The sequence below is a fragment of the Xyrauchen texanus genome, chromosome 8 (assembly GCF_025860055.1).
Source record: "Xyrauchen texanus isolate HMW12.3.18 chromosome 8, RBS_HiC_50CHRs, whole genome shotgun sequence".
NCBI classification, from domain to species: domain Eukaryota; kingdom Metazoa; phylum Chordata; class Actinopteri; order Cypriniformes; family Catostomidae; genus Xyrauchen; species Xyrauchen texanus.
Window position 1 is genome coordinate 30,450,273 of NC_068283.1, and position 288,358 is coordinate 30,738,630.

Below are 288,358 nucleotides of genomic sequence, written 5' to 3' on the forward strand. Positions count from 1 at the left end.
TTCGGTTGGTTGCACATCCTCCATCCTCTTGGAGTGCACACCGATCAGCGTCGAGTTAATCAGAGTGTGCCCTTCAATCCTCCATCAGGGTATTTCAGTGTGGGGTATGGCCAAGTTTTGGAGAGTAAAAATCTAATCCCTGCTTGTACATGTAACTGGGCCTTGGAGACTAATCTGCCTAAGACAGCAAGCAGGACTGAAAACAGGAGAGCAGATTTAAGTCTTTGCCCTTGAGAGCCCTGGAAGCAAGACTCATCACATAAGGGCTTATCTCAGTCTCTCCACCATAACTCATAGAGCTTCCCTTCCAAAGACTCAGAGTTGAAGAACATCATCTTTTCTATTGACAATTCACCAAAGCACAATATGTTCTGCACAAAAAATGGTAGGTAATCAGGTTAACTGTCTTAACTTTGTGACAACTTTTGGAACTCTTGGATGCAGTGTGGAAGTGAATGGTGCAAGCCAATAAATGTTAAAATACACACTATTTGAAAAGTATAGCCTTAAGACTTAAACATTATACATTTTACAGTAATATGATTTTAGTGTGCTAAAATTGCTCACTAACAGTGCAAAGTTATATCCAATACAATAATTATGTTGTACTGATGACCAGGCCTGGATTAAGAACACACAGGGCCCTGGAGCTATAGCAACCCCAAGGGCCTCCCTCATGGCCTATCTTGGTAGCCTCTCACACTAAAATGTTTGCTACAGAGTTGTTGTTTTTTCTCCCACAAAACTCCATTTCACACAAGCAGTGCTTATGAAGCACACAATGGAGCAGCATTTGTAGGGGTGGGTGTGACAGACTTTGACTGTGCGGAGTGCTTGTACGCTGCTTGTACATGCTCATTGCCAACCTGAATATGGTTTTCTTACTCTTAATGATTTTTGTATTATTTATTTAATAAAACAACAACAACAACAACAGCAAAAAACAGCACCCCTTCTTACCACTGCGCTGCCCTCATCTACACCCATTCCAGCACCGTCCACCACCACCCACCCATCCTTGTGTTAGTCACTCACTCACTCACTGTTTAGGAATGCTAGTCTCACCCTCAGTGGACCTGCTCTGCATGGTGGGGATGCTCGTCTTTCCCTCAGTTTCTGCTAGAGGGTAACATCATAGGAAGAGTCTGATTATTTTCTTGCTGACTTCAGGCCTAAAAAATGAGCTAATTGCAAGCTTTAGTAATTCCAGCAGGTTGCAATAGAATTGCCTCATAAGTAGGGATGGTTATCGTTAGAATTATATCAGTACTGTTACTCTGATCGATACTCCTTATAAGTTTGTTTTTTTATTAATTATTAAATAAAATTATTAACTTTGCATGGGCCCAGGGTCATCTGTACCATTTGAGCCCCCCCCCCCCCGGCGGGCCTGGTAATGAAGGAATGCTGGCCTCCACAGCCAATCACAGGTCCCCGGCCCTTTGCGGTTGGGCCCTTGGGATTCTGTCCAATCCAGCTCCAGCTGACGATGTAACACCACTAAACCCTGTTATCCGCTAAACGCCATAACACTTGTGAATTATATCCCTGATTTTACCAAACTAAAATTATGTAAACACATGTAATGTTTCCATCTTGTGGCTATAGCTGCTTTTAAAACAGTGTATTTACGTATGTTTATGGATTGGCCACATTCACTTCCATTGTAAGCACCTTACTGTAACAGTAATTTTGACTTTTTTTTAAATAAACAACGGGATGATTCAAATTTATGCCACTAATACTACCGATTGAGCATCATTTTTATTGAACCTGCACATTCCTTTAGCTGATGCACTTGTTCAGTATCAATAGAAGTAAAAGTATTCTCCAATGCTTTTTTTTTTTGCCTCCTTGTGCACCTTATGTATACACAACGAGGTCATCAGAGTTTAGATGATTAATTCTTTTGATTCACATTAAACAAAAAAACGAAACAAAAAAAGAGAGAGAGAGAGAGAGAGAGAAAGCACTTGATCCGTCAAACTGAATGTGATATCTTTAATATCTTGAGGGTCTAAAACCCACAGCACAAGCTCACTTTCCCTGTCTTGCCTCACTTAATAAAATAGCTATTCTTAAACCCACCTTATAAAATGAACAGTTCCAACTCTAAATTCTGATTGGATGTGCTGTATTTCAAATCTCTTTACTATGTCAATAAACCAACACCTCTGACTGCACAGTTTATATTAATGCATTAAGATGCTATGTTGCTTGACAAACCGAAAAGACATCATACAGTAAGGATAATGAACTAAATTGGTGGAAGCTAAATCTTGGTCTTTGGATAAGAATAAAACACAAACAATTTCCCTCTCCACAGACGACTGAAGGAGCAGCAACTGGGCCTATCTTAAGCCAGCCAGGTGGAATAGTTTCCTTGGCAACAAAATGACAATATTCTGTGCATTTGCCCTGGGCTATTTGGGGTTATAGAGATACCTTTAAAGGAATAGTTCACCCAAAAATGAAAATTCTCATCTAGTCATACACATGCCATCCCTGCTGTTTATAACTTTTTTCTTCAGCAGTACACAAATGAAGATTTAAAGAAGGAAATTTCAGTTCTGTAGGTCCATACAATGCAAGTGAATGGGTGCCAAAATCTTGACGCTCCAAAAACATATTGCCATCCTAAAAGTAATCCATATGACTCCAGTGGATTCATTTGTGGCTTCTGAAGCTAAATGCTAGGTGCGGAAGAAAACAATATATATTTAAAACTTTTTTAACTATAAAATTTCACTTCTGGCTAGCTCGGTCACAAGTGTCAAGGTCACGCAGCCTCTCTCATGGTGTAAGCACATTGGAAAATTAATGCAAGCACTTTGTGTTAAATACATAAAATACGGAAGCACAGTGTTGTGTACAAGAAGCTGAATTGGTTTTGGTATAGATTTGTATTTTCTGTTTCTTTTTTTAGATTTGTATTATCTGTTTCTTGCATGTGCTTATCCTGGATGCCTCAACCTACTGAAAATGTTTTGATTACATCCACAGAGGCATCATCCCTATCAGTGATCTTGAGCGACTGAAGCCATGGATGCTCGCTGTTCACTGGGATACACCCATTGAGGCACTCAAAATATTGAGGGTGTGCAGTGAACATTTTTCGCCTCCCGATTTCAGACCAGCTAAGGGATCTGACGGTATCGATGCGCCAACACGCTTCAATAGTATTGAATTCTCATGACCGTTCTCACTACAGCATGACGGAAACTAACATTTTTAGTAAAAGAAAAACATACAAAAAAAAATATATTGATCTATTTCTTACATACACCTAGATTTTCGCTTCAGAAGACATTAAAGGAATTTTCCAGGTTCAATACAATTTAAGCTCAATCAACAGCATTTGTGGCATAATACTGATTACCATCAAATTTATTTTGGGCCGTCCCTCCTTTTCTTTAAAAAAAAAAGGCAAAAAAAAATCTGGGGTACAGTGAGGCACTTACAATGGAAGTGAATGGGGGCGAATTACTTACTCACTGTTTCAAAATCATGGGCACAAGACATAAAGGATATGTGTGTAAACATGACTTCAGTGTGATAAAATCACTTACTAACCTTTTCTGTATAAAGTTATACCCAGTTATACAGCTTTGTTGCCATGACGATATAATGTCAAAAAAACACTAAAACCTTAAAATGACAATTTAAAGGGGTCATGACATGGGTTTTTTTATTGTATTATTATGTTCCCTTAGGTGCAATTATAGTATTAATATATATTTTTTTTAAGAAAAACTTTTAAAATCTAGTGATTTATGACCTTTTCCCACCCTGTTTCTCATCCTCTGATTCAAACAGTCTGTTTTGGGGCGTTTTCCATTTAAGACTTCAATGTTAACGCCCACTGTTATGATTGGCTAACGTCAGTGCCTATGTATCAATTATTGACGCCCCAGCCAGAACAATATGCAAGTAAACTAAGTAAAAACACTGTGATTATTCATAATGAATGAAATTGCGCTTTAAAAAGTAGTTTAAAGTTTAAAATAGATTACTTACAGTTTGCGTCGTCGTTGTTCCCAGAATAGTCGGCACGGACTTATCTTTGAGCAACAGTTTTCTGGCAAAGCCAGCATCATATTGAGATTTGTTCTCAAAACAGTCATCCTTAAAATGTACAGAACAAACGCTTAAGTTAACACTGCCGTGACTGGGACGTCCGCAAAAAATAAACTGCATCCATTTTTCCCTGACGCCTGGATCTTTCGGCAGCTTATTCAGAGGTTTTGTTTGACCACAGCCAGGAACAGCACATCTGTGTGGCATCGTAATTTTCCTGTGCACAAGTAGTCTCTGTCAGAGCTCGCTGTCCATCGACTGAACACTTGTGAGGCGACGGCGATACTGAAATGAGCGTGAGTTGTCTTGCGCTTAAAGCGTAGTTATCTTGTGCTGGAGGCGGTCATATGCAAACGCTGGTACGTCACTTCTAACCGTCACGTCACTTCTAACCATGAATCCAGAACGAGCTGTATTTTGAGCTTGATTAAATAAATGATTCGTTTAGAATGGGGAGGACGTCTTAAAATATTAAACTTGCAGGACGTTTTAATGATACAAAGACCTCTTATATACCAAAAGATCAAGGCAAATTTGGTTTCTCATGTCATGACCCCTTTAAACAACATACAGCTCAAATAATACATGAGTTTTAACAGAAGAATTAATGTAAATGCTGTTATAAAATTATAAGCTTCACATTTCTGCTTTTAAACCCTCCTAAAATTGGCCCCATTAACTTCCATTGTTAGTGCCTCACTGTGACCTTGATTTTTGATTATTTTGAAAAATAAATTTTTGTGGTAATCAACATTATGCCACAAATTCTGTTAATTGAGCTTAACTTGTATTGAACCCGAAACATTCCTTTAATTAATCCACTGGATTCATATGGATTACTTTTATGATGGCAATATGTTTTGGAGCTTCAAGATACACTTGCATTTTATGGACCAACAAAGATTAAATATTCTTCTAACAATCTTCATATGTATTCTGTAAATTATGAGAGGATTTCAATATTTGGGTGAACTATCCCTTTAAGGGAAGTCAGTGAGCACCTTGCTTTCAGTTTCTGCTTCAAGGCATTTTCCTGCCTTAACATGCTTTTGAAATAATCGTAAATGAGTTTCCCCACTCAAAAGTTGCAAATGAATGACCACTTAAAGGGTTAGTTAATCCCAAAATGAAAATTATCCCATAATTTACTCACCCTCAAGCCATCCTAGCTGTATATGACTTTCTTCTTACAGCCAAACACAATCAGAGTTATATTAAAAATATCCTGGCTCTTCCAAGCTCTATAATGGGAGTGAATGGTACCTTGGATTTTGAAGCCCAAAAAAGCGCATCCATCCATAATAGAAGTAATCCATACGGCTCCAGGGGGTTAATAAAGTCTTTCTGAAGCGAAGCGATGCATTTTTGTAAAAAACAAATATCCATATTTATAACTTTATAAACTATAATCACTGGTTTCCGGTAATGGCTGTCCACGCGTTCACGTGTTCCGGCATATGAAGTAGTGAAAGCTCCGGTGAGATGTGACAAACGCAGAAGCGCACGTTGTTTACAGCAAAGGAAAACTGCGAAAAGAAGCGAGTTGTTTTAGTTATACTGTAGATTTTTTTATTAGTCTTAAAATGGTGCATTCGTCTATTCAGTCATTCCAATCGTCCATTCATGGCAGCAAACACAAAGCCTCTGTTGGCATTACCTGGCATTTCCTGCATGAGCACCACCACTTCTCCCGTACTCTCTGTCTACCAGATTCTTTTGTTTGTGCCGCTGCTGCAGCCTCCTCCATCTCCCAGAATTCCTGGTCAGTGTTCTCCAGTTCAAACAAATAGGGGTGGGCAAAAATCTCAATCTCCTCTTCTCTTATACTGAAATCCTCCAAAATTTTTCTTCAAAAATCTTCATTGTTGACTTTTATTTCATGAGCTGCATTTTGTTTTGCTCTATACTCTGCGCTTCCGCGTTTGTCACTTCTCACATCATACACAAGAACTCGACTCTCTCGTGAACGCGAGGACGGCCATTACCGAAAGCCAGTGATTATAGTATATCAAGTTATAAATATGGATATTTTCGTACAAAAACACATTGCTTCACTTCAGAAGGCCTTTATTAACCCCCTGGAGCCATATGGATTACTTTTTTGATGGATGGATGCACATTTTTGGGCTATCATTCACTCCCATATTAAAGCTAGGAAGAGCCAGGATATTATTTTATGTAACTCCGATTGTGTTTGGCTGATAGAAGAAAGTCATATACACCTAGGATGGCTTGAGGGTGAGTAAACTATTGGATAATTGTAATTTTTGGGTGAACTAACCCTTTAAGTTGTGACTGGGAAAGTTAGCGCTTGCCGTTTTGGTCATATTCATTTATGTATGTCAGCAACCATTCTATGCCTGTTGTACATTTTTACACTGTGAAAATAGCTTGTATTTGACAAAAATTCCATTCCGTTATCGTCAGCAAGCAGAGTGATATGATTTAAGGTGTCAAAATAAAAGTTCCTCAAGAAATATGTATGAATGAATTTGGCGTCCTCCGTGTTTCCTTTTCTTTCTGACAACAAAGCACTTCAACATGACGTAATCGTAATTAACAATTCAGAAGTGGGAAGTAGGATCATTCCGATAGCACTATGAAGGCAGCATTAGTCAGTGCTTTTTTATGGCTTTGTATGATTTGTTTGTGCCAAAAGGTCATGTGACTAGGTGGATAACCAATCACAATAATGTGTTTATTCAAACTGTTGCAGCTTTGTGTTACTTTCAGGTAATACATTTCTCTAGATAATTACAAATACAATGTTAGATTATCTAAAAATTAAAGACTAATTTAATTAAACATTAATAAATAACATACTGATTTATGCACCCTTGCCAATTCCCTTTTTTCTGAAGTGATTCTTTTGCCACTCCCTTCAGGGCAGAATGAAGTATTGCATATGTTTATGTGTGCCCTAATGCACAAAAATTACTTTTAATACTTTAAATAAGTTTTAAGTCAGTGCTAAAAATAAATGTAAAAAATGTATCTCATTTATATTTAGTAATGCCTTTCAGAGAGAATATAATTTCTGCACAAACAAAGTTCTAGCTTTTCTGTCATTCTCAGCAACAGAGAAAGTTTCACAGCACACCTAAGGGATTCATAAAATAGCTGTTTTTTATATGAATGGGGGATGAGGGGGAAAGAGAGCGCTCCATCTTTTAATGCCTTTCCATGGGCATATCTCCCCTGGCCCGCCTGCACTCTTTCAGCATTTGTGAAGGGTTGAAAAAACTAAGGATATATCAAATTACATTCCCTAACCAGGGAAATCTTGGGGGTACAAAAACACAATATTCAGATATAAGAAAAAGCTGAGGTTTTATAAGAAAAAACTGCCAAGATGCAAACTCAGATCCATGTGGAAATCAAACTCAAAACTAAAAACTTTTCAAAGAAAACAAAATCTATTGACTTCTATTTGTTTTCTCATGGTCGGTGAGCCCGGCCACAGAATGAGGGGGCTGGAATAAGAGAATATTCAGAGTGAAGCGAGGGTGCTACCAAACTCTGCTGCCAGTCATGATTTAATCTGGTCAGACAACAGGACGGTGGTGTCCTACATCAATCGCTAGTGAGGGGTGCGCTCTTGTGCCACGCTAAGGCTGGCATATCGTATTCTTCTGTGGGCACAGGACAATGTATCTCTACAACTTGGGGTGGATCTCCTGTTCAGACATGGTCTGACACTCTGACAATGGATATTACATCTTCAGATTATGGAACAAATCTGGAGGAGGTTCGGCAGAGCGGAAGTGGGCCTGTTCACTTCAAGCCCACTTGTTTTTCTTTTTCGTCCCTGGCACCACTGGGCATTGATGTGCTGGTGCATCAGTGGCCTAGAGTGCATTTTTATGTGTTTCCACCAATCAGTCTGCTGAACGCAGTTCTGCTGAGGGTTTGGGAGGCTCGGATTCTGTTAGTGGTTCTGTATTATCCATCTCAAGTATGGTTTTAGTCTCTGGTCTCTGTCCTGGAAAAGATGCCTTGGGAGATCCCAGTGAGAGTGAGCATGTTGTCTCAGGCATGGGGCAGCATTTGCCACCCCCGGACAGACTTGTGGAAGTTATAGGTGTGGCCCCTCAATGGGGAGCTCTTTTGAATGATGGGTTATCCCTCGCTGTGGTTGATACCATGCTAAATGCTAGAGCTCCATCTCTGAGGAGGTTATATGAGTTTATATGGCATATTTTTGCTTCTTGGTGTACAGCGCAAAGTGAAAATCCAGTTCCCTGCCCTGTCGGTACAGTATTGGAATATTTGCAGGAGCATTTCAGGGCCAGGTTGCCCTGACAATGCTTAAAGTCTATGTTGCCACTATAGCGGCTGAACATGCGCATATCAATGGAGTCTCTTTCGGTAGATATTCTCTTGTCTCTCTCTTTATGTGCGGGGTATGCAGGCTTAGGGCCGTTACATAGTCAACGCAAGCAACGCGAGCAAGCAACGCGAGCAAGCAACGCGAGCAAGCAACGCGAGTGACGCGGCGACGCACTCCCTTTCATAGTCTAAACAGTGGACGCAAGCAGACGCACGCGTCACGGGCGAAGCGTGAAATGCAATACACCGCTCCCGCAACAGGGGGTAGTGGAGTCTGGTGATATTAGTAGAGTCGGGTCACGTCATATTCAGATCAAAATGGCAACTGAAGAGGAGTGCATATTGCTGATTTTACATAGGCGGCATCAAAGGCAGCGCAGAGATAGACGGTGATATGTTCGCCCTTTAAACCAAAAAAAGAGATCAGGATGGTGAGTTTGTTTCTCTGGTGCTTCCCATGCGAAGCATGGACGAGGAGAGACATTTAAATATAAATGCGGATGTATGCGATGTATGTAATTTTTCCTCTTCGCCCGCCATTGTATTCAAATCTTCTTCTGTAAACATAATATACTTGAATTAATGTACAATACTTGCAATGTCGCCCCCACCGACAACGCATAATATTGCGTGCATCGCTGCGTCGCGTATCAAAAACTAGGACGACACATTTGGCTAAGCATCGACGCATAATGGCGGCCGAAGCGTAGCGACGCGTAGCCTTTCAGACGCGTACGCGTACCGATGCGTTGACTATGTAAGGGCCCTTAGACCTTTTTGTCCCATCCATGTTCCTTTATGGGATTTATCTGTTGTTTTAGAGGCACTCTTGGGTGCTCCATTCAAGCCCTTGACAACAGTTGCTTATGAGTTTTTAACTCTCAAGATGGCACTGCTTGTGTTATTAGCATAATTTAAGAGAGTCTATGATTTGCCAGACCTCGTTTGGGCTATTTGCCCAAGGTTATTTCTATGTCGTTTTGCTCGCAGACCACTAATTTTCTCCCACCGAAAGTGCATGAAAGGTAACATATGCTTTGAACACTTCGGGTGCTGCGAGTTTATGTTAACCGCACTACCCAGTGGTGTAAGTCAGAACAGTTGTTTGAGTGCTTTGGTGGCCACAACAGAGGTGTCTCATTGGCTTATTGATGCAATTTTGAGAGCTTACGAAGCACACGGTTTACCTTCACCTTCTGGTATTCGAGCCCATTCTAGAAAGAGCATGGCAGTCCTTGGAAGACATTTGTATGGCGGCAGGGTGGTCCACTCTACATACATTTGTTAGATTTTATAATCTGGATGAGGAAATGACTTCTGCTTCCCAGGTTCTTTCTGTTGAAACAGGTGTAAATTAATAATTCCTTTTTTTATTCAGATGCTTTAGCTCGCTTGTACTCCACTATATGCTTAACACACAGGCTTAGACAGTTGGTAGCTACTGTTTGCATGGTGTGAATTTATTCATTCCCATAGGGATCATAGCAGAACTTATCTGTTATGTACATAGCGTAGATGGCCATACTCTCTAGCAGCTGCATAGGCTTGTGCCTTTTGCAGAAAATCTTAATCGATGGCACGAAAGCAAGCACATTTATGGAGCCCGAGACATAGCTCCTTAGGAGAGGTTACTTAAGTATCATCAGCCAATAAATTGCCATGATTGTATAAGGGCTTCAGACCATGTGACACTCGAACAGTGTCCCATACCAATCATACGCAGCATCTCATTCCCCTCAGGGAACCAATGTTACATACATAACTGAGACAATATTCTCTCTCATTTATCGAGAAGGGTCTGACTGCAGAGCCGCAGAGCCACAGTTTCACCCCAGCAGTTTCACACCAGCAGTTTTACCCCGCGCATGCGCAGTTTCACTACATCAGTTTTACCCGCTCAAAATGCATATTACGGCACTGGAAGGAAATAATTTACCTAATTATTCTAAATGTTCGTCTTGCTGTGACCAATATCACTGTCCGTTCTGCTCAATACATTATTATAAACCGTCAGGAGAAAGTCACCTCAAGCGTCATCTTCAATTACATTTTAACCGAGCAGTTCAACATGAGGGTGAGCTAAAAGCTAACTTTACGTTAGCCAACTTTAGAAAGATAATGTTAAGTTACCAGACTTTTATCAGTCTGTATCCATTCTGTTATATCAAAAATAACATATTGCAAAATTAATGTTTCAGTACGCCCTACACATTGTATTAAATGAACCCGTTGATTTCACTGCTGTAAGTCTTATTTCTACATTATATTAATATTATTATTGTTAATCTTATTCATAGTATTCATTGAAGTATTGCTTTTTTCTCAGCATGACATTCCAGTCATCAGGCGGTGGTGGTGCCTTCTCCTCATGGAGAATTTTGCTCTTGGAGGGTAGGGTTTCTGATTATGCTTTTTTTTTTTAACCAAATTATTATTATTTGTCATTTAGCAGACACTATTATCCAGAGTGACTTTTAGTAAACTAACTTTAGGGACAGTCCTTGCTCAGGACTGTCCAAGTGCCTTGCTAAGTGCCTTGCTCAGGGACAGAATGGTGACAGCCCCAGGGATTGAATTCACAACCATACTGTGTTCCATTTGGAAGCACAGACTATTGATGACTAGACAACCACCTGATGTATTCTGCACAACTTTGTTCTCATTGTTGTCTTTTTGTATTTTGTCAGACATGGAAGGTGGCTTGCACACTGGGCTGAGGAGGCCATGGCGGTTGGATCTTGCCTCACTGACAGTGAAGTAAGCTTTTGTTGTCAAAGTATTTTTATTTATTTTTTATCCGATTTTCAGTCGACAATATTCTATACTTAGACTTTCAGGGGACACAGAGATCAGCTGGGTTCTAAAAACACACACCAAGTAAGTCCCATTGATCCAGGGTTGATCCTTGAAAGACCCTAAAAGACCCCTGTGAACACATGTGCCCCAAGCCAAATGGTCTAGAGCTAGTCTGATCATTACAGGCATGTACTACTTTAAATGTATGTTCTTGCTAAATGTAATGTTGTAGTTTTATGATGCAGTATTAAAAGGGCTTAAAAGTCTTAACTGGTGGACACCCTGTATTAGGGCAGGGACATTGACCTTTGTTATTTTTGTTTGTTTTTGTAAAGTGGATTGATACAAATACCTGAATTCTCTCATGTGTAAATTAGAAGTATATCAACTCTTTGTTTGGTTCTGCATTGAGTATGCATGAAATTATAAATTTTATTAAATGATAATTTTGTAGTCTTATGGACAATTGAAATACATTACATCACATTGTGCTCTTCTACAGCCGATGAATGGACCAGGAGAAATTGAGTATGGCGTAGGAGCGCTGGAGGGGGTCACGCCACCACACAATCTTGAGGTATTTTGTAGAGTTCTGCAATGTATATATTTAGACTTCAAGTTTTATTTATTTGAAACTATAAAATTGTTGATTGCTGTTAATTTTCAAATATTTTTCATAAAGAATGCCAATATGATGAGCAGCATCAGGAAAGGTGTTGAATGGTTGAAGGAAAATCACCAGCTGATGAAGAGCAAGTACTTGCCACCACGCATTGACTGCATGGAGGAGGAAGATGCACTGAAAGCCCTTGCTCGACTGCATACACATTGTGACACAACTTTGGATGAGGATGATGAAATAAGAGCCCCATTCTATTTTACATTTAAAAACAGGGAGGACATGCTCCTTTTCATGTCAGAGGTTAGGGACAACAAAAATGTTAGAGTGTCATCATTTTACAACCCTGATATTTAAATTTTTTTTCCCTATTGGTGACAGACTTGGTGTCTGTCTGTCTCTGTATCTGTCTGTCTGTCTGTTTCAGTATGTCTGTATCTGTCTGTCTGTCTGTCTGTTTCAGTATGTCTGTCTGTATCAGTATGTCTGTCTGTATCTGTCTTCTGTATCTGTCTGTCTGTCTGTTTCAGTATGTCTGTCTGTATCAGTATGTCTGTCTGTATCTGTCTTCTGTATCTGTCTGTCTGTCTGTTTCAGTATGTCTGTCTGTCTGTATCAGTGTGTCTGTATGTATATCAGTATGTCTATCTGTGTATCAATATGTATCAATATGTCTGTCTGTCTGTATCAGTGTGTCTGTCTGTCTGAATCAGTATGTCTGTCTGTCTCTGTCTGAATCAGTGTGTCTGTCTGTATCAGTATGTCTGTCTGGTAATTAAATTGAATTATTAAATTGTATTCTTGGTAATGTCTCCAAAATTAATAAAATATTTGAAATTATTGTAAATAATTTGTGTTCAAGTCATTTGTTTCATCAGGCAGATTTAATTAACTTAAGAATAATTAGACATACATTGACTTAGACTAATAGTTCGCCTTTGAATGTCTAATCAGAAGTTTGTGTGTTATACCAGGCATTGAACAATTAAGTGTGTACATATAGGCCAGGCTGTTCGTTTTTGGAGGAAAAACGTAAAAGATTAAAGTGTTCCTGACACAAGCATTGTTTTATTTCAGTAAAGGACCCTGAAGGCCTGGGAGTAACCAAAAAATAACTAATAAGCAAAAATAATTGGTAACAATAACCATTAGATCGTTTTAATACTGAACAATATGACAGCGCATGCGGAGGTACAACTGTTGTGGTGAAACTGCGCATGCGCGGGGTAAAACTGTTGTGGTGAAACTGCGCATGCGCGGGGTAAAACTGCTGGTGTGAAACTGCTGGGGTAAAACTGTGGCTCTGCGGCTCTGCAGACAGATATTATTGGATTTATCTGGCCTCACAAAGAGTCACACTCTAAAGCTTTGTGAGAGCAAATCCAGAATTGTGGATGACAGATGGCCAGCAGTCAGCCAATCACCTTGCCTTTCATGTTGTTCTCTGACATTTAAAAAGAAACATCCGTAACTAGGCAATTCAACCACAAAGCAGCCCTGTCTACAGTGACAAGGCCCTTAGGAGGGTCTAGGAACTCCCAAAAGCCATTTCTGCTTCCTCAAAAACACTGTACAAACACTAAGTTAATCCTTTGGTGACTGAGAGACTCACATTTCAATCCCCGCCTAACCAGAAAATGAGTGAGATGAAGGTCAGAGAAATTGATTGCTAGGGTAATAAATATGGCATTTGTAGTCACAGAGCGACATTCCTTTTGATTTACACAAGCATTATTACTGCTGACCTCTCATCCAGTTTGCTCAAATAGGATGAATTTCCCTTTGCTGATGTTGCTCATGAATTGTTGTGACATTTTCTATACATTTCAAAAGCCACATGCTTGTCGTTCAAAGTCTTTTTGTAAGACACAAAGAAGCAGTCGACAAATAACTGCTAAAAACACTAAAAGCACCACAACTCTACCACAACTTGAAAAGTTAAATGAAAGACAAAAGTCTTAAAGTCTTGTTCAAGATTTCAACCCTCCATGTGTAATTAGAGGTAAATACATTTAAGCTGTTCAATTTGAGAGCAAACAGGAATGCTTCATTAAAAGGGAATTAAAAGGTAGACATACTCATGTAAACTGTTTTAATTTATCCCTCACTCTCACTTGTAGTCAGGTGTCACATGTGAACATACATTTCAAAACAAACAAACAAAAAAAATAAAATAAAAAAGGTTTTCACTGTAGCATCTTTGTGGTATCTGATCGTCCTGAGCTATACAGTAGATATATAAATATATAAATAATTTTAAAATTGTTAAATGTATTTTTGCTTGTATTTTAGTAAAAGGAACAAAGGGTACTGAAGGGAAGACTGTTGGTTGGTTGGCACACTTTTCATTCTTTGTTGAATATCTCTGGTGGAACAAACGTAAAGATACGGCAACTAGACGCAAATGAAAGCTTAAGCTCGTAAAAAAATTTATAAAGATTTGTGGGGGTTGGTTGGAACAATGTTAAATCACTAGATGAAAGAGAAAAGCAACACACAGAAAAACAAACAATAGCTTAAACTATGAATATCTAAATTTAAACAAGTATCAGAATTCTGTATTATACTATTACAACTATTATAATTAATATGTTATAAGTTCGTAATTAGGTAAAAAAAAACGAATTCTTGATAATCATTTTTGTTTTGTTTTCCTGTAAATATATCTAAAAATCCTTAAAACAAGATCAGTTTAATCTTGTTTTAGAAACAACACTGCATAAGATATTTTGGTTTTTCAGAGAATGTATTTTTAATGTATATTTTGTCTTACTGTACTGGCAGAGTTTTATAGTCAAAACAAGTGAAAAAATCTTCCAGTGCTGAAGTAATCCAAAGTATTTAGAATACGTTACTGACCTTGAGTAATCTAACAGAATATGTTACAAATTACATTTTACAGCATGTATTCTGTAAACTGAAGTGAAATACATTTCAAAAGTAACCCTCCCAACCCTGTGCATGTCTATATGTAAACTCACATTAAAAGTGTATGTGCAATATCAAACCTGTCATATCACAGTAGCACTGCAAGCATCACTACCTTAATATTGAATTACATTATTTAAAAAATATATAGATTTAGCATGGGGCTTTTATTTCTGTTTTGACATAGATACAATGAAAAGTTGTCTTAAACTTTACAGATTTTAACATTCAGATACCCTGAAAGAATCAATCAGTGTAGGTGTATAAAGTGAACATTTTTACATGTTACAAATTTGTGAAATTAATTACAGAATTAGTGATAATTAAATATCTCAACTAACCCCTGTAGCCAACCATCCCAGTCTCCTCAACATATAGGCTAACCAAAAACAAAAAAAGCCAAAAATGTTGTTGTTGACACAGTTTGGAGTGTCAGATACTGTTATGTGGTATAAAATAGGTATTTTTAAATTGCTTTAAACAAATGTTACAAATATACAATTATATATACAATAAGTATGTGATGGTTAAGGTATGTTACTGCATAATTAGCAGCAGTTCTACTAATACTGATATTTCAAGCAGTCCCTGGAATACATGTGTGAAAGGGCGGAGGGTGGGGTCGTGATTCTACACATCAGGCTGATTGGGGACCAGGCGTGCGTTGTTCCAGCCCGGCCCCGCCCTCCTCCGCTCTACACCTCTCCTCCCGCCGTTGCCTCCCCTTCCTTGCGCCCTGTCTGCCGGCGGGTCATCCCCGCCTTGCTTGACCTCGGAGGAGACAGGAAGGCAAAAACAACAACAAAACAAAATAGGCCAGGGAAAGGCCAACACGGAGCAACAGAGAGAGAGAGTACTGAATTGGAGGTATAACTGAGGATTTATTTTAAAACTTAGTGCCTCTTTGCTTGACATCATGGGAAAATCAAAAGAAATCATCAAAGACCTCAGAAAAAATATGCGAACATCCATAGGCCTGGTTCATCCTTTGGAGCAATTTCCAAAAGGCTGAAGGTACCAGGTTAATCTGTACAACGATAGTATGCAAGTATAAACACCATAGGACCATGCAGCCACCATACTGCACAGGAAGGGGAAGCATTCTGTCTTTTGAGATGAATGTAGTTTGGTGCAAAAAATGCAAATCAATCCCAGTATAACAGCAAAGGACCTTGTGAAGATGCTGGAGGAAACAAGTATCTATATCCACTGTAATATGTGTCTTATATCGACATAACATGAAAGGCTGCTTCGCAAGGAAGAAGCCACTGCAACAAAACCACCATAAAAAAGCCACACTATAGTTTGCAAGTGCACATGGGGACAAAGATCTTACTTACTTTGCTGCAAGAGGGACTGGTGCACTTCACAAAATAGATGGCATCACAAGGAATTAAATGTATGTGGATATATTGAAGCAACATCTCAAGACATCAGCCAGTAAGTTAAAGCTCGGTTGCAAATGGGTCTTCCAAATAAACAATTACCCCAAGCATTCCTCCAAAGTTGTGGCAAAATGGCTTAAGGACAACAAAGTTAATGTATTGGCTGAGTGGCCATCACAAAACCCTGACCTCAATCTGAAACTGAAAAATGTGTGGAGCAAGGAGGCATACAAACCTGACTCAGTACACCAGCTCTGTCTGAAGGAATGGGACAAAATTCCAGCAACATACTGTGTGAAGCTTGTTGAAAGCTACCCAAAACGTTTGACCCAAGATAAGATTTTTAAGATTTTTTTTTTACCCAATTTTACATTCTTAAAATAAAGTAGTGAAACAAACTGACCTAAGACAGGGAATGTTTTCTATGATTAAATGTCAGGAGTTTAAATGTATTTGGCTAAGTTGTATGTAAACATCTGACTTCAACTGCATACTTTTCCATTTTACCCCGCCCATCCATATTTTTGTCAAAATAGATTTAGCTATAAGTTATTTCACAAAATAAAGCATGCAAAAAAGCACATTAACATCAAATCTCATGTACGACAGAGACCAAACGAATGCAACCATAGCGGAACGGAACCTTTGACACACAGGACAGTAGACTCATTATCCGGGGAATATAATGATCGTTGCAACTCTGTCAGGAAATGCGCCCGTGTTTGAAAGATGACGGACGTACCTAGTGACGCACTAGAGCGTGAGTCTTATAAATGTTTTAAGGGCTTGATATTAGGCGCTTTAAAAAGACACCTTTTAGACGACAGACATGTATTGTTTACAGTTCGCTATTGCTAGCCATCCTTAAACCCGCTGTGTCTCGCTACGCCTCATTAGATGTTTATTTATGCCATGGAATCTAAAATAACTTTACATCTTAAAGTTAAGTTTAGGCTTTTCACCTTATATATATATATATATATATATATATATATATATATAAGGTGTAGTCTACTGGTAATTTACTTCTGCGTGCAACTGTGCATCTATATTGTCGTTAAATAATAGTTTCACTTAAAGTCAGATACGGCAGAGCTAAGCGTACCGTGGCTGTTTAGATCAACTTTACATATGTCTGCTTATGTATATTCATTAATTATATGTGTTTTAATTCTCTCTAGACTGTCCGGGCACGAGCAGTGACCTGGCTGGTAAATCATCTGCCTGTCAGGGATGCCCAAATCAGAATATGTGTGCATCTGGTGCTGCCAAAGCCCCTGATCCCGGTATACATTAATTTGTACTGTATGATCATGTAACCTGTGGTTCCTACTCTGTTGTGAACTTAAGGGATGCTGAACTCATACATGCACTAAGATGGCCCTGGAACTAGTTGGTTAAATGTAGTTAAGAAAAGGGGGGAAATAATAGTTTAGTTTGTAAGGTTTAGCATCATGTGTTTAGTGTGCTTAAAGGGATAGTTTTCTCAAAATGTAAATTCATTCATTATTTACTCGCCCTCATGCCTTCCCAGGTGTGTATGGCTTTCCTTCTTCTGCAGAACAGAAACAGATATTTTAGAACAATATTTTAGCTCTGTATGTCCTCGCAATGCAAGTAAATGGTGACTACAATTTTTAAGCTCCAAAAAGCACATAAAGGCACCATAAAAATGTAACCCTTAAGACTCCAGTGGTTAAATCCATGTCTGAGTCATTATGATAGGTGTGGGTGAGAGACACAAACATTTAAGTTCTTTTTTTACTATCAATCTTCACTTTTACTTTCACATTTGTCGTCTTTTGTTGTTAGGTGATATGCATTCTTCGTGCATATCAACACCTACTGGTTGGGGCTGGTCAAAGGTGTATATTTATAGTTAAAAAGGACTTAAATGTTGATCTGTTTCTCACCCACACCCATCACGTCTGAAGGCATGGATTTAACCACTGGAGTCTTAAGGATTACATTTATATGCTGCTTTGTGTGCTTTCTGGAGCTTCAAAGTTTTGGACCCTGTTGACATGCATTAAATGGAGATATTTTTCTAAAAATATTTGTTCCTGTTCTGGAAAAAAAAAGAAGAGTCATACACATCTGGGATTGCATGAGGGTGTGTAAATTAATATAGGGTGAACAGTTCCTTAAAAAGAATGCTCCGGGTTAAATACAAGTTAAGCTCAATCAACAGCATTTGTGGCATAATGTTGATAATCACAAAAATGTATTTAAACTCGTTCCTCCTTTTCTTGGGAAAAAAAAGAGAGTAAAAATCAATATTACATTGAGGCACTTACAATGAAAGTGAATGGGGCCAATTTTTGGAGGGTTTAAAAGCAGAAATGTGAAGCTTGTAATTTTATAAAAGCAGTTACATTAAATCTTCTGTTAACTTGTGTTTTGTTTCAGCTGTAAAGTTATTTAAATTGCCATTTTTACAGTGGTTGTAGGGTTTTTTGACATCATCATGGTAATGAAGTTATTAAATTGGCCATAACTTTACACAGAAAAGGTTAGTAAGTGATTATATCGCACCAAAATCATGTTTACATGCATATTCTTTGTTTTGTGGCTATAATTTTGAAAAAGTAAGCTTTGACCACATTCACATTCACTGCGCCTCACTGTAACCCAGATTTTTTTTAAAGAAAAGGAAGAACGAGTCTAAATAAATGTGTGTGGTAATCAACATTATGCCTCAAATTCTGTTGATTGAGCTTAACTTGTATTGAACCCTTTGACCTTGAACTCCTTTAAGTGTCCAAATACTTTTGGGGCTACTGTATATCTGCTTTATGATGTGCTTTTAATTGCATAAAAAGTTTGGAACCTATCATGTTGATATGTTTATTAATGATCTGATATAATAATCTTTAAGTATTTTTCTTCTCATTAGCTATAACATTTAAGAGGATTTGTAATGCTGTAATGCAGCAAAAAATGCTGCTTTGAAACACATTAAAAGACAAGAGCAAAGAGGCTCAACTTTTGACAACAAACTTGATACTGACACATCTTGAATGTTCCTTGTTATATTATTAAAAGACAAAATGTTATTGCTTGTTATGATCAGGACAGGCATTGTATAAAAGTAGTGTCAGTGATGTGTGTACATGAGATATGCCCATTTAAATTTGTAGGCCTATAAAAACCAGTGTAGGTCCAGTAAACTACTCATGAATAAGTCAAGGGTAACCGGTCCAATATGTTGTAAAGAGATCCTTACTGGTGATAATGCACAAAACCAACATGCTTTTGATTTTATGTAGCTTGTTGTTTCAGGGTAAGTCTTAAGCCTGTAACCTCCTTTTTCCCACTACAGCCATTGAGGAAATCAGGCAGAAGATGACATCTGTGAAGCACAAGATTCTAGTTCTGTCTGGCAAAGGGGGTGTTGGGAAGAGCACATTCAGTGCACATTTATCACATGCATTAGCTAGTGATGACTCCAAAGAGGTAAGCCTGAAGAATGTCAGGAAGAATGCTGTACTTCTGTACTTTTATGAGGATCTTAAGAATCTGACGTCAAAGATTAGAATAAAGCAACTATAATTTGTCAAAACATTAGCCTAGGTCACAATTTAAGTGATAATTATAATTATTATTTTAATTGTTTTATTTGATAAGTAGTTTATTAGTACTATATTATTTGAGGTTTTATATTATTAACTGTAATGCAATTGTTTACAGCAGGGGTCGGCATTCTTTGGCGTGCGTGCCAGCATTGGCACGCGGAGGGGTAATCACTGGCATGCAAGCAACGGAAAGAGAGCTAGACTATTTTATATCTATAAATTCTGCACATGCATTCCAATCTACATCATGATGTAATCCTTCCTCATGATCACACAACGGCTAAACAAAAAGTCATTCACACATCACAAACTGTGATTAACTCGGTTAATCACACGAGTAAACGTTCCCACTTTGCTTCGGTCAGGCTGTGCGGATGACTGCCCACATTCCGTGTTTAATTTGTTTCTTTTTGTTTTCCGAACAACATGTCATATAGTAATTAGAGCACCACTATTAATCCTTGAGATTTCCAACCCAGCATACAGGTACACTGTCCTTAAACCATCGTCACACTCAAATTACATTAAGCGATTAAAAGAGAAAACATAAACCCGCATTGTGGGGTTCCAAAATCTATTCAATATATAAATGGAAATAAAGTTTTAGGATTTTGCAGGTACGATTCATCGAAAAGAGCTAAATAGTTGATCAGCTTGTGATGCACGAATGGTTTGCATGCACAGCGCGAGTCTCGTCACGCACAGCGATTGACCGTGAAAATAAAAAATGGCACTGCATGTCAAAACGTTTGCTGACCCCTGGTTTACAGTATTTCACATGTTCTCAAGAAAATCTTAATATCCAAAATTCATCATCAAATTAAGTATTTCTGCATTATGCTGGATGATAATATAGTGTTGATGAAATTTAACAATGTTTACTTTTAATTGTTTATATTGTAATATGTTGTAGATTATTATAGGAGTTTTGTATTTTATTTCTCTTATCTGTTTGAATGAGCAGTGTAAAGTGGTTTGCAGTGAAGCGCAAACATTTCAAAATAAGAGTCCCCGGTATATTTCAGCCATTAAACTTAAAAGTTATGCTATTTTTAGATTAATTTATTTTCTTTCAACACATTATCTTATCGGCAAAATCCAATATTTTGTCGACCTCTAATTTTATTTATTTATATAATGGTACATAAACCAATTTTAATGTGATGTAAATTTGGAAATTATGTCTTGAGTATTTTAAACTTTCAGCCTACCCTGTTTTACTGATAAGCAATGTTAAGACCATGTTGAATGTGTGTGTCTGTGATACATAATTAAATTTGAGATTGTGTTGGTTTGTTTTGGGATGGGGAAACAGTATAAATTGTATTTGTTCAGGTCTTGAAAAAGGTCTTAAAAAGTCTTAAATTTGATTTTAAAAACTCTGCAGCAGCCCTGCTATCAAGCATCTCTTACGTGCTGGTCCATCTGTTTACTCTGCTAGTATAAGTATCACCTGCTTGAAATTTGTTTTACGAGATGCCAGGTGTGCACACTCATGCCGACAAGCGAGAGATCGGCAGTAAACAACAGCCAATGAAATAGAGAGTGCAAGAGGAGTGAAAGACATTGGGAAGTAGCAGACAAAAAATAATTTTAAAATAAAAACATCACCCGCTTCTCCTTTACTGCTGTCTCATTATTATTTTCAGCTTTTCCCCAGTTGTGCATTAAAGAGCACGAGCTCATCTTTCATGCTGTTTGTTGACATTTTACGAATAAACTCTCCCGTTACTGTTGTGCTTATCTGCGGAGCCGAATGGTTTGTGGTTGATGCACACAGTCTATAATCGCAATATTATTAAATTAAATTGTATTCAGGGAAAAAGAAACAACTATGAACTTTGGTCATATGGATGCAAATAGTTTTGAATAATGATGTAGAGAGACCAGCTTGAAATCTTATGTAGATTCGTGGAGTGAACTCAGCAGCGTCTTACATTTTCTGGCATATTGCTTTTTTACCAATGTGTCAATTCGCAGGCTATTAATATCACCAAGGCATATTATTACTGGCCATTTTATAGTAGATTAAACAAGTTCTATTTTTGTATTACCAGTGCGGGAACGTGCACCTGTCTAAAAAGTCAATTTTAATTACTGATGCTCTGGTAAATATTAAATTCCTCCACATACACGCATAAAATCAATCCTGTCTGAATAGGGTTTAAATCCCTAAGCTTTGTTTTCATGTTTTTAATAGTGTTTTTTTAAAGATATTTCTCTCTGGTGGACAAACAGTAAAACAGCCAGTTTATCTCCCTTTCTAATAGCTTAAAATGCAGTTGTATAAATGGCTATTTCTTCTGTTTTAGCTCTGCCAAATTGATGTAATTTTGCATGTGGCCTCAGAATGTTCCTTTTTTCCATGTCTTTTAAAGTTTTGCCAAGTTTGAAAATTGTTCTCACAAGATACAAGGCCAATTAGTTATTATGGGCCACAGCCCAAAATGTATTTGATTATATCTTCAGAACGATTTGAAATGCCAAATTTTTGTCTGGAGGCTCTGTAGATGATGTATAGCTATTTTTGTGTGAATTGAAAAAACGGCCTAGGACGAGTTTGAAAAAGTAGGTTTTTCCAAAACATATTTGTGATAAAAAAAAATGTTTCTTGTATTGTAGCCTATATGGTTCCGGATTTATGAGCAAAAACGCGAATTAGCTAATTAAACCGCCGCCGTGTGGTCGATTGTCACAAAATTTGATATGCGGCTTAGAGCTGACACCCTGCTTGAGTATTATTTTCATAACCCTCTGCCATTTCCAATGCGAGTTATAAGGTGCTGAAATTTGATTGGCCATTGGCAGCCATTTTTGTTAATTTGTTGAATCAGTTAAATCGAAGAATATGTTAGCATTTGAACCAAAGAAGATGCAAATTTAATTTGAACTTTGTCACTCAAACGGCTGTAAATTATGACGGTTTTTTAGTTGTAGTAAACCCCTAGGGGTGGAATTGTACGAAATTTAGCTGACATCTTGCAAATGTCCTGTTGACTATGTGTGCCGAGTTTGGATACATTTGGAGTGCGTAGATATTGATCAATTACTCAAATCGATTTAAACCAAAGGAATTATAATGTTGATATCTTTGGAACGATTTGACGTATCGAAATTCTTTTGAGAACTTTTTGTCAGGTTTGTAGATGATTTATACAAAATTGCATGCTGATCGGATAAGCGGTCTAGGAGAAGTTCAATAAAGTAGGTTTAAAAAAAAAATATTAAATGGCGGAACAAATATAGATATATTATTATATACGCAAGGAATCAGAGGAAAAAAACATTGTAGCTCTTACGGTAGCAAAAATATGAGTCAAAACGTAAAAGTGTTTATTATAACACCACCTAGGGTCAGATGGGTTTGCGTTTGTGTGCCTGAGTAGTGGGGGGATTTGGGATCATCCTGCCAAATTTGTTGTGTCCACAACCTATGGTCTCTGATGCCCAGACACTTTTAGGGAAGAAAAACATTTATGAGATTCAGTACAATTACAATAGGGTTCCAGCACCTTCGGTGTTTGGACCCTGTAAAGGGGTTACAGGGAAAGGAGGAGGCGAGAACTGGCTTGACAATATAAATAATATTTTAATAATAAACTGAACCAAGAAGACAAACACCCAAAAGTGTCGGACAGCTGTCCATAAATCTCTCTCGCTCTGTCGCACTGCAGCTTCCAGTCAGCCTTTATCCCTCTCTGAGGCTTGATTAGCCTGATTAGGGACCGGGTGTGCGAAATCACGACCCTACGGGATTGAACCCCTGATAATGCTCTCTTAACTTGTGAATCACGAGACAAGGTGGAATGTGAAACTCGCCTCTTGTCTTTAGGGAACTTAATGGCCCAATAAAAAGAATATAAAAATCATTATAATATTTACAATGTCGCTTTAAAGGTGTGCTCCGTTATTTTTTTGGATTTAGACTTAAAGTGATGCTTAGTGGTGTGGATGATGCATCATTTAAAATCAATAGTTTTCAGTTACAGGTACCATTTGTTGAAATTCACTATTCACAATCAGCCATGATTCAGTTAATACAAGAGTGAAAGTGTCCAATAACTGCGATTTAAGTGAGTAGTATTCAGTTGGTCTTGTGATTTTTATATGGCAGCACCCATGAGGGTGCCCCTGCCCCATGTACAATAAAACAGCTTTTATAATGTTACTGATATGGCTAGAGTCCTCATCTCAAGCAAGTGCTCATGATTTTTACATATGTTTCAAAATTACAATTCGTTTCTTTAGGAGTAAAATTTTTTTTAATGGGGAAAAATTACTGAGTGCACCTTTTAAATTTCACCAACAAAATATTTATATTAATATTTCATATATATTGCCCAGCCCTACCCATGAACACCCAGTTCAACCAGACATTGTTAGTCTTGGGCATGGTTTAGACTCTTTTTCATATTTCTTTATTTAGTTTAATCGGAAAATTCATCATAATAGTGCTTTGACTGGCAGTTTTGTACTTTGGGTCACAAAGTTGTGTTAAAAACCATTAATTATTACCACTAACAGTGTTAGGCCAAAGTATGATTCAGTAAGGCCTGATCTGTGAAATATGGTTTTCTTTGTTTGTACCGTCTTCTAACAGATACGTTTGTTGACCTGTTCTGTTATGGGTAGTTGGTTTGTTCATCCATAGTTTCGGGAAGTTTGCGTGAGAGGAAAGCATTCCCACACAATGTCTGACACCGCCCAAGAATATTAACTGGAATCTAATCAAATTAAAGTGGAGGTTTAAAATGCTTCAGCTGTTTAATATTAATAATTGACTTAAGGATCCGCTTGACTTTTCTTTGTTTTGATGTAAGATCAACCGATATTCACTTTCTAAGACACGTTCGGTGGTATCATAATTTGGCTGATCACATAAACCGATCACCAACGCAGCTTCTTTAAGACTTCAACTTTACTGTCATCATGGGTGTGTGGGTAACTTTGGCCTCAGGTTGTAAGCCAGCAAACTTTATTCTGCAGTGTTATGCTACGAGGTATGGCGAATATGAAAAGCTTGTGTATGTGTTGTTTCTTATGCAGCAAAGGGAAAGCATCATGTAAGACGGTCTTTATTTTTGTCCACGCTGTCTGCCTCTCAGTCTCCGCCGGACATAAGTATCATTATTATAATAATGCTTAAAGTTAATTAACTCCCAAACAAACTGCATTTACGGTAGCACCTGTTTAGACGTTATCGCTTCCTTCACAGGAGAGCGTCATGGTATCCGAATATCCATTCATCCCTACTAGGATACCAAAAACATAAAAAGTATGCCAATGAAGTAGTATTTCCAAATCATCAGTATTCATAATACAGTAAGTGAGAAATACCCGGATAACCTACTATTTCCAGGGAGATTCTGAAATGTCGATTGGACATTTCTAATCCCTCGGTAGTTTAGGAGACGTTATGTTCAAAATACTGGTTTCCAAAGAACATATTTAATATACCATGAAAGTTGTTTCTTGTGCTTAAATCGGGCTTGTTTGACAAAACCAGAGTAAAATATTTTCACGGTTGTTGATAGTACATCTTATATTCAGGTTACGGATCAAGTCCCATGTCCCCGGATTAAGTATTTCCAGAATCTATTCATGCTACTTGCATGCATACCTAAAGAGCGTATTGTTTTAGAAGTGTTTTTTAGAAGAGAAGTGTGTCCTAGAGTGTGTGTTTTTGTCCTCATTAAAGCTCCAGGCAGGAACAAGTGAAAACGGTACTAACATCAGAGACTATTTAGACTGATGCAGAGACTATTTAGACTGAATGGGAGAATTTGGAACACTCAATATGGTGAATGTAGAAAAGGAAATCCCGCCTTACAGGAAAAAGTGCCAGTTAACTTTAGAACATGCACATTAGCTGAACCTGCCTAAAAATAGTTTTTTTTTGTAGCGTGAAGAAGCACATTTTATGATGCCATTGTTGTCAGATTTTACTGCTGATTTGAAATATGTTCTTTGTTTGTAATTTTGGCCAACTCTTTTGGAGATTTGGACTTTCCTCATTCAAGTAGATGGGAGGTGTACTTGCATGCCGCTTGTATCCATTGAAAATAGTTGTCCGGGAGCATTCTATAGATTGCCACCGAGTGGACCGACTTTCCTTGATAGGGACTTTGCTAATATTACAAACATCCAACAACATAATAAGGCAGGGATCATAGTTTAAATAAAATATTTAGATACTATAATATGATGCATTGTTGAAGAAAATATTATAACATTATAGAATATTATAATCATTAATGAAAAAGCAACAAAGGACTGTCACTTTAAGTTTATTTACACCTACAATATGGGTTATCACAAAAATGTAATAAGGATTATTAAAAACAATTATATAATTAGTTATGACAGAGCTCCTGTTAAAAAGGTTAAATGATCAGGACCGTTATCAGTCGGGGAAATTTTCTTTTTTTAATTTTGAGCTGTAAACTTTTTGAAACCAAAAACATTGAAACAGTAGCCGGATCATTGGCTGTGTATAAAACTAAAGGCAACTTGTTGCCTCACTAACCAGTCAACAAGAGCCTCAAAGGAATAGTTTACCCAAAAATGAAATTTCTCTCATCATTTACGCCCTCATGCCATCCCAGATTTATTCTTCTGCAGAACACAAATTATGATTTTTAGAAGAATATTTCAGCTCTGTTAGTCCTCACAATACAAGTGAATGGTTATCAAAACTTCCCCCACACCAGCTGTTTCTTACCCACACCCATCATACCACTTCTGAAGACATGGATTAAACCACCGGAGTCGCATAGGTTACTTATATGCTGCATTTATATGCTTTATGGACCTTATGAGTTCTAGTCAGTATTAATTTTTCTTCTAAAAACCTTAATTTGTGTTCTGCAGAAGAAAGACATACATATCTGGGATGACATTAGGATGAGTAAATGATAAGACAGTTTTTTTTTTTTTTTTTTTTTGGGTGAACTATTCCCATACAGTAAATGTTTTTGTATGAATACACCTCACTACCAGTAAAGAAGCTGGTTTGAGACCAAATTTCAAGGCATCGTAACGTTTAATGATTTAGAATGAAGTCAAGTGAGCTCTAAAAGAAAATATTTAGTGAATACAATGCTTTATTTGTGGTAGAAATACATTTAAAAGTTAATAATCCCTAAATGTCCCTATAATAACATGGTCATTTACATTTTTTTTTTTTTGTTTTTTTTTTTTTACTGGTTCACCATATTTATTCAAGTACGAATGACAAGAAAGCAATGGAGTTGTCATGGAAATACATTGGAACCCTGTTTGCAAGGCATTTTTGCACATTGTCAGAAACGTCAATTATTTTAGATGGGCTACAGGTTTGACTGCTAACATTTACTGCAAATAAATATATTTAATACAAAGAGTTTCATTTTAATATAATATTTGCATTGTAGCCTCTTGTTCCACCTGATTAGTTCAGATCATTTTTGCCTTACAGCACTGTGAAATCACTTTTCCAATCTTTCACTATATTTCCAAAATCACATTAGACATTTTAAATGTGACACCTTTGGCTATGAAACCATTGTTTTAATCAAAATAGGAAACTCAACCAGCCACAACCTTGAAATTGGCTAAATCACTGACATAGCAGCTAACGGGGGCAAATCATTTGTTTATATCTCAGCATCGGAGCCAACAATTTCACAATAATATTTCTCCATCTGAAATAGCTGGCTATTTTTAGTGTATTGGAAAGTGTAGGGCAATGTAGCAGAAGGGGACAGATTTACTGGGTTTATTGAGGAGAGCATGGCTCTTGCTGCGACTCTTTCTGATCCAGTGCACTGGGGAGAGATGTATTGATCTCGTCTCAACACACTATGGCCACAGAAGTGCTGTCAGTGTGCAGACCACAGTCTCTGTGTAGCCTCTGGCGGCTTACTGACTGAAGTAATCTTCAAACCCTCAAACAAATTAAATATTTTAGCTTGGGGACTTCCACAATGTGAAACGTTCTATTGTCGACTGATATCTATAAAGCCACAAGGAATAGAGTATAAGGCCTTCAGCTTTCAGTGTGTGGCAATCTCTAATAGGTCTTTAAAGGTATAGGTCATGCTTTTTTTTCTCTCGTATCTCTCTTTCTCTTTCCCTCATTTGATGGCTGTTGTGTGCATTTGTATTGGTATTTTTCTCTTCATTTGTTTTTTTTTTTCTCAGAGACTTATTATTTCTCAGTGGTTAGTAACCATATGGTGTACATAGGAATGTGCAGTGTTGGGAAAGCTACAGGACTTTAAACCTGTAGTTTGTCTAGCTACAAGCTAATTTAAAGTAAGTTCAACAACATCCAAGCTACCATGTTGAAAAAGTAGTTAACAAAACACAGCTAGCAACATTGAAACTGTATAAGAGGGCAAAATTCTTTAGATATTTAATTTTCACATATATGATTCAGTTAAAAGGATAAATATTTAGGGTGAAAGCATCAAACCTAAGTTTACTCTATTAGTACAACTAAACAACATCCAGATGAGATATAAACAGCATATTGATTCATTAAAAAATATTGTTAAATATGCTGCAAAAAGATCTCATATGTCATGCAGTGAGTTCCAGGAACAAAACTGTGATACTTGAAATTAATCTGTTAATTGTTTTTTAACCAATTCATTTAAATGAACTGTCAAACTGACTTACAAAAATAAATCAGACTTCCCAGCGCTATTTGAAAGAAAAAGACATAATAAAGTGTTTGATTATTACTTAAGCTTGCTTGGCTGTAAAGTTTTGTGTGCAATACAACATGACGAATTTAGTAATGTAGCATTTTCTCACTCTTGATAAACTTGTCAACTTGTTGGAAAAAATAGCTTTTTACTGGAAAAGCTACAGTTTAAAAACAGCTGAGCAACTGTCACTGTAGTTAGGGTAGTACAGTAGCAGCTGTACTTTTAGATTTAGTTACTCCCCAACACTGGTAATCGGATGCTTGTGCCTGCAAAATAAAATCAAGGATTTTTCTCTGGTTTAAATAAGACTCTTGTGGTCATCCCAATTGAGAGTTGCACCCTGTGTGTGCACACTGGCTCACACTGTTGACAGTTGAAGCATCAATGGTTTGTGTTAGTGTGATAGATTCCATCCAAACATCACACTCCTCTCAAGCCTGTGTGCTGATAACTCCCGTTTGTCTGCTGTGTCGAAAGTTTGGACACCTCTTATTCCGGAGGGCTGTTAACAAGCATCAGGAGCTCCAGGGGGTACATCCTGTTGTATGCCTTGGGTTTTGGTCACGTTTTCCGTTTATGAAAGAGAGGCCCATTCATTGCAACCTTCAGCTGCTAAGACATTCGTTCTTAACTGCCTAATCCACTAATCCACATGGTTTTTATCCTCTGTGTAAGGGGTTCATCGAAAGGGAAATACTTTCTTCATTCTTTCTTTTTTCCATTACATGTAAAGAGGCTCATCTTGCAATTTGTGGAAAAAAATAACACTTACTCATGCTGGACATCCCAAGAGTCCTGCAATGAAAATATTAACAAACTTAAGATACATCTGACTAGCATTGTATGCAGTAGTGATCACCTCTGGAAGCATTCAGGCGTGAAATGTCTCGAACATGACCGCAAATAATTTTTTAAAATAATTTTTTATTATAAATTATTACATTTATTGCTCCATCAAAATGTAAATTTAAGCCAGCAGACCTATAACCAAAGTAGTTTGTGGAAGGGAACAGCTGAAATTACAGCTCTTCATCTCTGCATTAGCTGCTTTGACGCTAGGTTTGTATACAAGCGTCTTGAATGGGGAGGATTAAAACTGACTAAAACTGACTAAGCTGCAGTGCGGCCTTGCATACGTCAGCAGAGGAGAATCAGTTATATCTCCGGAAGAGAAAGTTATGTCTAAGGATGTGCACAGTGACCGTTTTTAACATAACGGATAATCGTGTTTCATCCGGACACAGGAATAAATAACAGTTATTGCAATTAAATTCTCAAACACTACTAAAAATAGCAGCAAATAAATTGCACAGTGAGCGATGAGCCTAAATAGCACAATACACAGATGTACAAATGATACAATCTCACATTAAAGTCAAACAATAATAATCACTGTAATGTGTATGTGCTCAGCTTCACATTTCCACGAGGCAGCTAAACCTCTTCGGGGTACTTTGATTTTTAAATAGATAAAAATAAAATGGCATTGAACTTGACTAATAATTATATGTAAATATGCACACCGGACAAAAGTTGTCAAGTGCTGAAACTGTGTTGTTTTTACTTTGGGGGGAGGAAACAACCTGGAATCATGTTTAATGGTGCAAGAGTCACATGAAGTCCATATTCAGAACGCAGCACAATGCAGCATGATGAATGAAACATAACTCTGGTGTTTTGAGATGCGTTTATAAAAATTTGTTTTCTTTTTAACTTTATTTGGGGTCTAAAAATTTGGTGAATTAATGCCTTCTAAGATATCTCGTTTTGTCAATTTTAAAGTAGCATTGTATGTATCCTTCCCTGGGTAGGCGATCCCAGAATGCACAACGATGAGCTTGGTGGAAAAATAAATCCAAGATGGTGGACGAAGCAAGAGAATTTTGGATTATAAATATACTTAACCCTTTTGATACTGAAAAGCATTGATCAAAAATAGTGAACTATCATAAAAAACATACTATTTTATCCAAAATGTGTTTGCTATGCATATTTATTTTCATTAGAGGATCACGTCCCTCACCCCCTCAGGCCTTCGTAATTTCACAGAAACCCTCAACAGTGCAAATGAATGTGCATCTAATATCAAATTGTCAGATTCATCAGCCAATCAGATTGATTTATTTGTTTTCTTGGTGTGATCTTTAGGATATGTCCTGGTCCAGGCCTTTTAGCTGGTCTTGAATGATGCAATCATGCTTTAAGTAATGTATGTAATTCAAGAGCGAAAAGAGTAAAATCAAGCTGTCATCGCTGCCAATATCGCCGTTGATAAAGAGATCCTTATGGATTTACAAACACGAGATGTTCTGCATGAATGTGTGATTGCTTAATTTATTAAACAGGAAAGGAGGACTGATTTTCACTTCAAGTAAATTGGAAAGTGCTTTTTGTATTATAGCAACATCAGGAGTTTTCTAAGTGTAAATTAGGCTGCTGGAGCATTCAGTGTCAGATCAAGTTTTGAAAAGTAGTGCTTCGTTCCAGTCAACTCGGAAAGTCTGAATTTACAACTTCCTACTTGTAAAAGTGCAATTGAGTGCATCTTGAAGTCACAATTACAACTTGTAGGCTCGTGCAGAAATTCTCAACTCCGAATTCGCCGAGATGCAGGTGCATGATGTCACACAAACATGTCGACACTCAGGGAGATATACAAAGTAAATGACAAACATTCACATATCAACAAATGAGTTCATTTCCACATTACATGATATTAAAGCTTGTTTAACAAATTCCTGCCGAAACAGGTGTATAAAACATTATCTCTTTTGATAATCACCTGAAGCACAAATGCTAGTGCTGCAGCATTGTTTATCAGTTGGGTTGCTAGGAGACATCTCTAATGAGAGTCAAACCCTGCTAAGCCAACGGGAGTGTTGCAGTTCCGTATATCGGGTAATGGAATGTATTTATGGTCGGAGATATCAAGTAGGAATATCCCACTTCCAGCTTGAATTGAACGCAGCATAACCGTGTACCCTGACGAAATGAAATTTATTTAAATCATAGATATTATTAGATAGATTTGTCCAGGTATTATAGACCTCCTTGGTAGATTCATATGAAAAATTCTGATTTTTGAATGTCTGTTCTGGAGACTTTAATTTCACAAAACAGTCATGCAGTTCAAATTAGGCTTGCTTAAGCATTAAGTGTCGTTTCAACTTTTGACTTTCATGCGTGGATGTGTTTTTGGAAATGTCAACTTGTATTACTAGTTAGCTGCGACATAATGTATGATGCCCAAAGGCATAGGGAGTCGTCTTCATTGTGAAACTGAGTTTTCTTAATGCCATGAATCACACTAAAGGCCTAGACTTTAAATGCACTGCCTGCCACTGGTTTTCAAACATTTAGGGATGCCAAATAAGGCATGTATGTTTGTGTTTTTAAACCAAGAAAAAGGGAAGTACTGGAAAGAAGAGTGGTTGCCAGAGGAAAAGTATTCAGACTCTGAGAGGAAGTGGTGTGACTTCCCTTGTAGCTCTGGGGAAGAATCCCTGACTTCTGCTGCCACAGTCTTACCCTCCCCTGCAACCTTGCTCGCCAAGAGGCCATTTCCTGAGAGAGTGAGGGGGAGAATGAAAGAGAGGATCAGGGAATCTGCTTTGTTCCTTTGGAATATTTTGTGAAGTTTTGACCTCCTTTGCTTCTTTTACTCCCTTAGTTTGCCTTCAGTAAATTTCCTTCAGGAAGCAGAGGAACAGAGCAAGAAATAAACAGCTTCTGAGTGTGACCACACTGGAGGCTGTGTTTAAAGAGCACAATGCTTAGTTCAATCATCGACAGATAATGCTAAATGTAAGTTGGGATAAGTAGATCATTTGTTTATTAGTCTAAAATTTGGCATTAAGACCAAACATTTTAAAAAGCAAGTTATCACACCATTGTTGATATTTCTGTACTGCTTCATGTTCATTTAGCCAAGTCATGTCTCTGTTGCATGAAAAATATAGGCTTAGATGGATACAAACAAGCAAATCATCAGTACGTCTGGTAGTTCTGTTATATTTCTATTTAGTTCATATTGTATGCTACTGATTGGTCTACACACAACTCATCTTTGGATAATTTAAACATCTGTTGCAATATAATATAGTGGGCATGCAGCAGCCAATGGGGGCCTATTGATGATCTCCTTTACAAAGGCAAGGAATATCAGCCCTCTGATAGTTGTTCCAGAGAGAGAGAGAGAGAGAGAGAGAGAGAGAGAGAGAGAGAGACAGACAGACAGACAGACAGACAGACAGACAGACAGGATCGATCACTGTACATTATCCCTCCTATTACATGGCTTCTAACCAAATAAAAACATGGACATACAATATTGATTTGCATTGAAATTATTTAATTTGAGAAGAAATCGCTGAACAGCTCAAATTAACATCCAGTTTGTATTAGTGCTGTTGGTGTTTACTTTCTAAAAATGATCATCTGACTCCTCAATATTCAGCCTATTACAAGACTACTTGCCAAATAAATAAATAAATGCACATGAAACATTGATTTGAGTTGAAATAATTTTATTAGCTAACTTGTAGAGATCACACAGTGAGCCGAGAAGCAGGAGAGACGGCTCGCAAAATCCAGATACTGTACGTCTTGTACATCTTAATCCCGGGTTGTGCGGTTGCTACAGAGAAATATCTGACCACTGGATGGTGCCATTGACCAATCAGAATCGAGTATTCCAGAGAACCATGAATGTGTTATGAGTCGTGCTGACGCACTCAGACACAAAGATTGTGCACCTGTTCTTATCTCCAAGCTCTGCTTGACATCTGGCCAGAGTTCACATATAACCATGATTCAGGGCTGGTATAATATATTCACTGTTCTTTACACCAAGATTTAAGAGACCAAAGCACTGGAGCTGTCATTCAAATCATGCGTGCAATGGAATATGTCATGTTTCCTTTCACAGCAGGATAGAATTGAAATTCACAAACAAGCTTAAAATAGCCAAAACTTGTATTGGAGGTGTTTTTTTTGTCTGTGCATGTAGATGTAGGAATTGAATGATGGTGCAGCTATCTTGCATAATAACTGAGTCAGAGCATGTCAAACAACTGCTGTCTCACCTAGGTGTGATCTGTGCCACACTGAAATCTTGTGGTGACTTCAGTGTACTGCAGAGGACCACAGTAAGTCAGTGACATTATATTGATAAGGGAAAAGACACACTACGTAAAAGTGTCTTTACTGAACAATATTGTGGCAATTTATGTACTCATAGATTTTTTTGTTTTTTTTTGTTTTAGGTAGCACTGCTAGATGTAGACATTTGTGGGCCATCAATACCAAAAATAATGGGGCTGGAGGGAGAGCAGGTATGTCACCGTACTGTAGGCTTCAAACACATGTAAAGCAAATGCAACCTGTTTGTTTCAGAATCTCTGCTAAATGTTGGAAAGTTGATCTTTTTCCTATCCTTGTTATCTCTGCAGGTTCATCAGAGTGGCTCTGGTTGGTCCCCAGTGGTAAGTTCCTTTAAAATGTCTTTTAACTTAGACACATTATCAGACCAGTTTGCATTATATAATCTGATGGGCCTTGTAGTGATGTGGTTGTATACTGATGACTCATCAATGCCTTTATATGGGTGTGTTTTAATAAAAAAAATGGGTAGTTGAAGTGTCTTATGGTGTGACATGATATTTTTCAACAGCATTTTGCTAAATATTTGATCATTATTATTATCATGCATGCATCTTTTATGAACTCATAAAAATTAAGAGGTTACATTGAAATGTCACACCACAGGAACATTGAAGATTAACTAGTGAAGGCAAAATGGTAATTAAAAATGTTTAAAAGTTTTGATTTATGTCAAAATGAAGTGGTGACCATTCACACCACCTGAAATACACTTTCCCTTTTACATTCATTTACATTTGAACCTAAACTCTCTATGGTGATGAAAACATCAGGGACATGTTATGTGTCAAATATACAAATATTGATATGTATTCTCTCTGTCTAGTATGTAGAGGACAACTTGGCCGTCATGTCAATTGGCTTCCTGCTCAATAGTCCAGATGATGCTGTTATTTGGAGAGGCCCAAAAAAGAATGGTTTGTACTTCACTTCAAGCCTGTATTCTATTTTACACACTAGATAAAAGCAAGGAATGTAATATGGAACTTCCTTCCCTATAGTTTTTAATTTCAGAAATGTTGAAGTCATCTTCATGCAAAATTATCTCTTTCAGTGATCCAACCTCATGGTCATGCAACTTATTAGTTATGAGCTGTATGATTTGACAAACCTGCCAATGGTGTGACAGAATATCATACCTGACCTATACAGTGTGGAGCAGTTATGCAAATACATTTACTTGCTCAACCTACTCTTAGTGTGCCGTAGACCAGTTTTAATGGCGTAGCAAAGACCTATTGGGACAGCAAATTGAATTAAATTTGTAATGCCTTTGATTGCAAATTTTGCAGGACTAAGCCTAAAATGATTAATAAGATGGGTAAAAGATTGGTCGGGTGTTTTGTCAAAGATTTTGTTAAAGATTGTCAAACGTTATATGGCACATTTACATGCACTTAAAAATACATTATTCCAGGGTTTTTGCTAATGTGGTGTTCTGAAACATCATGTAAACGAGAATGCTGTTTAAGAGACTAAGAGAAAGCAGTTTAAAACACCCTGGTTTCTCCCAGCAAACATGGCTGATTTGGCCATGTAAACGCATAAGCGGCATTCTTACAGGTTTTGAAGAATGTGCATGTTCATGAACAGAGCGGATAACTAAAATCATGGGATGGAGCCATACATCATATCAACATGTTAACACAGTGGAACTAATTCAACATTTCTGGTACTACAGTGGGCAAAGCACATACACTATAAAATATACCTATTTATACACACCAATTTAAAATATCGACTGTCCCTAACATCCGCGTATATGCACTCAAGTACATTGGGGGTTTGACATAAGAGGTAAACCCAAGTATTCAACGTAATGCTGCAGGTCAAGATAAAAATTTAAGGAAACAAACACCGCAAAAGAAATAATGTGAAGCAACAGGAATAAAATAGCGGAGTCTTTCTCAGATCCCATGTTTGTTATTTACACAAGAGTCACAGGGAAATTAAGTTGCTGTGGAAAAAGCTGCTTATAAGTGCAAGTAAACCGGAACGCTGCATTTCAGCCTAAAGCAGCTTTCTGGTGTCCATGTAAACAAGCTCAGTCATTTTCATGTCAAAGAGGTAAGCAACTCTATAAAAACCCAAGGTCTCTACACAGGTCTTGAAAGTTTGGTTTTAGGAAACCATTTTCGATCTGTAAATCTAGAAAATACAGTATTTACTGTATCTAGAGTGTGGAAAAAAAAAACCTCTTAAGTGTTAGAAGTTTTCAGACTAGGTCTCAAACACATTTTATATTTTTCTTTTATAAGACAACAGTACATGTTTTGGATTTTTAGAAGTGGGTGCCAGTCATATGATTGTCGGTTTTATAGTTAAGTATCAAAGTGATATGTGTGGTTGGTTTCACATAGAGATTTCAATTCACTAAATGGGTTCTTCCTGTCATTCTTCATCCTCTGTGCATTTTGCCAACAAATGTGCACTAATTGGTGTTTCTTAACAATGACTTGTTGAATTACTTTTTCTAAAGTATAATTTTAGTATTGACTTTTGATCCTGTGACAGCTGATGTAGCCTATGCCAACAATCTGCTTCCTGAGCAAATTAACAGTAGTTAAACTCTTGAAGCTCAGCTCTGGAGAATATTGCTTTGCATGGCGTTATGAATGACTTCATTACGTAATGTAAAACGTATTGAGACTTGAAATTTTTTCTTAATTAAATTTGTTTTCATTAAATGTGTATAATATTTTATTCCACAGAGGAACAGAAACACAGTGGGTGTCTTTTTTTTAATTATATGTTTCTCACCAAATCGGTCAATTCTCTGCGGAGTTGAGAACGCACGGCTTTGTTTATGTGAACCACTAAGTTTAGACTGGGTCTTTGGTTTCACTTCCTTAAGATCTGTATTTTAACCACTGTCTGATATTTAGATTTCTCATCTGTGGTATTTAAGGACTTTGGTCTCAAAGCACATCTCCTTTTAAAGTGCGTCTTACAGGTGTACAATTTGTGGCTTCCCCATTCTCTCCCTCTCGCTGTTCCTTCGGAATTAAGATGCAGCAAACTATGGCCTAATTGATGAAGTAATGGAAATTTTTTTTGTTGCTCATGAAGTCACATTGTTTGAGTGGAATGAATCTAATTTGTTGCTGAACCGCAAGTATACAGAAATATGTCCCAGAATGCTTTCAAACATGTTTAGTAGGGAACAAAACTTGCCAAGGAAGGGAGGGGTTCTCTTTTGTTCGAATGAGTTCTATCTTTGCTTGCATTAAGGAAGTCACTTCCTGTAATTTAGGGGAAGTAAATATGTTGTCTGTTGTGTTAGCAATTTAATTTATTGCCTCAAATCATGCAGTTTAATTGGGTCACACAGCACTCACTAAATTAATTTGAAGAGTAAGGCTATTTGTCATTTTAGAATTGAATGCAACATTTTTGCACACAATGGATTCTAACTAAATCCAAAAAGATGACAGACCATCAGCATTTTGAGATGTTTGTTACACTTTACCATATGCTTGTATGCATTAAGATAAGAAACCCAGAAGTTTACGCAAACTAACAATGAAAAATTATTTTATAGCATTTATTAATCTTGGCTAATGTTAATTTCTTCATGTTGTATAATAATACGTTAGAAGTTGTATAAATTAACATTAGTTAATGAATTATGAACTACCATGAACAATGACGAATAGTATTTTATTTTATTTTTTACAATAACCAAGACTAATAAATGCTGTTAAAATGCACAAACCAATGTTAATGTTTAGAACCTTATTGTGTTTTCAATATTTTTATCCATCTTAATAAAAGATTATGACAGTCACCTTTGTTTGTTAAACACTAAAATTACGCTTGGTTTAAAGCTTTTTATTATTTAAAAGGGTTGTAGCAACGTGTACTGTAATAATTTAACCTTGTGTGTCAATTTAAAAAAGTTATTCAGAGGTCCTTCGAGGACAAAAATGTCTGTCAAAAAACTGCCATAAAATATTATATATTCATATTATTTTTCACTTCTATGATACAGCAAACAGAAAATAGATTTTATGCTTTAATGGCACTGGGATCAAACATTGGGGTTTTAATGGGTTTCAATGGGGACATTTTTGTCATTAAGGTCCTGAGTGCAACTATTTTGTGTACACAGTGTGTTATAGATGTATTATAGGAACTGAGGTTGAAAAATTAAAAATTCTACAGAAATGGCTAATTGTTATCTTACCGAGCACATTAAGAGTAAGCTGGACAAGGGTAATGTTGTGGGAGCTGTGTTTATAGACCTAAAAAAGGCCTTTGACACCATGAACCACAACATACTCTTGAATAAACTTACCACCTTCAACTTCTCTGAACATGCCATCGGTTGGTTTGCTTCATATCTGGAGCATAGAGAGCAACGTGTTAAAATAAACACCGAACTCTCAACATCATTACAATCCACAATGGGTATTCCACAGGGCTCCATTTTGGGGCCTCTGCTCTTTAGTCTATATATAAACGACTTACCTACATGCTGTCAGTCAGCCAACTGCCAAATGTATGCTGACGATACAGTAATTTATGCATCAGCTAGGATACCAACTATAGTAGCAGAGACCCTGACCAAGGAAATGGAGGGTATATCCCAATGGCTTAAAAGAAAATCATCTGACGCTTAACATCAAAAAGACGGTATCTATGTGCTTCTCAATTAGAGGAAAAGCTAAATGTACTATTAAAATAGATCAAGAAGCAATAGAGGAAGTTGAGGAATTTAGATTTTTAGGTATTATTCTGGATTCCCAACTCAAATTCAATATACACGTTAATAAACTCTGTAAGACTGTCCGGACAAACCTAAACTGTTTTAGAATGATTAGGCACCATATACCTGTCAAGGCAGCTTTGCTGTTTTTCATGCTATGTTACTCTCTCATTTATCTTATTGTGTTACTATATGGGGCCAAGCCTCCCAGACAACAGTCAAACCCATCATATCATTATACAAACAAGCACTGAAAATTATGGATCAGAAACCAATTATGTGGCATCACTGTTTAATTGTACAGAAATACAAGCTTTTAGATTTTTATAGTTTTATTAAGTTTTCTTTTCTTAAGCTGATTTTTAAATGCACAAATAATCTAGCTCCAGCCGTACTATGTCCTTTTGTGACAAAAATAAACACTAGGAGAGCAGCGGGTGGCAACTGCATAGCAGAGGGGCGCAAAACCACTTTTGGCCAGTCAAGTTTTTCAGTGATAGGGACCCATTTTTGGAATGATTTACCAACAGAAATAAAAACAGAAACTGACCTGAAAACATTTAATAGAAAGGTGAAACACTGGCTGAAAGAAAATCAAATATGTGGACATTGAGTCATTTTTGTCTGTGCTGGATGTGATGTGTTGTTTTGTGTAATGTGGTCGGGATTGTGTAAAATGTCAATGTTAGTGTTTATAATGTATTTGACGCATGATTGTGTAATCTACGCCATGTTTAGGTATATGTTTTTTAGAAAGGCCTGACCAGGGACTGGGGTTGCAAATTAGCCTATTGGATAGAAACCTTTTATGCAACACATTTACACATTTTGTTATGGCTTTGCCTATGATAATTATGTATGTAATAATGTGCGCTGCATTGTCCCTGACAAATAAACTAATTAAAAAAAAAATCAGAATTCCCCAAAATATACACACCTTTGGCAAAATTTATGTAGTTTGCATTAACACATGCAAAATGATTGAAAAAGACAAAAATGTCCCGAAGGTCGCACAAGGGTTAAACACAGAATATGGGGATTTTGGCAGGACAGTATCTTTTATGCAACAATAGTGGGAGTCTGTTACATGATGAGATTGACATATTCACTGGCAGTATAAGAGAGCACTCCGATTGTACTATCGTTGCCCCAGCACATACAGTACTTTGTGCAGGTTAAAACAATGTAAAACAGACTTAGTGACAATGTAATTGGAAACAATGTAACGTAGAAAAAAACTGTAATGTAGAACCATTTAAAATTAGAGTAAGAATACACTGCGTCCCCAATTATTAGGCAAGTGAGTATTCTGATCTTATTATTTCCATGCACATTTTCCAACTCCAAACCATATAAACTTGAATGCTTATTGGATTCAATGATTTTCTGATGATATATATTTGTGTAATGTGGGAGGGTGTGGCGAAAGTGACTTAACACCTTGTATCAAGGTGTGTATAATTATTAGGCAGCTTCATTACTTCAGGTAAAATGGGACAAAAAAGAGATTTAACTGACACTGAAAAGTCAAATATTGTAAAATGCCTTTCAGACAGATGCAACACTCTTGAAACAGCTAAACTATTGAGGCGTGACCAATGGACAATCAAACGTTTTGTTGTGAATAGACAACTGGGGCACCAAAAAACACATGGAGATTAAAAGATGCAAATTAAATGCAAAAGGCTTGAGAAGAATTAAACGTGAAGCTACCAGGAACCCGTTATCCTCTAATGCTACCATATTCCAGAACTGAAACCTACCTGGAGTTTCCAGAAGTACAAGGTTTCAAGTGCTCAGAGACATGGCCAAGGTCAAGAACACTGAACATTGAAGGCTAAAACACAACCACCACTGAATATATTCACTAGTCGAAGCATCAAGGTTAGGCAAAGAAATACATGAAGACAGATTTTTCGAAGGTTTTATGGACGGATGAAATGAGTGACTCTTGATGGACCAGATGGATGGGCCTTTGGCTGGATCACTAATGGACACCGGGCACCACTTAGAGTCAGGTGCCAGCAAGGTGGAGGAGGGGTACTGGTATGGGCTGCTTTCATTAAGGATGAGATAGTTGGACCTTTTCGAGTTGAAGATGGACTGAAACTCAACTCTCAAACCTACTGCCAGTTTCTGGAAAGTACTTTCTTCAAGCAGTGGTACAGGAAGATGTCCTCAGTATTCATGAAGGCCATGATCTTTATGCAGGACAATGCTCCATCACATGCATCCAAGTACTCCACTGCTTGGCTAGCCAGCAAGGGCCTTAAAGATGCCCAAATAATGACTTGGCCCCCTTCCTCACCTGACTTAAATTCTATTGAGAACATGTGGGCCCTTCTCAAGCGTGATATTTACAGTGAGGGAAGTCAATACACCTCTTCGAACAGCATTTGGGAGGCTGTGGTTGCTGCTTCAGGGAAAGTTGACCGTGAACAGATCAAGAAACTGACAGACTCCATGGATGGAAGGCTCATGGCAGTTATTGAAAATAAGGGTGGCTATATTGGTCACTGAATATTTTTGAAAGGCCAAAAATGCTATTTAATTGTCATTTTGTGTTACTTATTTGTTGCACCTACTCTAACAAATTGAGAATAAACAATTGAGTTGGGAAAATTTATTTTTGTAATTTAGTTGCCTAATAATTGTGCACACTTATATATTCCCCTGAGAAAGACAAAACTCACTTTTTCTTTGTTAAACATTCAGGTTTGAGGTTCAATTATATTTTGGATTGACTGAGAGCATTGTGTTTGTTCAACAATAAACTAATAATTAATTCAATAATAAACCAATTCTGAGGAATACAGTTTGCCTAATAGTTGGGCATGCAGTGTAAAGTTGACAGATAGCACTATAGGAGACCCGTGCTAGTTGTCTCACGGGGAAGTTGTTACAGAGGATATATCTCAAAAACAATTTGGACGATTTGGAGTCAAAAGTGCAACTGCACAAAGCTGTGTGTTTTCTCTAGCAGAGGTATTAATGTTGGTTTCAAACAACTAACAACCCTGTTTAAATTTGGTCAGTTTTACCTTCCAAAGTAAATTTTCCCCATCATTATAGCTTTCTTTCTTGAAAGCATAATCAAACCACACTGGTAAACATTAAGCCAAGGGTAAACTATGTGTTGTGGTTCTTGTGTGGTTATGAAGCAAACACGTTCTCTGTCACCCTCAATATTCACATGAAACAAATTCTACTGGTTTAGAATGAAAGTTCCCTGGTATTGGGGCAAGTTGTCACAAAATGTCAATGTGTTAAATTAACTGTAATTTTTTCTGGACAAACGTTTTCAAAAATAATTTTGTAGCCAATATCTTAAGGTATGTGGCTATGCAGAAAATAACTTTCAAATGTAAACCAGTGAGAAATATTCACTGGAATAAAAAGTGTGACAACCAGCTCCGGTCTCGTCTATTTCCAAATCTCATGTGAAAAATGTTTATATATGGTGGGTTTTCCCATTTTTTTTTTAAGTATTCTCTGTTTTACTGTTGTTTAGGCATGATAAAACAATTCTTGAGAGATGTGGACTGGGGAGAAGTGGACTATTTAATTATAGACACACCACCAGGAACTTCTGATGAGCACTTGTCCGTTGTGCAGTACCTCAGCAGTGCTGGCATTGATGGAGCTGTCATTATCACCACCCCACAGGTGAACAACAACACAAACATGCCAAGCACTGCCTTGTTCCAGGAAGTTGAAAAAATATATATAATGACATAATTAAACAATATAAACAACCAGTGGACATTAAGTTCATTCAATGTATCTTTCTCATGAGATGATAAAGGAACAAGATGCATTCACACTTGACTGTAGATAATAAAAAAACATGGGTTTCCTGTATACAAGCTGCTGGTGAGGTGGAACTCAGCAGTGTGAACAAATGTACATGCAAAAAAACTTGTTACTTGTGTCTTCAGTCAAGGTGCACTTTATAAAAATTGTTTGCATATAGATCTTATGCATCTGACATGCTTTAAGAAGTCACAAATATATCCTACCTACAAGCATTCAAGCTTTGAATAGCAGTCAGTTTATTAGTAACATCAGAGGTGATTCATAGTTAAACAAGCTGCTAAGGCAGCATGAAAGGGCAGATTATACTTCCTCATGCATGGCACAAGATCATTGTTTATTTGCAGGGCAGCTGGTATGTTGAAAAACTAGATAGAGGTGTGTTTTATCTTAAATTATTTGTTACATGTTCATTAACCAAGTAAACATTAATTAAATGTTATGGTCACTCTTCTTGGCACTTTACTGGCACTTTACCTTTAGAGGAATGTTCCCCCAAAATTAAAATTCTGTCATAATTTACTCATGTTGTTTCAAACCCATATGACTTTTTTCTCCGTGGAGAAAAAAAAGAGTGATGTTAAGCTGAAAAAAATCACCAATCACTTTAATTGTATGGAAAAAGATGCAGTGAAAAATGGTGACTGAAAACGACATTCAGCCTAACATCTCCTTTTGTGTTCCACAGGTGAAAAAAGTCAAATGGGTTTAGAACAACATAAGGATGAGTAAATGATGACAGAATTTTCATTTTTCGGTAAACTATCTCTTTTCGCAGCTACCCCATAAATCTCAATCTCTTGTCAGCATACAAATCCTGGTGTTTGAAATGTGTGTATAACAGACAAATGAGTGTTATTAAATTATCCTTATTACTGTTTGTAACCACATGTTTTTTCAATCAAGAATGCGGCATTAATTTGTTTTTCTCTTTAATATACAGGAAGTGTCTCTGCAGGATGTGAGAAAAGAGATCCGATTCTGTAAAAAGGTCAAATTACCCATCATAGGCGTGATAGAGAACATGAGTGGCTTTGTTTGTCCTAAGTGCAAGGTATAGTAAGAGTATACATTTATCTTCATCCAGCAAAACACTGCATACTTTAGGATTTATATTTTTTTTCCATATATTGTTGGTTTTGTACTTTTATTTCTTTAAACAGGTTTTTTTTATTAAAATAATTGTTCACCAAAAATGAAAATTCTCCATTTATTCACCCTCATGCAATCCCATATATATATATATATATATATATATATATATATATATATATATATATATATATATATGACATTCTTTCTTCAGCAGAACTAAAACAAGCTTTATAGAATTTCAGCTCTGTGGGTCCATATAATGCAAGTGAATGGTGACCGGAATTTTAAAGCTCCAAAAACAAAACAAAAAAACCCTTAAAGGCTGCATAAAAGTAATCCATACAACTCTAGTAGTTAAATCCATATCTTGTGAAGCGGTTTTGGGTGAGAACAGACCAAAATGTAACAAATATTTATCTGCATATCTTGCCATTGCAGTCTTACATTTACATTTATTCATTTGGCAGACGCTTTTATCCAAAGCGACTTACAAAAGAGGAAAAACATAAGCGAATCATTTTAAGGAGACATTTGTATGAAAAGTGCCATACTAAGTTTTACTAGCATCAGAATAGCATTCAAAACAGATTTTTTCTTGATTTTATTTGACTTTTGAAGCCTGACTGATTGTCAGCCAGCAGCTTGTTCTGTGAGAGATTCTGATTGAAAACTGCCCTTTCAAGTGTTTTTGCCATGAATGGGATGAGAGAGACTGGTCTGTAGTGTTCTATCTGTGTGGGGTTAAGTGCACGTTTTTTCAGCAGTGGGGTTACTCGAGCCTGCTTAAATATAGTGAGGAAAAAAACTCTACTGTAAGTAGAGATTTGTTAATTATGTGTGTAATTGCAGGTAAGATGGACAGAGAGATGGCCTGGAGAAGGTGTGATGGAATAGGGTCAAGGGAACAGGTGGTGGGGTGGTTGGAGAGGAGGAGTTTAGAGACCTCAGTGTCAGTCAAAGGAGAGAACATAGATAAAGAATGGTTGGATACAGGAGTCAGGTGTTTGACAGGGTGTGGTGCAGTGAATGTATTGCTGATGGTTGTAACCTTATTTGTAAAAAATGTGGCAAGATACCTGCTGTCAGTGATGTGTCAGGTGGTGGAGGGGGAGGACAGAGCAGTGTGTTGAATGTTCTAAATAAGCTACGAGTGTCTGTGGTGCTGTTGATCTTGGTCTGGTAATAGGAGGCTTTTGCAGCTTTAACATTATCTGAAAAAGTTGCAAGCAGAAGTTGATATTTACCTAGATCTGCTGGATTTCTAGATGTCCACTATCTCCTCTCAGCTGCTCTGAGATCAGTCCGATGTTCACTAAGAACGTCAGACAGCCAGGGGCTGGGTGGTGTAGTACGTGCTGGTCTAGAGGAGAGAGGACAAATGTTGTCTAGACAGGTTGTTAAAGTAGAGTAAATTGTGTCTGTGGCAGTGTTTACATCAAGCGTGGAAAATAAATTTATTGTGGGAAGAGAGGTAGAGACATCAGTGGAAAGGCGAGAGGGTGAGAGGGACCAGAGATTACGGCGAAAGGAAACCAACGGTGGAATCGGTTTTACTATAGATGGGAGAATCATGTTGAATTGAACAAAGTAGTGATCAGAGACATGTAAAGGTGTAACAAGAATATTTGAGGTGTAAAGGTACAGTTACGTGTAAAAATTAGGTCCAGCTGGTTGCCTGATCTGTGAGTTGCTGTGGTGTGTAGTCTTTCCAAATCAAATGAGGCCAAAAGAGTATTCAGTTCAGTGGCCTGGGTCTTGTCTTGGTGTATGTTGAAATCGCCAAGAACCGCAAGTGGCCTACCATCCTCTGGCAAGGAGGACAGCAGGACATCCAACTCCTCAAGAAAGCTTGTCAGCTAACCTGGAGGGCAATAGATGACAAAAACATGTATTTTTGTTGGATGCATTGTAGTAAAGGCATGGAATTCAAAAGATGTATGACGAGGGGTGTGAGAGGAGAAGTTGTTGTTGAAGTTGTCTTTAGGCACAATCTTGATTTCAAGCTCAATTACACTTCCTAGTGCTTGAAGCATGCACAGAGCGTTATATGGCGCTATAGGAATTGTAATGGAGCTTTAAATCCTGAGCTCCAAGGAGACTGCTGATTTCAAGATTTATAGAAAAAAAGTTATATTCTGGTCTGTTCTCATTTAAAATTGATTGGATCTTGAATGGCTTGAGGGTGAGTAAACGGGGTAATTTTTTATGTCAACTATTAATTTAAGATGCCGAGTCAACTATAAGAGAGCCATTTGTAGGTTGATTTCACCTAAAATGTAACGGGCTCTGTGGTGCTTTCAAAACATTCTTCTGTTAGTGTGAGCGACCCATCCAGCCTGACACAGCAACAATGGCTCACTGTTTGCTCAACCAATTTTGAGTTAGGAGTGGGACTATCTGTTTGTTTAACCAACAAATGATGGAGGAATCTCTTTTAAAACAGTGATTACTTTTGGAATTCTGTTTTGGTGATGATAATGGTGCCGCAATTTCACACTGTAGCTTTAACTACTCTTAAATGTATTATGTTTTTTGTGTTATTATTTACCCACGCAGCTGTCTTATAGCCTTTTTTATATAAAAATATTCTGCATTCTTAAGGGTTTCACCAAATATTCCACCGAATAGAGCAGGGAGGAATGCAAAATTGTAAGCAACAGTCATTTAAAAACCTAGATTGATTGACCACTAATATGAATATTAGGATAATGTGTCCCCCACAATGTCTATGGTGGTTTTGGACCTTTGAATTCTGTAAATAAGTGTGTAGCCATGTCTTCATGCTCACATCTGTTAAAAGTGTGCAGTCATTTGTCTCATTATCTAGTGTTTTTTGATACCCCTCCTCTCTCTGTTGTCAGAATACATCACAGATCTTTCCTCCGACCACTGGAGGTGCACAGAGGATGTGTGAGGAGATGAACCTCCCTCTTCTGGGCAGAGTACCCCTGGACCCACGGATAGGTACTTAACACCTTAACCTCAATCCAGTCACAAGGAAGAGTATATTTTAAACCAGTTTTAAAATATATTTGATGAAATACTAGCCCACGTTTGTTCCACAAGTGGTTTGGCTATTTGGAAGTTTGACAAATTACATTGTAGTTTGTAGTCAGAATAAGGACCAATAAAGTATCTAAAATCTCCCCATTGTGGTTCTTATAAAGTGTCTAAAGAAAAATCTGCAGACAGCAGTTTTGAGTTCCCTAAATTTGGTTCTGTATTTTGCTTTCCAAAGGGAAAAGCTGTGATGAGGGAAAGTCTTTCCTGACAGAAGTTCCAGACTCTCCTGCAGCAATGGCCTATCAGAGTATTGTCCAAAGTATGTCAACCTTTACTAATATGAGTCAAGTAAATTTCTTTGTATTGTGCTTTTCACTACACACATTGTTTTAAAGCAGCTTTACAAAAAATTATACATTAACAAAAACCGGTGTATCATTTTAACTCCTAAAACCTGGAGCAGTATGCAAGCATTTTGACTATTGAGAAGACAGTTTGCTCGCCTGTGACTTTTATAAACAAAATGTAGTGTAATTTGAAATGCTGCCTTGTGCAAATGCAATATTGAAACAATTTAGTAACTTTTTATATCAACGCAAACAATCTACAGGTCTGACAATGCTCTTTGTCTCTCTTATTGTCCATTGGCAAGCCAAAAATGCCAAACTGCCAGAAGCATTTAAAGAGCAAGTGTCATCTTAACGATAAACCTCATAACATAGTAAAGTTAGGTCAGAGATTGAGAAAAAACTACAGCAACAGCAAAGCAGGTAATTTCCCTGTTCCATTTGTCAGGAAGCAGTTTTAAGGTAATCTGTGGGTCGTGGCACACACATAAAGTAGACACATAATTGCAGTGCCATGAATGCTCTAGATACATTTTGAGAACTTAGTTTACACGTATCTCATCTTCCCTATTTCTTGTTCCTTAAAAATTGTGTATTGTTTCTTAGTCCCTCTTTGTTAAATATACCTGTTTAGAGTGCAACAGTCAGGTTCCGGAATTAAATATCCCATTCATTTTATCTAGGCAAATTGATTTTAACGATAACTTTTAAACCTTTAAAGGCAGACCTACGATGAGTTGCGAGGTTGTTAATCAATTGTACTATATGTACAGTCTGCATTGTCATCTTTCATTTTATCTCTCATCTTTATCATTTAAAAAAGTAAAAGTATGGGCAATTTTCTACTCTAAACCTGCTTGTTAGTGCAAACATATAATCAGGTGATCATGTACCAGCAATTTAATGCATAAATGTATGCAGACATGATCGAGAGTTTCAGTTGTTGTTCATTCCAAACATCAGAATGAGGAAGAAATATGATCAATCTGACTTTAACCGTGGAATGATTGTTTGTACCACATGGTGTGGTTTGAGTATCTCAAGAACCTTCTCATCTCCTGGTACTTTAACTTGCAAGTAAAAAGTAATTTATTTACCCTCATGCCATCCCAGATGTGTATGAATTTCTCTCTTCAGCAGAACACAAACAAAGATATTTAAAAGAGTATCTCAGCTCTTTAGGTCCATACAATGCAAGTGAATGGGCACCAACATTTTTAAGCTTCAAAAGGAAACATAAAAGTAATCCATAGGATATTGGTGTTTAAGCAATATAATAGGTATGGGTGATAAACAGAACAATATCTATGTCCTTTTTCAGTCTGAATCTCCAAATCTAAATCTTTTTGTTATTAACATTTTTATTGATTCCATCCACACAAAACAATAAACACAATATAAAATACGGAATCAGTTATCTAAGCTCATGACCTTTTCCAAAAGCCGTAATCACCACTTCTAGAAGATCTGCCATTTTAGGGGGGTGTATGCTACTCCCAAAAATCGTACTGAGCAGATGGCCCAGCTGTAAGTACATGAAGAACTGAGATCTAGAAATCCTGAAATGTTGGACCAAATTTTCAAACATTCTCAACCCATCACTCATATAAGTCACCGAGCATATTAACACCCCTCACAATCCACTCCTCCCAGCAGAAAGGGGACTCGCCAATATGCAAATTTGGGTTTAGCCATATGCTTGAGGCAACATTGAAATAAATGTCTGAATTCTGACGCTTTTGTCCATAGTGCGTGCAGATGCAAGATAACAGGGTGTGACTTAACTTCTCCGGTTTGTTTAATAGAAAGGCTTTGTAATAGTATAAAAGGGGCAAGAACATTCTGCTCAATTCCAAACCAGGGAGGGGCTCTCTCAGGTGGAAGTGACCAATGAGCTAAATGTCTGAGACCGAACGCATAATAATAAAACAAAATCTTGTGTACCTTTCTCAACCGGCTAGTGTAACTTATTGAAATGTAACCTGTGGGGGGGGGCATTTACAGGGAGAGACTGTAGTAGATAGTTGAAGTTTGGAATACAATTCATTTTTATAACATTAACCTTTCCAATCATCGATAAATATAATGAAGCCTACCTACCCACATCACTCAAACTTTTTATTAAAGGGTCAAAATTAACTCTGACTATATCACATTCATTTGCTTGGAATAAAATAGCCAACTATTCAGCCAATAGGCAGAATAAACACAAATAATATGTATATTCATTCACATTACTGTCTCAAAGGTGTGTTCCTCCTGAAAACAAATTCCGGCCGATAAAAAGCCGCTCCGTTTCCTCGGACAGACAAACGAATGTTCAGTGAGCCGGCTGTTTATGAGTGCAGCAGATGACATAATCATGTCCCGCAATAATACTCCACAAATCAAACTCCAGCCAACAGGAGGCATAAGCACAAGGAACGAACAGATTCATCCACAACTGTCCCGAAGCGGTGTTATTCCACAAAACAAACTCCAGCCGCTAGGTGGAACCAGCACAAAAAGAAACAAAGCATGCATCCCAGTTCCTCAGATGGTCAAGAGTCAAATTCACTCGGAGGCCGCATAAAAATATATACCATGACTTACTCAACTTAATAAAAGACATCCTTTGTGTAGGCATGTAGATATTTTGTGGTCACCCAGTGTCCATTCTCAGTCTAGCTGAAAACTTCAGTGTAAAAGTGATCTTCCATTAATGCAAAAGTCCCTTGGCGTGCCATTCCACAACACAAACTCCTGCTGCTAGGTGGAACCAACACAAAAAGAAACAAAAATGATGCCCAGCTTCTGCCTCAAATAGTTGAGTCAATTAACAGAAAGTCGATCCACTCACATGGGAAACACCCAGTGGTTACTCACTCATTGTTTTTATGAAAGACAATGCTTGTTTTGGGCACAAAAATACCTTCCGGCCATCCTTGATGTCTGTTCTCTGTTTGGCCGTCAACATCAGCACAAAAGCTAACTTCCGTTGATGTAAGAGTTTCTTACATTCCTTGAACCGATCGTGTTTCTCACTTGTCGAATTAGCACAGTCTGGGAATAAGAAAGTACTGTGATTCTTCCAAGAAAGCTTTCCTTTGCTCCTCACCTGGTGCAACACCAGATCTTTATCAGATGATCTCAGATATTTGGCCAGAATTGATCGGGGCCTGTCTCCCTCAGCGGATCTGTGAGCTGGGACTCTGTGAGCTTGCTCGATTTCCAGTTTATGGCCTGTTGTGTCAAGCAGATTCGGGAAGAGCTCATTTAGGAATTTCACCATATCTCTGCCCTCCTCATGCTCAGGAATTCCAACAATTCGGATGTTATTTCTGCGGCTCCTATTCTCAAGATCGTCAAGCTTTTCCAAGAACATGTTCTAAATCAAATTTGGTCGCGGGCAGATTAGCGGATAATTCCATCTCCGATGACTCCAGATAATCGATCCCTTTCTCAACATCTGCCACTCTTGCAACCGACCCAGAGAATTTTGTTTCCATCGCTGTAATCGATTGACATATTACAGCGTGATCCTCCAAGTCAGCAACAACCTTCGTCATCATCGCAAACATGTTGGACAGTTGACACTGAATTTCCCTGGCCGCACCATCCAAATAGAGTTCCCAGACTGCAGGCCTTTCAGGGCTTTCATCTTGAACATGTAAGTGTCTCTTAATATCTCCAGAGCCCAATGATTTTGAATTTGCCATAATTAGCTCAAAGAGCAAATGTGTCACTGGGTGTAACAAATTCCACCGGATTATTATATGAAAATAATACAAAACAATTTAACACTTTAACTTTCACTTTCAGATGTAAAAATGAAAGTGGAGATTTAAAGTAACAAAAGGATTTACAATTTGATCTGTTTCTCATCCACACCTATTAAATTGCTTCTGTATGGACCTAAAGAGCTGACATATTCTTCTAAAAATCTTTGTTTGTGTTCAACAGAAAAAAGTAAGTCATGTATATCTGGGATGGCATGAGGGTGAGTAAATGTTGAGAGAATTTTCACTTTTGGGTGAACTATCACTTTAATAAGAGAGTCAGAGGACAATGCCAGACTGGTTTAAGCAGACAGGAAGGCATCAAGCTGAAGAACACAACACATGTTTCCACTCCTGTAAGCTAAGGATGGAACGGGTCCATTGTTTGCTCAGACCCTAAGATGTGGCATTTAAATGGAAAGTTCACTCAAAAAAGAAACACAGCATTTATGCACCCATGTGTTTTTCCATACCCATATGACTTTCTTTATTCCGTGGAACACAAAAAGAGATTAGGAGAACCCTATAAAAAGTGAACCCTCTGAAAATCTGACCTGAATGGTATCCCCAGACATGTGCTAAAGGAGCTCACCTAGTTGTAGATGTCTTCAGAGTCATATTTAGCACATCCCTCAAACAAGCCTGTTCCAAGATCAGCTGTTTATGGCACAAATCAAGCCTCCTCCTCTGGCGCTGCCACCCACCTTACTCTTACCCATGTGGAAAACATAGACTTCATAGACATGTCAGAATGAGGTTCATTGACTTAAGGAAAGCACTCAACACAACCATACACTAGAACCTATCATCTTCTTTTTAACTGAATACATCTCTCTGGGTCCTGGATGTCCTTGCGGCACATCTCAATGTTTTTTTCGCAGTTTCGCACAGGAGTGACAAGTTTTTTTTAGACACGTGTCAGGTCAAAAAGAACTTCAGCTTTAAAAGTGTGTCTCAAGACAACTGCGTCCTGATCTGTTTGGTGTGAATGGCCCCTTAGTTTGCCGACGATACTGTAGTTATGGGGCTCAACAGCTGACTGTACGCATTTCAGCCATGTCACAAAGCACACATCATCTCAAGCTGGTTATTAATATTGGCTTTAGTATATACCAATGTCCACATTAGGTCTTGATCTAATGGAGCATGGATGTATAAGAACAGTAGATTCCCAATATTGATATAACTCAATATCTGGTGCAACTATGTAATAGTTATATTATGTCATTGTTATATTATATATTATGTCTGTTGAATTCATCCAATTCAGAATACATTTTGTAAGCAAAGATGTTTCCTACCCAGTATTAGAAAGGTGGACCTAATGAAGTGGCCACTGAGTGGTTCCCCATAATGTTAGAATACACTTGATTAAAATAAATCTGCTTCTCCTGTAAAGAAGAAGCAGATACCAGAAGCATATATTCTTCAGAAACCGGATACCTTGTTATTTTTGCTCTGTGCTTACCATCTGCTGCTGTTATGTGAAAGGGAACATGTCCTTCATTTGTGCTGACAATCACAAAAATATTTTTTTCTTTTCACAGAAATCCGAGATTACTGTTCTTCTCATTCTGCATCAGATTATCTTTGTTAACACACAGGACATCCAGTAGATCTTTGTCCTGCTTGCTGCGATATCCTATGAATTCAGAGTGCAGTGTCCTGTGATTGGTCAATCACAAAACAAAAGTCTTTGTTAAGTCATAATTGTCTGTTCAAATACTTGTTACTATTAGAAACTATTCCATGTGTATCCAAGCGTGAAACTATGGCCTTTCGAAACTGTGCACTCGCTTCCCCTGAATTCAAAGATACTGGAAAGTATGAAAATTGAGAATTAAAAATGATGTTCTAAGTGATATAAAAGTAGGACTCCATGAAAAGTTGTACTTGAATCCAGGTTTGCAAAATTGCAATGATACAGGTGATGGTAATAAAAGCATAATTATAATTATGATTTAATTGGCATGTTTCAACAGAGCAAAAGGATATATATTTTGTTTGTTAGAAATCATTTTTGATGGGAACTAAAACAAGGCTGACCTACAACGGCATGCACTGTATGAATGTCACATCTAATCACTTGTAATTTTTACAACTCTTGTTTTCTGGAGTAACTTGTCTACTGAAAATATTTAGTTTTCCAATGATTCATCATATTAGGGATGAATATAAATTTAAACAACAGTACAACCCATTGAACAGACTGTACTTTTGTCCCTCACAGCCTTGTTTTATTCCAGTCAAAAATAAAATGTGGCACTCTGACTTATGTCAGTAGCCCTGTTTAAAATGTATTTGGAATGTTTTGTACAAATGCTAATAAATTTCTTTAAATCATTTCATTTACTGAATCTCATTGTGCTTTGTATCATATTTATTATGTGCAACAATTGCAAGAATATTTGTAGCACTGGTTCCATGCATTTTCTATAGAATCTAATGCAAATAATTTGTGAGGCCATAGGAGGATTGTTTTATTTTGCCAAATCAAGTGCATTTTCAGTTTTTCATAGCCTTGGTTAATATTAATTTATACATATACAAATATACATATACAATTTTTAACATTAAAAGTTAATATAAACTAACAATGAACAATATTATGCACTATTTATAAATTAACATTAACCAAGATCTTTTAATGCTGTAAAAAATATTAATTATTAATTTATACCAGAGACTATTATGCTTAGATGGGACACTTCTATTAAAATTAATGGGAGAAATTGGAACGCACAACCAAGAAGCTCTAGTGACCAAAGGTCAACGGATGTAGTAAGGAAGTCCTGCCTTACATGTCAAAGTGCCAATCACCTTTTAGATGCAGACATCGCCTGTCAATCAACTCGAGAACGTGCATTAGCAATACAAGCCGGGATAATTGCATGTTTTGGCGTAATATGAGGTAAAGAAGCACAATTTATGATACAAGCATTGTCAGATTTTACTGTTGATTTGAAATATGTTCTTTGATCGTAATTTTGACAAACTGTTTTTGAGATTTGGGTTTTTCCCTTTCAAGTAGATAGGAGCTGCACTGTTATGACTGGAAATAGCCTCCCGAGAGCATTCCAAAAATGGCTGACCGTGGACTGACTTGCTAGATAGAATTTGTTTATACCAATGCATTAAATAATGTTTTCGTATTCTACTAGGGCCGGGGGCGATACAGGTGGCCGCTGGATGCCCTGCATAAGAATGCATGGATCATGAACATTTTATATGATTTTTAAAAATCGTCAGCATCTTTTATTTTGAAATTTCCTTTAGCTCCAAAGTATTCTGCCAGTGTGTAGACCTGAGCATTTAACATACAAATCACAATGACTGTGATAACCAAAAAAACATACAAATAAGATGATCTCTGAATAATCACCAAACGAAAAAGAACTGAAAATTACAACAACAGCAGTGTTCAGCAAACAGTACAGCAATAAGCAGTACACTATAATCTGCATAATTTATTCATACTTCCCAGAAAAGCATTGCTGAGTCTTTGAGCCTTAAGTCGGTATCACACTAGCAGACTCCAGACAACTTGATTTTGGCTGAGAGTATCACACTTGCCAACTGTTTAGCTGAGATCTCGCTCTCTTCAGTCAGAGGTATGACACACTTGCTGATTAAAAAATGGTGGAAGGGCGACAAACAGTCCAACTCGCCACAGCTATCTCTCTCTTAAGCTCTGTCACATGGAGCTAGTGGGAAAAAACAGCAGGAGTACCTCGTGAGCATGAACAATGAGTGATTTAAGTTGCGACTCGTGGAGTAACTTTATTTTGTGAAATTGTGTGTGACTGCATATTTATCCCATTAACTATCCCAAACTATCCTATCTGCAAAATCTGCTCTCTAAAGCTGACTTCACAGAAGATGATTTTTCCATTGTTTTTCAGGTGTGCGCTTCATTATTATAATCTCTGGCCAGGCAAATGAAGACAGTGCATGCATTACTTCTGCACATATTTATGACAACATTTACGCATACAGTGCATCTGGAAAGTATTCACAGCGCTTACATTTTTCCACATTTTGTTATGTTACAGCCTTATTCCAAAATGGATTAAATTCATTATTTTTCTCAAAATTCTACAAACAATACCCATAATGACAACGTGAAAGAAGTTTGTTTGAAATCTTTGAAAATGTATTAAAAATTTACAAAAGATTTACATAAGTATTCGCAGCCTTTGCTCAATACTTTGTTGAAGCACCTTTGGTACCAATAGCAGCCTCAAGTCTTTTTGTGCATGATGCTACAAGCTTGGCACACCTATTTTTGGCTAGTTTCTCCCATTCGTCTTTGCAGGACCTCTCAAGCTCCATCAGGTTGAATGGGGAGCGTCGGTGCACAGCCATTTTCAGATCTCTCCATCCGTCAGCGCGTTACCGAGTTCTACCGGCTCGGAGCTGAGAAAACACAGGACGAGACTGACTCTACTCTGAGATTGTAGAATCTCACAAAGGTATTAGGTGTTGCCCAACCCGCTGCTCTGCATATGTCTGCCAGGGAGATGCCTCTGGCCAGTGCCCATGAGGACGCAACACTCCTTGTTGAGTGTGCTCAGACCCACGGGGGGGGCACGGCCTGGGTGCACGGCCTGGGTGCAATAGGCCAATCAAATGGAGTCCACCACCCAATGGGAGAGCCTCTGTTTGGAGACAGCGTTCCCTTTCCGCTGTCCACCGAAGCAGACAAAGAGCTGCTCAGAGCATCTAAAGCTCTGCGTGTGGTCCAAGTAGGTACGCAAAGCACGTACCGGACACAGCAACGAAGGGGCTGGGTCTGCCTCCTCCCGAGCAGCGCTTGCAGGTTCACTACCTGGTCTCTGAAGGGCGTGGTAGGAACCTTGGGCACGTAGCCTGGTCTTAGGGTCACATGTGTGTCTGCCGGACCAAACTCCAGGCAATTGTTGCTGACAGAGAATGCTTGCAGGTCCCCGACCCTCTTGATGGAGGCGAGTGCGATTAGCAGGGCCATTTTTAAGGAAAGGGCCCTGAGTCCCACTGATTCTATTGGCTCGAAGGGGGGTCTCTGAAGGCCCGAGAGATCCCAGGAGGGAAACAGGCTTGACCAGGAGAGATTTAACCTCTTAGGAACCTGATAATCAAGTCGTGCTTACCCAAAGACTTGCCGTCTACTGCGTCGTGGTGGGCTGCGATAGCAGCTACATACACCTTCAAGGTGGACGGGGACAGCCTCCCCTCCAACCTCTCCTGCAGAAATGAGAGCACTGACCTGACTGCTCACCTTTGTGGGTCTTCGTTCCGAGAAGAACACCAATTCACGAACAAGCGCCACTTTAGGGCGTAAAGTTGCCTGGTAGAAGGGGCTCTGGCTTGGTTGATCGTGTATATCATGACAGTAGATGGTAGATAAGCTAGATCTTCCGCGTCCCGTCCAGGGGCCAGACGTGGAGGTTCCAGAGTCTGTAGCCAGTGCTGAAGCAGTCTCATATGCATCAACACCAGTGGCGTGACCGCCCCGGAGGATGCCATATGCCCCAGGAGCTTCTGTAAAAGTTTTAAAGTGACCGTTGTGCCTGGCCTGAAAGTGGTGAAGCATTTCAGCACTGACGTTGGTGACTCGTTGGTGAGGCGCGCCGACATTGAGACAGAGTCTAACTCCATGCGAAAAAAGAGATGCTATGAACCAGGGTGAGCTTGCTCTTTTCCCAGTTGACCTGAAGCCCTAAATGGCTGAGGTGTCTGAGCACCTGGTCCCTGTGTGTGCATAGTAACTCTCGGGAGTGGGCCAGGATGAGCCAGTCGTCGTGGTAGTTGAGGATGCGAATGCCGTGTGACCTTCGTAAAGACGCGAGGGGACAGGGACCTTGTAATGATACGCCTGGCCGTCGAACGCGAACCGTAGAAAGGGTCCACATCGAGGCAGTATTGAGACGTGGAAGTACACGTCCTTCAGGTCTACCGCTGCGAACCAATCTAGAAGCCGGACCCAATTTAAAATATGTTTCTGAGTGAGCATTTTGAACGGGAGTTTGTGTAAGGCCCGGTTGAAAACTCGCAAGTCCAAGATCGGTCGTAAGCCACTGCCTTTCTTGGGTACGATGAAGTAAGGGCTGTAGAGACCCTTCATCTCGGTTGGAAGGACAGGCTCTATCGTGTCTTTGAGCAAAAGGGTCGCGATTTCCACACGCAGGGACTTGGCATGTTTGCAGTGTACTGCGGAAAAGCGGATGCCTGCAAAGGGGGGGCTGGGGCCTGGCAAACTGAATTGCGAAACCGAGTCGGATGGTCCTGGCCAGCCAGCGAGACAGGTTGGGAAGTGAAAGCAACGCATCCAAGCTCTGTGCTAGGGGCACTAAAGGGACGATTATTTTTTATGTTCCCGGCGGGGAGGAGCAGGTTGTACGCCGTCGGGAGGCGAAAGTTCGTCCCGAGGCTCTGGTGCTGAGAAAAGACTCGAAGCACTTACCTTGCTCCGCACACCCGGCACGGGGCGGGTTAGTGACTGAGGAGGAGGTCCAGTGTCTGTGTCCTCTAGACTCGTCAGAACCGGCCGGCCGGGGGACAGTCTTGGCTTGGCTGGAGGTGGGCCCGCGTCCAGGGGAAATCGCTCTTTTATTGAGAGACAAAGGAAATCGCTTTTTATTGAGAATGAGGGTACCGCAGCCCCAGAGGGGTGCGGCAAATGAAATAAATTCAACAAAAGATTCTCCTCCTGACAGAGTGGTCTGCTTACCAGCTCCGGAGTGAACGTCTCGGCCTCTGGGTCGATCGTCTCAGGAGCGCCTGGGAGCCATCCGGGACCTCGAGGGGGTCCGTGTGCTTCCTGCGGGGTGCTCGACTCTGGGGCTGAGAGCTGGGCCCGGGTTGAGGTGGAGCGCATTTCCTAGCCGCAGGAGGACGAGTAGATGGGGCTTGGCCCGTGGCGGCAGGTTTGCGGCAGGGCAGGATGTGTGACATGGATTCCATCTGCTTTTTCACTGGGTGAAGTCCTCGACGATGTCGCCGAAGAGGCCGAACTGGGAGACGGGCTTGTCTTGTCCGTCTCATGCATCTTGACCAAGTTCAGCCACAGATGACGTTCCTGAACCACGAGTGTGGCCATCGCCTGCCCGAGTGACTGCGCTGTGGCCCTGAGGGCGAGGTCAGTCGCTGAGCGCAGTTCCTGCAGCACGTTGGGATCAGGACTATCCTCGTGCAGATCTTTGTGTCTTGGCCTGGTGGACTTGCAGGAGGGCCATGGCATGCAGGGCGGAAGCGGCCTGTCAGGTGGTGCTGTAGGCTTTAGCGTCAATGATGACGTCGTCCTACAGGCCTTGGAGGGGAGCACAGTACGACCCCGCCAAGTGGCGGCTTTCTCGGGGGATAGTTGGATCACAACAGCCCTGTCTACCTGGGGAATCGCCGCATACCCGTGGGTCGCTCCGCCGTCGAGGGTAGTGAGAGCGGATGAGCGAGGGGCTTTGTGACCAGCAGAGAGGGGTGCTCTCCATGCAGTCGTCAGCTCGTCATGCAACTCCGGGGAAAAAAGGGACTCCAGGAACCAATCATCCAGCCGCGACGGCTGTGGGGAGGACGGAGGGTTCCAGTCCAACCCCGCGCTGGCGGCGGCACGGCCAAGCATGTTGGACATCTGGGCGTCAGCCTCAGCCTGGTCGTGCTGGCTGGAAGACGGCAGCCCAGATGAGTCCTCCGCGTCAGATGTCGGACCGCTCTCCGATGCAGCGGCGAACTCGTCCAGCTCGGGGGGCTCAAGAGGATAGGTAGGCTGGCTGTGAGGCGGGGGGCGGGAGGTTTGCGGGGACGTACCCGCTGAAACGCGCCCGCTGCCATCCCCGGATCGCCTCCATTGCCAGCCGCGTCGTACTCATTCCCGTGGGAAGGAGCAGCGATGTGGGGGCGGCTGGAGTGGCGTTCCTTTGGTTGAAGGAAACAGGTCACAGTTTACGACCACAGAAATGTCGCAGTGAGAACATGAACCATCCACAAACGCTGCCTTGGTGTGATCGCAGCCCAGACACGAGACAGCACCTGTGGCTGTCTGAAGCGGAGAGCACTCTAACACATCCAGGAACTACACAGGGGCAGGAAGACATCTTTACAAAGACGCGTCCTGAAAAGGACATTCAACCCCACTGCGTATTGCTCTTTTAAGAGGAAAATACACTTTTTTAGAAAAAATCACTCTTTTAGAAAACTCTAAGTTTGCACTGTCGAAACGCCCAGGGGCAAACTGCACTGCCGTGCAGAGAAGGAGAAAGCCACTGATGTGCACCGTAGATCCAACAGCAGATTCGACCAGAGGTAAGAGGAACAGGTGTGTGACTCGCAGCTCGCTGCATTCATGACCATCGGCTCCGAAGAAAATTTCTGAATGAAACGGATGCATTTCATCGCCTTTATACCCGTATATCCGGGGCGGGACAAGCAAAATCTGTCCGCCAACTTCTCATTTGGCCTTTTTTTATAGATCAGAGGTATATTCGGCGCTCAAGAGAGAACCCTAGTGTCGCTTCTTCAACACAACGTCGAAGTGAGCAACAGACTGGGGATCTTGTTTTTACAAAAGAAAAAACAAAAAAAACTGGCAGCTGTGGTTACCAGAGTAATTATGGAATAAATACAGTAAAAATGTTTTCATCTTTACAGAACAACCTGTATATTTTACAGTTTAAAACTGTTGTTTTATGGTATATTTTATGGTGCAGTACCATCGTTTATTTTATTAAATGATCAACTTCTGAAACTGTGAGAATCTGCTTTTCACTTTATAAATTATTGTTAATCACCGTAGTAATTACAGAAGAGCATATGATGACATGAAGTTCATCAATAGTGGCTCTTCCAGGAGCAATGACAAATAATCATGAAGAGACAGTGCTCAGAATCACTCAGACAAACACTAAACACCATCAGGGTAAAACATGTGATATTTAAATAATGTAATATACATTAACTACAATAAATATAACACAGAACACCAGAGAACATACCTGATATTAAAAATAAGAAGAAACATTACTATTCTGATGAAATATATTGAAATGTATTGGGTCATGCAGGGAATTCTGGGAACGCCTGATTACAGTTTTTACCTTAATAATTTTCCATAAAAAGTACATGTACTCTCTTGTTAAACAAAATACATTTTAACCATTAATTATATGGGAAATCATGTATTTACATCTAAAAAAAAAGTATTTTTACAACTTCTTACCAAAGAACTACTTGTATTATCTTTTTAAATATATTTTACTAATTAAACAATTGACAATTTTTTTCTGTAGAATTTTTGCAGTCCTTTACCATTACATTTCAGACAGTGTGTAGTTTATTTGTACTTCTAGAAAAAACTGAAATATTGTAGAAGTTCTGACTTGTCACAGCACCTAAAATACACACTTTCCCTTACATATTCATGTACATTTAACCTATCATCTTCATGTTCACTTGTCATCTACCGAGCTATAGACTGCTCCTTTTTTTATGCTTTCTCTTTAAAAAAAAATAAAAAATAAATCTTATCACATTTGCAGTGGTTCTATAGATGTTCTACTGATATTATGACAGTATTCTCACCACTTGGGCCTATTTTCATGATATTTCCTAGAGCTCCACAAACCCAAGTCCAACATTATTTTACCATTATTTTTTTAAGGTGTTACCACTATGTTCGGAAGTTATTTCAGGAAATTTCAGTGACAAGTCTTCTGCCAGAGCAATGCTGGTTTTCTTATAGACTATTTATTGAGTTGTTGAGTACTTGAGCAAAATTCTGTTGTCCAGGTGAAGTTACAGGTACCAGACAAATACTTTGATTTGTTTACATATTACACAAAATGAATGAGCACTTAGCCATATAAGGGGCCTTTTATACAGAATGTAACTGACAATTTTTATATGTGTATGATATTAAAAAGGTATCTAGTTTTAGAGGAAGATAATGCATTGTAGGCATAAGTATTAAGTATTGAATTTAGGGTATTATATCACAGACGGTAATGTTAGGATCTGTTAATTATAGGGATGTATACATTTTTCTCCCTTCCCTATAAACTCCTAGTAACAAAGGAGAAGTGAGATGGAGATGTGGCCTTGATTTGTCCATGCACAGCACATTAGACACTTTAGTGTATTGTGGAAAATGCAAATGTGAAACTCTGTCCTCACCTGACCTGGCTAAAACCGTTGTCCTTAAATATAGTTTAGTCCGTCAGAGAGTAAAGATGATCAATTGAATCTGGTGTGGACTTACTTTCGCTTTCTCGTCCAGGAACAACAACACAGAATTATTCTTTTAGCTGGCATTAGTATGGCAAAGAGGAAATAAAGGCTTTTGATTATGCTTAAGTGTTGATATGAGCGTATCTCACAGCTGTTGTCCAGACATGATTCCTTTTGAGGACGTGCTGTTTCAGGTGAGAAAAGTGTTACAGGTCGGCCCGAGGCTAGTCCCTAAACTCCTCAGTGAGCTACACGAAGCCAATGTCTTCTCCACACAGTACTACCTGTCTCTCTTCAAGCATGGGGAAGTTGAGGAGAATAGTCTGTGTGAAATTATTTTTAATGATGAAGAGGATCTGGCCAGGAAACTCTCGTTACCTATATGGCAAAAGTGGGACATCAGTCGAGGCATCATGGATTCTGCTTTTAGCAAAGAAGATGATTCAGATGCATTTACAGATGCTCTTGGTGAGTTTACATCTTTAAAAAAAATTATATTCACTTTCTGTTTATAGTGTATATAAACACACTATAAACAGAAGTGTATATATAGTGTATAACAAGTATGTTTTGAGATCCCTCAGTATGGATTTCCCCTAACGTTATGTTGTTTTAATATCTTGAAATTGTATCAGGTTACATAGGACTGTCAATAATCCAACCATAATTTTAACTAATTTAATAAGAAGGTACATTACACTTCTTGATTTGAAACGCCAGGATTAAAAACCAATTTAGATGTATAAACTATTCTCAGTAGCCAATAAATATGGGAATATATCCAAGTTTGAGATATATTTTGAAAAACAGTTGTTACAGTTTAACATGTTACAACATTCCCCAGTTTCCCTAAATGATGAATAATTCAGTGAAGCTTATGCACAGAGAATGATGTTCTCTTTAAAGAAATATTCTTTAAGTAGGGATTAAATGCAATCGACGTTCCGACGTTCATTTATGGCATAATGATGATTACCCCAAAAAAATTATTTCAATTCGTCCCTCCTAAAACAAGGGAAAAATCAATGTTACAGTGAGGCACTTACAATGAAAGTGAATGGGGACCATTTTTGAAGGGTTCAAACGCAGAAATGTGAAGCTTATAATGTTATGAAAGCGCCTACATTATTTCTTCTGTTAAAACTTGTATTATTTGAGCCATAAAGTTGTTTAAAATTGCCATTTTTGAAGGGATTACAGAGTTGAAGGGATTACAGATTACAGGCATCACATTGTCATGGCAAACAAAGTTGTAAAATTATATATAACTTTACACAAAAAAAGATCAGTAAGCAATTTTGTCACAATAAAATCATGTTACGGTGCATATTGTTTACGTCTTGTGGCTAAACTTTTGAAGCAGTCATTATTTTAGTGTTTACGGATTGGCCCCATTCACTTCCGTTGTAAGTGCCTCACTGGAATCCAGAATGTTGCTTTTTTTTTCTTTAAAGGGGACCTATTATGCTAGTTTCACTTTTTCATGGTGTTTGTACATAAATATGAGTCGGCAGTGTGTGTATACAACCACCCTACAATGTTAAAAGTCCACCCACTCTTTCTTATATTTCTATAAATTAAAAAGTGTGTCAAAATGAATGGTTTTTATTTCCACTCAAACTTGACATCATGTCAGAGCAGGCCTCGCCCATGACTCCACCCTATTATCATAGATCCTCCCCTGAGTGATCTACACACAGTCCGCAGCAGCTCATCTGCATTTAAAGAGACACACACGAAAACAGCGTGGTTTTTTTTTTTTTATTCCACCCAAAAAGAGGCATTTACAACATGGTATGTGTAAAGTGATCAATGGAAAGGAGGATGCGAGAACCGGCTTGACAATATAAATAATAGTTTAATGATAAACTTAAAAGACAACATAAACACACACATGACGGACATGTCCGTAAATGATCTCTCTCTCCCGCACGATACTCTGCAGTCGACCTTTAACCCTCACGGAGGCATAATTAGCCTAATACGGGACCGGGTGTGTAGGATCACGACCCGGCCCCGCCCTCCGCCCTGCCACAGTATAATAAATGATCCGTGGTTTTTTTTTTTAGCTGAAACTTCACAGAAACATTCTGGGGACACCTGAGACTTGTATTACATATTGTAAAAAGGGGCAAAATAGGTTGCAATTTCCAGAGGTGGGGACAAGTCACACATGGTCAAGTCCAAGCAAGTCTCAAGTCTTAACAATCAAGTCTCGAGTCAAGTCTCAAGTCGCAGTTCAGATAAATCAAGCAAGTCAAGTCAAGGGTTCACCCTAAGCAAGTCAAGTCAAGTCACACTACTAAAATAAATAGAGGTATATTTTTTCGATACATATTTATTTTTGCACAGAAAAGATGAACTTGTATACATATATTATGTATCTTATTTATTATACATTTGCTACATATTAATCATATGCTACATTAATATCTGAAAATAAAATAAAATTGTGTTGTTTACAGAAAACGTTCAGACATTAACATTAAATGTAAACATTAAAACAAATTTATTTTCGTATGCACAAACATTCTTTACATTTTTAAAAATAATGTAATTTAAGGAAAATCAATTTGCAAAACCACATTTATCAATCAAATCTAATCAAATCACTTTATTGTCAAACTACCATGTACACAAGTGCAACAGCAGGTGAAATTCTTGTGAAGTTCCGAGCAACATAGCAGTCATGACAGTGATGAGACATATACCAATTACAATAAACAACATACTTACACAACACAATTTACAAATCAAATGTACACATATTTACACAACACAATAATTATATACAATGTACAGTAAACAATACACACAATATACAATACACAATATACAATAAGTGGGAGTATATGAAATATATATATATGAAGTAGTATATTGAGGAGAATATGTTGACAGTCCAGTGTGAAATTATAGTCTGACTGCTTGGGGTGTAGGTGGTGGTGGCGTAGTGGCTAAAGCACAGGGCTGTTAATCAGAAGGCCACAGGTTCTAACCTCACGGCCACCACCATTGTGTCCTTGAGCAAGACACTTAACTCCAGGTTGTTCCAGGGGGATTGTCCCTGTAATAATTGCACTGTAAGTCGCTTTGGATAAAAGCGTCTGCCAAATGCATAAATGTAATGTAAATGGAAAGAAGCTGTCATGTAGTCGGCTGGTGCGGGTCCTTTATGTGACCAAGTGTAAATGGAATCGTTTTGATAAATCAGAATCAGCTATCCGATCTGAGAAAACGCATGAAGTGGCCAGGTGTAACGTTAAACATAGGGTTGCCAACCACAACAGTTTTCTGTAGCCTTGTGTGAACTTATTCAATAGAATTAGACTTCTAGAATGTTCTTTCAAGTGCAAAAAAATATATTTTTTTAATTTAGTACTTTTTCTTATCATAGCCAACAAATGTCTTCGGAAACTCCTTTTCCTCGATTTACTGAAGCCTATATGTAAAACGCATTTGCAGCTGCACAGCCGTGTATATATCTATGCTGCATATATCTATGCCGTAATTGGGAAAAGTATTTTTTAACGAATAAAGTAAAAGAAGTATCCTTCAAAATAATAAATAAATTTTACCCTGCTAAATATTTTATGATTAAATATAAAAGTAATATTGACACAAGATGCTCATTTTGCCAAGTTCACACTGAAGCTGTTTATCATTTATTTTGGTCCTGTTTCTATACTAAACGACTATGGGAGAATATTGAAACTTTTATTAAAGACAATACTCAGCAAGATATATCAGTAACTTTTAAATACATTATTTTTGTATACTTTGATTCTGATCCCATTAAAAAAAACCTGCTTTGTAACTAATTTAATTTTTTTATTGTCAAATTTTATATCCATAAATGTAAATTCACCAACAACAAACCAATCTTTATTGTTTTTTTGAAAGAGTTTGAAATGTACTTTAACACCATCTCGTCCTCAGTAAATAAGAAGGCGTTAAAAACATTTTTAATTTGTAATGACCTTAATTTATTTAGGCCTGCTCTAAGTGATGTATAACATATCTCACCCTCTTGACTTTTTTTTTTTTTTTTTGTATCTTCTATTTTTCATTTATTGTTATTTTCTTCTTTGTTTTAGATGACACTGTACATATTGTTGTTATATTTGTACAGTTTTAATTACAATTTTGTTACAGAAGTGTATATTATGATTGTTATCTTTGTATTGTTTGTATGCATAAATAATATTATGGTCAATAATATTAAGTCAAGTCATTTTCGTACTTTAATCAAGCAAGTCACAAGTCCTGAAAATTGTGACTCGAGTCAGACTCGAGTCAAGTCATGTGACTCGAGTCCCCCACCTCTGGCAATTTCTGGACCACTACCACCACAGAACAGAATCGCAAAAATTAACATTGTTTTCAAAACAGCTTTCCAAATGGTCCCCTTTTCTGCTATTGATGGAACAAACAGATAGTGCCGCCCCAAACTCAAGGCATTGGTTGAGTCAGTGTTGTTGTGCCAGGCTGGACAGGCCTTTCAAAGCAAACCAAAATATTTGTAGTGCCACATGAGACACCGTTTTTACAGTTTTCAAGACAAGTTACATATTAATTGTTTACTTGTTGTTGTCTCTGCATATAAACCTAGGATAGCAGAAAGTATTTTATCACTGAAAAAGTTACACTGCAGCTTTAAGTCTATTTACAGAGTGCATCAGTTCATCTTACACTGCAGCAAGTTAGTTCGGCAGTGAAAGTATTAAATATCCACATTAAAGCTGACCACTTTTGCAGTGCATGCTAAGTATTGCTCAAATAACTCCCATAGAAGACAGGACAGATGAAACAATACACAAGACAGTTTGAAACTGCCTGAAAGGATGCCTTTGAATACATGTAAAAAGATCTCAGTTCCTGGGGACCCATCCTAAGATTCTAAGCTAAAGTATAGTATGCAGCTCCAAAGAGATTCCTTTTTTATTTTGTAATTTACTGTCCTGCAATCAGATCACTGATTAAAAAGAAAGAGAACATGGAAGATATACAATATGTGTCAGGTGGAGAGATAAACATAGTTCGATCAATATAAAAAAGTACCTGAGAAATAGCCAATGCTAGACACACTTCCTTGTTTTATATGAATTGACAGTGAGACACTGTAAATCAGGGTTATGTTAATGTGATGTTATGTAACCAAAATTAATGTGATGTAACTGACGAGGGTGAGGGTGTGGCCGGGCCGTGAAGATGATCAGCGGAAGAGTGAGATAAAATAGGAGCCAGAGGTGCCGGTTCGAGAGAAAGAGATGCACACGGCTGCGTTGTGTGTCTGTTTGTCTTGTTTTATGTTATATTAAGTTGAACTTTACCATTAAACTTTGTTGACTGTTCAGGTGGTTACTGCTTCCTTCTTGCCCATCCTTTACCTGTTACAGTAACCATTCCTGTTTGCAAGACTATTAATGTTAGGGACAGTGCCCACACAAAACAAAAGTAAATGACACCAGTATTTGTTTGATTTATGCACATGCTTTCACTTTGAAAGGATGGCATGACAAAGAAGGAATTTCAAATAAAGATATTCTTTAGTATCTTGGATTTGGAACTGGGAACTTCACTTAAGCGTTATAGGATAAATCAAAATTCAGTCATTGTTTACTCACCCCGGTGTTGTTTCTGTATAACCCCACATGACTTTCTTTTTCTTAACATAAAGGGGGAATTTGTGAAAAAATACAAGTAATACATATGGTGACCACCTCTTCAAGCTTCAAAAGGAAACTATTATTAGAATAAACTTAAATTTTTTGTATAATACAGAAGTCTAATAAATTATGGAATGCCACCCATGTATTGTTCTGAAGAAATATGCTAAGGTTTGGTGAGAAATAAACCAAAATCTAATGTGTTAAGTGAAACTCTTGACCAACCGTTGATCTCCTGTGACTGTATTTTGTTTTTTTGGGTGAACTAACACTTTAAGGTGAATAGGAAGAACTAAGGATGCAAGGATTCTTGCTTTCATATCAACACTTCAAAACTGGTTGGTTTTGGCTAGGGTGACCAAACGTCCTGTTTTACCAGGACATGTCCTGTTTTCACGTCCTGTCCTGGCCATCTTTTTTGTGTCTTTGATAGACAGTATTTTGTAATAACAATTTTCTATCCATACAGAGGCATAGCCTACTTTAAATGTATTGAAATTAACAAGGCATCTTTGAGTAAAATTCGAGTATCATTTGAGTATCTCATTGCCGGGCCGAGTGTCCTGGTTTTTGGTTTACAATCAAAATATGGTCCCCCTAGTTTTGGCAAAAGAAAAATAAATAAACTTTTTAAGCCATTCATGTAATTCAGGTGTATTATGTAAGGCCAGTGTGTGCAAAAAAATAGGTTATGTCTGGCAATGGAAAATACCTGCCACTCCAGGGCAGTGCATTTCCTTGTGTGAGTGCCAAGTGAAAACAATGCAGGGCATTGATTATCATCAGCTTCACTATACAAACAGGTAGAGCTGGCAAAGCCGCAAATGAAAAAAAGATGTTACTCGTTACATTATTGTAATCATCAAAGTTGTTGCTTTATTGCCTCTTCACTTTAACATTTAGAGCACCACTACTAAATTCAGAAGCACCCTCAGAAATTTTTATCTGGAACCTGAGTACCATCACCATTATCCTCATAATCTCCTTCTCTACCACTTCATAAGATTCAGGTTTCTCAACACAATAAATCAGTTCTTTATTAAATGCTGAATTTGAGAAATAACGCATGTCGAGTTTGGTTCATGCATGCCGACCAAACCAACTCCCATATCATACCGAAAGTAAAAGCATACAGTGAACGGCAGACTGTTCTGGTGTTTGCCAAACAATGCATCCGCAGTGTTATGTGAGGACACGTTGCTTTTTGCTTAATAACTTTAACGCGATGGAATATTAACTCTCGAATAAAAATGAACCATCTCTGTGAAATAGGTAGGTTAAATTAATAAGATATTTTATGTTAGTGTTCTAATGTGTTTTGCCTCATGCCGATGCATTTATTTATTTTTGTTTGACGGTAAAGATAATGCTTCATATAAAAGCATGTGCAAAAGAAAATTACAATGTGAATAGTCAATTTTTTGTATAGCAATAACTGAAGTATATTTTCTCATAATGGAAGCGCGCGCCCTGACCGCGCGCACCAGAGCTCCATCTCGCGCATCCACGCTATGAACTTGATATGAGTTTTCCCTCTGGTATGTCTTTTAATTTAGCATGTCTTTAACATGTCCAAAATGTATAATGCAACATGATGTGTCGCTATGTTACGACAGATGCTGAAACGCAAGATATTGTCTCAGATCCAGCGTTTGAACTCTTACCTGGTGAGTGATATTGCGCGCGACCTGATTTATTGACACACATGTAGCAAAAAATGTGAAATAACTTGGTGACTAATATATTTATTAAATAAATGTAGAATATATGTCGCGTTTTATAGTAGTGAATCTATGGCTGTGAGATTTGTGTATTAATTATTACTATTTCCACAGACAATATTATCGTGGAGTATCTTGATTCCATTCTAAGTGGAGCAATCGAAGACTTATTGGGTCAGTCCCACTCATTGTTCTTTTTCATTGTGTAGTTCACACAATCCTACATAACAATATATTGTATAGTATATATCAGTGGTTTTCAAACTTTTTCAAGAGGGACCCTTTTTTTTTAAATTTTTTTTGACGCGACCCATAGGCTTGTGCGCAGAACAAAAAGCACTTTTTTTTAACCACTTTTGATGATGCACGTGCACTTGCTGATCCTTGACGCGATTGGAACGCAAAGTCGATTCTGAAATAATTTGATCAAGCTATAGGCCTATACATACAGGAATGTTAACCAATTAATAGCCTATCGTTTGCTGCATGCTTAAAAAAGACACAAAACATATTCCACAACAAACTCTTTAAATGTAATATTCATTATATACAGAACAGTACAAGAATTAAAAAATAATAGTAACTGTAAACAAGCCAAAACGAAATAATTTAAAGCGAAAGTAAAAGTAAGGGGCATTATGCTCACGTAACTCTCTCATTAGAATCACGTTGCCATATCAACAGGAAAAAAATCATCCTTTCAACATGCGCAAAAATGTGCTTGGAAACATCACGTGGAGCGGTACGTGCTTACGCTGAATAGTAGGCTACGAATTGTAGGCCTACTACTGACTATTTTAACAGAGCAGTGTGATTTTTATATTAGTTGACTATTTTATTAACATATTTTGCCAACTTTTCACCGCATATTACGCACATTGGTATTGCTGCATGGACTGCGTCCGAACAGTTGACAAACCCAAACTTCAAAAAATAATCTTTATATGGCCTTACTCCGGGTTTATGCTTTTTCTTTGCTGGGAAAGTACTGCTACTCTGTTGACATGCATCGCCTTCATAATCTTCCCTGCTGATCTCCGCTGTTCGCGGCAGGGTTTGATGGTTGACCGCGTTTTCTGCTGCTTCATTTAAAGGGGTCTCGGTCTCTGACCCTCTTTTTCTTGTGAAAAAAATCATAAATGGTTTTTGACTTTGGTTTGCTCATGTTCAGCATAAAATAAATTCATTACGGGCTACTAATTTCACGGTACCGAATATTTTCATCATCTCATGGGAAAATAAAATAAAATGGCTGCATATCAACAACACTGCGCACAAGGTTTTTTGTTTTGTTTTGTGTTGCCTAGGGCTACGAGTAGGTCGGTCAGCCGGTCAGGTGACATGTGGATTATTTATTTTGCATGAATTTGAATGTTTTTTTTTTTTTGTGTACTTCTAATCAAAGCTATTATTATTAATATTAATATTATTAAAAAACGAAATAATAATTTTTTATTTTTTTTTAAATTTTAAATCACTGGCGACCCATTTTTTTAATTCTCGGTCGCGACCCAGGGTTTGAAAACCACTGGTATATATCATGGAGGCTTGTTAGTTTTAGCTCATTTCCTTCTGTCTCGGCAGATCCGGATTTCCTTGAAGTTCTCGATTGTCCATGTAAGATTTCTCTAAATCATCTATTCAAGGTCACAACTAGAATTAGTTTAAATTTTAATTCCTGAATGCACACTGTTATTTTTCCACATTAAAAAGTTAAACTCTTAAAAAGACATGATTTGTAATTTTTCAATATATGTAGAAAATCATGACCACACACATTAAAATGAAGACTCCAGTCATATCAGTAACTTTATAAAAGCTGTTTTATTCTACATGGAGAGAGTCCACACATGCGGGCGGCCATGTTTGAATCACATGGCCAGGCCATATTGTCTTTGTTGGGATGAGATCTCTCACATGCTCTTTACAAACAGCAGATGGCACAGACACAACCTGCTTGCTGACACCAGAAAATGCTAATTTTACAGAAAAAAGGCCAATTACAAAACGGAAAGGTAATGATATTATCTGTTAGATGTTCTACCTTTTTTGAAGTCAATAAATCTTGTCTCAGAAGTTATGGGAAGATTTACAGTATGATTTCTTTTGGTAGGTGAACCCCAGTTGAAAAAACCTACCTACCATAAACGCAACAAAAAGGGTAATTCATTACAAGTTGGCATTAAACATATACAGCATCATTATAACTGGTTGTTGCATAGTCAATAGATTATTTTACTGCCAAACAGTCATTTTAAAGAGCAGTCTTTTTTTCCACTATGTTCCTCCATTTGTAAAAACTGTCTTGAAAACAGTCTATATTCATTCAGGAAAAGGAACAACTTTAACAGATATTATATATTTAGCTCTCAGGCCAGTGAAACCACAAGTGAAACTTAGCAATCACTTGGCCTAAATATCGAATGTCTCTTTTGCAGAAAAAGTGTGTGCTGAAAGTCCCCTGAATGAAAGTACGCCCACCATTACATCTGACCGAAATTTCCACTTCAGTTTGAACACATTCCAACCTATGTTGCATGTACCGTTCACCAGCATCACTGCTTTTGACAGCCCCCCTCTTGTGCCCACTAGTGGTGAGTTTTACAGCTTCTTTGATTAATATTGATTTGTATTAATATCTAGTTACTAAGCCTCAGCTTTTCCCAAACACTGCGTGTCTTCATATCTCTGGTGGTCCAGCATTCCAGATCATCCGGACCCTCTGTCCTCTTACACAGCCTTTAATAAGCACTGTGATTCCAACAGGACCCACGTATGTGCTTGGTGAGTCCACTGTAACAGCATCTCCAAACATTTCCATGTGGCTACATTCTCTTTTAATGTGTCCAATGTATCTGTAATGGTTCATCTATCTCTGCAGTGTCACCCCAATCTGTGAGTCCAGGCACACCAATACTTCCTCTTTCACCTCGTAAGTTAAATGGCTCATTACACAAGGTGGTTTCTCATTAACAGTTCACCCAAAAATGCCCCTTTAAATAAGCAAGTAATGTCATGTACCTGAATATGGTAAATTATTTAAATGCACCTGAATCCTTCCTTTTACAGCTGGTGGCACAGTTGCCCCACCAGAGCTCACTGCATCAGTACTCCCAGTTGGCTCATTATCAGACAGAGTGTGCACGATTTTGCCATCAGAATCTGTAGACAGTTCCTCTCCTATAAAAGGTAGGCCCAGAATTTGAGATCAACAACATGCATTTGTGTAAGGTTTGTTAATCCAAGAGCTATTTATACTGTATGTGTATTCAAAATAACCTTCAAATATATTTACATATTTACCTACCTACATAATTATTATTCAAACAATTAAAATATTTTGATTTAAAAACAATTTCTTAAGAATGAGAATTCGATAAATAACCTGAGAAATAACTTGTGGTTGTGTTTGGGTTTCCAGCATCCCAGATTTTCTGCTTAATTATCACTTAATTAATGTGTGTGAATTTTTTTTTTAAGAAAAACATATTTAGAGAATTTATTAAAAATATGAATGCACCTTTATAGCAAATGAAACACAATTTTGCTGAAATGAACTTATTTTACACAATATTTACTAAAACATAAAATGTGCATAGTGTTGGAATCATACTTGTAAAAATAAGAATAATCTTAATAAGTAATAAGTGCTGTCTTTCCCAACACTGCAAAATGAAAATGAAATGTTTGATCTACTTGGCCCTGGAATACAGCATAATCATAAGCATTCCGTACCGACAATATCATGTCACGATCCAGATCCAGTAGAGAGAAAGATCCAGTAGTTAGAAAGAGTCTGAAACTCAAGTCAGTGGTCTTGTTTCAATTTGAATGCTTAATGAAATAGGCTACTGTAAATATGGATGGTATTACAAAAAAAAATTATTTCCAATGTTCTTTGAATTTTGCAGAAAGGTTTTCTCTACACAGTGTTGATATGGCAACAAGTAAACAAATGAAGTTTAATTTTACCAGCATGTGTGAAAACGTATAAACCACGTGTGTTACAACAAACCCACCATAGATTGTGCCCCAACAAACCCACCGTAGATTGTGCCCCGCTCTCCCCTATAACATTAGGCAGAATATTTCCAATTTGTGCAAGTATAAATCTCTGATTGATAGGTAACATCTATTATCTGGCAACCCTGAGCATATTAAGCGCTTGTGGAGGTGCTTTAGGTCCCAAATATCTAATAAAAAAAAAAACGTTCAGTATAAATTTGCCTTGGTCTGCAACTGAGGGTGCTCTAACATTCATTTGAATGTTAACCCTGTAGAACCAGCCTGCACATGAGTATCAAACTGTTAAAATATGTCAAAACAGATTGGAAAGATCTCCTTGCAGTGTATGTGAAAGTACAGAGCATACTTGCCAGTAAAGCTCATTCTGATTCTGAGTTCATCCAAGTTTGAAACTTTCTTTTTTCGTAATAACATCCTTTTACAGGTTTCAGTGGAAAGGAGGAGGCAGGAACTGGATGAAGCATCAAAGTAATGTTTAATAAGACATCAAAACATAAACACAAACGCAAACCGGGCAGCTGCCTGTAGCTCTTACTCTCCTAGGGTCCAGGCGTGCATAGTCACAGCACGGCCCCACCCTCATCCTTGTCACACTCCTCCCTCCTTTGCCTCAGGCAGGGGACCCCGGCATGATGTACATCTCCCCCTTCTTTCTCTCGAAAAACAAAACAACAAAATAGGAGAGGGAAATGCCAACGTGGAGAAACAATGTGAGAGAGAGAGTGAGAGAACATACTTGCCTTGTCCTCGATCACTCCTCTACCCTCTGGCGGACAACAGCCGCTCCTCCCCGGGCGGACTGGAGCTGGTCCTCCGCCACCTGGTGGATGGAACGCCCCTCCGCATTTCAACAGCTGGTAGGGAACTCCTCCGCCCCTAGCAGTGGCTCTACCGCTCCAGGCGGTCAGCAGCGAGCCCTTCCTCCCCTCACGGACGCCGGCCATTCTTCTGACCCCGCCGTGTTTTGGCAGCTGGCAGTAAGCCCATCCTCCCCTCGTGGGCAGCGGACGTTCCTCCGCATCCAGGTGGCGTAACGTAAGACAAAACATAAACACAAACGCATACAGGGCAGCTGCCTGTAGCTCTCTCTCTCCAGAACTGTCGCATCTCGTTGCAATTATCCTTCTCCTCTGATTATTAGCCCGATTGAGGGGTAGTCGTGCGTAGTCACGGCCCGGCCCCGCCCTCCTTCTTGTCACACATCCATATTTAGCCTTTATCAATAAGCATCCCAATCAAAACAAGACCACTGACTTTGGTGAAAATAAATTAATCAGACACCATCTTTGAGTTTCAGACTCTCTCTCACTACTCGATCACGACATGCCATTTTCGGTGCGGAATGCTTATGATTATGCCGTATGACCGGTCCAAGCAGATCAAACATTTAATTTTCATTGTAAGACAGCACTTAATACTTATTAAGCTTGCTCTTTTGCCAATAAAACAAATCACTCATATATGCCTTCTCTAGTTTAAATTTGCTGTGGTTGGAAATTGTAACATCAGCTAAATGAAGCCTGCTGCAAGCATGATGCATATATTTACAATAGGGTTGCAACGGTATGAGATTTTCACAGTATGATAACCATCTCACGGTATCACGGTATAATATCACGGTATCACGGGATATGGTATTACACAATTACTATTATGAAAACTGAAGGGTTATTTATTTATTTTTGAGCAAACACTTTATTATAATTGAAACTTGAAACCATTTATTTTATTGAAGTATGTGTAAAAAAAGTCTCCCTTTTGAAAATAAAATAAATAGAAAAAATAAGAAAGCTAACAGAATTATAATAAACAGAATTATAAACATGACTGCTCTTATCTGTCCCTTTATCTCAGAGGTTCTCAACTGGTTTTGCTTCAGGACAGATTTTACATTTGAAATCAAGTGGCGACCTGTCATAGATCAAACAAAACCTGTATTTAATGTATCCTGGGTTGCATTTCCTTTTATGTTGCATAGATTTGTTTATGGTTTTCCAGTACAAGGACATGCCTCGAGTGACATTTTTGTTGTTGATGTCAACAACAAAATCTACAGGAAGTTTCTCTCCCACTTTAAAAATTGAAGAGCATATTTACTTATATGAACCCATTATTATCCTGTTTGTTACCTAATATTACATATTTATACACATATTACACAGAAGGAAAGGCTCCTCATTACCATAGTCGGTGTGCTAGTCTTAAATAATAGTAATAATAAATTAATGTATTTATGAAAAATTAATTCCAGCTGAAACACATCTTGAAACTTTAACTACAGCTGCCACTGTTGATATAAAATGAGGTCTAATAGATTCTACCTTTAGATTATTTCATATGAAACTATAACATTTCGTCAAAATACTTTTACTCATGTAAAATCCTGTGCATAGGGGGACACATTGTTTGAGATACAATGTTCTGCATTGATTTGGTTTCTGTAACTTTTAAGCCCAGAAATAGTTGTGTACTCAATTTTCTGAAGTGTATCTGTGACTAGTGAGATTATTCTGCAATTGCCAAAAGTATTGTATTGCAAATATAGATACTTTTCTATCAGGCATTAAAAAACTGAATAAAGGCTGAGTGTATAAATGTATTTTACCATCTCTACTTCCCTGTTAATGTATTATTTAATTTAACAGTTTCTACATCAGGGGTCTGTTTTAATAAAAAAATTAAATATGACATTTATAGAACTTTTCATGTTTGTTGCAAAGCGGGCGAGTTTACTTTTTTTCTAACACTTAACCCGTTTACATGCTAAAAGGGTCATGATGCGGGTCTCCTTGATGGATTGACTTTCAGCACACAACAGAATAACACAGGCTGCATGACTATGATAAATGATTACTGCAAAAGAAAGATTAACATACAGGTGTGAAGGGACTTCAACATTTCTAAATTGCACAAATAAAAAAATACATATACTTATTCATCTCTGGCTTGCTTTTGCTTGCATGTCAATGAAAACCCCTCCGTGTGTCAATGATGCAGAGATCTACTTTAATATTTAATTTAATCACTGAGAAAGTTTCCCAGCAAAGTAGTACCAAACATCACAAGCAGTCTCAAGAATGGACACAGAGTAGCCATATAACATTTTCCTTGAGCAGAATATTGCACTACAGATCGCAAAATTTGTTCAAAGGGGAAAGCGAGAGATGGAAAAAGCGCACTCGTGTGCATGGTTGCCAGATTGCAAAAAATAAGTATAACATTAGGCAGAATATTTCCAATTTGCGCAAGTATAAATCTCAAACTGGGGGTGTTGCGTCTCATATCTGGCAACCCTGAGCATGTTAAACGCTTGTGGAGACGCGTTAGGTCCCAATGCAAGTTAACTGAAATATCCAATAAAAAAAAACGCTTTTACGATAAATGAGCCGCGGGCCACATTAAACCATGTGGACGGCCATAAATTGCCTATGTCTGCTTTAGCTGTTTGCGAGATTATCATTAAATCTGCCTCGGCAGTCCTAAATAGTCTATCACTTGGGCAGCCGCCAAAATATCTTCAATGCGAGAACTATTGTTCTTTCCCTGCTGTCCGCGACCCAGTCCAAATAGACCAGATGAGAAAAACTGCTTTAACTCACACACTCACTCATGTCAGACCCCCTCGCCTCGTTTCTCTGACATTTTCTACCCTGCATGTGTGTGTCGCAAATTGACGAGTCTGATTCCTCCAAACAAGGAGGAAAGGAGATGCGCATGCGCATATGAGATTCTCCGTCCGGGTTGCATTTTTTTCTCAATACCGTAGATAAGCAAATGTACATGGCATGATAACTGTCTATTTTCAAACCGTGGTAAACCGCTGCAACCCTAATTTACAAGTATGATTCCATGTTAATTTATTCAGCTGGCTGACAAAAAAACAATCAGGACTGTCACGACCCATAACAGAGACTGTGTGGCCTGACCCTACCCGGCCCAAACAAAACTGTTCGATTATAAACCCAAACCTGACCTGTACCCGACATTGCTCACTATCTTTATAATTTCTTCTCCAAGCAAGTACTGTTGCAACCGGCTGTGTTTTATGTAAGCATATAGGCAACATTTGTAACAGTACTGAAATAAACATATACAGTTTTAACAAGGCACGGCAGCCCCTCAGTATATTAAAGCAGAAGGGGAATGTCATGTTCTCTGTTGTCTTTTGTTTTTGTGCTGTTATTTTGAAGTTTAGTTTGGTTCCTGTTTCCTGTTTGGTTTTTGTAGTCCTTTGTAGTTTCATTTTATGATTGGTTTTCCCCTGATTAGTTCTCCTTCCCTGATTATTTCCCCAGGTGTTCCTTATTCCCTTGTTTGTTCCTTTTTGTATATAAGCCCTTTTAGTTTCCTTATTTCCTTGTTAGTTCTTGCATGTTTTTGATGCTCTGTGCCAGGTCTCCCCTGTTTGCTTGTTTCTGAGTTTTTCTTTATGTTTTTGAATAAACTGCTGCATCTAGTTCCTCATTCTCCGCCTGCTTCGTCACAGGGAAGAAGGTTCATGCGCTGAAACCTTGCTTGGTGCAGAACAATCTGGAATAACATGAAACATTGCAGCCCGAACATATATTGAACAGGAATAACCAGATTTCCATCAAATGTTTGTCAAAAGAATGAAGCTGCAATTAAAGGAGAAAGACAGTACTTTTCTGTCAAGTATTTTCTTCCCCATAATTAAGCTTATGCCTTTCCTGTTTTTAAAGCTCAATGAATCAGTTTTCCATTTAAATTTGGAGTCATCATTTTGTAGACAGTGTATGTCTAAATACGTATTACTGTTTTAAGCAACCATGCAAGATAATGGATTTTTATGTGAGAGAAAACGCTTGAAATGAAAATAGTGTATTTCTCCTTGGATTAGTGTCATTGTTTTGGCAGTAAACCTACCAACAACCTTGTGAAATGGATAATCCACATTTTCTGTTTTAAGTTAATATATAGGACTGCTAGGGTCACCAACTATCCTGTATAATACGTATTGTCCCGTATAATACGAATCATCCGTAAATTAAGGGAACAAAGTTGTGTTCCTTATGAAATCCATACTGGATGCAGTCTTGAATGTTTGTCCTGTATTTTGGCATCTCACACCCGAACTGCTGAGAGCATTTCACAAACCAAAAGAAATAGACCTGATGCACATTACAATGAATTGCACTGCACATTTCAGTTCTCGTTCTGGAAGACTCCGCTAAATTACAGTGAGAAAAACAGCAGCATTTTTAGAACAAATGTACAGTACAATGCCTAATGTGTTGTTCTTACATAACGCTTGTGATAAACACTATTTAGGCACAGACACTAACACATCTTTGGCCAAGTGGACAAGGTTATTGACTGATGCCAATAACATCAAATGGGACAAATAACGACCTAGCCGATAAATCAGCTTATGAATGATGCACAGAGTGAGAGAGTTTAACCTTTTTAAATGAGTGTTTTATGTGATATTGCTTTAAGCTAAGTGAATTTAAAAAAAATGATATTCCTTGTAAGCAGATAAAATGTTGCATTTTACACTAAGAACTAGATAGATGAAGACACATTTTTATATTGGCAATTTTTAACGTTTGACAATTTTACAGGCCAAACGGTCGGATAGATTGATTTTTTTTTAAACGCGAAACCATGTCTGTATAACTATATAATAACAGTATGTATAACTCTGTTAATAACTCTGGATAGGAAAAAGGTTATATTAGTTATATTAGTAATCTGTATGTAAGCTACTTACAATTCAGAACAGTATCAATCATCAGAATATTACTTCTTATCGGTTTGCCACAAATATTTTGCTCTTTCTGTTGCTAGTCTCAAATGAACTGCTACAAAAGAACACTGAATCCCCACCTCCAAAAACAGAGAGGAAAGTTCAGCCAGAAGCACCAAGTGAGTAAACAATTACTTACTGTGTTAGCCCCAAATGGTGTCATTACACTGTTTAAAACATGGCCAATGTTTGTTTTGCAGAATGTGTGAAGGACTACGTACATCATGCTAAATCCCACATAAAAAACACCTGCTGTGTTATGCGTGGGGGTTTGGAAATGGAGTCACACTATGTAGACATGCACCTGGTCCAGAGAAAACTCCTTATCAAATCTGGCAAGAATGCAAACAAGTGTCTAGAGAAAGAACTGGTTGTCCTCAGTGATTCAGAGCGAAAGCAAGGACAATTGGACAGAAGTCAGTTGTTTCATAACACTACATCCAGACCAAAACAATCAATCGCTCTCCTTGGAAAAGCTGGAGTTGGGAAAACCATGTTTATCCAGCGTTTATGTTTGGACTGGGCGAGCGGCAGCCTGCCTCAATTTCAGTTTGTTTTTTTGCTGAACTGTAAGCTTTTAGACCTTACAAAATCAAGCTACAGCTTCAAAAGTTTACTGTTTGATTTGTCGATGTCTCCCCACTGCGAGTACTCTGATGCTGTCTTCAAACACATCCTTTCCTCTCCTGATGATGTTCTCATTATTTTCGATAGCTTTGATGACATTAAAGACTTTGAGGGGCTTCTTCAATCCCCTGCTAAATCCCCTACAGGCACTAAATACACAATCAAACAGCTGTTCTCAGGTCTGTTTCAGAAGGAAATTCTCTCGGGCTGCACGCTTCTCATTGCCACCAGGCCTAAAGATGTTCTTAATCAGGTGTTGCGAAAAATGGACAGCCTTTTGGAGCTTTGTTGCTTCTCCCCGGAGGACATAGAGCTTTACACATCCAAATATTTCAAGGACGCTTCAATCCAGGAGAACGCACTGACAAAAATTAAGAATCAAAGATACATATACAGTCTATGCTCCAACCCACTACTTTGCTGGATTACATGCTTCCTGCTGGAGCATCAGGATGGCTGCAGTGATGCTTTGCCTACCACCCTCACAGACTTGTGCCAAAGAGTGACCTCCAAGCATCTGCAGCTGTCTAACCAGGAGAATAGCATATTAGATTACAAACACATGCAGAATATCCCACAGCTGTGCAAAACGGCATGGGAAGGTTTCAAGAACCACAGTACTCATGCAAACCTTGTCAGCTCTGCAGAGCTGGTGGACTGTGGTCTTAAAAGTGGTATACTTACATCCTACAAAACATTGTCACATCAGGAAAACCACTTTGCAAGCCTTTTTACTCAGAACCTCCTAGGTGCCGTGCACTTGGTACAATCTAAACAAGTGAATGAGAAAACACTGGTAGCCTACGGTGCGGTCCAGATGAGAAAACGGAAGATTCTGGGAGAGTCGCAAGATGTGATGCAGAGGTTTGTTATGGGCCTACTCTTTCAGAAGACTCCAACTAATGGAATGAGCATTCTGGACAGCAGCATTGACATGCAGGCCAAAAAGAAGGCTGTAGATACCCATCTGGAGAACCTTAAGCCTACTGAATTGGTCCCTGCCAGGTTACTCGAACTGTTTCATTGTGTTTATGAGACCAACAGTGGCAAATTTGCCAAAATGCTGTTAAAGAACCTGCCTGACCATCTGTCGTTCTGTGGGGTGCAGCTTTGTCCATCTGATGTGTATGTCATATGCCATCTTCTTCAGCAGGCCAGCGCATTGAAGAGGACCTTCTCCATTAACCTGCAAGATACATGTATACCCATCAGTGGACTTAAAGAGCTTGTGGGACTCCAATGTATAAAATCATTCTGGTGAGAATTTGTTTTATAAAATTGTTTTTATTATCTACGATTGTCCCCCAAAAATGAAAATTCTGTCATTATTTACACACTCTAATCTGGTTCCAACCTTTCTACTAAAATTTTATTTTTAGAAGAATTCTAGTTTCAGGCACCATTCAATTTCATTGTATGAGGAAAAAGAAGCAACAGAATTGAATGGTGACTGAGGCTAATATTCTGCCTAGCATCTTTTGTGTTCCCTGTCAAACGGGTTTGGAACATCAGTGTGGGTGAAGAATGACAGAATTGTAATTAAGTGAACTATTCCTTTAAGCAATAGATTTTCATTTGTATTTATCAAATTGTTTTTCAAATAGGGCACATACAGCAGATACTATTGGCTTATGGGAGGACTTACAGCAAAGCAATGATGAACTGAACTTGAAAAGCGCTATTGAGAAATTCACCTTAAACCCATTCAAGGCAACACAAGCGTATCACATTGAGAATCTGCCACTCCTGGTCAAGATTCACAGAGTGAAGAAGTTACCAATGAGGTAAAAACTTCAAATGTGTGTTAAAGAGAGGCTGCATGTGAAAATAATAGTATTCATTTCTGAGCCCAATTATTTGTTATGTGTTTGCAACTTAAAATACAAATTGTGGCCTTTAATGATGATGTTTGATAATGAACATGATTGTGTTTTTAGTCGATTTGTATCTGCACTGGATGAAGGTGTACCAGCCCTCAGACAGCTTCAGAGAGTGGAATTTGAGTAAGCAAATATCATGGTTATCTTCATTAATATTCAGTTCCCACACATTCCTGTTCGCATTCATTCTTTCATTGGTGCTATTTTTATCATAGGCATTATTTCTCTGAATATTGCAAGGGTTTGTTTTGTGTTGCAGGCTTGGAATCCAGACTGGTCCTGAACTTTTCCCAAAACTCATAGAGGTCCTGCCTTCCCTGCAGTCTCTTGAGCATCTGGAGTGAGTACTCAAACATTCAGAGATGTGAATATCAAATAGAGCAGGGTCAGGGACTGTTAAAGGGATTGTTCATTTAAAAATTATAATTTTGTCACCATCATTTTGTTCCAAACTAAAAGGACTATCTTTCTTCGGTGTAACACAAATGGAGATGTTGGCAGAATAACACCCTCAGTCATCATTCGATATCATTGTATGGAAGAAAAGAAAAAGATGCCATGAAAGTGAATGGTCTTTGAGACTAAGAAACCACCTATAATCTCCTTTTGTGTTCCACTGAAGAAAGTCATATGGGTTTGGAACAACATTAGGGTCATGTCATCAAATTATGTCATTTTAATACAAATTGCTTAGTACATTTAGTACTGTATAGTAGGTTTATATTTACATATAGAAAAGAATGTTTTTGCTTTTTTTTAAAGGTTGTTAAATACTTAAAATTAAAGATAAAGAATGTTCTTTCTTTTACTTGTATACAGTGGGATTCTACTCTCTTTTGTGTAAACTACATGTATACTACATAATTTTACTTGACAGTTGCTTTGATTTTGACTTTCAGCCTTGAGAAAAACAAAATAGGAGACTCTGGAGCTGAGAAGCTAGCTGTCGTTTTGCACTATTTGACATCTCTGAAATTATTAAAGTAAGTATCATCTGCCACAGTGATACTGGTTATAACCTTAGAAATTGTGATGGCTTAATGTAGTCATTGAACTGTCTAATTATTTCATCCAATAGTCTGTCTCAGAACTGCATTGGAGATGCTGGAGTAGAGAAACTTTCTCAGGCTCTAGTATCAGTCCCTTCTCTACAGAGTCTCAGGTACAATCACTCTCAAACATTCCTTCACTGGCAGCCAAAAGTCTTCAATTCACCAAAGTGCCATTCAACTGACCACAAAGTATAGTCAGGACATTACTGATGTGAAAAACAGCACCATCACTATTTGAAAACAGGAATTTTTTATCAAATCTAGAGAGGCCCCATTTCTAGAAGCCATCACTCCAACACCTTATCTAAATTGCTAATTTAGTACTAGAAAATCCCTTGCCATTATATCAAACACAGTCGAAAGCTATTTTGTTTGTTAAATGAAGCTTAACATTGTCTTTGTATTTGTTTTTGAGTTGCCACAGTATGCAATAGACAAATATGTCTTGAAGTCAATATTAGGTCAGAAATGGCAAATAAATATACAGCTTTCTCTAGAAACTCATCAGTCAATCATTGTTTGAGGAATGAAGGATATACAATACTTGAAATGGCCAAAAAACTGAAGATTTTATACAAAAGTGTTCACTACAGTCTTCAGAGACAAAGGGCAACTGGCTCTAACAAGGACGGAAAGAGATGTGGAAGGCCAGATGTACAATTAAACAAGAGGATAAGTACATCAGACATTGTACAACAGATAACTGGAAAAGAGTGTTATGGATCTTAACCCCATTGAGCTTTTGTGGGATCAGCTAGACTGTAAGGTGTGTGAGAAGTGCCAGACAAGACAGACATATCTATGACGTGCTACAGGAAGTGTGGGGTCAAACTGACAGCTAGAATGCCAATGATCTGCAAAGCTGTCATTGCTGCACATGGAGGATTTTTTGATGAGAACTCTTACTACTAAAAGTAGTTTAAGTAGTTTTTTTTATTTATTGTAATAGTAATTTTTCACGTTATTAATGTCCTGACTATATTTTGTGATCATTTGAATGCCACTTTGGTGAATAAAAGTATCAATTTCTTTCCATAAGAGCAAAATCTGTAATTGTTTTCAAACTTTTGGTTGCCAGTGTATACTATTTGTATTTTTTTTACCATAACTACCACCATGTAAAACCTAAATTAAAAACCCTAAAAGTTGTCACAATGATGCCATTATCAATTCTTGTAGTCTGTATGGAAATCTGATTGATGACAATGGAGCTGAACATCTGGCCTCAGTTTTACCAGACATTAAATTCTTGCAGGACCTGGAGTAAGTAAATTATGTTAAATCCTACTAAATAGATATTTATATAACCACGTATATTTATTAGGACACTGGGAATTTTAGAGATATTTTTCCTGTCCTATCCTATTCCAACCATTCTTTTCAATTACATTGCAACGAAGACATTTTTGTTTAATTTTATTATGCAGTTTGTTTTTCTAATGCTTTGTTTGTTTATTTCAGCATTAAGTTTAACAAGTTTTCAGACATTGGAGCTAAAAAGCTCAGCGCTGCTCTGAAAAACTGCACTGGAATGAAGTCCTTAGAGTGAGTCACCAATTTTTAAATATTCAGTAACTAGTCTTTAACAATCTTTGGGACTTGTTTTAATATAGTGGTCTGACAGTCCAAACGTTTTAGTTCTATTATGTCTCATATACGAGCAGCTTGACACTAAGCAAAACATAAGCAATCTTAAGAATGAATAGTTTGCCAACACCCCTAGGTCGACAGATGAATTTAATGCCAATGATCATATAGTCACTAGCTGGGTTTCCATTCACATATTTTTATGCGCATTTTGGGATATTGCAAAAAAACTGCTGGATGGTAACACCAAGATGCAAATAAAATCTCCAAAATGCACATAAAAACTTCAACGCTTGCTTGAGGTGGATACATCTTTTATTCGATGACATGAAATGCACATAAACTATGATGGAAACAGATCTGCTGAAGGAACTCCTATTTAATTTATTAGGAATCCAATATGTGTGTGAAAAAAGTAATGTGACTGAATTACTTATTCGTAAACTAGACTACCCAGCGACCGATCATCGCATCTGAAATGTTACGCTGGTCATTCTGAAATAACGGTGTCTAGAAATCCAATGCCTGCTAAGAGTTTTCAGAGCAGATAAGTCGAATCCAAACTTAAACTGTGCCAAAGATCAGGTTTATTGACGTGTTTGAAAATATCATATAGATCCATACTGTTAAGTCATAAGGATGGATGTAGGCACACACATATTACTTCCTGAACTCTGTGACATGCAGTTGCTCCACATGTTCTTTTGAGTGATTTGTTTGTATGCTCTAAACCATGAGCATTTTATTATTAAAACAGTCACAGTTGCTACAATTTCTCCGGAAGGGACGACATTGTCCTTTTGAACACATTGTATAGAAACGCAGCTTCATGCGCACATTGTTTTTGCAATATTATGGTTTTTCACATTAAGTAAAGAAACATAGCTAATGAGACTATGCATCACATTGAAATCATTCAGTGTTATTTTCTTGATATGTGAATAATCTTGGTTTTCCTTTTAGGCTGTGGAATGACTTCATTCCATATGGTGTTTTTGAACACCTTCATCTTCAAGACCCACGGATACGATCTCTTTGACGTACTATTTCAAATAGCTACATATTGGACACTGTTACAAGCATGGTTTTTTCTTTCCACACAAAAGCATTCTGTAGATCACAGTAATATTCAAAAGATAATCATTATTTGTTTACAAGGACACTGAATGGTTTTGTTCACTTCAAGATGTTTCAGTTTCTCATAGAAATCTTTACTTTATGTGACTGATGTGTATATTATGGCTGCTTTGAACTTTCTGACATCACTAAAACAAACTTGACTATTTTTACACCTTTTTGTGTTACAATAATAAAAAGCTATTAAAAATCTGCTTCTGTGACAGATTGAAACCATTTGTGTAATTGTCAAATTCATCAAACTAGGACTGTTGTCAAAGACACTGTGACCTGTTTTTTTTCTTTTCACATTGATCCATGAATTGTAGCAATGGCATTACATCAAAGATGTATTGTTCCTTCTATAATTCACAAGAATAATAAAAAAAAAACTTTGTTAGATACGATCCTACAGCTGCTTTCAGTTTCACCTTAGTTGCTGTGTCCAGATATTTGAAATTCAAATGTGACACCAACACAGCACTTCAGTACACAAAGTGAAAGTAATCATTTATTAAATGTATATAGAGTGGATAACTGAACATCAATCAAATATTTCATTTTCAGGCAGTCACAAATATGCAGTTTCTATGAGTCTTATTGTAAAAAAAATCCAACCTTAAAAACCTAATACTGATACAGACACCTTGTTTGTCTCAAGACGTACTGCTCATTTAATTAGGAACAAAAACATGCTGATACAGATCCTGAATAAGGGTGCTGTCTAAACATATTCAAGGGTAATAACATGCTCTTGGCAGGGTTAACACAGAATGCTGTTTGAGTGCTGAATAGAAACTGAAAATAAATAGATTGGTATCCACAGTAGTGGGTGGAGCCTGAATGTGATCTCTGAGGAGACACTGTCTGGGTGCTTCATGGAGTACCACACAGTCCTTTCAGATTATCTGTTCCAGGTAAATACTCTTATGTGGCACTATGGCTTGGTTGTAGGTCGATCCCCTGGACTTGGACAGCCTGCAGAAACATAACACTTAGTGTGGATTTATGTCTATGGATCATAATCAAAAGACTGAACAACACTTACTCATGAAAGTGACTCTTTTATGAGCTGACCACTGCAACACCTTTTCATGACTGCAAACAGCACACACATTTCCCTTTATCAGTCGTACACGAGTAACCAAATGAATCAGCAAAATTGCTCCTCTCCTACAAAAGCTTTGTTTGGGAATGCCAGTCATGCTTAGTTTATTCCAGATATCCCTCGAAAACATCCAGCTCTGTGTCTGTGTCATAAGGAATGGAGGCTGGGTCAGAGAGAACACCCAAATCCACCAGTGCCTGGTCCATATCCTCTGGCAAGAATACTATTCCTACATTAAGGACAATGTATTCCATTAAAAATGCATAATAGAGAATTAAGACGTTGACAAAAAACAGGCCGAGATAAAACATATATGGAAGCTCGTTGATTAGCGATTCTACTGAATCTAACTGAGAGTAAATGGAGTGTGACATAGAACACAAAACATATGATTGTGTCTCACTGACCAGACAGACACAGAGTGAATTGAAAGCATTTGATCACACTGTTTGTAATCACACAGATGTTATTGCCGTAGGTTACGTTCAACAGACACTAGAAGTATGATTTCGCTAGACAGCAATTAAGCTGGGGAAAATAATAATGCTTTAATTTCAAGCACACGTCCCAAGGCCTGGAATGGCAGACATCTACTACTGTAGCTTCCGCGGTATATTCATCAAGCAGACGTGTTTCCTTTGATGCGACGAACCAGATCCAAGTTTTCAAACACGTCAACAACTGCAGATTTTGAGAAATGTCCATTGGGAACTTGTTGAAACAGAATAAGATGTTGAAAACCAAATACGAAACACGCTTTTTCAGATTAGTTGTTGTGTTTAAATATAATCAGATAACTGGTTGATTGAAACATCCATCCTACAAGACCCACTCGTCTTTCTCAACAGCCGAAGCTTGATGCTCTAAAACATTACGACACAAAAATCAGCTCTCTTTTTTTTTTTTTTTTTTTTTTAAGTTGAAGATTCAGAATAAAAGCAATCTGATCATTGAAGCCCAGCGAAGCTTTATAACGCGTGGAAAAACAAAACAAACGTCGGTTATTGATGACGTCACCTAAACCGGAACTCTGGGTAATTGAGTTCTACATTGTCAGTGAACTAATACGAACTCACCTTTATCACTTCGTTACTAAACTACAAGTCCCACAGTGCCACCTATTTGAGGTCTCTGGGCTGTCATGAACGCTAGGTCGTCAGTTATGTTTTCATGTGAGGATTCGGGGCCTTCACTGCAGCGGATATGGATAAATTCGCCTAGCTAATTTTGTAACTAAACATTGATATTGCGATATAAAAAACACCCGAAAACATGTTCGGACGCTCGAGGAGCTGGGTCGGGGGGCAGGGGAAGTCCAAAAACATTCACTCTTTGGACCATTTAAAGTAAGTTTTGCTGGAGCTAACTCGCTAGCACTAGTAGTGCTAGTACTTATCATTATTATAAAAAAAAAAAAAATCACTAATAATAATTACTTTGGAAAATGAAAGAGTCAGACTGATTTAGTCAGAATTTGTTATTGGTCATTTTATAGGAGCAAAATACTGGTAGGTTGTGTCTCAAATCCTAGTAACCTGCCTAGAAATGTATTTATTTATACATATTTTGTAACATTGGGACATTTTTATAACATTTTCAGTCCTCAGTTCTAGAGTGTGTATTTTAAAATACATTTTCTAAGGCTCTTGCGATATTTTAGTATGCTGGTAGGCTATTTATGGTTGTTGTGACATAATTTGCAATACATCTGCTTGAAGTTAAACAATGTGTGTTTTATCATATGTAATTTATTGTGTAATTATTATAATTTAGATATATGTACCATGTCCTGACAAAAAACACAACAGTGACCGATCACAACAGAAACCTTCTGGTGGAAACTATTCGCTCCATTACTGAGATTCTCATCTGGGGTGATCAGAATGACAGCTCTGTCTTTGAGTGAGTTTGACCTTATGTTTGCATATTCAGCTTTTATTGTTGTTGTTAAGTCCTGTTAAATAACGGTATATATGATGCACCAGATTATGTTTAAATCGCATTTGTTTATGGCCAAAACATCCCATGCTCTCTTTTTAGCTTCTTTTTGGAGAAGAACATGCTTGCATTTTTCCTCAACATACTACGACAAAAATCTGGCCGGTATGTGTGTGTCCAGCTTCTGCAAACGCTCAACATTCTCTTTGAGAACATAAGTCATGAGACATCTCTCTGTAAGTATTTGGGCAAAGTTCAGTTACATGTTATGCATTGCATTTTTGTTAAGATTATAAAGATCATAATTTTATTTTCTGAGCTTGAATATACTGTTCCTTTTTTTCTAGATTACTTGCTCTCCAATAATCATGTTAATTCCATCATTGTGCATAAATTTGACTTTTCTGATGAGGAAATTATGGCCTACTATATCTCCTTTTTGAAGACATTGTCTCTGAAACTCAACAACCATACTGTGCACTTCTTCTATAATGAGGTATGTATAGGTATGGAAGTGCTTGTAACTGCTTCAAAGATAGTCAGCGTATTTTCCTTAGCCCTCTTAACTCGGTTGAGTTTTAGTGGGTCATTTTCTGAAATGACAGTGGAGTAGTGAGGGACTTTTGATTTTAGGGTCTGACACATACTGCATTTAACAGACTGAAGCATAATTCCTGGAAGAAATAACCGCTCATGGTGATTTTTGTAGAACTGTGTTTTCATGCAGCTCAGTTCTTTGAGCAATTATGTTCTTCAATTATGTTCTTCAAACTGTTTTATGAGGGCTTTGGAAAAAAAAAAAAAAGCAATAAGATGTTTTAGGGATCTTTTGTATAGGGGAAAGTTATTGGTGTACTGTAAATGCATGTACTTAAAGGCCATGTGTTCTTTATTCTGTGGCACCTTTGATGGTTATTAATCATTGGTGTTGGGAATAGAGAGTACCTGGGTGGAAGGATTTGCTCTATGAGAGATCAGATGCTGCAATTGTCCTTGATACTCCTGCAGTGATTGGATATACACTGATTAACCACAACATTTAAACCTGCCTAATATTGTGTAGGTTCTTCTCGTGCCGCCAAAACAGTGCCATTCTGAGATGCTATTCTTCTCACCACAATTGTACAGACCGGTTATGAGTTACCATAGACTTTGTCAGTTTGAACCAGTCTGGCCATTCTCTAGGCCTCTCTCACCAACAAGGCTTTTCTGGATGCAGTACAACACTAAAATAATTAGGAGATTTTAGAAAAGACACAAAAGCAAATCAAAATTATTCAAACCGAGCTTACAATAAACTTAAAGGACTCGAAATTATAAATCTGCATGCAAGTAAACTCAATAAAATAACTTGATAAAGGAAAGAATTAATAAACTTCCTGACCTTTTGTCATTCTCATTCTGTATAGATGTATAGAATAGACAAAACATTAACCAATCACGACCAAGTGTGCTGATAAAGATGAAGTGCTAGTGACTGCCCACTAGGGTTGCAGCGGTATACCGGTTTCACGGTATAGCGTATACACTGTTTGAAAATGGACTTTATCATACCATGTACATTTGCTTATCTACGGTATTGAGAAAAAAATGCAACCGGACGGAGAATCTCACATACGCGTGCGCATCTCCTTTCCTCCTTGTCTGCCTGTCAGACTCGTCAACTTGCGACACACACATGCAGCGGAGAAAATGTCAGAGAGATGCAAGGCAAGGGGGTCTGACATGAGTGTGTGTGTGAGTTAAAGAAGTGTTTCTCAACTGGTCTAGTTGGACTGGGTCGTGGACAGCAGGGAAAGAACAATGCCATGGTTCTCCCATTGAAGATATTTTGCAGCCGCACAAGTGATCTACTATTTAGGACCGTCGAGGCAGATTTAATTATAATCTCGCAAACAGCTAAAGCAGACATGGACAATATATTGCCCGCGGGTTGGATCAGGCCCTCCACATAGTTTAATGTGGAATTGTTTCATTGGATATTTCAGTTAACTTGCATTGGGACCTAACGCATCTCCACAAGCGTTTAACATGTTCAGGGTTGCCAGATAAGAGACGCAACAACCCCAGTTTGAGATTTATACTTTATTCCGCCTAATGTTATACTTATTTTGTGCAGTCTGGCATGTTTGGTACTACTTTGCTGGGAAACCTTCTCAGTGATTAAATTACATATTAAAGTAGATCTCGGCATCATGGACACACGGAGGGGTTATCATTGACATGCGAGCAAAAGCAAGCCAGAGATGAATAAGTATATGTATTTTTTTATTTGTGCAATTTAGAAATGTTGAAGTCCCTTCACACCTGTATGTTAATCTTTCTTTTGCAGTAATCATTTATCATAGTCATGCATCCTGTGTTATTCAGTTGTGTGTTGAAAATCCATCGAGGAGACCCGCATCATGACACTTTCAGCATGTAAACATGTAATGTTTTAGAAAAAAAAAAGTGAACTCGCCCGCTTTGCGACAAACATTAAAAGTTCTATAAATTTCTTTTTTTTTTTATTAAAACAGACCCCTGATGTAGAAGGTGTTAAATCAAATAATACATTAACAGGGACTTAGAGATGGTAAAATGCATTTATACACTCAGCCTTTATGTGGCCCGATGTGGCCCCTTAAACAAAATAGTTAAAAATATTAATAATTACACACCATCACCTTTACAAATTTGTTTCAGGATTTTACATGAGTAAAAGTATTTTGACGAAATGTTATAATTTTATATGAAATAATCTAAAAGTAGAATCTATTTGACCTCATTTTATATCAACAGTGGCAGTTTTAGTTAAAGTTTCAAGATGTGTTTCAGCTGGAATTAATTTTTCATAAATACATTAATTTATTATTATTATTACTATTATTTAAGACTAGCACACTGACCTAACCATGGTAATGAGGAGCCTTTCCTTCTGTGTAATATGTGTATAAATATGTAATATTAGGTAACAAACGGGATAATAATGGGTTCATATAAGTAAATATGCTCTTCAATTTTTAAAGTGGGAGAGAATCTTCCTGTAGATTTTGTTGTTGACATCAACAACAAAAATGTCACTCGAGGCATGTCCTTGTACTGGAAAACCGTGAACAAAATTATGCAACATAAAAGGAAATGCAATCCAGGATACATTAAATACAGGTTTTGTTTGATCTATGACAGATCAACACTTGATGTCCAATGTAAAATCTGTCCTGAAGCAAAACCAGTTGAGAATCACTGAGATAAAGGGACAGACAAGAGCAGTATATGATAACTGTTAATAATCATAGGACATTACTTCAAAAGCTCACACAGCTGATGTTATTTTTTATCTAGTAGTTAATTTAACATGCTATGCTAACATGCTTTAGTTATATAACATGTTATAGTTACATAATATTTTTTATCATATTTATTATAATTCTGTTAGGTATTTTATTTTCAAAAGGTAAATTTTTTTTACACATACTTCAATAAAATAAATGGTTTCAATTATAATAAAGTGTTACTCAAAAATAAAAAAAATAACCCTTCTGTTTTCACTGATAATAGATAATTGTGTAATACCATATACCTTGATATATTCTGAGACTGTTATCATACCGTGAAAATCTCATACCGTTGCAACCCTACTGCCCACTGCTGCCCTTGAAGCAGCAATAACCGCAGCTTAATATTCTGTAGGACCCATAGACAACTTTATTTTCTGCGCAGGAGCGCTGCTGTTTCTTGCTGTAGAGATGCAGCCAATGTGAATGTCCAACACGACTGTCCCACTCATGCGCCGCTCGCGCCTCACTCCACGGAGGATGTGTGAACCTGCCTTTACATTCCTGTTTGAGAGACAGTTAACATGGCACAGGGAAACAGTTGATCTCAGCTACTTTTAATTTCTCCTCCTCATTGCCTGTGCTAAACTACAGCATCTCACATTAGATGGATCACGTTGGCTCCAATGTCTTCACTCCCTTTGGTAGTCACCACAGTGGATCCATGCTCATTTGCATCTCAACTTTCTTGTGTCTCTGAAGGCCCTGTCCCATCCAACACCCTTGCGATCCTTCTCCAAGTCCAGACTTTGGTGACGCAAGCAAGTGTAGACAAGGCCACAAGTGTGCATGAGTTATAAAAGCGTGCATTTGGGACAGACATCAAGACTTCAGTCAGAAGATGCGTTTTTATTCATTGTTTTTTATATACATACAATTTTACAAATTATTATTTTAAAAACATTACATAAAGGAACACACTTTAAACTCACTCTTGAATATTTGATTAAATATTTCCTAGCAACACCCTGACAATATAGCATTATAAGATTTAATAATGAACCTCTGAAAAACAAAGCGTACATAACAACAACAAAACCCCAACTTTTAAATTTTTGGAGGACAAATAAACATATTTCATACACACGGATAGTTGCATGCAGGTGGTTAAAAAAAGTCAAATATATAGAAAGGAGAACACACATCTCGCACTCTGCAGTAGATTGCAAAAATTATTTTATTTATATTCACAGCCACACATCTTCAGGTATATATATTGCTGGTTTACTGAATGTTGCTATTTAAATAAATATATAGCAAATCTTGCAAGCTACAGGTATGTGCAGGAACGTATTCTCTTCTGTCTTGATATTTTAGAGTTAAAAATCATATTTTAAACTATAATAGCAAAGGTTTTGTTTCATGTTACTAACTTTTATGAATGTAAAACTTCCCAAGAAAAACTATTCAATACAAAGTGGATGCGATTCCATGTTTTTTATACCAATTATACACATCACATTAAAAAGTGATACTATATTCACAAGAAAAGATACTATATTCACATTGTTAACAATTAGAGATATAATTTAAGTCAATATTTAATCCACACTTGACACCGCCTCGACTGCATTATTTTTACTCCGGCACAAAACTCCAGTCCGCTGTGATTGGTCATGAAGATAACACCCTACGGTCTTGTGGACTTTGCGGGATGCACAACTGAAGACCACATCAAGTATGCCATTTGGGATGGGGCCGAACACACCCAGATTGCAATGTTAGTGGTTGCTTTTGTCACCTCAAATCCTCAAAAAATGTATCAAATCAAAATCAAATCAAATCAAATCACTTTATTGTCACACTACCATGTACACAAGTGCACAACATACACAACATACTTACACAACACAATTTACATATCAAATGTACACATACTTACACAACACGATAATTATATACAATACACACAATATAGAATACAATATAGAATACACAATATGCAATACAATAAGTAAGGAGTATATGAAATATATATATATATATATATGAAGTAGTATATTGAGGAGAATATGTTGACAGTCCAGTGTGAGATTATAGATGAATAAAGTGCAGTGCTAATTATTGATCCTGATAGATCAAGTGTTCAACAGTCTGATTGCTTGGGGGAAAAAGCTATCATGTAGTCGGGCTGGTGCGGGTCCTGATGCTGCGATACCGCCTGCCTGATGGTAGCAGTGAGAACAGCCCATGACTCGGGTGACTGGAGTCTCTGATGATCCTCCGAGCTTTTTTCACACACCGCCTGGTATATATGTCCTGAAGGGAGGGAAGCTCACCTCCGATGATGTTCCTGGCAGTTCGCACCACCCTTTGCAGGGCTTTGCAGTTGTGCGCGGTGCTATTGCCATACCAGGCGGTGATGCAGCCAGTCAGGATGCTCTCTACAGTGCTGGTGTAGAACCGTGTGAGGATGTGTTGGTTCATTCCAAACTTCCTCAGCCGTCTCAGGAAGAAGAGGCGCTGGTGAGCCTTCTTCACAACGGCCTCAGTGTGGATGGACCATGTGAGTTCTTCAGTGATGTGGACACCGAGGAACTTGAAGCTGCTGACTCTCTCCACCGGTACTCCATTGATGGTGATGGGGCTGTGTTCTCTTCAATTAGTTCATTTACTAATGAACTAATTGTAAGTAGGCATGCACCGAAATAATAAATAATTGTTTTATAAAAAAAAAAAAACTATTGGCCGATATGAATAGTTTGCCACTTATTTTGTAATCAGATCACTGTTTTACTTTAGAATTATGCTTAAAAAAAATTCAAAGAGCTACAAAATCTTCTTTTTTTTTACATTTCTAATAATACAAATTTTCAATTGAACATTTATTGGAGCTGTTGAACACATGACAGGCCAAATAATTTTAAAGAGAGTCAACAATGAAAGAAAAAAAATTATATGATAACATGATGATTGATGAGAAAAAGGGTTATTTTGTACTTTTAAAACAACAGAACTCACATTTTAACAGGTTTGTACTGTTTATGATAGAACCTTACAAATTCATACTATGCATATGTTGGCCTATTCCATGGGAATGTCAGCCACATTATGGAAATTGCAAAAGAATGCAAAGAAACAAAATCCCCTTTTAAATTCTGTATTTTATTGGTCCTGACCGCTAGTGGGCGCTGCTTGCTCACACAGTGTTTACTGAAGCACTGAATGAAGACTATATTTTGAAAAAGCCCATTAAGGTTTAATAATCTCACAAGGCCATACTGCGATTTCAATTTTAATTTAATCAATCATGCAGCATTAATTGATATTATACCGATGTCTCAGAAGTCAAAGTCCGCTGGTTTCAAAGCGTTTTGGATGGTTTCTCTCATCATGTAGCCTATAGCTAACTGCCGCTTTCACAATTGTCACGTCTGTTTATGGTGTTTTTCCCATTATATAACGCTGCAATTTGGGACTTCTTCTGGACTCGCCCTAGTTTGTTTAAGCTTGGTTTAAAAGACACACCTACCTGCTGGTGATATTTTTTGGAGGATGGAATCATAGCCCATGCTCTGTGGTTCTGCACTAAGATTCAAGAATTCTGGGTAAGAGTCCAGAATTTTATCTGCGAGTTGCTAGACACTCAAATTTCATTCTGCCCGAGACTTTGTATATTGGGTGATGGGGCAGGTATTAAAGTAGATGACATATACGAAACGCTGGGTCCAAACTAGTGTAATAATTGGCGGATAGATAATTCTTAGAGGATGGAAGTTGAAAGCCGCTCCCTCGTTTCAAGAATGGATCACCGAATTGGGCAGCGTGGCGGCATTTGAAAAGATGTAATATAAACAGCTTGGTAGATTATATGTCTATGGTAAGAAATGGGACAAATACTTAACCTTTCTGTAAGGCTCTTAGTGAGAACCATGTGGAGAGAAACATGATTATGGTCAAATTTGTAAATTGTATCCTTTGTGGAATTCTTTACTTTATCATTTTTATCTGTTAATTTTTTGGGGTTATTTTATATGTGTGTAACTCAGGCTTTGACCACAGGGATATTTGTTGAGGGTTAGGGGATTGGGAGGGGGAAAGGGAATAATAATTGTGAGAATTAATAAAAATTGTTAATTGGAACTAATTTGCCTATATATATATATATATATATATATATATATATATATATATATATATATATATATATATTGGCAGCCGATATATCGGTGCATCCCTAGATTAAAACTCTTGTGTCAGATGTGAATGGGAGGAGAATTCATGCATGCGTCAGGTGTTTAGACAAAAAAGTCTTCTGCATAGTATCCACCTGTGTTTCCTCGCTCAAGCGTCCTCTGGCAGCTTCATCCATCCTCATTCCTTGGGTTTAGAGAATTGATAAATCCTTCATGATCAGTTTACAGGTCATGGGCTCAAGGACAGACGAGTGAGAAAATGAGGATGCACAATATAAGAAATGAGAAGCACTCCTGAACACTATGTCACTGCAAATCACTGTCAGTGGGAGTGAATGCCCATTTAGAATATAACCTAGAAATAATGTCAAACACTGTGTTACATAACTGCATGAGTTTATTGCAGTGGGTTTTGTATAACAAATATTTTGGATAGCCTTTTTTAACCAATTTATCAGCCAATAGCATTGCGTTCAGGGCCTCTCGTCAATGCTAGTTGTTGATGTTATAGTTTTCTGGTCTGTAGACATCCTAGAATCAAATAACAGAATAATATAAAACTCTAAAGGTCTTTGTTAATGTCACTAGTTACAGCTCTACTCTCTCTGAGCTAACCCTCAATGACGGCCTCACTCTCTGTCTCCCATGCTCCCAGCACACTAATGATTTTGCCCTGTACACGGAGGCCATTAAGTTTTTCAACCACCCAGAAAGCATGGTCAGGATCGCAGTCAGGACGATCACACTCAATGTGTACAAAGGTGAGTAAATCCCTGACTCAGCTTCTGCAGCCGCCCCATCTTCATTTCTGCTGTAAATGACTCTGTCATGCCTCTGATGTATGAGCATGCTGACACTGCTCTCCGCCATATGTGAGTAATGCACATTTACATTTAGTATTCAGTGCGGCCTGCTGACTCTACACGCATGCATATGCAAACACGTGGACTTCACGGCTATGGTCATCTGTATTTTCGTTTAGGACAGAAATCAGAGGGCTTTTGCTGATCTGTTTCAACGCTGTTCTCTGGCTTGAGCTTGTATCTCAATACTTCTTCCCTTCTTGAAATACATTTCTTAACATTTCCCTATTTCTGCTTTATGCTTGGATTGTGGTTTCCGTATAATTAATCAATCAGTCCCTGTAGAGTTTGAGTACCCTTTGTTGATTTTTAGGTCAAACTACCATTGGTGCATGCTGCTTTAATGTGCATACTGTAGACCCAAAATGTATTTGGACACTTATGCCTCTTGTAAATGCATAAATGTCATTGGATTAGACAACAATATCAAAGCAAGTGGCATCTGCAGTAAAATGATGCTGGATGTTTGCTTAGAACAAACCTAAAGGGATAGTTCACCCAAAATTGAAAATTCTCTCATCATTTACTCACCCTCATGCCATTCCAAATGTGCTGACTTTTTTTTTTATTCACAACACAAATTATGATTTATAGAAGAATTTTTAGCTCTGTAGGTCCATGCAATGCAAGTGAATTTGTGCCAAAATGTTGACGCACCAAAAAGCACATAAAGGCAGCATAGTGCCTTTATTTATAATCCATATCTTCTGAAGTGACATGATAGGTGTGGGTGAGAAACAAATCAATATTTAAGTCGTTTTTTTTGCTGTTGCTAGAAATGGTTCTCCCTGCCCAGTAGGGGGCGATATGCATGAAGAATGTGAATCACAAAAGGAGAAGAATGTGAATGTGATCTGTTTCTCACCCACACCTATCATATTGTTTCTTAAAACATTGATTTAACCACTGGAGTCATATGTTTATGCTGACTTGTGTGATTTCTGGAGTGAATTTTCATTTTTGGCTGAACTAGTCCTTTAACTTTTCTGAGCCATTTTTGCAAATCATTTGATTGAACTGGTCCCAGGGTGATTTGAAATGAATGTACTGTCAAGTTCACACAGGTGTCTTAGCAGAGTAAACACCGATTTAGTTCTTTACATTGCCAATAGACATACACTGGCAGCCAAATGTTTGGAATAATGTACAGATTTTGCTCTTATGGAAAGAAATTGTTACTTTTATTCACCAAAGTGACATTCAGCTGATCACAATGTATAGTCTGAACATTACTGATGTGAACGATTACTATTACAAGTACTATAACTGCTTCAAAGAGATCTCATCAAAAAATCCTTCATGTGCAGCAATGACAGCGTTGCAGATCCTTGGCATTCTAGCTGTCAGTATGTCCAAATACTCGGGTGACATTTCACCCCAGACTTCCTGTAGCACTTGCCATAGATGTGGCTGTCTTGTCGGGCACTTCTCACACACATTACAGTCTAGCTGATCCCACAAAAGCTCAATGGGGTTAAGATCCATAACACACTTTTCCAATTATCTGTTGTCCAATGTCTGTTTCTTTGCCCACTCTAACCTTTTCTTTTTGTATTTCTTTTACAAAAGTGGCTTTTTCTTTGCAATTCTTCCCATACGGCCTGCACCTCTGAGTTTTCTCTTTACTGTTGTACATGAAACTGCTGTTGAGTGGGTAGAATTCAATGAAGCTGTCAGCTGAGGACATATGAGGCATCTATTTCTCAAACTAGAGACTCTGATGTACTTATCCTCTTGTGTAGTTGTACATTAGGTCTTCCACATCTCTTTCTGTCCTTGTTAGAGCCAGTTGCCCTTTGTCTCTGAAGACTGTAGTGTACACTTATGTATGAAATCTTCAGTTTTTTGGCCATTTCAAGTATTGTATATCCTTCATTCCTCAAAACAATGATTGACTGTTGAGTTTCTAGAGAAAGCTGTTTCTTTTTTGCCATTTCTGACCTAATATTGACCTTAAGACATGACAGTCTATTGACAAATGTGGCAACTCCAAAACAAACACAATGTTAAGCTTCATTTAATGAACCAAATAGATTTCAACTGTGTTTGATATAATTGATATAAATGATTTTATAGAACCAAATTAGCAATTTATCATGATTACTCAAGGATAAGGTTTTTGAGTGCTGGCTGCTAGAAATGGGGCCTTTTTACATCAGTATTGTCCTGAATTTGTGATCAGTTGAATGCCACTTTGTTGGGATGTTCTTGGTTCCAGATGCTCTTTTGTGCAGGTTTAGTTCTAGCCACTAGGTGGCATGATGGTTTTATCACTAGGGCTCTAAGCCCAGAGCTCCACTACTGTAGCTTAATCCCTTCATCTTGTTAACCCTTTGTCTGTCTTCCCCTCTCCCTCTATGGTGACTCCTGTGTGCCTTATTCCAGTATCATGTAAGTTGGTAAATTTCAGAACTTAAATGTTACGTGTTCTTCTATTGTGCCAATTGTACTGCATGTTCTTTATATTTATATTGTAAACACACCAGTTTCTTTTGAGTGTCTACAAAGGTGTGCAGGTCAGACTTTGAGAATATATTAAACTTATTTTGCACTGTCGCATATTTAAGCCTTTATTTGAACCCTCTTTTTGTCTTTGATGGTAATTTTGCTAGTTGTATGTGTGGTTTTTAATTTTGATTAAAAAAAACCTATTGTTTATTAGTGAAAAGATGCTGGAGGTTCATTATCCCGTAACTAGGCCCATATCTTCAAATAATTTTTGTATTTGCCTTTTATTTTGCTCATTATCACAGATAGAGAGAGTCCTACCTACAGTACAATTCCATCCATCCTTCAAATCTCAAATTATTCCTAACCTTGTTAGACAGGAAATTGAACCAACAGTTTCAAACACATCAACAGACCCACTGAAACAGTGAGTTTTGAAGAGGGGGATCTGAGCCATATCTAGGGACTAAAATATCATAGGAATATTGCGTAGGCTTTTTTGACTTTGGCCAGTAAACCACCAGAACACCATAGCAACCTTTGGCATTGGCAATTTTCTTATAAAAATATCTAGTCATATGTTCTTGTTACTATTTACTGCATTCTAAGCCATTGCAAGTTTTTACGGAAACGTTTGGCAACATCTGGCATGCCCAGTTAAAGGCTTGTTTATCACGTCGGACAAAAAATATTCCAGATGGGCTTACTGTTGCATCACTCATCGCAGAGAAAAACATAATTAACCCTCCAACGTCTGACCACTTACTGCACGTTGTTTAGTAATTAACTACAATTTATTTAGATTTTTTTTTTTTTTAGGAGCATCCATCACCTGGTCTGCTGCTGTTGTTTTATTAGTAATATTAAACCTCACATTTCTTTTTCCATGTTTCTGTGGCTGTTTTTTGATCACTCTGTCTGTTCTCAAGTAATCGTGGTGACTTTCATCCTTCCTTTTTAGTGGACAATCAGCACATGCTGCACTACATCCGTGACAAAACGGCTGTGCCGTACTTCTCCAATTTGGTCTGGTTCATAGGCAGCCACGTCATCGAGTTGGACAAGTGTGTGCAGACTGATGAAGAGTAAGGACATTTAAAAGACACATCTGACGGTTGCCGAATAGATAAAGTGACATTTGAGATTTTTGTCAGAATGTGTTGTCAAATCTATTTGCATTTCACCTCAATACCAGTAGGTGTCATCATTCAACAGATTTGGAATTGATTCTATAACTATCTGAAATCGTGTTCATTCAAAACATACTGGTACACTGTATGGCCAAAAGTATTGAACACCACACACATATGTTCTTGTTGAATATTTGATTTTAAATTATAGACATTAATCCCTCCCTTTGCTGCTATAATATCTTCCTCTCATCTGGGAAGGCTTTACACTAAATGTTGGAACACGAGCATCACAGAACAGAGGTCAGGCACTGATGTTGGGCAATGATCCTGGCTTGGAGTCTTTGGTCCAATTTAGCTCAAAGATGTTTAGTGGGCTTCAAGTCTGGTCTTTTTACAGGCCAGTTAAGTTCTTCCACATCATACTCAGTAAAACACTTCTTTATGGACCTTGCTTTTGCACCGGGCATTGTTGTGCTGAAACATCTCCAAAGGGCTCTTTTCTTTCTTTTTTTTCCTTCTTTTTTTATCCCCTTTTCTCCCAATTTGGAATGCCCAATTCCCACTACTTAGTAATTCCTTGCGGTGGTGCGGTTACTCACCTCAATCCAGGTGGCAGGGGACAAGTCCCAGTTGCCTCCGCTTCTGAGACTGTCAATCCACACATCTTAACACTTGGCTCGCTGTGCATGACACATTAAGAGCAAGAATCCTTAATCATGACTCTATCCTCCATAGCAACCAAATCAATTTGGTTGTCACTCAGCACGCCCTGGATTCCAACTTGTGACTCTAGGGGTGATAGACGAAGGGCACTTTTCAAACCTTTGTGTCAATTTTGAAAGCACTTAATTCTCTAGTTTATCATTGTGTGTTGTAGCATTAATAATTGTCATCACTGGAATTACTGGAATAGCCAAACTTGCTAAATACTAGGGTGTACACGCTTCTGGCTATGTACTAGTGTAGCTTACTCATATAATCAATAAAGTTTTACCCTTTTTCACCTACCACTCCTACACCTAATTAGACATAAAAACAGAGGGAAACTAAGTGATCTGGTAGCTGAGCATCTGGACCACCTTCACTATCTGAATGACATCCTCATCATCAACTGTGAGTTTCTCGATGAAGTGCTGACAGACCACCTTCTCAACCGTCTGTTCCTGCCCTTGTATGTGTACTCTCTGGTCAGCCAAGAGCAGGTGAGACCCCAGTTCTCTGCACACAACTACACAGTCTCTGATATCCTGAAGAGTCCAAGTCAAATCCTAAGTCTAATTCTTTTGCCGTGAGTCCAAGTCAAGTCTTAACTCGTTTGGTAACATTTTTCTATATGCTGCTGGTTTGGTACTTAAAAAAACAAACCTGTTACAATTAATTTAATAATCTTTAAAAATATATATATATTTGATTCGTATAGACCTTGGTTGGTCAATTATGTCAGATTGCATTCTCACTGAAAAGTGCCTTTGTTTGGAATCAGACCAATTGTTTTGGTGCAGATCTGAGTGAATATACAGTGTTCATATGTGCCTTAAGGAACCAAACTAAGAGAGAAAATGCACCAGGTTCCAAAACAAATGCACCAAATGAGCCAGATGTGAAAATGCCCTTAGACACATGAACAACAGTCTTTATGTCTACAAGCAGAAATATTTTCAGAGAATGCCTAGAAATAATATATATATATATATATATATATATATATATATAGTATTTCTAGGCATTTCTAACAAATGGCTGCAAATTTTTACATGGAAAAAGCTACCAAGAGTGCATGACAAGCTCCCTTGCATTTATACAGTGTCACAATATTCTCTGAAAATATTTAGAGAATATTTGGATTTAGCCTTTTTGCCAACCATACTGTATACTGTAAGATATAATCACGTAAAAAAAAAAAGCGGTGTTTAAAATTCATGAGGTAATTTTAGCATGATTGATTCTTTCTGTTGAATAGCAGCAGAACAGACACAGTAGACGTTAAACATTCTGACCAGTGAGAGAGGGCAGTTTGCTCACATGTGACTTTTATTAAAACAATTTTGGGGTAGTGTCTGGAAGGTAACCCTTGGTTGCCGAAAATCTTGCGAGAGCCTCATGCGACTTTCACACACTGTTTATTGTGTTTATTTGTAGTTCCACAGAAAGATATTATGGCTTCATTTTCTGTTAAAGCGCGGTTTACTGTAAAGCTGCTTTGTAATGATTTGTGTTGTGAAAAATACTATACAAATAAAAGAATACTTCATTTGACTTGAAATCCTATACCTAACCCTAACCTTGTGACTCTCACATGGCTTTGTCTGCTAGGGTGTTACCTTATAGACACAGCCCAGTTTTGGTCTGTTTTGAAATGTTGCCTTGTGAAAGTGAACTGTACCAAGAAGAAAATACAACGTTTTAACAACTGTTTCAGAACAAATCAAACAAGGTACAGGTCTGAAAATGGCCAAGAAAAAAAGTATCAAGTCATTTTTCAACTTAAAGTAATATTCCAGGTTTAATACAAATTAAGCTCTATTGACCGCATTTTTCGCATAATGTTGATTTACCACTGATTACCACCTTTCTTTTCTTTAAATAAGCAAAAGTCTGGGTTACAGTGAGCAACTTACAATGGAAGAGAATGGGGGCCCATTTTTTCATGTTAAAATACTCACTGTTTCAAAATTATAGCCACAAGACATAAAGGATATGCACGTAAACATGATTTTAGTTTGATAAAATCACTTACTAACAAGGGATGGGTACGAGTACTCGGACGTAGCAGCAATGATCGATCATGAAAACTAAGATCGATAGTGATCAAGCATGATGTGACTTTTCACTTAATTTGAAATTCAGTGACAATTACCTGACAACTAAACACAAATGTGTCAAAGAGGGAGCTTATTTTTAATTTTGAGATTGATTACATTGTGATTTTGAGGGGTATATTGATTGTCAGAGACGTCTCATAGCAACCAAACTGATATACAATGCTGAAATGCTATCGTTACGATAATCAAAAGAGTGTAATTAACCTTGTTTTGAACACCTGTCTCTGCTAAACGTTTGCTAAAAACGTTTTATTATAATTAAATATAAGAACTTTGACTCATTAATAGATATTATTTAATAAAAGTGAAAGTTTATCACTGACTGTAAACTTCTCTGTCCTGGGTGCCGAAATGTTTGCGTGAAGTATCACACCTGCATTTCGGCGAAATGGGAGTTGAAGTTTTCTGCTCGAGTTTCCAAGTTAGAAGTCCGACATGAAGTGTCATTCCGTTGCACTTTCCCCAGTTTAAAGATGAAAAATCTGACTTTTCTGGTTGAGTGGAATGCTTCACGAATCACCACAGCAACAACAATACAGAGCATATCTGCTTTCCCCACAGGAGCGAACACTTGGGGAGACTACACTATGTAACTTTTTTTTTTGTTAAAAAATAACAAAATGTTATTAATGAGAGAGTGCAACAAAAATCTTCCAAACCATGTCTTTACCCAAATACACTTTGATAAACCTATAATAATGATTTATATTTTAGAGCTGTCGGAACGCATTTCACAGGAAATTGCATACATGCATCATTCGCCCGTGTGTGTTCACGTCATAACCGTACACAGAGAAAATAAGCTAAACATGTTTTTGGATATCCGTCTTTTCCTTCCTTCCTTCCTTCCTTCCTTCCTTTCTTTCGTTATTTATTTGTTTATTCGCTCTGATAAGATGTCTTATATTCATGTGTACACCGGTGCCTCGAACCACATTCATCCACGCAGAGGAGCAGAGCCAAAGCACAACTGCTGTCATTACCAAAATAATGCTCTTCTGCAAGAGCTTGCAGTTGTATTTTTTAACCACTAGAGGGCCAAATGTTACATATTGTAGCTTCAACACACATATTATGAATGCAATGGTTATGGCATCTCTTGTTCTGACAGTAACTAAAAAAACACACTTACTAGGATCACTATGGTAACCTGAAGGAAGAACAGACAGACATTGTGACCATTCTTTCATTGATTTGGGCTGCGAATCTTCATATAATGACAAAATATGATGCATACATTTATAAATTTTGTAACAGATTATTTTATAACAGTCTATAATAATGAATAGACGATACACTGGAATAACAAGATGCAGTGTAGCCGCCAAAGACGTTTGTGTTATTATATATACATGTCATTGCCACTCGAATAATTAGTCAGAGTACTTGAGCAGACAAAATGCCAATCCCTATTACTAACCTTTTTTTTTTGTAACATTAAGCCAGTTTTACAACTTCATTACCATGATGATTTAATGATAACAAACCCTAAAACGACTGTAAAAATAATGATTTAATCATCTTCACAGCTTAAATAATATGCAAGTTTTAACAGAAGAACTAATGCAAGTGCTTTTATAAAATTATAATCTTTACATTTCTGTGTTTTAAACCCTCCAAAAATTGGCCACATTCACTTCCATTGTCAGTGCTTCACAGTAACCTTGTTTTTTACTTTTTTTTTAAAGAAACAGAGGGACAAGTTGAAATTAATTTTTGTGGTAATCAACATCACTTAACTTTTATTGAACCGGAACATTCTTTTAGGTTTTTTTGAATCTCGGGTTCTTACATGTCTGAAACACAGCTTGCCTTCTTCAAAGAGTCCCATAGGCTAGTGTTTGTTCAAGGCAAACTTTGCGTAACAATTGGAGGTCAGGAACAAAATCTATGTATTACAGTATTATTTATGACTCTTTTGAAAACATTCAAATCAATTTCTTGTTAAGTATTTATTTTTTTTCTCATTTGAAAGTGCAATCAAAATCCTAATGGCCTGATTTACCATACCATATACAAATTTGAGAAATCACTTCCACATTTAAATTGAGAATGTGGATTAACTTTGATCTTTACAGCGTAACAGAGCTAAGGCTTCAAATATGCAATCAAGCAATATGATAAGAAACAACCTTACTGCATGCTATTATAAACAGGAGTTAAATAAGAATGGAAAATACATACAAGGAATTGCAATATGTATCGCTTTGTAACTTCGCTTTGTCCAATCATAAATTCTGATTGGAACGCATTCTATAACATTTTGCCTAACCTTGTCATAAACAATTATGCAACCAGATATGCACTGATAGAGACAATAGAGAATGCTTCCAGGGTGAAGTATAAACTTAAGGTGCTCTATGGTCAAGGGTTAATAATAGTACAAAATAATATTATTTTCATTTTCTTTTTTTTCAGTCAGACGAGCGCAAGATCAACCCTCAGGTGTCACTCTACCTGCTGTCACAGGTACAGCACGTACACACAGCTTTGGTTTTGTTAACACTATACATAAAGTGTGAACTGCATGTTTGGGGTTGAGTATGCAATAAACTGCTGATTTTTTGGGGGCATGAAGCTGATGAGGTATGATGCCTCACTGTCTCTAGGTGTTCCTTATCATTCACTATCAGCCGCTTGTGAATGCCCTGGCGGATGTCATTCTCAATGGAGACCTGTCCGTGTTCTCTGTGCAGATGGAGCAGAGTGCTCACAAGAGTTTAGTGAGTACTTATTTACATATGTGTATTACAAGAACCACAATACATACACATACGTTGCATCTGGGGGTGTTTGCGATGTCAAAGCAACCAGAAATAATTTATTTTCAATGAGAGATTGCAATTAGAGGTAACATGGGCGGAAATAACCATTGACATTGCAACAAAGTTCAACTTTAGGTAAAGGAAAGATCTATACATTAATATTCTCATTCATATCAACGCTTGCCTGGCATGATTTCCCCAGAAGTGTGAAATCTGAATGAAAAAAAAAATGCTTTCAGAGCCCAGATGTTGTAATTAAAACATTTACCAGCAGGGGCTAACTGGCCCACACAAACCAGCCTAACTATTGACATTTACATTTTGACATTTATTTAGTGTTAACGGAGTTGTCATGTCAACATCAGTATCACACCGACTAGTTGAAATTTCCTCTACCTAAAGGAAGTTCTATAGATGTGTCAGCAAAGTTTTACAGTGGCACTTGTGTCTAATTAGCTTGCTAAATGTTATCAGATCTCCTGATCTCTTCAAAGATGTCATTTGATTTGCGACAGACTCGCAGTGCCCTTTATTTAATATAAGATGCAAAGACCACCCCCAATAAAATTTCTCAGAAAACAGGTAGTTACAAAAACACTGCTGCTCCAGTCTGTGGATGAGATAGTTGGAGAGGAGAAGAGAATTGTTTGTTGTGGTTTCCCTCTGCCCTTGTTATTTTCATGAGGGTATTTTCACTGAGGTAAGAGAGGCAGATAAGAGTGGTGTGATATCAGTGGTGTAAATGGCCTCCTTTGAAGTCTTCTCCACAGCAGACATCACTGCAGTGTAGGTGAATGTGAGACTGATTGTGTAGTGCAGGGCTGTAGCACATCGCTTGTTTTTTCTTTTCTTGATGTCAGAATCCGGGCCAGGCCATGCATATGCACATATGCAAATATTTGCAATGAAAGCGTCCTGAATGTTTGTCATCTTGGTCCGACCTGGCAAAAAGCACCCTAATGTCACATGTTTGAGAGAGTGAGTGTGGTTGAGGAGAGAATGTCATGCAATGCATGACTTGTTTCCACTCAAGACAGAGTTTATTGTGTGTTTGTCTCTATTTCGGCTGAGAAGATAGCCAGTTATAATGATGGAGAAAACCAACTTGATGGTTGATAGAAATTAATTTACACTGTTTTGCCTGTCTTTAAACAACTAAATACCAATCACACTTAGTGAAATTATATTTGAAGTAGGGATGTAAATTTTCATACATATTCGTAAACGATTGTCATGGATCTTATCTTAACTTGGGATGACCCGATACCTATTCTGGTATCAGAGTACAGAGTACATACATATTTAATGAAATAGCAGACCTTTAATATAATTTTTTTTATAATTAATAATCATTTTGAGTGGGTGCCTGGGTAGCTCAGCAAGTAAAGATGCTGACTACCACACCTGGAGTTGCAAGTTCGAATCAAGGGTGTGCTGAGTGACTCCAGTCAGGCTTCCTAATTGGCCCGGTTGCCTAAGGTGGGTAGAGTCATGTTGGTTAACCTCCTCGTGGTCGCTATAATGTGGTTCTCGCTCTCAGTGGGGTGCATGGTGATTTGTGCTTGGATACCGCCGAGAATAGCGTGAGCCTCCGCACACACTGGGTTACTGCGGTGACACGCTCAACAAGCCAATAAGATGTGTGGATTGACTCATACGTGGAGGCAACTAAGATTTAGAAGAGCAGCTGTGGGGAAGGCAGGGAGAAGAGCATTGGAGAGAGAATGCATCCCTGAGTAGCACCAGTGCTAATAGTGAGGGTCCTGGATGTGAGCTTCCCCAGTCTCACTAGCTGCTACCTATCTCAGTTTGGTTGAGAGAAAATCAGGCATGATGGTATTGAAGGCTGAACTAAAGTCCACAAATAGGATCCTTGCATAAGTCCCAGGTCTGTTGAGGTGTTGCAGGATATATTGCAGTCTCATGTTGACCGCATCATCCACAGACCTGTTTGCTCGGTAAGCAAACTGAAGGGGGTCCAGCAGGGGTCCAGTGATGTCCTTCATGTAGGCCAAAACCAGTCTCTCAAATGACTTCATGACCACAGACGTGAGCGCGAAAGGTCTATAGTCATTTAGTCCTGTGATTTGGGGTTTTTTGGAGACCGGAATGATTGTGCAGCGTATGAAGCAGCATGAAACTCAGAGCAGCAGAGTTAGAAAAGCCCTTATTTGTTTTAGTCAGCAGAAATAGTTCTTCCATTTTGTTGGCAAGGGAGCGGACATTCGCCAGATGAATACTCAGCAGTGGAGTCCTAAAGCCGCGTTGATGAAGTTTGACAAGCACGCTGGCTCTCTTCCCTCACTTGCATCTTTTGGATCCCATGATTTTTGCCCGCAACTAAGATGTAAAACGTCTGAATAAGCAAACACCGGCAAGAATTGATCAGGAATTCTGGCGAATATTCAGCAGTTCATCCCTGGTGAAACTGATTGGGAAAGAGTGACAAAAAACATGACAAATAAACAAAAGTAACAAAAATGCTAGAGAGCTCTACACTGAAGCCATCTGCAGTGCCATCTTAGAGTTAACCATTAACATCCCTAATTTAAAGAAATCTGGCATCATAAAAATTGCAAAGTTGTTTAGTATTTTTGAAAGCTTAAATCAAAGGAGCAATGTTTGAATTGGAAAAAATAGGTTTAATAATATCTGCTTTTAATATTGGCCTAATTACAAATGCTAATTATAGCAGATACCAATACCAGCAAGTTGGTATGCCTCAGCACACTGCCCTCTATTATTCTGATAAATACATTTATACAGTATATGTTTATCATAAGCGAAAAAATTAAGCAGACAGTCGAGCTGCCTTTTCAGGGAAACTGTCTCTCTTCTCATTTGTGTTAGTATTATCAAGCTATTTCCTCTTTCCCATTCTCTAGCCTTTTCTGCAGTCTGATTTGCTGTATCACCTCTCAGGCTTATCCACAGTATGCTCTACTAGACCCTTTTAAACTGACGGTATTCTGTCAACCCCAGTTTCCCTGAGCCAGCAAGAACTGTGTGACTGCTACCTCACTGAACTCACATCAGTTAAAGGAAAGGGGACATTTGAACACAAAAAGGGTTTACAAAATGTAATCACTACAACACAATGCAGTGTTACGATTTTTTTCAGCAGTGGTGCTGTTGTGCGCATCACCAAGCATGCAACGCCGGACCCGTATTAACGTTTGTTGGTCAAAGAATAGATTACAACAGGTGTCAAACTCAATTTCAGCCTGGCAACATCAGGGTTTATTTGTGCCCTCAAAGGGCCCTTTGAACATGTGGCACCTGATTTTGAGGTTGGTATGTAGATGGAAATTTGATATTAACAACAGTAACATCTGTGGAAACACCTAATTTTTATATTGCTAAATTAAAATATTCTGACAGTGTGATTAAGTTCTTTACAGATTCCTTTCATCTGGCTCCTACTAATTAAACTAAAATCCTATCTTGGAATTTCTGAAGGCAAACAAAACAAACATTTTCCTACAATCAGAGAGCATTACAAGAGTACAGATTTTACACTGATGGAAAAGTGATAGCTTGGACCATAATTTTGAAAATGCACCATAGTTCTTCTATAGTTTTAACAATGATATTTGTAATAAGACTATGGTCACCATAGATAAATCTATGCATGGCCTCTCACTACCAAGTAACTGTGGTTTCTATATAAAGAACTATGAGATTTTTGTAATGAAAAACAGCATTCTAAATACATAAAGTTTTTCTGCCACAACTAATTTACTGTCACTGCTGTAAATCCATGATAAAGTTTTGTAAGCATTGGGATTTGAGAATGGGAAAGCCTTCTGATTTATGTTTTCTCCTGTTTATTTTGTCTGTTTAGAATGAGGGGGCTGTTTTAAACTAGTTTCAGCCCTTGAGACAAGAGTTATGCAACAGACAATTCTGTACCATATTCAAACAGGTTTTGCGATCCCCGCAGCGCATCTCATTGGTTCACAAGCGCATTTAAAATAGTCTGTTGTTCGGTTGAGACCAGTCTGCGAATTACCACACCTGCTCTGCCCTCGTGCTGCTATTATTAAGCCATGTTGAAAATTGACCCATGTAGCACTGTTTCATTCCGCTTTTGAGGTGAGCAATATGTGCTCCAAAAACATACAGATGACAGGGAATGGCTCAGTAATATTAACTGATTGTTCAGGGAAACGTTGTGATCCCCTGCCATCCTACGTTTCAGAAATGAGCTTGCAAGCCTCTTGAAATGAGGCGAGTTTGACATGTTGTTATGCGGTGACATCACTGTGAGCAGGTGCGTGTATTTGTTTGTGTGTGTGTGTGTGTGTGTGGTGTGGTCCCTTTCACAATGTAGAAAGCACACAGCTGACTGGGGCTGGCAAGCATTATGTTGCATCAAGAATATTAAATTAACCATGTGAAATCCCAACATTGGTGCTCATAATTCAGCATTAGCGCAGCGCCACTGCAAAATGCATATAGGGGAAACCTATATGTATATTATTATATGTAGTATTGATGTTAGTTTTAAGAATTTTAAAACATAGTCTAAATTAAATGGCTTTAGATGCAGACACATTTATGCATGGCTGTTTTTTTAACCGCAGTAATCTGCTGAAGTTAAACTGATCACAACTATGACACTATGTTTGTTTTTAGTGCTGTAAAATGCAATTCTGCTGACTGTTGCATATTCATCGGCTTGCACAAAACTTTTAATGCCTTGCATGTCTGTCCTGCCATGGATGGAAAGCAAGGCTCTGTCAGTGTCTGCATAATTCTGACAAGAAAAAGTGCTGTAAGTTCCTGTTGTGTTGTGCATTTGAAATTAGCATAAAAGTAATGGAAATTAAATCATTTGAAGATGAAGTGTGTGATTTATGTGGTACTAGAATTATTATCATTTATTGTCAAACTGGTTTTCTGAACACTTCCCCCGTGTTGCATTCAAACAGACAGTCCCACCCCCAAACTCACACCATTGGTTGAGCCAGTGTTGCTGTGTTGGTCTGGTCAGGACATTTTTTGAAAAGGCCACGGTGTTTACACTTTTTGTGACAATCAACCTACAACTGGCTGGCTTACAGTTGTCTCTGTATATCTGGATACTTGCATTGAAATGATGACACTTGTCAGCTTTAATATACATTTATTGTTGTTCATTGTGAGGTTTCTTGTAAGTATACAATATGAAACAGTGTAAGGAAGCTGGTGGGAATCCTTATGCAAATGCAGCCTTTTGGTCTGTCTTTGCTGTGGCTCATGCTCTGGCTCTTTTCCTCTGATGTTAAGTGATTTGCCTTACACCATCACCGCACTGCCTCTAACCTACTTTCCCTTTCCCGTAAGGCCTCTGAAATAGGTACTGGTTCCTCTTTGTGTTACCAGCAACACTCTGACACCCAAGCACGCACATACATACACACATCACGTGACTGTTCTTCACCACAAGCCACAAGGTAGAGGATGAGTGCAGAAGGTACCAGGCAGAGCCATCAGGGGCAAATCTGTCACAGGATCTGGATTTCAAACAGGTCCCTGCTCAGGTGACAGGAAGTATGAATGTTAAGTAGTGCACATATAAAGGCAAAACCGCACTGTTTTTAACTCCACTATATTAGAAGCTTGCTCTCTTTTCTCAACCTATGATTTACATACTGCACCAAGAGCAGGGTGCTTGTGTTCACTAATACACACCTGCTGCATGGTTTTCTGGAAACACACCTGTGGCCTGGTGGCATGCTTTAACAACCAGTTTCTGGAAAAGAAATCAACCATAATGTGTCAGAGTTGTAGCGAACACCAGAATTTGGTGATTTTGGTTTGCTGAGGTCTCTTTGCTAGTGCGAAACATTTTGCTCTCAATTTCTTTGTAGTTTTGCATGTTAATCGATTAAACATTTATAGGAATCTATGAAGCGTTTTCTCAAAATATTTACCCTATTTAAAGAATTAGTTCACCCAAAAATGAAAATTCTCATTTACTCGCACCCATACAACTTTCGTTTGTCTGTGAATCACAAATGGAAATAATTTAAAGGTGCTGTAATTCATGATGTTTATTGAAAAGTATACAAAAAGTTGTCCTACTCCCTTGTGGTAATGTGGGGCCTGTCTTGCTCAGGTGTAAAGACTCTGGCTACCACCCTGGAGTTCACTAGTTCGAATCCCAGGGTGTGCTGAGTGACACCAGCCAGGTCTCCCAAGCGACCAAGTTGGCCCGGTTGCTAGAGAGGATAGTCACATGTGGTAACCTCCTCGTGGTCACTATAATGTGGTTCGTTCTCGGTGGGGCAAATGGCGAGTTGATCTTGAAAGGCGTGAAGCCTCCACACGTAATATGTCTCCATGGCAACGTGCTCAACAAGCCACGTGACTGTCTCAGACGCGGAGGCAACTGGGATTCATCCTGTGCCACCCAGATTGAGGCGAGTCACTACGTGACCACGAGCGCGTTCGGAATTGGGCATTCCAAACTGGGTGAAAAGGGGCGAGGGAAACCTATGAGGTTTCATCTTAGTGATGTAGCCACCATATTGGGTTTCAGTGCTGTTTATGGACTTAATTAATGATTTAAGAATGAATAGTGACTTAATTACAGTCTGTCTATTATTAAAAGTTATCGTATGTCTTCAGAAGACTTGGAATATAATGCACAAGCCACATGGACCACTTTTATGACACTATTAAGTGTTGATGTGGATCATTATCTACTGCCATTGTTTTAAATTCAGCATGCGGTACATTCATTAAATTATTTACTTTTGTGTTCAGCAGAAGAACAGGAGGCATATGGGTTTGGAACAATATGAGGGCGACTAAATGATGACAGATGTTTCATTTTTGGCTGAACTATTCCTTTAAATGAATCCTTTGTGTCTTCTAGATCATCTTGATACAAAATTATGCCACACATTTCTGAGGAGACGTGGCACATTTCAGATGACCACATTTTCTCCTCGAGTTAACCCTTGTTGCACTGCAAGACTAGTTGCTGTGTTATCTGTGCAAAATATGAAAACCTACTTTTTATTCTGCTTATCTATGCATATCCACAATAGACGAAGAGAGAGTGAGGTCATCGTGAATACTGTTCCGTACAATCTCCCATCATCAGCTACCTCTTATCATTTTAGTTGAGTAGTCCTTTCTCATAAATAGCTCTGTCTTTGCGATTTTCATTGCACTTTGAATAGAATTCACTCATTAAGTCTGTCACCACAGGCAGACCACAGATGGTTGTTTTTGTGTGAGTGTGGCGTCCTAGTGAGCACTCCACTTCTCAGATGTGAGGTGCATGTTCTTCGCACTGTGTCGCTGTGACCTGTTGTGGTCCCAGCTTTTGTTTTTGTCAAGGAGGCAAAGCGCAGCTGGCTGAAACCCTTGAAGCTGTTTTTTAACTCCTGCTACCAGACACCTTATGCTGTGTTTCTCAAACTTTAAACAGATAGTTTACCAAGGGAAATTTGTAGTTTTTTGGTTTGTGTGTGTATTTTTAAGGAAACCTCTTTTACTCTCCCTCATATTGTTGCAGTCCCATATGAATCTTCTATGTAAATCAGAGTGAGATATTTAGCAGAATATTAGCATCAGTGATGCAATGAAAGTGAAAGGTGACTGAGGCTAACATGATGGTGAGTAAATGATGACAAAATATTGGATTAACTATCCCTTAAAAAGAAACCTTTGAAATTGAAGCCATGTTTAATATGTGGATGAAGAACACTAAAACGGACCATTTAATTGTGCATGCATGGCGCAATAGAGGTGGCTTCTTTGAATTCTTGCAAGAGTTCTTTGAAGAACGCACAGAATGGTTCAGCATGAAATGGCGCATTTGTAAGACCACGAGCGGGTGATTATTCACTCTATTTTCCTTCCATTCTAAGAAATAACGCCTTATCTAGTGTGCAGTTGTCCTGAATGAGGATGGCGTCCTTCATTGTGTTGTCCAACAGCACTGTCTAGTGCTTCTAATATTGCATGATTTATTGGAGCTCCTAAGAAACAGCATTGCTGCCAATGCTACACTTGCCTTGTGTGTCCTTGACTCTTTGGCAGCTGTTTCCTGTCTTAGCAGCTCTTGTTTCTGAGAAGCCAGAGCCTCTTTTCCTTTCACTGCCTCTTCAACATCTGCAGAACTTGTAAAAGCAGCTATTATTGCTATACAACTAGGTTATGTGTGAAAATGTTGTTCCAAGACCATGTTTAGTAGGCTTAGTATCCATCATTATATTTCTAGGGAAAACTTTTAGTGCTTTTTTTTTTAAATAGGCTTTATTAAGTTATAACACTTATGAAGTTACTTAGAAGTCAACAAAGGAAGGTTGTGCATGATATAAATCTTAATACACAAGAACTAGCCCTACTTCCAATTTTCTCAGAAATCCTCCAATCTGTGAATTTACATTTGATGTACTTTCTGTCCTTTTTTTGTTTGTTTGTTTTTTGAGTGCCTGATCACACTTTGGCAAAAAAAAAAAAATTAACCACCATTTTCATGCTGTGTAGTGTATTCTTGGGGCGGTATACCCTAGTGGTTAAAGATCTCTGATGGCAACTAAAGGAGCAATCCATAATCTATAATTTTACCTTTGTGCCCAGATTAAGGCAACTCTAATGGGGCAGTTCCTGTAATAAGTGTACTGTAATTTTATTTGGATATTTATCCAACATGGTTTTTGACACAAAAGGCCTGTTTCTTGAAATTAAATTTCTTCAACTAATATATTTATGTATATCGGGTTACTATATTTTACTATATACTACTATATCTACTATATATTTATAATAAACTGTATTACTCCATTACTATATATTACTAATATATTTCTTCAACTAATATATATTTTATTATATTTATTCAACAAAAAACAAGGTATTAAAAGACACATGGTTCCTTCTGGTACAAACATTTTGAGATATGTCAACATCAGCCTCAATCAGCATTGGTTGAAAATGCATGTGACTGCTTGTAGGAAAAACGCTCATCTGTTCAAATGTGTTTGAACAACAGTGAAGCACCGCCTACTTGTCAGCAGCGTTGTGTATGTAACTCTAAAAAAGTAATTCATTACTAACTGCTAATTATATCTTCTTCACTGTAATTAGATTACTCTGAAATGTAATTGCATTACTGATGAATAATTACTTTCTAAAACCTTATCAACCTCGACCAGATGAAAAATACAAGAATAGACATGAAACTATCATAAAAATAAATAATATAAATTTATATAAATTATTCGTGAATAATAATGTAGAAGTCCTATGTTACAGGTAAAAGTGCCAATCACCTTTTAGATACAGACATCCCCTGTCAATCAACTTGAGAATGTGCATGCGCATTTGCTATAAAAGCTGTGAAACTTAAATTTACCTCATAATCTGAGGTAACTAAGCACCATTTATGAGACCAGTGTTTTTTGATCGTAATCTTTACCAGCCATTTTGGAGATTTCAGTCTTTCCCGATTCAAGTAGATAGGAGCTGCACTGTAATGACTGGAAATCGCCTCCTGAGTGCATTCCAAACATGGCCGACAGTGGACTGACTTGCTAGAAAGACTTTGGTTGCACTCACAAGCTCGTGTGAATCCAGCTAGCAGCAGCAATCTCCTGACATTTTAAACAGCCTGGATCGCCTGCTTGGATTGTCAAGGTGTGACCATCATGATTTGTGAATTAGAGGAACTTTTGATCCTGATCCTGAAGTTTTGATTCTGGCTGATAGAATACACGCTTCAGAGGAAGATGTTAGATAAGTGCTAGATGGGAAGAGAATGCTGGATTTCCATGAGGTTTGTTAATTACATCTGTTTAAACAAGATATCTGCATATTTGTAAACGGTATGTAATAGAAGTTTTATTGATATTTGCCTTTTAGCATTAGAAAAGGTACAGGGAACTGTTGAGTATAGACTGTTAGAATACATGCTTTAGAGGTAAATAAATGTGCGTTCCACAGGACGCTGGATCTGCTGAAGTTGTGTGAGGTTGGTTTACAAAAATTTTAAACAATATATGTTCATATTAGCTGACTGTATATATGATGTTAGTTTTATTGGTAGTTGCCTTTTTATCATTAGACAAGACAGTTAAAAGTTACAGGGAGCTGTTGAAGAGAGAGAGAGAATGAAATATTCAATTAACATTTTGAGCTCAAACGCAGCTCTGATATGCAGACCGTTCAAATGAGATTGTGTTGCACACAGATCTATTATTTTAGTAACACAATGCACGTAACATCATAATGAACCATGACTCGTCATTTACATGTATCAGTTGCTTCACATGCAACTAGGTGATTTTCGGCGGCCTCAAGAAAAAATTCGCCAAACAGGGAAATTTATCGGCCGCTGCAGATAATTAAAATAGTCAGAATATCGGCCAATTTATCAGCCTCTGTTATATATCGGTTGACCACTACTTAGTAATGCATTACACCCAACGCTACTTGTCAGTCAACTGCTGTGCTAAAACAAAAGTTTTAAACTTTGCCAAAAATTTAAAAAGCGCACATATACATCCACACAGTCTCACTCACTAATGTGAGGTACACACACACACACACACACACACACACACACAAAGCTCAGTAACTGAGAATAAATGTCTGCTCTAAATGTCTGTGCATAGATTAAATGCTATTATAATTGGGAGAAATGCACACTGACGTTGTTCCCCTCATCCACTGCTTGTTTCATTTTAGAGCAATGCTGGTGTGCGTCGCTTTACCAAGCCATCAGAGAGTCTGGAGCGTTCACTGGAGATGAGTTGTCAACGTGGGCGGAAAAGGGCCCAGAAAAGACCCAACTACAAGAATGTGGGCGAGGAAGAGGAGGAAGAACGGGGATCAGAGGAGGGGCCAGAAGAAGAGAAGGCTAAAAGTACAGAGGCTAACTCAAAGACCAGCAGGACAAGTGGGGACAAGGAAGGTGAGTAGTACTAGATGAATGTCCCAGCATTACTGATTGACCGTCCATTCTTTGGAATCACATCCCAATTTGACCGTGGCTCTACTGTTAAAACTGATCCAAACAGTTGCATTGTGTTCACAGTAAGATTGTTTCTGCTGTGACAACCGTTAGCGAGCCCCATAGTGGAGCTCTGCACAAGTCTTAGCTTAGATTTGTGGCTTTTGGGTTTTATTTATACTCATTTTGTTTCAAACCTTTATGACTTTTTTTTGTTCAGTGGCATGGCCTCAGTCACCATTCACATCCATTGCAGAATGTAAAGGACTGACTGAGGCTGTCAGTCCTTTACATTCTGCCTAACATATCCTTTTGTGTTCCATGGAAGAAAGTCATACAGGTTTGGAACAACATGAGAGTGAGTAAATGTCAAATGATATACATCCTTATTGGTCCTGGGACAACATTCCTATCAACCAATAACATTTTAGGGTTAGATGTTGTCTTTTGGCTGAGGTTAGGAGCTAGAACAACATTCTTATTGATTTTAGGGAAAGATTATGCTTCGTGTTTGGCCTATAATTGTTTTGATAAGAATGTTGTTACTTGACCTACAAAGCAAGTTAATAAATGAATTTGTCCTACTTAACTAAATTACGTTGGGTCAGTTGCGAGAGCCCTCCACTTTGGCCCCTGTTTCACTCCATGTCTTTGTTCCAACACGGTCACTTTCATACACATTCATTCTGTGCTCTCCATCTCTACGAGCTGGGAAGAACCTCAGCCTTAATCTCACCTTAATATGGCCTGCTGGGAATTGTCAAAATTGAGAGGAAAGGTGAGCTAAACCCTGTCTCCTGTCTTATTCACTTATCTGTGTGATGACAGCCATTCTGTCAATCCTCCAATCCCCACAGTTTTCTGTTACAAAACTCTACACATCCTGTCCCACTTGGTCTTTTAGAACTGTTATTGAAAAAATTAAAAACCCTTTTTTTAGTTTGTAATGTGGTTTAAATAAAGGTACATTTTTGGTTAACTTGAGGTTCTTTTCAGCTACCAATACAAGAGTAGTAAGATCAGCTCTGTTTAATGTTTTACCTTGTTGAATTCCGTTTCATTGATTTTCTCCCACAGTCATTGCAAAAAGCATGAAGCGTGCAGATTTTGTCTAGATTTAGTGCATATATTGTCTTGGTCTAGCAGCCACTACTAGTCTGTACTATTGACGCTGTTATCTGTAATCGCAACAGTCTCTATGTTTCGCTTTAAACATTCCTTTTTGTTTGTTAGTTTTACTTCTGGAAGATATAAAACACAGCTGAGTGGTTTCCTGCTTCAATAAAAAGATATTGTCAGCAGATATAAACTAATTTCTAGGGAAATCCATCACTAGCAACCTCAGATATGATTTGTGTAGAGATCTTCCAAGGCTGACATCTCAGTTAAGCAATGCCAAAATCCAGCTCAACTGTTATATTCTCTGTGATGTGTGTGTGTGTGTGTGTGTGTGTGTGTGTGTGTGTGTGTGTGTGTGTGTGTGTGTGTGTGTGTGTGTGTGTGATGTGTCTGTGTGTGTGTTTTATTGCAGAGATTGAGATGGTGGTGATGGAAAAATGTAGAACCTCAGAAGTGTCATTGTTAACAGAACAGAACATTACAGATGAAGAGAAGAGTGCGGCTCGATCTGAGAGCCAGAAGAGCAGGTATATGCACACGCACACATATTTACACACATGTGGGTTTATTTAGGATTTTTAGACTTATGGATATAGAATAATTATCCCTCTCCAAACTTATTGGCCATTTGTTGAGCCAATAATGCTATGTCCTTCTGGTCAGGATGCTAAAACAAACACAGCAGGGTTTTGATAGAGCCACAGTGTTCACTCATTTTGTGCAAAGCAACCTCAGCTTACTTACAGTTGACTCTGCATATTAAGCTGGAATACGAGAAGGTGTTTTAAAGGGATAGTTCTCTTGTGATTTACTCACCTTCATGCCATCCCAGATGTGTATTACTTTCTTCTGCTGAACACAAATGAAGATTTTTATAAGAATATTTCAGCTCTTTAGGTCCATACAATGCAAGTGAATGAGTGTCAAAATTTTGAAGCTTCAAAATGCACAAATAGCCATCATTAAAGTAATCCAGTTTAATCCATATCTTCTGAAGTGGTATGATAAGTGTGGGTGAGAATATTTAAGTCCTTTTTTACTATCACTGTCCACTTTTACTTTTAAATTCTTCTTTTGTTTTTGGTGATTAGCCTTCTTCATGCACATCGCCACCTACAGGGCAGGGAGGGACATAAAAAAGGACTCAAATCTTGAATATCGAGCTCTATATGCTCATTCATCCATGTGGCTGCACATTTGTACTCTTCCACCCGGTTGTGTTTATCTTAATTCTGGCATGTTTATTAGCCATAGAATAAGTCTTCTGAATAGCAACATACTATTCAGAGTATCCATTCAAACTATGTCATTGTCCAAGATTGTGCTTTGTGAGTTTATTTACTATTAATGGTTCTTAACATTGAACCTTATGGCCCTGCAGTTTTCATGTCATCCTTGGTTCCTTTGAAGTGCAGCTTTGAGGCTCCTTTGTTTAGATTCAGCATGTTCCACTGAAAAATGGCCCGGGATGTGTTCAGACTGATCTCCATGATTTTCAAAGGCATTATTTATGTATTTTCTATAAGAAATAAATGAAGTGTCTCGTGTTGCTTCCTACTAACAGTGAAAATCGTAAGAATACTCTGCTTGGATATGATTTAGTTGTTCAGAAGAAGCAAGAGCTCATACATTTGAAGACATTGATTGTTTATATGATCTAATGGTTTAGCTTGCTATGATAGTTGCTCAAAGCCTGATGGACAGGATTTGATATTATTTGGGGACAAAAAAATATTTGTAGACATTAGCTTACCTAAAACAATAAACCAGTTAAGTAAATACCTTTTGCGTTCTCAAACAATACAGTATGTCATCATGTGCTGCATGCACATTGTTCTGTCATGCATACTTGCTTGATTTCCAGCAGAAATGAATGAATGAATGGCTGTTGTCTGTTATTGTCTTAGGCCCTTCCTGGACATGTTGTATAATGCATTGGACTGTGACAAAGAGGATTACCAGGCTCTGTTTGTGCTTTGTCTCCTGTACGCGGTGTCTCACAGTAAAGGTACCCATTCTGTCTCTTCAACATTTGCAGTCTGTAAATATCTGTGATAATATTAGGTACATCTTGATGTCAGTTACCACAAAAAATTATGTAAATTAATTCCTCTGTTTATAAAAAATTAATGACTAAATGTGTGTACAGTAGTTTTACAATAAAAACCTAGCAGGCAAGGTGGCAGCACAACAGATCACACTGTTAAGAACATGTAACCAACACCGTAGCACACATGATTGAATGATGGCCAAACATGTGAAATTTAAGTGTGAAATGTGAAATAAAAGATGTATAATTTACCATTTATATATCATACATCAAAATAATTTTTATACATTGCACTTTCTATAGCATTAACAGAAACCATGCTATCTAAATTTTCTAACTTTATGCCTCTTCATATGCATTAGACATAATTGATAATTATCGAAAGTTCAAAACAAGGTTAAAAGGATTGATTTACTCATCCGCATGTCATCCCAAATGTGTATGACTTTCTTTTTCTGCAGAACACAAATGAAGATTTTTAGAATAATATCTCTGCTCTGTAGGTCCATACAATGCAAGTGAATGGTGATCTCAGAAGGTCCAAAAAAGGAGATAAAGACAGCATAAAAGTAATTCATACGAATCCAGTGGTAAAACCCAGATCTTCTGAAGCGATATTATAGCTGTGGGTGAGAAACAGTTCATTAAGTCTTTTTTACTATCAGTCTTCACCTTTGACCAGCCCCAACCAGTAGGTGGCTGAAAGTTAAAGTCGCTTTCACACCAGAATGTGGAAGTAAAAGTGAAAGTATAGATTTTCAGAAAAAAAGACTTAAATATTGATCTGTTTCTCTTTTACACCTATCATATCGCTTCAGAAGCTATCTTAACCACTGGAGTCTTATCGATTACTTTTATAATGCCTTTATGTCCCGACCTTCAAAGTTCTGGCCATGTGAGTGCTTTAAAAAATAAATGAAATTCACATTTCTGCTTTTAAACCCTTCCATTCCAAGTGCGTTACTGTTAAAGCTACTGTTACTTTGTTTTTATAACTGAGGTACAAATCAATAATATTAGCTATGGTAATTTACAGCTGTCAGAGATCATTTGAAATATAAATGTATTACAGAAAAATAACTTTAGTGCTCAGTGATGGATACACCCATAAATCAGAGAACAGCCCTTTAAAGAAGGGTCTTCCCAACCTGCTTGGTGAAATAGTGTTGAGACTAGTGTTTGAGGACCCATGTGTGCATGCTCACTCTCACACTTTATGGGATCATACTGTTTGTCACAGAAATTTAAGGACTGTTTGGTTGGTTGTATAATCTACGTTAATGTCATCTATTAAAAGGGAAGAGGTTCATTGCTGTGTGTGTGTACGTGCAGGTATAAACCCAGAGCTCTTGGAGAAGATCCAGCTGCCCGTGCCAGATCAGGAGAGGAGCTCTTACAGCCAGGTGTTAGTGGAAAGAGTGATCCGAATCATGAGCCAGGCTACTCAGCCAGGTACACACACACTCACACGTTCTCCTTGTCTCATCTGCACTGTCTCGCTCTACTGTACTTTACTAACTGATCCCAAATATAAACCCTCACCTGCTTAGACATGCTCATTAAATATTGGCAAAGGCAGAATCCATTGGTGTGTCTTAACTTGACAGTGTAAAGCAAAGCGCTCGCCATTTCTTTAGAAATGTAGATGTAGATAAAATTTTAGTTGTGCAACCTTTGCTTGTGCCACTCACAGTTTAGATATATAATAAATCTCATCTGTTACTTTTGATTTTTAAACGTTTTATCAGGCATTTCAACGCATCAGTAAACTTTTTGCCATAACAAATTTCAAAGCAGTTATATATGACATTAAATGAAAGTGTAATATCTACCTATTGATGTATGATAAATGTATCTGGTTATTTTGTTAAGATTCATCAGTACACATTATGAAAGAGTTTTTTTACATTAGTACAGGCAACAGATATCATGAATCAACAATGAGCAATGATTTGTTTTTTTAATCTTGGTGTATTTTAATGTATTAAAACAATTTTTCAATGTCAGTTCATGTTAGTTCAGTATGCATTAACGTTAATGTAAGCAACTTTTAATTTGAAACATATATATTAATATGTCGAATGTATATAATGAATGCGTTACCGATTGAGTTTTCTGTAGCCCATGACTGGTACTATATTTAGGATTAAAATATGGAACTGAAGGTTGAGTCAGTAATAATAACTTGATGAGCTGTTATCCTCACGCTTTGTGATTCTTGCTGCTTTGTACATTTGACACTTTTGTCCAGTGTCCATTGTGACACTTGACTCATATTGAAATCATCTGTCTGTAATGATGGCCATTTAAGAACCTTTTGAGTACATGAATGAGTGAAGGCAATAGAAGACTACGTTCAACCAAGAAGCTATAGTCCTCTCTCCCTGTAATCCACAGACTTGCTAATGTAATCACAGCGCATGTTTGTCTATTGCCATACCCATCTTGGTTACACACATTTCACATATGAGCTATTCTTATGCCCCACTTTTCCCTTTTTATATATTATTTAGATTTTCCACTCTGGAGATTGTGTTAATTACATAACAGGAAGTGTCACATGTTCAGTAGCCTTTTACATAATACCATTTTGATTGGCATTTGCAATTGTAAACCAAGTGAATTACACCTAACGTGTACAGCTTCACACCACAACAAAATCGGTTAATAAAAATAAATCAAAACTTTGTTAACAATTTGAGCTAACCTAGTGTGTGTTTGTGTGTCTTAGACGGGAAGGTGCGTCTTGCAACACTGGAGTTGAGCTGCCTACTTCTGAAACAGTCTGTGCTCTCCGGCTCTCAGTGCATTATAAAGGATGTTCATTTGGCCTGTTTGGAGGTACGTTCTTTAGAACACTGAAAATTCCTTCCCTTTAATCTATTTACTTTTTTTTTAAACGTTCAGGGTTCAACACAAGTTAAGCTCAATCGACAGCATTTGTGGCATAATATTGATTACCATAAAAATGTAGTTTGACTCATCCCTCCTTTCTTTAAAAAAAATACTCCAAATGTACCAATGTCGTGAGTTGGGAGCTAGACTATCTATTTGTTTACTCAGCAGATGGGGTGGCATATACAGAAAGCTGTTTGAAAACAAACATATATTTAACTATCTAATTTAGTTTGGTGGTGCAGAAATTGCACACTTCAAGTCAAGTCAAATGGTTTTTATTGTCGTTTCAACCATATACAGTTAGTACAGTACACTGCGAACACTGTGTGCTACATAAAACAACATAGGACAAACACAGAACCACATGAGACTACACAGACTAAATAACATACCTATATAAAGTGCACGTGCAAACGTGTGCAAAAAGTACGGGACAGTACAATAAATTACTAAAAAATTAACAGGACAATAGGCACAGTGAGAGACCGTGCAGTGCCGACCAGTACACAGTAGTGCAAAAGATGACAGTTTCTAAAAATGCCAAATGTAAACATAACATACTATGAAATAGTGTTCTATGCACATAGCAGTTATTGAGGTAGCAGCCAGTTATAAAGTGACAATAATTAAAGTGCAACTCATGACGTGTGTGTGTGTGTGTGTGTGTGTGTGTGTGTGTGTGTGTGTGTTTGTGTGTGTGTTTGTTTGTGTGTGTGTGTGTGTGTGTGTGTGTGTGTGTGTGTGTGTGTGTGTGTGTGTGTGTGTGTGTGTGTGTGTGTGTGTCAGTCAGTCAGTCAGTCAGTCAGTCAGTCAGTCAGTCAGTCAGTCCAGGGGCTGGTTGCCAGACTAGTCTTACTAGTTAGTCAGTTGCATAAACTTAGATCAGTCTAATGTAAGACCAAAATGTAAGACAGCAGACCCCTATGCTAACTTTTATTTACATTCTATGTTGCCATGGAAAATGATCATCAGCTGAGCCAGTGGGGGCTTCAGTTGAGGGATAGAAGGGGCTTGAGTTAAGACTTTGTAGAATACTTTGACTTCAACGATGGTAACAAAATGTCTTGTGTTTTTTATTATTTGGGCTAAAATCACTAAATTGAATCATTAGAATCAAATTTGAAGCACTGTGTTCCTTTTAATAAGCAAATATTTTCAGCGAATAAAAACTATATTGAGCATCCACTGTCAGCCATTTTATTTAAGCTGTTCAGTGTCTTAATTTTCCCACAATGGCTGTCTTACTAAAGACAACTGTGAGCTTGTTTTATGCAACAGGCTTTCTGTGGCATCTTTAGCTAGTCAAACGAATTGTTAGACGCAGTCTTAAGTTAATGCAACCGGCCCCAAATTTAAGGTGAACGGGCTGTTGGATAATGTTAACCAATAGCCAAATAGCTATTTAGGTAGTGTTTTTTTTTTGTTGTTTTTTTTTTGCATTCAGTCTGGCTCCATTCTGGTGTGTAATGCCCTCATTTCACAATACAATCAATTCTATGATGGAAGAAATCAAGCTCCGACCGTATTTTCCCCTTGCTGATTATCTAATTTCACATTAAGGAAGTTAAATGTGTTAAAATTTCATGTCGACTTTTATTCAAGTTGCTTTTAAACAATGACATCATAGCAAATAACAGGGACAGCTCCCCTGTTGCAACCTGAGTTTAAGTGACTTACTCAAGGGCACCAAGGTGAAAGTTCATGGAATCACCCCTTATGACCGTTTGAACTTATGATCTTTTGGTTACTGGCCCTGACGCTTGTGTAAACGTCAAACATGGGATCTGAGAAAGTCTTTGCTATTTTAGTCTCCATTGCTTTGCTGTATTTACAGATATTCCAGAGTTGTTACTGTGTTTGTTTCCTTCACTTTCTATCACAACCTGCAGAGGAAATAGTGGTTTTCCCCTCTTAAGTCAAACTCTGGGATTCCCCCAATGTACGGGCGCATGCAAGGGACAGTCAATATTTTACATTAGTGTGTATAAATGGATATAGTTTATAATGTATGTGATTTTTCCCACTGTACTTCCAGAAATTTAGAATTCTTTCTGCTGTGTTGACATGTTGTTGGGCTCCATCCTTTGACGTTTGTTATCCGGTCTGTTGCACGCACATGCGCTATTCAAACACCCATCAGAATGCCGCTTATGTGTTTACATGACCACATTAAGCCGAGTTCTCTGAGAGAAATCTAGGTGTGTTAAACCGCTTTCTCTTAATCCTTGAAGGGGCTTAAGGAAATCGGTGTTCTAGTAAATTAGCGTTTTTGTAAAAACCCTGGAATAAACCGTTTTCTTAAGCTAGGGGTGCTCACGCTTTTATGGCATGAGATCTACTTTTTCAAAATGCTATTACAGTAAGATCTACCATGCACAATTTAAATATTTATTCTGTTTTCACAATACCAACATTTCAGTAGTTGGAACCAATACCAGTGAAATTTGATGATTCACAATGCAAAAACTAATATAACTAATTTGTTAATTGGGTAAACATTGTTTCAAGTTCTCAAGTATTTATTCAAGACAAGGAAACAGTCAGTAATAAAATAAGAAAAAGAAAAAACAACAAATTAAGAAAACTGTGCTCAAAGTTTCAGCAGTACTAAAGTATTCAAGTAAACATTCTTAAATGTGGATTACTTCACTGTATGATTATAATACATTCATATTTTATTTTAAAGCTACTAAAGTTATCCAGCCAAGAGCAATGAATGGTTTTCTTGCTTTCATGTTATTGTTGTTAATATTAATGACATAGTGGCAGGTCTATCAGGCTGCATTTACACTGCTAGTCATAATGCACAGATCCAATATTTTGATACAAATCCACTTTTTTGTCCCATTGTTTACACTTCAGGAATAACTGACTGTGTTTCTATCAATACCTTGCTAAGACAGGCATTTTGAAATGTATTTGACCATCACATAGGTGCGTATCTGTGAACGCTCTCACAACACACAAACACCCAAAAACAAGCTGTCTATCAGTGAGCTTCCGAAACGTATGATAGCAGGGAAGGAGTCATTAATGTTCACAAGGAAAGCGATACCTGATTGAACAATTCAGTAATATTTATCAGGAAAGTGCTACCTGATTGGTCAGAGAAACTATAGCCCTACCCCTAATTGTAACCACTCAGGTAGAGTATTAAGTAGTAATACATAAGGATACATTTTGAAACGTAACAGTGCCATTTTCTTTTTGATGTTGGACCAAATAGGTAAGTAAAAATAGTACTTGTCATGGCCTCCCAGTCCCTCCCATTCACAATTATCAAGGTTTAGCCTGCATTATTTACTTCCATGTTCCAAACCTGGTTGTGTGAAAAGGTTTCACTGCAGTACTCAAACAGCACTGTCTCACCTCCATCAACCAATCGGAGGCTTGGGACTCTTGTGCTCAATTAGTAACAATAAACTTGTCTAGTTACTCACTATCCATCTACTAGCCTCTTCCCCCTCGAGAAATTGCTAGCTTAAATACACAACCCTTGCCACCTGTGCTATTTGGAACAAAACTTTTTAATTGAAATAAAATTAAACTACGTCTTCTCCGTAATTAAGAGAGTGAAAATAAACGCATAATAATAATAATTACGACGGATAAAAATATAAAGCAAAACAAACATTTGCACGATTAAATGGTGTAGACTTTCAATAGCTCAAATGAGCACTTCCACATTGGTTTGTGCTTCCCTATGGGTTTACAACCACTCAGCTAAGACCCAGAAAATTTAATAAGCAGATCCAAAATAAATAATTATCATAAAAATATAATAAAACTAAATTTGAGTCAATAAAGACACTGTTATGATCCGTGATGGGAGACTGTTCCATAAGCTTTCCATCACAGTGCCCTTGCTGAATTTCACCATGACCTTGCTTGCAATAACTGAAGGCAAAGAAGGCTATATGACACATGAAGACATAGCAAACAAATTTTATTCAGAATCATGTTGGTTGTATTGCCAAATACACCACAGCATGGAACTGTGACTGTTTTCTGTTTAACTCTAGAATTAGCTGTGGCTTTAATATTTTTCTAATGGCCAGCTTGGCCAACAAGGATAAAAACTGTGGTAAATTTTGCATTTACTGTCTTTCTCAATAATAGAGAAGTGTGTCTCATGACGTGCAGTTAGGTTGAAGAGAATTGAAATGATTCTTGCAAATTTGCTCATGAACCACTGCACATAAGATTATCCAAGATTGGTTGCAACATATTTCTAATTTATTGGTCGTTTCTAAACACACACACACACACACACACACACACACACACACACACACACACACACACACACGTATACACACATTGGTTTTTCCTAGTAATTGTTCTCACACTGGGTAATGGTTCATTTCAGTCTTATTTTGAAACTAGACAGATTACATGGAATATATCCAAGAATCACTCCTTATTCAATGCTAAACTGTTCTTGTTTATTATATTGTGTTGTACAACTCAATCATACTAGGAATAAGATGGTGTTTCCTTTTTAGGGTGCCAGAGAAGAGAGTCTTCACCTTTTGAGGCGGTTTTATAAGGCAAGATGCTCTTTTTGTGTTTATTGTTTCTTTTAAATGAATAATTCACCCAAAAATGTTTATTCTGTCATGTTTTTCCAATCAAATGTCTTCAGGAGACTTATATTACATGAGTCATATGGCACATGTATGGCACTTTTTTGGTGATTTATTTTTTTTTTTTGTCCTTTTTGGAGCTTGACTGACATGGTCACTATGAATGTAATGTAATTATATTGTATGTAATAAAGGCTGCTTAAAATGTACATTTTTGTGTTTGACTAAAAAAATAAATGCATATGGGTTTCGACATGAAGGTTTGTAAAAAATGACAGAATTTGTATTTTTGTGTGCTCTGTCCTTTTAAATCTCACATCAAGATCAGCAATGCTCTTTTATGGGCTTACTGGAACTAGAACCCAGCAAGTTCAAGGCAACAGAGCTTCATGCTAATAATGTGTTTTCCTGTTCTTGTAATTATCCTCAGTGTTTCCCCCAATTGTATTTGATTTCTTTTAACGACAGAGGTAGAATTAAGCTCAGACAGCTCATTCTAAGACTTTGCTGTTTTGAGTTTCGTGAAAATCCTGTTAAAACATGTCAGCACTCTTGGTGGCTTATCCACTTTCAGACATTTCTGTGAAAGTGAGCTTCAGTTAAGTAGAGTAGAATACTCTAATCAGTGACAGCTATCAGGACTGTGGCAATCAGGCAGGTTCCTGCGAGATAACAGTAGCCGAGTGTGTTCACCTTTTTTCTGTGGACCCTGGCCACCATGAGTTATTTAATTAAGACATTTTGACTCATGAAATTTGAGTACCCTGGTGTGACACTCTTTTTAGCGTATGCTGAGACTCCAGTTGGTTTTACTTTCACAATTCAAAGAAAAAGCTTTTTCAGTACACAATACGTAAGCAGCACATTCCAATTGATGTTATCTGACAAGTTTATTATTATTTATGAACAGGAGTCATGCAGTACACACAGATTATCACAGTACTGAATGTTCTGTTCTGAGAGTATGGAGAGCCCTGGGAGGCCCCATGTTTTTAGTATCACATTACGTTCCTTTTACGTGCGTTTATCAGTGTCCCAGCTGTTCCAACAAACTGGCCAGACACGCACAGTGCCAGACGAAAGTATGGACGCACCTTCTCATTCTTTTAATATTACTATTATTCACACTTTAGAATAGTTGTTAGTCATCAGAGCTATAAAATGGAAAACCACTGATGGAGGCATGAGAAGTGTGTAGTGACCAAAACGTTTACAAGATTTTATTTTAGGTTCCTCGAAGTAGTCACACTTTTCCTAGATTATAGCGCTGCACATGAGGTGCCACAAGGGATCATTTTGAACACTTTTGAAGGAGTTTCCATGTAGGCTGGTCACGTTTGGATTTTCTTTTCCGACACTCTTCAGTCCAACTCATCTATTCCCAATCATTAAAATCATACATCGACTCAGACATAGACACATAATATACTTCTGTGCATCTGTCATTTCAAGCAGTTAAGCAAAAGCCTTTTGATCAAAATGTTTTTAAGGTCATGAGAATGTAAATTAATGTGGCCAGGCCCAGTTTCTCATTGGTGTCGTTAACACCCTTTCTCATCCTGTCCCTCCCTTCATCTTCCCACTGGACTTCTTGTGGCACAGAATGTTCAATTTAATTACGTTAATATGTTAATGAGTCTAGTACTAACACAAGTCAAGTAGTAACCTTAAACCATGAATTTCCATTTAGGAAATTAAGACTAATTGTCATCCTATTAGTCAAATAAGACAAGTGTTTATACACGTTGGAATGGTCAGGGGTGATTAAAGGAATTGTCTGCCCAAAAATTATATCCTGCCCTTATGTCGCCCAAACCTCTTTTTAAGTCTATTGAGTAAATAGTGACTCTTGCCTGTCATTCTCCAAAAAGGACAAAACACACAATTAAACCACAGCAATAGACCTTTATTCAAAGTAGCGGGATCTTTGATATTTGATGGCTGTGAGGGATAGACTTACCGTCTCTTCAATGACATGCACTGTAAAAAGTAGTATAAAGCTCTTTTTCTAATTTTCCACAACTCATGTTCTATTGAAATGAGATATTTTTCAATGTTTCGTCAGCAGAATGATCCAAAAACACTTTAACACTAAAAAACTATTCAACCCATTGTCATTCCTGTCAAAAATCAAAAATAGCGCTGCTGTAAATAAGGTCTATAGTAGTCAATATGACTTGTACATTGTATTCCAGAAGTCTTCTGAAGCCATTCAATGACTTTTGTGATAAACAGTCTAAAAGTTAAATGGCGAAATGAGACTTTTTGTTCCACAATATAAATTCATTTGGTTTTGGAGCGACATTAGAGTGAGTAAATAATGACAGAAGCTTCATTTTTAGGTGAACTATCTCTTTAACACAGCTTAAATTTCACAATAATTTGTTTACACTGTTGGACTAATTTTTTATCTTTTAAGAAGTTTGTCTTTCTCAGTAGGGTAGTGGGCTTTACATTTTGCTTTTGTTATGTGTTCCTTGTTTACATCATGGTGAGATGTGTTTTCTGGAATGTTCTTGTAGGGGGAGGAGATCTTCCTGGATATGTTTGAGGATGAATACAGGAGCATGATGGTAAGCCACCTCACAGACCAAATAAACATCTCTTTTGCAACCTCACTCTTAGTTTATGCTATTGCTTGATGATACAGCAACACATCCTGCTTCCGGGATGAGAGTAAAACTTTGTCACATCAATATTAGACATTTACTGGATAAGGAGTGACTAATGCAGTGTGTATTTACAGTGGCACCTGTGAGTGTTGAAGTCACACAGAAACAAATGTATGAATGTCATTGCATTAGATAACAAAATACAAACCAAGTGGGATTTATTTGAGAGAATTATGGCACAAGCACAGTTGTCGAGTAAAACATTTTAGAAAAAGAAGAAAGTTAGGTTTTGAATGATAAAATACTTAAACATAACCTACTAATATTTGACAACCAGAAAGTGTCCATAGTTATTTATATAATATGATAACTACACCATTGGTTAATCTGCTAGGGCACCTGCATGAACTTGAGGGGAAATTTCTTTATACAAGAAAAAAATTGTTCAGAAAAGTGAAGTTAGTCCTGAGAAAATCTCTAGCATCATTTGTTTCCAAATGCCACATGGTTTGATATATCTTCCTCTTATACAATAAAAATCAGATTCTTGGAAATATTGTTTTTCTTAGTGTGATTATTATTGTGTTATTTTTCTCTTAGAATAAGCCCCTAAATGTTGAGTATCTCATGATGGATGCATCCATTTTACTTCCTCCCACTGGAACCCCCCTTACCGGCATTGACTTTGTGAAGAGACTGCCCTGTGGAGACGTTGAGAGGACACGCAGGGTTAGAGATAAACATAAATACTTATTGAAAGTTATGAGATGATGATATATAAGTGGAAAAGTATCCTTTTGGCAAATATTTTTTGGGGGGATTTCTTACAGTCCATGAATCCATGTGTTCCCTGGCCAGTTTGTGTACGCCATTCTGGAACAACATCCAAAGTTGTTTGAGATACTGAGTAATTGATTTTATGTAAAGTGTATCAGAAGTGATCAGTACAAATAACTGGTGAAGTCACATTTGTAATGCAATATATTACATTGAGGCTAGTATGAATAGGTTCTTTATTTGAGGACGTTGAGAACAAATTATTAACCCTAAAGCACTAAAGTACACAAAAGGACAATAGCTCTTAGCTTTCATGCAGGCTTTTATTATTGCCTTGTATAAACAGACATTCCAGGAAGATGCGTAATGGCTGTGATAAATTATGTGTTAATTTATTGTGCGCGTGTGTGTTTCACTGCAGGCTATCCGTGTGTTCTTTATGCTGCGCTCGCTGTCTCTACAGCTTCAGGGAGAACCAGAAACACAACTTCCTCTCACCCGACCTGAGGATCTCATCAAGACAGATGATGTGCTTGACCTGAGTAAGACCTTTTGAGTCACGTAGACCTGATGCTACACAAGTTATTCCAAATACAAAGTTTGATGATTATGCTGGTTTTCAAATCTACGGTTTTCTATATAATGATATTTTTGTTACTAGGACGGGAATTTAGGATTTTAATTTGAATATGTTTTCTTGTAATTGAACATGTGGTTTTGAACTTGAATTACATCAAACTTGAAATTCAAATGCACATGGCATTTCCTGCTAGTGCTTCATCAATTAAACCTTTTCACTATGGCAATATCAAGCAAATCTCAAGCAAAAGTTGCCATTCGATTCATATGAATCTTTACGATAACTCACCTTTACATTGGAATTTTTATGATAAAATGTATTGTCATCTGGGGCCAGATTCACAAAAATATTCTTAAGATAAATTATAAGAAGTTAATGTTAGTGTTCAGTTCTTAAGAAGTTCTCAAATATTTTCTTAAGAACATCTTAATTTTTTTTTCTTAAGAATAAAAAGACAGGCTTTGACATTGTCTGATCAGCCTGCTCATGGGCTTGCCTTGTCTAATAACCAACAGCAAATTCAATACTTAAACACTGCTAAATTGTAACGTTAAATTTATCTATCAACCTGTGAAACTTCACAAGCAGAAGGAAGGCCCACGACACAGGATTTCTCGTCACACAGGTCAGACTTTAATTCACCTGCTTTCTATTTTGTGGACAGCGTAGGTACTTTTCGTTGCTTTGCACACAGGCAATAATTCACATTCAGTATAAAGAAATGACTTCGGAAACACCCATTAGCTTTTGAATACTCTGTAGAACACACATCAATGCTGTAAACTCGTTTTCTCTCTCTCTCTCTCTCTCTTTCTGGCGGTGGGGCAGTTTATATCCCGCTCTCCCCATGCTCACTGGAATTAGAGACAGGTGTTAGACATAATTTAGCTCAGGTGTAAAAGCCCTTACCGATTTCTCTCTCCGGATGGGTGCTCGACCGAGCCCCCGTTGCCACATACCCCCACTGCCCGACTTAGGCCAGGGTCCATCTGGCCTGCCTACCACTACCCCCCATTTCTGGACTGGAAGTCAGTGACTGCCATCTGGGCCCCCCGTCTGTGGACCACCTTGAATTTAAAGGGCTGGAGAGCCAGATACCAGCGGGTGATCCACGCGTGGATGCGGTGGAGCCATTGGAGTGGGGCGTGGTCCGAGCTGAGGGTGAAGGCCCGCCCCAGCAGGTAGTATCGGAGGGTGAGGACCACCCACTTGATGGCCAGACACTCCTTTTTCACGGTGCTGTACTTTGTCTCCCTCAAGGAGAGCTTACATCTGATGTAAAGCACCGGGGTGCTACTCCACCTCCACCTCCACCACTTGCGATAGTACGGCCCCCAGTCCTCTGTCTGAAGTGTCCGCCTGTAATAGGAAAGGGAGAGAAATTATGTGCATGCAAAAGTGGCCCCTCGCAAAGTGCAGCTTTTTGTGTGAACGCCTGTTTGCACTGCTCCGTCCACAGGACTGGAGCTGGAGACCCTTTTTAGTGAGGTCAGTCAACGGGCTGGTGACGTCTGAAAAACTATGCACAAACCTCCTGTAATAACCAGGAACTGCCTCACCCCCTTTTTGATCGTGATCGCTGCAGTCTTGTCAATTTGGTAACTCACCTGGCCGTGGGCCATGTGGAACCCCAGATACTGTACCTCCACCCACCCAATCGCGCACTTCTTAGGGTTTGCTGTGAGCCCTGCCCACCGCAGTGATCTCAGAACCGTGCCGCTACTAATCATTACTGTAAATGATAATGTCATCTAGATAGGTTGCGGCATAAGCCGAATGCAGCCGTAGGAAAGAGTCACAAATTGGTGCAATCCAAACAGCCATGGAGAAGGCTTTTTTTTCATGGGAAGCTGGTGTCAAGGGGATATGCTTATAACCCTTTGTCCAATCTAGAGTCAAATAAAATAAAGCAGTGCCTAACTAATCGAGTGTAAAGGGATCAATGGAAAGGAGGAGGCGAGAACCGGCTTTTCAATATAAATAATAGTTTAATGATAAACTTAAAAGAAGACACAAACACACACATGACGGACATGTCCGTAAACGATCTCTCTCTCCCACACAATCCCCTGCAGTCGACCTTTAACCCAGAGGCATAATTAGCCTAATACGGGACCGGGTGTGTTGGATCACGGCCCTGCCCTCCGCCCTGCCACATTCCTCCCTCGTCCCTCATTCCTCCCCCACCCCTCTTTCCCTGGGGGAGGGCGTGCTTTACGTCTAGTCTGCCGGCAGTTCATCCCCATCTACCTGGACGAGGGAGGGGACAAGGGAGGGAAACAGAAATAATTAAAATGGGGGGGTACTTCCTGTAACAGTGTAGTACCCCCCCAAAAAACTGTAAAATTTAAAAGAGGGAAAAGGAAAACGCAGAGCGACAGTGAGAGAGAGATGAAAAAAAAAACTCGCCAGTTCTCCGATACGCCACAGCTTGTTCCACATCGAGGGGCAGTGGTGGGGCAGTGGTGGCTCAGTGGTTGAGGCTCAGGGTTACTGACCAGAAGGTCGGTGGTTCAAGCCCCAGCACCACCAAGATGCAATTGTTGGGCCCTTGAGCAAGACACTTAACTCCAGGTTGCTCCGGGGGGATTGTCCCTGTAATAAGTGCACTGTAAGTCGCTTTGGATAAAAGCGTCTGCCAAATGCATAAAATATAATATAAAATATACATCGAGCAACTCATCAACACGGGGCATCGGGTATGGGTCAAATTTTTAGACACAGCGTTGACTTTTCTATAATCCAGACAGAACCATACAGACCTGTAAATCTTGGGAACTAGAATAACCAGGCTGGACCAATCACTGTGGGATTACTCTATTACCGCCATATCAAGCATTACATCTGATTCTTCACAAACAATTTTCTTTTTGTGTTCGGGCAAGCGATAGGGACGGCTACATATCACCACGCCTGGTTCGGTCTCGATGTGGTGCTTGATGAGGTTCGTACGACTCGGTAGAGTGGAGAACACATCTGCAAATTCTTGTTTGTAACTTGGCAAGCCCTGTGAGTTGATTCGGTGAGAGGTGGTCTCTTTAAGATGTTATTTACGACGATATTTAAGAAAAAATATTTTTTCTGAGAATTTGAATGCTGCTTAACATTTTTTTCTTAATTAAGAAGAAAATGGTAGTCAAGAAGACATTTCTTCTTAAGAACGTTTCGTGAATCCGGCCCCTGGTTCCCTTTCTGTTATTTCAGATAAACTGCAGTTAGATAAAGATGCTAATTCGAATACATTTTAACAGAAAAATAAGTGGAATTGATATATTTCTTATGAACTACAACAATTTTCTTGGTTTTGAGATCTGATGACCTTCCTTCTTGTTGTATCTCTCACTCAGTCAAATAGGGTTTACCACACATGACGAAATCACACTCTCGTTGCCTATGCACCGTACACATCTTTCATGCAATCTGTGGGTTTGCACTGTTAACCGATTCTTACATCACCCTAATGTGTTGCATGGAGGCCCCTTGTCTCAGCACCTTTAACATAGCTTTTGTGTCCAGGTGTACTGTAATCTCAGGGCCTCTCACTTTGACAGGTAAGAGGGGGTGTGTGAGCAAGAGAACTGACTCAGACCTTCCACTGAGGCCGTTGCTGAAGCTGTTGCAGCCGTTGTGGGCAGCAGCCTTGAGTTCTTCCAGTACATCTTGTGTCTAACAGTAAGGCTTCTTGAGCAGCACCTACAGGCTGGGTCAGAGAGTGGGCAGAACAAGCCCTGGAAGTGTAAACAGGTGGGAGGAAGCTCAGATCTTGCTGCCAAAATCAACCCACTGTTGCTTCCTGTCTCACAGCACAAAAGGGTTAATGCACAAGCCAGACATCTGGCTGACTGTTTTCAGTCTGTATTTGAATAGGTCAAGCATTAGGATTCAAGATAAATTGATAAAAATACTTTCTGCAAAGAGCATTAGTAGGTCACTGAGTATTTTTTCCTAAAATGGCCAGTGAGTGTTTATAACTATAGGTAAACCTAGGAGTGTAAACATGCAGATGTGGGTCTGGAGCTTCAGTTAATGTTCACATCAACCATCAGAACGGGGGAAAATGTGATCTCAGATTTAGACCAGTGTTTCCCAACCACTGTGCCATGAAAGACTGTCAGGTGTGCCATGGAAAATTATCAAATTCCACAAAATAATAAAATGAATGAAAAAATAATTTTAGGGATCCAGACTCCTCACCTTTTGACAAAATTCACTGGTTTGAAACCATAATCGGTCACTTTTGTGATGTGCAAAAGTGACTGATATTTATACAGGTTAAGGGTATGAATTCACATGAATTGTGTCAGCACTGCAGACATTGAATTCTATGAATTGGTGCCACTTTACACCAAAGTGTTTTTCTCACATGTTTTTCCTTCACAAACAATGTCTTTGACAGTACTACGCAACAAAAAAACTGTCCAAATTTGTAGAGAGATATTGAATGTATCATAACATTTTAGTATTTTACTAGTATCAGTATTTTAATAGTTTTATACCTTTTGTACCTTGGTTAATTTAAAATAACCAAGAAAACGCTAAGACCTAAACATAAACAAATCTTTATTACTTTCTGCTATAAAAGAAACTGGCCATTTTTTCTCTCATCCAAATACATATTTCAATATTTATTGTGCACACCTGCTTTCTTGTGTGGCAAACTCGTAAAATCGCCCCTTCATGACACTTTTTGCAATGTGGAGGGCAATGTGCCGCTTGACGCTGGCATTGAACGTAGCATTGACGCCTCAACTGCACTCATGTAAAATGTGCTTTACAATGACGAAAGAAAATTATTGAAACTCAAAATTATTATTATTTGGCTATTGTGGTCTTTTCTGAAAAAAGCTTTGCTCAGCAGTTTAAATACTGTAGTAAAATGATACCGTTAATCTGCTTTCTTTATATAATTCTTAAACATTCGAATGAAGTCAGTAAATATGAATTGCAAGTTTTAATGGAGAAGCTAAGAACATTATTTACATTTATTCATTTGGCAGACGCTTTTATCCAAAGCGACTTACAAAAGAGGAAAAACATAAGCGAATCATTTTAAGGAGACATTTGTATGAAAAGTGCCATACTAAAAAGTTTTACTAGCATCAGAATAGCATTCGTAACAGATTTTAGGTAAAAATAAATAAATAAATAAATATATATATATATATATATATTTTATTTTTTTATTTTTTGTGACTGGTTAAGTGCTCTTGGAAAAGATGTGTTTTTAGCTGTCAGAGAGCGAGTCAGCTTCACGGATGAAGTTGGGAAGGTCATTCCACCAATGTGGTATGGTGAAACTGAGAGTCCTGGAAAGTGTTTTGGTGCCTCTTTGTTTTGGTACAACAATGCGACGTTCCTTAGCCGACCGCAGGCTTCTGGCAGTAGTGTAGATCTGCATAAATGATTTTAGGTATGCTGGAGCAGACCCAGTGACTGTTTTATATGCCAGCATCAGCGCCTTGAATTTAATACGTGCATCAACCGGCAGCCAGTGGAGAGAGACAAAGAGTGGTGTAACATGCGCTGTCTTTGGTATATTAAAGACCAGACGTGCTGCTGCATTCAGGATTATTTGCAGAGGTCTAGTTGCACATGCAGGAAGGCCTGCAATTAGAGAGTTACAGTAGTCCAGTCTAGTTATGACAAGTGACTGAACAAGCAGTTGTGTGGCATGTTCAGAGAGGAAAGGTCTTATTTTCATGATATTGTAGAGTGTAAATCTACATGATCTTGCAGTCTTTGAGATGTGGTCTGTGAAATTTAGATTGTTATCGATGGTTACCCCTAGATTTCTGACCGTTTTGGAAGGCGATACTGTAGTTGAACCCAGCTGCATGGTGATGTTGTGTTCAACAGCAGGGTTGGCTGGAAAGACAAGGAGTTCGGTCTTGGCTGGGTTGAGTTGCAGGTGGTGTTCCTTCATCCAGGCCAAGATGTCTACCAGAGCAGTCACTGTGGTGTCGTTGGGCTGAAAAGACAAGTAGATTTGCGTGTCGTCAGCGTAGCAGTGGTAAGAGAAAACATGTGGCTGAATGATGGGTCCCAGTGATGTGTATATGGAGAAAAGAAGTGGCCCAAGCACTGATTCCTGAGGTACCCCAGTAAGTAACTGATGTGGCTTGGATACCTCACATCACTAGGCTCCCTTGAAGGACCTATCTGTGAGATAGGAGGTCAACCAGTCCAGCACAGTTCCTCTGATGCCCAGAGTAGAGAGGGTGGAGAGAAGTATCTGATGGTTGACTGTGTCAAAGGCAGCAGAAAGGTCCAGCAGAATTAGAATGGATGATTTGGATTCAGCTTTTGCCTGTCTCAGCGACTCTGTGGCAGCAGGGCAGTCTCAGTGGAGTGTCCACTTTTGAAGCCTGACTGATTGTCATCCAGCAGCTTGTTCTGTGAGAGATTCTGATTGAAAACTGCCCTTTCAAGTGTTTTTGCCATGAATGGGATGAGAGAGACTGTTCTGTAGTGTTCTATCTGTGTGGGGTTAAGTGCAGGTTTTTTCAGCAGTGGGGTTACTCGAGCCTGCTTAAATGAAGTGGGAAAAATGCCTGTAAGAAGAAAGACGTGTGCAAACCAACGGTGGAGTCGGTTTTACTACAGATGGAAGAATCATGTTAAATTGAACAAAGTAGTGTTCAGAGACAAGTAAAGGTGTAACAATAATATTTGAGGTGGTACAGTTACGTGTAAAAATTAGGTCCAGCTGGTTGCCCGATCTGTGAGTTGCTGTGGTGTGTAGCCTTTCCAAATCAAATGAGGCCAGAAGAGTATTCAGTTCAGTGGCCTGGGGCTTGTCTTGGTGTATGTTGATATTGATTATTGATACTCATTAATATTATTAGACTATTATTGTTGTCTTTTTTGGATGAAAAATAATGCTCAAACTGAAGGAAAACAATAGATCTGCTTTGTTCTTTTAATGCTTAAACTCTATAAAGTCTCTTGGTAGATTTAGGTCATGAACGACGCAAAATGATTCAGTGATGCTCATTTGTCGCCAACTAGTGACAGCTCCAGAAGGTGTCACTGAACTAATCGTTTAATAAAATGTAACAAATTTGTGAAACATTTTTTATTGACTATAAACATATATGAAAATACAAATATACATTGAGTCAACATTTAACATTTAATTCCCACTATTACCCCTCCCTAATCACCAACCACACCCTGACCCACAGCAAACACCCATATGGTCACAAATAGAATACACACACACACACACACCAAAAATAAATAATCATATATATACACTCACCTAAAGGATTATTAGGAACACCATACTAATACTGTGTTTGACCCCCTTTCGCCTTCAGAACTGCCTTAATTCTACGTGGCATTGATTCCACAAGGTGCTGAAAGCATTCTTTAGAAATGTTGGCTCATATTGATAGGATAGCATCTTGAAGTTGATGGAGATTTGTGGGATGCACATCCAGGGCACGAAGCTCCCGTTCCACCACATCCCAAAGATGCTCTATTGGGTTGAATCAGTCGGCCCATTCTCCTCTGACCTCTAGCATCAACAAGGCATTTTCGCCCACAGGACTGCTGCATACTGGATGTTTTTCCCTTTTCACACCATTCTTTGTAAACCCTAGAAATGGTTGTGCGTGAAAATCCCAGTAACTGAGCAGATTGTGAAATACTCAGACCGGTCCGTCTGGCACCAACAACCATGCCACGCTCAAAATTGCTTAAATCACCTTTCTTTCCCATTCTGACATTTAGTTTGGAGTTCAGGAGATTGTCTTGACCAGGACCACACCCCTAAATGCATTGAAGGAACTGCCGTGTGATTGGTTGATTAGATAATTGCATTAATGAGAAATTGAACAGGTGTTCCTAATAATCCTTTAGGTGAGAGTATATGGAAGTCATACCACACCGGAAATGAGGGTGCCCTATCTGACTTCCATTTCCTTAAAATAATCTGCCTGCCAATAATATCACTAGTCAGGATCCAATTTTTTATTTGTTTGTCCCCCAAATTTATGATCGCCCAGAATACAGAGTCTGGGGCAAAACGAAATATGAATGTCAAATATGAAACTCTGAACCTTCATCCAAAACTCATAGATCAACATCACTTGCCAGTGATGTCTGGAAAGGACCTGCCATACAACAGGCCTACAAACCCTCGGTCCAGGCTCTCTCAGCCTATTATGGACAGTCTAAGCACTGATGGAGGGATTGTGCATTTCTGGTGTAACTCAGGCAGTTGTTGTTGCCAGTGATGTCTGGAAAGGACCTGCCTTACAACAGGCCTACAAACCCTTGGTCCAGCCTCTCTCAGCCTATTATGTACAGTCTGAGCACCGATGGACGGATTTTGCATTCCTGGTGTAACTCGGGCAGTTGTTGTTGCAATCCTGTACCTGTCCCGCAGGTGTGAAATTCGGATCCTGTGCAGATGTTACACATGGTCTGCCATGGCAAGGACGGTCAGCTGTCCTTTCTGTCTCCCTGTAGCACTGTCTTAGGCGTCTCACAGTACAGACATTGCAATTTATTGCCCTGGCTACATCTGCAGGCCTCATGCCTCCATGCAGCATGCCAAATGCACTTAACGCAGATGAGCTGGGATCCTGGGCATCTTTATTTTGAAAGGTCTTTTTAGTGTCCTAAGTTCTTATAACTGTGACCTTAATTGCCTACCGTCTGTAAGCTGTTAGTGTCTTAATGACCGTTCCACAGGTGCATGTTCATTAATTGTTTATGGTTCGTTGAACAAGCACCTCTAAACACAAACAGTCCTTGTGGGCCTACAGGAAACCCATGATAACTTTGCAATTGGATTACTCAAGACCAGTGCTTCTATACAAATTTTGTGAGACAGAATTACCCAGCAAAAAATAATCTATAAATCAAACTCCAGCCAATACAAAAAAAACATGTAGATTCATCCACATAACTGTCCCGGAGGTGTGTTCCTCCACAAAACAAGCTCCAGCCGCTAGCAGTACCAGCACAAAAAGAAACAAAAAAGGAGCCCAACTTCCTCGGAGAGTCAAGATGGGCAGCAACGTGAAAATCACCAAATGTCTTACAATTTCCATTGTCTTTATGAAGGACAATGCTTGCTGTGGGCATATACATCCTCTATGGCCATCCTTAGTGTCTATTCTTAGTTTGGCTGGAAACATCAGAGTAAAAGCGACCTTTCATTGATGTAAGAGATTCTTGCATTCCCTGAAACGTTTGCATTTCTTTCTTGTCGCATTCCCTGAAACGTTCGTGTTTCTCTCTTATCGAATTCGCAAAGTTCGGGATCAAGAAAATGCTGTGGTTCTTCCAAGAAAGCTTTCCTTTACTCCACGGATGATCTCAGAAATTTGGCCAGAATTGGTTGGGGCCTGTCTCCCTCAGTGGATCTCTGAGCCAGAACTCAGTGAGCTCACTTGGAAAGAGCCCATCTAGGAATTTTACCATTATCTTGGCCTTTCTCATGCTCAAGAATTCCAACAATTCATACGTTGTTTCGTCATGTGTGCGGGTGCTGGGTTGGTCAATCTGCACTCCTGACCTGTCTCGAATTGAGAATGTGTGCATAATGATGCTCAAATAGGGCAACAAAGGCCCATACAGTTGTGCAACTGAAGACCTGCATATTGGATAAATGGGGGAAATTCTGCTTGCTAAGCTTAACAAACTTGTGTCTTCAGTGCCCAAATGCTTAAAATTGTCATTTAGAAGAAATGGTCATGTTAAACAGTGGTAAATATTTGTCTGTCACAACTTTCATGGAATTATTTAAAATGAGTGTATATTTTCCACACACAAAAATTATATAAACATAAAATAATGTGTTGTGGTGCTTTCAATATAGCACAGGGTATATTGTTGTTATTGCCATATTGCTTACTTTCCCAACTTTTTTTTAGAATTGGGGTTATATATTGGGGTATATATATTTTTAAATAATTTGCACTTTATGTTGGCTCTTAAGAACACCAATTTTCCTGCCTGGAAAATCTCTGAATATATAGCCCTACTTCACAATAACTGCCCTGCAATGTACAGCTGGCACATCTTGCATCATCATGATTTGTGATAGCAGTTTTGATGTCCTTTAAATGTGCATCCAGGAATGGCTCATGAGTGAGTGGATGGAACAAGTGCCTTGCTCTCAAGCGACAAGAGAGACAGATATTCAGACAGATAGACAGACAGATAAACCTGAGATACTGACATGCCTGTTTCGACACAGGTTATTTTTAGACATGCAGGAAATGACGCATGCCATGCACACAGTAGATCATGATGCATTGTATGAACCTACAGTTGAAGTCAGAAGTTTACACACACTTAGGAGGAAGTTATTAAAACAAATGTTTGAACCACTCCACAGATTTCATATTAGCAAACTATAGTATTGGTAAGTCATTTAGGACATCTACTTTGTGCATGACACTAATTATTTTTCCAACAATTGTTTACAGACAGACTGTTTCACTTTTAATTGACTATATCACAATTCTAATGGTTCAGAAGTTTACATACACTAAGTTAACTGTGCCTTTAAGCAGAAAATGGTGTCAAGCCTTTAGACAATTGGCTTCTGATAGGAGGTGTACCTGTGCATGTATTTTAAGGCTTTCTTTCAAACTCAGTGCCTCTTTGTACCACAGAAGAAAAATTGTGGACCTCCACAAGTCTGGTTCATCCTTGGAGCAATTTCCAAATGCCTGAAGGTACCATGTCCATCTGTACAAACAATAGTACAGAAGTATAAGCAGCCATCATACCGCTCAGGAAGGAGATGCATTCTGTCTCCTAGAGATGAAGGTAGTTTGGTGCGAAAAGTGCATATCAATCACAGAACAACAGCAAAGGACCTTGTGAAGATGCTGTAGGAAACAGGTAGACAAGTATCTATATCCACAGTAAACCGAGTCCTATTTCAACATAACCTGAAAGGCTGCTTATCAAGGAAGACGCCGCTGCTCCAAAACTGCCATAAAAAAGCAGTTTGCAAGTGCTTATGGGGACAAAGATCTTACTTTTTGGAGAAATTTCCTCTGGTCTGATGAAACAAAAATGTAACTTTTTCATCATAATGACCATTGTTATGTTTGGAGGAAAAATTGTGAGACTTGCATGCTGTTGAAAACCATCCAAACCTTGAAGCATGGGGGTGGCAGAATCATGTTGTGGGGTTTTTTGCTGCAGGAGGGACTGCTGCACTTCACAAAATAGATGGCATCATGAGGAAGGAAAATTATGTGGATATATTGAAGCAACATCTCAAGACATCAGCCAGGAAGTTAAAGCTCGGTCACAAAGTGGTCTTACAAATGGACAATGACCACAAGCATACCTCCAAAATTGTGGCAAAATGGCTTAAGGACATTAAAGTCAGGGTACAGGAGTGGCCATAACAAAGCCCTGACCTCAGTCCAATAGAAAGTCTGTGGGCAGAACTGAAAAAGCGTGTGCAAGCAAGGAGGCCTACAAACCTGACTCTGTTACACCTGTTCTGTCTGGAGGAATTGGCTAAAATTGTGAGAAGCTTGTGGAAGGCTACCCAAAATGTTTGACCCAAGTTAACAATTTAAAGGCAATGATACCAAATACTAACAAATTCTACAGCTGTGGCCAAAAGTATTGGCAGTGACATACATTTTGTGTTTTGCAAAGTTTGCTGCTTCAGTATTTGTAGATGATTTTTTTCACATGTTTCTATGGTATACTGGAAAACAATGATAAGCATTTCATAAGTTTGAAAGGCTTTTATTGGTAAAAACATCCAATATATGCAAAGAGTATTTACAGTGTTGACCCTTGTTCTTCATAACCTCTGCAATTCGCTCTGGCATGCCGGATATCAGCTTCTGGGCCAAATCCTGACTGATGGCAATCCATTCTTGCCTTATTAGTTCTCGGAGTTTATCACAATTTGTGGGCTTCTGCTTGTCCACTCACCTTTTGAGAATTGACCACAGGTTCTCTATGGGATTAAGATCCGGGGAGTTGCCTGGCCTCAGATCCAAAATGTAAATGTAATGATCTCCAAGCCTCTTCATTATCACTCTTGCCTTGTGACATGGTGCTCCATCATGCTGGAAAATGCATGGATCATCAACAAATTGCTCCTGGATCACTGGGAGAAGTTACTCTTGCATTCACCTTTTCTTCTCCGGACTACCGATTTTCCAGATGTTCCAAACAGTCGGAAGGCGGCTTCATCAGAGAAAATAACTTTTCTCCAGTCTTCTGCTGTTCAATCCTTGTATTTCCTGCAGAATTTCAGACTGTCCTTGATGTTTTTATTGGAGAGAAGTGGCTTCTTTGCTGCCCTTCTTGACACCAGGTCATTGTCCAAAAGTCTTCACCTCACTGTGCGTGCAGATGCACTCACACCAACCTGCTGCCAATATTGAGAAAGCTCTGCACTGGTGGTGACACGATTCCATAGCTGACACCTCAGGAGGAGACGGTCCTGATGCTTGGGGACACACTGGGACATCCTGAAGCATTCTTCACTGCAGTTGAACCTCTCTCCTTGAAGTTCTTGTTGATCCGGTAAATGGTTCTTTCAGGTGCAATATTCTTTGCAGCAATTTCCTTGCATGTGAGGCCATTTTGATGCAAAGTGATGATGGCTGCACGTCTTTCTTTAGAGGTAACCATTGCAAACAAGAACACAATGATTGGAAGCACTTCTTTCCTCCTTTTATAGCAATCAGTCTGCTCTTATAATCCAATCAGAGTGATAGTGATTTCACCTGACTAGTACTCGTTCACACTTTCCCAGGTGCTGCTGATATGATGAAATTATGTTAGCTGGTCATTTTGTGCCAGGGCCAAATATAGTGAAATTTGGGTTTTTGTAATTAAGTTCATTGTTTTGGCCAATGAAGCTTTTTGCAATTATTTAAAATGCATCTGTATCAAAATATCACTCTGCACAAAAATCTACAAATAATGTGAATCAACACCACAACAACTGAAGCAGAAAACTTTGTGAAACACAAAATGTATGTCACCGCCAATACTTTTGGCCACTGCTGTTATGTAAACTTACCCACTAGGAATGTGATGAAAGAAATAAAAGCTGAAATAAATAATTCTCTCTACTATTATTCTGACATTTCACATTCTTAAAATAAAGTAGCGATCCTATCTGACCTAAGACAGTGAATGTTTTCTATGATTAAATGTCAGGAATTGTGAAAAATTCAGATTAAATGATTTTGTCTAAAGTGTATGTAAACTGACTTCAACTGTACATTAATTCAGACTTAATATTTTCCACTTATTGCTGTCATTAATGTCAATCTTTCAAAGAATTCATTTTAACGGCTAAACATGCAACTGCATGCTCAAATATATTTTATGCCCCACTCGCTTTCTTTTTTGCATGTATTTACGTAATAATTATTACACTCTTGTCATGTGAATGCTTTGTGATAAGTTCTCAGAAAAGCACTTGAACACTTAGTCACATTGTACTTTTATATGTAACACCCCACCTCTACTTTAGTTTAGTGCTGAAATGTGTTCTATTAATAAGGGTTTTTTAAACACACTTGCCGATTGTATTTTCCCTTGAAATTAAGCAGAATGTTGCTTTTCTTGGTGTATTGATGATTCAGTAGATGCTGTAATGTCTGGATTGTCTTCCTTAGTTACTCATGTCGTCAAGGTTATTTTTACATGCTCTTGGTTATTCTTTAGTTAACTCTTTCTGTGCCAGTGTTGAGCAAGAGGCATTCTTTCATTTTATAAGGACTATATAAGTATAGTCTGCTTTGTTTCCTTTTTTAAAACAACTTTATAACAAATTAGCCAACACAACCAGAACTAACCACCTGTAAAATGCTTCCCAATCGTTCTTAGGATAGGAGATGTCTTAAAGCATGTGCCTATGCTATTTGTGGCTTTAAATATACAAAAGACTACTTTTCTGTTTGGATGATTAATTAACCAGCAGCTGCATGATTATGTATTCTTTGGTATAGAGCATATAAATTACCCAGGGGCAACACTTCTCTGTCATCACATTTGACATTTGGCTATTAAAAGGAAGAGTGGTGCTCTGCCTTTCAGTTCTAAAGTTATTCCTCAACCTCAAAGAGTGACTTCTTAGGAAGTACATAAAGAGAAACTGTTACCAAGTCATATTCTGTTAAACTCCAATATAACAGTGCTGTTTCAGTCATTAGTAGTTTTAGTTTGTATTCCTGAAACCAATTTTAGTCGTCTGTGACCTGCATCCCCTCCCCACCTACGCCTTCTCTAGTAGGTGTCATATACTCTGTAGATCATGACTCAATGGAGTGTTTTTAAAAACTCCCTCATGTCAGAGTGTTTTGTTTTATGCCAGGTTAACATTCACTGATTTTTTCACACTATAAAATGATTGAATTCACTCTTAGGTGACATTTTGTAAGCACATGAAATGGATGAATATTTATCTATGCAAGTCCTAGTATTTCTTTGGAAATGGTTTAGTTGGTGATTTTAAATAGTAACAATAAGTTAATGAAACATGCAATCAGAGGGTATTAAAACAATGTGATATTGTGTATAGAACAGAACACATTGTACCCAGAATACAGTGGCTCCTAAATATTTGAACTCTTAGGTCTTTTTTTTAAATTGCTTTAGATAATAAAATATCACACACAGGTGCATTTATTTTTAAGAAACATAGAACAAGCACACTTTTCAATCTAAACATTTAGCAAAGAAGCTGGTTAGGTTTTAAATTATAAAAAATATACGGTTCTAATTTACGACAAAGTATTTGAAGTCTTTTGGGTTGTCACGCATTAGTAGAACATGTCCATACTTGCAAACTAAACACCTGTGATCATTCTGTGAGTGGTGTTTGGTCTGGTTGATTAAAATAATTGAAAAAAAAAATGGCTTGGAAAAGTGAAGATAGTTCTGAGAAACCTCCTGCATCATTTTTTGGTTATGGGGCATGACCGAGCGACGTTTGCAGAGAGCGAGGCTGGGAAAGGGACAGAACAATAAGGATTGGCACCTGTGGGAAATCACCAATAACAGCTGTTTTGTGTTTGCCGTGAGAGTGGAGAGGAATAAAAGGGCAATCTAGACCACCGGAGGAGAGAGAGGGAGAGCGAGAGAGACGCTCACAGTAGTCCAGTGTGTGTTCATTGGTGTGCTGAAAAGCAATCCTTTTGTGTGTTAGAAAGGAAAAGTGTGTAAAATAAATATTTCCATGGACCGTTTACCTGGCCTCTGCTTCCTCCAAGACTAAGCAAGAGACCTTGTCACACATTTGTTTTCAGATTCCACTTTTATTGATATTCTAATGCAGTGACATTCATACATTTTTAAGTGTGGCTTACAGTATGAGGCCAAATACTTCTTGGTGCAACTGTGTCATTTATCATGATAGATTTCTTTTATTGTTTGTTTAAACACGTTGATCTACAAAGTGGTTCACACCGCTCCTATTCATAGTCTGAACATTGAGCGTGCTTTACTGATTTATGTAAGATTGTTGAAGGTCCCTTTGAATGATCTATTTAGCCTAGGCAATTTTGTCCTTTTCTTTTTCTTGTAGATAACAGTGATCTTATTGCTTGCATGGTGGTGAGTAAAGATGGGCTTCAGGCACAGCGCTTCCTCGCTGTGGACGTGTACCAGATGAGTCTGGTGGAACCGGATTCCAAGCGTCTGGGCTGGGGTGTTGTCAAGTTTGCTGGCCTTCTGCAGGTCTGCTTCAACCCCACCCCTACATTGCAAATGTGATGTGCAAACAAACAATGCAAAAGTGCACTTTGCCCTTGTTCTTGTCAGGACCCTGATCTGCTCAGTAGCAAAAATATTATTTTTATCAGATCATAGGGTAAACACATGTAACATAGGAAAGGATTTATGGGCTTCCCCTAAAGACCAACTCTAAAAATCTCTGAATGGTAAATCTGTTTTTGGTTGTTCTTGATGTTTAATGTTGCAGAAGTACAAATACACTACCTCAAACAAAGTGCCCAAAAATGAAAGTGAACTTAGCATCCTAAATATCCTAAACAAACCAATATGGATGAAATTACCCTCAAGTCAAATGTGTTACGCTTGCACTGTGAAAGTTCTTAGGTGAAGAAGCTGTGGCTGAATGTGAAGCAGGTGTTAAAGACTGCAACACACAGATTTGCTATTGGTCAACTATGCAAATTCATGCACCAAGGTTCACCAAAATTAAGTCCTGAACAAAATTTGCATTGGACATTTTTTTTATTTATTTATTTTTTATTTATTTTTTTTGGCCACAGTCCACCAGGAGAAGTTCCTGAACATGCAGATTCCAGTTGGGATAACTTGTTCACCTGTGGAATTTCACAGTGCAAGGGTGAATGTGAGCCTTTAGACCCATAGTTCCCTAATGCCTCCTACACACTACATGACTTTCAAAGACTTCGGATTGTGGTACCGTTCATATCACACAACTGTCTGTCTCGTCATAGAAGTCGTAGCGTTTTCAAATTACACAACGAATCAGCGACGGGGGTGAAACATTTACATTACATTACAAAACATTTCACTATTGACCCTGCCTGGACTCCAAATTACGTTTCACAAAAGAGTACACGCGAGAAGTGATACGAGATAAGAAAACAAATGCATGATCGTATGTTATGCATTTCAGAATACGATGGGTATGTTTTTAATCATATATTTTATTGGTTACAATATGAAAAAATACCTATTTGCTTACCTGACTGTCCAAGAGAATTGGCAATTTCTCTCCAACTCCTCAGCCATGTTAGTTGCAGGTACATCAGGACTCCTCCCACTGAAACTTCTCGTGCCCGTTTCTTGCTCTATCATTGGCTGTAGGCCAGCGCTGCAGTTGTATTAAGTCATAACACATTTCACATTGCATGATTTGGAATCGCAGACTGGTCCAGATATTTAACATGCTAGATATCTCGCTGACATCGGCGACGCGTCTGTGCTTCTCTCAAATTGCGTCTTTGATAGTTCATACATTGCGATCGTCACTCACGGGAGCGAGCTCTGATTTGCCTACGATTTCAGGCTTTTGTCGGTGACCTCCACAGAACTGTAAACTCTGCATAACTTTTCAAACCCCATCACTCTATCTCACCTAAACATGGTAAAAGCTAGAGGCATAATAAAAAAATGTTAACTATTATAACATTAATTTTCTATTTTCTAAGCCTTAACATATTTTAACTACAATAATTATATAACGTTTCATTGGCCGATAGGTTTTCAAATTTATTTATAGAATGTCAAAAAAAAATCCTATTTTTCCTTGGTATGACGGGCACAGACAAAGATTAAAATCCCAGACGCAGTTTATTGTTCAACCAAAATCCCAAGAATAACCAGAAAAAATAAATATTTGGTGCATAACACAGGACTTTTAATTATAAACAATGATCTGCAATTAACTCTCACCATAGATATTTGCTCATAGCGATAGTTTAAAAAAATCAACTATCTGCACCGATTAATCGGTAAAATCGGTTTAGATATATCAGTATATCAGGTAAAATCAGTATATCAGGTAAAAAGTAGAGGTAAAATCAGTTTACCTCTACTTACCTTCTAGTAGTGAGATTGATAGGCCTGCATGTTTGTACTAAAATCATAAAAAATGTATAAATGGAAGGCCATTTTACTTGGTTGTCAGCATCTCACCTTTGGTGATGTTTGGTCTTAAGTGATGCGTCACATATGTAATTACATGTTTTGATGTTTTGAACTAGGCACAGCTGTAATCTACCAATAAGAGGATTGCTAGTTTAATCAGCAGGATAGAATGCTTGAAAGGCTGATGTAATGCTTCTAATGTCCGTAATCAAATGTCCCTGCATATGCTGATGATTCAATTTAAAAAGGCAAAAAGTATGTTCTGTGAAGAAACTGTCAGGCTTATTTTCACAGGATATGCAGGTTTCAGGGGTGGAAGATGACAGCAGGGCTCTGAATATCATAATTCACAAGCCCACATCCAACCCCCATGCCAAGCCTCTCCCTATCCTGCAGGCCAATTTCATCTTTGCAGACCACATTCGCTGCATCATCGCCAAACAGAGACTGGCCAAGGGTCGCATCCAGGCCAGACGCATGAAAATGCAGAGGATAGCAGGTCAGTTCCTGGATGCCTCCCACTTTAAACTGTTTTTTGCAGCCAAGTCCATAAACTATGTCTTTAAACAGCAACTCTTATCGTCTGTTTACAAAACTTTAGTCATTCTTAACAGTACAGAGTAAACATAACATTTCAGATTATTGAATTCCAGGTCCATAAAGTTTATTGGTAATTAATCAACTTTTCTTTTCCAGGTATTCTTCATTTTAAAGGAAGAGTGCACCCAATAATGAAAATTCTTTCTTCATTTGCTTGTCCTCGTGTTGGTCCAAATCTGAATGAATTTATTTCCTCAGTGATGCACAAATGCAGAATCATTCTCAGTAATTCATGTGGGTATTGGAAGACCCTTAATTATTTTTGTATTAAAATGTTCTGCCTCAGACATTGACAGAAAACTTATAACGTTCAAATAGACAGGCAGTACATTTGTAAACTAAAACGCAAATGAGGATTCAATAATTATGCCTGTTGCAATTATTACATTGTCTGATATTGAAATCTGATATATGGCCATAGATGAACAAATACAATTAGAATTAATATATTTGAGCATTTATGTACAAGTGTTTCAAAAAAATATTTTTTGTCATATTTTTAAATATAAGTTGCATATAGGCCTATAAGTAAACAAAAAACATTTATGAACATTTGTTTTTACCATATAAGTGTTCAGCATAAATGCCATTTTCAGATTCATTGCCTACTGTATTAAGCACATGAAATTCTAATCACATTTTACCACACAACTAATGGGGTTTTTAAGTGAATCTTTGGGAATCTTTGTATAAACGCAGGTTTTTTTGTCTTATTCGCAGCACTCAGGGAAAATAATAAATGCTAGCTGTGATGTATTTGGCATGTGTGCTGCCTGCGGTCCCGTGAAAGTTTACACAAGGATTTTGATAGTGAACGCACAACGTGGAAGTGACGAGGCAGAGACGCTTAAACTGTTACTATGAAGATGACACAATGGCAGCTGTGCATTTGTTTTGCCACTATCAAACATGAAGGGAAGCGATGGGATTCCCTCAGATTTACGTTTTTTGCGGAAATTATACAAAATTGCTAGGTACCCCAAATAATGCGGAGATTGGCTGAATTTGCAAGAATACTTGCGATCACAAGATTGCAAAATTACTTTTGCGATGACTCAAAAGATTGAGTTTGTTTGTGAATCAGATATCTCTCATGCCACATTTGTCATTTGGATTACTTTTATGATACTGGTGCTTTTGCATACTTTTTGAAGCTTGAAAGCTTCAGTCCCTATTTTTGTAACTGCATGGAAAAGAGCGACCAGCACATTCTATGAATCATTTTCTTTTGTTATCTGCAGAAGAAAGAAAAACAGGTTTGGAACAACTTGAGGGTGAGTAAATGTTGACAGAATTTTTATTTTTGGGTGAACTATTCCTTTAATTAGTAGCCAGAGCAAAATAAACAGAAAATAAATCAGTGTCTCCATCTCTCTCATCACACCTTCCTTTTCTTCCCATAAACATTGGTGCTGCAGCTCTGTTGGACCTTCCTGTTCAGCCTTCCAAGGAGGTGCTGGGCTTCAGCCAGCCGCCTGTTACTTCATCCCAGCTGCCTTTCCGCTTCTATGACCAGTCCAGACGAGGCCCAGCCTTCGTGTCTGTTGATAAAGTTCCAGGTAATTTTGTGAATGATTATGGAGGAAATCACAGAAGATTGTGTTCCAAAGGCTTGAATCAAGTGCACAGATGTTTTATGCCTTATACTTCAGAACAGTGCTTATAAAAAAATATTACACTTATTCAGGATTTGAATCTGGGACCTTCCACATTTGAAGTGAGAATCATGTCCCTAAACCATAAATGTTTTATGAAGGCACAAGTCGAACATACTTAGGCTACTACCCTTGCTGTGTCTGCATTATTTAGTATGTATTGAATACCCAGATGGCCTACTAATATAAAAAACATTTGGCAGTATACAGTATTTTAAAACTCCTGCTGTTGTACAGTATTTTTCATGTCTTCTGGGGTTCTTTGATCATTTGTGATTGTTTATTGCTAAAGGTAATTAAAAACATGCATTTGTTGTTTGTCTTTTATTGCTGTTTTAAAGCAAGTTGCTGCATACCTTCCTAAAGAATCCATTCAAATGCTGTTCACTGTTATTCTTATAGTTATTCTAGATGACATGGTACTAGAAGACTTTTATTAACCATTTTTTATTTGGTTTTTATAGGAAATTGTTCTCAACATCAGTGGTTCCTGTTTCTTTTTAAATAAGTTATATTTAGTACATGTTGTGAAACAAATGCTGCGAAATAGTTTTCTTGCATTTTTTTTTGTTTGTTTCTCTTTTGCGTTTTCATTTGTTCAACCTTTATTTAGAAAGTGTAAATAGAGAGACCACAATACTAAAACTGGTTTGCTAGCAAACTTTCCGTTGAGATCTGCATAGAAATTTGACTATTTCTCGTGCAAATCACACATCCTAATTTTGTTTTCCTCTGAATTTTTCTAGTGCTTCTAGTTACAGTTGTGTTTTGCCTGAACCAGGTTTCTGGGTAATGCTTCCTCTCAGCCGACTGTGATCTTGCATTGTCAGAATACTTTTCCCTTATTTGGACTACATTTCTTTTTTGGTTCCAGATCAGTATTTTGTTTTAGTTTTTTAAGTTGAGTAGGTTTCACGTGAATTTAAATGGGATCACTCGTCCCTATGGGGGATCAGTGTATTTGGCACCTGTTGAACATACACTATATGGCATTGTGTTTTGTTAAAGTGATAGTTCACCTAACTTCTGTTCCACAGAAGAAAAAAAGTCAAAACAGGTTTGAAACCACTTAAATGTGTTCATGAGTGTAAGTAAATTATGAATTTAGATTTTTTTTTTTTGACCTTCCCATAAGTAAAGAGAAGGAAAGTTGTGACACTTTCATGATCACATTTTGGCAGTTTTGGCCTTAAATGGCCTTAACAGAAGTTGTCCATTTTTTCCTAAGCTGTCAACAAAAATAGCACCAAAAACATAATAACAATTCGCTCAATATTTAATAATGTATTGATATTTTGTTACTTTGATTTAGGTGGCTTTTAGACTAATGTGAGTTGTCTGTATAGAAAAATGGATGACTAAGAGTAGTCTCTCGTTCCCTTTTGATGACGTGATGTTGGTTCAGGTAAAAGGCATTATGGTTCCCAGAACTCTTGGCCTAGTGTCAAGTGTTTATACTGGCCTGGCATATTCACAGTCTAGCACAATTCACATTCATTTAAAAAAAAGAGTTGTCATTTTGTGGTAAAATGTAGAGATCTGAAATATTAGTATGGCAATAATCAGAAAGTAAAGTTTGTATGAAGAGTGTATTTGCAAGTGTTTGATATAATAAGATGAACACTGGTGGCCAAAAGTTTGGAATAATGTACAGATTTTGCTCTTATGGAAAGAAATTGGTGCTTTTACTCACCAATGTGGCATTCAACTGACCACAATATAGAGTCATTAACGATAACATTACTGATGTGAAAAATGTATATTACAATTTGAAAAAAATATCAGAACTTCTTAAACTACTTCAATTCTCATTAAAAAATCCTTCACGTGCATCAATGAGATCTTTGCAGATCCTTAGCATTCTTGCTGTCAGTATGTCCAAATACTCAGGTGACATTTCACCCCACACTTCCTGTAGCACTTATCATAGATGTGGCTGTCTTGTCGAGCACTTCTCACGCACCTTACAGTCTAGCTGATCCCATAAAATCTCAATGGGGTTAAGATCATAACACAATTATCTGTTGTCCAATGTCTTTTGTTTCTTTGCCCACTCTATTTCCTTTTTGTTTTTGTTTTTCTGTTTCAAAAGTGGCTTTTTCTTTGCAATTCTTCCTATAAGGCATGCACCTCTGAGTTTTCTCTTTAATGTTGTACATAAAACTGTTGTTGAGTGGGTAGAATTCAATGAAGCTGTCAGCTGAGGACATATGAGGCGTCTATTTCTCAAACTAGAGACTCTGATGTACTTATCCTCGTTGTACATCTGGCCTTCAACATCTCTTTATGTCCTTGTTAGGACCAGTTGTCCTTTGTCTTTGAAGACTGTTGTGTTCAACTTTGAAATATTCAGTTTTTGGCCATTTCAAGTATTGTATATCCTTCATTCCTCAAAACAATGATTGACTGTTGAGTTTCTAGAAAAGCTGTTTCTTTTTTGCCATTTTTGACCTAATATTGACCTTAAGACATATCAGTCTATTGCATACTGTGACAACTCAAAAACAAACACTAAGACAATGTTAAGCTTCATTTAATGAACCTTTCAACTGTGTTTGATATAAGTGATTTTCTAGAACCAAATTAGCAATTTAGCGTGATTACTCAAGGATAAGGTGTTGGGGAAAAAATGACTTTTTTCAAATAGTGATGGTGCTGTTTTTTACATCAATAATGTCCTGACTAGTCTTTGTGATTAGTTGAATGCCACTTTTGTGAATTAAAGTACCAATTTCCTTCCAAACCAGCAAAATCTGTTCATTATTCCAAACTTTTGGCCACCAGTGTATGTGACCTCCTTATACTTTCTTTGCCACTTAATAGGATAGAGACAGTGAAGGGAAGACAGAATATTATTGGTGAGGAAGAACAGAAAATGGGATTGTAACACATTGCATGTCTGACTCACCTCAGCCTGCATCACCCACATGAGCACTACTGTTCAATATGTCTAAAGCATCAAGGACTAACCATGATTCCAACTTGTTTTTTGAGTAATCAAGCCTAATATTGAAAAGGTTTCAGGACAATCACTGATATGGCTATCAGTATCTAAGCAAGTTTACATGTGTGTGTGGTGTTCCAGGTTTTGCAGTTGCTCATGTTCCCCAGCACAGCCCCACACCAGCCTCGTCTTCCTCAACCCCTTCTAGTGGTGGCACTGGACCCTGCAACTACAACACAGCCAGCAGTGCATCCACAAACTCTGTTACACAGAATCAAACAGGTAACACAAACCAGATGCCACCCCCATCTCCCCATATGCTCAATCATTCCACTTCACTCAAGCTCACCAAACATTCCTTTCTCCTGCTTGACCGAAACATTAACACTCAAACATACAGTCCACTGTATATGAGTCAGTCGCCACCCCACTGGAAGTCAGTTGCCACCTGTTATAAAATATATAACAAATATAAAATATTTGTATTTCTGTGCATTGTCTCCATTGTGGAATGACATTGGAGTCATATGATTACCACAATAAAAGAAAAAGAAAAAACTTCCTAGCAAAAACCCTGATGTTATATCACTGTGGAAAAAGTTGTTAGAAGTACATTCACTGATCTTTTCTCCAGTGTATGTCTGCATCTCATCTGTATTGGATCATGCAGATATCACTATTGTGTGTTTGATAGTTGCAACCCCAGTAAATGATTAAGGATTATGAACTTGACTGCACTATTATAGTTGTAGTGCATGTTAAAAGTAAAGTTCTGGCTTCAATATAAATTATCTCAATATCAAACGACATAATTTGTGGCATAATGTTAATTATGCTACAAAAAACAAATTTGACTCTCCACTTTTAACTCGTACAAAAAACTGGGTTACAGTAAGGCACTTAGAATGATAGAATGGGGCTAGTCCAAAGGTGTTCAAATAAATCATTTCAAAATAGCCACAAAATGTAAACATTGTACATATTAACATGATTTTAGTTCTATAAAATGACTTACTAACTGTATCTGTGTAAAATATTCAAATATCCAATGTTACAGCGGTAAAACACGCAATCTGGTGAACTATGTAATGCTAGAAAATTACACATTTTATCACTAGTCATGTTAGAACAGGCTGTATTTTTTACATTTATGGCCCATTCACTTCCATTCTTAGTGTTTACTATAATGTTTTTTAATAAACTATGGGTGAGTCTGAAGTATTTTTTGCTTGACTTGAACCTGGAATATTCCTTCTCTTAATACTCCTATGTTTCTTTTACAACAAACAGCACATTCACATATTCAGTTGTATAATTTCTCCTCCAATTCTCTGCAAATTCTTCAAGAAAATGTAAACACTGTTGAGTGTGAGAGTATTTTTATTTTTATGGTCTATTTCCATTTAAGCCTTTGAGTGTTTGTCAGAAATCACAGCCTATTTCGGCAAATTAGAATTTAGTACAACACCACTGAACACCATTTTATGGTAAGTGATGGTCAAGTAGATCTTTAAGTTGTTGACTATTTAACAACTACCAGCTAAATATTGCCCCAAAGGACCTTTTAAGATTTTATGTGTTTGCTGTGTAGCCATCTTACTGGAGGAGCGTTTTTGGGGGAGCCTCTAAAAGACTGTTAGTAATCACTGTGGGGCCCGCAGCCCATCTCCCTCTCACACTGCATCTCTGAACAGATCGCTGGTGGTCAGGTGTGACTTTGGAAAAACTGAAATCTCACAAAGTCTTCACACCACAAAAGCCCAGGAATCATTCTGTTAGTTGACTTCTCTGAACAGAGGAGTAGAGCCTTGTGGCCTTTGTGAAGTCACCTACAGGTTTCTGTCTGTGTTGCGGGGACGTTTACTAATGTGGTTCCTTGTTCCTTTTATTCTCTAAATCACTATAAAGATCTGTTTGAATTAGAGTCACCTTTAGGCCTTTGTCTGAAGTGAAGCTGCCCGCATCATTTAACAACCTCTTCAAATTGAAAAGACAGAGCTTGTGATTCTTTTCTATGAAGTCACGTGATCTAGATGTTTGGAAACAGTGTTTGGATAAGGGACATTGTCACATAGATACAAAACCCTCAGTGAGCTGACCACATTCTGTGTTGGTTAATGCTTTGTTGGTCTTTGAAGAGGAGTTCTTAGAAGCAGCAGTCTCGGCAGCAGATGACGTGTTGTTTTGGAGGTGTGGATTTGTGGCGAGACATATACCTGGCCTCTAGCATAACAGACATGTAATGCACATACTGTATGTAAATGTGAACTTGCCTTTGCACCAAGTATAGAGATAAATTCAACATGAAATCAAATTGACACTAACTTTTTTGATACATGCTCATGGTCTTATCGTGCACAATTCATGCTTCTGTATAATCTTTCATTACAATAAAATAACTTACTCTGTATCTGAAATGACTTTCCTTTTCGGTGGAGGCCACCTAAGCCTTTTGGGTGAAGAAAATAATTTTAACCAATACACAAATGGCTATTTATTTACTGTTTTGGCTACTGTTGTAGGTAATGCAGCCTATTTAAAATATTGCCAATAATTACACAGTAATTTAATGCTGATTGACATTAAAGCAATAAAGTTTGTGCATGATAAATAGCATGTAGCACTAGATTTGGAAAATTATGCGTTAACATTGGAATTTAAGATTCTATTAAGGTTCAACCTGATAACCTGGTTAAGCCCAAGCAACCAGGTTTTCACGGTTGCTTGGGCTTAATACATGGCTGCAAAAAACCTGCAATATAAAAGGAGTGAACTTCATTGACAACTTCAATCTTTTCTGGAGTCAGAGGCAACTGTTTCGACAGGATGGCCACCACCCAAACAAACTTGGTTCGAGAGTGCTAAAGGACAATATCTACTTCTCCATCAATCATCCTTCTGCAGTGTGTGCCAATCCACTCAATCTGAATGGCACACACACACCTGGACACAGTATGAATGACCACAGGACTTCACTTCAGCACCTGAATGGACATGCAGTTGACAAATCACACAAGGACAATGATAACACCACTCAGCCACAACAATTTCTGCTCATGGACACAATCTCATCTGAGCCCTGCCCACAAAGTTCACCACAGACAGACTGTGACATATTAGAACTGCTCCAAGATTCAGCACCCAAGGACGACTTTCTGGAAAACATCCAGGGAAACCAGGACAGCATATTACAGCCCCTCTCACCAGACACGTTATCCCTCTCTCCAGCATCTCCACATCTGTGTTTCTCAGAGAAAATGGAAGAACTGGTGTATGCTGGAACCAAACTATCCCACTCTTTTGCTGCAAGCCCCCAGATATCAAGCAAAAAACGTCAGGCCCCTCAAGCACCTGCGGGCCCAGCTCGCCCTCCCCCTCCTCCTGTGAGAGCTCTTCGACCTCTGCTGAATCAGCTGAACAAATTCTTGAACTCAAATGGATACTTTGACAATTTTCAATCTGGTTTCCGATCGCATCACAGCACAGAGACAGCGCTCATAAAGATAATAAACGATATTCGCTTAAATACTGATACAGGCAAATTATCAGTACTGGTACTACTCGACCTCAGTGCTGCATTTGACACTGTTGATCACAACATACTTCTTGACAGGCTGGAAAACTGGGTGGGGCTTTCTGGGATGGTCCTAAAATGGTTCAGGTCATACTTAGAAGGGAGAGGTTATTATGTGAGTATAGGAGACCATAAGTCTGAGTGGACGTCCATGACATGCGGAGTCCCTCAAGGCTCAATTCTTGCACCACTCCTGTTCAACCTGTATATGCTCCCAATGAGCCAAATAATGAGAAAGAACCAAATTGCTTACCACAGCTATGCAGACGACACACAGATCTACTTAGCCCTATCACCTAACGATTACAGCCCCATTGACTCCATGTGCCAATGCATTGATGAAGTTAACAGTTGGATGTGCCAAAACTTTCTTCAGTTAAACAAAGACAAAACTGAAGTCATTGTGTTTGGAAGCAAAGATGACGTTCTCAAGGTGAATGCATACCTTGACGCTTAGGGGTCAAACAACTAAAAATCAAGTCAGGAATCTTGGTGTGTCTCTACAGTCAGACCTTAGTTTCAGTAGTCATGTCAAAGCAATAACTAAATCAGCATACTATCATCTGAAAAATATTGCAAGAATTAGATGCTTTGTTTCCAGTCAAGACCTAGAGAAACTTGTGCATGCTTTCATCACCAGCAGGGTGGATTATTGTAATGGACTCCTCACTGGCCTTCCCAAAAGACCATAAGACAGTTGCAGCTCATACAGAACGCTGCTGCCAGGATTCTGAGCAGAACCAGAAAATATGAACATATCACACCAGTCCTCAGGTCTTTACACTGGCTCCCAGTTACATTTAGGATTGATTTTAAAGTATTATTACTGGTATATAAATCACTCAATGGGCTAGGACCTCAATATATTGCAGATATGCTCACTGAATATAAACCCAACAGATCACTCAGGTCATTAGGATCACATCAGCTAGAAATACCAAGGGTTCACTCTAAGCAAGGAGAGTCTGCTTTTAGCTTTTATGCCAGCCGCAGCTGGAACCAGCTTCCAGAAGAGATCAGATGTGCTCCTACAGTAGTCACATTCAAATCCAGACTCAAAACACATCTGTTTAGCTGTGCATTTACTGAATGAGCACTGTGCCACTGTGTGTCCGACTGTTTGTATTGTACTGTATTTTATTTTATTCTAAACTGTTTCAATTATTCTTATTTTTTTTCTTATTTTAATCTCTTCTATGTAAAGCACTTTGAATTACCATTGTGTATGAAATGTGCTATATAAATAAACTTGCCTTGCCTTGCCTTGCCTTGATATTAAGCCTCCCACTCAAAAAGCCTTCTTAAAAGTGTGTCCTGGTGGTGTTTCAGGAGGGTGCAGTCCTTTACAATCAATCCCCAACTTTCACTCAGGTCTGGCTCCATTTTGCTATGGAACGCCAAAGTCTCTTTAAGGCAAGTCAGATCACTCTGTGCACATGTTTGTATTTTTATTTTCCGATATACAAATACAGCTCCTATCTACCTAATTGGTGTGTTAAAATCTCCAAAACGGTTGGTCAAGATTGTGATCAAATAACGTATTTCAACAGTAAAATCTTAGGACAATAGGATCATAAAATGTACTTCTTTAGTCCGGATAAGAACACATACACACACAAAAACCTGCTGTTTTTCAGAAATGTTTTCTTGATTAAACAATTTTAAATGTAAGGTGGGACTTAAATTCATACAGCCGCTATATTCAACGTTTTGATTTCTCCCACTCATAAGTATATCTGTGCCCGTCTCTGTCTCTGGTAAAGCCTATTTTTCACAATCCAATCCCAGTTCCCAGTTCAGAAAATACATGTAATATATGGTGGGAATAATTCCCAATATATATTACATGTATTTTCTCATTAAATGTCCTGCTCTACTCATGTTGATTTTAAACTGCTTTAGCCATTGGTGACCAGCTGATTTTTTTTCCATTTAGATTTTATTTTGGGGCCATTGCCTCTTTTATCAGACAAGTAAATAGTGAAGAGTTGCAGGAATTAATTAGGAGAGAGAGAGGAAATGGAATCAGGACATGTCGTGGGCTGGACTTGAACCTAGGTCACCTGCTTGAGCACCAAGGCTCAACATCTCTGGAGCATGTGTGCCAACCACTGCGTCATTTCTCAAATGAGCAAATAAGTTTTAATCAAGCTTCCCCTGTATGCCTCTTATTTTGTTAGCTTATGTACAGTGTATTCTGAAAGTATGCAGACCCCACATTTTGTTGTGTTGCAGCCTTATGCTAAAATGCTTTAAATATATATATTTTTTTTAAAATCAATCTGCACTCTATACCCCAAAATGACAAATCATAACCAGATTTTTGAAAACTTTGTAAATTTATTAAAAAGAAATACTGAAATATCATGACATAAGTATTCAGATCCTTTGCTATGACACTTAAAATGTAGGTCAGGTGCATCCTATTTCTCTGGATCATCTTTGAGATTTTTCTACACTTTGATTGGAGTCCACCTGTGGCAAATTCAATTGATTGGATACGATTTGGCAAGGCACATAGTGGTGTATATCAATGCATATCAAAGCAAAAACCAAGCCATGAGGTCAAAGGAACTACCTGCAGAGCTCAGAGAGTGTATTTTGTCAGTGCACAGAGCTGGGGAAGGCTACAAAAAAAATGCTCAGTGCCCTCCATAATTCTTAAATGGAAGAAGTTTGGAACAACCAAGACTCTTCTTAGTGGTGTCCACCTCGCCAGACTGAGCAATCAGGGGAGAAGGGCCTTGGTAAGAGAGGTGATAAAGAACCCGATGGTCACTCTTGCTGAGCTCCAGAGATCATGTGTGGAGATGGGAGAAACTTGTTGAAGGACAAACATCACTGCAACACTCCACCGATCTGGGCTTTATGGCAGAGTGGCCAGACAGAAGCCTCTCCTCCGTGCGTGACACATGAAAGCCAGCTTTGAATTTGCAAAAAATCATCTAAAGGACTATAAGACTGTGAGAAACAAGATTCTCTGGTCTGATGAAATGAAGATTGAACTGTTTGGCCTCAATTGCAAGCATCATGTCTGGAGGAAACCAGGCACCGTTCATCACCTGCGCAATTCCATCCCAACGGTGAAGCATGGTGGTGGTAGAATCATGCTGTGGGGATGTTTTGCAGTGGCAGGGACTGGGGGACTGGTCAAGGTTGAAGAAAAGCTGAACACAGCAAAATACAGAGATATCCTTGATAAAAACCTGGTCCAGAGTTCTCAGGACCTCAGACTGGGCCGAAGGTTCACCTTCCAACAGGAAAATGGCCCTAAGCACACAGCTAAGACAAAGCAAGAATGGCTTAGGGACAACTCTGTGAATGTCCTTGAGTGGCCCAGCCAGAGCCTGGACTTGAACCCAATTGAACATCACTGGAGAGACCTGAAAATGGCTGCCCACTGACAGTCCCCATCCAACCTGACCGAGCTTAAGAGGATCTACGGAGAAGAATGGCAGGCAATACCCAAATCCAGGTGTGCAAAGCTTGTCACATCATACCCAAAATACTTGAGGATGTAATCGCTGCCAAAGGTTCTTCAACTAAGTACTGAGTTAAGGGTCTGAATACTTATGTCAATGTGATATTTCAGTTTTTTTTCTTTTTAGTAAATTTGCAATGTTATCAAAAATCTGTTTTTTGCTTTGTCATGATGGGGTATGGAGTGTAGATTGATGTGGGGAAAAAAAAGATTTAAAGTATTTTAACACCAGGCTGCAACATAACAAAATGTGAAAAAATGAAGGGGGCGGAATACTTTATGAATGCACTTTATATAAATAAAAAATGCATGATTTTCATGTTACGCTAGCTGGTAATCTACTTGGTTCTTGATCTTGTCATGTAAAGGTAACACAAACTGTAGGTTTTGCTCCATGCATTTGACCGTAGTATGTGTTTCACTGTCTATCCTTTGATTTGTCCCTCTGTTCTTTAGTCAGATCTGGCAGGGAAGACCGGAGAGAGACTGTCAGATGATGACAGTCAAGATGGAGAGTGGGTTTAGAGCTCCATGCACACGTAACAGGCATGACCCTCTTATTTAGATTGACTACGCAGAGTTTCCAGAGACCTGTTTTGTGTATTAAACAAAGACAATTACTAAATTAGCTTTTGTGCATGTGTGTGATCTTGGTATAATGTAACTGCTCACAAAATGAATGGCATTAGTGCATAAATTATATAGTCGACATATTGAAAGATTTTGCACACAGTAATTTTATTATTCTAAAATGTGAAAAATAGGAATGATACAATCATGAAAACAATAATAAACTAAGAGGAATTATATTGTGACCAAAACAGATTTGGATGTTTCAACTCATCCAATTAAGATATATTTATTAAATCTATTTTAGACACAGACAGACAAACAAATAGTTAGACTGATGGATCTAAAGACAACGAGAAATAAACTTTCAGTCAGGTGTCTCAAAGATATTGAATGGGAGTGTATGTCTAGATGACTGGTATTTCTAAATGTAAAAAAATAAAAAACAGTAAAACTTGTCTTTGAAAGGGCATTGTATTTAATAGCAAGTGCTGTATAATTGTAATCCAAAGGACCAATGAATTAATCTCACCCCAGAAAGAGAAAGAACTTTCTATTTTCTGTTTTTTAGTTTCACCCTTTTATATCTTCACCTTTTCAGTTCAAAGGCACTCTGCCATTTAGATTCCTCTATTTAGAGTCTCATTCATGATCTTTCCAGATTGTTTCTAACAAGAGAGGCTTTACATGCATCTGACTCACTCATTCTTGACATGTCATGCATCGCTCCCACATGACTCTTACACTTAATTTGTAAGTGTTTCTATTTATTTTATGGCATGAATGTTCCATTGTCCATTTTAATGAATTATCTATTTAAAACCCCTCGCAAAGATCAATGATTAACTTTTGTGTAAATCTCATCAGAATGGATAAACTCACAAAATGTACATAATAAACGTAACTGTCTGCAATGTTGACAAACTCTCAAACTATTTAACTTTCTTATCACAGCACACACAACTAACAAACCATCTATCAAATTTGGCTTCCTTCTAAATTGCGTGAAAGAGATCAGTGTATGAAATTCACTTTTGTGTTAAGAGGCCAATATTTGCCCCCTGAAATTAATTTTCAAATATATTTTTTAGCTTTGAGGTCTCTTCTGACTTTTTCCAAATACTGTGGGCCAAATTTACCAAGAATGAATGGTGAATTCCCGGCACACGATTGACTAAATGAATTATGCAAATCAGGCTAACACGCCCACAAAATATGTGCTTAACCATATTTGCACTGTGTAATTCCAATCTTGCGGACCAGTTCTGAGTGCTACATAGCAGAGAATGCTGAAGACCAGACGCAATCTCACATACTGCCCAGACTGTACAGCATCACTCCACTTCTTTGATCCAGACACCTGAATCATCCCTTTTAAAATGTCAAAAGTGCACTTGACTACAAACGCATCTGGATATACATGCCAGATTATAATGCTCTTCTCCATCATTTGATAATTATTTGATGAATTACTGCATGTCTTTTAAATAAAATTCAGTTGAGCACCTGCTTTCCTTTGGGTGGTAATGGCACAATGTGTATTGCGTCTGGCAAATAACACAGAGGTTTGAATTAATGTAAATCTATAATGAGTCTAATTGTATAGAAAGGTGGTGTGTTTGTTTGGAAAGGATCGACAATTACTTAATTAAGGCCATGTCCACAATTATAAATGTTTGTTTGAAAACCTTGTAGTGTGGACTGGGAAAGCGGATATATCTGAAAATAATGACGTATTTGTTGCTACGTGACACAGTCATGTGATCCATTCAACCAAAACAATCAAGATGGCGGTCCATGTAAGGGTGCAAATAAGTGTGCCTGATATTCACTTTGATAGCATTGTTGAAGATAAATGTTTCTTTGTATAACATTCACATTGCATTCCTTCAAAGGCAACCTGAAGTTTACTCTTAATTGGTGTCCGTTGATGGAACACAAGGACAATTGCATTTCAGACCGTACATGCAACAGTGATTTTTTTTGCATGCGCAATAAGGGGATTTAAGCATTTTCATACGTTTCAGTGTGGACAAGCAACTTTTGGAAAACGCTTGAAAACAGCTGTGTGGAAGGAGAGAGAGTTTTGAAAACGATGATTTAAATGTATCCGGATTAATGTAGATGTAGCCTAAAGCTGCAGACATAGTGCTGTTTTATCGTTGTTTGTACGTGCTTAAACCAGATTGTGGGTTGCTTGTGAATAAGACAAATTAATAACAAATTTTATTCATTTTAATCGGCTTAAATAAATTCTCCATATGAACTATAAGATTAATTAACTAGGCCTAGAATTGAATTGGAGGAAATTAATGAAATGTTAAAAATAAAAACAGAAATTCACATTTAACATTTTGGTGGCATTTTCTCACTGCCCTGCCTCCTGCTTAATTTCTGACCCAGGATGGGTGGGAGCTTGCCCTTTGCTTGTTTTGCCACTTGGTTTGAGTAAGATGATCTTGCATGTGTGTGTGTTTCTCATCACCCTCCTCCACAAGGGGCATATTTGGATCTGATCAACCCTGCTTTTCCTGTTTCAGGACTCGCCCTGGCGCCTAGCCTCACCCCTGCTCCGCAGCCTACCATCTCTCTCCTGTCTGGCAATGATGCTGAGTCGCTAAGCGTAGACTCCCTGACCCTGCTGCCCCCTGCCGACCCTCCTCGCCTGCTCTCCTTCAGCACACAGTCCTATGTCCAGTATGACGCATCTGCAGACGGGGACGAGATGACAGATACCATCCAAATGGAAGTAGACCGCACGGGGGTGGCGAATACACAGCTTCAAGAGGACATGAAGGACATTTCAGTCATAGTTGAAGATGACGAACCATCTCCTGAGTCTGTAACATCCGAGTCTGGGCATAGTGGTGATTCAAGGGAGGAACCCGGGATTCAGCCCGAGACCGATAACCCTGACCTGGAGGAGGAGACAGCAATAGACTGATGGATCTAGTCCATAACATTCCTCTGACTGAAGAACAATAGTACAAAAACTAAAACGCTGAATCTTATAAATTGTGGCCAGATTACTAAAACAAGAAATACATATTATATCTGTCAGTCTGTGCAGTTTCAGTAATGTGAAATAAGCATGACTGATTCTTTGCACAATCACTGGTTGTGTTCTGGTTTTGCACAAGCTAGTAAAGCTAGTTTGCACATGCTTTTGGCATTAGTGATTCAGGCCCAAGTTCAATCTGTGTGTAGGCAACCGATTGTGTCAACACTTGCATCTGTTGATTTAACATGGTGGTTCCAAAAACTTTTCTTTACATTTAAACCATGATGAATTTCAAAGGACAACAGCACTTTCAGAAGAGAATTACATTATTGATTGTCACGAGCACTGCTATAAGCACAGCATTTTTGAGTGTGTTGTATATAATTCTTTCTGAAAGAAAGAGGTGCTGAAAGAGCTCCAGCTTTTGTTTGTTTGTGTGTGTAATTGAGAGTTTTGTGTGTCTGTGTGGTTTTATGATAACTGAGCAGAAGATGAAAGGAAGTGTTTATATAAATATGTATCTGAGTGGGTTATTGGGGAATGCCCGCTTGATTTTACCAGTCTTAATGCTGAGGAATGTACAAAGACTTCTGGGTCTATCCAGTGGTGCTCTTTTCTGAAGGTATATTTCATTTTGACTGAACATTAATTTGCACTTCAACAGGTTGTTTTTTTAAAAAGCCCTTGGTCATATTCCTTGGAGATTGTAAGGAATACATGTGCTTCACTGAGCTCCTCTTTTGATTAAAAGGTTTGTTGAATACCATTTGCATAATTAGCACTGAAAACCCCTGAACTCTCACTCCATTCCGGTGATCGTAGGAGGACTTTAACAAGTCCACTCTTGCTGCACCTTTTTGTATGAAAAAGCTGAGTCACATAAATCAGCCCTGTTTTAAAGTTCGTTTTTTTTTTTTTTTTTTTTTTTTTGGTCATGTAAAGGAGCATGAGGTCATTGATAATCCGTATGTATTTATTTCACTGCCACTTAGACGTACTGTCACACATTTTTGTTTTGGAACATTCTGGAATCTGCTGACACAGGGTGAATTAACCTCTTTCACATATATGTTACATACTTGGAATTGGCCCTTTGCTTATTTTCAAACTGAGGCATGTTATAATGTTTATTCTTTAATACACTTAAGATCGTCAAGAGCTTGTGCTGGACACACGTAATCAAAGCTGGGCGTGATGTATTTGTGGTTTAATTTGACTTTGGTGTGAAATAAATTAAATGAACTAATTTAATTCACTTACAGATTCATGAAGTTTGACTACTTATTGACTAAAATGGAACATTAGTTTTCGGTTTCTAGACAGCAGGGCATAGAAATGGCACATATTCTTTGTGTTGCAAATGTGTGGAAGCTACGACTACTTGCTTCTCTCTGCAAGAAAATCACCCAGATTTGAGCTTTGTTGGTTGAGTTTGTTTAATAATAAAGCAATAAAATAAATTCTGCTTCAGTATTTTGAGGTTAAATTCATCATAGGAGTGGGTGCGCTGGGCATCACAAATCTCTTAGTTTGTACACAGTGTATAGCTTTCATTTTATCTGTTTATTCATTTACCAACAGGAACTATGAAGGTCATGCAATAAATTATTCTGACATACACTTTGGTCTTGTTGCCTTGTTTCCCCTTCTTTCGAATTGTGATCCAGTTCTGTGCATGATCCAGGCCTCTTAAATCTGCCGTAAAATCTGTCCCTTCATAGTTTTATCTGAAGTAGTTGTGTAAACTTTCAAAATTCCTGTATTGGAGAGTTGTTTTACAAGCTTATTTAATTTTTGATTGTCATCAATCCTTGGAATATTTCGGTTTCTGTTTGTTTGGGTCTCAGGAGAGGAGTGATCTGGAAGAAATCCAGTTTCAAGTCTAAATGCTTGGTCTTTGATTTCATTTTAAACACCCTACTGAATATTTGTTATATAAAAAGATGTCTGGAAATAAAATGTGTATTTTATTAGACAAAGTAAGAAAAGAAAAACAGAATACACAGCAACACAGACTAAACTGATTCTCTAGGAAATTGCTGATATGCAGTTGAAGATTTTATTCTTATTGTGAAAAGCGGCAGCAATTTGGAAGTTAATTTTCTTAGTAAATTTACGATAAACACATATATTACACACTGGGTCTTACACCCACTCCTAGAATTAGTCAGGAGATCTGTATATACAGTGCATCCGGAAAGTATTCACAGCGCTTCACTTTTTCCACATTTTGTTATGTTACAGCCTTATTCCAAAATTGATTAAATTCATTATTTTCCTCAAAATACAATACCCCATATTGACAACGTGAAAGAAGTTTGTTTGAAATCTTTGCAAAGATGTGATCACAAAGATGTGAGTGGGCTCCACTCACAAATGGGATCACACTTTGGATTTGGTATTGTCATGGGGTGTCCCTGTTTGTGATGTGGTAATAGATAGATGTTGATCAAATGCCTCTCATTTTTTATATTTGTTTTGGGGGGGGGGGGTAGTTTCCACCCCTAAGCCATTAGGCAATCATGTCTGTTATTTAAAACCTTCATCGGCCTCCCAGTTCTCTGAGGCATACGATTGAATCGACAACCTTCTGATTACTAGTTCTGTGCTTTAGCCCACTACGCCACCACCACTCCACTCCACTAAACGTTTTCTGCCTTTTAAACAAAAATAGGATCTTTGATACATTTCAGTCAGGTTTTAGAGCAAAACACAGCACAGAGTCTGCTCTCCTTAAAATTTCGAATGACTTGTTGATGTCTGTAGATTCAGGAGACTGTGCTATCTTAGTGCTCCTTGATTTTAGTGCGGCTTTTGACAGATCATGGTGTTCCCCAAGGCTCTATTCTCGGTCCAGTTTTGTTTTCTTTATATATGTTTCCGTTAGGTTCTAGCTCTCAAAAATACAACATTGCATACTACTTTTATGCTCATGCCACTCAGCTTTATCTCCCTATGAAGCCATTTAATTCTACTTAAAATTCTCTGTTTGACTGTCTTGAGGATATTAAAGATGGATGTTGTTAATTTTCTCCAGCTCAATGAATCAAAATCTGAAGTAGTTGTGTTTGCCAAACAATTAGTTAAACATCTTGGCCCTCCTTCCACTAACTTAAATACTCAGGCAAGAAATCTGGGTATTATTTTTGATTCTAAGCTAAAATTTTATAAATTAATTCAGTGGTTAAATTTGTCTTTTTCCAACTCAGGGCTTTCTGTCATTCAAAGATCTTGAAACTGTTATTCATGCATTTATTTCATCAAGACTGGATTATTGTAACTCATTGTATTTGGGAGTTTCAAACACTTCATTATCATATTTACAGTTTGTGCAAAACTAGTATTTCTCCTGTGATGGCTTCTCTAAACTGGCTTCCAGTTAAATATAGTGTTCAGTTTAAAGTGCTTTTGACTGTTTTTAAGGATCTGCATGGGCTTGCACCTGATTACATTCTGGAACTTTTACATCAATATCAAACTGCTAGACTGCTAAGATCTTCACAGAGCCTGCTTTTGAGTGTCCTCAAGTCTCATTTATAATCTAAAGGGGATCATGCCTTTTCTGTTGCTTTCTCTCGCCTTTGGAATAGTTTGCCTCTTCACATTAGATTCTTTGGTACCATTGAGTCTTTTAAATCTCTGTTGAATGCTCATCTTTTCTCTATTGCCTATAACTGTGTCTAAATGCATTGTATTTATTCTTGGGTTTATGTTCTATATTGTCCAAGTGTTTTAAATGTGTGTATTTTAATTCTTTCTTTTTTATATAAATTAATGTAAAGCACTTTGGTCAACGTGTGTTGTTTTTAAATGTGCAATAGAAATAAATTTGATTGATTGATTGGTTGATTTTGTTTCCAGACCGGAAACTAGGCCAATGGATCACTGTAATTCCATTTATTATTGACCTTTTATTTCCAGGCCATGAAATTTTTCCCAGAGAATTCACATGAAATTGACCACCACTTCATTTGAACAAAAAAGGGATTAATTAGGAGGGAAAAAAGCATTCCTTGATGAGCAATTTGGGGAAAATTAGGTACCCGTGATCAAGCACTTATAATTCAATTTGTGAAATGCATATCTCTATATATTTATACACATTTTGTGCTGTTCTTTTTGTACAAGAACCAGGTGAATGGAAAGGGACTAATTAAGATGACTATACTTAGATGCGTTACACAGTCTCATGAGAAGTATACTGAAGAGGTGTTAATTCTTACAAATTGTTGTGCTGAACAGGGGTGTTATTTCTAACGAACATTTTCTCAGTAGTTTGTGGTTTTCATTACACAGCATTTGCATGAGAAGAGCCATATGATTCGCCACAATAGAGCAACCTATATTTCACTGTAAATACATGAGATGTCAAGATTGTCATAGGCACTACACTGTTTTTTTTTTTTCATCTTTACTTCCTCTCAGATTTAATCATGTGTTTGTCATAGACCTTGAGAACATACTTACATCTATAATATTTGTTTTAGAGAATATACAATATTCCAGATCTGGCCTGGAAAAATAAGCACGATATCAACCTGCGACTGCCCAAATTTATAAGCAAAAAAAAAAAAGCTTGAAATCACTTATAATAAGTGGATATGGCTCACTTTATGAAGTGACTTCCTATCCTCTGATCTTCAACATGTTTTACATTAAATAATCTTTTTGGTGGGAATTGTTTGTGGGGTTGACTTCGAAGAAAGAAAAGATGGCGGAATGAACTATGTGTAGAGTTTATTATGAAGAAATTAATAAAAGATTGTGGACAAAGCAATGGAGGAATTTTTATTATTTTGATCCAAGATGGTGGACGAAGCAAGAGGAATTTTGATTATAATTATAATTTTATTTCATTCATTAATAAAGATAGTAATATCTAAAGATATTGATATAAAATACTTTAAAATTAGAGAAAACTGACTATTTTACAATGTTTTTAAAATATGGTAATAAGGTGTGAAATGATGTGTGTAATATGTTATATGTATATTTATGTTCATTTGAGTATTGCATCCTTCTACTCATGCCACTTGTATTGAAACAAAGACTGTTAAGCCCAAGACGGAGCACTTGTATGAATGGGAGAAATTAGAATGCCCAAAATGACAGATGTAGAAAAGTGAGTCCCGCCTTAAAGGTAAATAAGCCAATAACCTTTTAGATACAGACATCGCCTCTCGAGAATGTGCACGTGCATTAGTTGATCAGCTGGAAAAGTAACGTTTTATAGCATTATCTGAGCAAAAGAAGCACAATTTATGATACCAGTGTTGTCAGATGTACTGCTGATTTGAAATATGCTCTTTGGTCGAAATCTTGACCAACTGTTTTGGAGATTTCTACCTTTCCCCTTTCAAATAGATAGTATATCTACTTTTATGCTGCTCGAACCCATAGAAATAGCTGCCGGGAGCCAAGATGAACACCAAAAGGACTGAATTTCTTTAAATGGGACTTCAATTGAAATCAATTGTGAGTTGAGTGTCCTCTACACATGAGCAGCGCTATAGATCTTATTCACGCCACCTTTGATTTTTAATGGGAATGACAATGAGGCTGTGAGGGATAGACTTACAGTCTCTTCAATGGGCTGTACTGCAGTTTAAAGTGTTTCTGGACCGTTCCACTGACAAAACATTGATAAAATGTCAAAGCTTTATACCATTCGTGCCATTGAAGAGATGGAAAGTCTATCCCTCACAGCCTCTTTTCATTCTCATTAAAAATCAAAGATGGCGCTAGTGTGAATAGGGTCTATTTGTATGCTGTGCAGTGTTGCCACCTATGTAGAGCATTCCAAATTGTGCCCTCATGAGGCTTCATTTCGGTTAGGATGCTGCCAATGTAGGCAAGAGGTATCAAGGCAGCTCACAAAGTTTTGGAACAGAGCCAGGATGTTTCTGTTTTACAGCCTCTGATCATCACTCTACAGTCATCCGATCATGTAAAACCCACCTGCTCACGTATGGAAAAGGAGGTGAGGGCTTGACTGAAAGGTGGTCTCTGTGTTCTGTCAGTGTGAAAAACATTTATCTTTTTGAATCAGTAAATTGGAGTTCCTGCCCACTTATTCTCAGCGGAGGCCATGGGAACATCTACCTTGATGTGGGATGACAAGAGATGAGTGTTGTCATAGTAACCATTATGTGGGTAGCCATATCTCTTGCCTTCCTGGAATTAAGCTCTGTGATCTGAAACATTGTCAATTTATTAAAACCACTCCTAGGGGTCTTCAACATCATAACCATAAATAGATTAAGAAATTACAGTTTGATTGTGTCATTAGTTTCCAGAGTACTTTTTTAGTCAATGAGTTGTTCTGAATGTTTTTGCTTCTTCTTTTATATATATATATATATATATATATATATATATATATATATATATATATATATATATATATAAATGTTAAACATCCATTATTCAATCTGTTCCTTTCATTTCATCTTCCTCTTTTTAATAAAATGTAGGGGGAGCGGAATTATGACTGTTCTTTTGTCTGGATCGGTTAAGGTTGTTCACCCTGATTCACCATACATGCTCTGTATTGTTGTAACTGAGAGAGGACCATTCAAGAACCCTGAAGCTCAAACCAGCGCTTTTTCTATGAACAGATTAACCACACAAGCTTGTATGTGGAGATTAGGGGTTCTTCAGGGAAACAACTGTCTCTTTTCCTAGAAGTGACTGTGCACTTTCATGTGTATTAATTCACTTTGGGTGAGCAAGGGAAGATAGACTGATTAGCCCTGCGTACCGTATCACCAATTCACGGAGACCATGGCAAGAGCCCCATAGGCAAAAGCAGTGCAGACATTGGTAGCCACCTAAGATGTGATCAAATGAGGCTTCGACTATCTAATTGTGTATGTTTTCGGTGTAATTAGGTAGTTTTCTTTATTGTGTTGAATTCACCTGTAAAATGAATGTGTAAATGTCAAGTTAATCAGTAATCTGTGTTAGGCATTCTGAGGTTTAGTCTGGTGATGGGAAATCCCTTGATAAATTATAACGCAATTAAACTAGCTGAACGGGCATGACAAATGATTTCCCCTTTACTTCCCCGGTATGATAACATGATTTCATTAGAATCACTAAATGCTTCTCAGTATGAGATAATCGTACTTGAAATAGAGCTTGGTGATACTTCTGTGGATTGAACTGCTGACCTTTGTCTTCGTGCCCGGTTTTTGAAAAATCATTAAAACATCAAAATAAGCTAATGCTTTACGTATTTAGGACTGTGAAGAAACACCACTTGGGCTGCAATATTGAAATAATTATATTGTTCTATTGTAGACCACTCGGAGTGAGGTTTGAATTTGAAAATTCAGACACACAATCACATGTTTGATCTTCATATATAAGGTCATATCTTAAGTGTTAAACAAGAGGAAGACCTTATCTCATGACTATGCATTTGCCTTGCAGCACTTTGTACAGATCATTTCCTTCTGCCTTGTGAAAGGAATTGCAAACAGTGATCTAGAGTTTACGGGAACCCATGATGCTAAGTATTGCTTTGTTCTGTGTCATTTTGAAGTGTTGAAGCATCTTATTAATACCATGTACAAGTATCTTTGGAGCTCACAGGCTCCGCCCTGTCACACTCCGTCAGTCCTCACAACCCACTTTATTTCTTGTAAATGTCTGTCTGAGCCATAAGCTGTTTACGGTCACCACAACTCTGCCCCTCAACCACGCTTCTACCTAGATTAATCAGCTTAGTTCAATACAGAATGTCTGGGCTAAAGTTCCAATAAGTGTCATTTCAGGATATCAGCAAGTTTTCTAGTAAAATATAGCTCACAAAGGGGTGGTTTCTTGGGTATGGATTCAGCCAGGGTGTGAATAGGGAGTTTTGTTAGGTAAGGGTGAGGCTCAATTTGTATCGGAAGAGTGATATATAAATAGCTGACGTGCCAGTCTAGTAAGTTTAACTGTCACCGAGATGCTCTCGCCTACATCATTTTAATTCTTTAAAGCCTGACAACTTTATTTAATAAACACAATTAAAAAAGAATTCTGACATGCTATCCCATTAATTAGTGTGCATGTTAGCCTTTCACTGACATAATACTTGTTTTATTTTGATAACTAAAGATCTGATTTGCTCTTTAAGTTTAAGGTAATTTTTGTGAGGGCTCTGTGTGTGTGTGTGTGTGTGTGTGTGTGTATATATATATATATCCCACGCTTGGAACAACAAAGACATTAGAAAATGAGGTTGTTTAAATTGTTCACAAATATATTTATTATTTTTATAAAAATTATTATTATGTTGAAATATCTCTCTCTGCATAGCAGAAATATGTTGAAAGGAAAACAGTTTTCCTGTATAGTGTAAACATTCACAGACAATGTAAACTTTAATTGTGCAGTGTTCAAGTCTCATATTCCATAATGTGCTACAATCAGAAGCCTGCTTCTTAAAACAGAGCAGGACCACGAGGAGTCTCTCAAGTATCTCCAGAATATTCCAGCAGCGCTTTAATGCAATGAGTCTAGTCTTCATAGTGGATAAGGGAAGGCATGAAGGAAGTCTTTGAGGATTGTGTGCACAGGGATGCGGTCGATGTCTTTTCCACCGCATGTTTCGACTATCCGTCTGCGGCACAGCTGCTGCAGGGACTGGACTGGTTCTTTCCTGTAGGGCCTGACTAGACCCTTCTTAGGGGAACTGATGTAAAATTCCAGGAGTGTGAAAAGAGAGTCAAAAGATTCCTTGCTGCCCGTCAAATTGAATTTGGAATTCTTGAAGTTAATCCGGACACTCATGGGACCGTTTTGGCTTTTGTAACTCAGTGTAAAGAACACGTTGATTTGACAACTGTCCCGGATCAGGAAAGTTCCAACTGGCTCTTTCTTCAGCTTCTGATGTGCTTCCTCCACATTCATAGGACCCCAGTAGAAGCCACTCTCTTCCAGCATAGAAGTGGTGTTTGCGATGGTCTTGAAATCTCTCTCAAAGTTGAAGGGCATGAAGTGTGTCTGGAATACAGTCCTAGATGCTGCCTGCTGGTTCGGCCTGGACCGCTGGGACTGGGAGACTTCTGGGGAAGGCTCTGTGCTCACGCTGGGTTCTTCTGTGCCTTGATTCCCTTCCACTGAACTGTGTGCCACCATCCTACAGGAAAGACCAGCCAATGTGGTCTTCCATACCGTACCGTATAAAGGTCATCTAGATGAGGCTCATTCGTCTGTTGAAAAGTAAGTAAATAACACCGTTAATGAATGGGCACTTCAACAAGTCAATCCACATATTGTATCAAACATCACATGAAACTATTGTTTGATGGAAAGCATCCATTGCAACATCCATAATGACGTCATGTTTTAAAAGGATTTCAGATATTAAGTAGTTAATCAGGATTCACTAATTTTCTACTCTAGTTTTTAAGGTTAATTATTGTCTTAGATTCTTTAGAATTACTATTTCAAGAATTACTGTTATACTATGTATAAGTACGTTTATTTTATTTTATCCTTTCATGTTATAAGTCATACATTATAACGTCAAGCAAGCAAAACAAAACTATTATCTCTAAAATATGCTCGCGTAAGGCACACGTTGAAACATTAGCGTTATAAAGGCATAAAGTAGACCATTCAACCGCTCCTAACAGTAAAGATAGTTGTGTAAATTTACACGCGTCTTACCGTTCTAGCAAATTTGAACTCCAAGAGTAGTCAATACAACATTTTATTTGACAAACTCTTTCCGCCGCTTCCAAAATCAGGTTGTTTGGAACTCCCATTGACTTATTCCACTGTTATATCTCGATAGAGATTTCCACAGCTGCGCGCGACATCAACTCTTCGCAACTATGCCTGTGTGTTCCAATATCAGAATGAACTGACAGGCGCTTTTAAACTCCATTTGCACGAGTACTATAGGCACCACCCATTTCCAGGAATAATCTTTACACATTCAGGCTTTCTGTGAAACCAATCAGGGATTCGACACTCCTACCTTGCTTTAGTTTTAGTTTTTGTTCTTTCAATGCTATTTATACATTCAGACATTTTTCAAAACATTTTTTTTTGTTTTTTTTTTTTGTAAAATTTGGTTAAATGATTAATGGGAAGTATTTTGTTTGCTTTGGTGTAAAGTTACATCTATAGCAAAATTTTCAAAGAACAAAAGATTGCATTTTTATATAAATTAAATATACTTATAATCAACATTCAGATGCACGAGAATATCCTAATGCCATGTATACTTCTACCTAGCTACCTTTTAATAGATCTTCACCGCATACCTGAATTGTGACCAGGGTACAATTATTAAACTTGTTTATTTTCATGCATAGCATAAAGAAGCAGCTGTGAGGTTATAATGGATTATGTGCATGGCATGCACATGCTTGCATTTCCCCAGTTAACGTGGCACACCGTCAGTTGACAGATCCATGCAGCCAATTCAGATCCAGACTGACACGTTAAATGAAACTTACTATCGGTCTAACATAAATCCACAGCAGTGGACAGAGCAAACATTGATTTAAGGCAGATATGGTAAACACTCCCCCAACTGCACAAAAATCATCTGGGAAATAAAAATAATGAGAACTTGTGCCAATATGTTAAGTAGCTTTATCTAGATCCTGTTATTACTGTTTTGCATGCAATTTCGGGTGGAATCAAAATGACTCCAGTGGATGCATGTGCATATGGCCCAGCTAAGAAGCCTTCCATGTGACAACCATATGAATATATTTTGGGAGTGTTATGTGTCATTTGCCCATTTAACAAGAATGATGACATCAGTATGCATCAAAACAACTGTGTAGCAGTTTGAGTAAAACTGACCTCTCCTGACATTTGTTTAAATGATCTCATTGTGAAACTGAAATTCCAGTCATGCAAAATAGTGTATTTTTTTTTCTTTCTTTACAATGAAATTTTTGCATTGGGAGTAGAATTACTTGTACTTTCAGTTCTCTTGTATTTCTCAGAAACAATATATTTACAGTAGCAGGACCACTAGTGGAGGTTAACTTGCCTATACTTCCTCACAAGGAAGATTAATCTAAACAGATGACAGACATGCATGAAGAATCAATGCTTTTCCCTGCAACAAGACTATTTATCAGAATGGGGAAATGAGGGAACATGTTCTGGAGAATATTTTTGGTATTTTACCATAATCATTGGTATGCATTCCCCAAATGATCCAACAGATATAAGTGTGATACAATATATTATCAATTACAATTAGATGACATTTATTTATCTCACATAGATGCATGCAGGCTATCAGTGGATTGCTCAGAGTCAAAATTGTCTGTGTTGGGGATGCAGGCCACTCCATCGCATATTTGTGTTTACCTGTCTAATTCACAAAACAATGCACCTCAGATTAATATATATTATGTATCGCCAGAGCAATACAGGGGATGCCTGCAAAAAGACTTGTTGCACGCAATCCACTTAATTATATAATCCTGGTTCTTGTAAGGTTGGACGGCAGCATTTGTTATTCAAAATTCCTGTCTGTTTTTCCTGTCCTCGCTTTGTATTCCTGTGTTTTACGGGAAAATGAAAGTGAAAGCAAGTGCATTGCCTTTCTATATACTTTCCAATAGGTTGTGCTGTTTCTCCTAAACTGCAATACAATCGCTACGCGCTATTAAAATAATGTTCCACTTAAAAATGAGTGTTCGAAAGAGTATTTTAAAGTACGGATCTTTTCAGAGATAGGAGATGAAATATTTTGAACATTACATTGTACAGCTTCTTCACATTTCAGTGGAAGAACAGTTTTCAGAGCTTTAATTCAGCCCGAGCCGATCTGACAATAGCTAGTATACACCAATCCAAGCGCATTTCACCGTTTCTCTCACACGGAGGTCTGTAGCAGACATTTCACCACAGATCAGCTCGAAACGCTCGAAACGCTCGTTCAACCTAAAAAAGGTTGAACGAGTCAAAGATTATCAGCACCAGCGGCGATCTTTGAGTGAAACAACTACGTGCTTCAGCCACTGCTATAATCCATGTGTAAGGAAGAAAGATGTGATGAACGCATCGCCCTGTTTTTAATAAATGTATGTTTTGATCCTTATTTTGTGTCATTGTTTCACTGAAAAGTACTGCATATCAAAAATTTTGAAATGCAAATCCACAAGAGCTGCTAATATTGAGTTATAACGTTTGAAATAGATTCAATATATGTATTGTGGTTCAATATACAGTATTTTAGCGCAGTTATTTATTTATGTAATTTGATAATACAACGGCTTCATCCGAGTGTTTTTTAAAGCATGTTCAGAGTAAGATAATAGCAAATGCATTTATACATAAATACATCTGGGACATTTATCCAAAGAAAAGGCATTTGCAATCAGTATATGGTGGAATTTATCATTGAATCTCAACTGGTATGAAATATCATCAATGAGTAAAACGTTTTAGGCTAATGAGACGGTCAGATTGCTGCAGGTTATACGTGTTTGATTTATACATTTGGAAAGGAACAAAACTACATTTTGAGGCAAATTTCAACAAATTATACAATTTATATATATATATATATATATATATATATATATATATATATATATACATACACACACACACACACACACACACACATATTTATTCGTTAAAATTCACGTTTTCTTAATAATTTGTTCCTTTATTTTATTTTACATTTATTTTTCATAATTTATAACATCCTCAAGCCACGAGCTTTCATCACTTGTGTCGGAACAGAAAATATCCATTGTGTTCATCCGGTGGAGATTAAAAGACGGACTATAAACAATAAGAAAGGTGTGTCGCTGTGATCGGTACTCTCTTGTAGTGAAAAACGTGTTTCCAGTCACTCGAGTTTAAAAAAAATTTAAACAGAGAGCATGCCAAAGTTAGCTTTTTTTTTTATTTAGATTGATCATTGGCAGTCATCTGATAAGAGCCAATGATCCAAAGTGTTCGCCCTTCAAATTCCACAAGGTAACTTTTTCACTGCATATTTATTTATTACAGTATAAAGTAGTGCATCTGCGGGTTTGCATTTGGTCCCGGTAAAAATAAATGGAATTCTGCCAATTTGCCCGGGGCATTTGGTTTCCATAGAAACGACTGTTCAATGAATTTGAAGGGCAAGAATACACAACTAGACCTGTGGATGCTGCTGAATTATGCATGTATCTCTTTTCTGACCATTTACAGCCTAAAATTTTTTATAAGCATCTAACTTATATAGATGCCCATTAAAAAAAAATTGCACATAAAATAAGCATTTTCTATTTATTTTCCTGCAGGAGTGTATTGTTCACTGTTGCTGGACTTCATAGCCTACCATTATGGTGCTGAAGATTTTCTTTCCCCAGTGCTGCAACACTGCTGACAGCGGCCTGCTGGTTGGGCGCTGGATCCCAGGTCACAATGCTGCTGTGGTACTAGCTGTCATTCACTACCCCAGGCATCCCAACCTGCAAAAAGTCATTTCAGGGAGGTATCCCGGACCCTTTTTTGGGGGGCACTCTCCCTCTGCCATGGCGCTCCTGTGTCTAGATACACTGTCCTGATTAATTAGGTTCGGGAGAAGAGATAAAAGCCCGCCCACACTGACAATTGATTGGTTGACTTACCGAAACAGGCCAATCAGGATGCTCTCTGTCTTCACTTCTTGATGCACGCACGCACGCACGCACGCACGCAAGGTCTCTCGCTCTCTCCCTCTCTGCCGTGCGCGCTACACGGTTTGGAGCACAGTCTAACCGCTCTTGCTCGCTCGCTCTTGATTCCGGGAGATTTTAACTAATTTGCGGGCATCAGGGAGCCGCTATCAATACGCGGGAGACTCCCGGAACTTCCGGGAGACTTCGGATGTCTGCTACCCGTTCATACCTGGTCAGGTGAAGAAATACTTGAGTGAGATGCAGAGCCAGACACAAGTGGATCTTACGGTCCTGGGTTGCTGGAGTATGCCTAAAGAAGGACAAGAAGGAATGGACAGCTTTCTCAAGGACCTGAGTACCATATTTTCTCAAAAATGCTGGCTGCAGTTGAGTCGTGAGAGTGGAAAAAGGGGTTTTATCTGCCAGGTGGTCCAAAACAATGGGAAACCTCTAAAAGACCATGAACGAAAGGATGGTGACAGCAGCAGTGAGAAAGATAAGATCATCCTCATTCATTACGATCAGAGGAAGGTTATGCTGTCCCAGCTTCATCCGATACAGGAGGTTGGCCAGAAGTCTGACATTGAGCCCCCTGAGTTGCTTTTGGTCTTTGAGACAGTAGCTCAAAGTCAATCTCTCTTTTTCCTGGACAAATAAGATGATGGACATTTCAAGCTCTCTCATTGGCAGTCTGAAGGCAGGGAAGCTAGTATTATTTTAGAGCTTCTGAAACAGGTTTCTGTTCCGGTCTGCATCCTTCTAACCTATTTACTTTTTCTGTGGAACTGGTTTTGTAGCTTCAGGTGAGTTCATGTGTCCCTGACATACACAGTGATGGGTATGATGTGTATATCGTTAACACAAACATCAATAAAACCATGTCTTGTGTCTCATCTTGTCTCTTTAAAGAGGTATTTCACCCAAAAATGAATATTCTCTCATTATTTACTCTTCCTCATGATATCCCAGGTGCGCAACACCCTGTCTGCATCGGACACGAGCGGCACATTGCGTCAAAGACAATAGAACCCCATTATAATCAATGATGCTGTCTACACTGGAAGAACGTTTGTGTTGAAGCATCCAATATAGACAGCCTCAAGCCGTTGCGGTGAGTGGCGTCACGGCAATGGATGCGCCCAGTGTAGACAGGTTGTATGACTTTCTTTTTTCACCAGAACACATTTAAAGAAAAATAGATAAAAATCTTAGTGTGTCCTTAAAATGCAAGTGAATGTCGATTTCTCATTTGAAGCTCCAAAAATCACAGATTCATGTCACAGACGTCACCCATATGGCACCATCTGTTAAATCAATGTCTTCTAAAGTGACTCGATTGCTTTAGGTGAGAAAAAATAAATGCTTAAGTACTTTTTTAAACTCTAAATCATGCTTCTGGTCAGCAGCGATACGCGCATTTGACAATTGCATTGCCACTTGAAACGTAAGAACTGATGCACGTGAGTCACAGCCGGAAGAGTAGCGCTGTTTACAAGTGAGAAGGAATGCTGTACAGTAGCTTGTTTTTTAAAATTTTATTTATATATATATACACACACACACATATATATATATATATATACACACACATATATACACATATTGTAAATAAAATTGATCACTCACATGAGATGAACACTCCATATTAAAAATTGTTATCCTGCATGGACATGGTCTGTCTGTCTATCTTTTTCTTTTTTTTATTAAGGAGGGGATATGAAACAGTGATTAACAAGGAAAATGAAAGATGTCACTTCATGTCAGAAAAGTAGCAGAACCTTGCTGTATATTATTTAATGATTATTTAAATTGCTTTGCAATAAAAACACCATAAAGTATGTTCATGCAATAATATGGTGGCCTACCATACACATTTGTATAGCCATAATGCGCAACAGTCAATTTTATACAATATGTAACAGAGGTCCTGGCTCATCTCTCTACCCACAAGGGGTCCTTGATCCAAACATTTAAAAAAAGAAGACATTGATTTAACAGCTGGAGTCATATGGATGATGTTTTTGCTGACTGATATTTTTGGAGCTTCAAAAGAGAAATCACCATTCAGTTGCATTTTAAGGACCTACTGAGATGAGATATTTTCCTTCAAATATGTTCTGCTGAAGAGAGAAAGTCACACACACCTGGGATCATGAGGGCGAGTAAATGTTTAGTTAATTTTCATTTTTGGGTGAAGCTAGCTTTGTTTTAACCTAAAACTAAGAGTGTCAGACTGAACTACTATTCTAACTTTTTTTTTGTATTTCAGGATTTTAAATTTACACCCAGTGTTGTTAATCTCAAGCAAACTGTCTACCTGTGTTCAGTCAGGATACAGGGCAGGACATTTCAAGACCGTTTTCTCTATGAAAAAAGCTACGACACACATGGATTTCATGAGGTACAGCATTTATATGGTCGTCAATTTAATTTTTTTCTGGGTTTTTTCATTTGCTCTGTTATTCAATAAAGCATGTAGCCCTACTAAGACCTCATTTCCACTCCCTCACAGAAAAGCAAACGTTTTTGTGTCCTTTCTTGTGGACATAGCCCTTGGTTTGCTGCTTATCTCGTGGCTCTACAGGGAGAATCGCATTGGCAAGCTAGCAAAAATTCTAGTGCCAATGGCTGATGTAAGTATAGCAAGTGTACTGTAAATTCTGACTTGTTAATTTTTTTTCCCACTTGCAATTCCTAAAGGAATATTCTGCATTCAATACAAGTTAAACTCAATCGACAGAATTTGTGGCATAATGTTGATTAACACCAAACTTTTCACTCCTTTTTGAAAAAGATAAACAAAATTATGTAAAAATCTGTGTAACAGAGAAGCGTTAAAATACTCACTGTTTCAAAAGTATAGCCACAAGACTTAACCAATATGCAAGTAACATGATTTTAGTGTGATAAAACTGCTTACCAACCATTTCTGTGTAAAGTTATATGTAATGCCATAAACCCTATAATCCTGTAAAATGATTATTTAAACAACTTGAAAAATGAAAATTCTCATCATTTATTCACCCTCACGCCATCCCAGATGTGTATGACATTCTTTCTTCAGCAGAACAGAAACGAAGTCTTTCAGCTCTGTAGGTCCATACAATGCAAGTGAATGGTGATCATATCTTTTTGTAGCTCCAAAAATCACAAAGGAAACATAAAAGTAATCCATATGACTCCAGTTGGGCTGGGCGATAGGATGATGTTATCGGATATCGATGATATCTTATAAAGATGCCGATTCCGACACTCAATTGTCAAACAATGATCGAAAATATCAGGAAATGTCAAAAGCATGGATCTGGGAAGTCTGAAACTAGCACCCGCCAAATGTGACGAGGCTGAATCCTGTTGGCAAGCTCCTCGTCCGAATGTATTTCATGCGCAGGTAATTTTGCTCAACTACCCGCAACAGGAGGGTGACCTGTAAGACATCTCGAAGTGACACATGAAAAGAAATGCTGTTAGTCACAAGACATGAACTTGAAGAAACACACTTTATTATATTTTTAAGAACAGACAAAAGAAAAGCCTTCAATGCTCGTGTCTGATTCTGTTTGTTCAGAGGTGTGCAGCACGAGCCTGTCTTGTGGAACAAGCGCATGTTAAGTGTTGTCACAAATTTTTCTCTGTTTCATTTGTCTAAAAACTGTTTGCAAGAATAATGTTGTCTATGAGAATGCTGCAAATGATCTCTGATCATCTCAGGAGGTGCTGCGAGTTTAGTTCGCTTTATTTCCCTGGAGCAGTTCACAGTTTACATGCATTGTGAATGCAACTCTGCAGGTTCAGTAATAAATATCTTTCTATTAAAGATACAAAGTCAAAGTTATTAAATCATTAATTTGGAGATGCAAGGGAATTTATTAGGCTTATTTATTATGATTATTATTATCTTTACAAATGTAATTGTCTTTAGTTCTTAATCTATAAGCCATTAGTAATTTTACACCTATTGGCATTGACGGGTGCTTGCGTAATGGCAAATGGACCGTGGAGATAGTAAATGTTTGGATTTGGGGAGGTGGATAAATACGATTTTTTTTATCACTTTGTTATTTTAATTTCTTTTTCATTTAGTTTAAAGTGCATTTTGAATTTAGAAATGTCTTTTAAGTTTTTCATGTTTCAATAAATTAATTCAAATTTTAAAACAAAATCAATAAAGCAAAAATATTCACCGACCCTCAGCAGGGGGGTTAACGATATAATCGTATTTCGCAATATTTTTTAAGGCAATTATCGATAAAATATTTTTTACATATCGCACAGCCCTAGACTCTAGTGGTTAAATCCAATCTCTTGGATTTAGAAGCAATATAATAGGTGTGGGTGAGGAACAGAAGAATATTTAAGTCCTTTTTTTACTCTAAACATCCAATTAAACTTTCACTTTCAGACATGAAAATTAAACTAAACAGGCACCATGTGACTTTCAGAAGTAAAAGTGAAAGTGGAGATTTAGATGAAAAAAGGATTGAATTTTGATCTGTTTCTCACCCACACCTATTATATGCTTCTAAAGATTTGGAATGAACCACTGGAGTCTTATGGATGACTTCTTTAATTCCATTATGTGATTTTTGGAGCTACAAAGGTCTGATTGCCATTCACTTGCATTGTATGGACCTACAGAGCTGAAATATTCTTTAAAAAACTTAATTTGTGTTTGGCTGAAGAAAGAAAGTCAAACACATCTGGTATGGCACGAGGGTGAGTAAACGATTAAAGAATTTTCAGTTTTTGGGTGAAATATCCCTTTAAATATCTCTTTCAAGCAGGATCCCAAAAACATGCTTTTTACTTATAGTGCTCATAGATGCAGCAATATAACAATAAAGGACTATGTCTGAATTGTCTTAATGATTTTCTCTCAGCATGTAGCAAAGGAGCTGCAGGAGCTGTTAGAATGGCTGATGGGAGCTCCTGCTGGACTGAAGATGAACCGAGCTCTTGACCAAGTGCTGGGGAGATTCTTTCTCTACCACATTCATCTGTGGATCAGTGATTAAATTATTCAAGGTTGAAGTGAAAAATGTTAACTTTGATTGGTTCGTTCTTCTGATCCATGTAGTTGGAGATAGCAGGTCATAGCAGTTCATGTATGGCATGTGATGTTTCCACAGGTTATATCCACTTGATGTCTCCTTTCATTAAGAGGATACTGTGGTATGTAGGCCTCTCAGCCTGCTTGGGATTGACATTTGCTCTCTCGATAGTGTCTGACATTGTGGCTCTTCTGACTTTACACATCTACTGTTTTTATGTGTATGCCGCCAGGTGAGTTTCACTTATGTTTACCTGTAATTATTTCACTGGCAAGTCACTTAATATTCATGCATTTTCAATGTTTTCCAGTAGAGGGCAGTGGCATATTTTTAATTACTTCAGGCCTATGATGGTGGTGTGATCTCAGTTCTGTAATCTTGACTGAAAATTGAAGTGCATGCCGATTGAGCGGGAAGTCCTCTGACTTTCTTGTCATCTGATCTTTTTACCCAGATTGTATTGCCTAAAGATCTTTGGCCTCTCCTCCCTGTGGCGGCTCTTCAGAGGAAAGAAATGGAACGTACTAAGGCAGAGGGTTGACTCGTGTTCATACGACCTGGACCAGGTACATCACAATTTTATATCCCTCATTCTTCTACTGCTCATTCAACATAATTTTGCCACACTTAACACAGTCCCATTGACATTTCCTGTGTCTGTTGCCTTTGCAGTTGTTCATTGGCACATTGCTCTTTACGATTCTGCTGTTCCTGCTGCCTACCACCGCACTGTATTACCTAGTCTTTACACTGGTGAGTCACTTTTTTCCCCCTCATCCTAATTATGCTATCCCAATTAAACAGTCTGTATAAATTTATGATGTCCTTAGTGTTTTTTATTTTGTTCTTATACAAATCTGATACTGTAGATTTTGATCATGCTCATATGCTCGTATACTACATATACTGCATTTCTTAAACATATTTTACTAGTCTGTTCTTCTTTTAATGCAATTAGATGATGATTTTATTAAAAAAAGCACTTTGAGGGTTATGTTTAATAAGGTTTTACCAGGAAAAGTTTTAGATTTTTTTCACATGTTCATTTGAAACATCTTATATTGTTTTACCCTGCTGTAATAATTTATTATATTTAGGGCTGCAAATAACGATTATGTTGATAACGATTAATCTTCGATTATTTCTACGATTAATCGGATAAAAACTGAAATTGTATTTCCTGTATTTTATTAAATATATGATTTTTCAAGGCTTAAGGATTTGGTTTGATTTACATGACTGAATTCACGATTCTATACTCTCAAAAAACTTTGAACAAAGCCTGAATCATGAAAAGTTTATTATTATTATTATTAGAAACAGTTCCTTCACTTGTAAAACTTAACAAAAAGTGCTCCTCATTAAAGAGTAAAATGATCCATAGGGCATGGAGTGGGACAAAAAAAATCAGCCCACTAGAGGGCAATAGTGACCGAGAATAGAAATATTAATAATTCTGCCCAGCGAAAAATACATAATTATGTTAAATACATAGGCTTGTACACACTGATTACATACATTTAAGTATTTTAATATTATAGTTTTTAAAATAGTATTTTCACTGATTACATGTTTCTAAACTATTCTTTTAAAAAGAAATGTGTATGGCTTATCCGGTAAAATGTTTGCCATAGTATAAATTTACTAGTGAAATCAGACATTACATGTGGCATTATCAGGAGGACTTTCAAATATCAGCACCCTTTGCATTATTATAAATTATATTCAGCATTATATACAGTTTAATATAGTACAATCATCTGTAAATCCTATGCAAATTCACTCTCGCACTGAAAAAACTCACTCATCCCAGTGCTCACTTTATTACATGCGCTTACATGAGCAGGAGAAAACACTTTAAAAACCAGCACACCATGACTGCTGAGACTTCAGTCTGATATCCATGAAAGCTGCAAAAGTGATTACATTGAAACTGAAATCGTGGTATGATGTTGCACGAGTTTAATCAAAATGATTGCGCTCCATTGCGATCGGTTTGATTGCAATTGGTGGACTCGCTTGTGGTAAAAACAAACAGTTTAGCTAAATACACTGCTGATTTTGAATTCATAACATGTTTACATTATAAAACATAGAGCATAGCAGTAAAATGTTAGCGATGCTCTGGAGAAAACAACTCTTGCGCATCAAACAGCACAAACACTCTGTAAAAGCACCTGATGCAGCAAGCGCTCTTGTGCGCTGGACAACTTGGGGCCTATTTTTTCCGCTTCGACTTGTCTCCGCAGTTTTTCAAACGAGTTATTATGCAACACGTTTTTCACTTGGCTGTGAAGTGATGTCACTGATGGGGCTTCTCCATGCTTACTGCAAATATCCAACTAATCGATAATTAAATTTATTGTCGATGATTTCCATTATCGATAATTATAAATTTTATTGATTAGTTGTTGCAGCTGTAATTATATTTATATAACTCTTATGTACATGTTGAAAAACTTTTGAACAACACAGTTCCTGCCTTGAGAATAGCCTTAGTTGCTGGCACAGCATTACACTTTTAATTACCTACCCACATATACTGCATTTACAGAAATATGGTGAAAAATATTCAAATTTAGATGTAAAAATGTATACAAAAATCTAGGGATGCACCGATATTTATCAGCCAATTAGAGACTAAATTAAAACCATCTGCATATTGTTATAAGCATGAAAAAAAACGATGATTTATTTATAAATAATTAGTAACATCCAAAACCCTTTGAAACCAGCAGACTTTGACTACTGAGACAACAGTATAATATCCATTAATGCTGCATGATTGATTAAATTAAGATTAAAATTGCAATATGGCCTTGTGGGATTACATTAACCTTAAAAGGCTGTTTCAAAATATATCTGCATTCAGCTTTACAGTCAGCACTGTGTGAGCAAGCGGCACCCTCTCACGGTCTGGATGGCATTATCTATTATACAAATATAAAACAGAATTTAAAAAGGGATTTAGTTTCTTTTGTTAAAACATTTTAGTTTTCCATGATGTGGTTGACATTTCTGTGGAATTGGCCAACAAATTCATAGTATTCATAGTATGAATTTGTAATGTTCTATCATAAACAGTACAAACGTGTTAAAATCTTAGCTCCGTTGTTTTGAGCTTCAAAAACAAATGCAATGTTTTAGAAATACAATGTTACCTTTTTTTCTTATTGTAACACGGTTAAGGTTGGGAAAAGAGGAGGCGGGAACAGTCCAAATTATATTTAATTTAAACAAAAAGACACACAACACAAACACACATGGCAGCTGCATGTGGCTCTCGCTCCCGAACTGCCGCATTCGTTGCACTTATCCCTGTCCTCGGCTGATTAGCCCGATTGGGCGTCGGGCATGCGTAGTCACAGCCCGGCCCTGCCCTTCTCTTCACACAATCATCAGGTTATAATTTTTTTTATTTATTTTTTTTAAATATGTTTTATTCAATTATGGCCTGTCATGTGTTCAAAAGTTCCAATCCATGTTCAATTACATTTTTTTAATTTGTACATTTCTAATGCATAATTCTTAAGGAAAACAGTGATCTGATAACAAAATAAGATTAGAGGCAAAATTTCAGTATAGGCCATTAGTTTTTTATTTCAATTGGTATTGGCCAAAAATTATAATATTGGTGCATCTGTAAAAAAGATTCACAGCTCATAAATTGATTAGAATAGCTTTGGTGTTTGTTAGCATGGGTAAGAGTTTCTCTGCTTGTTTCTAGCTGCGGCTGGTGGTGGTGCTGTTCCAGGGAGTGATTCATCTAAGTGTCGACTTCATCAACTCCTTTCCCCTGTTTGCCATTGGCCTACGTATCTGTAGACCATAAAGATTGGCAGGTGAGCCATATCACATTGAAAGAAAAGGAAGAAAAAAAAACTTGTTAAGCTGTTTATTTAAAAAAAAAATCTTTCTCCCCAAAATTTTTATTCTGGTATTATTCACTCACTCTCATGTTGTTCCTAACCCATAATACTTTGTTTCTTCCATGGAACCCAAAGGAGATGTTAGCCTTAGTCAACATTAGGGTTGGGTAAAAATATAGATTATCTGATGCATCATATTCATTTGAACAATCTCGATATCGATTCTTAAATCCCAAGATCGATCTTTCACTCAATGTGCAACCCTCTACTACAATAAGTTAAGTCATTTTTATTTGTATTGCGCTTTTCACAACAAACATCGTTTCAAAGCAGATTTACAGAAAATCATGCATTAACAGAAAATAATACTGTAATATCTATAAAGTCTTAGTCATCGTTGTGAAATTTGATTAAATATTATTGTAAATTGTGTATAAAAATGTATAATTGTATTCAGAACCCCAAAGGTGACTGTGGCAAGGAACACAAAACTCCATAAGATGTTGGTTAATGGAGAAAAATAACCTTGGGAGAAACCAGAATCACTGTGAGGGCCAGTTCCCCTCTGGCTAAACAGCATGAATATAATGCCAATATTAGTTATCTATGTGCAGTTTAAGTAATGGTTTAAAATGAGCAAACTAAGTACAGTTGAAGTCAGAAGCTTACATACACTTAGGTTGTCAATAAAAAAGTAAATAAAACAAATGTTTTAACCACTCTACAGATTTAATATTAGCAAACTAGTTTTGGCAAGTTGTTTAGGACATATTCTTTGTGCATGACACAAGTAATTTTTCCAACAATTGTTTACAGACTGATTGTTTCACTTTTAATTGTATATATCACAATTCCAGTGGTTCAGAAGTTTACATTCATCAAGTTAACTGTGCCTTTAAGCAGCTTAGAAATTTTCAGAAAATTATGTCAAGCTAGCTAGCAGATAATTAGCCAGCTAGCTTCTCATAGGAGGTGTACCTGTGAATGTACTTTAAGGCCTACCTTCAAACTAAGTGTCTCTTTGCTTGACATCATGGGAAAATCAAAAGAAATCAGCCAAGACCTCAGACATTTTTTAAGACCTCCACAATCTGGTTCATCCATGGGAGCATTTTCCAAACACCTGAAGGTACCATGTCCATCTGTACAAACAAAAGTATGCAAGTATAAACAACATGGGACCACGCAGCCATCATACCACTCAGGAAGGAGATGCATTCTGTCTCCTAGAGATGAACATAGTTTAGTGCAAATGAATCAAAGAACAGCAGCAATGGACCTTGTGAAGATCCTGGAGGAAACAGGTAGACAAGTATCTATATCCACAGTAAAACGAGTCCTATATCGACATAACCTGAAAGGCTGCTCAGCAAGGAGAAGCCTCTACTCCAAAGCTGCCATAAAATAGCCAGACTATAGTTTGCATGTGCACATGTGGACAAAGATCTTTTTGAGAAGATTTTTGGAGAAATGTCCTCTGGTCTAATGAAACAGAAATGTAACTGTCTGGCCATAATGACCATTATGTTTGGAGGAAAAAGGGTAAGGTTTGCAAGCCAAAGAACACCATCCCATCCGTGAAGCATGGGGTGGCAGAATCATGTTGTGGGGGTGCTTTGCAAAATAGATGGCATCATGAGGAAGGAAAATTATGTGGATAAATTGAAGCAACATCTCAAGACATCAGCCAGGAAGTTAAAGCTCGTCACAACTGGGTCTTCCAAATGGACAATTACCCCAAGCGTACCTTCAAAGTTGTGGCAAAATGGCTTAAGGACAACAAAGTCAAGGTAATGGAGTGGCCATCACAAAGCCCTGACATCATTCTGATGTGTGGGCAGAACTGAAAAAGCATGTGCAAGCAAGGAGACCTACAAACCTGACTCCGTTACACCAGTTCTGTCTGGAAGAATGGGCCAAAATTCCAGCAGCTTAGCTTGTGGACAGCTACCTAAAACATTTGACTATTTAACTATTCAACTATTTAAAGGCAGTGCTACCATGTACTAACAAAGTGTATGTAAACTTCTGACCCACTGGGAATGTGATGAAAGAAATAAAAGCTGAAATAAATCATTCTCTCTGCTATTATTCTTACATTTCAAATTCTTAAAATAAAGTAGTGATCCTAACTAACCTAAGACAGGGAATGTTTTCTACGATTAAATGTCAGCAATTGTGAAAACTGTATTTGGCCAAGGTATGTATGTAAACTTCTGATTGCAAATGTAAGTATTAAGGGTCAGTGTATAAACAAAGATTTTGTATGAAATGTAAGACTAATGTCTTTGAAGTTCATCCTGGATTAACTGCAGAAGTTCACATAGATGCAGCTGTCCTTGTTAATTGGCTGATGAACACTTTTGTTGGCAATGAATTGATAGTCTATGTATTCCATTTAAAGAGTGTAGACCAAGGTGATGCAGGCAGAGAACTGTGAGGCGCATCACCGTTTAATTTTGGAAATGACTGTAGGTAATTTCGGTGAGGTCTATCCTAAATCCAATGTTCAGGTATTGGCATATGAAGTATCCCATGTCTTATGGTTGGAGTTGGCATCAGTTCATCTGCTTAAGTCCATCGTAATAGACTGAAGTGATGTCTGGCTGGCACCGGCTACATTTACTCATCATCACTCAAAGACACGTAGTAATGGAGTCCGACACTAAGCAGGAACTGAGCTGGATCTGGCCAGCTCTGGTAACCTTGGGATATGAATCCTGAGGTTGAAACAGGGAAACAATTAGAATAATATTTGCGTAGATGCCATTTAAACATTTAGATCATGATAAATGTTTCTGCTTCCAGCAGACCTAACTAAAGCAGCCTAATTGCGAGTTGATGGATAATCTATGAGTCTTTAGTCTAGACTCAAACTGAGTTAGTGTGTCTGCACCCCAAACAGTGTTAGGGAGAATATTCCATTGTTTAGGAGCCAAATAGGAAAAGGATCTACCTCCTTTTGTGAATTTTGATATTCTAGGGAACTATTAACAGGCCAGAATTTTGTGATCGTAATGAACATGATGGAAAATTGCATGGTAGAAGGTAACTTAAGTACTGCAGATCTAGACCACGAAATTTTAACAGGTAGCCAATATAATGGTGATAAAATGGGGCTACCGGTAATATAATCACATTTCTTGGTTCTAGTCAGCACTCTGCCTGTTGCATTTTGAACCAATTTAAGTTTATTTATTGAACTTGCAGGACATCCTCGCAGTAATGCATTACAATAATCTAGTCTTGAGGTCTTGAACGCATTAATTTGTTTTTCAGCATCAGCAACAGAGAGCATGTGTTGTAACTTACCAATATTTCTGAGGTGGAAGGATGTTGTTCTACAAACATTGAACATTTTATTTTCAAAGGACAGATTGGTACAAAATATAGCATCAAATTTCTTTGCTGTAGAAGATGATGTAACAGTCCATCCAGCAAGAGTCAAATTATATAGAAGAGGCTTATGTTTAGAGGTTTTTGTTCCAATAATTTGTACCTTTGTTTTGTTGGAATTGAGTATAAGGAAATTTCTGGCCATCCAATTTTTGATTTCATTGATACACTCTGCTAATTTGGAGAATTGTAAAATTTCATTGTGTTTCAAAGAAATATAAAGTTGGGTATTGTCTTCATAACAATGGAAACTTATTCCACGATTCCTGATAATATCTCTCAGGGGAAACATATATATGGAGAAAAGCAGAGGCCCTAAAACTGATCCCTGTGGCACTCCATACTTAACTTATGTTTGATTTGACAATTCCTCATTTACACAGCTAAATAGGAACTAAACCAAGCTAATGCAAGTCCATGAATGCCAACATAATTCTCAAGCCTATTCAAGAGAATTTTGTGATCTATGGTGTCGAAGGCAGCACTAAGATCTAAAAGCACTAGAAGAGAAATGGAACCGCGATCAGATGATAAGAGCAAGTCATTTGTAACTGATAAGGGCAATCTCTGTACTGTTGTGGGGCCTAAATCCTGACTGAAATTGTTCATATATACTATTTCTCTGTAGAAATGAACATAGTTGGGAGGACACTACATTTTCTAGTATTTTTGACACAAACGGGAGATTTGAAATTGGTCCATAATTAGCCAATTCTCCAGAATCAAGCTGTGGCGGCTTAATTAGCCATTTGATTACTGCCATTTTAAAGTTTCTTGGGACATGTCCTAAGGATAGCGAGGAGTTCATATTAAGAAGAGGTTCTGAGATTACAGGAAATACCTCTTTTCTAACATACATGCTGTGGCTTTTGATGTTTCGCTAAGTTTTGTTAGCTTTTCATGACCTATGACAGCGAATGATTGAAGTGGCTCGTGAGGAAAAATTTGAGACACTGTTTTCTGAGGTACTATGATTATTTAAATGTTATCAGTAAAAAAATTCATGAAGTCATTACTATTGTGCTGCGACAGAATATCTGGTTCAGTTGTTGTGGTTATTTTCTATAAGTTTGCTAAAATATGCTGACCTGGCAGCTTTTAGTGCCTGCATGTAGCTACAGACACTTCTTTACCTGCACTGCAAAATACCTCTAATTTTCCAAGCTGCTCTCTTGAGAGCATGAGTGTGATCATTGTACCATGGTACAGGGCTTTTTTATTTATTTGAAGGGGGCAACACTATCAAGAGTGCTAGAGAAGACTATTTATATTTTCTGTTATTATTTCAAGGTCTTCTAGACTTTTTGTCTTACTGAGTATATGAGATAAATCTGGAAGATTGTTATTGAAGCTATTTTTAGTGGTCGAAAGAATAGTTCTACCTGAACGATTGCATGGTTTAGAATGAGTACCATTAGCTGATCGTAACATACAAGAGACGAGGTAATGATCCAAGATGTCATTGCTCTGTGGCAGAATTTCTATATTATCAACATCAACTCCATATGACAGAATTAAATCTAGTGTATGGTTATGGCAATGAGTTGGTCCTGTCCCATTTTGTGTGACTCCAAGAGAGTTGAGAATATTGATAAATGCTAATCCCAATGTATCATTTTCATTATCTATTTGAATGATTATGTCACCAAAAATGAAAGCTTAAAAAAAGTCCCTTAAAAAGTGGGAGGCACATTTACAAACTGTTGTAATCCTACACCGTTCACCTGATTTGGATGTAAATCAGACTGTTGAACTCTTGATCTATCAGGATCAATAATTAGCACTGCACTTTATTCAGCTATAATCTCACACTGGACTGTCAACATATTCTCCTCAATACAACTGCTATATATATATATACACATATATATTTCATATACTCCCACTTATTGTATTGTATTGTATATTCTGTTCTATATTCTGCATTGTATATAATTATTGTGTTGTGTAAGTATGTGTACATCTGATTTGTAAATTGTTTTGTGTATGTGTACATTTGATATGTAAATTGTTTTGTGTAAGTATGTTGTTTATTGTAATTGGTATATGTCTCGTCACTGTCATGACTGCTATGTTGCTCGGAACTGCACACAAGAATTTCACCTACTGTTGCACTTGTGTACATGGTAGTGTGACAATAAAGTGATTTGATTTGATTTGATTTGATAAATACCCTCAAATTAAAGCTGAAAGTCTGCAGTTAAAGCACATCTTGTTCATTTCATTTCAAATCCATTGTGGTGGTGTATAGAGCCAAAAAGATTAGAATTGTGTCGATGTCCCAATATTTATGGACCTGACTGTATATACTGTAGCAAGGGCAAGAAACGACAGAGGTTTTTAATTGTATCTGACGGTGTCACATTAAGCATTAATAGTTCAAAAGATTTAAACTTATATCCTGTCCTCTGAGTATCACCAAAAACTTCACTGTAAATTGCAGCAACACCTTCTCCTCGACCCTTGCATGGCTCATGTTTATAACAATAACCTGGAGTTGTAGATTAATTTAAACTAGTATATTCATCCAGTTGAAGCCAGGTTTCAGTCAAACAGAGCACATCCAAATTATGATCTGTAATAATTTCATATTACAATAGTGCTTTGTTTGAAAGCGATCTAATGATTGATTGGTAGCCCTAAATTTTATATGATGTTTATCTTCAATGCTTTTGTTATTTTCAAGTTTAACCTTAATCAAAAAAAAAATCCAAAATTATTTAGTGAAGGGTTTGTGTTTGGTTGTTCGGGGAACAGACTCAGTCTCTATGTGAAATCTGGGTGATACAGTCTCGATGTGTTGTAGTTTATGTGACCTGTGTGACGTCTCTTGTACATGTGTCAGTTGTCTATAAATCCTATACTATTCTTTGGACACCACTCAGACATCCAGCTATTCAGTGGCACTAATCTACTCTATACCTCGTCACCACAACAAGCAGGGAGGGGGCCAGAGCATATTACAGTGTCTGACATCATTTTTGCAAGTTCACAAACCTCTTTAACATTATCTCTAGTGATCTCCAACTGGTGAAGCCAGACATCGTTAGTCCTGACATGAATAACAATTTTAGAAAATTAGCATTAGTCAGCACTTGTACATTTGATCTGATGTCAGATGCCTGAGCCCCCAAAATGCATTTAACAATAGTGGCTGAAGTCTCTATTTCCACGTTCCTTACAATAGAATCTCCTATAATAAGGAAGCTTTCAACATGATTATCAGTGGGTGCATTACTGTGTGTTGAGAATATTTTGGAAACCCTAACAGAAACAGGAGAGTGATGTCGCTCTTCTGCAGGGGGCTCTACAGCTGGAACCAAAGTGTGTGTTGCTCTTTGTTCTACCCGTATCTGAAACTGTAGCTACCAGCTTCTCTTTCTCACTGACCTCCACTAGCATTCGCATGCGTGCCTCTAACTCATCTACCTTCTAATCAGCCTGACAAATTCCTTACATTTATCACATGTAAATCCCTCACTGCTGATAGAAGAACCAATAGTAAACATGTGACATGCAAAGCAGGAAGCAATAACATGAGTGGATGCCATGACTTAACGCAATTCTTTGTTGTTGTTATGTCGAGGGTTTGAGATCAGTGGGAATCCTCACACAATAGTTTGCTGTTGTTGTGTTGGTTCCTGATCAGCAGATGTTTGAGATTGATGCAATAATCAGTGTAAAGCAGAACAGAGCAAATAAATGCACGCAGTCTAAATGCAAGATGTAGACGAGAGGAAAAATGGATAAGAAAACGCTGTATTGGGTAATATACATGCAGTTGAAATAGTAGAAAAGGAGGGGAAAAAAGCACACAGTAAAATGGCAAAGGATAAAACGACGGACGTAGAGGAATAAGCAATCCTCTATGCTCATTGCTTAAAAAATGAGAGGCAACCACTTGCATTTGCAATCAAATTTCGCACGATGCCATTAAAATTAATGTATTTGGCAACTGGTTGGTAAATGTTTACGTTTCACTCACCAGTAATTATGTAGTTTAGTGGTTAAGTATTCAGAAGCGAGATCCTTTCACAGCATGTTGAGAGCAAAAATTGTTCTGTGTAATGTATGTTTAAGACCAGATCCATGCAATCCATTTGTCACTGAATAATGTCTCCTTAATAACATTTATGTTATTTACAGTCAGTTGTTGATCAAAAGCAACTACAAAAAAAAAAAAACATTTAATTCTAATCATGCATTGCATTGATGAGTTAAAGCCAGAGTCCTCTCTCGTTAACATGCGCTTGAATCTGGAAATCTGTATCAATATCCAGCCCTAGTTACCATTTACTTTCATTGCAGCTTTTTTTCATACAATGAAAGTGAAGGTGACTGAAGCTAACATTTTATCTAACATCAACTTTTGTGTTTCATGGAAGAAAGTCATGCAGGTTTGAAACAACATGAGGGTAAGTGATGACGGAATATACATTTTTAGGTGAGTACTTCAAGGCCATGTAGTAATGTACAGTATGTCCCTAATTATGTGGTTCTTCAATTGATTGTCTAACTGCTGTAGTTTATATGAATATTTGTATTCCAGAGGGGGTTAAATTCAAGGTGCTTTGTCAGGAATCTGGAACTCCTCTTCACCTGATGTTGGAGGTAGGTTGGTTGTTCGTTGTTGGTGAAACAACTTCTAATCCTATAGTGTATTTATGCTTAGGTTTCATTTGTTGTTTGGATTTGAAGTGTTGATATTGTGGGGTGGGTATCAGAGTTACTAAACAGCTCTATTTGGTTGATTCTCAATTTGGTCTATTTCTGAAGTCTGTTGTCTCCAGTTAATAATCAGTGCAAACACTGGAAGTGCTTTACTAATCTCTGAGGTTTTATAATGTAGCATGTGCCAAATAAGCAAACATGAATGAAAAATGTATTTTGATTTTCGGCATCTACAGATCAACCCATTGAAGTGCAGCTCCGTGCTGCAGTGTTACCGGGCACCTACCTCTAGCTGTTTGCCTAAAGATTCCTGGGCTGCTCTGTGCAAGAAACTGTTTGTAGGAGAACTCATTTACCCTTGGAGGCAAAAGACTGCCAAGACAGACTAACCTTGGGGGATCATGCAAGAACCCTAAATGGAAAGCACAACCAGACACAAAAATAAGAGGCCATTGGGATTTTTTTTTTTTAGGTGGGAGATACTGTATGAAGTGAAATAAAGGGTGATATTTTTTGGTTGGACTTCTCCCATGGTCAGATATATTAAGATGCACTGAATTTAAAGACTGTTTTAATTGATTTTTTTAGTAATAACAGCAGAAATACTGTAATCTTACATTGTTGTTGTAAACCAGATCTTTCCTTTTCTAAAGGTTTATCAAAATCTTATATTTAAACTGTGATTACTTTGTATTTATTTGAGAATAGATCTAGCTAATTTCATATAACACTAAAGATGTGTCATTAAAAAAATTATGAATTGTACCTTTGACAGTTAAAGCAATCAGTTTGAAGCAATCAACCATAAATTCAAACCTATAAGGATCCTGAAATGAAAATGGTTTTTCATTGTGTCTCACAATGGCTCTTGTCAGCCAACTGTATTTGTCCTGTCCTGTGCCAAGAGAAAGGCAATGACTGGTAGAAGTTTGAACTCTACCATTTGTTTGGTAGTATTCAGCCTGTGAAGAATGTGGTCAGACGGGATTGTGCACGGTGATGACTGCTATGGCACCTGATTCAAAGACACATGAAAAACCTCCAAGCTGGAGACTTGCCTTCATTTTGGTTGAAAGGGCAGATGTCTGCAAAATGGCCATGTGTACATTAGACACAAAGATGTGTAATTGAAAATTGAAATATTTACATGTATTCCTGATGCAGGTTGATACCTACTGTATAGTAGATCTATATAGTATTGCCATTCCTATATCTAAGTAACATGATCTTACATAGAATACTGAGGCAAATGTTAGATATTTTGTATATATTTTTAAGTTTTATAATATTTCTTATAACAATTTGTTGGAATTTAATGAAATTCAAATGTGTAAATCATAAAAATTGGCTAAAATATTTTTTGAGTGTACACATCTCATTCCAAATTAGACAAAAGCAAATTTAAATATATATAAACTCACATATATTTACATTTTCTTTTGTCAAAGATTACTTAATTCAATTTGATTGTCTTATCAAAATGAAATGCGTAAGTTTAAAAGTGGTCATGACATGCCTTTTTGTATTATTATTATTATTATATGTTCCTTGAGGTTCACCTAAAGTACTAGTTTAGTTTTTTATTACAAAAACAGTTATATATTTGTAAAACATGATTTTGTTTTCCATCCTCATTCTGACCCTCTGTCAGAAACTCTCAGTTTTGGTGCTGCTGCTCCTTTAAGACTTGACAGTAAACGTCCACTATTATGATTGATCTCTGCTCTTGACTAACCTGCTCTCTCCTCTTGCCATCTCACCGCTAATTTATATGGAACATTCATTCATTAATTCTGGGCCCCAGTGGGTGGGGCTACGGAAGTGAAAAGGTAAAGTAGGGAAGAAGGCATTGAATTGATGTTGTGGAGGTGGTCAGATGCAAATAGGTGTGTTCAACTTGAGCTTCACCTCAACTTACTGATCTGCTAGATTTGCCAGTTGCAGTCGGGGGGTGGAGTTGAAAAGAGAGCCGTAAAGCCTGACACTTTTGTGCTTTCTGTCATGAGCTGAACGTACATCAGTCATAGCAGATAACGTGATGACGTTTCTTTTCTTTATTGCAGATGATCATGGAATTCAGAAAGACAGAGGTTTGAATTTTACATATAAGAATCAGGAACATTATTCATTTGAAAATGTTATGTGCTGTTTAATACAGTGATATGTGTACAAGAAGAAAGTCCAATAAAAGCCTTTGTTATGTTAATACCTATAAAGAAGTCTGTATTTTTATTAATTTAAAATAAATATGAATAAACATGATATTACTATGATAAACATAAAATAACATGATATAAACATGATGTACTGTTATAAGAACACGGATTTGTGACAGTTTATTGGAACAGAAGGTTTCATAATAAACACCTTGGAAATTTCTTATTTTTTTTTTATTTAACCTTTATTTATCCAGGTAAACTGTTTGAGAACCACTTCTCATTTACAAACATGACCTGCTAGCTATTGGTGGAGAGGAGAGAGTATAGTTATGTAGCCAATTCAGGGATGGAGATTATTAGGAGGCCATGGTAGATAGGGGCCAATGCGGGGTATTTAGCCAGGACACCGGGGTTACACCCCTACTCTTTAGGAGAAGTGTCCTGGGATTTCTAATGACCACAGAGAGTCAGGACCTCGGTTTAACGTCTCATCCAAAGGATTGTGCCTTTTTTACAGTATAGTGTCCCCGTCACTATACTGGGGCATTAGGACCCACACAGACTGTAGGGTGAGCACCCCCTGCTGACCTCCCTAATACCACTTCCAACAGCAACCTTGGTTTTCCCCAGGAGGTCTCCCATCCAGGTACTGGCCAGGCTCAACCCTGCTTAGCTATAGTGGGCAACCAGGCAACTGCTGCAGGGTGATATGCTGTATGCTGCCGCCGCCCCCCAATCTGTCATATGAGCAGCAACCTGTAATATAAGTACTGGAAAACAGGGTAAAAATCAATTGTTATATTTTAAAATGGTAGGTTATATTAAATAAGAATATTTAATTGTTTGTTTTTCCACATTACTATAAACTTTTCTATCGTTAACACCAGATTGACAAAAATAAACTGGATTAGTGCCAACCATCCCTGAACATAAGCAGTTACATCACTGGAAAAGAAAGATTGTTGGACATGTACATCACTTGGCTTTGTACAGACTAGACTGCATTGTAGGCATCGATGGGACGAATTGTCTACTGAAATTTGAATTGAGTGTTTTTTCCTGAGTCCCATGACCCTTTGCGTGCAATGTGGGCAGAATTTCCGGTTATGCATAAACAATTTTTATCTTATGTATTAAAGCAGCATTAAAAATGACAGAAACTTGAGAACAAATATCACAGAATTATAGCGAGCAATATTGTTCTTCCCCCTGTCTGTTAATGATTATGGGCTTGAGGATGATTGGCAAATATTGCAAATAGAAGCATTTTAGTTATTTTGTTGAGTCTTAATCCATCGCTGGAAGAACCTGATCAGACTAACCTGAAAAGCTATGTAGCGCCTTCCCTCATGACCAACACAGCTCTAAAGTTGGACATGTTTTGAAAACCGTAGATAATTATGTTTATTTTAAAGCATATATTGAGTCTATTGACCATTCTGAATTTGAAAAAGCAGCTAACTCCGATGACATGATTAGTCTCTGTAGACATTATTGTGTTTGGTGAGAATTGAGGAAGTTAGACATGCTACACCTACACAATGTCATCTTACATTTATATGTTTGTTATACGTTTGTATACTTATACTGGGGTGGCAACGCCTTTTCATAAGGTGGCATTTGCCGCCGTTTGCCACCCCGGTAGATCCGCCCCTGGTTTTGAGGCACAGCCAATGTGTATGTGTGTATGGGGAGGTACGGTCAGAGCGCAGCAGTACGCAGATGTGAAAGCTCAGCGTGACAGTGTGCGATCTCGTCTGTGTGACTGAACATGGGACATTTTTGGATATTCAAGAGCATTTACAGCACGAGAAATAATATCCAGCATATCGGATTATCGTTTAATCCCTCACCTTCCGCGCTTGGCTTCGGAGCCGATTTATTTCTCAGAGGGGCAGTGTGAATTTACATTAATCTTTGTTATTCAGAGGAAAACAGAAAGAAGCCATGATTTCAACCAGACGCGCTAGCATTGGCTGCTCAAGCTAAATTAAGCCCGATTGTGGATATTCTCACTCTCTTTAAATGTCTTGAGGTTTTATAAAATTTCTAAAGGGATGAATTGTGTTTTTGCGACTGTCTGCTGGACTAGTTGAATGAAAGCAGCGTATTAAATAAATGTTACGCGTTTGTTGTTGAGTCGCGCTAAGCTTGTAGCTATCGTTAGCCGTTGCTGCTCGCATATAAACAACTGCTCGCTTTTATACATTTTAATTAATTTTAGGATAACAGCTATTTATTCTCGTCGACCATATTTGTATAAATGACTGGACCGTTGCTAAATAAAGTGAGTTTAGATAAATTATTTCTTGACATTTGTCAGGCGCTTGCTAACGATGCACTAGCTCCATAGCTTTTATTGTTGTAGCAATAATTTGCCGCGATAAAATATATGTATTCGGGTGATTTTTAATTGTTTTGTTTTTATTATGTTTCTGTGACTATCATTTGAGCGTGTGTGAAGAAATGTAAACAACCGAACAGTTTGCCAGTCACCACCAATTGTTTATACACTGGGAGATATCATTTTAAAAAGTTAAGATCAGAAAAGTTAATAACCAATAAACTACACAAGGTTGCATTTTTGCATTGTTGAACCTGGCCTGGAAGTGTGGGAGATGGTTTGAATGGGTCTGTCTGCTGATTTGGCTTAATTACCCATTCAAAGTGAGCAGTCATGGGCACTCAGGGCAGCCCTGTAAAGAGCTATGACTACCTGCTCAAGTTCCTCCTGGTGGGAGACAGTGATGTTGGGAAAGGAGAGATCCTGGACAGCCTTCAAGATGGATCTGCAGAGTCTCCATATGCCTACAGCAGCGGTGAGTTGCCCAACACTTTCCACACTTATGCCATGCATGCTTGAGTAACAGATCTCTTTCAGCCAGAATAATCTTAGATGGCATTACAGAACAAAGCCATCTCTCAAACTGACTGAGTCAGAAATAATTGTGGCTTTAACAGGGGAATTGGCAAACATAGCTAGCTCTGTAGTATTACTATTGTGTATGGTGGTGAGTCTAGGTGGCATATGCTGGCTTGCAGGGGGGTGGAACCAAGTAGGAGTTTATTGTCCTGTTTGTCTCTGTTACAATATTGCATAATGTTTTATCGTGAATTTGTCGTTCATATAAAATATAATTGGATTTGGTGCCAAATGGTGCCAACCCGGTCTCACAATGAGCCGTAATAGTATGAGATGGCTCATAAAAATATGTATGACTTTTACTCCCATAGAGAAAAGAAACTAACCTATGAACAATTTTATTAAAGTTTAAAGGAATCTTCCGGGTTCAGAACAAGTTACGCTCTATCGACAGCATTTGTGGCATAATGTTGAATGCCTCAATTATTTTGTCACTTCTTTTTTGTGATTAACATATTTATTGATTCCACAGAAGACACAAAAAACAATAAATACATTCATGGAATCAACTTTTAGTCCCCACCACTACTCCTCCCAATCCCCAACCCGACCCTCAACAAACACTCCCGTGGTCACATGAATATATTCACAAAGAAATGAATAAATAAAATAAATTATAAAGAAATTACAAAAAATATAATCGCACACTTCCACAGCTAATCATTTCTCTCCGCTACCTCTCCCTGAGAACTCTCCAAGAATGCCAACCACTTTCCCCACTTCCCAACAAACAAATACAAATTACCCAGTCTACTAAATATAATCTCCACCCTTCCCATCTCTGCACTCCACTCCTGAAATGGGAGTGCTCCAGCTGACTTCTATCCCCTCAAAACAATCTGTCTGGCACCAATCACACTTGTCACACTTATTCCCATATCAATTACCTCCCCATCGACCCAAAACACAGAGTCTGGGGCAAAACGAAATCCGAGTGCCCAACACGTCTCACACAACTCTCTGAACTAGTGTTGTCAAAAATACCGGTACTCCGGTACCAAGTCGGTACTGAAACAACATTTCGGAAACTTTTGAACTCTCACGACAAGCAAAAGATGACGACAAGCAAAGCTGCTGCGGAGTCTCAACTGAATCTTGTCGAAAAGAAAAGTGGAAAAAGCCAGGTTTGGACATTCTTTGTATTTGAGGCTGATGAAAAGGGAAACATCATAGGTCAGCAAAAACCTATTTGTAAACGCTGTTTTTGCAATTTTCTGACGAAAGGAGGAAACACATTGAACTTAATAAAGCACCTGAAAGACAGACGCCCGGATTAATTCAAGCAACTAAAGCAGGTTAGTTTAAAAGCATATTATAATTTGCATTAGGGCTGAAACGATTAGTCTGCATTATCGACAACGTCGAAAATAAAAAAATCGAATAGTCGTTTGATCTCATTTAACGTAAAATGAAATCATATTAAACTAGGTCCTAATGATGTGCGAGAGCAGCACTGCAGTTCATGCCTGACGGAGGAGAAGAATTACACAGATCACAGTCCAGATGCACTCTAAACTTTCACAGCTTCATTTTATGTAGATCCCAAAGTATTAGGGAATTATATATAAAAAAAATTAAAGGTAAATTCAGAAGCCGTCTCATTGTGGAATAAGCGGAGCCGGCAGCCATATCACCCTGCATCTCTTTCCTGGTTGCCCACTAAAGCTAAGCAGGGTTGAGCCTGGCCAGTACCTGGATGGGAGACCTCCTGGGGAAAACCAAGGTTGCTGCTGGAAGTGGTATTAGGGAGGCCAGCAGGGGGTGCTCACCCTACGGTCTGTGTGGGTCCTAATGCCCCAGTATAGTGATGGGGACACTATACTGTAAAAAAGGCACCATCCTTCGGATGAGATGTTAAACCGAGGTCCTGACTCTCTGTGGTCATTAGAAATCCCAGGACACTTCTCCTAAAGAGTAGGGGTGTAACCCCGGTGTCCTGGCTAAATACCCCGCATTGGCCCCTATCTACCATGGCATCGTATTAATCTCCATCCCTGAATTGGCTACATAACTATACTCTCTCCTCTCCACCAATAGCTGGTGTGTGGTGGGTGTTCTGATGCACTATGGCTGCCCTCGCATCATCCAGGTGGATGCTGCACACTGGTGGTGGTTGAGGAGATTCCCCCTATACTATGCAGGGCTTGAATTTCGGTGCGGGGAATTGCGCATAATTTAAGCCATTCCCGCAATGTTAGCTTTTGTAGTGCGAGAAATTCCCGCACAAATATATTTGCTTCATCTCAGAGCAAATGATTAAAAAATAAATTCACAGATGCGAGAAAAAAGATGTCAAACTGTATTTTATTTTCGAATTTAATACCTCAATCAGCGCTGGACCGGCATTCTCTTCCGCTGAGCCCTGGCTGTTACAGACAGATCATGTTTCACGCTGTCAATGCAGTGGTCTGCGTTGCGCTGATCTTATCCACACTGTCGAGTGTAAGTGCAGCATTCTAACATTTTGAGTCACAATGAGCTGTTTGTGAAGAAATTATCCACTTCCAAATAATGTCATTTTAATCACGCAATTGAAACATTAAAAACCATTTTGCTTTTTATGGTGTGCGAGTGATAGAGCGCGGCAGCAACGAACCAACTGATCAGCTTACAGCGTAACGACATTGAATTCTCGGCCGAACAGCTGATCATGATAGCTGTACAGGGCTCTTATTATTCATCTCCATAAATATATCTAGTAGTAAAGCAAGGGCTAGAAATCAATTAATCTTTTGCTGATACTTCCTTGTCATCATGGAGAGCGCAGTTCATGGTTGCATAGCAACGACAGACGCCCACGGGAGAGCACGCGCTTGTGGAAAGGAGACAGCGCCCGGCGCCGCTTTCCACTTGTATTTACACATCTAGAGCGATGTTGTTGATTGTTTGAGCATGTGACTGCGCGTTTCTCCTTGTTTTCTTGTGTTATGCGCAGCATATTTCCGCACGCACAAACACGGCCACAGACAATGAATTGTCCTTTCAGCAGTTTGCAGAGACTGTGTTAAGTGAACATAGTCATGTTTTCACTGAAATGGAGAAACTCATTCAGACAGCCATGGTCATACCAGTTGCGAGTGTGTCGTGTGAACGTGGATTCAGCACACAAAACAGGATCAAAACCAAATTCAGAAATTCACTGAATAATAGGAGTCTCACAAATCTAATGATCATTTCAGAGCTTGGACCTTCCCTTGAGCAGTTTGACTTCAACAGAGCCATCATCAAATGGAAAGAGATGAAGAGGAGGAGACAGATGAGAAACTTAGAATAAGTCCCATGAAAAAAGTAACAAGAAATGGAAAAAAGTGACTGACATTGAACTGAAATACATTAAAAAGACTCTGAAACTGATAGACATAAATACATATAGTTTAAACTGAGTTCTTAATATCAATTTGAAGGAGAGCATGGCGTATTTTGTATGAAGTTTTAAAAAAAAAAAGCAAAGAATTGAACTGAACTGAAACACATGAACGACACTGAAATAGAGCGACATTAATATATAGCCCTAGGCCTAGTTTAAACTGAGGTCTTAATGTCAATTTGAAGAAGAGCATGGTGTATTTTGTATAAAGTTTTTTTGTTGTTGTTATTAACCGTTTTGAGAACTGGAAATGCACAATTCATGCATACAAATCTGTATATATTAATAAATGAAGATGATGAAATTAGCAATGCATCAAAATTACCCCCCCCCCCCCCCATAATCTTTAGATCCCCCCCATGTGACCCATGTAAGGGGGGAATTCCCCCCCAGTTTAAAAAACGAAATTCAGGCCCTGCTATGTAAAGCGCTTTGAGTGCCTAGAAAAGCGCTATATAAAATGCAAGGAATTATTATTATAAATAATACAGAAGCAGATCATGTTAATAAATTTAAACTCAGAAACTGGCATTTCTCTGTATGGTTGGTGCCTCTTCTGTTAGTTGCGCGAATGTCCCGATCTCAGGGGGAGAGATTGAAACTGCACCCGGCTGAGAGAGACTCTGTCTCGGGGAAACTCATCCCTCGCACGTGCACGCTTAATGCAGCTAGATTAGAACGCGATTGCTCACGACTTGTTTAATCATAATATATGTCACTGTGCATTTCTTATTGTGAAGAAAAATGGCAATATGCAGCTTTATTAATATGAGAGCACTTGCACATTAGTTTGGAAATTGTTTTTTATTCATTCTATTGTATGCTTGTTTATTTTTTTATTTTTTTTTAGTACTTGGTAAAAACTTAAAGTAAGAGTTGCAAAAGTTGAAGCAAATCTTATATAAGTGTTCAAAAATACTTTAAGCATACATTGTACAGTTTTGTTATAATTCAAAAATAATATATTTCAATTAAAATGTTGCTCAATGGCATATTTCTGTTCTTAGTTCTGCTACTAATGTTGTGTTAACTTTGTTAATAAAAGAGTGTTGTTTAGTAACCTGTTTTTGCTTTGGTACTGAAAATGGTATCGAGTACCGTGATATTTCAATGGTATTGGTACCGACTACTGAAATTTTGGTACCCTGACAACACTACACTGAACCTTCATCCAAAACCCTTGGAATCTCAACATACCACCAAAAATCATGGGCCATATCTCCATTCTCCAATTGGCATCACCAGCAGGTGGTTGTGTCTTTAAGACTGAGCCTATACAATCTAGAGGGGGTCCAATAGAATCGGGGTTTGGAAGCAGACATGAGAAGTTTGTTATAGGTTATTGAGGTATTAGTTATTTCAGATTGCATAAATAAATATGGAATGAGTAACCAGTATTGTTCACAGATGATTCATTTCTTATATATCGTTGGATTGGTGGCTAGCTGAAATTTGATGCCTGTATTGTATAGATTTTAAATTCTGTTTGTTGATTGGTTGGTCTGTCCTAAAGCCAGTTGTATGAGCCTTGCCATACAATATCTTATGATTTTGCCATTTTGGACGAATTATGAGTTCTCAAGACACTGACATTCTCCACTAATTGGTTGTTTAGCGTACGGTTTAATTTTTTTTGTCAAAATTATTCCTGTTGTCCATGAAGTTTCCAAGAGTTTACTTGATTTTGCAAACAGTGTTTTTGGGTATGTATTTGAGAGCTGTGCATGCCCTCAGAATACAAAACACAAAAAAGGGAATAGTTGTGTTTACATGACTATTATCGTTGAGCTTTTGAGAAAAAGCAGAGCAGGTAGCCGCAAACTCTGTATAGCAGACCGTAAAGACCAGTTTTAAACGTATTAATGTTTTTGTTTTGCTGTGATGAGATAATCCACACTCTGTCCTAATGCTGAAATGAATGAGGTGATCGAGAGACCAATTTACTCCCACTAGTAAGGTCTATGTCTTTCATATTCAAATGAGTCACATGTGTACAGGCATGAGAAAGGAGTTGCTCTTGTTCCAGACCTTTTCATATAAATGTGCTGCTGTTTATCTTGTTGGTTCAATGTATGAGGGAGCAGTGTGTGTTTTATGAGTGTGAGAGCCTCTCACAGTGACGGCTCTTGCCTCAGCTGTCCTGGGGGAGCTTGCTGGTCCAGCTTCAAAAGAGCTTCCTGCACAATCACTAAAAATCAACACAGATGGCTGCATGAACCATCAATGGTTTTCAGCCCTAATAAGGCTTGTGATGGTGAATAATAGGGGTGTAAATTGGGTATTTCATCACAATCTTGAATTGATTTTCTTGCCCTGTGATCCGATATTTGCCTATACTTCAAAGTCTGTACAATATGGCTTCAAAGACCCCACACACATCCGTGTGTCTTGTTTGGAAGGATGCGTCCTCCGGAGGTCGCAGCCTTCCAAACGAGACACAGCCCATATTTAGCACTCAAAGTCAAGGTTGCTTCATTGCCTGACGGAAATGCGTACGAACGAGGCTGACGAGAGAGTATTAAAATAAAGGTACATCTAAAAAAAAAAATTCTATATCGAAATATGCGGGTTGTATCAATAACATTGGATCATTGGTCATTGGGTCGATGGATCTATCCGGATCAATGGATCATTACACCCCTAGTGAATAACACTGTAGGCATATGTCCCAGAGGGACATGCTGTCTTGATGTGCTCCGATGGTTTACACACACAGTTTCAGAATGGCAGAGGAGAGACATACCGGCTCATTCTAACTTTCTCTCTGCTTCCCTGTCACGTGGAGATCGGCGAAATATCAACAGGAGTACCACGTGAACATAAACTGGATGCGATTCATAAAGTAACTTTTCCCTGTGTATGTGTGTGATTGTGTGTTTTACCCATTGGGGCTTGCCGTAGAAAGCATTACGGAGCTTCTGTGAGAAAATTAGTTGTGTTCAATAAACAGACTTTTTCCGTCTGTGATTGCATTTTTTTTTTTTACATTTTAATGGAAATGATCCTCATTTAGTGTATGAATATCACGGTGATGCGTCACGCCTGGTACGGACAGATTGCTTGTCGATGGAATCTTTTCGCATCGTGTCTGGTTAGAACAAGGTGTAAGGGACAATCCATGGACTACCACCTTGAGCAAGGCACTTAAACTCAGGTTAAAACAGGGGTACTGTCCGTGTGGTAAGTGTACTGTAACTTGCTTTGGATACATGCAACAGCTAAATGGCAAACTAGTAATTCCAGCTAGTTCAAGCAAGACAAAAACCGGAGTTTATCTGTCCTAAATTCCACTGAAAGCATTGTAAAAAATGCCTTTCCCTATGAAGTGATTTTGGATCTTGCTGTTTGTATAAAAAAAGTGAGTTGTGTGTTGGTGATTTGTGTTTCATGCTGGTTCAGAGAGGACATCTGTAAATATTTAGAGTAGGGATGCACCGATCTTGATTTTTCATGGCCGATTCCGATTGCCAATTTTTTTACAAGCAAATGGGCCGATTCCTATGGCTGATTGATTTTTTTTTTCTCTCTCTTTAAGCAACAGACAAGAAAGAATGAAAGAGTTAATCAAAAATGTGTTTATTTGCTCGTTTACAATTTAAATGAAAATATATATTTAGCTATGTGAAATTGGAAGCAACAACTGCATATTAAGCTCTAGTGGTGCACTGATCAGGAAATTTTGAGGTGATATGATTACCTATTTTTTTTTAACACTAAGCTCGGCCGATACAGAATTTTTTTTTTTTTTTTTTTTAAGTGCCCTTTGCCACAGTTTTGCAAGTTGTATGCTGCAGCTGTGTCTTCCACACAGAGAAAAATTACAGTAACAATTTCCAAAAGTTTCAAATTGTTAATATTATTTAACAAAATTACTATAGTAAACATAAACTAATTAACTTAATGTTAGTTACAACATATACCATTATATTTTTTAAATCAAAAGTTGTATTAGTTAATGCACTATGAAGTAACAATGAACAACTGTATTTTATTAACTAACATTGATTAATAAATGCTTTAAAAATATGTTGTTCGTTGTTTGTTCATGATACCTAATGCATTAACTAATGTTAGAGAAATTAAACCTTTTTATAAAATTATCAAAATTACATTAAAATGACTTTCATTGTGAACTTCTAACATTTATTTGTATTGAAAACAGTTATTAATAGTTCTGTTGTCAATATCAAAATGTCATTGTGACATACTGGCAACCAAAAACCACGAGAGCATCACACAAAGCAGAGATACTTACAAAAATAAGAAAGATATATCCATGACAAGCTCTGAAACTGCTCCAGTGAGAAATCATTAATATCTGTGTCTTTTGGTGTTTTGCTGTAACACAAATCACTAATTTTTAAGCAAATGTGTGAAGACACGGTGCCTTTTATTAAAGGTTAAACGGTTCCATCTTTTATTCTGACTAATATTAATCTGATTTAAATTTGGAATTGGCCTCTGAAAATAGCACTGGGATAAGTGACTGGTGAGATATTGAGAGCACCTGGAGAGCGTGTATGTTTGATTGACAGTAAAAGTGAAGCTAAAAGTGATTATGATCGCTCAAAGAGTCTCTATCTCTCAACATAACATCTGATTGATTCACATCATGTATCATGTATTTGCATGTTTATTTGATTTCATTCCTGTTAGCAGCCTCCTTATCCTCTTCCTGCTCACTGTGCAATGAGCCAGAATAACTACCATAATGACTGTAGGAAATGGGCAACTTAATATTCATACCTGTGTAATTCTTACACATTTTTAAAAACAAAACATCATATTCATCTGAATTACAGCATGTCTGAAAGTTTAAATTAGTGAATGCTTAGAATTGCCAACAACTCACCCTCCAAAGGCCAGTCAGGGCTGAGCAAGCGTTCATTCATTGGAGTAGCAGTGTATGTGTGATTCCTTGCGTGCTGCTAAAAAGATTGGCCCTGAATCTAGGCACGATCGCCGATTTAAGATGAATATCGGCCGATCCTGATCGATGCTACACAACCACTGACTGCTTTTCCTTTCCACTTCTATGTTAATATATGAAGGATGCATCTTCAATTTCCATTAGGTTTGTGAGCATTTAAAGACCAAGTAGTCCAGTCAGTGAAGACTTAACTTGTGTAAATACATTCCATAGTTTTTTGTAAGCTCATATGGAAAAAGGAGACTTTGTTTCTGTGCTGATTTTTTTGGGAAAATCTGCGGTACTCTGCTGAAGGGTTTTAAATATAGCAAAATGTATCAAATGAAACTTAAAATACTATCTTTTTGTTGGCTAAAAGCATCAATTAGCCAAAATATTTCATAAACGCGAAACATGTCGCAATTCTAAGTTTTCTGCAGAGTTCAGATTCTGGCAGGGCTTCCCAAAAGCATTGCAAACTTAGCTTAAAACTCATAACACTTAAACATCCGAAATTACATTTAAATTTACTTCAATTGTATATTGATGGGGGTGTATAGGTCAGATGGAACCAGGGTCAGAAATCAACTTTTTCAGCAAGGAGCAATATTTGATTTCCAGGTACATTCTGTACCTTTGCAATAGGGCTTTAACTAGTGACTGTTTTAATAATCGACTAAACTAGCGGTTATTTGAAAGATTTATTTCAACGATTAATCATTAGCTCTTAACCGATTATTCAGCTTGTGCCCTGACTTAAAAGATTGTATTACATGTGCTTACTAACAATAAAGGGGACAAAATCATCTTTGAAAAATACTCCTAAATGACATTTACTGAATTAAAGAAAAACTTTTAAGTTTAATTCAGTAAAAATTTCACTGCAAAAATGATATTCTTATCAATGGTTTTTGTCTTGTTTTCCATTTTAAAATGGTCTAAAAATCCTTAAAACAAAATATATTTACTTGAGAAGCAACATATAAGATATTTAGACTTGCTTTAAGAGAATGTATCTTAAAAATAAGTGTATTTCTTCACAGACAAAATATAATCGTACTCAAGCAAGTCTAAATATCTTAAATGCTACTTCTCAGGTGAATGCATCTTTTTTTAAAGGATTTTTAGATATTTTAAAATTTTATTTTTTATATTATATTCAACATTCTCAGATAGCAGTATTCCTGCGCTTATATTGGAAAACAAGCCAAAACAAAAACTTATTTTGTGGCATTGTATAATGGGGCGAAGACTACCCGCTCTCACCTTTCTGTTCACTTCAATCCATCTTTAACTCACAAAAAACAAACTCTTATTAATAAAGCTGCATATTGCAAATTTTCTTCTAGAAATGCGCAGTGACCCATATATTATGATTCAATAGGTCGCGGGCCATCATGTTATAATCTAGCTGCAGCAAGCGTGCGCGCTTTAAGGATGAGCATCCCAGCCACAGTGTGCATCAGCCTGATGCAGTTTCAATCTCCCTTGGATCGGGACACTTCGCAACTTATTGAATAGGTGCTGACCGCACAGAGAAATGACCGTTTTGGAGTTATTTACATGACCTGTTACCTTATTATTTGAATGTAATAAAGCTATAACGCAGTAAATAAATATTAAAGATGTATCGCCGGGGTGTTTCCTTTAAAGACACCCGACATGCAAGTTTTGCTTAAGCGGTAACTCCGGCTTCACTTACTCCACAACGCTGCAGTGCTTCTCATGTGCCATCATTACAGATTCATATGATCTCATGTTACGTTAATTGAGATCAAACGTCCTCATTCACATATTTGCAAATATTTTGGCTATTAAATTAACATTGACACTGACACAGAGATGAAAGTATTTCTTCAGATTTGGTAATGAGGAGCTAATTAAAAAACATAGCAACTCCACCAATTGAATAAAACATTGCAAGAATAAACATTTCACCAGAGATACATTATGATTCATATACTAAAAGTGTTTAATGTAAAATGTATTATTGTATCATTAATATTGTTTAACATCAAGGAGAGTTATCCAAATATTATTTTTGTTATAATTAAATACATTTTAGCATTTGGTTACATTATATTTTGTGTTCTATCATATCTGATTAACTTAACCATCCCTCCCACAATTTTGGCACGAAGCAAATTATGTTCAGAGACAATTCAAATGAAGATTGTGATGTATTTGGAACAAGGACTATATCAGATGTTATTAATAAAACAACAGGAATTCTTTGCAACACTTATTTTGTTTTTGCCCCCATATTTTGAATTTAAGGGGAATTATCTTGGGATATTAACAGCATTATTTGTTATGAGTGATAGTTTTATTGCGTTGCTCGCTATCAGAGACACCGTATAACACCATTTGCATGTCAGGTCAACAGGTTTAGAAATATTTATACATCTGTAAGTTCAGTAACTAAGTGACAAAGCATTCCCTCACTGCACAAGCTCGCGCTCAACGCGCTGCTGACAGCTGCACGTAAGAGAGAGAGATTCAGCAGATTTATTTGCAGATCTTCTGAAATTTCAGTTTGATACAAAAACAAGTTTATTGATTTTATTTGTTCCTCTGTATCTATTGGTTGAATAATTCACAGTTGCACTTTAAAGTGAATGTGGAAAGTGAATGTGTTGAATGTGGAACTTGTCAGAATTATTAAAATTGTGTGCAATTCTTTCAATCCTGTGCAGAAGTTTGGTGGTTCTGCTTTTTTTAGGCTCCCCTGTTTCAAATCACTGATAATTACACAACACTATTTTCAATGTCTCTACAAGTGTTGTTGCAGTGCTGCATGAAAGCCGGACTAAATAATGCCTGCTCGAACCCACCTCAGCCCCTTTACTTGTATCAAAGGCCCCTTGGGAACTTCTAACATTTATTTGTATTGAAAACAGTTATTAATAGTTCTGTTGTCAATATCAAAATGTCATTGTGACATACTGGCAACCAAAAACCACGAGAGCATCACACACAGCAGAGATACTTACAAAAATGAGAAAGATATATCCATGACAAGCTCTAAAACTGCTCAGCCCCTTGTATCAATGGCAGTTCTGATGTAGTGACCCAACACAACAGAGTGCGGCTATCGGTGATAGATATCCGATCTGATAAGTGTTCTGGTATAGTGTTGGGAGTACGGTTCCGATTATGATTCCAGTAATTCCAGATTCTTTTAGTACTTTTTTTTAAAGAATTATTTAGAAATGAGAAATGCAATTATTATTATTGCATTTACTCTGCTGTCTGTTACCATATAATGAGAGAATTTCAGATTTGTACAGAGCAGATATAACAATTCAGAAACGTTAAACAGTTCTTGTAAAAGGTGTGTTTGCAGACTTTTTAGACATAAATCCAATCCAATAATAGATCCTTACTGACATGAAATGTGATGCATATTTCATTAAATCATTTATTGTTATATAAAATTCCTCTTAATATCTTTAATTATATATTGTTATATGAACAACCAGTTAGTAACTGCACTGCTTGATGTAATAGAGACACAGGTCATCTTTAAATAAACATTAACAGTTCAAGGGACCATTTATACCAGTGTTTCCTAACCGCTGTGCTGCGGCACACTAGTGTACCGTGAAAGATTGTCAGGTGTGCCTTGGAAAATTATGAAATTCCACATAATAAATAATAAAAAAATAAATTATAATAATTTCAAGGATCCAAACTCCTCACCTTTCGGTGAAATTTTAAAACCATAATCGGTCACTTTTGTGATTGTGAAGAACAATGATTAATGTGCAAAGGTGAGTGATATTTATACGCATGAAGGGCTTTTCACGTGACTCGCGTCAGCACTGCAGAATACATTGAAGTCTATGAAGTGATGTCACTTTACACCAAAGCGTTTCTTCACCATTAATGTCTTTGAGAGTACCAAGCAACAAGATATATTTAAAAACTGTCTAAATTTGTGAAGAGACATTGAATGTCTCATAATTTCTTTTAATTAAATATTACCTTATCGTTTACGAATATGACCCCGGTTATTGAACTAATTTTAAATTTACCAAGAAAATGCTTAGACCTAAACATAAATGAGTTCTTTTATTACTTTCTGCTATCAAAGCAACTGCAAGCTTTTTCTCTCTTCCAAATACATGTTTTCAGTGTTTATTGTGCATACCTTCCGCTTTTTTATGTGGCAAACTTGTAAAATCGCCCCTCTGTGAAGCTTTCTGCAACTCTTGTCATGTGGAGGAGCAATGCGGCACTTAACGCTGGGTTCAGTCTCAAGAACAAAATTAAAACAGACACAAGAAGTCATCTGTCCAAGGCAAAAATACTAAATCTAATGACAGTTGCCTCAGCATCAGTTCCCCTTGATGCGTTTGATTATGCACAGGCGAGCACCCAGCTTAAGTCGAAGCAGACGTGTTTTGTTCATATTTTAATCATATTTGTTTTTGTAATATTGTGTTGTTCATATTTTAGTGGCCTCCGCTGTCACTGCGGGAGGGGAAAACATTAATCTGCTTTGTGGTGTGTCTGTTGTTCAACTGTTCTCTTCATAAATAAATGCATAATGCTCGTCTTGTAAATTCATGATTAAAAATGAAAATGTGAACGGAAATAAAAGTTATTAAATGTCTTATTAAAATATCAAAATACAAATTATGGTTAATAATAGATTGTAATGGAATTTTTACTACCCTGTCCGTCTAAATGACGGTCGATGAGTAAACGCAGTGTGTTTTTTTCTTTTTTTATTTGTACATTTTTTTTTATTTTTTTTTTTTTGCATAGCCGAATTTCAAACATTACAAGTAAACATGCTATTAAGATGGTCAGAAAACCTGGACAAGTTCTTGAAAAGGAAAAATATTGATGATTGTTAGTGTAAGTGGGATAGTGGTGTGCCATACCACTTAGTCGTTAAAAGTGTGCCGTGGCAGAAAAAAGGTTGGGAAACACTGTGTTTTGTAGCCTAATGTTGTTGTTCAGGCTTGTGAGACTTCAACAGTTCTTATTTAATTTTGAGTTGGACATTCATAACTTGCACATCAGTATATGATTATTGTATACTGGTAGCGCTGTATGTTTCACGCTGTAGATTCAAAAGAACCGGCTCAATAGAATGGTTCTTTCAGGATCAGACTATACTGGAAGCACCATATGTTTTACTGACTGTGCAATACATATGGTGCTTCCGGTATAGTCCAATCTCAAGAGCCGTCTGGAGAGTTGTTTGATTGGGAATTAAATACACTGGTTAAACTATGTTTTTATGCTGTAGAGTCAGTAGAGGGCAGCGCCTAATATTATCTAGGTCCCCCTCATGCTGCCAAAACAGCTCCTACCCACATCTCAGAATAGCATTCTGAGATGATATTCTTCTCACCAATTGTACAGAGCAGTTATCCGAGTTATTTCTGTCCACAGAACTGCCGCTCACTGGATGTTTTTTGTTTTTGCTACCACTCGGAGTAAATTCTAGAGGCTGTTGTGTGTGAAAATCCCATAGACTGTAAAAAAAGATGGACGACGCCCCTTCGCTCTTTTCCATTGGTGAGAACTGAAGCCGCCAGTGTCCCGATATGGCGCTGACATCTTGGGACTTGAGTCTGCGCAGTTGCGATTTCGGGACCAGACCTGCGGAGTAGTGAGCAGGAAGTAAAGCCGTGAAATCAAGGCCCCGTCCTCACTCTCGCTGAATCAATCGCAAGCACACGCCCCTGCACTTTTGACTTATGACGGTGTGAAATAATGAATTATAGAAATTTAGATATTAAATTTAAAGCTCCAATCTCCTCAGTCCTCCGAAGATCCCGAAAAAAAAGTCAGTTGGTGCTTCAGTGACTACTTCGCCCAGAGAACCTGTCCATCACAGCACCGTTTTTATAGCATCAAATAACTAACTAAAAACTAAATTATTTTGAAAACAAACACTTGAAATGACATCAACGTGATAGTTTCTGTCATTTACTGTAGTTTCTATCTTTGGAAAAAAGATATGTGAAGTGTAATTTAATTGTTTAGTGGGTCGTCCCGTTGAATAACATGGGGAGGCGGGGTTTATTACCTATACTAGGACCAGTCACCGGCGGGCGATCGAGACGTTTTGGCTTCACATTTGAGGGCTTGTGCGGCACACTTGGAAAATCCCAGGATATCAGCAGTTACAGAAATACTCAAACCAGCTTATCTGGCACCAACAATCACCAATGCGATTCTCTAATCAGCCAATCATGTGGCAGCAGTGCAGTAAACAAAACACTGCATTAAATTGGTAAGACTTCTTAATTCTTAGAATGTTCTTAAAGCTGAAGTGTGTAATTAATTTGCCACCGAATAGAATCTGAATACAGTCCCCGTTTGCTGTTGATCAAACAAACAGATAGTCCCGCCCTATTTCACACCATTGAGTCAGTGTCATTGTGTCCCTAAAGGGTTCCTCAAAACAAACAACTTATCGTTGACTCTGCGTATTAAGCTGGGATAGGAGAAAGTATTTTAACAAAAAGTTGCACGCTTCAGCTTTAAATCACATTAATTGAATTCCGAATTCTTAAACTCAGAAAACAATTAGCCCTGGTCAGTGGCTGTTTTTAAATAGTTGTCCAATTGTGCAGATAGTTGCTTTTATCTGATAAAACCGATGTTTGGCCGATACATCTGTGCATCTTTAATAGTTATAGTCGGTATTGTCAATAGATCTCTGACCAAATTGAGGCATAAACCTGTTAGCTACTAACAGCTAAACTAGTGTTATTCTGAGAGTGTGATTTGGAATCTTTAAAAAAGGCTTTACATTATGAGAGTGTGTGTGTGTGTGTGTGTGTGTGTGTGTGTGTGTGTGTGTGTGTGTGTGTGTGTGTGTGTGTGTGTGTGTGTGTGTGTGTGTGTGTGTGTGTGTGTGTGTGTGTGTGTATATCTTATATACCTTTTTTTTAAGTGGAAAGAAATTCTCTCTAGTTCAGAGTCAGACTAATTATAAAGTGATTATCAGTATAAAGTGATAGCCTCCATATGTGCTGTTTATCCTGCCAAGTGGAGAGTAAACACACATGCTAAATCTGTTGCAATGTTGGATCTCAGTTAAACCAGCTTTTCTACCCTTCTCAGCCTCTGGCATGTATGTTTTAATGCTTTCATGTGCTCCAGCGTTCTTTTAGATTACACTCTCAGACTCTCCCTTAAATGTTCAAAGCTCCTCAGCATTCATAAATATGTGCATAGCAACTCTGAGCTTTAAATATGTAATAAACGAGCATAACAAGACACAAAGAAAACATGCTCTGTTCTCTCATTCACATTTGTATTTGACAGTAGAAATCTTTTACATTGAAAACCATCCTACTGTGAAACAATCCAACGGCACTACATTCTCCAATTGTAAGCATCTTTGTTTCCTCCCTTCATTAATAATAATAGGCTGTTCAAATAGAATTAAACATGCCCGCACATGTCAATGTCCATTAGATCCCTCTTAGGTGTCCTTAATTCCAGCTGGATCATTCACTTCCATGCTCTTCTTCAAACCCAGCTGCTTTAGGCTGTTTTTGCTCACTAGGCTGGGAAGGGTTAGTCTGCGGCCCATTAGCTGGAACCTGAGATGATAATTATACTGTACTGTCCTTGTTGGGCCGTGTTGCAGAGCCATCTGCCCATACAATTACCCAAAAGTGCAGAGGAGGGGGGATTGAGGAAGGAAGTGCGATGCGTCTTTGGCTTAGTGTACAATGGTACCCGAGCAAATCATGTGTAGGATGGAGAGTTTGTAGGGAAGCAAGAAAACGGCTCCCATATTTTTTATTTTTTTTTAAGTGCGACCCATTTAGCTTTTGTTACATTCTCTTGCAGATATTTAATAATTGAGTATAGGCAAAACCTAAGGGCTCAAAACCAGTCACTGTTCACCTGTCAAGAGCTCTTAGGGTGCCTGTCTAGTGTGAGCAGAGACCCTTCTCCAGGCATGTTCTGTCACAAAGTCATCAAAGCTTTACAAAGGATCTTAAAAAAAGGCCCCATCTTTCTTCTTTCCTCTCTCTACTTTAAATCCTCTGCCACGTCCCCCTGCTTTTCTGCCTTAAAGAGCTAGTTCACCCAAAAATGAAAATTCTCTCATCATTTATTCATCCTCACGCCATCCCAGATGTGTATGACTTTCTTTCTTCTATAGAACACAAATTAAGATTTTTAGGAGAATATCTACGCTATGTGTAGGTCCTTACAATGCAAGTGAATGGTGACCAGACCTTTGAAGCTCAAAAAAATCACAAAGGCAGCATAAAAGTAATCCATAATACTCCAGTGGTTAAATCGATGTATTCAGAAGTGATATTAGTGGTGTGTGTGTGAGAAACGGATCAATATTTAAGTAATTTTACTAGAATTCTCCTATTTCACTTTCACAATGTGAAAGTGAATATGGAGATTTATTGTTTAAAAAGAATCCTTTTGAGATTAAGGCAAATGTTAGCTTCAGTCACCATTCTCTGTATTGCATCTTTTTTTCCCATGCAATGAAAGTGAATGTTACACCACGCATACTTGTATTTGTTCTGTGTTTAAATTATTGTTATGTCTGCTTGCATGTTATTGTCCTCTTTTTAAATGCTGTGCTACCCTAATACTATTTCTTTATAGGTGCTGTTTCATTTACAGAAACTATTTTATCCTTAGTGAGAGAATTAATTTTCACACAATTAAATAATGTTGTGCAAAATCAAACAGTACACCAAATGCAATTATTCTACCTGGCCACAGCTTTTGAGTTACTATGAATCATCTGTCTTAGGAATTATCTTTACCATAGAAAGCTATGCCTGATTTCTGCTGGTAGTCAATTTTCTGCTGCTAGTCTAAATGTTCTCCCTCTCCTTCGACAGGAATCGACTACAAGACCACCACGATTCTGTTGGATGGGCGAAGAGTAAAACTAGAGCTTTGGTAAGTAACCCCTTTGCACTATACAATACATGCATGTTTTATGTTTTTTGGGGGATGTGGAAGTGCACGGGGGAAAGTTTTATCTCCATAAGAGCTTTGAAAAGAGCTTATAATACAGCGACTTGTTTCACTCGTCAGGCTAAAATTATGCATCACCCCACCGGCTTAGAGAAATTATATGCCTGTTGAAAGTTGTCTGGTTCATAATGATTCAATGGCTTGACTTGCAGTAGAGCTCCATTCCCCAGGCTTTCCTTGCCATTGCATTAGATATGAAAAACCCTAAGACAGACGGGACTTGATTTACAAAGCAATAAATCACTGCACATGTTCATCTGGCACACAGATATGAGTTTGGGCTGTTTCCCTGTCAGAATAATATTGAAGTCATCACAACTATGGAATAATAGAAATGGGAATTATGTTGTGACTAAAATCAAAAATAAATAAAAACTATGTCATATTTTAGCATCTTCATAGTGGCCACACACTGCCTAAATTTTGCAGAAATGTACTCTAGACATTTTCTCAACCAACTTCTTTACGCATCACCCTGGGATGCTTTTTAGACAGTATTGAAGGAGTTCCCGTCTATATGCTGCGCACTTAGTGGCTTTTCTTAATTATTTTGTCCAAGTCATCCAATTCAAAAACTTTTTTTTTTAAATGTTAGTTTTGTAATTAAATCAATATGTTGGCACAATTATATTTTTGTCTACACAACTAATTTCAAACATTTAAGCATACGCCTTCAGATCAAAAGATTTAAGAGACAATTCAAGCAAGTGACCCCAAACTTTTGAATGGTAGTGTATAGTTTTTGTAATAAGACACAAATGGCTCATAAATAACCAAAGGTTCCATTAGCTGAAAGTGGCTGAGAAATATCTAGCTCGCTGCCTGCAGGAAAACCTGTTATACATCCATAAAAGCATTTAGCCATTTCCCCAGATAGAAAGAAAAGTTTCTTAATCAGGAAGGCATCGTGTTGTAAGACAGCAGAATTACACATTATGAAGACAAACAACAAGCTCATTAGCGTTCACACACAGTGTTGTAAGTGCCTGAGGAGTAATTCTTAAAGCCCTTGAGGAAATTGCCATGGTTCGCTCTAATTTACTGGGATATATAATGGAATGCTCCTTTTACCAATGACTCTCAAGCTCCATTCCTAAACCTAGTGAGCTGCTTGCACATGGGAGACTCATCAGTTGAATCATTTCAAAAGAGATGTGATGCTGTACTCAAATAACAAAGGAGAAAATTAAGCCATTTTTAATTGCACTGAAGTATTTAATGGTATTTTACATTATTAGAGGCTATAAAAGTAAAATTTGTAATCATTATTGCTCTCCCCTCGTCCGCCATCTTGGATTTATTTTTTCACCGAGCTTTTTGCAGGGTATTCCTTGATTGGCTTCTTTACAAAGGATGCAATGCTGGCTTAGGGGCCCTTCAGATCAAATGCTTTCTTGCACTAAAAAAAAGCTATATGTAGCACAACAAATGGAACATATTGCAGCTGTTTTGGAACACGTTTTGAAAAGTTAAAGTTCTTGAGATTTGACACTGCATCTGAAAAACATGGCGCTCCTGCACGATATGCTGAAAAAACAGCGAGACATGGCATAACGGTCAAAGAGGTCCATCTAGCGCTTATTTACATAGAAAACCTTTTTTCTTTTTTTAAAAAAAGCTCAGATGGATGCAAAAATATGTTTGTGTGAACTGCCACTTAGAATTTGGTCAATACAAGTGTCTTATGTGGCAGCAATATTAAGTTTCATGTTGGTAGCGCACCTATGATGCCTTAAAATGCTGTTTCTGAAGGCAGCTCACTAGTTTTTGGAACAGAGGAACCAATCGCTTCTTAGGGCTTTAAACTTGACCTACATCTTTGCCAGCACATGTTTCAGAGTTTCCAGGTATCTGAGCCAGGTATATCTGATGAACTTTCTGATGTGAATGTGGCACTGCAGTGGTAAACAACATGGATGCGGTTAATGTACCACCACATTGAAAAGCCAACTGTCACTGTAAATCTTTTGTGCAGATGTATTTGACCCATTAGGGCCAGTTTAACTGTGTTAGAAAGTTCTCACAAATAGAGCGAGTAGGCAGCTGAAAAGGTTGTTTGGGTTGGGCGTGTCACAGTGGAAAACTAGTTTTTCTGGGTTGTGACACTGACACGAGTGCCTGAGTAGATTTGTTTTTGAGTTAAGTTAACTCCATGCAACATTCTAGATTTCTTTTCCAAAAACCTAGTGAGCTGCCTTGCTGTCTACTGCCTACATAGGTAGCTGCCATCTAAGGCAGCGTTCTAACTGAAATAGAACCTCATCACCGAAGTCACCAGGGGCCTCATTAATAAAGACGTTCGTAAAATAGAATCTTAGATGTGATTGTACAACAATTTCCTAATTGATCCTACAAATGATAAAAATAAAAAATTTTTCTAAAAGCATCCAACTTTATATATCCCAATTCATCTTAAAAACTTGCATATGTGAACGAGCACAGAGATTCCACCTACAGAATGCCCGCAAATATCCTAATATGGTGAGACCGAATACAATAAAAGCGCATGTGCAAGTTGTTCTTTTATTTTTAAATGTACTGTCATTTATTGTGGAATATTCTTGTATGGTTGGCAAGGTTTTCTAAAATGGTCAGTGTAGCTACCGGTTTCTACACATACCCCTATTTAACAACTCATCATCAGTTATTCATTTTCATTATAAATAATAAAACCATTCATTGACTGCATTTACTGTAAATCCTATTCTTCAACCAATGTCCATAATCTTGCTAAACCTTAATTTCTAAAAGAGGTTTACATGTTCTTTTACATGTAATGAAATATTCATATTTCTACATGGCAATCATGTTCTGTGTAAACTACATGCTTGCACAGCTGGAAAGCTATTTTCCCGCTGTTCTCTTCTGCTCGCTCTTGCTGTAGATAAAAGTTTTATATGAGGCTGTTATGGTGATCTGAATATTGATTTAGATATGTTTAACTATAATCTCCCCTCTTCACTCTAAAAATGTGCTTGACATAGTAAATACTACACAATATTACACCTGCCTGTTATCAGTCTCCAAAAAAATTTTTTTTATGGAAATGTGCAGAGAGGGCTATAAATAAATATTCTGTTGCAGGGGATATCCAAAATAAAACATTTACGCATACATCATCTAAATGACCACATTCTGACTCGTATTGGAATGTTCTTGTTCATGTTAATGTTCTCATTTTTATTATATTTTTTTCTCCCCAATTTGCAATTCCCAATGTGCTCTTATGTCCTCTTGGTGACCTCAATCCGGGTGGCGGAGGATGAATCTCAGTTGCCTCCGCGTCTGAGACTGGCAATCTGCACATTTTATCACGTGGATTGTTGAGGGCATTCCCTCGAAGACACGTTTGTGGAGGCTTCACGCTATTCTCCAAGGCATCCACTCACAACTTGCCACATGACTCACCGAGAGCGAGAACCACATTAAAGTGACCACGAGAAGGTTACCTCATGTGACCCTACACACCCTAGCAACCGAGCCAATTTGGTTGCTTAGAGACCTGGCTGGAATCACTCAGCACTCCCTGGATTCGAACTTATGACTCCAGGGGTGTTAGTCAGCATCTTTACTCGCTGAGCTACCCAGGCCCCTCTCACTCATTTATTAATAAATTCAGTCAGTCACTGATATGTATTTGCATCACTAAAATATATTTTAAAAAATCAAGTGCGTGTGCCCTTGGTCCAGATCATAAGCACACAAAAAATTTGTACGCATGCTTGTCAGTTGACAACTTATTTTCGAGTAAGTTTCTGCCTTTATAAATCCCGATTTGTTCCTCACTTTTGGCATATGATCAAATCCATAAAAAATTAGGATCAACACTGATGGTACAAACGTTTTATAAATGAGGCCCCAGATTCTTAAATTTACATTGTTTCCTTAGTCCACAGGAGGGCACAACCAGGGGGTCAGGTATTGGCTGATTAGTGGATCCCTGTTACACCCCCCCGATGGCAAAACGCATGTTTCTCTATAGACAGCCATTCAAAAGTAGCCATGATTTATGATGAAAAAAACTAACATTTTAAGAACCATTTTAATTTAAATTATTTCATTTCATTACATTAAATGAAATTGACGTATCCTTACCTAGATGCAGATCAATGCGAAGTAGCGGGTGCATCCGCAACTGTAACTGTTGTCACCTTGTACTTTTCACTGACAGCAATTTTTCTCAGTGTGCGCTTGTCTTTCAAGAGTTTATCATAAACTGCGGAGCAGTCCAGTCCAAAATTAAGATGTATGCAAAGCATTCAGTCTAGATTTATCTGGTGTCCATGCTGCATTCATTAATGAGATCACAAACACCACAGATGCAGATGGCCCAGGCAGGCATAAAACATACTCCATGATCTTGGCTAAGACTCCAAAGTTGATGGTCTTGCTCTCGAGCTCACAAAAAATGTCTGTCCATCCGTTCCACTTAGTGATGCGATGAGTGACAACTGACAATCTTTTCACGCAAGCCCACTCATCAAAGAGCATGGTTTCATCAATCAAACTGAGGGCAGGGATTCTGGTGTAGAAGTGTTCTGAATGTCTTTCCACTCTGGGATGACTCTCAGTAGTGCCCACTCAAGTTTTTCTGTGTTCTGCAATAAGCGGCTCCAATTTTGTAGGTAATCCACTGATGCTGAATAAAAGTTTCTGACTGCACAAAAGAAATCACCCACTCGCATGACACCAGCAATGTACCAGGGCATCCAGATGCTTTTTAATGTCAGAGGGTATGAATGATTTCTCCAGCCTGGCTTTCTCAGGTACTGAACGTGCAAAGCTATGGCCGTGCACAACAAAACGATTAGCAAAAAGTCCTTCTCTTGTGTGCACCTTGTCAGATTCAGAACTTTTAGCAGCATCCACATGTTTTTTTGTGTGAACATGCTGCGCGATGCTGGTGTGGCCTCCATGGGTGATGGAAAGGCGAGCTCCACGAATCTCACACCATAATTGGCTCTGTCTCCTTTTTTTTTTTTAAATGTAAACTCTTTTTGAAGATCCTCATTAAATCTACATGCACGCTTCCTTGACATTTTTCCAGCCACAATTTAATTTATATGCTCTTTCAAACTGACTCTTCAATCAGTTCAGTAACTGGACATCTGTTGATAGGGAATTGTGATTGGATAGTTTAATCCAATCATGTACTTCAAATAACATGGTGTGATTTTTCTAGATTTTTCCTGGCTACCTTTGATTAGAATACTCACTTGACTGAGAAAGCCGCATAGGTGATTGAAGTTTTAGGAGAGGGGAAATACGGGACAAAAATTGTTTATTCAGCATCTTGTGCAGGAGCAATTAAACTTTTTTTAAATTAGTCTTAAGACACCTGCGTTCTGTTAAACTCTTATTTATTGCTCTGCAAGTAGCCTTGTATAGCGCAAGAATGAGATCGGTCTGAAGTCATTGTAAGTGGTTGGCACATATCCAAAATTCAAATGCACAGTTTTAGCGTTCAAATGGGTGTTTTATTTGGAATTTGATGAATGTTCGAATTTTGACAGCCTTGTAACACACATATAGGGTGAAATAATCAATTTTCATGGAGTTATTTTTATCTATAATTTTTTTTTTTTTTTTGCCCTTTTGAAAGAATTTTTCAATGCATACTTGAATTGCCGCCTTTGCTAAGGATACATGCGAATCTGTCTCTGGTTTTGATCAAATTTTGCGGCCTACTTTTTGGAACAGCCTTCATATTGGGATGCCTTAAACTACTCCATATGCAGCTCACTAGGTTTTGTATCAAACTCATGTGTCAAGTTTAACTGTGAGATTGTCCTGACTTGTCTGTGTTTGGTGTTAGGGATACATCGGGACAAGGGAGGTTCTGCACAATTTTCAGATCGTACTCCAGGGGGGCACAGGTAAATGCACATTGGCTATGTCAAATGTCACTGTTTGATTTGCGTTCATGGAGAGGAAGTTTTGCCAATTGCTTTGTCACAGTCTGCACCAATAGACATATTCACTTACTGAAACATGTAACAAGCCAAAGTAGGATGCTCCAGTATGTTATATATATCATTTGAATTTTAGCCTGTAAACAGTCTGCGCTTTCCAAAGAAAACTCTTAAATCTCTATTAATAATGTTGAAATTACTGTGCAGACTGCAATTCATGTCCTGTCAATGCTGTTAACTTCCCATCTCACTCCATGAACAGGATACTTGCTAACAATAAGTGTTTGTTTGTGCTCTACAGGGGATTCTGTTGGTGTATGACATCACCAACCGTTGGTCGTTTGATGGGATAGACCGCTGGATCAGGGAGATTGACGAGGTGAGGTTATGCCTGTTAACAGGAAGTGAGATAACAGATGTTGAGACTGATAGGATACAGTGTATGTATATGTATATTTTGTTAATGCTCCAGGTCTCATCTGAGACCTACTGTAGATCAGCAATGCCCAGACACGTACCACAACACGCAGTGTCACACTTACTTCAGATTACATCCGCCCCTTCCTTTTCCACGTGCTGCTGTTGGCCCAGTGCTTGATATTCAGAGAGGATATCCTCTCTCACGGCAACCCTCTTTTTTTGTAGACTACCCCATCTCCCTCTCTTTCTTCTTTCCTTTTTGTTTGGTTTGAGCATTGTATGTTGTTTCTGTATATTTAGGTGGATATGTGTGAGAATATCTGTGCGTGATGGGGGTGTTTGTTGAATGGATGAAGATTTCTTTCTGTTCTGCCAGGGTTGGGCAAAATTCAGAATTTAAGATTTGGCTCCCTTTCAATTCATGAATTGTAATTTTTGAATTGAATTGGCCATGCCCACAGGATGTTGATTTGGAGTTTGAATTGGCATGACAAGAAGAGGAATTTACTGACTTGTAATGGGAGGAATTTAATTTTGCTTGGTCAACACAAACAAATAGACATGAAAACCTGTTTCTTGTTGTTTGGGTCCATTTTGAAGACTTTCGTAAATTAGATAATTCTGGGAGATGTGTTATTCCAACCTTAGCCCATAAAATAAAAGTTAATTGATTTAAATATGATGAAATGTATGTAAATTAAATAAAAAATTATATTGGTTGTATTTGAAACTTTTATTATTACAGCAATATCATCTAAGGTTTCTTGAAATACCCTATAATGTTGTGTGTATGATATTCTTTGAATTTAATCTATTTTAATTCCTCCTCATATTAAATTTTAAATGACAAATTACTTAATTAAATTCTGAATGGCTTTCAACCATGTGTGCTCCACAAAGAGTTGAACAAAGATACAGATAGAGTAACTGTATTAGTTGGCACCAGAAGCAGGCTTTTGATCTGCTTTGGTAAATATTATAATACTTGAGGCTTTGCTGCAATTACTTGTGACTTGACTCAGAATAAGTAATTTCATCACAAAACTAGCTTTAACATTGCTGATCTTTGGAAGGGTGCATTATGCAGTGATTTACAGAAAACATTACAGAAGTATAGGAAATAAAGATTAGTGTTCGGCAATAATCCAATAATGTGGATTTAAGATAATGATTTAGTTTTATAATTACACGCATGACTTATTCAAGACTGTCTCACTAAAATGTCAGATTTGACTGACTTGCACAACAGTGGAAGACTGGCACATTCATTGCCCAGTTCAACTAAGATGTGTGAGTGCTCTTTATGCGCTGGAATAGAGAAGACGAGAGAGACAAGAAAGTGGGAGATACCCAGATACACAGGAGGGCACAGGCTTGTCATATCTGTGCCCTACTGTGTATCTCCCGCTTTCTTGTCTTCTGTCTATCTCTCTCTCTCCTCCCATCCATCTTTTCTAAACCGATTTTTTGTTTCTTTCCTAAGCATGCACCCGGTGTACCTCGTATTCTCGTGGGTAACCGGCTGCATCTGGCATTCAAACGGCAGGTGCCCACAGAACAGGCGCGGGCATACGCAGAGAAGAACGGCATGACGTTTTTGAAGTGAGTCCTCTCTGCAACTTTAACGTCATTGAATCGTTTACTGAACTCTCGCGCATTGTGCTGATGAGGCACGGTATGGAGAAGTTCTGGAGGCCCAATAGAGGTGAGTCTTTCTTTTCGGGTGAGCATGTGTACATTCTTGTGTTCATTAAGAGGCAAATTCTAACATCATAACTAGTGGCCAATATTTGGCCATATTGATTTTATTGGCCTTAGGCGAACAAACAAAGTTGTATTTCCCCTTGTGTTGGTTCCAAAATCTGCAAACAGCCTTGTCAATTAATAGTGTTTATAAATTTATAGTGAATACTAAAAAACATAATTGTAAATTCATATTTTAATCTCAGCAATTTAATGCATCTCCTATGCTAAATCATTAAAGTGTTTTATTTATTTAACACCATTATGTCAGCCATTGGCAATCCTGATCTCTAGATATTGGATATCTTGCATAATTTCTTGATCCAAATCCCAACTTCTGCATCGTTTCCCATCTTCTGTAGTTTCAAATTAATTAAAAAAAAGACCAAAACTGCATTTCCTGGTATTTTAGACCACAAAAAACAGTGGAAACCTTTGCCCTCCTCACCCTAGCTTCCCTATTGAGACCATGTGCCTTTTCTACTGCTTCTACGACTTCTGGGTGATGCAGCAAGACTGCCATGATCAGCAGAGCTTTCCATTAGTTCAAGAAAACCAAACTGAATGTCATCCAGAGCTATGTAATTAGAGGCAGAAAGCTTTCAGTGAAGCACTTCTTTCTCTGTCTGTTTCCACTGTGTTGTGGGATTTTCCCATGAGATTCTGAAGTGCCCCAAATGAGCTGTTTAGCAGAACAGCATCCTGCAGTTCTGAGAGCAGGAAATGCTGCTGATGTAGACTTTCAATATGGCAGTATCTCACTTTATCTTTTTGTAACTTGATTGCAACACATTGTTTCAAATTTGTTTGCTATATGAACAGATCGTCCTCCACAGATTTATATATTTTTTTTTTACCGAGTGTTGCTACACTCTGCGATCTGTGTCACTGGTGGGTGCTCCCTCTGCTGTCACTTTATTGTTATTGCCCATTAGTTGTCTTGTCGCTCGCCGCGACGATATCTGTTCAAACAGTTACTGCAGCTCATGTCGCCTTCATTGAAAATGAATGTGATTAAGTTGCTTTGTGGCACGATGTCGCCTGCGGTGTGAATTGCGCTTGAGGCTAACAACATGAAGGTGAGTAAATGATAAAGTTTCATTTTTGGATGAACTATCCCTTTAAATGAAACTTCCATCTCTCAGGCTTGTGTTGAGTCTAGTCATTTCCATTTGATTCTAATTGAAAAGATATGCTGGGAGTGAATTAACATCTGCTGAGGGAATGTTGAATAATTTAAAACATTCTCATTACTTCTGTAAAGAGAATAAAATATGATCTCAGTGTGTAGATGCATCAAGGCAGCCACTGGGAAATGCTTTTGCTTTTTATTTATGATATGTTGTATTAACTGTTCAACCTTGAAAATGTTATGATCTCAGTCTTTTGTCTTGTAACTCAAATATATGTGTGTTTTTCTTGCAGTATTCAGTCTACAGGACTTGTGTTGCCGTGCCATTGTATCCTGCACCCCTGTGCACCTTATTGATAAGCTGCCACTTCCTGTGGCCATCAAAAGCCATCTGAAGTCCTTCTCCATGGCGAATGGCATGAATGCTGTCATGATGCACGGTCGGTCCTACTCGCTGGCCAACGCGGCTGGAGGCAGCAAAGGCAACAGCCTCAAACGTTCAAAATCCATTCGGCCACCTCAGAGCCCGCCCCAGAACTGCACCAGGAACAACTGTAAGATATCCTAGCTGGTGGGCATAGGGGCGGGGCAAGGCCATCCCTTCCCTTTTACAACACCGGTGCACACAGGCAAACACATAGGGGCCGGGTCGATGTGGCACTTCCCAGTGTAGCAGAACAGGTTGTGAACAAACTTCCTGTTGCCAGGGACAGCTACACTTTCTCCCCCACCTTGCTGCAGTACACTCCGTAGGCACATTCAGACCCATTTAATTTCTCACTCGCAGACCATGACAAAAGTCAGCTGTTCATCAGACTCCTTGATTTTGAGCCAGTGACCACTGATTGCATGTTTTCCTGCTGCACTAGCTCCCTCTGCTGGGGAATTAATGCAGAACAAACCCCTGAGTTGGAGAGTCAACAGACATTTTGCTTTCCTCTGGTGAGGAGGCCTCTTTTGAAGTTGTTTTATCGACTTATTACGTTTTGTGTTCACATTGTTTCGCACATACTGTACATCCTCAGTAAATACTGTGCTTTTCAAATGTTGTTCCTCCTTTATGGTGTTTGTATGGGCCTGTTCTCCATACAAAAACTGAAGTATCTCTAAGGGTCACATGGTCTTGCATGCTTAAAAATGAGTGTTTGAGGGCCGGTGCAAAATTACTTGTAGTGCGTAATTCTGAACTGATGTATTAAAATTTTATTTGCACTGCAAATGGTTGGTCTCTAAAATGGTCAATTCTGCACAATGGCTTCTACAAGATAGTGACTATATTGTTGAATGTGGACTATGAAAATGGGACCACTGATTGTTTACGAACCCAAGAGCGAGAGCACAAGCATTTCCAGGCAGACAGGGATACTTCATGACACGTCACCATCTCTCTTAGCTGGAAAGTCCTTGAAGATCCTGAAAATTATTAAATGGTCCCTCTTAAGATAGATACAGAAAATTCTTGCTCAGGGGACATTGTTGGCTGAGAGTTCTTTTTTCTTTGTAGCCCTCCTCACTTTTACAAGTTTTTTCCTGCATGTCTTGTGGAGCATTCTTCACATTTACAATAATTTGTCCCTATAATGTATGCAATTACACCTGAGTTCAGTAAACCGGCCAACCTGTTGGCTATCAGATGCCTAATTCCCTCATTCAGAATCAAGCACTGCAACACATTCAGCACCATTTTAGTTATTTTCGTTATTTTCCATTATCCCTTCTTTCCAGGTAAAATTTTTTCACCCTCAAAATGTGCCATGATTTCAAAGCCCGTGTGTTACAGTTTTCAGTGTTGTTGTATGAGTTCAAAGCCTAAAGGGTCTTTGCTTGAAGCTTTTTTAACTGCACATACAGAAAAGCATGGTTTCTATATAGTTATTCTGAAACAGTGTCACAATGAAGGATTTCGAACCCATTCAAGCTTGCGTCTTAATATCAAGCACAAACTTAAGTGACGTCATCAGTGCTAGAATTTGTTGGTTGTAGAATGTTAACCGCTGTTTTAATCTACATACGTCCTTTATACTTCTCCCTGTGGTGTCAAATCCTGACAAAAGCAACTGTGCATCTCGTTCAGGTCTGATGATCCAAGGTTGTTGAATAATGGATGCTCCTCTCAGATCTCCAGAGATTTCACTTCATCAACTATCCCCCGCCCCTAGGCCGCTCCCCTAGTTGCCATTTCTTTTCATAGCACCAGAGAACAGCTCTTTGTCCCTTTCTCTATTCTCCACCTTATCTCAGGGATGAGCCCCAGCCTCCAGCAGCAGACCTGCCCAATGAAGCCCGTTTAAACCAGGCTGAGCAACAGGCTGCCAGCAGGGGGCCTTTAAACTTTCCCCAGATAGCTCCAAGCTCTCTGTTTTTGACCTATAATCTATTTGCTACGGGCCTTTTGCAGTCACCAGAGCTCATATAAATGAACTTGGCACTTCCTTTTAGAGCAGTTGTGCATATTAGTGTCCATCTGTTGTGTACACAGTGGGTGTCGTTAAATTTAAAGCATCCACAGAAGGTGTTACTCACCTGAGAATCGTTCCCCCTTAAAGGGATAGTTCACCCAAAAATGAAAATTCTGTCATTAGCTTACCCTCGTGTTTGTTCTGAACACATTTGACTTTCATATGATGAACACAAAAGAATATGCTGGGCAGAATATTATCTTAAATTCACTGTAATTGCTTTTAATCTTTTTTCCATACAATGAAAACGAATGGTGACAAGTGTAAATCCATGAAGAAATTAAGCCATATAGGTTCATAACAACAAAATGGTGTGGGATTAGTCACCGAATTTTCATTTTTGTTTGAACTATTCCTTTAAAACATTAAAGGAAATGCTACAAATAAGTTATTTTATTCCTTTTTGGGCATCTTCAGAATCTGTAGGTATTAGTTTGAGCCTCTCGTCTGAGAGCAGTGGTTGTTATTCTTTGTAATGCACACCTTATGATGCAAAGAAAATATGTGACTTAGCTAGGAAGTTCAATTTTAATGTTTTTTTTTTTGTAAAGTGTTCTTCCTCTTATCTAAAGCCTCCAATGTTGTTCTATATATATATATATATATATATATATATATATATATATATATATATATATATAGAACATAACATGTTCCTATTAAGTGTAACCGTGGGCAGTCAAGCATGACAAGACCCCCCTGGTGTTGTAGGAAGGTGGTCTCTGTGCGAGCAGAATAAATGTGATTGGTGAAGCAGTAGGGACACAATTGTAAACACTATTTTCCTTTGGTTGAAGCTAAAAGCTGCTGAATAACTTGCATAAAGAATGATCAGATATCAGATTATTCTTGCAACAACGAACACATTTTGTTTTTAAATTATTGATTGTACAGTGTATGAAAAGCAACAACTTTTTCACAATAAAATTGATAATGTTATCTTTAAAACAATGCTTTGCAGTTCTTTTTATTCAGCATACTCTTCCCCCACAACACTATTTAAATATTTATTAAAATATACATTTGATGATATTTACAAGGATAACGCTTAAATTTCAGAAACAACAGTCTGCTGTGCCACCTATGTATAAGGATATTTATTAAAAGTAAAATATTGACAAACTGTACGACGACTACAGTAATTTGCCCACATAGCATGAGGAAAACTACTGTCACCTGCTGAACAAAATATCATTGTTGTGCCATCACTGTTGATGTTTCCAAATGATTCCACTTTCCATCCAATGACAGTTAGAACTTTCTGAATAGCAGTGTTATACAATATTTACAGAAAAAGGCCAGTACTGAATAAAATAATCTGAGAAGAACGTGTCATCACATATCCAAGGGGAGAGTGTTCATCCAGTTTGAGTTGAAATGTGGTGCCTGGTCAAACTCCTAAGTAATAAAAATAATGGAATATGCCGTTTTAAATGATCAGAGAGACTGAGAATGTTAGAAATGCTTTCAAGTTAATGAAATCTGTGTTCTCCCACTACTTGGTTTTAAAGATGTAAAGAGAGCAAATATTTAAAGATGCTGTAAGCGATTTAAGCGTTCTGAAGCTTTCACTTGACTGAGCCATTGAATTAACCACACCTCCTCATTCTAAAACCCCGCCCTTCAAAGATCATTTTGAGACCAAAACTGAGCAAAAGAGCAGCATTGTTAGTTCCTGTGGCTGTCAAATTCAAAAGTGGCACAATAGCACCCTCAACTGACAAACATTATGAATCACAGCCTCGATCCACTTCAAACACAAAACTATGAGAACGAGCAAGATGATTGACAGGTGAAAAGCATCACAGAAACCAGTGAGATATCTCAGGACACTTATATTATTAATATCTTTAAGGGATTAGGATTTTTTTTTGCATACTTGACCATGAAAAAAAAAATTGCTTACAGCACCTTTAATGTCAGCTTTACATACTTTGTGTCCTAAGAGGTCCATTTTAGCTGCCTTCAAGGTTTGTCTTCTACAGATCACCAGTTAGACGGAATGAGATGGAATTTCAGGTAAACAGGTTTTACTTAAATATAGACCATGTTGAATACCTACTGCTTACTATGCAGTATGCACTATATACTGCCAAATTTTTTTTTTAGAGACTATATAAAACTGTACACAATATGCAACGATAAACGGTTAAACAAAAAGTATGCTACATATTTGCATATTTTGCCAAATGTAGTGCAGTAAGTCATCCGGGAATTCTATGCACACGGAAGATTTGCATTCTATTCACAGTACAAATACTGCTGAAGTAACTACTAGTATAGAATAGTATGCTAGTATTATTCTAAGTGATTCTGATGCCTGCTGCATAGATGGATTGGGTGTGCTCCCTGCCTGTTAAGTGGTTGTGGTGAATGAAGGCACCCCTGGCTATAGAGTATCCTCAGTGGTTTGGTGCCCTATTCTGGGGTTTCTCTGAAGCCTTCGAAGAACTGAAGTACCCTGATCTCTACTTTGTCTGGAGGATTGTGGTGATGTCTCATCTTCCACCCAGCATTCCAGTCTACCTCGCTCTCTAATTCTTCCTAGACCACTTCCTCTGGGCCTCAGGTTTCGCCCCTGACCTGCCTTCAAGGCTTTGGGTTTTGGAGGCAGGAGCAGAGCATCTGGTGACCTCTTAGGTGGAGCATCTTTGTTCTGCCCTACTCTTCTATTTGTGCCTGCCCTCTCCTGTCTCTGTGAACTCTTTGGTGATCTGTGGGATTCCGATGCCCCCTTGTCTGTAACTGAGGCTTGCCTGTCTGTCGTTTTCTTAGAATGAACCTGAAATGCACAAACCAACTTATGCCTGTGAACAGAAATCTTCACAATCAGGTTTTAAGCCTCGATAAAGTTTTTGACTGTTCAGCCACATCCTGCGAAGGACCGTCTCATATTTAGAATGCTTTGTATGGTAGAAAGCTTAATTTCAAGAACTTTTACAACTTTTCAAAACACCAGGTTTCTGTTCCATTCGTTGTGCTCTTGTACATATTCTTGTGAACAGCTCTTAGACCTGGACACCTAAACAGACAGAACACGTGCCAAACACTTACCTGAGGTCTGAATGATGTGACTTCCCTTTTCTGCTCCTGTATATTTTGTAGTTTACTCAGGAGAAATGTTTTGTCCTTTCTTTCCTGACAGATAGATGAAAAAGAAAGGAATTACAAAGGATAAAACTATTATCTATATATATATATATATATATATATATATATATATATATATATGTGTATATATATATGTGTATATGTATATATGTATATATATATATATATATATATATGTATATATGTATATATATATGTATATATGTGTATATGTATATATATGTATATGTGTGTATATATATATATATATATGTATACACACACACACTACCGGTCAAAAGTTTTGAAACACTTACTCATTCTTTATTATAATTTTTTTTTCTTCACATTTTAGAATAACAGTGAAGTCATCACAACTATGGAATAATAGAAATGGAAATATGGGAATTATGTTGTGACAAAAATATATATCAAAAATATATCAAAACTATGTCATATTTTAGCATCTTCATAGTGGCCACACACTGCCTAGATTTTGCAGAAATGTACTCTAGACATTTTCTCAACCAACTTCTTTACGCATCACCCTGAGATGCTTTTTGTACAGTACTAAAGGAGTTCCCGTCTATATGCTGCGCACTTAGTGGCTTTTCTTAATTATTTGGTCCAAGTCATCCATTTCAAAAACTTTTTTTTTAAATAAAATTTTTATTTTGTAATTAAATCAATATGTTGGCACAATTATATTTTTGTCTACAAAACTAATTTCAAACATTTAAGCATACGCCTTCAGATCAAAAGATTTATAGATCATGAGAAACAGTTCAGGCAAGTGTTTCAAAACTTTTGACCGGTAGTGTGTATATATATTTCACCCTGTTTGAGACTTAAGTGCACTGGATGCAAAAGTGAGCAGGCCTGGGGCTGTTCAGTGACCTCAGCACTCACATTTACAATCTGCTCTCTCAGAGACTTGATTAGCTGTTTCCGTCCCTGAGTGACTTGCCACAGAAAATAAGTGATGACTCTGAAAGAACAAAGAGAAGGGAACAAAGAAAAATGTGACCCCACACTTTAATATCTGATCTGCCCAAAAACAAAGGCCTAGTTTGAACTTTTTTTAATATTTGGGCATAGAAATAGACTTTTCCTATGGCCTAACAGTGCATTAAGTATTAAGCGAGTATTCTCGCTTTTAGCCTTACAGGATGATGAAGGCAATCAAATAGTAGAAGAGCTCATTTCTCAGCACATTTGCGAAAATCCACCAGACCCAATTGGTTCCTGGGACGTTCCGAATATAATCAGTCCAAATGACAATGGCCATGAAGGGGGTGTCGAGCCCCTGAAAGGGCCCACACTGACCTGAAGGCTTTAGACTGCAAGGCAAATGTAAGATTTAAAGGGACAGTTCACCAGAAAATGAAAAATCCATTATCATGTACTCATCATCATATTCTTCCTAACCCATATGACTTTCTCTCTGTCCCACAAAAGCCGATGTTTGGCAGATTGTTCGCTTCAGTCACCATTCACTTTCATTGCATCTCTTTCCATACAATAAAATTAAAGTATCTGAATGACTGTCAGACCCTAAACATTCTGCCCTTTTGTGTTCTAAAGTAAGTCATGTGGGTTTGGAACAACATAAGGGTGGGTAAATTATAACAAAGTAATAATATATAAGGAAGAAGATTAAGTATCACACCTCCACACTGTGTATGCCACCATGGAGAGCGCACCCACAAATGAGGGGAAGAACAGTAAGGCGATGAAGACAGTCTGCATCTGAGCAGCTCTGCCAGTGTGTTTGGGAGGCTGGCAGTTTATACTCAGACTAATCTGAAACAGGAACCAAAAGACATGACAAAGTTCTCACCAGACCAGTACATGCTATATGATCTCGGCTACAAGGACAGAGAGATGTAACGCCGCTTACCTTTTTCACGTAAAAAATTATAAACAGTTTAATGACTTGAATTACTGGAAGGAGGGGGGAGAAGTAAATTCCAATCCTGGGGTGACAGTAAGTGACAGAAAACAGAGAAAGAGACTGGAATCAGCTGAAAGGGTATACAGTATATGCTTATAGAACTGAAGATATATCAATATGGGCTTACCAAGACAGTGTCTGGGCATAGATCAAATCAAGTACATTCCTAGCAATGTCAAACTCTGGGACGCCAAGACTCTGGACACACGTGGTTCCAATTACACTAGCAATTTTGAAAAAGTGAAATAAGAGTGAATATATATATATATTGTTTCAGACTCAATCAGTAGTTATTTATATCATATGGAATAAGCCACTGTATACTCATGAATAGAACTGTAAAGCAAACCAATTACTCACAGTCTATTAATACAACATATCTAGAACAAAGTGGAAAATGAATTTATTATTTGCTAAACCTATAATTAATCTTTGGAATAACATTGAAGCTACAAAATAGTTTTTATTTATCAAACATAACTGTTGAAGAAGATGGGTTTATTAAAAGTGTATTATCATTAGGATTCATCCCAACAATGATCTGGCCGTCTAACTTAGGTTACTGGTTAATCCTAAGTAAGAGCGACCAATATCTGGAGAATTACAGAGAGCACATTCCTCTATCCACATTGTAAGGAGGCATTCACACAGAACGTGTTTTTTGCATACATCTGCACTCTTCTGGAATTGTTTTTTTCTACATCATTGACCACAGCAGTGCGTATCACTGAGCGCAGTGCTAAAAGAACTGTAACTTATAAAAACAAGTCTCAAGAACTGCATTCGGTTCCATTCATTGCGCTACATCTAGCATTTTGGGGGTTTTTTGCCACATAAGAGCGCCTACACACTAGAGATTACAGTACATCAGAGAATGTTGTGAATCCATTGAATTATTTGTGGAAGGTGCTTCGACGCACTTGTAGACTTGTTGACCAATGAGAATTTCAGAAAGGCAAGTCAATTTGTGCTTTTGGAAATCCAGTTTACTGTATTACAGCTTGATTTCAAAACTGAACCGGCTCTTTGCAGATTGTATGCATTCATCAGACACTCCATCAGCACATTCTCTATTGTGTAAGGACCCTTACTTTAAACAAAGCACTTAAACCCAGGTTGCTGCTATGTGGCAGTTCCTGCAGTTGCTGACCTATGTTGCTAAAGTGGTAAGTAAAAAGTAACTAAATTTTACCAGCTCTGATAAGTTAAGGTTTTGAGTTAATGTTCCATAGAATATTTTTTTAACCAAAATATACTTGACTTCCTTAATATGACTCACTTGCGTAGAAATTCCCCAAAGAAAGTGCCAAGTAGGCAGAATATGAAGTCTGTTATCAGGAGTCGATACACACTCTGGCCCACAAAGGACTCCCAACACTAGATCAAGAAAAAATTACAATACACACAAGCTTTTAAGCAACCTAGGGCAAAGAGATACATAATCATGCTGACTAGCAACCTTTAACACAAAAATATCTTTGTCCACCTACTGAGATTCTCGTAGGCACAAAATGCAGCCAGTAATAGCAAAGAATTCCAAGTATGGACATCTTTAAAACAACGTTTCTAGGGGGAGGGGGGGGGGAGGGACACAAAAAAACAAAACAAGTTATGGCACAATGGTGAGATCAGCTGAGGAAATCTGATGCTTCTATTTGGGAGTGGTGACTGTAACATTATAGCAAAGATCGCACCTTATGATGCTGATGTAAATCTTTGCCCGTGAGTTGGTGTAATGCTCCATTTTGTTAATTAGGGAGTAGAGAAGAGGCACAATCAGGTTGATGAGAGACACAACCACAGGCAGAAGCAAAGTAGATGCCTCAGCAACCAAATCATTTGGATCGTAATTCAACCTGGATGTCTGCAGCACAACAGAATAACAAGAGTGGTAAATGCAGGCAAAAAAGAATGAAAGTAGAAAAGGAATAGATTTTAGCAGCGTTCAATTCAACTGAAATTGAAAGAAATTTAACTCGAGGTGTATCTCAATGCTAAGAACGCAGAGAACAGACTTACCATGCTACCTTGGAAGAATGAACTAGAAAGGACAGCAGTACGTAGAACGCATCTATTGTGAGCTTTGAGATGTGCTGCAATCTTACTGTTGTGCAATTGACCTTCCCAGCACATTTGTAGCCAGTGGAAGAATGATACTGGCATTATCACACACGAGTGACAGCATTGGTGACAGGTGATACGTTAAAAGAATAAAGCCTGTTTAACACTTGTTTTCTCAATGTGTTTATTACTTTATTAAAATGATGCCCAACAAAACAACAAATGTTGATGGCGAATGATGACTCTCATGAGCCATCAGACTTTCTCAAGCATACAGAGGGAACTCTTGTGGAAAAACACAAAACTTCCTTGATTTGCCACCATGCAGCTATGACTTCTGGGACTTCAAATGGGTTCTTGCCCACAAGTCACCATCCGACACATCCTCAATATTCAGCCTGATCAAGAACACATCCTATGCATTCTTGGTCCTTAATGAATTAATTCCTTACCTTTTTCAAGCACATTTTTAGGCACTCAAATTGGGGGAATCTCTTCAACCACCACCAGTGGTGTGCAGCATCCACATGGATGATGCGACAGAAGCCATTATGCACAAGTGCGCCCACCACACACCAGCTATTGGTGGAGAGGAGAACACAGAGAGCAAATTTGGCCAGGACACCAGGTTTACACTCCTACTCTTTATGAGTAGTGCCCTAGGATTTTTAATGACCACAGAGAGTCAGGACCTTGGCTTAACGTCTCATCCAAAAGACGGTGCCCTTTTACATTATAGCGTCCCCATCAATATACTGGGGCATTAGGACCCACACAAAACACAGGGTGAGCACCCCCTGCTTGCCTCCCTATTACCTCTTCCAGCAGCAACCTTAGTTTCCCTAGGTCTCCCATACAGGTACTAGCCAGGCCCAACCCTGCTTAGCTTCAGTAGGTAAACAGACAAGTGCTGCAGGGTGATATGCTGCTGGCTAATTGCATTGGTGAGTATTATAATTGAACATCGGTAGTAGATTATGACGTCGAATGAGTCCACGAGAATGTAAGAACACATAAGAATGCACATTGAAAAAACAGCCTCTGTGTTTGTAGTTCACCAAGTCCTAATAGTTCATTTTAAATTAGCTGTGCTAAAAATATTATGCAAAACTGCCATAAGCACACTGTGATAACACATTTGTGAACTTACCAACTGTTTCGTCCCTAAGAAGTAGATGCCTGCACAGCAACCTAGGGCAAGTCCTAAAGAGAGGAGCCAGGAGAGTAGGTTGAGAGATAGATGCTTTATCCTTTCAGACATAGACATTGTGTTGTTCTTCTGTAACCTTTCTGATAAAGACTCCTGGAAGACACAGCCAAAATGAGCCAATGTAAACAAGGGATGACACTGAAGGATGATCTCAACAAGATTGTCAGGTATGAACCTTCAGCTGAATGCCGAAGTTGTTCTTGTTGTTCTGTATGGCTTTCTCATTGATGACACTAAAATCCCAGCTGCACAGCAGACGCCATGCTCCCCCAGAGACAGGTCCTGACTCAAACACAAAGTTCTGCTGAAAGGATCTGGACATGCTGAAGAGGTGAAAAACAATTAATTTCATAGTGCTTACTGGCTTTGCATCAGTCACAATATTATCCTCGTACCCTGTCTCTATTATTAAACATATTCATTATACATTTTTATTAATTCTGTCAAGATTCTAGTGGTTGCTACTGGTCTGGGTGACCATTTTAAGGAAAGGCTGTCACAACATGCAAACACAATCATATTTTTCTGGACAACACCCATACACCATTGACTTAAACATCTGTAAACAAATACATACAATTTCCATACGGCATTCAAATGTGAAATATTTCACATTAGCAGTCTGGGGAATGTGTAAAAACTAAATAAGGAAGTCATGCTGACAAATGCATTCAAGATAAAACCAACTACAAAACTAGTAAATCTAAAGCATTAGATTTTTTTGACCTAGTGTATCACTAAATACATTACCTGTAGATAAGAGACACGCCACACAACACCAGATATGTAGCTATAGTGAAAAAATAAGACAATTGCATGTTGTAGGCTGGACTGGATACAATCACCTCACCATTATAGCCACCATAGAACAACACTGTCTGGTTGAAAGAACCCTATGGACACACATTGAAGTTCATTCCAAATGCGACAGATCTTGATAGTGAAAGTTTTGTTTAAAGGGTTCATGACATGAGGAATCAAATTTTCCTTGATCGTTTTACACATAAAAGGTCATTGCACTATAAAAACACACTGTAAGTTTCAGAACTCAAAACATTCTCCTCACTGCAAAACAAATTTTGGTTGAAACCAAGCTGCCAAAATGACTCGTTCTCTACTTACTCCACATTGTGATGTCACACTAATATAGATATATGTATCTGACCACCCCCACAACAACACATCAATGCCTACTTTACCTTATCACTTCCTCAGTTCCACCCAGCAGTGTTGAGTGGTGACATGGCAAGGAGAGAGTTTACTGTAAAGTCTTAAAGGATATGCAGCACCAAAACAGAACGTTTCTGACAGAAGGTCAGAATGAGGGTGGAAAATAACATGTTTTACAAATACATTACCTTTTTTGTGTAAAAAAACATTACTAATATTATAAGTAAAACTAAAGGAACATATTCAAATAATAAAAAAGGCATGTCATGACCCCTTTAATGAGTGTAGTATTTAGAATCAACTCACAACTCCAGTGAGGAGCTCAAGACCTCTGAACCCGGTGACACTAGTTATATTGGGTGCATGCACAATTTGGGGGATTGTGATGAGGCAGAAGTTGATGATCAAGGAGAAGAGGTTGAACTTCAGCAGCCATTTAAGAAACAGGAAGTATGAGAGGACGGATGTGCCAAACCTGCCCCCTATCTCCTTTAGAGTGCCTTGCCATACAACCAAATGTTGCCTAGCTGATGCCAGGATAGCACCAAATCTGCGGAAGGACTGAAGAGAAGGCTCTGTTAGAGATGCATGCAGCACTTTAAATTTGAAACATAATCAAATCAGAAGTTGAAAGTGGGTGTCCATCTACTTAAGGGCTATAATTTTAAAGACCACACCTTTGAGTGTATTTTGAACATTTATTTGAAAATCATTGGCATTAATGGGGAGTTGGTTCTCCCTAACTGCTTCTATTCATCTGGGAAGGCTTTCCACTTCCATTCAGAGCATCAGGTCATGCATGCACTGACAGAGTTGGGAGGGTTACTTTTGAAATGTTTGCCACTACAGTTTACAGAATACAGAGTAAAATGTAATTTGTAATGCATTCTGTTAGATTACTCAAGGTCAGTAACGTATTCTTAATACTTTGGATTACTTCTTCAGCACTGGTAGATTTTTTTCATTGTTTTGACTATAAAAACTCTGTCAGTATAGCAAGACAAAATACACATGTTAAAAATACATTCTCTGATAAATTTAAATATCTTATGCAGTGTTGTTTCAAAAACAAGTCAAATCAAATTGATCTTGTTTTAAGGATTTTTAGATATTTTTACAGGAAAACAATACAAAAATGATCAAGAATATGATTTTTGCCCTAATATTAAAGGTCTTACTAGAAAAAAGAAATAATGATCCAATGTGAATTTTCTTGATTATAAAAATATGATCGTGTCTGGTAAGACCTGCATGTAAAATGGCTAGAAATAGTATTTTAGCTTAGCGAAAAGCTGACAATTTACACAAGGTTTATTTCTATTTCTTCTGCTCCAAACTTACTTCAGACTTACTTCTCTGTCTGCTTGTATGAATGTAACATCATAAGAAAGTGTTTCACCGCTGTTCAAATTCACTTTGGATCGCATCATTTATATGGATAAATGTTTTCTATCTGAAAGGACTAAATATGAAATGAAACAAATGAAAATAAAATGCAAAGTAATCTCTTCAGTAATCAAAATACTTTTTGAATGTAACTGTATTATAATTACCAATGATTTAAATTGTAATTGTAGTGGAATACAGTTACTTATATTTTGTATTTTAAATACATGTATTCTGTTACTCCCCAACCCTGTGCACTGATGTTGGGAAATGGGGTCTGGCTGGTGGTTGGCCTTCCAATTCATCTCAAAGGTGAGCACAGTTCTCTAGAATGTCATTATATGACACTACTACACCACTGCCCCCTTCTAATTAAATATATACATTTAAATTTAACCTATGCAATTACATTTTGTAAAAAATACTGCATGTTATGACACCTGTGCTAGTTTTTGATACACTTTACAGATGCTGGACAAACAATCAAATGTCTTTTTATGTGTGCCTTTTGCTGCGGTCGGTTGCGCCTTTTTCTCGTAATATGATATTAATCATATTAAGAGACATTAAGAGTTTGAATGTAGCCATCACTAAAAGTCTTGTGATAGGGCCCTTTGTGAAAAAATTTACTTTCTTAATTTTGTATGGAACGACCCTTCGAGTGGCGTCCCCTTCTCGAAGTGCCCTTAAATTGCGCAAAAATGGCGATTGGAAAATGCCTATAATCTCTGTACACTTTTAAAAATAATAATAAACACAATTCACTCAATGGTGTGGTCATACGTATCATTACTTATTATAAGTGGGCATAAGCAAAATCCTAAGAAAGATAGGTGGGCATATGGCGTATGCCTGTGTATGCCCTAGACTACAATACTAGAAGGTGGTATCAACATTTAGCCAGTGTAGTGGTGTAGTTCTCTTTAATCCTCTTACCCGCAAGACCTGCTGACTACAGTCCACAGGGAGAATGTTCTTTGAGAGTTTGACAGAGACCACTCTGCTCCTGTTGAAGAAAGTGTAAATTCAATTTAAGAGAAAAGATAGAATTACAGGAAATCCATATTGTGTGTATAAAGATTAAACCTGATCCTTCTCCTTTCATTATATGACATAGGCAAGGACCGTATGGCTTGAATTCTGGCTCTGGCTGACAAGTCAACAAGATCCGATACCAATTCAGATGTATCTGTTGTCACATGTAAGAAGAGGCTGTCTTACTAAACACAACATAGCTTATTCATTCTGTATCCTTTTCTGTCACACAATATCAATTCTATTTAACCCTATATGTCCAATTTATGCACCACCATCCATATCAGACAAAAACATGGCTTACTGTTCTCTACTTCCTGTTGGATTTCATTCGCAGTAAGTCCCAGGTTTCTCAGAGTAGTGCCATTCTGAGGGAAGACACTCATTCTTCTCATCTTCCCGATTAGATCTTAAATTTGTCCTGACAGGAAGACAAAAAATATCCCTTTTTAGATGTTACATTTGTGTACACATTCCATTAAGAGTCCTGGTCATGAATAACAGACTACTGAGTTTGCTGGAGGAACAAGGAAGTAGTGGTTTATTTTAGCAGGACACAAATTACAAGTGGGCTGTATCTCTTTTTATCATTGTCCTGTTGCCTGGGCGACAGTTTTCTGCAACCAATACCATGCAGGGGGAACTCTGTGGCCAGGTATTATGTTACATTTTAAAAGATATTCATCAGTTATTCATTAACTGTCTTCAGACTCGTCAACAGCAACTTATGCAGTCAATATAATGAGGGCATATACTGAAAAACGTTTTTTCTCTTTTGAGTAATGACAACAGCCATTAGCATTTGGCAGGATGTAGTAATTGTTTTGTTGTGCTAAGTTAGTTTGGAGACACTCGAAATCAACTATTATTGCTTGCCACTTTTACTATTCAACTGTGTCCACTCTTGTACTGATATTTTCTGAAGATGGCAAACAATCAAATCAAAATAAAATGGATGGATTAAACTAATCACTTATTATTTGCTGTTTAGGACTTCAAAGTTGGTCTGATAATAGTCTTAATTCTGCTGATCTAATTTGTCCTGTCTGAGAGCTTTATGGCTTTAACACAAAATCACAAAACGTTCAGTCATATGTGCCACATTTATCCTGATTGGGAAGTCTTATTTACACAACGTTTTGATCAGGGTCAGATATTAAGGGGGGCTTGGGGCAAACACTCCAGCAAAAATGACAAAGTACCCCAAAAAAAAAAAAAAAAAAAGAATAAATAATCCTCAAAATAAATTCTTCTGTGTTGTTTTTTACTTATAACATTTGAAATAATTCTTAATATTTAATTATAATCATAGATATTATATAACTAATTTAATGTTGGTTTAACTCATCATTTAGGTCACTTGATCAGGGGCTAGACAAGCAATAAGTTTTTCACCCTTTTCATTAAATCTAGTTTACCTTCTAGTTTCTGATCATATCGTATATTATACAGTATATTGGAGGACATTCTCAAAGTTTGTTTAGGGTGTGACAGAAGCACAACCGTTAGGTAAACAGCATCTAAATTATTATTATTGTTATTATTTAATTAATACTAGACTATTATCTTCGTGTGGTAGTTGTTTGTGTTGCTGTTACTAAGAGCAAAGGACAAGAATAAAAGGTGGACAATCGTTTAGTTAGCGTGTCTGTCATAAATGTAAATCGTCGAACAGCGTACTTCACTAGGTTTCGCCATTTTCATTACAAAAAGCCATGGCAACAACAGTTATAATAACTGTAGCATTTGGCGGACATTTTGTTATCATGGTATCTTTTTGTTATGGTTGACAGTAAACCCTCCAAAAACGTTTTACCATTTACTTCATAACAGTTAGCTTACTGATCTTTTGCAGATTACTTGCTGTGCCGTGTGCGACGTCAGTCTTGATGTATGTTTTAAATGTAAACAATCATGCAGTAGATGGCAGTATTTGAGCATGTTTTTCCTCTCATAATTCAAGAATTTGACAGTTCTCTGATGGTAATGGAATAGAAAGTTATAAGACTTAAAAGTTCAAATGTTCTCACATATTAGAACTGAACAACTGATCTTCAAGCTGTTCTGAATTTTAGTCAGGGTTAAAACAATTACACCATTTAAAATGGTAATGGTGTTTAAGTGAACGTGTTCATTTTAAATTTCATAAATCCAGCCAAGATAATCTATTCCTTTTCTTCCTTACAGGCTGAAAATGAATACTGATAAATGTGTTTGGAGGTTAACTGTGCCCCTGCATACCGGTAATGTATTAAGGTGAATCTTTCATTGGATTGTTTTTAAAGATACTATTGTGCAGAAACTGTGTGATGTAGGCTTTATGATATATTACAGTCCTTTGTCCTGTCCTTCACTTTGTCTTTATAGTACGTGTCTTGCATTTGTTGATTTTGCTTTAAAAACATAAGGCAAGCAGATTTTATAGTTTTCATTTATTTTAAGGATAGCTTTTATATGCCCCAATTTGCTTGCCCCATGCCATCTCAGATGTGTATGGTTTTCTTTTTTCTGCTGAACACAAACAAAGATTTTTAGAAGAATATCTTAAGTCTGTAGGTCCTCACAATGCAAGTAAATGGGTACCAAATCTTTGAAGCTAAAAAACACACACACATAAAGCCAGCATAAAAGTAATCTATATGACTCTAGTGGTTAAATCTATTTGTTTTCAGAAGTGACATAATAGTTGTGGGTGAGAAACATCAATATTTAATTCCTGTTGTTCTATAAATTCTCCTCCCTGCCCAGTAGGTGTCAATATACACAAAGAATGTGAATTACCAAAAACAAATGTGGAAGGATAAGTGAAAGTGGACATTTACAGTAAAAAGGACTTAACCTTTCGCACGTATGATCAAAATGGTGTGATTACACAAGACTTGGCTCAAACACGTACGATCAAACCGGTGCAATCTGCATTCATGCTGCTTTTTTACCAATAGAGAGGGACTGAAATGGTTGTCATAATGAATCAGCTACTCATATTTTTTATGTTACAAACATTAAAATAATCACAGAATAAATGTATAAAGCCGTTATCGTCTGTGCTGACCGTTTTGATGCAGCGCTGCAGCAATGATTTCTGAAGTCAAACAAAGAATATATAAACTAGTTAGTCCACTTGAGTCTTCTCCCATTTCATCTGTCAATTATTCTCACCACTTGCTGGGCTGGAAAAGTGGAAGGACATGTTTTTTAGAAACTTCAATGCTTCTATGCTGTGATGAATTAAGAATCCCACACTTATCATATCTCTCTAAAGACATAGATTAAACCACTAGAGTTGTATGGATTACATTTATGCTGTATGTATTTGCTTTTTCGAGCTTCAAATTTCATGCCATCATTCACTTGTAAGGACCTGCAGAGCTGAATTTTCTTCTAAAAAATATTTGTGTTCAGCAGAAGAAAGAAAGTCATACACATCTGGGCTGGCATAAGGGTGAGTAAATAATGAGAGAATTTTCATTTTTGTGTGAACTAGCCCTTTAATGCTTTTTTGTTCAAATTAATCAAACATTGAAATCCAATAATGTAACATATTATCTGACTACAGATCAGGGATATGATTCCTAGGTCCATGTTATTGTAATTGTGTCATTACTTTGCCCAGATATTTCCAGTACAATCCCTTTCCACACTCAGCTGACCCTCCCTTTCATTTCAGTGAGGCTGTGTATAGTCACAGCTGATAGTATTAGTCTGACATGTGACTCGAAGGCAGGGGCCAATTAACTGGTGTGAACTTTTCAGCAGCAAATCCAGGCACTGACAAAATCTTGACCGCAGCTTTGTGATGTGTCTGACCTGAGTAGCATGCCTGTCCAAGGGCAAGCCATTCACACACACACACACACACACACACACAGAACTGCTTTTCACACAGAACAATGTGCCCTGAAGGATATGCTGGTCGACATGCCTACTAAGCTCTTAGTACTTACTATGTGTCGCACAGCATCGTGCAAATGATGTACAGTAGATCCAGTCTGCTAAATCCATGACATGGACCAGGGCAAGTCAGGGTAAAGCAACAAATCTAGCAGATTCCCCTCAGCTAAATGTGATGCAAATTATTTAAGAATCACCTTCTTTGACCTCACTGTATACAAACACATTTGGAGAAATAGCTGCTTGGGTGCACTTATTCAACCGTCTATCGGACGATCATTGTGGCAGAGAGCATCACGTCTATGACAAATGTCATTTGCTTCAGGGAGATTGTGTAAATGTGCCAGAGCAGTGACCGTTCAGGGCAGTGGTGACACTGAGGGCAGACAAGGCTATGGGCCATCTACCACTTAGCAACCAGTCACATTTTGTTGATGAAGACGCAAACAATGTTAGACAAAAGGGCAGTGGCCGCTGAGGGTGGGGGTCATTATGGTGATATGGATTGAGGATGACAAGCAAAAAAACTAAAAACATCATCAGATTAATATAAAGTCTCAGTGACTCCTTTATTCTGTCAAAATGATTCATTAAATATTTATGGCAATAATGGGGAGGATTATTCTAGTGCAATTCTAGTGAAACCTGATCAGAATGGGTAATGTATCCACTGCCTCAGTGCTGTCCGTGAGTGGAGTAGGGGGCGAGAGAAGAGTCGTGCCTCTAAATCAGAACCAAATTGTTCTCAGCCTCAGTCAGAATGAAGGCAAGGGAACCCTCTCTGTCACTGCAATGAGAAGCAAATCAAGGATGGATGATATCTGGCATAATTAAATGATGTTTTGGCCTCTTCCTTCGCCTGTGCACTCTTTTTGTTTGTTTGCTATTGTTCAGTTCTGTTCTGCTTCTCTGTGGCTTTGGGAAACTTGCATGACCCTGGGTTAAGAGCTCTGTGCTGAACAGCACAAGCATACATGTACATCATGCCAGGAGTAGACAAAAGAAAATAGATTATTTATGGACTTTTATAGGAATTGTAAGGTGGAGATCTCTTTAGAATTTTAAATTTACATTAAATCTTTATTCTTTCTTTACTGTACTGCAATATAGTGGGCTCCCCATATAGGGTCAGAAATAAATTACAAATTTCAGGATCAGAAATTAACCAGGGCTGGGGGCAAAAATGACACTAAAAGGGACAAAAATGCCCCAAGTCAAGTAATTTTTATTTGTATAGTGCGTTTTACAACACAGATCATTTCAAATAAGCTTTACAGAAAATATGCTGTAACAAAAAATCATGCTGTAATATCTATATTGTCTTGTGATTAAAATCCTGCTTAAAAATAATTTGCCATTAGGCCCTCAGTGAGCAAGTGTAACAGGAGCCAGCTGTTATATGATAGTTGTTCGGTATGTGTAAACCAACTCCCCATCAAGAGGTGCACTAGAGACTGATGCTAGAGGCTGTAGCTTTTAGCCTCCTCATTTGCACGCATGCCTCCCATGCTGGCTGACACCGGTTCGAATCCCGCTCGGAGCGGGTTGAGCAGGACCGGTTACAGTGGTGCCGTGACCCGGATGGTAGTGATGTTTAGGGGGGTGAGTGTAACGGGAGGCAGCTGGTACATAATAGCTGTGCGGTATGTGTAAACCCCTGGCCTCAAGAGGCGCACTAGCGACTTACACTAGGGGCTGTAGCCTTTAGCCTCCTTGTTAGCTCGCACGCCTCCCATGCCAGCTGACGCCAGTTCGAATCCATCTCGGAGCGGGTCCAGCAGGACCAGTCACACAAGCCACATCGAAACGCTCATGTTACATGCACATGTACTGCACACTGGACCACGACTCTGTATTTTAAAGACATAAAGTGATTAGGTCTATGCAATTAATTTAATTCATCTGCAGAATCAGCATTAACGTGTAAAGCCGTTCCAATTCTGTTTCATGGTTAATTCAACAACATTTAAAGGGATAGTTTACACAAAAATGTTTATTCAGTCATCATTTCTATTTCATCTTTCTATCTAACATAGAACGTAAAAGGAAATGTTTCCAGAATTTTAGGGACTAACAGTCTCACGTTCATGGGAATAAGGAGCAATTCTTCAAAAGTTCCCCTCTGGTGTTCCATAGAAGAAAGTTGTATTGGTTTGTAACAACGTGAGGGGGAGTAAATGACAACAGAACTAACCCTTTAAACAGCATTGTTCAACCAAAAAGTCATAGCATAGATGAAATTACCTTAACATCACAAAGCAGGCGCTGCGCTTCCGAGTTGTACAGGTTAGTTTTTAATGGTGGATATGAGCAGTCCTGCAGTTTTAATATTTTTTTAAGTATTATATCATGTAAAAATTTTTGCTAAAGTTAATAAAATTTATTATAAATGGAATATTTATGGTTTGTTATATGTTACTTCTTTTTAAACTATCAACAAAACCAATTTTAACTTGGTTCAATAGGCCTGTATGATTTTGTCGGATATGTAAGCGGTTGATGAATTCAGATCCTCACGTTTAACACACTTCTAAAGCCTGAGCAATATGGCTAATAAAAATGAAACAATTTGCATCTTTACTGCTTAATTAATTGGTCCACAAATAATAATTTGACTGATTCAATATTCAAAATGAATAACAACTGATTGAGATTGAACACGTTACTTACTGCATTCAAAATAAATGCAAAGACAATTTTAGAAGTAGGGCATTATTTTTATTTGCATATCCTTTTACAATCAGCTAGTATGCGCTGTGTTTGAGGCGGCAGGTGTCACGGATCGACCGGACTCCCTCTCTCACGCCACATTCGGCTCCCTCACTCCCCTGATTTTTAATCATGCACACCTGCAGCTCATCATCACCCTGTTTGGACTTGCAGTTATACCTCACAATCACACTCTGTGTCTCGTTTCGAAGGCTGTGTGCTAGGTTGGACGCGTCCTTTGAAGGTTCCAGTACACCGAGCGTCCTCCTTTAAACAAGTCTCGTTTAAACGAGACGGCCTTCGTAGGACAAACGGAAACATAACGTAACATGGTTGCTATGACAGCACGCCACACTTTAACAAGCGCGAGTGCTTTGATAAGGGAACAAAGTCCCTCTGGAAGGGAAAACATGAGGTACAAATTTGGAGAGTTATAATAAGAAAAGGGGAAAAGAATAGCTTTTACATGTGTACTTTTAGTGTAATACTTTATTTTAATTATATATTAATATAATTATACAAACGATATACTGTGCACCCATCTACTGAGGTAATTCAACTTGGGAATTAACATTTCTATCATTTGAAGATTTTTATCGTTTATGGGCAAAATGGCGTTTTTTTTTTTTTTTTTTTTTACACATTTCCACTGAAGCAAAGAATTGTGGGTTGTGAGTGCACACAAAGGACACACCTCATGCATCCTCTGAAGGTTGCATTCGGAGTGTCCTACTTGCTTTCCTGAAACGAGACCGCCCCTGACATATGCGGCCGGAAAATGCGACGCATCCTTCCAAACGAGACATGGCCAGTCAGCGTCTGGCCTTGTTGTACGTTCCTAGAACTCCCCTTTCACTCTGCTTCAGAGGAAAATAACTTTCCTATACGTTAACTTGCCTGTTTATCAACAATCTGCTCTGGATGTGCAAGATAAGTGACTTTGCGAACTTTTGAGTTTGCATTATACCTCTAAATACTGACCTGCTCCTCAGTTTATGGTTGTTGCGAGTCTGAAACCCAGTTTAAAATTTAGTTTTCCTGTTTTGGCACTGACTGGACCTGAATTGCAGATCTGTGAACCCTAGTGGTGATCTGTTGATCGCCTTCTGCCTATGTTCTCTGGTATTATGAAAGACTGTGTTGATAAGACTGCATACTTACCTGAATAGGCCCTCCTTGCCTCGCATTACGGGTTCATCTGTGTTCTGTTTAATAAACTCCCGCACCTGGGCTCATCTCTAATTCCTGTGTTGGTGTGTCATTACAGCAGGGTCCTGTTTGATCCATATGGTGGACTTGTTCATATAACATCATTGTTGGATCATATTTGGCCTCTTATCTGCAGGTGTGCTTTTGGTAATTAAAAACAGGGGTTTGTGAGAAGACCTTGTGTGACTGCTCAGTGAAAAGTTCAAATCTACCAAGAGCACCTGCTGGGCAGTTGAATCTTATTAGAGCAGATGCAATAACAGTGATGGTGGTAGGGCTGCACCTAACGATTATTTTTTCGATTAGTCAATCTAACAAATAATTTGCCGATTTTTCTAAAGATGTTTTATTTCTTGATTAACATAACAATTAATCCAAAATAAATATAAAAAACTTGTCTCATTAATATTGTAATAAATTATCTTCTCTTAAACAAATGTACAAGAAACAAAGTGTGCACTGCAGGGTATTTTTTGGCAACAAAAATAGCCCCATCTTACCTGGTAATCTCCATTTTACAGTCCAACATTAATTTTATTTTGAAGTGATTTTAAGAAATTGTTCAATTCGAGTAAAAGGAAAGTGCAATCTACATTTAGCAATCCAATAACAAAAAACAAATGTAAAATTCAAGTCACTTTCAGGAGGAATATCAAAACATTGTGCAACCTGGAGTTTAGCTGTCCAACATAAAATAATTTTACAGTAATTGTCCATTCTTGTGCATTCTTAATCAACTCCCAGTAATATAAACACCCAACTTACCACATACACACAATCTCTCTCCCCCTCCTACTTTCCATCCTCTCCTCTCTCCCTCCTCCATATCTTTCAGTAACATTAGTGCAATTCGAGTAACCGTTAACTTTTTCTAACATGAATAAATAAAACTATTGCAATCTGCATTAAATCTCAGTGGGGCAAGGAATATAATTGAAATGATTTAAAGACTGTAACAGTCACATAGTTTACGCCATTTTCTCACTCATACATGGCAACCCTCTACGATCATACTAGAGAAAGAATTGTCATTGGCTGGTAAATTTTTGTTTTTACTCGCCAGATTTTTATGTATTTTCTTATAAATATATTAAGCAAATGGAGAGAGGGGTCCTCTTCATATATATTCATACAATATAGTATATTGTAATACACATTTTTTGCTTTATGATTTTAATCTCATTTTATCTTTTTAAAATTGTACAAATTTCAATTTATATGATGTCATGAAATCGCATTTTAATAATGATACAAGCTGTTGTCACGGTTTTAAATTTCATACACATTTCTAAACAAAACAATTCACAAGATAGGAATCTAATAATGAAAATTAGGGCTCACGATTGTGAAATTTGGCTGACAATAAATTGTCAAACAAATAATTGCGATTATGACTATGATTACTGTTTTAGGACTATGATGATTGTCTGTTTTAGGTGTTTCACGAATATGATGATTAATTACCATACAAACTCACCATGTGTGCTTCATGCACACAACAAAGTCATTTATACAAATTTAGCTTGGGTCATATAATAAGACAAGGGTATATGATTTCCTTTTCAGGCTTCAAAATCATATGAATGACAGTCAAATAAAATTATAAAATAATTAAAATAATATTTTAATTATCAAAATATGTCTAAATAACTAAAATATATTTCTCTTATTTGTCTGATTTACTTTTGATCATTGGACTTTCAATGTTTTGTTTTCTTTTGCTTCTTTTGTAACCCAGCCAACCTGTATAGCTATTATATTATATTATATTATATTATATTATATTATGCAATATTAAAATATTTCTGCCTTAAATTCTTCACTTTTACACATTATTTTAAGGCTCTCTGATTAACTCACAAGCCCTTATTTCTCATGAGGGAAGACTTTGAGATTCTGTTTCTTGCATTTGATAATCTCCACAGAAATAGAGAAGGGCATCTCCTCTCTCTCACTGCTTATTATTAAACTTCGTGAATAAACCCACAATGGCCACGGATATTTGACATTACATGGCCGTAAAGTGAAACTGGAGCACTTTGCGTTCACAAAATGTATACTTTTATGCCTTGTTTATATTTTGGCGGGAGTTTGGCGCAAGTCTCTGTAGACGGTGTGCTCATCAGAGCGCTTGAGAAGTGGTTCATCTTCACACAATCTCAAGAGAGCTGCTCTTGTGACATCCGCGGTGCGGTTCCCTGAGATGCTCAACTGAACGAGACACGAGGCTGAATCCAGCTTCTTAATCAACTGCTTTTTATTCAGTAAAGGGGCCTCGGACACTACACAACTCTATCACTGGTTTGTGAAATGTTAAAATGTCACCTCTGGTTATCTGGTTTCAGACAGGTTGTGTTCTCCAGGTCTGGTAACATTGTCCCAGCCTCCAGACCATGATAATATTGTATTATGTCTGTGATGGTTTTTTAAAGGACCATTAGATTCACAGCAACTGGTAATATTGGGATGAAATACACTGAACCTATCCTTTAAAAACTCCCAGTTAAGCAAGTCCATCTGTTTTACCAGTGGCTCAAAGAAGCCTTCATTCTACATCAGTTAATAATTCAGGCATGGGGAAAATTCAGAGTTTGGTGGCTGCCTCAGTCTGGATTTAGGAGATTTCCTTCAGCCTATCTACATGAAGAGAGAGGAGATAGCATGCCTGCCAGAATGTACCATAGCTTCTGCATTCTTCAAACCATTGCCTCTTTAAAGAAAAATGCTTTGCTGTCTGAGCCTTTACTGGATGAATATTTTATCTTTATCAGGGCTGACAAGATTTGAGTGACAATTTATTTCCTTCTCTAACTGAATTTTAGAATTAGTGCTTGTTGTGTTCCAATTTATAAGCCCTGTGTCTGAACATGTGGAGAGGTGAGGTTCTTATATCTATGACTGCATGAATTTGCATAATGTTTTGCAATGCAGAACAAATGCAAAAATAAAGTCCACCCCTCGGTATAAGGAATGTCAGACAGCCTGTTGTCACCATAAATATGCGTTGTTCAGGAAAGCTCTTAAGCATTAGATAGGCAGTATGTGGGTTTAGGTGATACTGCAAAGGTGGCTTTGTGAGCTGCGAGTCTGTTTTATCTCAGAGTGAAGGAAAATCATAGATGTTCCTGAGATCAGAAAAAACCCCTTTGCTCTTCTGATCTTCGACATTGCATAATCAAAATGGTCTCGATGGTTAATGAATGGTTCATGGGAGGGAGGTTCTTTTACTCACCCAATTCTTGGCCTAGAAATTATGTTGGTGAGTAGCATCGAAAATGCATAATTTGAAATTCTCGGGCAGCATAATTTGTCAGGCTGGCTGCTCTGTCATTACTCACTGTGTCAGGTCAGGCAAATATTTATTGGGTGCCTTCAATAATAAATGGAACATTGGAGCATCTGTCACTTCGGGTTTGGGAGATGAGTAATAAGTTTGCATTCAAGGGGCCATGCGGAAGATGCCCTATTTGCTTGGTAAAGCTCTACTGATATGAGTCCCCCTTCCCAGACCATCAGTTAACCACCACCATGGTGCGTTAGTCATGAATGAGCTCCAAAATAATATCAAAGCTTTTAATGTGGTGAATTAATAAGAATACAGTATAAGGGATGTGTCTCTGTATTTAAAATGCATCAGTGTTCAATGTACCCTGAATTCCCCCATCTCATCTTTGCACATTTATATTTGCCTGGTTTTTCCCCTCTGAAAGAGGAACTAATGGCTGTAAATATGAAGCCCCAAACTGCAGTTTATGACGGCCAAATCTTATGCTCTTGAACATCTAATGTGGCAAGATGGGTCATTATGATAATATTTTTGCCAGTGGAAGGACAGTCGGTTTTGCTTTTAAGACCCGCCTGTCACAAAAGCCCTGCAAATGTTAGTTTCTTTGCCCAGATTGCTGTCTGAAATCCTACTGAATATACGTGTCATCACTCTCCTGAAAATTACAATTCAGGCTATTTGTTCAGGATCCCACATAACTAAAACACAAACACAAACAAAATTCAGATTCACCTGTATTATTAGGTGAGTTCAACCTGGATATGGTTCATTTAATTCTGACCAGTTGGTGCAAAACTCTACAGGGCTTCAAATCAAACATTTGTCATATGAGCAAAGGCGCTCAACCGCCTGCTTAATATCTGTCTTGCCGTGCACATGTGACCAAACATAAAGCAGGAGCTGCTCTCCTGAGTAGATTGTCCACAGGCCAAATGCATTTCGACTTCACCTTATTTATCTTTTTTCATTCGTTGAAGAATAGCACCTTTTGAAAAGTGTCCCCCTCCACTAACACAAATACTATTATGCATATGCAAGTTAATTCATGTACATCCATTATGCCATCATTACTGTGATTAATTCTCAATAAAAGCATGGTTGCCTGCAGAAAGCAAAGTTTTGCCCTTCAGTTTTGTGCTGTTGGTGAGGATTTCTCAGATGTGATGGAAGGATGCATTTGTTTTCAAGAAGGAAGCTCATTATCATCTGTGCGGGGCTGTGATGCTCACAGCAAGTTAGTCAAGTCCAAAGTGGAGTCAGAAAGCCCTGCTGATGGCAGATGGAGGGACAGTTAGTGCTGCTTAATAAGATCAGCGTTTAAGATCATTTCATGATCCTAGGCACAGTTAGGTTGTTAAAGTCAGAGCCTGTTGTGGATAGGAATATGGAAGGCTGGACTGGAGACATATTATCTTCGCTAGTCTTGTGTTGCCATACGTTTAACTGTATGACATAAGGTCTGGCCCACAGTGCAGATGAATTCTGACCAAGGACAACCTGCTTAGACTGGATGCATCTGTTTGACTGACTTGTAAATAGATCAACCACATTTCGTTTTTTTTTACATGCTGTTTAGGGGAGAGTTTATCCGAAGCCAACAAGAAAAGTGGTCAAACACATGACTGGACTTTAGGTGGTCCATGTGTCATCCCACTGATAAAATATAAAAGGTTCTAAAGTCTTATTTCTGTAAAGACTTCAGCGCTTTCTAATGGGTGAAATTTGCCTTAATTGAATCCAGCTAATTTATACCATGCAGATGGTAATGTGCAGTGCCATTGCCTAAACTGCATCGGTTAATTTGTATTTATATTCTTTTGCGAAACAAATAGAGGTGGTGTAGATGTTCTATGGGATTGTGAGCTCATTTAGCAGGCAGAATTGATCTTTTCGGCTGCCGGGTGGCACAAAGGGCTTCTCTTGGGAGGGGGTGAAGAGGAGCCAGAGACATTTCACTTAATTGAGGCTTAAACTTGGCTGCCTCCTTTGCCCTGCTCATACAATAAAGGCACCTCAGAGCATTGCTGGTGAAATCGCAGGGTATTTGTTTGGGGGTATTCAGATTCTTCCAGGCCATTAATCTAATTACTTTTTCAATCCAGATCCCTATTAACGATAACCTTCTTGGCACACGGGTGAATCGAATTTGCACATCATTTGCAAAATTTAAGATTAAATAAAGCAGAAGTTACTCTCTTGATGCACACATACATGCACTCCTTTTCTTATCCATTCTCACTCCTGGTCAGCTGTATGCGATATTGACTGACTCCATGAATTATTCATTCAGCTAATTACAGAGATATCCATATCTGATTCTATCTTTTTTTTATGTCTTGAGGCACCTGAGCAAACCTTTCTGATGTATGTTGGCTATAATATTTAAAGATCCTCTTACATATCTGCTGCTGCTATCGGCCCCCTTGACAAAAAACAGAGCTTTAAGATCGTTGATAGCAGGGGAGGGGCTCATGGTTTTTAAAAGGTTGATAGCTTTTATTTATATGGACATATAGAGGTGACAGGCCTGTTATAAGAGTCAATGATTTATTTAGGAATTTTTTACAGAACCTTGTCATGGAAATAAACTGTTCATTACAGTTATTCTCAATTGATTTGCCTCAATTCTCGAATAAGTTTTTCAAATGTATTTTTTTAATTAAGCACGAGGGATAAAGGCGGCCAGTGACGATGGTTCGAGAGAGAGAGAATTACGGGCATGTCCGTCATGTGTGTGTTTGTTTATGCTTTTGGTTTAAGTTTTCATTAAATATAATTTATATTGACAAGCCGGTTCTCGCCTCCTCCTTGCCCATCCTTTAACTGTTTTACATTGGTGCCGAAGCCCGGGAAGGAGGAGGGTTGTCCGTCGCAGAGTCCTCGACACTGCCGTCCACTCTGGGGAGCGCCGCAGCCATCTTCCGGGTGACGGAGTAGCCGACCACCCGGATGCGGGGAACGGCCATCGTCCGCGGGGCAAGTGGGGACTGGATAACCCGACTGCCTGGAGCGAGGGTGCCGCTGCCGGGGGCGGAGGAGTGCCCTGCCATCCCCAAAGACGCGGAGGGGTCGAGGGAGACCGCCGTCCGTGAGGGGAGGAGTGAAGAAACTCTCCGACCGCCCGGAGCGGTAGAGCCGCTGCCAGGGGCGGAGGAGTGTCCCCATTTGCTGCCAGAAAAGCGGAGGCGCGTTCTGCCCGCTGATACACCCCACCCCAGGGATAGAGGGGGGTGTACGTCATGCCGGTGGCACCCCGGCCTGAGATAACGGCGGGAAGAGTGTGGAGCAGAGGGGGGGCGGGGCCGGTCGGAATATCGCGCGCCCGGTCCCCAATCGGCCCGATGAGGCACGCGAGGGATAAATGCGGCCGGTGACGATGGTTCGAGAGAGAGAGAATTACGGGCATGTCCGTCATGTGTGTGTTTGTTTATGCTTTTGGTTTAAGTTTTCATTAAATATCATTTATATTGACAAGCCGGTTCTCGCCTCCTCCTTGCCCATCCTTTAACTGTTTTACACTGAACAATTAGCTTTTTGTTCACACTAGATTTGAATTTCTTATTCATTTAAGCAAATTGCATGTGTTTTGGCAAGAGTAAGTACAATTGTCTACAATTTGCACAATAACTAAATGCACATGCTTTCTGGAATGTGAATGGAATGTTTTTTCATGGTTGCAGGGTTTTTTTTTTTGTTTTGTTTTTTGCATGGATGTCATTTTGTGGCAATTTTCTATTCTCTACATATGACTTTCCATGTACGAAATTTGTAAAAATGGACATGCAAATGTAAATTTTCTGTTTACATGTAACACATTGCTACAAAAATAAATTGACTGTATACATATAAATGTGCATATCATGTTCTACAGTATTGCACTATATTGACTTTGCCCAGTAACCTTTTCTTACTGTTGAAATCGATATCTAAAAAGATCAGTGTGACACACAATATCATTCAGCTAGACAAAACTGACATCCTAGTATAGTACAGTAAGCAGTCAGTGTCAACAAAAAAGTAGAACAAAAATCTAATTTGTACATAAAAACATTTCCAGGGTTGACTGCCATGGTGAAAAAGTTGTGACATAAAACAGTTGTGACAATTGCACTTACAGCTTAGAGAATGTTAAGATTGTTTCCAAAAATTTGCCGTGATTGAGAAACACCTGTTTCATAGACAATCATATATATATAGAGACAGATAGATAGCTAGATAGCTAGATAGATAGATAGATAGATAGATAGATAGATAGATAGATAGATAGATTTACATTTATTCATTTAGCAGATTCTTTTATCCAAAGCTACTTACAAACGAGGAGAACAATAGAAGGGATTCAACCTAAGGGATACAGTAGGTTGCAACGTGCTGTAATACATGTTTTAAAAATTGCTTAAAGTATACATAGCGGAAGGTGAGAGACAGAGTAAGAATGGACATTTTCTTTTTTCTTTTTCTTTTTTCTTAATCAGAGTGCATTATTATGGTAGGGTCAAGTGCTCATGAAAGAGCTGTGTCTTGAGGTGTTTTTTAAAACAGGCTAGAGAAACAGCTGCTCGGGTGGAGTTCAGCAGGGGCACAGTGGAAGTGAAAGTCCGGGAAAGTGATTTTGTGTTGCTATGAGATGGCACCATGAGGTGCCGTTCACCCGTGGAACGTACGTTTCTGGAGGGCATATAGCCTGATAATAGGGGGGGTGTGCAACCAGTTGTTCTATAAACAAGGATCAATGCCTTGAACTTAACTCGAGCAACCATTGGCAGCCAGTGCAGTTCGATGAAGAGAGGCATGACATGCACTCTCTTGGGCTTGTTGAAGACCAATCATGCCACCGTGTTCTGGATCAATTGCAGAGGTTTGATTGTACATGCAGGAAAACCTGCCAGAAGCGCATTGCAGTAGTCCGGTCTGGATAAAACAAGAACCTGGACAAGGAGTTGTGTAGCATGCTCAGAGAGGAAGGGTCTGATCTTCCTAATCTTGTACAATATTAGAAGCATGGTGATGCCCTTTGCTGTGAGAGTTGACAGTAGAATGTGGTGGTTTACTGTGTCAAATATAGCAGACAGATCCAGCAGAATGAAAGCTGGCGATTTGGATGCAGCCCTTGCCTGTCTCAGTGCTTCAATGGTTGCTATATAGCAGGTTGTTCAGGGAGAAAAAATGAGGACACTTGGTTGATTGTTCAAGTGTTTTTGCTATGAATCAGAGGAGAGAGACCAGCCCGTAGCTTTCTAGGAGTGCAGGGTTTAGTGTGGGTTTCATTAGTAGACGGGTTACCCGAGCCTGCTTGAATGTTTTGGGAAAGGTACCAGTGTGAAGAAATGTGTCAATGAAGTATGTGACTGCAGATATGATTGAAGGAGAGATGTCTTGGAGGAGATATGAGGGAATAATATCAAGGGGGCAGGTAGTAGGATGGATGGAGAGAAGTTTAGAGACTTTAACCTCAGAGAGGGGAGATCAAGATGAGAGTATGGGGATTTGTGTTAGTGGTGTGGAGAATTGGCTGCTGATGGTTGTGGTGGTGTAGGCAGAGGAGGTTGGTAAAAGTTTTGAAAAGTGTGCAAGTGTTCAATTAATTATTATTTTTTTCTTCTGATAGTAGGATGTTTTAGTAGTGGAAACTTTAGCAGAGGAGGAAGAGAGCAGTGACTGATACCTACTCAGGTCAACTGAGATTTGGGGTTAAATACTGAATGACAAGGACATGTTCTTCACAGGTTTTGTGAGAATAACTCAAATATTGACTCAAGTTGTTGTGATACAAATAATGTAATTCTATGAAAACCACTCAAACCTTACTTCAATTTAAACACACTTGATGTCTTCACAGATTAGATGGCATTCTGACCTTAAATCTGCTCTATGTGCTGGTGACATTGTTTTAGGGATCTTAATGGTCTGTATATTGCTGTTGTCATTGCATGTCCTCTTACAAGCAGAGTGCACAGTCTGTGTTCCTCTCAGCCAATCATAAGATGTAATGATCACCAATGGAAGCTTGCATTGACCAAACCTTTGTACTTATCTTTAAGTTTCCTTTGTAACCATGTGTTTTGGTTTCCTGTGAGAACGTTTGAAATCGTATTGCTTTCCTTTTACATGAAACAAGTTCTGTTTCTGAAACTAAAGTTCCTGCTGTGCATTTTGTATTTGCAAGTGAGCATGCCGACAGTAATGGATGATAAACTTCATGCTATCTGCTGCTAATGTGGGCGCAGCACTCATTGTTCACCATTACGTGAATAGCAGTGTAGGAGTTTGTTCTGTGCTTCACAACACGCCACATTGCGCATACATCAAATGAAGCCAACCTGATACCCAGAAGCACTTGACACTGAACTCAGTTAATATGAGCAGCAAAAATGGGGAATTTGTCAATACTCACATGCTCGATCTGTCTCCATTTCCCATTTGTGGGGGATATTTGCTGCAATGAGTGTAATGGCTGCTGATTTTTCCACATCAGAGGGGTAATGGAAGGTTTTCCTTTTAGCTAATGGGAATGTAAACATCATCCATTTGAGTTTATATAAATACACAGTCAAACTGTACGAAACTCAAATTGAATTTTTCACTGTTAATAGTTATTTGAAACCACTGGAACAATCTGACCTTATTTATGGGGACAGAAATCCCGTTCCCATTTGTGTGTGTGTGTGTACTACTGTATGTCCCCAGTACATATACAGTATATATATCTATATATATATATATATATATATATATATATATATATATATATATATACTTACTGTAGTTATAGTTTGGGGACAAAATTACCCCCAAAACTTAGCTAAATCTAACAAAACCTCCTTTTGGGGACATTAGGTCCACAAAAGTCCTTAATTGGAAAATCGAGTAATGAATAAAACAAATACTGTTTATGAAATTCTCATTTCAGGGGTTTCATTTAGGAGTAGAGTTTGGGTGTGAGTTAGTCTAGAATAATTATAATTAGCTTTATATAACAAGAATACAAATCCATGGTATGTCCCCATTTAGATAGCTAAGTAAATGTGTGTGTGGGGGTCAGGTTCTTGCAGAAATTGTGGGGACTAAATTTCCCCACAAGGATAGGAAAACCTGATATAACCTACAGTACAATGTCAAGACAAGCCAACAGTCCTCATGAGGAAAACAGCTAAATAAACATACACATTTTTGTTTTAATGAACATCTAAAAATGCAAAAAGGAGGGTTTTTCGGAGGGTTAAGGTTAGGGTTAGGTGTCAGAATATATCATTAGCTCATTATAAAATAAACAGAACAGAAGTCAATGGAAAATTCTCCACCTTAAAAGACTAACAATCATGTGTGTGTTAGTGTATATTTAGCTTTAGTTTAAAAGTGTTTCTCTATTTAGACAACAGCGACATAGACCTGTTTCAGTGTCTTATGTGATTGTACAAGCAAATGTTTTTGCATTTGGGCATTTATAGGTGACTGTATGTGTTCACATACAGTATGTGTAGATTTATGTTTCCATGTGTTTTTGCATATGCCGCCTTCTGTTACTTTTCTTACTGTATTTTTGTCTCTATATATGTGTGTGTATTCACATTGAGCAGGGAGCTGTGCTCAGCTCTGGGCAGGTGGCACAGCAGGACTTCCTGTCAGGCCTATCTGACAGCTGTTCAATAAAGCCTGATGTGCTGGGCTGCCAGTGCCAAATTTATCTTCTGCCCGCATCTTATCTGCAATGTCTCAGCACCGAGAAAGTGTCAGCCATTAATCAGTTTCATCAGTAGTTAATACTGCCCTCTGCACCCCTCACCACACACATACACACACTGCTCATCTGGCCTTGTGTTCTTCCACTGTCTGGCAGTCTGCAGAGGACTGGGAGTTTTCATTAGCTCCTTGTCAAACCATAGTCTAATCAAGGCAGTGTGTCTGAAACTGCAGTGCTGTTCTCTCTGTCAATCAAAGCAGCTTTGCAGTTTTAAGGGAATAAAGCATTTCTTTTTAATTAATCATGCAGCCTAAAGTTTGGGTGTTGCTCCCGAGAACCAGGTTTCATCAATACGTATACATTTTTAATTAAATAGTATTAATAATGCATTGATGTATCACAAGTCTCTGTTTTGTTTTCAGTCAAACAGTAAATAAATAATTGAGTTGTGAACTACAGGTACTCACGAACACTGGTATTTTGAAAGAAGCCTAAAATCTTTTTGAATTAATAATTTTGAGAATGTTTATTTTAGTTGTCATCTGCCATACTAAAGCATTACACCGCTGTGTCAGGCTCTTACAGATGTATGTGGAATCTTTTTAGGGACCCTACAATTTCCCCATATTTGATTTTTGGGTGGATCTTGTAATTTCATCCCTCCCTTGATTTTAATCATGGATACTGTTAGAACTTTACTGCACCATTTTTATTACAACCGCTACATATTTTGACAGAGATTGAAAGCTCAACATTTTTTAAATATGGAGGAATGCCCCCAGTGCAGTCGAGATTAATGTGGCCACCTGGCAATGAAAAGTGTTTGCTTGAATAATTCATTTAACTTCCTTCCTTTACTCCTCATCATTAATTTATTCTCTCATTTTATTTCAGAGTAATTACTATAGCCCATGTCCTGCTCATCAGTCCAGAGACCATTTTTAAATCCCCATCTCGCCTCTTGCCTCCTCTTTGTAGCTCAGGTACAGAGCAGACCCGAGGTTGCACCCACCTGTTTGATTTAAGACTCATTCTATTCCTCTGTCTCCTGTGAACAATTAATGACAACATCACATTATCACAGACAGGGAGAATAGGATATGTTGATTGTTTTTCAGCATATGAAAATGGGCACTGTGGAATAAATTAGCTCATTTTTGACATGCATCACATATTTCCTGTCCAAATACAACCCTAACTGCAGTCAAACAGGTACAAATACAGAGAGCCACCCAAGAGAAATTGATTTTGTTAAGTTTCATGTGCTTACAGGATACATGTTTTTAAATACCATCATCACAGGCTATTTAATATATGATTGTGTTAGTGAACATTAGATAATTCCATTAGTTAACATAACCTAACAATGAACAACACTTTTTACAAACATGTTCATCTTGCAACACTTTTATACAATATTTATTAATCTTGGTCATTGTTAATTCCAACATATACTTGTACAATTTTTCATATAATTTTCCTAATGCATTAACAAATGTTAATGATTCAAACTTTGTTGTAAAGCGTTACTATAACTTCCAAGGCGCTGTAAGTGATTTTTTGATAATATGAAGAAAAAAAAATGCCCCTATAACTGAAATAGGTGCCATGAAATATCACATTTGTCTCTAACATCCCAAGGTTTTGTAATCAGCGAGGAAAAAGATGTCCAGAGGCTGCGGTCAGATCCTTTGTTCCTGCTTGTCAATCATTGTGCAAGTTATCAGGGCAGCCCAGATATGTTCGTACAAGTGCCATTTACGGTGTCCTGCTCCCGTGAAATGCTCAGGGTCGGACAACGAAATGCTCAGAGCAAAGCTTCCCCCTCCATCTGCTCCAAAAACGGTCTGCAGGTGTGTTTGTGTGTGTGTGTGTGTGTGTGTGTGTGTGTGTGTCTTTGGACTGTGGACTGTGTTATGGAAAGAGGGGGCGTGGCTAATTCAATGGCTAAATTTGCTGGAAGTTCCAGAATGGAAAAAAATGCTTACAGCACCATTAATACAATTATTTTTTAGCCAAAAAATGTCCTATTACATTAGAAAAAAGCAATGCAGGACCTCTGTAATTGTTAGTAAAGTAATTACTGTTCAGAGAGAATAATTAGTTAAGTAATCCCATTACAATTTAAAAAAATTAGTTAAATGCTTTAAGTAATATTCTGGGTTCAATACAAGTTAAAGGAATGGTTCACCCAAAAATGTTAAGTTACAGATAATGTACTCACCCTCAGGCCATCCTATATGTATCTGTGGCATGGGGGGTGTGGTCCTGTGTCGTCTGCGGGACAGAGAGAGCGGTAAGCCTCGTCACCTGGTTCACAATTATCCCTAACACCTGTCTCTTGTTATGCGGAGGGAGACCAATAAGGAATGTGAGAGCTTCAGTGAAAGAGAGAGTGACCTAAAAGCACAACAGCGAGAGCATCTGAGAGTGTGCTATTTTTATTACGTTTATGTTTATAACGACGGTTACTGTCGTTTGTGTGAAGTGCAAATTAAAGTACTGACCTTGAACCTGCTTTGTTGTCTCCAGACTCCTTCCTTGCCCACGAACTAAGATTCCATTATAGTATCTGAGTTTCTTTCTTCATCAAAACAGAAATTAAGGATTTTTAGGATTTCATTTCAGGTCTCCTCCTTTAAACAATGCAAGTGAATGTACTCCATTATTTGACGGTCCAAAATGCATATTTAGTGTGCATCAATATAATCCACACGACTCCAGTCAACAAATAAAGTTCTTCTAAACCCAAATGATTGTTTATTTTTAGAAACAAAAATATACTTATATACTTTTTAACTACAAATGTTCGCTTCTGTACATCTCTGTGACGTGCGCTCATAAGAGGGATGACGTAAGCGAGAAAAAAGACGTACTCGCCGGGTTCTCTGATACACCGTAGCTTGGTCTTCGGTCACTTCTCCACCCTCTAGTGGATAACAGCATCTCTGGCCCCTGGCGGACGGAGCGCCCTGTCGTGTTTTGGTGGATGGTAGGGGTTTCCTCCACCCCTGGCAGCGGTCGGCAGTGAGCCCCTCCCCGCTCGCGGACTGTGGTCTTGTCTTTGAACCTGCCGAGTTTTAGTGGCCGGAAGGGGTCTCCTCTGACCCTGGCAGGATTAGCCTGATTAAGGGCTGGGCCAGGCCGTGATGATACACTCCTCCTTGCCACAAACAGTGTTCATCATTTGTCTATATTCATTTATTTAAATATAACTAATTGCATTGTTGTAGTATGATATTGTGAGACATGAAGCTAAACATGAGGCAACTTACCTCATTTGTTCACTCAGAGCTGTAGATCAACAGCACACTCAAAAGACAGGAACACTTTGCATCACTTTTTACTGATGTCTGACACATTTTACCACCTTTCAATGTGAGAGAGTGTTATGCGTACATTATGCCCATCTGGTGCTTTCCTTTTCCTCACTGCTTCTGTTAAAAAGCAGCAGGCCCATTATCCTCTTATTTGTCTGACATTGCTGTTCATGTTGGTTTAATGATTGGAAACAGCACGGCTCTTCATTGGTAGGCTTGTCATTGTGTCACAATTGATGAGGTTCTGTAATTAACGCTGTGGAATTAGACAAGCTCTGTCGAACACGGTCCTCAGAGGTTAAAACTGCAATGCTCATCTCACAAAAGCACAAGCCAGTCCTTGAGTGGGGTGGGCCCGTCTTGACTGACTGACTCTAACATGTGTTATGATTCAGATTGGCTATGTTTTAATGAAGTCTGTTTAAATAATTTTCTTGTTTACGGCCGCTCGCGTCCTTGCGGTGTTCATTTAAAGTCACACGACCAACTTTTGTAGAATGATCAGGGAGGGCAGATGTCACAATCAATTAAAGGGATAGTTCACCCAAATATGAAGATTCTGTCATCATTTATTTACCCTCATGTTGTTCCAAACTCATATGACAACATCTGTGGAACACAAAAAGAGATGTTATGCAGAATTGCAGCCTCAATCACCATTCACTTACATTTACATTTATGCATTTGGCAGATGCTTTTATCCGACTTCAGTGCAATTATTACAGGGACAATCCCCCCCTGAACAACCTGGAGTTAAGTGCCTTGCTCAAGGGCACAATGGTGGTGGCCATGGGGTTCGAACCAACAACCTTCTGATTAACAGCCCTGTGCTTTAGCCACTATGCCACCACCACTCACCATTCACTTTCACTGAAAGAAAAAAAAAAGATGCAATGAAAGCAAATGGTGACTGAGACTAACTGTCTGTCTAACATTTTGTGCTCCACAGAAGAAGAAAAAAATGACACTTTTTTGAAACAACATTGTGACAAATCTTTTGACGTTGTTGCTCTGGACTTCAGCAGACCCGTTGCAGGATGGCTTTCTTCAGATCTTTGTACACCAGGGGGTTAGAAGCAGGTAGTTGTTGGGCCGCAAGTTGGATTCCCCGGACAACAGGGGCATGAGGCTGAGTGCCACTGAGTGCTGGGCCAGTTCCATGCTCCCACCGTCTGCTCGAAGAGCTCAAGGAATGCCTCCAGGTCATCCTAAGGTCCCATATTCATCAGCTTTACATGCAGCATGGCCATAGATGGGTCCGTGGTCTTGGCTGAAGACCCCTCCTGGTGTACCAAGCTCCGTAGCACTTGCCAGTCCACCGCTTGAGCCAGGAAGTGCGCCTAGAATTATAAATTTCGACTCGTCCCTTCTTTTCTTTAAAAAAAATTAATAACAAAAATGGAGGTTACAGTGAGGCACTTACATTGGAAGTGAATGGGGCCAATTTTTGAAGGGTTCATAAACAGAAATGTGAAGCTTATAATTTTATAAAAGCACATTAATTCTTCTGTTAAAACTCATGTATTATTTGAGCTGTAAAGTTGTTTAAATCATAATTTTTACAGTCATTTGAGGATTTTAGGTTTTGTTGACTTTACAATATAGTTTTGCACAGAAAAATTTGGTAAGTGCTTTTATCACACTAAAATCATGTTAACATGCATATTGTTTACGTCTTGTGGCTAAACTTTTGAAACGGAGTATTTTAACATAAAAAAGATTATTTTTTAAAGAAAAGGAGGGGCAAGTTAAAATATTTTTTGTGGTAATCAATATAGTGCTACAAATGCTGTTGATGAGCTTAACTTGTATTGAACCCGGAAAATTTTCGGGGGAAAAAAAACAACTGTTGGCACGTCCTAGTTACGTTAGTCAAACATTCACACTCCTTATGACTTTTTTAATAAAACACTAAAGATTTTTGTTATATATTTGTAATAATAAAATCTAGAATAAAGTGCTAAATAATAATGATTTTTAGTTCATGTTTCATCCAATAATGAACAAACGCAAGAAGCTTAAGCAAACTACATTTGCTATGGTTACCTCCTCGGTTGAATGCGATTTCTGCTCGTTTACACTGGCAGGTGAAAATATGTACCCTGAATAACTTGTAATCTAACTTTTCTGTTTACTGAAATGTTCAAAAACTATTTTGAAACAAAAATAAAATAGACTTGTATTTTATTATTTGTGCCTTTGGACATTCATAAATAATTTACTTATTGTGCACCTTGCAATATTTATATGCATACTGCTGCACTACTTGTATGCATACAATACGATAGGCTACTGAAGCATATACTGTTTCTTCTCCCATGTTATTATTCAGGCTAGGAGTAAACTAAATGTGATGATGATATTGAACTGAAACCAGGCAACAAGGACTGGAAATGTTTAGGCTATTCTTAGTCAATGAGATGACGCTGCAGTGTTCGGGTCATATTTGGGTTGACACTATGAAGTGTGCCGTTTCTAGGGCATATTGTCCTGTCTGGATGAGGCATGATTTGTTCGTTGCCTTGTTTAGGAATGTTGCCCATGGCTGGAGAGAGACTCCCGCTGTGCATCTCTGACAAAACAGCATGAGGTCATTTCCTCTGGCCCTTGGCCCCGAACTTGGCTCAGCTGTCCTCAGATGGGCTCAGAATCTAAACAGCTTTGCCTGTTTATCCTTCTTTGCCACCTCTCTCTCTCTCTCTCTCTCTCTCTCTCTCTCTCTCTTTCTCTCTCTCATCCACCTTTAATTTATCAGTCGTCTCCCCAGCCATCGCTTGTAGTATTCAGCTCATGTTTGCAGCTACAAAACCAAACCTTTTTGTTCCCTTCTGGTTAGAATTCACATTACTCTGTTAATTGGCTATATTAACTGTGTCTGATTGAAGCACATTTGCTGAGGCAAAGAGAGAAAAACACACAAATGCCCAACTCGAGGGACAATTATCTTTAAAAATGCGGGAACGTCTCCATTACCAGCAAGACTCTTTGTAGTTTAAATTAGTCGGGCTCTGTAGTGCATTTTTATTTTTATTATTTAATTTAAATAACACAGTGGATTGCGCAAGCATGGATTCGGCTCCAGCAAGCAAGCCTTACCCAACACAGCCCCCCCCTCCCCCATTAGAAATATGGCCAATTTTTTTTTAAATTGCAAGCTCATTCAAACATTAATGAGAGTATTATTTTGAATTCACCTAGCCTCTGACTCTGTATGTTGACTTCCACTACCCTTGTTGGGAAGTGTTTAATTTCTGCGGTTCCTGGGTTGAAAACATGACAGTAATATAGAAGATACAATCCAAGGAACATTACATTTAAAACAGCGCAGCTATTTGCACCATAATAGTCAGGAGGGAACAGAAATTAAAGACAAACTGCACTCACTAGTGTTGTTGCAGTGGTGTCGGGTGTTACAACAATGTGGATGTTTTTTTCATGCAGACAGCCTGGGTTTGATACCCCCTTTGTCCCAGTTTTTTCCAGTCCTGTTTCCTGTCTCCACTATTTTATCAACAATTGTTGCAAAAATCACTTATGCCATGCACAAAGTAGATGTCCTAAACGACTTTCCAAAGCTATAGTTTGCTAAGATGAAAAGATGAAATATGTGGAGTGGTTAGAAAATTAGTTTTATTGACTTCAACTGTTTGTAAACGTCTGACATACTTGATTCATGTTCTTTTTGCAGTTATGTCTCTCATGTGTTTGTGCCTGTGATTATCAGTTGTGATAAAAGTGAGTGGTGTAAAATCAGGCTTTTGAGAGTCTCTCTGCATGGAGAAAGGGGTGTTGGTGTGCCGGTGTCTCTGGGGCTTTTAGCCCTGCTGTTTCCACTGTGTGGGTGAGGACACTTGTCGTTGTTTAATTGCCTGCAGCTCTGTGATGCCAACTCCTGCAAACTTTTCTTAATTAGGACCACTGCCAGCTCTAACATGAGCTACAGACGCAGGAGAGGATGAGCAAAGATATTTTGGCAATTAAGAAACAGGATGGATGATTTTCTTGCTAAAGAAAAACTGTCTTTACAAGAGTCCTCATTAACCTCAATTTAAAGGCACAGATGTCTTGTAATTCTATAAAATTGAAAGAAATATAGCAATGATAACTAATGCAAGAATAATTAATTTAACAATTAAAAGGGTTTGATTATAATGATTAATTAATTTAATGAGAGACAGTGGCCCCAAAAACTATTTGGACAATTATGACACACTTGAAATGTGTGAATTTTATAATTTTATTGATAGTAAAATAACCAACCAAGTGGCATCTGCAAACAAATATAAGCTAACTTATAGTTTTGCAATAACATTTAACCAACTGGTCTCAAGATGGTTTTAGTGGATATATGAAATCAGTTTCCCTGTGACCTAGTAAAGTAACCATAGCTGTAGTTTATCACATTAACTAAGGAGAAAGTGTCCAAATAATTTTGTCATAGTTTTGTACAGTATATCAATTGTTCTATCATTTAAAATTCAACAAAAAAGTTTTTGGTTTTTGTAAATTATGCTTGAAAATTATTTCTACTGTATACAACAATTTTAATATTTTGTTGTCTAATGCACATTATTAAAAAATATTTTTAAATAAACTGGGCTGCACCCAGAATATTACTTATTACCATGAGAGGAGAACAAAATCTTGACCCCCCCCCCCCCGACCCAAAAAAAGTAATCTGACATTCATAATTGATGTCACAGTGAGGATGTTATATTTTATGGCAGTAAAATGTTAAAATCCATTGTATTCTGTAGCTAATGCAAACTAAAATCAGAATACAACCAATAACAGACACACAGAGTGGTGTACTCTCATTAAACATCCACTCATTATTGTGAGGAGCGCTGTAAACATAATACATTGGTGTTGTCATGACAACTTATTCTGTGAAAGCACTTGATTTGAGTTAAAACGTTTCTGTTTAGTCTTCTGCAAACTCTTTTCATAAAACACGAGATGATAGGATTTGTGGCTGGTTAGCATCAGTGTCTGAAGAGGTGGGCATACTGTGACAACCCCCCCACACACACACACACTTTGTTTGGCTATTATAATTATAGTCTCACATGAATTTACAAAATGTATATCAGGGTAAGTTTCTTGTTGGCATTGTGTACAGTTCACTACTAAGAAACATGGTATGGTAACTTGATGTGAAATATGTTTTTAAATATATTCTGTAGGTCTTATTAATGTTCATTTCATTAGGCTACTATGAAAGTTACTCTAATTTATAAACTAATACATATACCGTATAATACACAATAAACTGTTAAGCATTGTTTAGCTTATATGAGTATAGAACATTTTTACATTAACATGTTCTCTTGTATTACCATATGTAGCCCACGTAATAATTTGATTATTACGATCAATTACCATATGAGAAAAAATAGTTGTTAACCGTTTTCTTACTATGCAACAGCACTGATCAGCACTAAGCGGCATTCTCAGTCACTTGAGTATTCTAATCAAAGGTAGCCAAGGATACAACTTATAGCCAATAAAATCACACCGTGTTATTTGAAGTACATGATTGGATTAAACTATCCAATCACAATTCCCTATCAATAGATGTCCAGTTACTGAACTGATTGAAGAGTCATTTCGAAAGAGCATACAGATGAAATTGTGGCTGGAAAAATGTCAAAGAAGCATACATTTACATTTAATGAGGCTCTTCAAAAAGAGTTTAAATTTCTAAAAAAAAGGAGAATCTGACAAGGTGCACACAAGTGAAGGACTTTTTACTTATCATTCTGTTGTGCACAGCCATAGCTTTGCACATTCATGACCTGAGAAAAGTCTAGCAGGCCAGGCTGGAGAAATCATTCATACCCTCTGACATTAAAAAGCATCTGGATGCCCTGGTACATTGCTGGTGTCATGGGAGTGGGTGATTTCTTTTGTCAGAAACTTTTATTCAGCATCGATGGATTACCTTCAAAATTGGAGCCACTTATTTGAGAACACAGAAAAACTTGAGTGGGCACTACTGAGAGACATCCCAGAGTGGAAAGACATTCAGGGCCGCCTCGAACACTTCTACACCAGAATCCCTGCCCTCAGTTTGATTGACAAAACCACACTCTTTGATGAGTCGGCTTGCATGAAAACATTGTCACTCATCGCATCACTGAGTGGAACATGAACAAGATGGCTGTGTCTGAGAGATGGACAGATGTTTTTCGTGAACTGGTGAGCAAGACCATCAATTTCGGAGTCATAGCCAAGGTTGTGGAATTTGTTTTATGCCTCCCTGGGACATCTGCATCTTTGGAGTTTGTGTTCTCATTGATGAAGGCAACATGGACCATAAATCTCGACTCAGTATAATAGTCATGAAGGTATGGAGCCCCTAAACGGCCAAGGTGACTGGAAAAAAATTTGTGGTGTGGGGAAAAAAATAAGCAAATTATTTAGCGTTTTCTCGCAAAACTTTGCGTTCCCCCCAAGAAACTTTGTGTGCACTTGCAAAACGTTTGTGTTCTCCTGAGAAACTATGCATTCTCTTGTTAATTATTTTGCATTCTCTTGCAAAACTTGTGCTCTCGTATAGCCTATGCATTCCTGCTCCTGAATGCTCTGCAAGCTAATGCATTTATGAGAGATTAGAGATGACAGGTGCCGGTGCCTACTTTTTGTGGAAAACTGTGTCTTGTAAACATGTAAAGAATGCTTCCTCACCACACGTAAGGAAGCATTTATTGCTTTATTAATGGAGATGGAAACACCATCACAACAACAACAAATACAATAATAATATGCGATTCAATTGTGTGCCACAGCATTCCTTTTCAATTAGATCACTTGCATTTATTGTAATTTGAACTGTGATGTCTTTATTTTCACACATTGAGAAATTGAAGATTATGATTTGTGCATTGTCTTTTGGGCTGCACTCTTACATTGCATTGGCTTTCTCTTCTTGTTGAACAAATAAGCTGGAATAATCCTGAAGACTTATAGGAGAGCTAACAGAAGAAATTTTTTTCAAGAAGAAAAGACCAAAAAAGTTTTGCGAGAGGACAAAATATAATTTGCAAGAAAAGGCAAAAGTTTTGCGAGAGCATGCAACATATCTCAAGGGAACGCAATGCTCCCTACACTTTGATGCTGTGCTGATTTAGCACTTTGGGAACAACTTTAGGTGTGACCAGCTGTGAATATGTGTGAATATGTGTACGTCAATTAAATTGACCAGAATTTATAGCCTCTGCTGATGACATCATTGGATGCACCTGTAGCAGGACTATATATAGATGCATCACATGTGCATTGTCAGATCTTTTGTCTTTAGATCACTCTGTGTGTGTTGTGCTTCATGAGCCTGTCAGAAACTGTCTACTTTCCTCTGTTGGGAGTTAGATTTTGGTAGGCAGTGCGCAGAAACCTTTCTCTTTTTCCAAAAAAAAAAAAAATGACTGAAAGACAGAGCAAGCGGTGTGTGTTCCCTTGTTTTCGCTCTATGGCTGAGAGGGACACACTACCGTGAAACCGGAGCAAACATGTCTACTGTGGAAAGAACTGCAAAATCTCTTGTTCAAAGGGGCTATAGAACATGTTCCCCTTCTAGAGAAAGAGTCAGGTTATTACAGCAGATTCTTCCTGGTTCCCAAGAAGGGTGGGGGGTTGCGTCCAATTTTAGATCTTCGAGGCTTGAATCGCTCAGTCAGGGCGTTCAAGTTCAAGATGCTAACTATCAAGACGGTCATGTTCCAAATCCAACATCACGATTGGTTGTCACGATCGATGTCATGGACGCATACTTTCATATAGAAATTCTGCCACAACACAGGAAGTTACTGAGGTTCGCTTTCGGGGGTGAAAACCTCATCTGCTTTCTCTGGGTCTGAGACTCAACGTCAAAAAAAGTGTTCTCTCTCCCACTCAGGGAATTACCTATCTGGGCGTTGTATGGAATTTGATCATGATGCGGGCACAATTGTCTCCCGTTCGAATTGTATCCATTCAGAACACACTGAGCAAAGTCAGGCTAGGCCAAGGTTGCACTGTTCGTCAGTATCAACGAATGCTAGGTCTCATGGCATCTGCGTCCTCGGTGATCCCTTTGGGCCTTCTGCACATGAGACCGTTTCAGTTGTGGCTCAAAGCCAGGGGATGTCATCCAAGGGCTAGTCCCCTAAGGCTAATAAGGTTTACGCGCCACACACTTCATACCTTTTCTATGTGGTTCAGACCCTGGTTCCTTACTTTGGGTCACACTCTAGGTGCGTCTTGCCATTGCAAGTTGCTAATGACAGATGCCTCCCTGACGGGCTGGGGAGCGGTCTTAAGTGGTCGTCCAGCTCAAGGGGAATGGGAGGGCCATCAGCTCGATTGGCACATCAACTGCCTTGAGTTGATGGCTGTATTTCTGGCCCTGAAATACTTCCTCCAGCATTTGAGGGGCTGCCATGTCCTGGTGCGGGTGGAAAACACAGCAGCAGTCTCTTACATAAATCATCAAGGAGGTCTACGTTCATGCCAGCTGAACACTCAGTTTATATCCCTGGATGCCTGAATGTGGGAGCAGATTTACTGTCCAGACAGAAAATACCGACGCGTACTTGGCTAGAGGTGTCCCTCTGCAGCATGTTTGTGATGCGGCAGGCTGGTCCTCTCCACACACATTCATTCTAACCCAGATTTTATAGTTTGGATGTTCATGCCACTCCGGGCTCTTATGTCCTAGAATCAACATTACAAGCTAATTTCTGAGACCTCTCTTGTGAGCACACTACACAACTGTAAGGGTTCCGGACATCCACAGTGCGGCGGAGTGGGTATTCTCGTTCCCAAAGCGCTAAATCAGCACAGCATCAAAGTGTAGCTTTTGGATAGGGAACGTTTCGGGTTACTAAACTGTAACCCCTGTTCCCTGATAAAAGCGGAACGAGATGCTGCGCTTCATTGCCGCCCCAGGACTTCATTGCCGCCCCAGGACTGCTCTTCAGACAAAATACCTGACGATGAACCTGTGATGCATCTATTTATACCCCTGCTACAGATAAATTCTAGTCAATTTCATTGACGTGTTGCACACATATTCACAGCTGATCACACCAAATGTTGTTCCCAAAGCGCTAAATCAGTGCAGAATCTCGATCCGCTTTTATCAGTGAACAGGGGTTACAGTTAAGTAACCCGAGACGTTTTGCGAGAGAACACAAAAGCATTTGCTTATTTTTCCCCCCCACCACCTTGACCCTTTAGGGGCTCAGTATGAAGGCAGTGCTTTTCATACATCTTAATTTTGGACTGGACTGCTCTGCATTTTACAGTAAACTCTTGAAAGACAAGCGCACACTGAGAAAAATTGCTGCCAGCGAAAAGTACAAGGTGACTACAGTTACAGATGCGGATGCACCCTCTACTTCGCATTGATCTGCGCCTAGGTAAGGATACGTCAATTTCCCTTTTGCTAGGAGGGGGCTGTCCAGTTTTCCACAAGCAGAAATCTGGTCACCCTAACACACACACACACACACACACACACACACACACACACACACACACACACACACACACACACACACACACACACACCGGTAATAACAGATGCTCCAATCTAGGGCACAACACTGCTTATGCACATCTCAAGCTCAATGACATGCTAATGTAACCAGAGTGCTTCAAAAGTGTAAAATATTTTTTTGTTCTGCATCAGTTTATTAAAGCAATCCGTTGTTCTGCCAGACACCCCAACATAAAGAATTAGCAACAGACCCTAAATACTGTCCACAACACCTTACAAATAAACTTTGTTTTATTTTATCGATTATGAATAAAATTGACATATATTGTTGAACATGGTGAATTTGTACAAAGCAATGCTTTAAATAATAATTTAAGATGTAACTTTTCCAAGTTTACTCACTGATTGTAACTGCACGAAAATGCACCACATGCTGTCAGCATGCTTATACATTACAAAAAAGCAGCATCTTTATTTCATCACTTTAAAATCAACACAGATAAAAATATTAAACTTGGTAATTTGTTGTTGGATGACTAGTGGAGTATCCTGTCCAATTTGTAGGATGTTTTTCTTTTTACGACGTCTGTCTGCTTGTTTTACATCTGTCATCTTCAATCAATTATCTAAATGCTGCTAAATTTGATGGATATGAGGTAGAAGGCCTCGTTCATGCAAACAATAGCTATCTGCGATCATAACAGAGTCCAAAACATTGATGGAATGAACTATCGACAAAGAGCCAAAGAAACAAGCAACACAGAAACACTACTCAAGGAAAGCTTCGACACGCAAGTACATATCCAGACTTTTGCTCAAAGTGCTGGTGTATTAGTTAAATACTTTGGGTAATCTGATTGCAAATCGATTTAGACTCAAATAAGGATAAATGTTTCTTAAGGCATTGTCAACAGACTCCATAAAGTTCATTTTCTCTGTATTGATAATTTACTTCACATTCTGTCACTACTCACCAACCTGTTTCGTGTTGTATGTGTTAGATTAGTTTTATGTTTAGAATAGCAATAACGTTTGTCTGCATTCAAAGGTTAGTTGAAATAATCTCATTATTCACATAGAAATATGTGTAATATTATTTTCAATAAGACACGAGAATAATATTACTCCAATAAGTGAATTAGTCATAATTGCCTTAAAGCTAATTCCTTACAATAGAAATTGTGAGTGGATACAACGAGACTTTTATTCAGACAAATAAATTAGTTATTTGTAATTTATCTAATTTATAATGGTTGTCGAACGTGAATAATTCCATTATAAATTTCCTTACATAATAATTTAGAATAAGGACAGTTTAATTTAATTCCTAGCTCGCCCATACTGTACCTACATATAATGGTGGAGAATTGCGGCACTTTAATCCGTACCGTGTATATTTATACTACCAAATTTTCTACAGAAGTAATGCCCACCCTTCGCGCTAAGCATCACGGGATGTAGGAAAAGGTGGATGCTGTTTATTTATACATTATATATAATATTTATGCCACATGTAAATAAAGCATTTCATTGTTTTTAACCATGGATTCTAAATTCTTATGGTAAAATTAACTGTGATATTTTTAATCGTTGTTAATAGTAAAACTGTATAATCCTGTCATCCCTAATTCAACGCATACTCTTAAATATTTATACACTGTATCATGTCAAACGTTCAGAAAAAGAATTAGGGTTAATAATTCAGAAAAAATTTACCCTTTCAGAAAATTACAATTCTTACCTGCTCATCTGAAATGCCTGTCTGCTTTCCTCACGATAAAAAATGTTTATAATTTCTATGGACACCTTTAACATCTTCACTGACTCCACATATGATACATGTGTTATTTTTAATGTTTTCTAAATTCATATGAATGTTTTGTGTGGGTTACAGACCTACAGACTGAAATTGCATGTTGTCAGCCACTGACTGTCTTGTGAGTTTTATTCCTGCAGGGGGTGCTTGATGCTTGAAATTCGAATCCTCCATTCATCCGCATTTAAATCTAAGAATGCTTAAATCCATTTGGAGACATTTTACACTGGATAGTTATTCTTTAAGAAAAACTGATAATTGCAAAGAACCATATATGTGAATGAAAATTTGCCTCAGCATTTTTTTCAGTCCTCATCCAGTAAAAATAAATGACTGTGAGTTAATGCATCCAGGCCAGAGCTGAGAAAAGTAACAGGTACCACGTGACACCACTGTCTAGTTGGGCGATACTAACTCCTACAATGCAGAGGGGACTTCAGTTTTTTGTCTCAATGTGACAGACTCACAGCCATGCAATTGCAAGGTATCTCATGCGAAATTATTTCAGCATTGATAAAAATATATAAACAAGGAGAGATGCATGATTGGGGGCAAATCACCCCTTAACAGCACTGGGGGCTATCTTTGGGTATCCAATACTGGTTAGTGTGGAGACAACAGTTCATCTCAGGTGAAAACCCTTACCGCTTCCTCTCTCCCCAGACAAACGTTCGACAACACCCTCGCCTCCACAAAGTCCAGCTTTTACCTGCGTGAATGCTTGTTGGCATGGCGCCATCCACTGGATCGGCTCTGGAGATCCCTTTTTAGTGAGATCAGTCAGTGGGCTGGTGACGTCCGAATAATTAGGCACAAAATCCGATAATAGCCAACCAGCCCCAGAAACGTCTCACCTTCTTTTTCGTCTTGGTTCTCGGGCAGGTTGCAATCACTGCGGTTTTATCAATTTGGGGCCACACCTGACCATGACCCAAGTGGATCCCCAGGTACCATACCTCAACCTGCCCAATTGTGCACTTCTTCGGGTTTGCTGTGAGCATTGCTCGTCGCAGTGTCCTCAAAACGGCCCCAGAACGGCCCCAGATGCTGCATGCGGTCTGGCATTCGCAGCATGCGGTCTGAGGACCCTGTCCTTAAGACACTGAAATGTAATCGGGGCCCCAAAAAAACCGAACGGAAGGGTCACAAATTGGTGTAAACCAAACGGTGTGGAGAAGGCAGTTTTTTTACTGACGACTACGTACTACTACCCTTGGGGTTTTTCCAATGTGGTGTTTTATGAGATTAGTGTGGCCAAGGAGAGGCGAGAACATGTCATAGAAATTATTTTGCAACCTGGTAGCCTCCGTACATTGTGACAGCGAGAGGTGGTCTTCACAAGTGACCGGGGTGAACTAATTGGCTTTTAGATTCACCTCCGGTCCGAGCTCTTCCCTCTCCTGAACTACCATCACCAAGGATACCGGGAACCGCTTTTCTCCATGGTTTTAGTAGATTGAGGTGTTAAATCTGACATGCCCCGCCCCTATCCATATGCACTACCTCACAGTCGACTTCCCCAACTTGCCGTGTGACCTCAAAGGGCCCTTGCCATTTCGAGTAATTTTGAGCTCAATGTGGGCAGCAATACAAGTACTTTAGCTCCCTGTGCAAACTCCCATAACCGAGCTCCCCTGTTATACAGCCAGGACTGACTTGTGCCTGTAGCAAATTCTCCTATGATAGTCGCCCCAGTGTGTGGATATTTGCTCTCAGGTCAAGAACGTAGATGTAGAATTTCATTTTTGATCTGTGTAGGTTCCTCCTCCCAATTTTCCTTCATGACGTCTAACATGCCACAAGGCTTACGTCCATATAACAATTAAAATGGGAAAAACCATGTGGAGGCTTGCGGGACCTCACTCTGCAAATAACAGGGGTTCGAGCCACTTATACCAGTTCCGAGCATCTTTGTGCACAAACTTACGAATCATATTCTTTAAGGTCTTATTAAATCGTTCGACCAAACTGTCCGTTTGTGGATGGTACATGCTTGTCCAAATCGATTTAAATGAAGAATTGAGGTTTGATTACAACCTGAATCCACCAAGGCTTGGTATGTACACCTCTTAATACTCACGGGTATTTGGTACATTCCTGCCCGATCGGGGGTGGTATGTGGGGTGTTGGGGATCCGGATCAAGGCCCCCACCTCCATTACCAGGCTCTGCTCTCAAACATGACCCGACCCCTCCTGGGGTACTAAGTTCTGCAGCACCCACAGGTCCTCCTCCTGAGCTCGAAGGAGCACCTCAAATCGCTGTTGCTGATTTCTCCAAAGCTCCATGAGGGCCTGGTGTTGGCCCTGGTGAATGCTGGCAAGGGACCGGAAGACTTCCTCCAGCAGCGATGACTCCATGATAGCGTATCCTTCCTCTTGTGGCAGGTTTCGGCACCAGTGTAACAGGTTCGAGGAATGAGGAAGTGGGAGACTGCGAATCCAACTCTAAGGTAAATTTATTCTTCACACAAAAACTTGTTCGCTTGACTGCATAACTGTAAAGCTTCACACAAAAATACTCAAACGCTATATATAGTTTGACTGGCTTTTTCCCCCTCTCCATTTTTATTTCCCCCCATCTCTCATTACAAACAAAGAAATCGCAATTACCAGCAATTCATCTCAGGTGAAAATCACAGTTACTCATATGTGGATATGGCTGTTGCATAAATAATAGCCCTTTATAACACCTCATGAGGTTCAACATATTTGTCCAATTAACCTCTGTCTGATTCTCAATGGACAGGTTTGTAAAATAATGCAGTATAAATCGCTACTTTGCACCCAACCCACACTATGAATGAGCTTTCACTATGTGTTTGACGTCATTGTGATCTCAGATTAGGAAGATTTGATGATTAATATTGTGACTTACACCATTAGCACAAAAGCCACCACCATCAGCAATGCTTTCATTTGCCACTCACATGCCCTCACCACCTCTTAAGACCAGCAGTGTCCCACTGCTCCACATAACCTCACACAGCACTCCTCACCAATGTCTGTATGCAGAAGCTTGAGGTGAGGAGGAGCTGAGTGTGATGTTTTTTGACTAAATCCCAGAAGGCAAAAGGGTTATTGGGAGGCTGCAAGCACATGCCCAGCACTCTGAGAGTGGGTGGGTGAATCGGGTAACATGAGCTGGGCGGTCTGGAAAGAGACAGAATTAAATCTTTGATTAAGCTTGTCGCTTTCTCTTCTCTATAATGCTTATGGATGGAACAGATAGTCCAAATGCTATCACATATAGCCAGTGCCCAAGCTCCCTTTTCAACAGGGGAATTTCATATTCTCATTCTCCTGAAGATGCAATTATTCACCCATACACACCTCTAGACAAACATAGGTGAAGATATTAATTCGCATTGTATCAAAGACAATGGCCCCAAAAAGCTAAACTTAAAAAATATGATTGTCATTGCATTAGATACAAAATATCAAACCAAGTGACATTTGCAAAATAATGATTATAGACCTTTTTTTTTTTTTTACATTTCCTTTCTGTGCCATTTTTTTTAAATATACTTTTAACCATTTGGTCTCAATGTCATTTTAAGTTACAAAAACCTAAAAGTCAAAATCTTTTTTTTTAATCAAATGTATTTATTTCTTATGAACTTTTTGTGAAATGTTTTGCTTGAAAAGTGTGCTTGTGCTATCTTTAATTTAAGTGTGTCTTAAAAGGAACAGTTCACCCAAAAATGAAAACATCCAAGATGTGTATGACTTTCTGTCTTCTGTGGTACACAAACAAAGACTTTTAGAAAAACATTGCATCTTTGTAGGTCCTCTCAATGCAAGTGAATGGGTACCAATACTTTGAAGCTCCAAAAATGACATTAATGCAGCATAAAAAAACTTGAGTGATTAATTCTATATCTTCATAAGCGATATGTGTGGTTGAGAAACAGATCAATATGCAAGTCCTTTTTTACTTTAAATTATCTTTCTTCTGTGCATGAAGAGTGGAAATTGCCAAAACACAAGAAGAATATAAAATTGAAAGTTGAGATTTATTGTAAAAAAAAAAAAAAGTATTTAAATATTGATATATATATATATCATATAGCTTCTGAAGACATGGATTTAACCGTGCTTTTGGAGCTTAAAATTTTTCACTTACATTGCATTAATCTACAAAACTGAAATATTCTTCTAAAATCTTCATTTGTGTTCTGCAGAATCAAGAAAGTCGTACACATCTTCGATGACATAAGGGTGAGTAAATGATGAGAGAATGTTTATTTTCGGTTCCACTATTCCTTTAAGTGGCCAAATATTTGAGCCACTGAACTTATAAACAGACACACAAGCAGGGGAAAACCAGATCCACTTTTAGCAGTTTGATTCAACTTTGGCCTAAGCAATATCTTAGCTCAGAGACCTTTACTTCTTCATTAAAAATGCATTCTTAGTGCCAATATTCAGATTCAGACAAATGCTGACTAATTAATTTTCTGTGCCTGTAGAATGACAATGACTGAATGAAGATGTCCTGAGATTCGGCTGCAGAGCTGCAATGAAGCAGCAGACAGCAGACCAGGTGGGGAAATGTCCCCAACAATTAATCTGCATTGTCCCTTTAACGTTTTAGTCTTAAAGTCGACCTTGATCTCTCAACCTTTTTAAAATGACATTATGGACAGTGACTGCCAGCCATGCAGGGTTAATGCGGCCCATCTGTTCGAATCTGGGGAAAGCAGGCTATTCTAATGGCTGGGGACACATACAATTGGCCAGTGGCCTGCCTTAATTGCCTTCAATAAAGGGCTCATTGCTGTGCCTTGATGGGGTATTTTGCTGGAACGTCAGAAGTGTCAGGGCTGTTCTACTTCTCTATATTACCCTTGGTTGTCAAAGTTAATTGCTTTTGAGTGTACAAGGAGGGCTAAAAACATTTTCAGTAGGGCTTGCATGGTGTGGTGATGTGGGCAGGAAGAACAGTAAGGCTTGACACTTGTGGAAAATCACCTCTAACAGCTGTTTTGAGTTGCAGTGAGAGCTGGAGGAGGATAAAAGGGGAGTCCAAACCCCCAGAGGAGAGAGAAAGAGACACACACAAAGCTGACTGTGTATGATTCTGATTATGCTGAAAAGCCATTCGTTTGTGTGTTACACTACAGTGTTGTAAATATAAAGACTCATGTTGGATTGTTTATCCGGCTCACACTTCCTCCTTGCTTTGAGTGACCTAGATCTTGTCACAGTAGTGTCGAAACCCTGGGATTGTTTAGAAGAAGGAAACGTCATCATGGAGTCCGCACCACTGGCCGAAGTCATCAAGACCCTCGCCAGCATCCACCAGGCTCAACATCAGCCCCAGGACCGGCAGGTGTTACGGAGCTTAGCACCCCAGGAAGGGTCTTCCACCGCGACCCAACCGTGACTACGGCCACTCCCCAAGAAACGCGTGGAAGTGGCTGAAGTGGTCTGCCTACCATCGCTGCTGACTGTGGAAGCCCAACTCACGGCCCATCAAATTCCGGTCGGCAACCTCCTAGTGCACAAGGATTTGAAGAGAGCTATCTTGCAGTGGGTCGGCCACTGCCTGGAGCAGCATCACCAGCGCTTCCGTTCACTGACGCTTGGTGAGCATTGCCGCCGTTCACATCTCCATGATGCCTGCCAGAGGTGGCTGCTGGACAGACAACGTGAAGTCGAGGCAGTAATACATCTGGTGGTCTGGAACAGTTCATCCCCGGCTACCAAAATGGACAGCGGAGTGGGTGGGAAGTCTCGGCTGGTCTGATGGAACTGCGACAAACTTAAGGATTTCCAGGACCGATACCCCGCGATGAAGGTGGAGACATTGATCTGGATCCTCAACGGCCACAGGCCGTCGTCTATCGAGCAGGAGCATACAAGCCTTGGTGGGTTCAGGTTGGAACCAAACCTCCATTCACCTAAGCTTGTTTCAAGATGAAGATTTGCATGGGGATATTCACGATTACCCATTAGTGACAGTCATTATTCAATTTCGGGAACAAAAGCAAAAGTGTTCAGGATGTGGTTAGTCCCCGCCTCTCCCATCCACTAGTTTTGGGTATGTATTGGCTGGAATTTACAACTTTATTGAGAGGAATTTGTGTGGATGGGTCCTGTAACAAAGTGTATCGGTGTGTGATTTGCTGGCTGAGGAGGCAGTGCCAGCGCCGTCTACTTCGGCTCCATGTCAGGATGATGCAAGGGAGGGGGAAGCCACAGCAGGGGATTTCCCTCTGGAACAGATAGAATTTGCTCCAGGCTCAAGAAAGTCAAAGCTGGTTGTATAATAGGGGTACTCGGCTATTGGTGGTAAGTGACAGGCCGGATGGCACCTCGGCCTGAGTCGGGCGATGAGTGTATGTGGTGATGTGGGTGTGGCCGAGTGAGGCTAGGAGAGGAAGAATGATGATTGAGGGAAATTCACCTGTGGGAAATCACCTCTAACAGTTGTTATGTGTTGCAGTGAGAGCTGGAGGGGATAAAAGGGGAGTAAAAACCGCAGGAGGGGATAAAAGAGTCCAAACCACCGGAGAAGCGGGAGAGAGATGTACAAAGCTGACTGTGCATGATTCTGATTGTGCTGAAAAGTTACAGTGCAAGACTGTTAAAAATAGAAAGACTCAAGTTGGATTGTTTATCCGGTTCCCACTTCCTCCTTGCTTTGAGTGACCTAGATCTTGTCACAAATGATTACTTAGTTAGAACTAGTCGACTAGTCATACAGAAGAGTTGTCAAATGCATGACTAGTCGGCAGAATCAGTGTTTAGATAATGTAAATGACTTAACATATGTCATGCCAACACGGTCACACAGGAAGTCTGCATGTTGTTTCTGAAATTACCCTAGAATCAGCCACATTATGCCGACTCAACGACTTGAGGCATCTCCTATAAGACATATTTGTATCAGCTCCAGCATGTTTACCTTACCCTGTGGCATGACCCGAAGTGCGAAACCTAGGTTTGGATCCTGTGTAGAAACCAGGAAGTATATGCGTTTGTATAATCAGTGACAAGCGCGATTCAAAGTTGCATTTTCCCCCTAACATTAAATTTTTACTCCAGTGATGTTTAGATTAGGTTTGGGGTTTGGGTTGGGGGTACAGTTTATCAAATATGCATTCCTCTTCACTGTATTACTGCCTGTACAGCTGAAAACAAATTGCTTCACAACACTCTTTTGGTGCCACTGTGTGGACAATACATCCGGAAAACGGTGCTCAGTCTTGGCCATATGCCCAAGAACACCTACAGTTTTAACCACTGGGAGAAGTATTTCACATATCTGTAAGGACAGACCTATCTTAGCAAAAGAAATGTCAACCTTCTGTTTCCACTTTTACTGTGAGATCAGTCTGGTTGTGCAGCATCAGCAGTTTTTTGCTATTTTTTCCAAGTTCAACACTGTTCAAATGAGAAGTCGCATGGCGCCATGCAAGGGTCGGACATGTGAACTGAGAGCTCTGTGCACTTTGCTGGTTTTATTACTATTTGTGTCATAAACCAGTGAGATTTGATACACACTGATTCTTAACTGTTTTCTGAAGAAAATGTGTCAAAGAATTCAAAATCCTCTGTCTCTGGAGATATTGAAAGACACTTACATGCTCACGCTGATTACCCAGCCGTTTGGACGGTGCGGCGGTGAGAGATCCACCATCAACTGCCGCAACATTTTCTTGTTCCCAGACTTTGCGAATTCGTCAAGAGAGAAATGTGAGGGAATGCAATAATCTCTTACATCAACAGAAGGTCGCTTTTGATCTGTTTCCAGCCAAACTGAGAATAGATATTAAGGATGGCCCTAGATAATTTACATGCCCACAGCAAGCATTGTCCTTTATAAAGACAATGGAGTGAATAAGTCATTTGGTGATTTTCATGTTGCTGCCTACTGGGCTTGACTCACTGAACATACACTTGACTGTCCAAAGAAGCTGGGTGCCTTTTTTGTTTCTTTTTGTGCTGGTTCTGCTTTATGGCAGAAGTTTGTTTTGTGTAATATCATTTCTTCGGGACAGCTTGTGGATGAATCTGCAAGTTTTTGCTGCTTATGCCTCCTGTAGCCTGGAGTTTGTTTTGTGGAATATCTCTTGCAGGACATTGGAGTGAATGGGTCTTTTGTTGCACTCATGCTTACTGACCCAGCTTACTAAACATTTGCTTGACTGCCCGAAGAACTGAACAGCCCACTTTGTGTGTGTGTGTGTGTGCTGGTTCCGCTAGTGGCGGTAGCTTGTTCTTTGGAAGAAATCACCTTCGGGACAGTTATGTGGGTGCATCTACACGTTTTTTTGTGTTTATTCTACTTATTGGCTGGAGTTTATTTTACCAACCCTACTAGATCTAGAGATGCACGGGGGTTCACCTTATGCAATTCAAGATTTTACATAGATTTTATTGGACCCCCTCTACAGTGTATAGGCTTGGTCTTAAAGACACACCCACCTGCTGGCGATGCCAATCAGAAGATGGAGACACAACCTATGTTTTGGCACAGAGGTCACTGCCAAACCACGCAACTTCCTACTGGTCAACGCAGTGAAAGTTTTCCCTATTTTGAGTATTTTGCTTACGGAATTTTGCTGTGCAAAATTATGTGTGACCACGCCTTTAGGCAGAATGTAAATCTCATTCACCATTCACTTTTCCATACAATGAAAGTGAATGGTGGCTAACATCTTTATGTTCCACAGAAGAAAATCATATACTGTAGGTTTGGAAAAACATGAGGGAGAGTAAAAGATGACAGAATGTTTTTAACTGTCGACTAGTTCAGAGTAACCTAGAATAATTTGAAAATAATTGACCTACACTGGAGACACAGGAGGTGGTTGCTGCCTATTTGACAAACAGAACAGAAACATTTAGTGATGCCTGAAAGCATTTGCAAAAAGATGGAAATACAGCTAAGTGAAATGCCTGGTCTAGACTAAGCTATGCACAACTCAATGAAGCTCTTGCTGTCTTAAAAATCAGACTGTCTTTTGCTCCTCCAGTAAATTAGAGGCAGTAGTATAATAATGCAAAATCCTGAGATGTGTATAGCACTTACTCTAATGTAAGGGACAAGAGAGGAGAGAGAGATACAACTGCACACAAGCCAGTGGATGGAGGGGATTTGAGATGGAGGTAATTTGTTGGATATGAGGTGAAGCAGGTGTCAGAATACCAAACCCTATAACAGCTAAATTCCTACGAAAAGCTCAGTGCATGATGTCTGACTGCATGCAAATCAAGCCAGAGTTACTAAAGCTTTCATTCTTTATGGACACTCCCTTAATTTAGTTTGTTTTGTTACTCTGCTAAAGACCAGCATATGTTGTGTTTTGGACCCTGATACCCAGCATGATATGCTGGTGTGACCCACCAGGCTACTTTACTAGCTTAGCCAGTAAGACTACTTTGGTCAACCAGTGTCACCAAAAAGACTAGCAAAACATTGCTAGCTAACTTCAGTAGTCCACCAACTACTCTGCTGAGAAAGCCATCTTAAACCAGCCTAATACGGTTTGCTGGTCTTAGCTGGTCTCCCAGCCTTGTCAGGCTGGTTTGGTTTGCTGGCTTTAGAGGGATTTTGGGCCCTTTTCAGCTGAACTGGCTAGGAGACCAGCAGACCAACTAGCTAAACCAGCTGAAGACCAGCTTGGTTAGGCTAGGAGACCAGCTAGATCAACTAAAAACCCCTTTGGCCAGGCCAATAGATCAGATAGTTTAACTAATACCAGAAAAGACCTGCAAATCATATTAGGCTGGTTTAAGCAGTTTATTTCAATATGGTAGATCATTATTAACCAGTAAAAACTAGACTGGACCAATGGAGTATTTAGTCATCTTGGTTCAAGTTGATTTATGTAAGTTCATGTTAGTTCATTATGCATTAACTTTGCATTATGTTAACATGTACACATTTAAAATGTATTAATATATGCTGAAATTAACATTAACCAAGATTAATAAGGTCTGTAAAAGGTTGGTTCATTTTTAGTTCATGTTAACAATGTTAATCATGTTAATGTAGATCACAAATGTTAACAAAAACAACCTTATTGTAGTGTTACCTAAAACAAAATAATTCTTCTGTAAGTCTGCTGTTTTCAATGTTTGTATTCAGTAGATCAGTTCCCAATGCATGAGACGTACACAGTTATAAATTTGTGGCCGGAGCACATTATTCACACTTGTATTCCGCCTCTGCGCTGAACTCACTTCAGGATTCTGTCATTGATATTGATGTCTGCTCTGTGTGCCTTCCTCCCTGAGCTGTTTGTTTCTAAAGCCTCTTTATCTTCATCTGGCTCACACACACACTGTCTGCTTGTCTGACAGTCTTTTAGATACACGTTACCTAATAAAATGTTTGTGTGGGGGATGGGGCGCTGGACCGATGTCATAGTCACAGGTCTTTTCTGAAAGGGTTGCAAACAGCAGGGAATAAACAATGCTTTATTTGTTTTTTACATTTAATACAGGTTCACTTGCAATGACAATGGTTTGTCCAGATCACAATGTGTTTTGTGTGTTGAATTATTGGCTGCCGAGAGCATGAAACCATTAAAATTCAAGAGGCATTTAGAAACCAATCACTTAAAGGTGCACTCAGTAATTTTTCCCCCATTAAAAAGTTTTACTCCTAAAGAAATTAATTGTAGTTTTGAAACATATGTATAAAATCATGAGCACTCATGAGAGCACTCATGAGACTGGAGGACTCTAGTCATTTCAGTAACCTTATAAAATATGTTTTATTCTGCATGAGGAGGGGTGCGCCTTCACAAGGGCTGCCATTTTAGAATCACATGACCAGCTGAATACTACTCTCAGTGACCATCTTGTTATTGGACACTTTCACTCTTGGATTAAATTAGTCAAGACTGATTGTGAATAGTGAATTTCTACAATGGCGTCTGTAACTGAAAACTATTGATTTTGAATGATGCTGCATCCACACCACTAGGTGTCACTGTAAGTCCTAGATGACACAAGTTTTTTACTGAGTGCAGACTTTTCAAAAGAAAGTTCACATCACGCAAATCACACTTCTGCTGTTGTTTATGCATTTACAGAAATGTAATTTTCCTATTCAGCCTATGCCATAATAATAATTTTGGATATTTTGGGCCTATGCAGTTAATGTTTATATTAATGAATTTCAGTGTTTGATTTTAAGCTAATTTTTGTTTACTTTTGGCACTGTGTTGGGTCGCCACTTGTAAAGTCTGGGTTCTGAAAACTGGGTCGAAAATCACTGTTTTAAATTACAAGTACATGATCAAATTACACTGAAAATATCAGTGGGAGCAATTGATGCCTCACAATGCACTGCTATTTTGATTAAATTAGCATTTAAGTGCAAAAGAATACAGATCTTATTTAAACACTCTAGGTGTTTATTAGCACCTTCTATGCATATTTTACTGTTGAAATATGTTTACTATAAGAGATGGTTCTCCCAAAAATGATGTTTACTCACCCTCATGTCGTTCCAAACAATATTAACTTCTGTGAAACACAAATGGAAATGTAAAGCAGAATGTCAAGACTGAAAGTCACCATTTAGGTTTCATTATTTCTGTGTCCATACACTGAAAATATAGAGTGACAAAAACATTCTGCCTAACAACTCCTTTTGTGTCACATGGAAGAAAATCATACGGGTTTGGAATGACATGAGGGTGTGTAAATAATAACCTAATTTTCATTTCTGGGTGAACTGTCCCTTTACTTTATACAGAATAACTTAAGAAAATAACCTTTCATTATGTTCACATGTAGCTAGCCTGAGCAGGACACTAGTCATCTCAAGTAATTAGAAGTGTTCAGATCAGCAGTGCTTTCATATTCTTGTGGTCAGCACCCCAATTTCACCTTGTTAGCCCATCAGAGAACTGGTTGTCAGATACAAAGCTTATCGGCTGAGGCAAAGATATAATTGGATAAAACAAGTCTCTCACTGTTGTCCGTGGCAACCCCTCATAAAGGTGAGGTGCATGTTAAATTAAGAAGTTAACCTGAGGAACCTGCATCCCTATGCTGGTATGCATGAAGGCAATTTGTCATGTACGTATAATCATTGATGCAATTACCATGACATTCGGGCTGGTCAAACATGCGATCGGGGCTTTGTTTAGTCACTCACCCATATTGTAAATGTCATTCACTGTAGATATGCTTTTTTACTTCTTAAGGCCATCAGATAACCAGCCTCAAATTGATTCTGCGGTAATACATATAGATAAATTCAATTATTCAGGGCGGCAACGCATCCCTTCAGCTGGGACTGAAATTAAATTGATTGAAAAGAAATTGTAACCATCTCTTTATAATATGATTACTGGCTGCAATTTACTAATTTACTGGCTAATCTTTCAGTGATGGCACTTTGTGAGTTTGAATGCCGTGCACGCTTCCTGCAAATCTCTTGAAACTGATGTATGGAGACACACGAGTGCACTCAGTGGGATACTGTAATTTCTGAGGCCATGGAAACTTATGTTATGATTTCACCACAGCAAATCTATAAAATCTTTAGAGGGAAAAGCATCCTTTGTGTGCGGAATCGTTCAAATGGCAGGCCATTTTATTTCAAGAAGTCCCTCTTGGTGGATTTGCTTGAACTTTCCTTTAAAGATGGTTCATGGGTGGACATGGTTCAGATGTGATTAAATAAGGCTAGAAAACCAAAGCAGTCACATAGTTCAGAACAAAGCCATAAGCAATAAAGACTGGAGTGAAATATACATTCTGGGTATACTTTTGAACAGTTTTTGTGTCCATAGAATTTAGATAAAAAAATAAATACAAGTAAAAAATATTTGATAAGATAAGGTTTTCTCTGGAGGAAAAATCTTTCAGTATTTCAGTGTGGATGAGAGGCATAAACATAGCAAAATTAATTACATTTATACCAAAATGCTTTAGAGTGAAGTGCATGAAGGCCAAATTATATGTTTACATTGTTGTTTTTCAGCAAGTCTTTTTTTCACAGTGGCAAAAATTAGCTTTTAACAATAAAATTAGTTTTAACATTGAATTATAGGAATGTCACAATATATCAATATATAAATTATTGATCGGCAAGGTACTTTCTTTATATGTTTTAGAGGCATCGATGTATAAACATTAGCTGACATTTAGATTAGAAGCCTATTGTGTGTGCTTTCAAACTCACTATCAGTTGGCCTTCCATTTAATGTAGTCTGGCATAATAAAAGATTTAATGTAGTAAACACTGAAGCCGGTTGCACACCAGAAGATGAGTACAAGGCACTGGTATCACACACAGGACACGTTGATGTCGTGCAGCAGGTGCCAGTCCAAAGTTGCGAATCTAGTCACCATACACACAAATGCTATGAAGATTTTTTTACTTCTTCAAGAATGATGTTAATGTTTGCAGGTTAGTGAATGAAACTGGTGTAACAGTGAAAGATTAGAAATGGCAACATTTATTGAGCAATGTCTCTGTATGTAGACTTGATTATGTTTCATTCAAGCTGTCAAGCCACAAAAATGCATACTTGTAAATGACAAAACTGTGTAGGCTATATAAAAAAATTCATCATCCAGTGAAGTCTAGAGTAAATAATCTATGTTCTTTGATAATAATTTGGGTTGATGGGGGCCTGGGTAGCTCAGCGAGTATTGACGCTGACTACAAATGCAGGGTGTGCTGAGTGACTCCAGCCAGGTCTCCTAAGCAACCAAATTGGCCTGGTTGCTAAGAAGGGTAGAGTTACATGGGGTAGCCTCCTTGTGGTCGCGATTAGTGGTTCTCGCTCCATTCATTGGGGCGCATGATAAGTTGGATCACGGAGAGTAGCATGAGTCTCCACATGCGGAGTCTCTGTGGTGTCATGCACGACGAGCCACATTATAAGATGTGCGGATTGACTGTCTCAGAAGCGGAGGCAACTGAGACTTGTCCTCCATCACCCACATTGAGGTGAGTAACCGCGCTACCACAAGGACCTACTAAGTAGTGGGAACTAGGCTTTCAAAATTGGGAGAAAAGGGGATACAAAAATTCTTTGGGTTGATTGTAATAAGAAATTGCACTCTGTGGCAGCTTCCGGAGTCTATAGCTGGGTGCCACCAACAGACCCAGAGTGGTGGGGACAGTGGCAGTGCGTACATTAATCAAAAATAATCGTTTCTTATTTTAGAATGTGCCATGTCGTCCGCAAGACTAGTCTGGTGTCCGACCCCCTGTAAGTTACCCTTTTGCTCCAACTTTACCAAAGTTGTTGAAAAATACATATGTTTGAAGAGACTAAAAGTATTCTGCAACAAGTAGCCTTATTTATATCTTGTAAAAATGCAGGTGTGGATCGGTAATCATCTGGAAAATGTTCTCATTATCGATGCGTGAAAAAGGCATCGATCCCAAGGTTTCGATCATTTTTAACTAATTTATTTGACAGTTGTCTGATATGAGGAAGGAGAAACTATCTTTTCGACCAAAGGCAGATGGTGGGAGTGTTTTGGAATCAGTTATTTTTTTTATTTTGCAATTCCTTTTGTTGATGCTAATAGTGCAGAAATTACACTGTTCACATTTATCAGGACTTAGTCATGTCTGCATATTGGGGGCATTAGATCTATTGTGATACCCTTGTTCAGTCAATAAAAAAGGATTTACAAAGTCTATTTGAGGAGAATATTATACATTTTCTGTTCCTAGAACACTGGTTTATGAAGGTCTTTTGATAGCACCAGTAGTTGTCAGTACTTTTTCACAAAAGTTTTATGCATTTCATCTTTTATGTCCTTGACTGAAACACAGACCTCTTTGTCACATCCAATGATTACTTCTGTTTTCCTTTTTCCTCTGAGCAGTAGCGGACATGTCATTTTATCCCGGGCTGCTGATAACCTGTTATGTTTTTTGCAGACATAATTTCTCTTGCAGTGGGAGTACGCCTGAAGAACTACTCAGACAGTTGAAACCAGAGGAACACTGAGAGGGTGCTTC

At 38.2% G+C, this 288,358-nt stretch overlaps 8 protein-coding genes across 13 annotated transcripts; 5 read left to right on the top strand and 3 right to left on the bottom strand.

Moving 5' to 3' along the window:
- Window positions 1-16,814: 16,814 nt before the first annotated feature.
- LOC127647183 (cytosolic Fe-S cluster assembly factor nubp1) lies at window positions 16,815-52,620 on the top strand. The gene is made up of 11 exons (XM_052131292.1): window positions 16,815-16,894; window positions 17,316-17,420; window positions 19,457-19,590; window positions 33,667-33,735; window positions 33,853-33,885; window positions 34,389-34,479; window positions 41,782-41,936; window positions 43,027-43,137; window positions 46,040-46,142; window positions 46,417-46,500; window positions 51,834-52,620. The coding sequence occupies exons 1-11, from the start codon at window positions 16,864-16,866 to the stop codon at window positions 51,881-51,883; spliced, it is 966 nt and encodes a 321-aa protein (XP_051987252.1). The 5' UTR covers window positions 16,815-16,863; the 3' UTR covers window positions 51,884-52,620.
- Window positions 52,621-60,538: 7,918 nt separating this feature from the next.
- On the top strand, window positions 60,539-84,213 carry LOC127647179 (MHC class II transactivator-like). 4 transcript variants are annotated; one of them, XM_052131284.1, is made up of 21 exons: window positions 67,318-67,424; window positions 67,615-67,690; window positions 67,769-67,819; window positions 67,988-68,047; window positions 69,458-69,490; window positions 69,808-69,888; window positions 69,987-70,034; window positions 70,312-70,467; window positions 70,574-70,657; window positions 70,755-70,805; window positions 70,943-71,062; window positions 77,708-77,785; window positions 77,867-79,550; window positions 79,898-80,077; window positions 80,231-80,296; window positions 80,433-80,513; window positions 81,073-81,156; window positions 81,252-81,335; window positions 82,405-82,488; window positions 82,687-82,770; window positions 83,776-84,213. In XM_052131284.1, exons 2-21 carry the CDS (start codon window positions 67,675-67,677, stop codon window positions 83,849-83,851), a joined length of 3,201 nt encoding a protein of 1,066 aa, XP_051987244.1. In that variant the 5' UTR covers window positions 67,318-67,424; window positions 67,615-67,674; the 3' UTR covers window positions 83,852-84,213. The 4 variants fall into 4 exon arrangements, with proteins under 4 accessions (XP_051987240.1, XP_051987242.1, XP_051987243.1 ...); XM_052131280.1 differs by lacking the exons at window positions 67,318-67,424; window positions 67,615-67,690 and adding an exon at window positions 60,539-60,951; XM_052131282.1 differs by lacking the exons at window positions 67,318-67,424; window positions 67,615-67,690 and adding an exon at window positions 60,539-60,951 and having other exon boundaries at window positions 69,811-69,888.
- Window positions 84,214-84,418: 205 nt separating this feature from the next.
- Window positions 84,419-86,040, bottom strand: dexi (Dexi homolog (mouse)). The gene is made up of 2 exons (XM_052131295.1): window positions 84,977-86,040; window positions 84,419-84,906 (listed from the first exon to the last, which is right to left on the bottom strand). The coding sequence occupies exon 1, from the start codon at window positions 85,408-85,410 to the stop codon at window positions 85,141-85,143; it is 270 nt and encodes an 89-aa protein (XP_051987255.1). The 5' UTR covers window positions 85,411-86,040; the 3' UTR covers window positions 84,419-84,906; window positions 84,977-85,140.
- A 181-nt stretch (window positions 86,041-86,221) lies between these two features.
- clec16a (C-type lectin domain containing 16A) lies at window positions 86,222-168,131 on the top strand. 2 transcript variants are annotated; one of them, XM_052131285.1, is made up of 23 exons: window positions 86,222-86,382; window positions 86,810-86,938; window positions 87,077-87,210; window positions 87,322-87,470; window positions 95,083-95,188; window positions 98,700-98,823; window positions 99,899-100,073; window positions 104,112-104,162; window positions 104,303-104,416; window positions 115,148-115,373; window positions 116,944-117,058; window positions 118,439-118,539; window positions 119,914-120,033; window positions 121,313-121,422; window positions 125,985-126,029; window positions 128,588-128,638; window positions 129,278-129,406; window positions 129,876-129,996; window positions 145,579-145,730; window positions 147,930-148,134; window positions 149,654-149,794; window positions 152,976-153,116; window positions 163,000-168,131. In XM_052131285.1, exons 1-23 carry the CDS (start codon window positions 86,309-86,311, stop codon window positions 163,401-163,403), a joined length of 3,117 nt encoding a protein of 1,038 aa, XP_051987245.1. In that variant the 5' UTR covers window positions 86,222-86,308; the 3' UTR covers window positions 163,404-168,131. The 2 variants fall into 2 exon arrangements, with proteins under 2 accessions (XP_051987245.1, XP_051987246.1); XM_052131286.1 differs by lacking the exons at window positions 86,222-86,382; window positions 86,810-86,938; window positions 87,077-87,210; window positions 87,322-87,470; window positions 95,083-95,188 and adding an exon at window positions 95,553-97,681.
- Window positions 168,132-171,674: 3,543 nt separating this feature from the next.
- socs1a (suppressor of cytokine signaling 1a) lies at window positions 171,675-176,849 on the bottom strand. 2 transcript variants are annotated; one of them, XM_052133188.1, is made up of 2 exons: window positions 176,770-176,849; window positions 171,675-172,663 (listed from the first exon to the last, which is right to left on the bottom strand). In XM_052133188.1, the coding sequence occupies exon 2, from the start codon at window positions 172,587-172,589 to the stop codon at window positions 171,975-171,977; it is 615 nt and encodes a 204-aa protein (XP_051989148.1). In that variant the 5' UTR covers window positions 172,590-172,663; window positions 176,770-176,849; the 3' UTR covers window positions 171,675-171,974. The 2 variants fall into 2 exon arrangements, with proteins under 2 accessions (XP_051989148.1, XP_051989147.1); XM_052133187.1 differs by lacking the exon at window positions 176,770-176,849 and adding an exon at window positions 173,124-173,298 and having other exon boundaries at window positions 171,676-172,663.
- A 950-nt stretch (window positions 176,850-177,799) lies between these two features.
- Window positions 177,800-195,577, top strand: pigq (phosphatidylinositol glycan anchor biosynthesis, class Q). Its single transcript, XM_052133186.1, is given in 10 exon segments — window positions 177,800-177,894; window positions 178,061-178,202; window positions 179,361-179,492; window positions 179,604-179,724; window positions 181,972-182,374; window positions 182,597-182,708; window positions 182,815-182,895; window positions 185,870-185,984; window positions 193,957-194,018; window positions 194,315-195,577. Coding segments are annotated over 6 exon segments (699 nt in total). The 5' UTR covers window positions 177,800-177,894; window positions 178,061-178,202; window positions 179,361-179,492; window positions 179,604-179,724; window positions 181,972-182,198; the 3' UTR covers window positions 194,468-195,577.
- A 2,392-nt stretch (window positions 195,578-197,969) lies between these two features.
- On the top strand, window positions 197,970-228,726 carry rab40c (RAB40c, member RAS oncogene family). The gene is given in 7 exon segments (XM_052131995.1): window positions 197,970-199,056; window positions 216,295-216,355; window positions 222,249-222,309; window positions 222,647-222,724; window positions 224,249-224,357; window positions 224,360-224,470; window positions 225,934-228,726. Coding segments are annotated over 7 exon segments (837 nt in total). The 5' UTR covers window positions 197,970-198,914; the 3' UTR covers window positions 226,209-228,726.
- A 139-nt stretch (window positions 228,727-228,865) lies between these two features.
- On the bottom strand, window positions 228,866-240,519 carry tmc5 (transmembrane channel like 5). Its single transcript, XM_052131994.1, has 17 exons — window positions 240,310-240,519; window positions 240,057-240,159; window positions 239,907-239,976; window positions 237,891-238,145; window positions 237,165-237,307; window positions 236,590-236,737; window positions 236,355-236,507; window positions 234,838-235,007; window positions 234,634-234,709; window positions 234,423-234,520; window positions 233,271-233,366; window positions 233,090-233,165; window positions 232,859-232,992; window positions 232,356-232,529; window positions 232,099-232,177; window positions 231,154-231,237; window positions 228,866-229,497 (listed from the first exon to the last, which is right to left on the bottom strand). The coding sequence occupies exons 1-17, from the start codon at window positions 240,398-240,400 to the stop codon at window positions 229,435-229,437; spliced, it is 2,013 nt and encodes a 670-aa protein (XP_051987954.1). The 5' UTR covers window positions 240,401-240,519; the 3' UTR covers window positions 228,866-229,434.
- Between the last annotated feature and the right edge of the window lie 47,839 nt (window positions 240,520-288,358).

Bases quoted from the DNA above. Each gene is read 5' to 3' on its own strand.
- LOC127647183 (XM_052131292.1), top strand. From the start codon at position 16,864: ATGACGGACGTACCTAGTGACGCACTAGAGC. The intron at 17,421-19,456 runs GTATACATTAAT...TTCCCACTACAG, and splicing joins TGCCAAAGCCCCTGATCCCG to CCATTGAGGAAATCAGGCAG. The intron at 33,886-34,388 runs GTAAGTTCCTTT...CTCTCTGTCTAG, and splicing joins GCTCTGGTTGGTCCCCAGTG to TATGTAGAGGACAACTTGGC.
- socs1a (XM_052133188.1), bottom strand. From the start codon at position 172,589: ATGGTGGCACACAGTTCAGTGGAAGGGAATCAAGGCACAGAAGAACCC.
- dexi (XM_052131295.1), bottom strand. From the start codon at position 85,410: ATGTCACACTCCATTTACTCTCAGTTAGATTCAGTAGAATCGCTAATC.
- LOC127647179 (XM_052131280.1), top strand. From the start codon at position 60,618: ATGAGCGTATCTCACAGCTGTTGTCCAGACATGATTCCTTTTGAGGAC. The intron at 70,468-70,573 runs GTGAGTTTTACA...CTGGTGGTCCAG, and splicing joins CCCTCTTGTGCCCACTAGTG to CATTCCAGATCATCCGGACC. The intron at 80,514-81,072 runs GTGAGTACTCAA...TTTGACTTTCAG, and splicing joins CAGTCTCTTGAGCATCTGGA to CCTTGAGAAAAACAAAATAG.
- tmc5 (XM_052131994.1), bottom strand. From the start codon at position 240,400: ATGAGAAGAATGAGTGTCTTCCCTCAGAATGGCACTACTCTGAGAAAC. The intron at 236,508-236,589 runs GTTCATACCTGA...TGTGTCTTCCAG, and splicing joins ACTTCGGCATTCAGCTGAAG to GAGTCTTTATCAGAAAGGTT. The intron at 232,993-233,089 runs GTAAGCGGCGTT...TTCCTGTTTCAG, and splicing joins TAATTTTTTACGTGAAAAAG to ATTAGTCTGAGTATAAACTG.
- clec16a (XM_052131285.1), top strand. From the start codon at position 86,309: ATGTTCGGACGCTCGAGGAGCTGGGTCGGGGGGCAGGGGAAGTCCAAA. The intron at 117,059-118,438 runs GTATATGCACAC...TTATTGTCTTAG, and splicing joins TCTGAGAGCCAGAAGAGCAG to GCCCTTCCTGGACATGTTGT. The intron at 145,731-147,929 runs GTCTGCTTCAAC...TTATTTTCACAG, and splicing joins AGTTTGCTGGCCTTCTGCAG to GATATGCAGGTTTCAGGGGT.